We start from the raw sequence: 288358 nt of genomic DNA, 5'->3' as shown, positions 1-288358 counted from the left end.
AAAGAGAGGAAGCATTGCCTCCAGAACTAAGCCCTCACACCCGGGCCCCGATCCCACGTGCATCCCCGTGACCACATTGCAAACACATGGAGTGTGGGATTTATGATGGAAACCTTGACAGCTCATCAGCTCCTGCCAGGAGGAAGCTCAAGGGAGCCCAGGAGTCACCCGGCTTCTCAGAATGCTTGGCTCCCTCTGTCTGGCCACTCCTGATGTCCAAGACTTGACCCGCAGCCCAAGAACCCAAGCCCCTAAGATCAGGCCTTCTCCCAACACATCTGCATGAATTGCAAGGATCCTGGTTCCAGGAAAAACAAGCCTCCAGTGGACATTATGAAGAAACCAACTTGGAGAGTGTGCAAGCCCCCATGGCCTTTAGTGCCATGCAGAAAGAAATGGATACATGACTCCCCGTGATGATTAAGACTCAACTCAAACTCCTGGGCATGCCACTCAAGGCCTTTCTGGCCTGTTCCCTACCACTGCCCTGGGTTAGCTACCACTCATTCTCTTTGAGCATGCTGTCTTCTGCCAGAGGATCATTTATTTCTCCAAACACACCATGAACGTTGATGTCTTGGCTCATGCAGTTCCCCCATCTCCAGAGCCCTTCCTCAGTCTATTTCCAAGCATAGTAAACTTTGACCCACTCTTTTTTTTTTAACCTTTAAAAAAGAATTAATTCATTTTTTTGACCATGCCCTGCGGCATGCTGGATCTTAGTTCCCCCACCAGGGATCAAACCCACACCCCTACAATGGAAGAAGCAAGTTTTAACCACTAGATCGCCAGGGAAGTCTCAACGCCCACCCACTCTTGAAAAGTCAGTTCAAATAGTGCCTTCCTTCAAAATGCACTCAAACTAGTCACTGACCTCCAACTATTTTCTAAGTGTGATTATGGCTACTGGGTCTACAGTGGACAAGAAGATGTGGTCCATGCCCTTAAAGAACTTAGAGAGAAGGCCCCGTTCAATTTGGTTTATTTTTAACCAATGCCTAAGATGCATCTGGCACTGTTGGGTGGTATCAGTTTCCATGGCTGCTGTAACAAATGATCGCAGACTTTGTTGCTGTTTAGTCGCTAAGTAGTGTCCAACTCTTTGCAACCCCATGGACTGGAGCCCACCAGGCTCCTCGGTCCATGGGAGTTCCCAGGCAAGAATATTGAAGTGGGCTGCTATTTCCTTCTCCAGGGGACCTTCCTGACCCAGGGATCGAAACCCGCATCTTCTGCATTAGCAAGCAGATCCTTTACTCCTGAGTCACCAGGGAACAAATGGATTATCTGAGAATTTTGTAGGCTAGAAATCCAACATGGGTTACCTGTCAAAAATCAAGGCTGTGTGAATTTCTGGAGAGTTTGTTTTCCTGCCTCTTCCAGGTTCTAGAGGCCACAGGCTTTCCTTGGCTCATGGCCCCTTCCTTCATCTTTACAGCCAGCCATAACCATAGAGTTTTAACATCAAATCCTTCATCTTTACAGCCAGCCATAACCATAGAGTTTTAACATCAAATCATGCTCACTCTCTTCTTCCCCCTTTTCTGCTTTTAAGGTCCTTTCTGATTTCACTGGCCCCTCCACATCATCCAGCATAATTTCTTTTTTATAAAACCAGCTGATGAGCAACTTAAAATTCTTCCACAAGCTTAACATCTCTTCACCTTGCAAAGTGAGCTTCCCAGGGGGCGCTAGTGGTAAAGAACTTCTGCCAATGCAGGAGACATAAGAGACATAGGTTTGATCCCTGGGTTGGGAAGATCCCCTGGATGAGGGCATGGCAACCCACTCTAGCATTCTTGTCTGGAGAATCTCATGGACAGAGCAGCCTGCCAAGCTACAGTCCGCAAGGTCGCAGAGTCAGACAGGACTGAAGTGACTTAGCCCACACCTTATAATGTAATATATTCACAGGTTCCAATTAGGATGTGGACATCTTTGGAAGGATGCTACTATTTTGACTATCACAGAGAATAAAGTGGTAAAGTAGATGCTGGAACTCCCTCAAGGAAACTTCTCTTTTCTTTTTTTTAATATCTACAGCTTTTAAAAAGAATATTTATTTGTTTGTTTAGCTGCACTGGGTCTTAGTTGTGGCATGTGGGATCTTTAGTTATGGCATGTGGGATCTAGTTCCTGGATGAGGGATCAAACCCAGGAACCATGCACTGGGAGTGTGGAGTCTCAGCCACTGGACCACCAAGGAAGTCCCTCAAGGAAGCTTTTCTGCAAAGCCTTCCTTATAAACACAGGCAGGAATTTTTTTTTTAAGTTAATACTTTTCTTTCTTTTTCTTTTTTTGTGGCCAAGCCATGCTGCTTGCAGGATCTTAGTTCCCCAACTAGGGATGGAACCCCGGCCCTTGGCAATGAGAGCAGTAAACCCAACCACTGGACGACCAGGGAATTCCCCCATAGACAGGCCTCATAACAAGATTCATCCTGTTACACTTTTTGCACTTTGTGTGTGTGTTAAGTTGCATCAGTCGTGTCTGACTCTTTGCAGCCCTGCAGACTGTAGCCTGCCAGGCTCCTCTGTCCCTGGGATTCTCCAGGCAAGAATATTGGAGTGGGTTGCCATGCCCTCCTCCAGGGGATCCTCCCCAGGGATCTAACCCACATCTCTTATGTCTCCTGCATTGGCAGGAAGTTCTTTACCACTAGAGCCACCTGGGAAGCTCTTTGCACTTCATAAACATATTTTTAACAACATTTAACATGCTTAAAGCAGTGTTTCCCAGAGTGTGGAACATATAACACTTGGTATTTTGCATTTAGTCATTTTGTACTTTAATAATCATGTATTTTTTAATGTGAATTTGAAAAGCATTAGTAGCATAGCCATATAAGTAGTATATATCCATATAAGTAGTATATATAGGTTATATAACCTTCCTTTTAAAATGGAATTGATTTAAGATTTTAAAGAGTGAAACAAAATATGAATTAATAGTATATGTTGTATGCGCCAAGGCAAAAAGAAAAAAAAAAAATAGTGAGAGTAGTACTTGAATGACTACAACATAAGAAAACCTCTCTTAGAGTTAATACTTTCCAGAGAAACTCTGAGTTTCCTGAGGGCACCTTCTAATGAGAAAATTAAAATAATATTAGAAAAAACTTCCTGGGGGTCTGGATGGTCAACATCTGCCTGAGAAGGTGCGCCGGTTTTACACCCAGATAACCGAGTGGCGGGGAGGCAATAAGTCGCAGCATTGGCGCTCGCCAAACACCTCATCACCTGAGCTGCTCGGACCTGGGAAGAGCACAAAACGCAGGCCCAACCGAGTCTGCGCCTCTGAGGACTACCCGAGTCCCTGAACCTGAGTGGCTTGGACCTGGGACGTCAGCCCAGGGCCGGCCTCTGATTGTTCCCAGCGGAACAACCTAGAGCCCAAGCAGTGTGGGCAGGAAGGCTACACGCGCCGTGAGCGGGGGCAGACCCAGTGTGGCCAAGGCACTGCGAGCGCACGCCAGTGTTATCTGTTTGCAGCATCCCTCCCTCCCTCCCCACAGCGCGGCTGAACAAGTGAGCCTAAAAAAAAAAAAAAAAGTGTCCTCCACCATCCCCTTTGTGTCAGGGCGGGAACCAGACACTGAAGAGACCAGCAAACAGAAGAAGCTATAACAGAGGGAAACGCCTTGGAAGCTACAGGCCATAGATTAAAACCCTGTGGTTACTACGGACTACATAGGAAGGGGCCTATAGATCTTGAGAAATATAAGTCGGACCAAGGAACTAGCCAAAAATGAACTGAACCCACAATACTCACAACAAAACCAGAGAAAGACCTAGATATATTTTTACTATTTTTATGATCAATCTTTCTTTCTTTTTTTTTTAAATTTTTTTAAAAAATTTTAAGTCCTCTATTGTCCTTTAATTTTCACTTTTATAACCTATTACTTTGCAAAAAACAAAAAAAAAAAACAAAAAAACCCTATTTTTTTTCTTCTTCAGCAAACTTCATATATATATTTTATAATTTTTGACCGTGTTTTGTTTTTTTTTTTTTCTTTTTCTTCTTTTCTTTAACATTGTATTTTTGAAACTCCAAACTCTACTCTAGAGTTTTAATTTTAGCCTTTTGGTATATGTTATCAATTTTGTACCTATAGTTTTTTTAATAATTTCTGTGACTTTTTTTTTTCCTCTGTTTCTTTCTCTTCTTCTTTTATATAACATCGTATATCTGCAATTCCAAGCTCTACTCAAGATTTTTAATTTATGCTTTTTGGTATTTGATATCAATTTTGTACCTGTATTTTCTTTATAATTTTTGCGACATTGTTTTTGTTGGTTTGTTTGTTTTCTCTCTTTATTTTTCTTCTTCTTTTTTTTAACATTGTATTTTTGAAATTCCAAACTCTACTCTAGATTTTTAATCTTTGCTTTTTGGTATTAGTTATCAATTTTGTACCTGTAGTTTCTTTATAATTTTCGCGACCTTGTTTGTTTTTCTTTGTTCATTTTTTCTCTCTTTCTTTTCCTTCTTCTTTTCTTTAACATCGTATTTTTGAAATTCCAAACTCTACTCTAGATTTTTAATTTTAGCCTTTTGGTATATGTTATCAATTTTGTACCTATAGTTTTTTTTTATAATTTCTGTGACTTTTTTTTTCTTTTTTTCCCTCTGTTTCTTTCTCTTCTTCTTTTATATAACATCATATATCTGCAATTCCAAACTCTACTCAAGATTTTTAATTTATGCTTTTTGGTATTTGATATCAATTTTGTACCTGTATTTTCTTTATAATTTTTGCGACATTGTTTTTGTTGGTTTGTTTGTTTTCTCTCTTTATTTTTCTTCTTCTTTTTTTTTTAACATTGTATTTTTGAATTTCCAAACTCTACTCTAGATTTTTAATCTTTGCTTTTTGGTATTATCAATTTTGTACCTGTAGTTTCTTTATAATTTTCGCGACCTTGTTTGTTTTTCTTTGTTCGTTTTTTCTCTCTTTTCCTTCTTCTTTTCATTAACATTGTATTTTTGAAATTCCAAACTCTACTCTAGATTTTTAATTTTTGCTTTTATGTATTTGTTACCAATTTTGTACCTTTAAGAACCCAATCTTCAGGACCCATTTTTCACTAGGGAGCGAGATTACTGGCTTGACTGCTCTCTCTGCTTTTGGACTCTCCGTTTTCTCCACCAGGTCGCCTGTATCTCCTCCCTAACCCCTCTCTACTCTACCCAACTCTGAATTTCTGTGTGTTCCAAACGGTGGAGAACACTTAGGGAACTGATTACTGGCTGGATCTGTCTCCCTCCTTTTCATTTCCCCCTTTTATCCTTCTGGCCACCTCTGTCTCCTTCCTCCTTCTTCTCTTCTCTATATAACTCCGTGAACATCTCTGAGCGGTCCACTTGTGGAGTGCACATAAGGAAGTGACTACTGGCTAGCCCACTCTCTCCACTATTGATTCCACCTCATCTCATTTGGGTCACCTCTAGCTCCCTCCTTCCTCTTCTCTTCTCCATGTAATGCTGTGAACCTCTCTGAGTGACCCTCACAGTAGAGAAACTTTTCATCTTTAACGTAGATGTTTTATCAATGGTGCTGTATAGAAGGAGAAGTTTTGAAACTACTGTAAAAATAAGACTGATAACTGGAAGTAGGAGGCGTAAGTCCAAACCCTGACTCCAGGGAACTCCTGACTCCAAGGAACATTAATTGACAGGAGCTCATCAAACGCCTCCATACTGACACTGAAACCAAGCACCACACAAGGGACAACAAGTTCCAGGGCAAGACACACCAAGCAAATACTCCAGCAAAAAAGGAACACAGCCCTGAGCTTCAAGATACAGGCTGCCCAAAGTCACCCCAAAACCATAGACATCTCATAACTCATTACTGGACATTTCATTACACTCCAGAGAGAAGAAATACAGTTCCATCCACCAGAACATCGACACAAGCTTCCCTAACCAGGAAACCTTCAAGCCACCTGTACAAACCCACACACAGCGAGGAAACACCACAATAAAGAGAACTCCACAAACTGCCAGAATACAGAAAGGACACCCCAAACTCAGCAATTTAAACAAGATGAAGAGACAGAGGAATACCCAGCAGATAAAGGAACAGGATAAATGCCCACCAAACCAAACAAAAGAGGAAGAGATAGGGAATCTACCTGATAAAGAATTCCAAATAATGATAGTGAAATTGATTCAAAATCTTGAAATTAAAATGGAATCACAGATAAATAGCCTGGAGGCAAGGATTGAGAAGATGCAAGAAAGGTTTAACAAGGACTTAGAAGAAATAAAAAAGAGTCTATATATAATGAATAATGCAATAAGTGAAATTAAAAACACTCTGGAGGCAACAAATAGTAGAATAACAGAGGCAGAAGATAGGATTAGTGAATTAGAAGATAGAATGGTAGAAATAAATGAATCAGAGAGGATAAAAGAAAAAAGAATTAAAAAAAATGAGGACAATCTCAGAGACCTCCAGGACAATATTAAATGCTGCAACATTCGAATCATAGGGGTCCCAGAAGAAGAAGACAAAAATAAAGACCATGAGAAAATACTTGAGGAGATAATAGTTGAAAACTTCCCTAAAATAGGGAAGGAAATAATCACCCAAGTCCCAGAAACCCAGAGAGTCCCAAACAGGATAAACCCATGGTGAAACACCCCAAGACACATATTAATCAAATTAACAAAGATCAAACACAAAGAACAAATATTAAAAGCAGCAAGGGAAAAACAACAAATAACACACAAGGGAATACCCATAAGGATAATAGCTGATCTTTCAATAGAAACTCTTCAAGCCAGGAGGGAATGGCAAGACATACTTAAAATGATGAAAGAAAATAACCTACAGCCCAGATTTTTGTACCCAGCAAGGATCTCATTCAAGTATGAAGGAGAAATCAAAAGCTTTTCAGACAAGCAAAAGCTGAGAGAATTCTGCACCACCAAGCCAGCTCTCCAAAAAATACTAAAGGATTTTCTCTAGACAGGAAACACAAAAAACGGTGTATAAATTCGAACCCAAAACAATAAAGTAAATGGCAACAGGATCATACTTATCAGTAATTACCTTAAACGTAAATGGGTTGAATGCCCCAACCAAAAGACAAAGACTGGCTGAATGGATACAAAAACAAGACTCCTACATATGTTGTCTACAAGAGACCCACCTCAAAACAGGGGACACATACAGACTGAAAGTGAAGGGCTGGAAAAAGATTTTCCATGCAAATAGGGACCAAAAGAAAGCAGGAGTAGCAATATTCATATCAGATAAAATAGACTTTAAAACAAAGGCTGTGAAAAGAGACAAAGAAGGTCACTACATAATGATCAAAGGACCAATCCAAGAAGAAGATATAACAATTATAAATATATATGCACCCAACACGGGAGCACCGCAGTATGTAAGACAAATACTAACAAGTATTCAAGGAGAAATTAACAATAACACAATAATAGTGGGAGACTTTAATACCCCACTCATACCTATGGATAGATCAACTAAACAGAAAATTAACAAGGAAACACAAACTTTAAACGATACAATAGACCAGTTAGACCTAATTGATATCTATAGGACATTTCATCCCAAAACAATGAATTTCACCTTTTTCTCAAGCGCACATGGAACCTTCTCCAGGATAGATCACATCCTGGGCCATAAAGCTAGCCTTGGTAAATTCAAAAAAATAGAAATCATTCCAAGCATCTTTTCTGACCACAATGCAGTAAGATTAGATCTCAATTACAGGAGAAAAACTATTAAAAATTCCAACATATGGAGGCTGAACAACACGCTGCTGAATAACCAACAAATCACAGAAGAAATCAAACAAGAAATCAAAATTTGCATAGAAACGAATGAAAATGAAAACACAACAACCCAAAACCTGTGGGACACGGTAAAAGCAGTCCTAAGGGGAAAGTTCATAGCAATAGAGGCACACCTCAAGAAACAAGAAAAAAGTCAAATAAATAACCTAACTCTACACCTAAAGCAACTAGAAAAGGAAGAAATGAAGAACCCCAGGGTTAGTAGAAGGAAAGAAATCTTAAAACTTAAAGCAGAAATAAATGCAAAAGAAACAAAAGAGACCATAGCAAAAATCAACAAAACCAAAAGCTGGTTTTTTGAAAGGATAAATAAAATTGACAAACCATTAGCCAGATTCATCAAGAAACAAAGGGAGAAAAATCAAATCAATAAAATTAGAAATGAAAATGGAGAGATCACAACAGACAACACAGAAATACAAAGGATCATAAGAGAGTACTATCAACAATTATATGCCAATAAAATGGACAACGAGGAAGAAATGGACAAATTCTTAGAAAAGTACAACTTTCCAAAACTCGACCAGGAAGAAATAGAAAATCTTAACAGACCCATCACAAGCACGGAAATTGAAACTGTAATCAAAAATCTTCCAGCAAACAAAAGCCCAGGTCCAGACGGCTTCACAGCTGAATTCCAGCAAAAATTTAGAGAAGAGCTAACACCTATCCTGCTCAAACTCTTCCAGAAAATTGCAGAGGATGGTAAACTTCCAAACTCATTCTATGAGGCCACCATCACCCTAATACCAAAACCTGACAAAGATCCCAAAAAAAAAGAAAACTACAGGCCAATATCACCGATGAACATAGATGCAAAAATCCTTAACAAAATTCTAGCAATCAGAATCCAACAACACATTAAAAAGATCATACACCATGACCAAGTGGGCTTTATCCCAGGGATGCAAGGATTCTTCAATATCCGCAAATCAATCAATGTAATACACCACATTAACAAATTGAAAAATAAAAACCATATGATTATCTCAATAGATGCAGAGAAAGCCTTTGACAAAATTCAACATCCATTTATGATAAAAACTCTCCAGAAAGCAGGAATAGAAGGAACATACCTCAACATAATCAAAGCTATATATGACAAACCCACAGCAAACATTCTCCTCAATGGTGAAAAATTGAAAGCATTTCCTCTAAAGTCAGGAACAAGACAAGGGTGCCCACTTTCACCACTACTATTCAACATAGTTTTGGAAGTTTTGGCCACAGCAATCAGAGCAGAAAAAGAAATAAAAGGAATCCAAATTGGAAAAGAAGAAGTAAAGCTCTCACTATTTGCAGATGACATGATCCTCTACATAGAAAACCCTAAAGACTCCATCAGAAAATTACTAGAACTAATCAATGACTATAGTAAAGTTGTAGGATATAAAATCAACACCCAGAAATCCCTTGCATTCCTATACAATAATAACGAGAAAACAGAAAGAGAAATTAAGGAAACAATTCTATTCACCATTGCAACGGAAAGAATAAAATACTTAGGAATATATCTACCTAAAGAAACTAAAGACCTATATATAGAAAACTATAAAACATTGGTGAAAGAAATCAAAGAGGACACTAACAGATGGAGAAATATACCATGTTCATGGATTGGAAGAATCAATATAGTGAAAATGAGTATACTACCCAAAGCAATTTATAGATTCAATGCAATCCCTATCAAGCTACCAACGGTATTCTTCACAGAGCTAGAACAAATAATTTCACAATTTGTATGGAAATACAAAAAACCTCGAATAGCCAAAGCGATCTTGAGAAAGAAGAATGGAACTGGAGGAATCAACCTACCTGACTTCAGGCTCTACTACAAAGCCACAGTTATCAAGACAGTATGGTACTGGCACAAAGACAGAAATATAGATCAATGGATCAAAATAGAAAGCCCAGAGATAAATCCACGCACATATGGACACCTTATCTTTGACAAAGGAGGCAAGAATTAACAAGTCGTGCTGGGAAATCTGGTCAACCACATGTAAAAGAATGAAACTAGAACACTTTCTAACACCATACACAAAAATAAACTCAAAATGGATTAAAGATCTAAACGTAAGACCAGAAACTATAAAACTCCTAGAGGAGAACATAGGCAAAACACTCTCTGACATACATCACAGCAGGATCCTCTATGACCCACCTCCCAGAATATTGGAAATAAAAGCAAAAATAAACAAATGGGACCTAATTAACCTTAAAAGCTTCTGCACATCAAAGGAAACTATTAGCAAGGTGAAAAGACAGCCCTCAGAATGGGAGAAGATAATAGCAAATGAAGCAACTGACAAACAACTAATCTCGAGAATATACAAGCAACTCCTACAGCTCAACTCCAGAAAAATAAATGACCCAATCAAAAAATGGACCAAAGAACTAAATAGACATTTCTCCAAAGAAGACATACAGTTTCTCTTTTGAGAAGACTCATAGATATACAGATGGCTAACAAACACATGAGAAGATGCTCAACATCACTCATTATCAGAGAAATGCAAATCAAAACCACAGTGAGATAGCATCTGACACCAGTCAGAATGGCTGCGATCCAAAAGTCTACAAGTAATAAATGCTGGAGAGGGTGTGGAGAAAAGGGAACCCTCTTACACTGTTGGTGGGAATGCAAACTAGTACAGCCACTATGGAGAACAGTGTGGAGATTCCTTAAAAAACTGGAAATAGAACTGCCTTATGATCCAGCAATCCCACTGCTGGGCATACACACTGAGGAAACCACAAGGGAAAGAGACACGTGTACCCCAATGTTCATCGCAGCACTGTTTATAATAGCCAGGACATGGAAGCAACCTAGATGTCCATCAGCAGATGAATGGATAAGAAAGCAGTGGTACATATACACAATGGAGTACTCATCCATTAAAAAGAATACATTTGAATCAGTTCTAATGAGGTGGATGCAACTGGAGCCTATTATACAGAGTGAAGTAAGCCAGAAAGAAAAACACCAATACAGTATACTAACGCATATATATGGAATTTAGAAAGATGGTAACAATAACCCTGTGTACGAGACAGCAAAAGAGACACTGATGTATAGAACAGTCTTATGGACTCTGTGGGAGAGGGAGAGGGTGGGAAGATTTGGGAGAATGGCATTGAAACATGTAAAATATCATGTATGAAACGAGTTGCCAGTCCAGGTTCGATGCACGATACTGGATGCTTGGGGCTGGTGCACTGGGACAACCCAGAGGGATGGTATGGGGAGGGAGGAGGGAGGAGGGTTCAGGATGGGGAACACATGTATACCTGTGGCGGATTCATTTTGATATTTGGCGAAACTAATACAATTATGTAAAGTTTAAAAATAAAATAAAATTTAAAAAAATAATAATAAAATAAAATAATATTAGAGTAATCTTCTCATTATTGTATCCCTGGCTTCTAGCAAAATTCTCAGCACAAATAGGTGCTCAACAAATATTTGTAGAATCTACAAATAACTGATTAAATGATTAACCTCTGTGTTTTCTTCACTCCTTGAGGACAGGAACTGCACTTATTAATTTTTATATTTCTGGGACCTAGTACCCACAACATCACTGTGCTCAAATGTTTATTCAATAAATGAATAAGCAGGCTCAAATTGTGAATTTGAATTGTGATTCATTTTTATTACTTCTAGAGTAATTCCACACTGCGGAAATGCAGCTAAAGTAACGATTGAATACTCACAACCCTCTGTTTTAATTACCTTATTGTAATGGGGCTTTTTATGATGTGCACTCTGTAGGGAATAAAAGATGAGGGTATAAATGCAGAAGATTAACTGTAACTGAGGCCCACATGCTTGGTAGAGGATTAACAATAAAAAATGACTCCAAGCATAGGAGGGTGGATGTTGATATGTACTCATAAGACTCCCAGCTTTCCCCTCTTTCTTCCCTGGTCTAATTATATATTTTTTATAATTTTCCTGGTCATGCAGCATGTGGTTTCTCTGACCAGGGATCAAACCCACACCCCTTTGCATTGGAAGTGTAGAGTCTTAACCACTTCCCTACACTGGACCACTGGGGAAGTCCCCCTGGGTCTTCTTATAACAGTGTTTTGATTTAGTGGATATTTCCTAAATTACAAGTAATTCATGCATTCAGCATTGTAGCAAGCACATTGCATGCAACATTATGCTGTATGTGAAGGACACAAAAAATGAATAAAACCCAGTTACTTACTTTGACAAGCTTACAATTTAGTAGGGGAGTAACTCACACGTAAATCCATTCTTGTCATGCAATTAAAATAGCTTTACCAGGGACTTTCCTGGTGGTCCAGTGCTGAAGAATCACACAGCAGACTCAGGTTCAATCACCGGTCCAGGAACTAAGATGCCACGTGCCACAAGGAAACTAAACATATGCACCACAACTAGAGAGAGTCCCACTAGCCACAAAGCAGACCCAGCACAGCCAAAATCAAACAAACAAACAAGCAAACAAAGAGCTCCACCAGGAATGATCATAGGGCATGGGAGCATTAAAAGTGAGTTTATAGTCTGAGGTCAGCCAAACTATGATGCTGAAACAAAGAAAGCAAAAAGTCAATCAACTCTCTGTGAAAGAATATTACAGAATCCAGAATTCCACAACAGAATTTATTATCCAGAGTATTAAAAAAAAACAACAACAACTACTCAACAAATGAAGGACCAAGGAAAGGTCACCCATTCTTAAAAGAAAAGACGACCACTAGGGACCAAAAATTATGCTGAAATTAGCAGTCATGGATTTCAAATGGCTTTTGAACTACATTCATTGACTTGGACTTCCCTGGTGGCTCAGACGGTAAAGCGTCGATCCCTGGGTTGGGAAGATCCCCTGGAGAAGGAAATGGCAATCCACTCCAGTACTCTTGCCTGGAAAATCCCATGGACAGAGGAGCCTGGTAGGCTACAGTCCATAGGGTTGCAAAGAGTCAGACACGACTGAGCGACTTCACTTCATTTCACTTCATTGACTTGAAGAACAACAGAACCAGAAATCATTAAAAGGAGCCAAACAGAAATTCTGGAATTGAAAAACACAAGGCCTGAAATGAAAAGCTCACTGTACATCCTTGAAAGCAGAATGGAGATAATAGTCAATGAACTTGAAGATAGGTCCATAGAGATTGTTCAGTTAAAAAATAAAAGATTGAAAATTAGCAGGAACCAGTTTTAAGATATCAAAGGCATATCAAAATACATGTAGTTGGAGTCTCAGGAAAGATGAGAGAAATTGGAGTGGAAAAAAATGTTTTAATAAATAATGGATGACATTTCCCCAAATTTGGTGAAAGACATAAATCTAAAAATTTAAAGAAGCTATAAATATGATGAAAACCATACCTAGGCACATCATAGCTATATGCCAAAAATAAAAATAAAGAGAAAAATGTTTAAGTAGCCAGAAGAAAATGACGCGTTACATACAAGGGAGCAAAGATTTGAATAAAATCTGATTTCCCATCAAAAACTCCGGAGACTTTGTATATCCTCTTTGGGGGAGAAGTTACCATATTTTTTTACTGTACGTGGATAGTTGTTCATCATGTTAGGTGGAAGCATTATTTTTCTACTGCCCTTATTTGAAAGTAATGGTTAAAAGAGGTGTACGTAGTTGCCAAGTTAGTAAAAACTCTGCTAGATTGTTCTGTGGACAACTTAGTTAAATTGGAAATTTCGTCTTGAGAATTCTCTTCCCTAGATGGTTCTTGGTTAAAATTGTTTCCAGAATTCTCTTCCCTGGATGGTTCTCGGTTAAAGGGGGAATTTGAAAGAAGATTTGAGAGGCTAAAGTGAAGCAGCACAATTACCTTCTGAAGAGCGTCATTGGATACAGAAACAGCAAATACAGAGATGCCCCAGGGATCTCAACTTGTCCCTGCTTCCTCTGCTCCACATCCAGCTCATGTCCTGGAATGTAGATCCCGATGACCAAGGCTCACTGCCAGATGCACTCAGGCAGCCTTCCGTGGACACCTCCAGAAGCTCCCTGCTCTTGGTCCCTCTCTAGTGGCTGGATATAACAAGCCTCTTATATTCCCCTGAAAGCTCCAACTTGTCCACTCTCACCAGTGCTTCAGGAAGACTGGCTAACAACTTCATTGATAATCCTCTAAGTTTCCAGACTGTCACTTTTCCAGTCCACCTCCCCCTTACTGTGCCATTGGCTCAGACAATAAAGAATCTGCCTGCAATTCAGGAGACCCAGGTTTGATCCCTGGGTCAGAAAGATCCCCTGGAGAAGGGAATGGCAACCCACTCCACTATTCTTGCCTGGAGAATCCCATGGAGAGAGGAGCCTGGTGTACTACAGACCATGGGGTCACAAAGGATAGACATGACTGAGCGACTAACACTTTCACCTCTACGCTCCCCCCACCATTGTGTAATATCTAATTTCTGAAATCAGTCCTTTATCTCATAACATTCATAGCAGTTCCATTTTTCTGGATATACTTTGGCTGACATACCATTGAGGAAATAGTTAAGTGGTGCTGAAAGCTCCCACTCATCAGGATGCACTTAGTTACAGCTTGGGATCCATTGGTCAAAGCAAATCCATGGCCACCTCTAACTTCAAATATGGCAAAGAAATCCAGCTTTTCCATGTGCCTTAAATCAAACTTGAACCAGAATATTTGCAAATACACTACTACACGTAGGATAATATGCAAATGATCAATAGGTGTGGGTCATCAAATCTCCTGCCTGTCACAGCCAAATAAATAAATTAATTAAAATATGTTTTAAAAAAGAACCCAGGGCTCTAACTCAGAAACTCTTCTACTTTCCAATACATTATATTAATCTTGCAATAATTATAATGACAAATTTCAGATACTGATCTGGGTGCTTTATAGACTCTAATTCTCTCAACAATATTTCAAGGAATGTGTTACCATTCTATTTAAGCTCAGTGGTATGTGGGAAACTCCTCAAGGTTACAGTGAAAAAGTGGCCTGGGCTTTAAGCCATCTCCTGTGGCCTCCAGAGTCTCTGCTCATCCTGTTACCATTACAGCAACGTTTCAAAGTTGGCCAAGTGACTATTCGTCTTTAAAACTCTCCAAGGACTCCCCAAGCACTGCAGGAGAGTCCCCGTTTCCAGCCTGCATCCCAGGCTCTAAGCTCAGTGAGCATCTGGCATTTCCCCAGAAGAACACGCTGTCCCATGTGTCTTAGTATGTGCTGTTGCCATGCTTAGAACACTTTCCTCTCCAACTTCTGCCCCTCAAGGCAGGAATCTTATTTATATGCCGTCTATCAGTTTCAACTTCTAACTCTGTGAAACAAACCTTCTCTAACCCATTCAAGCAGATTCCATCTTCCGAGCTCCATGTGCCCATATTCACCGTGCATGCATTGTCCATCCAAGTAACATCATTGACTTAGAGAGTCCACTCCCTAACCAGATGTTGAGCTCCTCTGGGCAAAGATCCTGTCTCATTCATAGTTGTATCTGCCATACCTAGTATAGTGCCTGGCACATGATCCATGTTCAATAATAAGTGAATGAATGAATGAATACAGAAGGGTATATAATAACCTTCAACGCAGGGACATAAAGTTCCTGAAAATGAATTGCATGCTGCCTCCGCACTCCGTTCTCCAAGGCCAGCGGCACATGGCCATCCCCTCCAGAAGTTTTCCATCTTGCTCTTACATGCACCTTGTTGGATACATGGCTGAATAATGCCTGGAACCTCAGAGTGAAGAATTGGCCAAATCTTAGGACCTAATCAGTTGATGGACTGGAAATCCAGATGAGGCTCTTCTGTTATTTTCCAAAGAAAATGCAAGAAAAGTCTCATCGTAAAGTACCTTAAAGGCCAAATATAGACATCAGCTTATAGAAGAGCATCAGATGTGTGCTTTAATCTCCCTTCTCATTTTGCCATCCCTGAGTAATTCAAAGTGGCATGGAAACCTGGCAGTTAACCAATTAACTTGGTTGAAGTAAGCAGTCAAATGACATAATTAATGATCATGTTCGCCAGATTTCTCCTTTGCTTTTTTTTTGCTTGGTAGATATAGCTCGGAGGCTACAGATACATTTATAAGCGAATTGCCTAGTTTTCCTGATGCATCCTCCTGTATCTTAGGTTTGGCATCTTCCATTACCCCTCTGGCTCTTCTCCATCACTTCAGAAAACAACTAGAGAAAGAGGCATGCTCACAGCACCAGGACATTTATCCTCACACTTGGCTCCAAAAGGAATCTCATGGCCTCAAGTTTGGCTTGTCAACCCAGGTCAAGGTTATGAATTTGCATTTCCTTTCTATATTGGTATCCAAAAAGTGGCTCCTCTCTTGACCCATTGTCATATGAGCCAAAAGAAGCAATAACTGGGCCTTCTCCCAGCCATGAGAAATCGAAAGGAAGGATGTTAATTCTTCAACAAGTCACATTCAACCCATGATCCACAGGAAGAGAACTTGGCTTCTCTTGTCTTTTAAAAAAATTAATTCAGACATTTAACTCTAGCTATGATGGAGTAACTTTGGCAGGTCAATGCTCCCATAGAAAAAAAACAATAAAGATGGGTTAAAAGGAAGAAAAAACCTGTTTGAAGGCATTAAAGACCTTTTAAGGATGCCAGAACTTGAGACTGCAGATCCCAAGGAGAAAGAAACTGCACTGAAGAAGCCCAACTTTTTGAATGAAGCTTTCCCCTTGAGGCATTTGCCAACTTTTGTGTGGGACTGAAAAGCCAGCAGAGCTGTATAAAAATCTCACAAGGAGACAGAGAGAGACAAAAATTGAAGTTTGTGGATGCCAAAACAGCCAGGTCTTGAGAGGTCAAAATTCAGGAGACTAAAAAAAAAAAAAGCAGAGAAGTGAGTCTGACACTCCACATCAGTTTTCCTATTGAAGTATTTTCTTCTTAGCAGGTATGATGGTGAAAAGTCAAGGAGAAACAGCTGAAAAACAGAACAAAGTTTTTAGTGGTTTCACAGTGCTGAGAAATGAAAATTCAACTTCAGGACTCACCCAGGACAAAATCCTCAAGAAGCTTCTCAGTTCTCAAACCAAGCCCTAACAAAAGCTACAAATCAGTCTTGAGTCTTCCCACCCCTGATTAGATTTAGGTCATCTTCCTTCTGTTGTCTGCCAGAGTGTAGGATGAATTCCTTATGGAGGTACGTAACTTCATCCAGAGTGCTATAATTTATCACACACGACACCCAGCATTCAAACTAAGGTTGTCATAAAACCAAAAGTCAGGACCAAAAGAACAATTATCCAGGGTAAGCGCCTTATATTCAGTTCAGTTTAGTTGCTCAGTTGTGTTCAACTCTTTGTGACCCCATGGACTGCAGCACACCATGCTTCCCTGTCCATCACCAATTCCCGGAGCTTGCACAAACTCATGTCCATTGAGTCGGTGATACCATCCAACAATCTCATCCTCTGTCATCCCCTTCTCAATCTTTCCCAGCATCAGGGTCTTTTCTAAGGAGTCAGTTCTTCATATCAGGTGGCCAAAGTATTGGAGTTTCAGCTTCAACATTAGCCCTTCCAATGGCTATCAGGACTGATTTCCTTTAAAATGGACTGGTCTGATCTCCTTGCCATCCAGAGGACTCTCAAGAGTCTTCTCCAACACCACAGTTCAAAATCACTTTGACACTCAGCTTTCATTATGGCCCAACTCTCACATCCATACATGACTACTGGAAAAACCATAGCTTTAACTAGATGGACATTTGTTGGCAAAGTAATGTCTCTACTTTTTAATGTGCTGTCTAGGTTGGTCATAACTTCCAAGGAGCAAGCATCTTTTAATTTTATGGCTGCAGTCACCATCTGCAGTGATTTTGGATCCCCCCAAAATAAAGTGTGTCACTGTTTGCATTGTTTCCCCATCTATTTGCCCTGAAGTGATAGGACCAAATGCCATGATCTTAGTTTTTTGAATGTTGGTATTAAGCCAGCTTTTTCCCTCTCCTCTTTTACCTTCATCAAAAGGCTCTTTAGTTCTTCACTTTATGCCACAAGGGTGGTATTATCTGCATATCTGAGGTTATTGATATTTCTCCCAGAAATCTTGATTCCAGTCTGTGCTTCATCCAGTCTGGCATTCTGCATAATGTACTCTGCATGTAAGTTAAATAAGGTGACAATATACAACCTTGATGTACTCCTTTCCCGATTTGGAACTAGTTCGTTGTTCCATGTCAAGTTCTAACTGTTGCTTCTTGACCTGCATACAGATTTCTCAGAAAGCAGGCAAGGTGATCTGGTATTCCCATCTCTTGAAGAATTTTCCATAGTTTGTTGTGATCCACACAGTCAAAGGCTTTGGCACAATCAATGAAAAGAAACATATGCTTTTCTGGAATTCTCTTGCTTTTTTGATGATTCAACAGATGTTGCCAATTTGATCTCTGGTTTCTCTACCTTTTCTAAATCCAGTTTAAACATGTGGAATTTCACAGTTCACGTACTGTTGAAGCCTGGCTTGGAGAATTTTGAACATTACTTTGCTAGTGTGTGAGATGAGGGCAATTGTGCGGTAGTTTGAACATTCTTTGGCATTACCTTTCTTTGGGATTGGAATGAAAACTGACCTTTTCCAGTCCTGTGGCCACTGCTGAGTTTTCCAAATTTGCTGGCATATTAAGTGCAGCATTTTCTCAACATCAGTTGGAATTCCATCACCACTACTAGCTCTGTTTGTAGTGATGCTTCCTAAGGCCCACTTGACTTTGCATTCCAGGATGTCTGGCTCTGGGTGAGTGATCACACCATTGTGATTATCTGGGTTGTGAAGATCTTCTTTCTATAGTTTTGTGTATTCTTGCCACCTGTTCTTAATATCTTCTGCTTCTGTTAGGTCCGTACCATTTCTGTCCTTTATTGAGCCCATCTTTGCATGAAATGTTCCCTTGGTATCTCTAATTTTCTTGAAGAGATCTCTAGTCTTTCCCATTCTATTGTTTTCCTCTATTTCTTTGAGTTGATTACTGAGGAAGGCTTTCTTATCTCTCCTTGCTATTCTTTGGAACTCTGCATTCAGATGGGTGTATCTTTCCTTTTCTTCTTTGCCTTTCACTTCTCTTCTTTTCTCAGCTATTTGTAAGGCCTCCTCAGACAACCATTTTGCCTTTTTGCATTTCTTTTTATCCGGAAATGTTTTGATCACCACCTCCTGTACAATGTTATGAACCTCCATCCATAGCTATTCAGGCAATCTATCATATCTAATCCCTTGAATCTATTTGTCACTTCCACTGTAAGGGATTTGATTTAGGTCATACCTGAATGGTATAGTGGTTTTCCCTACTTTCTTCAATTTAAGTCTGAATTTGGCAATAAGGAGTTCATGATCTGATCCACAGTCAGCTCCTGAACTTATATTCAGTTCAGTTCAGTTCAGTCACTCAGTCGTGTCTGACTCTTTGCGACCCCATGAACTGCAGCACACCAGGCCTCCCTGTCCATCACCAACTCCAGGAGTTCACCAAAACCCATGTCCATCGAGTCGGTGATGCCATGCAGCCATCTCATCCTCTGTCATCCCCTTTTCCTCCTGCCCCCAATCCCTCCCAGCATCAGAGTCTTTTCCAATGAGTCAACTCTTTGCATGAGGTGGCCAAAGTACTGGAGTTTCAGCTTTAGCATCATTCCTTCCAAAGAAATCCCAGGGCTGATCTCCTTCAGAATGGACTGGTTGGATCTCCTTGTAGTCCAAGGGACTCTCAAGAGTCTTCTCCAGCACCACAGTTCAAAAGCATCAATTCTCCAGCACTCAGCTTTCTTCACAGTCCAACTCTCAGATCCACACATGACTACTGGAAAAACCATAGCCTTGAGTAGACGGACCTTTGTTGGCAAAGTAATGTCTCTGCTTTTGAATATGCTATCTAGGTTGATCATAACTTTCCTTCCAAGGAGTAAGCGTCTTTTAATTTCATGGCTGCAATCACCATCTGCAGTGATTTTGGAGCCCAAAAAATAAAGTCTGACACTGTTTTCACTGTTTCCCCATCTATTTCCTATGAAGTGATCTTATATTGGGTTGGTACAAAAGTAATTGCAGTTTTGAACCATGAATTTTAAATCACTGCAACTAGGCTCAAATGCATCTTTATTAATTAAAATAGGAACCCTTACAATCAATACATTTTTGCCAATGAAGAATTAGTTTGTTTATTTCTGTAGTGTAAAAATCCATGCTTCAGGATTTGATGAATTCTTGGAAAGCATTTTCTGCCTTCTGCTGGTTGTAGAAGCAGTTTCCCTGCAAAAATGTCGTCGGTATGCTTGAAGAAGTGGTAGGTGGTTGGCAAAAGATCGGTGAATATGGCAGATGAGGCAAAATTTTGCATCCCAATTTGTTCACCCTTTGACGTGTTGGTTGTGCAACGTGCAGCTGGGCGTTGTCATGGAGAAGAACTGGGTGCATTCTGTGGACCAATGCCGGCTGCAAGCATTGCAGTTTTCAGTGCGTCTCATTGGTTTGCTGAGCATACTTCTCAAATGTAACGGTTTTGCCAGGATTCAGAAAGCTGTAGTGGGTCAGACGCCAGCAGACCACCAAACAGTGACTGTGACATTTTTTGGTACAGGTTTGGCTTTGGAAAGTGCTTTTGAGTTTCTTCTCAGCCCAACCACTGAACTAGTCATTGCTGGTTGTCATATAAAATCCATTTTTTGTCAGACTTCACAATCCAATAGAGAAATGGTTTGCTGCTATTGCACAGAATAAGAGAAGATGACACTTCAAATGACCATCTTTTTAAATTTTTGGTCAGTTCATGTGGCACTCACTTATCAAGCTTTTTCACCTTTCCAATCTGCTTCAAATGCCAAATGACTAAAGAAGAGTCGACTTTGAGTTCTTTGGCAACTTATCCTGTAGTTGTAAGAGGATCAGCTTTGATGATGGTTCTCACTTGGTCAGTATCAACTTCCAATGGCCGGCCACCACATTCCTCAGCTTCAAGGCTCTCGTCTCCTTTGCAAAACTTCTTGAACCACCCTGTACATTCATTATCCATTCCTGGGCCAAATGCATTGCTGATGTTGCAAGTTATTTCCACTGTTTTATTACCCACTTGAACCTGAATAAAAGAAGTGCTCAAATTGGCTTTTTGTCTAACATCGTTTCTATAGTCAAAAGCAAGTATAAAATAAAAGCAATAATAAGCCATTAGCAAAAAAATAAATAAATAAAGCAAGAAATGTGCATTACAGTGTATAACATAACCACATGAAGAATGTATTCCAATATCAAATGGCAAAGTTCAACAGTGCTGCTTCTGCTGCTAAAAGTCACTTCAGTCGTGTCTGACTCTGTGCGACCCCATAGACGGCAGCCTACCAGGCTTCTCTGTCCCTGAGATTCTCCAGGCAAGAACACTGGAGTGGGTTGCCATTTCCTTCTCCAACGCGTGAAAGCAAAAAGTGAAAGTAAAGTTGCTCAGTCGTGTCCGACTCTTAGAGACGCCATGGACTACAGCCCACCAGGCTCCTCCGTCCATGGGATTTTCCAGGCAAGAGTACTGGAGTGGGGTACCATTGCCGTCTCCGAAAGTTCAACACTGTAAAACCACAATTACTTTTGCACCAACCTAAGTAAGAAGAGACCTGAGAGAGAAGCTCTCACTCTCCGCCATGAAAGAACACAGCAAGAAGATGATCATCAGTAAGACAGAAGAATCCTAACCAGGAGCCAAATCAACCAGTGCCTTGACCTTGGGCCGCAGAACTATGAGAAATAAATGTCTGCTGTTTGTCACCCAGTTTTATGATGCTTTGTTCCAGCAGCCTGAGCAGACGAAGCCAGATGTCATAGTTAAAGTGCTAAGAGAAAATAAATGCCAACACAAGACTCTACACCCAGAATAAATATCTGAGAGAGGAATAAAGGAATTTTTCAGGTGTTGTTGCTAGAAGACCTGCATTAAGAAAATACTAAAGGGACTTCTTCAGGCAGATAGAAATGTACAAAGGAATCAAGGGCAACAGAAAGAATAAATATACGGGTAACACAAAATGTCTGTTGACTAGAAGAAAAAAACCTGTATTGTGTGACTTCCTGCACATGTAAATTAAAATGCATACAATAATAATACAAGAGGCAAGAGGGAGGGAAGTTGAGTTAAAAGGTTTTAAGGCCCTAACATTATTAGAAAGTAGCAAAGATACTAATTAATAAAAGATTCTTTAAAATGGCATTTGTAACATTTGAAGTAATCACTAAAAGAACAGCAATATATATGTATGCATGTGTCTGTGCATGTTTAAAAAGCTAACAGAGTGAAAATGGTCTAGTCAAGGCCTTGGTTTTTCCAGTGGTCATGTATGGATGTGAGAGTTGGACTGTGAAGAAGGCTGAGCGCTGAAGAATTGATGCTTTTGAACTGTGGTGTTGGAGAAGACTCTTGAGAGTCCCTTGGACTGCAAGGAGATCCAACCAGTCCATTCTGAAGGAGATCAGCCCTGGGATTTCTTTGGAAGGAATGATGCTGAAGCTGAAACTCCAGTACTTTGGCCACCTCATGCAAAGAGTTGACTCATTGGAAAAGACTCTGATGCTGGGAGGGATTGGGGGCAGGAGGAGAAGGGGACGACAGAGGGTGAGATGGCTGGATGGCATCACCGACTTGATGGACGTGGGTTTTGGTGAACTCCGGGAGTTGGTGATGGACAGGGAGGCCTGGTGTGCTGCAGTTCATGGGGTTGAAAAGAGTCAGACACGACTGAGTGACTGAAGTGAACTGAATCATTTTTAAAGCATAAAATTAAGGGAAAAAGGAAAATAAAGTAGATTAAACAAACAGAATATAAATGGTAAAATAGTGGGTATAAACTCAAATAGATTAGAATAATTCATTCACTGTAAACAATTTGATTAAAAATCAAAGATTGGAGGAACTCCCTGGTGGTCCAGTGGTAAGGACTTGGTGCTTTCACTACTGGGTCCAGCTTCTATCCCTGGCTGGGGATCTAAGATCCCCCAAACCACATAACACAGGGGAAAAAAATCAAAGACTGGGCAGAGACTTCTGGGTTGGCATGATAAAGATCTCCAAAATTTCACTCCTTCATAAACACAGAGAACACTGGCAAAACATTATCAAAATGAACTTTTTCAGAACTCTAGAAATTAGCCAATATGAGACTAATATGAGAAATATCTATTCAAGAAAAGCAGCTAAACCTTGGTAAGGACAGTGAGCTTTGTGGCGTTTTAACTTACCCTATTCCTACCCCCACCTACTCTCCATTGCTATGTGGGAGCCTTAAAAGTCAGCAGGCTCACAAACGCAGTACCTTTAAACAGTCACTTAGCAGCCACAGAAAGAGGCAGAGTATGTTTGAAGCTCCTCCCAAGAATCCAGTCCTAGAGAACTGAGAGTATCTGACCTTTCTGGAAAATCCCTAGGAAACTCCATTCATAAGCCTTCTCTCAATTGACCTGACTCAGAGCTTGCTCACTGGGCATGTGTCAAAGCAGTCAGAGGCAATTAATTAACATTATACCTGCCTCAGTTGGCAAGACTTCATTGAGGCAAACAAGAAAGGGCCAAAAACGCTAAAGGAAAAGGTGGAGAATGAGATGTCCATAAGAGACTTTGAATAGCTCCAATGGTCATTGGAAGGACTGATGCTGAAGCTGAAACTCCAATTCTTTGGCCACCTGATGTGAAGAGCTGACTCATTTGAAAAGACCCTGATGCTGGGAAAGATTGAAGGCAAGAGGAGAAGGGGACGACAGAGGATGAGATGGTCAGATGGCATCACCGACTCAATGGACATGAGTTTGGGTAAACTCTGGGAGTTGGTGATGGACAGGGAGGCCTGGCATGCTGCAGTCCATGGGGTCACAAAGAGTCAGACACGACTGAGCGACTGAACTGAACTGAACTGAATATTCCTTGAATCTAGAAGGTCATGCTCATGGGCAGTGCTGCATGCATGCCTAAGAAATATCTGAGAATTCGATAATCTCTGGTTGATCTTAGGGCTCTGCACAAGCAGGACATGGAAAGAGCAACAGAACTGTAAATTACTGGAACATTGATGGTATCCTCCATCACATACACATACACAAAAGCTGATGTGGTTACAGGTTCAAGGCATTTAACGAAATCTTTGCCTAATCATTAGATGAGCATTAAGCTAACCAAACAGAAGCTCCACTTGCCAGTCACAACAGCAAAAAAAAAAAAAAAAAAAAAAAAAAATCTTTACAGAATATGTCTAGGAAAGTCACTAAACAAACAGAAATAATAATAAGCAACAACAAATGTTGAGGGGAAGGGATGAACCTAATTTCCAAAGTTGCCATATTATATTATTTTAAATGCCCACTACTCAACAACAAATGACAGGACAGTCAAAGAAACAAGTAAACATAGCCCATATACAGGAAAAGAGGCCGCCAACAAAAACTATTCCTGAATAAGCCCAGATGTTGAACTTACCACACAAAGCCTTTAAATCAGCTATTATAAATATGTTCAAAGAACTAAAATAATCATATCCAGAGAATTAATGAAAAATATGAGTTCAGTATCTCACTGAAAAGGAAATAGAAAGAAACAGAAATTATTTAAAACAAGCCAAATAGGAAATATAGAGTAAAAAAATAGGATGACTGAAATGAGAAATTCACTAGAGGGTTTCAACAGCATATTTGATCTGCCAGGAGAAACAATTAGCAAGCTTGAAAGTATGTCTACCGAAATGACATAAAGAACAAAAAAAGAAAAAGAATACAGAAAAATTAACAGAGCTTCAAAGACCTGTAGGACAACATCAAACTCACCAACAGATGCATAATGTGAGTCCTGAAAGGAATATAGATGAAAACATCCTCAGTAATATCCTAGCAATTGAAAGTCAGCAGCAGATAGATGGATAAAACACAGTGAATGAGTGGGATTCATCCCAGGAATGCAAGATTGATTTAACATCAAAAAAATCAACCAAGACACAGTATTCCAAAAATAAAGGGAAAGGAACCATATGATCATCTCAATAGACACAGAAAAAGCATCTGACAAAATCCAACACTCTTTCGTGGCAAAACATTAAATAAGCTAAGAAAAGGAAGGAACTTCTTCAACCTGATAAAGTGCCATGCCATGCATGTGTGCTCAGTCGTGTCTGACTCTCTGCAACCCCATGGACTGTAGCCCGCCAGGCTCCTCTGCCCATGGGATTCTCCAGGCGAGAGTACTGGAGTGGGTTTCCAATTCCTCCTCCAGGGAATCTTCCAGACCCAGGGATTGAACCTGTGTCTCCTGCACTGGCAGGCAGATTCTTTACCACTGTGCCACCTGGGAAGATAGGGCATCTAGGAAAAACCCACAGCCAGCATCATACTCCCTGGTGTCTCAGACAGTAAAGACTCTGCCTGCAACGTCGGAGGCCTGGGTTCAATCCCTGGATTGGGAAGATCTCCTGGAGGAGGGCATGCAACCCACTCCAGTATTCTTGCTTGGAGAATTCCATGGACAGAGGAGCCTGGCGGGCCACAGTCCATAGGGTTGCAAAGAGTCAGACATAACTGAGTAACTAAGCACAGCACAGCATCAGACTCAGTGGTGAAAGACTGAATATTTTCTCCTAAGATAAGGAACAAGACAAGTTTGTTCATTCTTGGCACTTCTACTCAATAATATACTAGAGTGATTCAGTTCAGTTCAGTCGCTAGAGTGATTTAGCAAAAAAAATAAAAAAAATTCACCCAGATTGGAAAAGCATATATAAATTATTTCTATTGACAGATAATTGATCTTGTATATAAAGAAATTTTATATGTACAAAAGAATTTTTATGTACAAAAAATCCTAAGGAATCTGCAAAAATTATTCAAACTAATAAATAAGTTCATCAAGTTGTAGGACACAAAATTAATATACAAAAATCAATTGTATTCCTATATACTAACAACAAATAATATGAAAATGATGTTAAGAAATCATTTTATTTGTAATATCAAAAAGAATAAAATACTTGGGAATAAATTTAACAAAATAAGTACAAATTTGTACCCTGAAGACCATAAAACATTACTGAAAGAAAAGAATACCTAAAATATGCAAAGACATTCCATGTTCATGGATCAGAAGATTACATACTGTTAGGAGGGCAATACTTCATAAACTGATCTACAGATTCAATACAATCATATCAAAATCCCAGACACATTTTTATTTCTATAGAAATTGACAAGATGATCCCAAAATTTATACATAAATGCAAGGGACCCAGAATAACCAAGTTGAAAAAGAAAAAAATTGGAGAACTTACACTTCCCAGCTTTAAAACTTAACAACAAAATTGTGTGTACTGGCATAAGAACAGACAAATAAATCAATGGAATAGAATTGAGAGTCTGGAAATAAACTCTACTTTTTATGGTCAAATAAATCAAAATAGATCACAGATATAAATGTAAGCTTTAAAATTACAAAACACTTACAAGAAAACATACAGGTAAATCTTCATGATCTAGAGTTAGTGCTTCAAAGAACACCACCAAGAAAGAGGAAACACCACTGATAGAAGAAAATATTTGGAACTCATAAACCTGATAAGTGGCTTGTATTCAGAATTTATAAATAATTCTTATAACTATAAAAAAACACAAATATCTCAATTCAAAAATGAGTAAAGGATCTGAATAGACATTTCTGAAAAGAAGATTTCTCAGGGGCAAACCAGCACATAAAAATATGCTCAATATCATTAAAGAATAGTCACTAGGAAAATGTAAGTCAAAAAACACAATAACATACCACTCCATACCCACTAAGATGTCTAGAATCAAGATAGACCATAACAAGTGTAGGCAAAGATGTGGAGAATTTGAAATTCTCATTCATTGTTGGTGAGATTGTAAAATGGTGCCATAATTTTGGAAAACTGTTTGCCAATTCCTCAAATTACTAGGCATATAGTGACCCAGTCATTCTACTCCCACATATATATCTAAGAGAAATAAAAATATGTTTATATAGAAACTTGAATGTTTCTAGCAGCATCTTTCATAAAAGCCACAAAGGAGAAATAACCCAAATGTCCATCAATGGATAAATGAATTTAAAAAATGTGGTATAGTCATACTCTGGAATATGATTTGGCAATAAAAGGAACGAAGTTCTGATGATGAACCTTGAAAACATTATGTTAAGTGAAGGAAGGCAGTCACAAAAAACCACATACTGTATGATTCCAGGGAAATATTCAGAATAGGCAAATCCATAGAGACAGAAAGTAGATCAGTGTTTGCCAAGGGTGAAAGGGGGTAATGAAGAGTGACTGTTAATGTTTCTTTTGGGATTAATAAAAATGATCTAAAATTAGATAGCTGTGAAGGTTGCAAAACTGTGGATATACTAAAAACCAGTGACTTTTACATTTTAAAATGGTGAATTTTATGATATGTAAATTACATCTGAATAAAGATGTTATTTGAAAGTAGCAAAGTTTGTTATACTAGATTTTATATATATATAAATAATTATATATAAATAAATAATATTTATATATATATAAAATGCTTTGATATATAAAACTTGATATAAAGATGTTATTTGAAAGTAGCAAAGTTTGTCATACTGGATTTTATATATATATATTATTTTTATATATAAATAATATTTATATATATATATAAAATACCTTGATATATAAAACTTGATATACAATATGCCTTGAATATAAAACTATATATTCTTCTAAGAATATTGAAAGTAAAAAGATGAAAAATATACTATGCAAACAGCAACTAAAAGAATGTTGACTTAGCTATCAAACAAGGTAGTCTTTCAATCAAGAAGCATTAGTAGAGATAAAGAGCAATATTTCTCAATTGATAAAAGGTCAGTTAATTTATAAAAATGAAGCCGAGAATGTACAATGAGAAAGGACCATGTCTTCAATAAATGGTACTGAACAACTGGACAGCCACATACAAAAGGATGAAATGGGACCACTTCTTACACAAAAATCAACTCAAAATGGATTAAAGACTTGAATGTAAAACCTGAAACCACAAAACTCCTAGAGAAAAACATAGGTGGTGATTTCCTTAACATCCGTCTTGGCAACGATTTTTTGGATTAGATACTAAAGCAAAGGTATGGTAAGTCGCTTCAGTCATGTCCAACTCTTTGCAACTCTATGGACTGTAACCCACCAGGCTTCTCTGTCCATGGGATTCTCCAGGCAAGAATACTGGACTGGGTTGCCATGCCCTCCTCCAGGGGATCCTCCTGACCCAGGTATCTTCAAACCTGTGTCTCCTGCATTGGCAGGTGGGTTCTTTACCACTAGTGCCACCTGAGAAGCTAAAGCAAAGGGAGCAAAAGCAAAAATAAACAAGTGGGGCTACATCTAACTGAAAAGATTTCCACAGCAAAGGGAACTATTAACAAATGAGTTAGTCCTTCACAACAGGTGGCCAAAGTATTGGAGTTTCAGCTTCAGCATCAGTCCTTCCAGTTGGGGTTGAGTTCAATTGGGATTGTTCCTTTAGGATTGACTGGTTTGATCTCCATGCTGTCCAGGGGACTCTCAAGAGTCTTCTCTAGCACCACAGTTTGAAAGCATCAATTATTTGGTGCTCAGCCTTCTTTAAGGTCCAACTCTCAAATCCACATGTGACTACTGGAAAAAACATAGCTTTGACTATACAGATGTACAGTCACTATATCATTTTATTGGCAAAGTGATGTCTCTGCTTTTTAATATGCTATTACTTTTAAATACATTATTAACTATAAATAAATAGATACTGTATTACTTATTTGAAAGTTACTAAGAAAGTAGCTCTTACAAGATCTCACCACAAGAAAAATAAATTGTGACTAAGATATCAGGTCACTTCTACAGTAAATCTGTTGCCCTGTCTTGAGATAATAAAAATCAGAAAAACATGCAAACATTATAAACAAGATACTAGCAAGTCAGATTCAATGATAAATTAAAAGGATAATCATTCATGATCAAGTTGTATTTATTTATTTTAGATAACCATTGCTGCTAGCTTCAAATTAAAAATTACATAATGAACATAATATTAACAGAATAAATAAGATAAATTTTTATATGACCATTTGATAGATGTGGAAAAGCATCTGATGAATGTCATATCCAGTCATAATCAAAATTTTAACAAACTTGGAATAAAACTTTCTGGATCTGAAAAGATAATCTTTTATTACAAAAATCTTACATCAAATATGATATTGATGGTGAATAACTGAAAGCTTCCCACCTGAGATAAAAAATAAAGTGAGAACACTCATTTTCACCATATCTCATTATATTCTACTAGAGATTCTAGCCACTGCCAAATGGAAGGGAAAAAATGTAGGAATTGGAAGGGAAGAAATTAAAATTGTCATTATTCCTATACAGCATAATTACATGATTTTGTGTATAGAAAGCTCCATAAAACTTGTAATCAGACACACAAGTAATTGAGATTATTGGATACAATGTCACCTTAGAAAAGTCAATTGCATATCTATACAAAAGAGTGAATAGCCACTGGCAGTCCAGTGCATTCTCCCAATGCAGGGGGCCTGGGTTTGATCCCTGGTCAGGAAGCTAGATCCACATGCCATCACTATGACCTAGTACACCCAAATACATAAACAAACTTTTTGTTTTAGAGTGAACAATTAGAAAGGAAAGTTTTTAAACCATCATTTACAAAAAATCAAAATTGTGGGAATAAATCCAGAAAATTTTTACACATAACTATAAAACATTGGATGAGGTGGTTAGATAGTATCACCAACTCAGTGGACATGGATTTGAACGAACTCCTGGAGACAGTGGAGGACAGAGGAGCCTGGTGTGCTGAAGTCCATGAGATCGCAGAGTAGGACATGACTTAGCAAGTGAGTAACAACATAAAACATTGTTGTTAATACTATATTACTAATTAATAATTATTAGTAAGTGAAGAGATAGATTGTGTTCATGGATAGAAAGATACAACATTGTAAAAATATCAATTATCTCCAAATTGATCCAATAAAACTCCCAGCAAGTTTCTTCCCTGGAAATTAACAAGTTATTCTAAAATTTATATAGAACTGCAGAGGGGTCAAAAAGTCAAGACATCTTTGAAGAAGTTAGACATGTTAAATTTGTTGTTTCCTTAGGTTTATCAAAATGTTTACATTTTTGTTTTTCTCTATTTCATTTCTTACTGTAATTTGGATTTTCCTTCTGGGTGAATTTCTTTTCTTCCTGAATTATATTCTTTAAAGTTAGTAATAAATATTCTCCTCATAGACTGTATCAAGTTAGTTCTATGGTTCTGGACTGACAATGGTTTCTTTCAGAATTTTGAAGATACCATTTAATGTTGTCTTGCTTCTATTTTTGATTTTGAGAAGTCAGTTGTCAATCTAATTATCATGCCTTCACCAGGTAATGTGTATTTTCTCATTTAAAATCTTCTCTTTGTCTTAGTGTTCCACCAAGTACAAAGTCGTCTTTATCATATAAAGGGATATGTTGAGCTTCCTGAATCTGCTCATTCATCTGTCATGGTTTGGAGGAAATTCTGAGCCATCCTCTCTTCAAATGTTGCATCTTCATCCTTCTCTCTGGACTCTCCTTTTGACTAAATGTGAAAAGTGAAAGTGAAAGTCACTCCGTCAAGTCCAACTCTTTTTTTTTTTAATTTTATTTTATTTTTAAACTTTACATAATTGTATTAGTTTTGCCAAATATCAAAATTAATCCGCCACAGGTATACATGTGTTCCCCATCCTGAACCCTCCTCCCTCCTCCCTCCCCATACCATCCCTCTGCGTCGTCCCAGTGCACCAGCCCCAAGCATCCAGTATCGTGCATCGAACCTGGACTGGCAACTCGTTTCATACATGATATTTTACATGTTTCAATGCCATTCTCCCAAATCTTCCCACCCTCTCCCTCTCCCACAGAGTCCATAAGACTGTTCTATACATCAGTGTCTCTTTTGCTGTCTCGTACACAGGGTTATTGTTACCATCTTTCTAAATTCCATATATATGCGTTAGTATACTGTATTGGTGTTTTTCTTTCTGGCTTACTTCACTCTGTATAATAGGCTCCAGTTTCATCCACCTCATTAGAACTGATTCAAATGTATTCTTTTTAATGGCTGAGTAATACTCCATTGTGTATATGTACCACTGCTTTCTTATCCATTCATCTGCTGATGGACATCTAGGTTGCTTCCATGTCCTGGCTATTATAAACAGTGCTGCGATGAACATTGGGGTACACGTGTCTCTTTCCCTTGTGGTTTCCTCAGTGTGTATGCCCAGCAGTGGGATTGCTGGATCATAAGGCAGTTCTATTTCCAGTTTTTTAAGGAATCTCCACACTGTTCTCCATAGTGGCTGTACTAGTTTGCATTCCCACCAACAGTGTAAGAGGGTTCCCTTTTCTCCACACCCTCTCCAGCATTTATTACTTGTAGACTTTTGGATCGCAGCCATTCTGACTGGTGTCAGATGCTATCTCACTGTGGTTTTGATTTGCATTTCTCTGATAATGAGTGATGTTGAGCATCTTCTCATGTGTTTGTTAGCCATCTGTATATCTATGAGTCTTCTCAAAAGAGAAACTGTATGTCTTCTTTGGAGAAATGTCTATTTAGTTCTTTGGTCCATTTTTTGATTGGGTCATTTATTTTTCTGGAGTTGAGCTGTAGGAGTTGCTTGTATATTCTCGAGATTAGTTGTTTGTCAGTTGCTTCATTTGCTATTATCTTCTCCCATTCTGAGGGCTGTCTTTTCACCTTGCTAATAGTTTCCTTTGATGTGCAGAAGCTTTTAAGGTTAATTAGGTCCCATTTGTTTATTTTTGATTTTATTTCCAATATTCTGGGAGGTGGGTCATAGAGGATCTTGCTGTGATGTATGTCAGAGAGTGTTTTGCCTATGTTCTCCTCTAGGACTCCATGGACTATACAGTGCATGGAATTCTCCAGGCCAGAGTACTGGAGTGGGTAGCCTTTCCTTTCTCCAGGGAATCTTCCCAACCAAGAGATCAAACCCAGGTCTCCCGCATTGCAGGCGGACTGTTTACTAGCTGAGCCTCAAGGGAAGCCTCTTTTTCATTAAACCCCGTAAGACCTTTCAAATCTGTCTTCCACATCCTTTCATTTATCGTTCTTATTTCCATCTTTTGTTTCTCTCTGCTTGTGGGCGTTGTGTCGTGGCTCAGTCGCGTCCAACTCTTTGCAACCCCACAGACTGCAGCACACCACTTCCCTGTCATGTCCATTGAGCCGATGATGCCACTCTCTCTGATGCACTCTTAATAAATTTTTCAGCCTGCATCTTCAGCTGCCTAATCTGCTGTTTAACCCAACCATTTGAGTTCTCAATACAAATTATTATATTTTTACATCCAAAATTTTATTACTTTTTCTGGACCTTTGTAATGTGCCTTGTTCTTTCTTTTAAATTTCAATACTCTCCTTTATTTCTTTAAGCATATAAGATACATATTTTATATTTCTCCTTGCTGATTTAAGGCTTCCCTGGTGGCTCCGCAATGCTGGAGACCTGGGTTCAACATCTGGGTTGGGAAGATCCCCTGGAGAAGGGAACAGCTACCCTCTCCAGTATTCTTGCCCAGAGAATTCCATTGCCTGGAGAATTTCTGGACAGAGGAGCCTGGCAGGCTACAGTTCATGGGATCGCAAAGAGTCAGACACAACTGAACAACTTTCACTTTCACTTTGGTGATTTCAGTATCTGGGAGATGGAACACAGTTATCATCCACAGAATGAATTCCAGTTTTTTTTTAATTGTATAATAATTTTGTTTTTATTTATTTTTTAATTGAAGGATAATTTTTTTACAGAATTTTATTGTTTTCTTTCAAACCCCAACATGAATCAGCCATAGGTATACATATGTCTCCTCCCTTTTGAACCTCCCTCCCATCTCCCCTCCATCCCATCCCTCTAGGTTGATACAGAGCCCCTGTTTGAGTTTCCTGAGCCATACAGCAAGTTCCTGTTGGCTATCTATTTTACATATGGTAATGTAAGTTTCCATGTTACTCTCTCCATACATCTCACCCTCTCCTCCCTTCTTCCCATGTCTATAAGTCTATTCTCTATGTCTGTTTCTCCATTGCTGCCCTATAAATTCTTCAGTACCACTTTTCTAGATTCCATACCTATGTGTTAGAATGCAATATCTATCTTTCTCTTTCTGACTTACTTCACTCTGTATAATAGGTTCTAGGTTCATCCACCTCATTAGAACTGACTCAAATGCGTTCCTTTTTATGGCTGAGTAATATTCCATTGTGTGTGTGTACCACACCTTCTTTATCCATTCATCTGTCAATGGACATCTAGGTTGTTTCCATGTTCTAGCTATTGTAAATAGTACTGCAATGAACAATGGGATACATATGTATTTTTCAATTTTGGTTTCCTCAGGGTATATGCCTAGGAGTAGGATTGCTAGGTCAGATGGTACTTTAATTCCTATGTTTTTAAGGAATCTCCATACTGTCTTCCATAGTGGCTGTATCAATTTATATTCCCACCACCAGTGCAAGAGCATCCCCTTTTCTCCATACCCTTTCCAGCATTTTTGTTTGCAGACTTTTTGATGATGGTCATTCTGACTGGTGTGAGGTGATTCATTGTAGTTTTGATTTGCATTTCTCTAATAATGAGCAATATTGAGCAACTTTTCATGTGTTTCTTAGCCACCTGTAAAGAAAGCTGAGTGCCAAAGAATTGATGCTTTTGAACTGTGGTGTTGGAGAAGACTCTTGAGAATCCCTTGGACTGCAAGAAGATCCAACCAGTCCATCCTAAAGGAGATCATCCTGAGTGTTCATTGGAAGGACTGGTGTTGAAGCTGAAACTCCAATACGTTGGCCGCCTGATGCGAGGAGCTGACTCATTTGAAAAGACCCTGATGCTGGGAAAGACTGAAGGCAGGAGGAGACGGGGATGACAGAGGATGAGACGGTTGGATGGCATCATTGACTCAATGGACATGAGTTTGGGTGGACTCCGGGAGTTGGTGATGGACAGGGAGGCCTGGCATGCTGCAGTCCATGGGGTCGCAAAGAGTCAGACACAACTGAGTGACTGAACTGAACTGAACTGATGTCTTCTTTGGAGAAATGTCTGTTCGGGTCTTTTCCCCACTTTTTGATTGGGTTTTTTCGTTCTCTGGCACTGAGTTGTATGAGCTGCTTGTATTTTTGGAAACTAATCCTTTGTCGGTTGTTTCATTTGCTATTATTTTCTCCCATTCTGAGGGTTGTCTTTTTACCTTGCTTATAGATTCCTTTGCTGTGCAAAAGCTTTTAAGTTTAATCAGGTCCCACTTGTTTACTTTTGTTTTTATTTCCATTACTCTAGGAGGTGGATCACAGAGGATCTTGCTTTGATTTATGTAATTGAGTGTTCTGCCTATGTTTTCCTCTGAGTTTTAGTTTCTGGTCTTACATTTAGGTCTTTAATCCATTTTGAGTTTATCTTTGTGTAGGTGTTAGGAAGTGTTCTAATTTCATTCTTTTACGTGTAGCTGTCCAATTTTCCCAGGACCTTTTATTGAAGAGGCTGTTTTTGCCCCATTGTATATTCTTGCCTCCTTTGTCAAAAATAAGGTACCCATAGGTGCATGAGTTTATTTCTGGGCTTTCTGTCTTGTTCCATTGGTCTATATTTCTGTTTTTATGCCACTACCATACTGTCTTGATGACTGTAGCTTTGTAGTATAATCTGAAGTCAGGAAGGTTGATTCTTCCAGCTCTATTCTTCTTTCTCAAGACTGCTTTGGCTATTCAGGGTATTTTGTGTTTCCATATGAATTGTGAATTTTTTTGTCCTAGTTCTGTGAAAAATGCAATTGGTAATTTGATAGGGATTGCATTGAATCTGTAGATTGCATTTGGTAGTATAGTCATTTTTACAATATTGATTTGTCCTACCCAAGAACAATGAATATCTCTCCATCTGTTTATATCATCTTTGATTTCTTTCATCAGTGTCTTACAATTTTCTGTGTATAGTTCTTTTGCCTCCTTAGGTAAGTTTATTCCTAGATATTTAATTTTTATTGTAATGGTGAATGGGTTTGATTCCTTAATATCTCTTTCTGATTTTTCATTGTTAGTATATAGAAATGCAAGTGATTTCTGTGTATTGATTTTGTATCCTGTAACTTTGTTAAACTCACTGATTAGCTCTAGTAATTTTCTGATACAGTCTTTAGGGGTTTTTATGTGCAGTATCATGTCACCTGCAAACGGTGAGAGCTTTACTTCTTTTCTGATCTGGATTCCTTTTATTTCTTTTTCTTCTTTTGATTGCTGTAGCTAGGACTTCCAAAACTATGTTGAATAATAGTGGTGAAATGGACACCCTTGTCTTGTTCCTGATATTAGGGGGAATGCTTTCAGCCTTTCACCATTGAGAATAATGTTTGCTGTAGGCTTATCATATATGGCCTTTACTGTGTTGAGGTAGGTTTCTTCTATGCTCATTTTTTGAACAGTTTTAATCATAAATGTGTGCTGACTTTTGTCAAAGGCTTTTTCTGCATCTATTGAGATTATCATATGGTTTTTATCTTTCAATTTGTTAATATGGTGTATCACATTGATTGATTTGGATATATTGAAGAATCCTTGCATCCCTGGAATAAACCAAACTTGATTACGGTATAGGAGCTTTTTGATGTGTTGCTGAATTCTGTTTGCTAAAATTTTATTGAGGATTTTTGCATCTATGTTCATCAGTGATACTGGCTTGTAGTTTTCTTTTTTTGTGTTGTCTTTGTCTCATTTTGGTATCAGGGTGATGGTGGCCTCGTAGAATGAGTTTGGAAGTGTTCCTTCCTCTGCAATTTTTTGAAAGAGTTTTAGAAGGATAGGCATTAGCTCTTCTCTAAATGCTTGATAGAATTCTCCTGTGAAGCCATCAGGTCCTGGGCTTTTGGTTTTTTGGAAGATTTTTGATCAAGCTTCAATTTCAGTGCTTGTAACTGGGTTGTTCATAATTTCTATTTCTTCCTGGTTCAGTCTTGGAAGATTGAACTTTTCTAAGAATCTGTCCATTTCTTCTAGGTTATACATCTTATTGTCAAATAATTGTGCATAATAGTCTCTTATAATCCTTTGTATTTCTGCATTGTCTGTTGTAACCTCTCCTTTTTCATTTCTAATTTTGTTGATTTGATTCTTCTCTTTTTTTCTCAATGAGTCTGGCTAAAGTTTTGTCAATTTTATCTTCTCAAAGAAACAGCTTTTAGTTTTATTAATCTTTACTATTTTTTCTTTCATTTCTTTTTCATTTATTTCTGCTCAGAAGTTTATGATTTCATTTCTTTGACTAATTTTGGGGATTTTTTCTTCTTCTTTTTCCAGTTATTTTAGGTGTAAAGTTAGGTGGTCTATTCGATGTTTTTCTTGTTTCTTGAGGTAGGATTGTATTGCTATCCTCTTAGGACTGCTTTTGCTGCATCCCATAGGTTTTGAGGAGTCTGGTAGGCTACAGTCCATGGGGTCACAAAGAGTCCGACGACTGAGCAACTTCACTCACTCATAGATTTTGAGTTGTCATGTTTTCATTGTCATTTGTTTTCAGACATTTTTTAATTTCCTTTTTGATTTCTTCAGTAACCTCTTGGCTATTTAGAAACATATTGTTTAATCTCCATGTGTTTGTGTTTTTTACACTTTTTTCCTTGTAATTGATATCTAGTTTCATAGTGTTGTGGTCAGAGAAGATGCTTGATATAATTACAATGTTCTTAAATTTACTGAGGTTTGATTTGTGATGCCAGATGTGGTCTATCCTGGAGAGTGTTCCGTGTGCACTTGAGAAGGTGTTTTCTTCTGCATTTGAATGGAATGTCCTGAAGATATCAATGAGATCCATCTCATCTAATGTATCATTTAAGACTTGTAGTCCTTATTAATTTTCTGTTTTGATGATTATTATTGTGTTACTGTCAATTTCTCCTTTTATGTCTGTTGTCTCACATATTGAGGTGCTCCTATGTTCAGTGCATAGATGTTTACAATTGTTATGTCTTCCTCTTGGATCGATCCCTCGATGATTATGTAGTGTCCTTCCTTATCTCTTGTAATCTTCCTTTTTTAGGGTCTATTTTGTCCTCTTTGAGGAGTGCTACTCCAGCTTTCTTTTGCTTCCCATTTGCATGGAATATATTTTTCCACCCTCTCACTTTCAGTCTATATGTGTCTTTAGGTCTGAAGTGGGTTTCTTGTAGACAGCATAATATGGGTCTTGTTTTTATATCCATTCAGCCAGTCTGTGTCTTTTGGTTGGAGCATTTAATCCTTCCACATTTAAAGTAATTATTGATATATATGTTCCTATTGCCATTTTCTTAATTGTTTGGGGTTGATTTTGTAGATCTTTTTATTCTCTTGTATTTCTTGACTATGTACGTCCCTTTAACATTTGTTGTAAAGCTGGTTTGGTGGTACAGAATTGTCTTAACTTTTGCTTGTCTGAAAAGCTTTTTATTTCTCCATCACTTTTGAATGAGATCCTAGCCAGGTGGTAGATTTTTCCCTTTCAGCACTTTAAATATATCCTGCCATATCCTTCTGGCCTGCAGAGTTTCTGCTGAAAGATCAGCTGTTAAACTGATGGGGTGTCCCTTGTATGCTACTTGTTGCTTCTCCCTTGCTGGTTTTAATATTCTTTCTTTGTGTTTAGTCTTTGTTAGTTTGATTAGTATGTGTCTTGGCATGTTTCTCCTTGGGTTTATCCTGTATGAGACTCTTTGTGCCTCTTGGACTTGATTGACTATTTCCCTTTCCACGTTGGGGAAATTTTCAACTAGAATCTCTTCAAAAGTTTTCTCATACCCTTTCTTTTTCTCTTCTTCTTTGGGAACTCTATAATTTGAATGTTGGTGTGTTTGATATTGTCCCAGAGGTCTCTGAGACTACCCTCAGTTCTTTTCATTCTTTTTACTTTATTCTGCTTTTCAGAAGTTATTTCCACCATTTTATCTTCCAGCTCACTGATTCATTCTTCTGCTTCAGATATTCTGCTATTGATTCCTTCTAGAGTATTTTTAATTTCAGTAATTGTGTTGTTTGTCTCTGTATGTTTATTCTTTAATTCTTCTAGGTCTTTGTTAATTGATTCTTGCATTTTCTCCATTTTGTTTTCAAGGTTTTTGGTCATCTTTACTATCATTATTCTGAATTCTTTTTCAGAGAGTTTGCCTATTTTCTCTTCATTTATTTGGACTTCTAGCCTGTTCCTTCATTTGTGTAGTATTTCTCTGCCTTTTCATTAATTTTTTTAACTTATTGTGTTTGAGGTCTCCTTTTCCCAGGTTTCAAGGTTGAATTCTTTCTTCCTTTTGGTTTCTTCCCTCCTAAGTTTGGTCCAGTGGTTTGTGTAAGCTTCATATAGGGTGAGATTTGTGCTGAGTTTTTTTGTTTGCTTGTTTTACCTCTGATGGGCAAGGCTGAGTGAGGTGGTGATCCTGTCTGCTGATGATTGGGCTTTTTGTTTTTTGGGATTTTTGTTTTATTTGTTGTTTAGATGAGGGGTTCTGCACAGGGTGCTACTGGTGGTTGGGTGATGCCTGGTCTTGTATTCAAGTGGTTTCCTTTGTGTAAATTCTCACTATTTGATACTCCCTAGACTTATTTCTCTGGTAGTCTAGGGTCTTGGAGTCAGTGCTTCCACTCCACAGGCTCAGGGATTGATATCTGGTCAGGAACAAAGATTCCACAAGTGGTTTGTTATGGCATTAAGTGAGATTAAAGCAAATACCCAAAAATGAGAAACCAAAGATGAACCCCAGACAAACAGCAGTTACAAAATCAGGCAAATAATAATTAAAATAATGGAATATATACATATATACCCATAAGCAAAATCAAAACAGCCCAACAAAAATAAAGTACAGTAGATTGATCTGACAAACAAAGGAAATCAAAAATTATATCTACCAGTTAAGAACAAAACTAACTAAAGCACAATCTGGAAAGCAAAATTAAAACAAGGTACCAAGTGGGGAATAAAGCAATGAAAACAAAACTAACAAATATGTTGAGAAAGAAAGAATAGATATGCAAAGTTAAATAGAGGTAGAAAAAGAAGATTTATATACATTAAAGATTAACTTCAAGGAGAAAAGAACAGTAGGAAAAGCAAACACAGGAATAAATGTAGGAAAAATAATAATAGGTTTTTAAAAATTTTAAAAAACAGAAAAGAATAAAAAGGAAGAAGAAAGAAAAAATAAAAGGAAAACTCCATAGAACCACAAAAGCCCAACGTAAAGCCAGAGGTTTATAACAACAATAAAAAATGTGAGAGAGAGAAAAAAAAAAGCTAAAAAGCTAAAAAGCTTAATTAGATTTCATAGTGTCAGTAAAATCAACAACTATAACAGAGGTGGGAAGAGGGGAGAAAAAAAGTAAAAAAAAAAAAAATCCAAAAGAATCTACAGAACAAGTCAAAACATAAGAATAATAAGTGTTTTTCTTGAGTCGCTGCTGTGAGAGTCCTTTCCCTCACTGGGAGTCACAGTCCACCTCACCTCTCTAGGATGCACTCTGACGCTGTGCTGGTCTCTGGACCTGCTGTGGGGCAGCTCAGATTCTACTCTAGTCCTACTCCTGTGTGTTCTTCCCTCCAATGTCCACAGCTATCAGAACTAATGAGTTTTCTCTTGTGGGAGCTCTCAGTGACCTTTTATATATTCCACAGACACAGGGTCTGCCTGGTTGATCATGCGGATTTAATGTGCAGCTTGTACAACTGGTGGTAAGGTTTTAGGTCTTCTTCCTTAGCCACACTGCCCCTGGGTTTCAATTGTGGTCTTATTTCCACCTCTGCATGTGGGTCGTCCATTGGGGTTTTCTCCTGAGGCTGCCCTGGAGGACTTGGGTGTGCCCCGTGAGGGCCAGGTGTGGAGGTGGTGCAGCTGCTTGGGTCGCAGTGTTTCTGGCAGCACCAGGTACTCAGGGGAGTTGATGGCTAGGGAAGCAGGAAATATAGAGCTCTAGAAGGGTATGGCAAGCAGTATTGGCTAATATGCTCCAGTATTCTTGCCTGGAGAACCCTTCTCCTGACAGAGAAGCCTGGCAGGCCACAGTCCACAGGGTTGCAAGGAGTTGAAGACGACCCAGGCCTTTTTTTTTCGCCTGTGGCAGCTCTGCCCCAGTGAGAGTTGAGCATGAAGGTGGTATAACTGCTTGGATTGAGGGGACCCTGGCAGTGCCAAGTGTGCAGGGACACGGACCACCTCTGACACACACAGGAGTTATGGCCCTATCAGAGTCTTTTTTGAGCCTCTTGTAGCTGGCGATCAGAAAGCCTCTTTGGCCAGTATTTCTCTGTAGCTCTGCCCATTCAGGCACTTACAGGGCTCCCTTGCCTGGGGTCCTTCTCTGTTGTTCGGTGCGTCAGGCACATAGAGGGCCCCCCCCTGGTTGGGGTCCTACTCTGTATATCGGTGCATCAGGCACTTAAAGGGGCACCCTGGCTGGGTTCCTACTCTGTAGTTTGGCACTCAGGCACTCAAAGGAGCACCCCGGGTGGGATCCTGTTCTCTAGTTTAGTGCCTCAGGTGTTTGATGGGCAGCCCTCTCTATTGTTCATCTGCCGATGCTGGTGTTGGAGAGACAGAGGCTGTGGTGAGGGCTCCACCCCCTATGCGTGACTCAGCAGTATCCCCTTGCTTCCATGGCTGCCTGGCTTTCCTCCACGGGCATTTCCCACCAATCTCCTCCCTCACATCCCTTCGATCCATCTCTCCAAAATCAACAGCAGCCCTCGCCCAGGGATTGCTCCACAATCCCTAAAATCCAGCTCCCAGCTGCTGTGCCTTCCAAGGGATCCACTTCCCTCTCTGGGTATGCATGGCTGTGGAAGGACTGTCTGATTCTCATTCCATTTAGGCTGCCACAGATCAGCGATTTCACTCTCAGCCTTAACTGGTTCTCCTCTGACTCCGACAATTGCCCTGATATGAGGATCGGACCCCTGCTTTAGTTCCCCCACCCGCCAAGGTCAGGTCCAGTTCTAGTAACACTCCTGTTTTTTCCCCCTAGTTCCTTCATTCTACAGTGTTTTGTATGTTCTATATATTCTTTTCCGCTGGTCAGGTACTCCTGTCTGCTCTCAGCTGGTGTTCTGCATGCACTTCTGTGTCTGAAGGTGTATTCCTGATGTATCCGTGGAGAGAGATGTGTTCCACGTCCACCTGCTCCTCTGGCATCTTGTTCTTCCTGAGTTCCAGTTTTAAATTCATGTGAGAAAAGGCCGACAGTAGGAATGCTTGACACTCTTATTTTTCTTTTCCTCTATGCGTGCATGCATGCTAAGTTGCTTCAATCATGTCCATGGGATTTTCCAGGCAAGAATACTGGTGTGGGTTGCCATGCCCTCCTCCGGGGGATCTTCGTGACCCAGGAATCAAACCCTCATGGCTCACATCTCCTGCATTGGCGGGTGTGTTCTTTACCACTAGTGCCACTTGGGAAGCCCTCCCACTTTCTACTACCATCACATTGGAGAGTAGAGTTTCAGCATATGAATCTGGGGGGATATACAAACATTCTGTCCAAAACAATGACTTTCTCAATTTGAGACAATATGACTTATCAATGGGTAGAGGATAAATAAACCCAAGAGGGAGCACAGGGGATGGAGGGATATCCTATGAAGTTGGCTATTGATGGGGTTAGCAATGAAGTCAATATCTCCTGATGTCTAGGGTTGGTCCTTGGCCTAGGATTGCTGATAGCTCTTCCTTTAAAGAACAAAAGCTGAATACTGTACATGAGACAGCCAAAAACAGAGCTGACGAAACCAATAGCTGACAAAACAAGGATGTGTTTCCAAGAAATCCAGAACTGTCTTAGCAACATAAAGAAATTTAGAAATTTCTGTTTTAAAAAATTACTTGTTTACTTTTGGGTCTATTGGGTCTTCATTGCCGTGTGAGGGCTCTCTTCTAGTCGCAGCGAGCAGGGGATACTCTTCGTTGCAGAGCACGGACTTCTCACCGTGGTGGCTCCTCTTGTTGTGGCGCTCGAGCTCTAGGGCGTGTGGGCTTCAGTAGCTGCAGCCCCTGGGCTCCAGAGCACAGGCTCAGAAGTTATGGTGCACGGGTTTAATTGTCAGGCAGCATGTGGGATCTTCCCAGACCAGCGCTCAAACCCGTGTTTCCTGCATTGGCAGGCAGATTCTTCACCACTGAGCCACTAGGGAAGCCCAAGAAATTCAGACATCTCTATACTTAATAAAGGAAGAATAATGTAATTGAGGAATTAATCAGTCATGTCCCCTCTTCAAGGAACCTTATGTTCTAGTCTTTGCTTTCAGATCGGAAAACCTACAGTGAAAATATAATGTAATCTTCTTGGTCAATTTCAGAAGTGCAGCCAAGGTCACACTTTATTTCTCCTGAGGTCAAAGCCCCTTTCCTCTACAGAGCAAGGCAGAAGCCAGCTCCTGAGGCCTCTGCTGCCAGACCCCATCACATCCCCTTCACTTCCCAGTGCTCCCCTCTGCTTCACACACTATTTTCCATTCACAGTCGACCTTCTTTTACCCTTTTCCCAACAAATCCCCTCAGAGTCCCTTCCTCATTGTCCTCTTCTCCATGACCTTGTTAATACATTATATTTTTTTCTATTTTCACTATCACACAAATGCTGCAATAAACATTCTTGCACACATGCATGTTTCTCCTGGAAAAATATCAAAGAGTGAAGTTGATGGATCTTAGCGTGTACACACTGTCCGCTTTCCTAGGTGCAACCAAGTGAAGTGAAGTGAAAGTGTTAGTTGCTCAGTTGTGTCCAACTGTTTGCGACACCATGGTCTGTAGCCTACCAGGCTCCTTTGTCCATGGCAATTCTCAAAGCAAGAATACTGGAGTGGGTGGCCATTCCCTTCTCCAGGGGATCTTCCCAACTCAGGAATCGAACCCAGGTTTCCGGCATTGCAGGCAGACTCTTTACCATCTGAGCCACCAGGGAAGTCCAGATGCAACCAAAGGGCTCCCCAAAGTGGCTTAGCAATTATGCTACCAACCGTAGGATATGGGTGATGCCTGGTGTTCCCTATCTTTGCCAATACATATCAGTGTCAGATTTTAATTCTTAAGGAACTTCTCTCTACAAATCAAGCCAAGAACTCCTCCCTCTGATCTACTGATGGATAGCAAGTAACACACTTATGCTGTTCCAGACTTTGGATCTTAGAGCAGGGAGTCCACAAGTCTTCCTGAAAAGTGAACTGAGCTCTGTCACTTCTTCCCCAAAGATGACGGGAAGAGGGTGATCTGCTTCTACCTTATCTTGGTGAGAGTCCTGGCCAATGAGCAGGACAAGGAGGGCAGAGGCTCTGAGACCCAGGGGTGTGTGCCAGCCACCGGCACCACCTACCAGAATGGGTTTCACAGTGAAGTCAGCCCAACAGTGACCCTTGAGCCAGTGAAGCCAGCCCACCTGCTTTCTCTGGCAGGTCTTCTAATGACAGAGTGGCCAGGGCAATGGGAATCTCATGTCCTGAGACCCAAGGGCCAGGGAGACACCTGGCCTTTAGATAACAGATGGCAGTCCAAAGGAGGCCAGGCAAAGAGGCGTCATGGAAACAGAAATGATGGAAATGGAGGTCCTGGCAGATCCCTGTGCAGGACTGGATGTGGGACCAGTGCTTGATTGTCAGTCCACTTGTCAGCGTCTAGAAGCTGCAAAGTGGCAGAGTGATTAAGAGTGGGACCTCAGAAAGTAGATGATCTGGGGGGCTTCTACTGACAGGTCTGAGGTTTTAGGCACACTACTCAACCTCTCTCTGCCTCAGGTTCTTTATCTGTAAAATTAGGATATTCATACATATTTATAAGGTTGCCTTGAAAATAAATGAGATATTAACAGTAGAATGCTTAGCAAGGGTCTGGTGCACTGTAAGGACTCAGTAAATGCTGTTATTTAGTCAGTAAGTTGTATCTGACTCTTTGCAAGCCCATGGACTGTAGCCTACCAGGTTCCTCTGTCCAAAGAATTCTCCAGGCAAGAATATTGGAGTGGGTTGCCATTTCCTTCTCCAGGGGATTTTCCTGACCCAGAGATTCAACCCTCATCTTCTGCATTGACAGGCAGATTTTTTACTGCTGAGCCACCAGGGAAGCTCAGTAAATATGAGTTGTTATGCTTATCACCATCATTATTGCTATATAATATATAAATATGTATTTATATTAGATAGATGACGGATAGACAGATAATAGATGACAAATACAGTAGAGATAGATAGATAGAAACAGAAGATAGGATAGATAGAAACAGATAGATAGATTACCTTTCTACCATAGGAGAAAGGTAATCTCCTATGACCAGCTCTGCTGGAGCAAGCTGCAATATCAGGATGGTTAGTTGATAAGTTGTGTCCAACTCTTTGCGACCCCATGGACTGTAGCCTGCCAGGTTCCTCTGACCATGGAATTCTCCAGGCAAGAATACTGGAGTGGGTTGCCATTTCCTCCTTCAGAGGATCTTCCCAACCCAAGGATCGAACATGGGTCTTCTGAATTTGCATTGCAGGCAGATTCTCTACCATCTGAGCCACCATGAAAGCCCAATATCAGGACCAGTTTTCATCAACTGGTGCGTGCACGCATGCATGCTAAGTCACTTCACTCATGTCCGACTCTTTGTGACCCTACTGACCATGGCCCGCAAGGCTCCTCTGTCTATGGGATTTCCCAGGCAAGAATACTGGCTGCTGATGCTGCTGCTAAGTCGCTTCAGCCGTGTCCGACTCTGTGCGACCCCAGAGACGGCAGCCCACCAGGCTCCCCCGTCCCTGGGATTCTCCAGGCAAGAATACTGGAGTGGGTTGCAATTGCCTTTTCCAGGGGATCTTCCTGACCCAGGGATTGAACCCATATTTCTTATATCTCCTGAATTGTCAAGCACTCCTGATTCTTTACCACTAGGGCCACCTGGGAAGCCCCCACCAATTGGTGCATCAATTCTGATTGATGGGTCATGGCTGCCCATTGAGGATTCCAAGGTCATACCTGGGCTCAAGAGGCAGCATGGTAGTGGACATCGCATGCACTCACTTCCTGTGGTCTGTGTTTCACTTCTTATCCGGTAGGAAAAACTGATTCAAAAATGTTACCATATTAAGTTTTTAAGAGGACCTATAATCAAGCCAAAAAATAGCCAATTTTTAAATGAGGCCAACTGCATGTGGCTCTTCAAAAAAAAAATACATATTGAAAGCAGGGGCTGCCTCATTCTCTGTTCTAAGTTCCACAGAGAATTTCCATTTTAGTACCCCGGGCTGCTCACTGCACTGTCTCCTGAAGTGGTGGGTGAACCTCAGGTGGGTTCACTGTAAGCAGAGCTAGCCCTTAGCTTTCCACAGACACTGCTATAAAGCAGAGAGGTCGTTGGGCAATAAAGAATACGGTGCAGTGGGAAAAGCATGGGGATCTGCAGACCTGGATTTTAGTTTCAGCAGAAACTCAGAGTGTGGGGATGGGTGGGCCATGTGACTTCTCAAAGACCTGGTTTCTTGACTCTAAAATAGGGTCACTGATCTCCAAGATCCCATCCAATTTTTTTATTCTCTTCTAGGCAAAGGAAGTCACCTCTTGCATTGACTATGTGTTTGAAAGAGGGAGAAGCATGCAGAGATGTTTACATGTGCAAGACGATAAGTCTTCTACCTTCTTGAAGGATATCTTACAAAATGTTCCTAATTCCCAAATGGCAAAATAGAATGGCTGCCTCCATTTCTCCCAGTGAAAATAGGGTTTATCAATACAAAAGATGACATCATGTGAAAGCAAGGACTCAGGAACCAGTTACCCCATGAACGAAAACCCTTCGCCCACCCATCCTGTCCCACATACATGGACACACAAGCCTTTTTTTAATGCCATCAATTTGCTTTGAAAGTGAAAGTGAAGTCACTCAGTCATGTCTGACTCTTTGCAACCCCATGGACTGTAGCCTACCAGGCTTCTCCGTCCATGGGATTTTCCAGGCAAGAGTACCAGAGTGGGTTGCTATTTCCTTCTCCATTTGCTTTATTTTAATATTAAATGTTCATATAATTTTTTTTCCAAATATTCTGTAATTACATATCTGATTTCTCAAAGACCCAAGATTTAGGAGAGGGAGTTTCAGTTTCCAAATGGCTGCATCTTTGTATTGTTTTGTGTTATTGTAGTTTATACTTTGGCTGTTAATTGTTGGTTTTATGTTATATTTACTCTGGAATCAGTTGACATGCAAGATCTAAGTTCCCTGACCAGGAATTAAACCCACGCCGTCTTCAGTGGAAGCATAGAGTCTTAACCACGGTACTACCTGGGAAGTCCAACATAAACCCTTTTTTTTTTTTTTACATATATCCCCTCCCTCTTGAACCTCCCTCCCATCTCCCTCCCCTAGGTTGATACAGAACTCCTGTTTGAGTTTCCTGAGCCATACAGCAAATTCCCGTTGGCTATCTGTTTTACATATGATAATGTAAGTTCCCATGTTACTCTCTCCATATATCTCACCCTCTCCTCCCCTCTCCCCATGTCCATAAGTCTATTCTCTATGGCTGTTTCTCATTGCTGCCCTACAAATAAATTCTTCAGTACCATTTTTCTAGATTCCATATATATGTGTTAGTATACAATATTTATCTTTCTCTTTCTTTATCTCTCTCTCTATCTTTATCTTTCTCTTTTATCTTTGTACTTCACTCTGTATAATAGTCTCTAGGTTCATCTACCTCATTAGAACTGACTCAAATGCATTCCTTTTCGTGGCTGAATAATATTCCATTGTGTATATGTATCACAACTTCTTCATCCATTCATCTGTCGATGGACATCTAGGTTGCTTCCATGTTCTAGCTATTGTAAACAGTGCTGCAATGAACACTGGGAGAGGGTGAGATGTATGGAGAAAGTTCCAGAAAAACATCTACTTCTGCTTTATTGACTATGCCAAAGCCTTTGACTGTGTGGATCAAAACAAACTATGGAAAATTCTTCAAGAGATGGGAATACCAGACCACCTGACCTGCCTCTTGAGAAATCTGTATGCAGGTCAAAAAGCAACAGTTAGAACTGGACATGGAACAACAGACTGGTTCCAAATCGGGAAGGAGTTCATAAAGGCTGCATATTGTCACCATGCTTATTTAACTTATATGCAGAGTACATCATGAGAAACACTGGACTGGATGAAGCACAAGTTGCAATCAAGATTTCTGGGAGAAATATCAATAACCTCAGATATGCAGATGACACCACCCTTATGGCAGAAAGTGAAGAACTAAAGAGTCTCTTGATGAAGGTGAAAGAGGAGAGTGAAAAGTTGGCTTAAAACTCAACATTCAGAAAACTAAGATCATGGCATCTGGTCCCATCACTTCATGGCAAATAGATGGAGAAACAATGGAAACAGTGACAGACTTTGTTTTGGGGGGGCTTCAAAATCACTGCAGATGGTAACTGAAGCCATGAAATTAAAAGATGCTTGCTCCTTGGAAGAAAATCTATAATCAACCTGGACAGCATATTAAAAAGCAGAGATATTACTTTGTCAACAAAGGTCTGTCTAGTCAGGGCTATGGTTTTTCCAGTAGTCATGTATGGATATGAGAGTTGGACTATAAAGAAAGCTGAGCACTGAAGAATTGATGTTTTTGAACTGTGGTGTTGGAGAAGACTCTTGAGAGCCCCTTGGACTGCAAGGAGATCCAACTAGTCCATCCTAAAGGAAATCAGTCCTGGGTGTTTATTGGAAGGACTGATGCTGAAGCTGAAACTCCAACACTTTGGCCACCTGATGTGAACAACTCACTAATTGGAAAAGACCCTGATGCTGGGCAAGATTGAAGGTGGGAGGAGAAGGAGACGATAGAGGATGAGATGGTTGGATGGCATCACTGACTCAATAGACATGAGTTTGAGTTGAGTTGGTGATGGACAGGGAGGCCTGGCGTGCTGCAGTCCATGGGGTTGCAAAGAGTCAGACACGAGTGAGCGACTGAACTGACTGACTGACTAATGGTGGTTTTATTCCCAGTTTTTTAGGGAATCTCCATACCATCTTCCATAGTGGCTGTATCAATTTACATTCCCACCAAGAGTGCAAGAGTGTTCCCTTTTCTCCACACCCTCTCCAGCGTTTTTTGTTTGTACACTTTTTGTTGATGGCCATTCTGACCAGTGTGAGGTGATAGCTCATTGTAGTTTTGATTTACATTTCTCTAACTAAGACCAGGAATCAAACCCGTGCCCTCTTCAGCAGAAGCATGGAGTCTTAACCACTGGACTACCTGGGAAGTCCCACACAAACTTCCTAACCCATGAGACCTAAATTCTACTTTAGCAAAACTATAAAGCCACACATGTCATGGAACTCTTATATTGAAACTATAGTGGTTAAATTCACCACCACAAATCCACTGCATCCAGATTACATAAAGCACCTGGACAACTGCTGCTATGGAACATGTTTTACTAATACAGTACCAAGAAAATTATGTAATAAAACGTGCAATTTCTTTTGCCAACAGCTGTAAACTTGAAACGTCATAATTTTTACAAACCATAATGAATTTTGCCCCTGTCTTTCCTCATAGACAGTAATGAGAACATAAAATGATGTATTAAGATAAACTCATAAGAATGACTTTTCGTAATCATCTATGTCTTCTAATTCTGTTCAAAATGACCACTTTGGGAGTGGCTGTCCTGACCACGGTTGTGTGCTCACCTCATGTTTTACTCCTTCAAAACTGCTTTCCTGGGTCAGTTCAGGAGTGTTGGAAGGAAATCATGCCTCAGTCAAAAACAGTATTTCCTAAGATTGTCACTCACATTGCATGACTCACTTGGCTTCAAGTCTCAAAACCATCTACAGAGACTTGGCTCTGAATTACTCTTGGCTGTTTTCCAAAACCCAAATCTACCTTCTATAGGGGAAAGTTGACTATTGTTAAAGTTAATGGAAAGAGTACACCACTGGATCTGAAGCAGTTCCTCATGAACTATATAAAAATATTTTATATTTGGTGACACTCACAGAATATGTTTATAATTTTGCTTTAATTGATGTAATGTGTCAACTTGACTAATTTTGTGTGTCAACTAAGGGGTGCCCAGAGTGCTGGTAAAACACTGTTTTGGGGTGTGTCTATGAAAGTGTTTCTGTAACATTTAGATCAATGGCAAACCACTCCAGTATGCTTCCTTGGGAAATCCCATGAACAGAGGAGCCCATGGGGTAGCAAAAGAGTTGGACACAATCAAGCAGCTAAAGAATAATAAGACTGAGTAAAGATCAGTGGGCATCGTGCAATTCCCAGAGGGCCTAAATAGGACAAAAAGACAAAGGAAGGGAGAATTCACTCCTTACTTGAGCTGGGTTGTCCATCTCTTCCTGCCCTTGGACACTGTCCCTCCTGGTTCTCAGGTCTTCAGACATTGACTGAAGTTCCACCAACTGCCTTCCCGGGTCTTCAGCACAGGGTCCTCTCAGCCTCCCTAGCCATGTGAGCCAATCCCCAAAATAACCTCCTCTTATATCTATACACATTCTCTGAAGAACACTGACTAATAAATACAACATCCTTCAAGGGCTATGTTTAAGGTTTCTTAAACATATTCCTTCAAGGTTTTTGTATCTGGCACTTCCAACTTGATCTCTGAAACCCCTGTCTATTTTCATTCCTGAATCTCACTCTCTTCGTTATTCTCATCACAATGGCTATGTCAAAACAGCCACCTGAGGAAGCCCCCAGAATTGTAATGGCCACATGAGAAGGCCTGGGATCCCACCAACTTATCATCTTGGGTCAAGAAATGCTGTCGATCTGGTACTGCCCTCCAGACATGATTTCCTTGTTTTCACGCCTTCTTCCTGGATGACAAGACAAGAATTTTCAAAGACATCATCAGGGGAAGCCTAAAAACTGGAATTTCATTTCCATTTTGAATGGATAAAGGAGGAAATGACAAATAAGAAGTCCAAATGCCATCTTCTTACTCAGAATTGTGCCACCTGATTGAGTAGAAAAAAACAGATCTGGGTTCCACGAGTTCCTCTTTAGAAATAGAACATTAGAAATCTTTTCTCAATCTCTCTCCTCGTGTTGATTGTGAAAAGGTCACCAGTGACATCCCAGTCACCGCATATTGTTTTCCAATCTGCCCTCATCTGACCTGACTTCTGTGGCATCTGATACCCTCCCACACACTTCTGATACCTGCCTCCCCCTCAGACTGACACATTTCCCACCCACACCATCCCAGTCCATAGGACCATTTGGATTTCCCCCTTTTGCTTCCAAGTCAATATACATAAAATTCAATATGGTGACCTATCCCTCATCACAGATTGGGCTTGCTGGCTCCCAACATCCTCCAATAGCAGATTTTTCAGTAATAAAGGTGAGGCATGTGGGACCTTACTGCTCCGACCAGGGGTCAAACCTGTGCCATCATCCCCTTGATTGGGAAGCTCAGAGTCCTAACCACTGGACAAGCAGAGGAGTCTGGCACCGTCCTTTTAACTTCTGACACCCGGTGGCTTCAGACAGCAACTCCACTCCCAAAGATGGGGCAACAGTCACCATAACTCGTACAACTTTCAGAGACCCTATTCTCTGACCACACAGTCCATTCTGTCCCAAATAATTTTATCTTGAATAATGAGCAACATATGAACTGTTGTTGTTCAGTCAATCAGTCATGTCTCTTTGTGACTGCATGGCAGAGACATTACTTTGCTAACAAAGGTTCGTCTAGTCAAGGCTATGGTTTTTCCTGTGGTCATGTACGGATGTGAGAGTTGGACTGTGAAGAAGGCTGAGTGCCAAAGAATTGATGCTTTTGAACTGTGGTGTTGGAGAAGACTCTTGAGAGTCCCTTGGACTGCAAGGAGATCCAACCAGTCCATTCTGAAGGAGACCAGCCCTGGGATTTCTTTGGAAGGAATGATGCTAAAGCTGAAACTCCAGTACTTTGGCCACCTCATGCGAAGAGTTGACTCATTGGAAAAGACTCTGATGCTGGGAGGGACTGGGGGCAAGAGGAGAAGGGGACGACAGAGGATGAGATGGCTGGATGGCATCACTGACTCGATGGACGTGAGTCTGAGTGAACTCCGAGAGTTGGTGATGGACAGGGAGGCCTGGCGTGCTGCGATTCATGGGGTCGCAAAGAGTCTGACACGACTGAGCGACTGATCTGATCTGATCTGGACTGCAATACATCAGCTTCCATGTCTGTCACTAACTCCAGGACCTGGATCAAACTCATGTCCATCCAGTCAGTGATTCCATCCAGTTGCTGATGCCATCTAACCATCTCATCATCTGTCATCCCCTTCTCCTCTTGCCTTCAGTCTTTCCCAGCATCAGTAGTTGGTTACTTGAGGTTAAGTTTTATAAAAAAGAGGGGGAAAGAAGATGTGGTACATATATACAATGGAATATTCCTCAGCCACTAAAAGGAACAAAATAGTCATTTCTAGAGATGTGAAAAGACCTAGAGTCTGTCATAATGAGTGAGGTAAATCAGAAAAAAAACCAAATATTGTACATTTTCATAAATATGTAGAATCTAGAAAAATGGTAGTCAGTTCAGTTCAGTCACTCAGTCATGTCCAACTCTTTGTGACCCCATGGACTGTAGCACACTAGGCTTCCCTGTCCATCACCAACTCTCAGAGCTTGCTCAAACTCATGTTCATCGGGTCAGTGATGCCATCCAACCACTTCATCCTCTGACGTCTCCTCCTCCTCCTGTCTTCAATCTTTCCCAGCATCAGGGTTTTTTCCAATGAGTCAGCTCTTTGCATCAGGTGGCCAAAGTAGGGGAGTTTCAACTTCAGCATCAGTCCTTCCAATGAATATTCAGGACTGATTTCCTTTTGGATTGACTGGTTTGATCTCCTTGCAGTCCAAGGGACTCTCAGGAGTCTTCTCCAATACCACAGTTCAAAAGCATCAATTCTTTGACAGTTTTCTTTATAGTCCAACTCTCACATCCATGCATGACCACTGAAAAAACCATAGCTTTGACTAGATGGACTTTTGTTGGCAAAGTAATGTCTCTGTTTTTAGGTATGCTGTCTAGGTTGGTCATAGCTTTGCTTTCAAGGAGCAAGCGTCTTTTAATTTCATGGCTGCAGTCACCATCTGCAGTGATTTTGGAGCCCAAGAAAATAAAGTATCTCACAGTTTCCACTGTTTCCCCATTTATTTGCCATGAAGTGATGGGACCAGGTGCCATGATCTTAGTTTTTGAATGTTGAGCTTTAAGCCAACTTTTTCACTCTCCTCTTTCACTTTCATCAAGGCTTTTTAGTTCTTCTGCACTTTCTGCCATAAGGGTGGTGTCATCTGTATATCTGAGGTTATTGATATTTCTCCTGGCAATCTGGATTCCAGCTTGTGCTTCATCCAGTCCAGCATTTTGCATGATTACTCTGCATATAAGTTAAATAAGCAGGGTGACAACATACAGCCTTGACATACTCATTTCCTGATTTGGAACCAGTCTGTTGCTCCATGTCTGGTTTCAACTGTTACTTCCTGACCTGCATACAGGTTTCTCAGGAGGCAGGTCAGGCAGTCTGGTATTCCCGTCTCTTGAAGAATTTTCCACAGTTTGTTGTGATCTACACAGTCAAAGTCTTTGGCATAATCAATAAAGCAGAAGTAGATGTTTTTCTAGACCTCTTGTTTTTTCGATGACCCAATGGATGTTGACAATTTGATCTCTGGTTCCTCTGGCTTTCCTAAAACCAGCTTGAACATCTGGAAGTTCACAGTTCACATACTGTTGAAACCTGACTTAGAGAATTTTGAGCATTACTTTGCTACTGTGTGAGATGAGTGCAATTGTTCAGTATTTTGAACATTCTTTGGCATTGCCTTTCTTTGGGATTGGAATGAAAACTGACCTTTTCCAGTCCTGTGGCCACTGCTGAGTTTTCCAAATTTGCTGGCACATTAAGTGCAGCACTTTCACAGCATCATCTTTTAGGGTTTGAAACAGCTCAGTTGGAATTTCATCACCTCCACTAGCTTTGTTCGTGGTGATGCTCCTAAGGCCCACTTGACTTCGCATTCCAGGATGTCTGGCTCTAGGTGAGTGATCACACCATCGTAATTATCTGGGTCATGAAGAGCTTTTTTGTATAGTTCTTCTGTGTATTCTTGCCACCTCTTCTTAATATCTTCTGTTTCTGTCAGGTCCATATCATTTCTGTCCTTCATTGAGCCCATCTTTGCATGAAATGTTCCCTTGGTATCTCTAATTTTCTTGAAGGGATCTCTAGTCTTTCCCATTCTATTGTTTCCCTCTATTTCTCTGCATTGATCACTGAGGAAGGCTTTCTTATCTCTCCTTGCTATTCTTTGGAACTCTGCATTCAAATGGGTATATCTTTCCTTTTCTCCTTTGCCTTTTTCTTCTCTTCTTTTCTCAGCTATTTGGAAGGTCTCCTCAGACAACCATTTTGCCTTTTTGCATTTCTTTTTCTTGGAGATGGTCTTGATCGCTGCCTCCTGTACAATGACATGAACCTCCATCCATAGTTCTTCAGGCATTCTGTTAATCAGATCTAACCCTTTGAATCTATTTGTCACTTGATTTAGGTCATTCCTGAATGCGCTAGTGGTTTTCCGCACTTTCTTTGAATTTGGCAATAAGGAGTTCATGATCTGAGCCACAGTCAGCTCCTGGTCTTGTTTTTGCTGACTGTATAGAGCTTCTCCATCTTTGGCTGCAAAGAATATAATCAATTTAATTTTGGTGTTGGCCATCTGGTGATGTCCATGTGTAGAGTCTTCTCTTGTGTTGTTAGAAGAGGGTGTTTGCTATGACCAGTGCGTTCTCTTGGCAAAACTCTGTTAGCCTTTGCCCTGCTTCATTTTGTACTCCAAGGACAAATTTGCCTGTTACTCCAGGTATCTCTTGACTTCCTACTTCTGTATTCCAGTCCCCTATAATGAAAAAGACATCTTTTTTGGGTGTTCTAGAAGGTCTTGTAGGTCTTCATAGAACCGTTCAACTTCAGCTTCCTCAGCATTACCTGGTGGGGCATAAACTTGGATTACTGTGATAATGAATGGTTTCCCTTGGAAACAAACAGAGATCATTGTCATTGTTGAGACTGCACCTAAGAACTGCTTTTTGGACTCTTTTGTTGACTATGATGGCTACTCCATTTCTTCCAAGGGATTCTTGCCCCTAGTAGTAGCTATAATGGTCGTCTGAGTTAAATTCACCCATTCCAGTTCATCTTAATTCACTGATTCCTAAAATGTCAATGTTCACTCTTGCCATCTCCTGTTTGGCCACTTCTGATTTACCTTGATTCATGGACCTAACATTCCAGGTTCCTATGCGATATTGTTCTTTATAGCATCGGACTTTACTTCCATTACTAGTCATATCTACAACTAGGCATTGTTTTCACTTTGGTTCCGTCTCTTGATTCTTTCTGGAGTTTTTTCTCCACTCTTTTCCAGTAGCATATTGGGCACCTACTGACCTGGGAGTTCATCTTTCAGTGTCCTATCTTTTTGCCTTTTCGTACTGTTCATGGGGTTCTCAAGGCAAGAATCCTGAAGTGGTTTGCCATTCCCTTCTCCAGTGGACCCTGTTTAGTCAGAACTCTCCACCATGACCCATCCATCTTGGGTGGCCCTACAGAGCATGGCTCCTAGTTTCATTGAGTCAGACAAGGCTGTGGTCCATATGATCGGTTTGATTTGTTTTCTGTGATTGTGGTTTTCATTCTGTCTGCCCTCTGAGGATAAAGATAAGAGACTTATAGCTTCCTGATGGGAGAGACTGACTGAAGGGGAAACTGGGTCTTGCTCTGATGGGCAGGGGCATGCTCAGTAAATCTTTAATCCAATTTTCTGTTGATGAGTGGGGCTGTGTTCCCTCCCTGTTGTTTGACCTGAGACCAAACTATGGTGGAGGTAATGAAGATAATGGTGGAAAATGTTATGGATGAACCTATTTCCAAGACAGAAGAGAATGGACATGTGGTCACGGTGGGGAGGGAAGGGGAAGATGGGACGAATTGGGAGGTTGGGATTGAGATATATACACTACCATGTGTAAAATAGATAGTTAGCAAGAACCAGCTATAATGCACAGGAAGTTCAGCCCCGTGCTCTGTGATGACCTAGATGGGTGGGATGGGGGTGGGCTGAGAGGGAGGCCCTAGAAGGAGGGGATATGTGTATGCACATGACTGATTTACTTCATTGTACAGCAGAAACTAACATAACATTGCAAAGCAATTGTATTTCGATGAAAAAATTGCTAATACTAATTGAAAAAAAAACAAGAGGGAGATAGAAGACAGAAAGACACAGAGATTGCCTGAGGGCAGTGGTTAAATGAAGTACCATTCACATGGGCAAAATAGTTCTCATAACAGGCATTTTGCAATTCCCTAAGCCTTCATTAGCACTGAGTTGATAGATACACCTCTGATTCCAGGCAATGGTTGGTGAAATAAACCATACATTCCTGTCTGGTGCACGGGGCTCAAAGAGAGCCCATTCTAACTGAGAACAAAGGTTTGTGCACCCAGTCACACGCACAATGCAGTGCAGTGATTGACAGGCTGATTATGAGGCCCAGTTGGCCTCATCTGGCCTTTCTTAAGTGCAATATGGTATGCATAACGTGCCATATGAATGCTGAGCTCCTGGCAGGACCTGCAAAGGAGACAATGCAGCTGGCAGCCTGACACCGGAGCAGCTGGGAGGGGAAGGCTTGGTTTCTACACATTAACACATTTGACATTTGGTATTTAAAGGGGAGAGCTAATAAATAACCCACCAATGATGACACTCTGTAATGACAGCTTTTATAACCAGCCAGTTAATGCTCCATGCCAGCTCTGTCCTTTCAGACCATCTGGCATTGCAGTCTTATTTACTTCTTTTTATTTTCCTGGGGCCTGAACTTGGAAAGTTTGCCTTCTGCCAATGTCATGTTTTGAAGCTGATTCAAGGGATAGGGCAGCAGCTGGTTGTAGGTGACTCGGCATGAAGATCTGCAGAAAATGGGAGGTTTTAGCAGGTGGTCTTGAAATCAGTCCCGAGTGTTCATTGGAAGGACTGATGCTGAAGCTGAAACTCCAATACTTTGGCCACCTGATGTGAAGAGCTGACTCATTGGAAAAGACCCTGATGCTGGGAAAGATTGAGGGCAGGAGGAGAAGGGGGCGACAGAGGATGAGATGGCTGGATGGCATCACCGACTCGATGGACATGAGTTTGGGTAGACTCTGGGAGTTGGTGATGGACAGGGAGGCCTGGCGTGCTACAGTTCATGGGGTCACAAAGAGTCAGACACGACTGAGTGACTGAACTGAACTGAACTGAACTCGAGTTTGAGGTTCAACTCCATGAAGACAGTTGGTCCTCCTAGAACCAGAGGAGTGGGAGAAATTCACCTCTTGATTTACTGCCTCTTTTCAGAACCCATATGCAGGGCTTCCCTGGTGGCTCAGTGGATAAGAATCCGCCTGCCAATGCAGGGGACATAAGTTTGATCCCTGGTCCAGGGAGATCCCATATGCCATGGGCAACTAAACCCATGCACCACAACTCCTGAGCCCGCAAGCAACAACTAGAGAGTAGCCCTGCAGCTAGAGAAAGCCCGAGCACAGCAGCAAAGACCAGTGCAGCCAAAAGTAAAAGTAAATAAAACTATAAGAAAGGACCCACATGCAGAGTTTCTGCCTCAACTGAATCCCACACATGTATAGAGCGTCTACTATGTGTCCCCATAATATGTGTCTGAGGACATAGAAATAAGGCTATTTACATAAAAAAGGAGATGATGCTGTTTGCAGCAACATGGACATAGAGATACACTGAATGTGTCCCCATCTGCAAGGAACACAGGTTTCCCTGAAAATACAAAAGTGTAGAAAGAAAGAGCAAGGCATGTTATATGTGGGATTTACAATCCAAGCTCAGCCATAGGCATCCATTTAGCCCACCGGGCTCTGTGCCGTTTGAAGGTAGGAACTAGACTGTGGTCAGGTCTGCTTCCCCAGACTTAATCTATAATAGGTGCACGACACATAAACATTCAATAAACAAATAAATAAAGGAAAGGGCATTTATAGTCCAAAGTTCACAATCAACTGGAGGTGCCCCACATTGTCTTTTGTCTCCAAAGGTGCAGAAATTCCTGAAGCCCCAAATCCATCTCCAGTTTTCAGCATAAAATTCATGCCATGCTTTTACAAATGGGCTTCCTCAAATTGAGGAGGCTTCAAATGTTTGGGGGCCAGAGCAAAATGAAACCCTTCAGAAGGAAGTGACATCTTCAGTCATGCTTGTTGTGGATTGAATGTCCATTTGTTGTTAAATCCTAACCCCTGTGTGATAGTATTAAAAAGTGAAGCCTTTGGGAGGTGATTAAGGCTTGAGAGTGGGATCCTTATGATGGGATTAGTGCCCTTATAATAGAGACCCCAGGAGCTCCATCACCCCTTCCACCATGTGAGGACATAGTGAGAAGTCAGCGGCCTTTGAACCGGGAAGCTCTCACCAGACACCAAATCTTCCAGCACATTGAGCTTGGACTTCCCAGACTAGAGAACTGTGAGAAATAGAATTCTGTCATTTATAAGCCACCCAGTCTATGGTCCCTGGGGAAGGGAATGGCAACCCACTCCAGTAGTCTTGCCTGGAGAATTCCATGGACAGAGGAGCCCGGTGGGCTATAGTCCGTGGAGTCACAAAGAGTTGGACACGACTGAGTGACTAACATACATAGTCTATGGTAGTTTGTTCTAGCAGTGTGAACAATTCTGCTTTCTGGGCTCTGTTGACTCCTATACCCATATACTACACCCCGATCACTGGTCCTACGGGTCAGCCCCAGGACAGGATGAACCATTGCACACCTTCATGTCCCCAGTGGCAGTCATCAGTCTGAGTGCATACGTAGCCGTAGTGATGCTCATACCAAATCCTCCATCTGACTGCAGGAGAGCAGCCCTCACCCCAACCTTGTCCTAGGATCTCCCTGGGGGTGTTTCACTTCTGCACAAGAATCATTCCACTCAGATCTCCCTCTGGTCTCTGTACTGGGCCTCCTTCACATCTGCCCCCTCCTCAAGTCCAGAGCTTGGCTAATTCAGCTGGGAGACCCTGAACCCCCAGGGCTTGAAGCCACTGGAGTGATGGGGGAAGGACAGAGACTAGCTCCTCCCCGCCAGCTCTGTCATCTGGATGTGCTACAGTCTCGTGTGGTCTCTCCTGGATTCGCCTCTCTCGGCCTAGCCCCACCTTCTGTGGCATGCACGCATGCGTGCTAAGTTGCTTCAGTGGAGTTCACCTCTTTGCCACCCTATGGACCATAGCCCACCTGGCTCCTGGGTCCATGGGATTCTCCAGGCAAGAATACTGAAGTGGGTGGCCATTTCCTTCTCAAAGCCCCACCCTCTAAGAGGCCTTAAATTATCCAGTAGTGCCGAGTGGAGGGCGTGGTAGCCCTTCACCTTCATGCTCCCATCTCCCCTTCCTCCCCTGCTCAGTTCAGTACAGTTCAGTCGCTCAGTCATGTCTGACTGTTTGCTGCTGCTGCTGCTGCTAAGTTGCTTCAGTCGTGTCCAACTCTGTGCGACCCCATAGACAGCAGCCCACCAGGTTCCCCCATCTCTGGGATTCTCCAGGCAAGAACACTGGAGTGGGTTGCCATTTCCTTCTCCAATGCATGAAAGTGAAAAGTGAAAGTGAAGTCACTCAGTCATGTCTGACTTTTCACGACCCCATAGACTGCAGCCTACCAGGCAACGTGACATGCCAGGCCCCGCTGTCCATCACCAACTGTTGGAGTTCACCCAGTCCACCTCTGTCGTCCGCTTCTCCTCCTGCCTTCAATCTTTCCCAGCATCAGGGTCTTTTCAAAGGAGTCAGTTGTTCACATCAGGTGGCCAAAGTAGTGGAGTTTCAGCTTCAGCATCAGTCCTTCAAACTCCTCCTTCTTGCTTTCATCCACACACACAAGTTGAAACATGCAAGCTGAAACACCCACTGTCAGGGCAGCACCTGGGAAGGGAGGATCAGTCACCCGTCAACCCACCTGAGCAGCTGGAAGTCTCCCCCACTATGAGGAGCCACGGGGCAGACAACGGCGTCCTGCTTATAGGTGGCCCCGCCCCCATCTCTTGTCTACCTGATTACATCAGATGAAATCAACATCAAAGGCCACCCATGGGCACATGGGAGAAGCAACAGGGCAAGACTTTCCTTTCACAATAATGAAACATGAGAGAAAACAGCAAAAGTTCTTCGCCCAGAATCTGTCTCAGATGTTAGTTTTGTTTTTTTTTAATGTGACATGAGTTGAAAGGATCCCTCCTCTGGCCTGGGAGTACCCCTAGGGGCAGTCAGCTTAGTATGGGAGAGGATGTGAGCGGACAGGACGTGGGGCTTCACGGGCTGTTCCATCCTTAACAGTAGGGAGAAAGGTCTCCCAAGTCTTGAAGAGTTCACAGGCAAAGGTTTGCATTAGTGGGTCCTTTCAGCCACTGCAGATTAGAATCAGAAATCCATAGCCAGATCCCAGCAGCAGCAACAGAAATAGGAACTCCTGTGTTTGGGCCCAAAGGGAAATGATGTCATTTCATTTTACCAAAGTTGGAGCAATTTGTTCTTGACACAATAGCTAGCTGGCAGATGATGTGTGCGTGCTAAGCTATTTCAGTTGTGCCCAACTCTATGTAACCCTATGGCAGTAGCCTGCCAGGCTCCTCTGTCCATGGGATTTTCTGGGCAAGAATACCAGAGTGGGTTGCCATGCCCTCCTCCAGGGGATCTTTCTGATATAGAGATTGAACCCCAGTCTCTTAAGTTTTCTGCATTGGCAGGCAGATTCTTTACTAGTGCCACCTGGGAAGCCCAATGGGTATATAAAATAATAATAGTAAAGATGAAAGTGAAAGTTGCTCAGTCATGTCCAACTCTTTGCGACCCCATGGACTATACAGTCCATGGAATTCTCCAGGCCAGAATACTGGAGTGGGTAGCCGTTCCCTTCTCCAGGGGATCTTTCCAACCCAGGGATTGAGCCAGGGTCTCCTGTATGGCAGGTGGATTCTTTACCAGCTGAGCTACCAGGGAAGCCCAATAATAAAGATAGATAGATGACTAGATAGATAATACCCAGTCAAGGTGAACCATAGGAGCTCTGGAATTGCATAAATGACTTCAAGAGAGTAAGTCATAGGAAGGAAGATAAGGTTTCTGCTTCCTTTTTACCCTGAACACCATTCTCTTTCTCTAAGAAATGTAGTTTCTTTAAGAGGACCACGGCCTTCCACTGTAACCTGCTAAACTATTCTTTTTCTTAAGACAACGAATTTGTCCCTGCTTTGGTTTTATTTAATTTTTCCAATGCTTTAGTAGATACCTCTTCAAATGGCCAGGAAAGATTTGGTGACCGTTCTGAAACGGTTTCTCAGTTGTTGGTTGTACTGATATTTCAGTTGGTTGTCCTGAGAATTCATTGTTGTGGGGCTGTCCTGTGCATTGTGTGTTGTTTAACGACATCCCTGCCACTGCGCTCTAGAGGCCAGTTGTGACACCCAAAAATGTCTCCAGGTGTTGTCCAGTGTCCCCTGGCAGGCAAAACTGCCCCAGCTGGGAACCACCGTTCTGCAACAGCAGGGCTGTGGTGAAGGGGGATCTCAGTCACCCACAGTGAAGTGGACATAGTGTCTTTCAACTTTCCAGACTTTGGAGGGTTCACAGCTGTACTTTTTCATGCACATCCCTGTATCTGTGCAGGAAATGGGAAAACAATCATTGCCTTAGTAAATCCCTCTGTGGGGCCAGAAGAAAGGAACGGAGGAAACCTTTCAGGGAAGAAAAGGTCGAAAGACATTTGTACATCAGAAATGATCAAGGAATACCAACTGCAATCTTGAGTCACTTGAATTCTGCAAGCTTCTATTTTCTACCATGAGGTAAAGAGGGAGCAGGTCAGAGGCCCTCAGCCCTGCCCTTCATGCTTTGTTGCTTCCCCCAATACACTGGAAGCCCTGGATTCATCTGCCCACACCCAGAGTTTGGGGGAAGCAGAACACATTCATTCAACAACCATTGAGATCTGTGCTTTGTCAGGAGGTGGATGCAAAATGGGTTTGTTATCGAACTCAGGTTTGGCTGTTCTGCCACTCAAAAGCCCAGACTTGAGAGACAAGTGTTGGTAGGAAAAGAAAGTTGCTTTATTCAGGAGGCCAGCAACCTGGGAAGAAGTCAGACTCAAGTCCAAAACTGAACCCCAGTTGCAGACCAGGGGTCAAGAGCTTTTAAAGAGGAGGCACAAGAGGAGGGAGAGGACTGCATGCAGAAGAGCACAGTCAGCCCAGACAGTCCGCGTGGGATTGGCCACGCAGCGGCCTGATCAGTGTCGCCTTGACTGTTTCAAGCATGGGCGCTTGTGCCCAGTTGTGTCTGACTCTTTGCAACCCCATGGACTATGACCCGCCAGGCTCCGTTGTCCATGGAATTTTCCAGGCAAGAATACTGGAGCAGGTTGCCATTTCCTACTCCAGGGGATCTGCCCAACCCAGGGACTGAACTGGAGTCATCTGCAGATTCTTTACCACTGAGTCTCCTGGGAAGCCCATTTTAAGCAGTTAGTCTACAATTCCAGGTTTGGTTTATTCCCATCTTCTTGAGACCAGTACTTAGAGTTGTGCATGATGGAGCATCTTATGTCATGGCTACAGTCTGGTCAACATGTAGTTAACTTCTTCATGATGTTAAGTTTCATGAAGGGGTTTCAGTAACTGAGAAACAACGGATATGTCTCAGGATATTATTTCTAGCCCCTGGAGGAGGAATTAAATGTCCTTAATTTTGTTTAATGGCAAAACTTTATTATTTTGTCTTGCTTGACTATTCTATTTTACTTCTGCATTTTCTCACTTCTCTGATTAAATTTGTCCTTTGGCTGAAGATTTTATACACACACAAGAGGCAAGGGGAGGACATGAAAGTGTGTGTCCCAGGAAGGCCCCATAGGATCCTGCTTGGTTACAGTTTCCCTATAAGGATAGTTTTGGCGCAGTGGTAAAGAATCTGCCTGCCAATGCAGGAGATGCAAGGGACATGGGTTCAATACAGGGGTCAGGAAAAGCTCCTGGAGTAGGAAATGGCAACCCACTCCAGTATTCTTGCCTGAAGAATCCCATGGACAGAGGAGCCTAGTGGGCTACAGTCCACAGGATTGCAAAGACTCAGACACAACTGAGCACACACTTCAGCAAAAACTTCAGCAATAAGGACAGTTAGGTACAAATCAAGGCACAAACACTTACATCCAGCCAGCAGGAGCAGAGGCATCAGCTCCTGTGTCCTGTGTGCCTGAGGCTGCTGTGTAGGCAAGACCATATCCCCTCTCCACCACGCGAATCAGTCAGTCCCTGGCAGGGACCCCGTTGACTGGCTGGTGAAACCTGTGAATGGGGCTTCCCTGGGAGCTCAGCTGGGAAAGAATCCATCTGCAATGCAGGAAACCCTGGCTCGATTCCTGGGTTGGGAAGATTCCCAGGAGAAGGGATAGGTTACTCACTCCAGTATTCTTGGGCTTCTCTGGTGGCTCAGCTGGTAAAGAATCCACCTGCAATGTGGGAGACCTGGCTTCAATCCCTGGGTTGCCTATGGACCCAGCCTTGGAAAAAAGTTTTTAAATTTATAAAGTAAGACACATGAGGTTACAAAAGGAACCAATTATATTGAAAGATAGCTGTCAAAAAGATTTTAGCCCGTGATATATTTACATCTACTCTTTATTAATGCATTAACTAACAAAGTCTGGGTTGAGACTATAATTACAACCCTTTTGGATAAACACATGATATTCTGAGATGTCTGCTTTAACTGTTAGATGATACAAAATAGATCTGGAATGTCCACTGGTTTCAAGGCTGGAGGCACTGTTAATGCTACTGGCCTACGTTTCAGTTAGAGAACATTAAAGTAAAACTGGGCTTCCCTGGTGTCTCAAACAGTAAAAAATCCACCTGCAATACAGAAGACCTGGGTCTGATCCCTGGGTGGGGAAGATCCCCTGGAGAAGGAAATGGCAACCCACTCGTGTTCTTGCCTGGAGAATCCCATGGACAGAGGAGCCTGGTGGGCTGCAGTCCACGGAGTCACAAAGAGTTGAACATGGCTGAGTGACTGACACACAAAATAAAACTACAAGGTCTCAGATCAGTGTCACTGACCTCCTGAATTTGCAGTTCTGTGGATTCCAGCAGATTCCATGCCCTGATGTAGGAATGCTACTTTCCCCATCACAGGGACAGGTTGGTGACCCAAGCTGGTCCTGTCCCTGTGGGCTTTTTCAGGGATGTGAGTTTTTTAGGGTTAAATAGTTAACCCAAACCAGAGCAATCAGCATCCTCTCTGTAACCTTCCTGGCAAAACTCTCAAGGAGGATCCACAGAGTACACAGAGGATATTGTAGGTATATAGGAAATTTGCTGTATGACTAAGGGAACTCAAACAGGGGCTCTGTAACGACCTAAAGGGGTGGGAAAGGTTGGGAGGTGGAAGGAAGGTTCAAGAGGCAGGGAGGGGACATATATACACCTATGGCTAATTCAGGAACTTCCCTGATGTCTCAGCAGGTAAAGAATCCTCTTGCGGTGCCAAGAGACACAGGAAATGCAGGTTCAATCACTGGGTCAGGAAGATCCCCTGGAGGAGGAAATGGCAACCCACTCCAGTATTCTTGCCTGGAGAATCCCATGGACGGAGGAGACTAGTGGGCTACAGTCCACAGGATTGCAAAGAGTCAGACACAACTGAGAGACTAAGAACAGCACAAGGGAGCCCCCTTTCTCTGCCTGGCTGTCTCCAAGCTGGGTCATCGCTCCACTGCCTTCATACTCAGATGAGGACCAGGTCCATACCCTCGGCTCTCCTGAGCCTCCAGCTTGCCGACTGCAGACCTCAGCACTCCTCAGCCTCCATAATCACACAAGCCAATTCCTCATAATTCGTGTGTGCTCAGTCACTTCAGGTGTGTCCGACTCTTTGCAACCCCGTGGACTGTAGCCCACCAAGCTCCTCTGTCCATGGGATTCTCCAGGCAAGAATACTGGAGTGTTTAACTATTCCCTTCTCCAGGGGATGTTCCCCACTCATGGACTGAACCCAGGTACCCTGCATTGCAGGCAGATTCTTTACCCACTGAGACACCTAGGAAGCCCATTCCTTATAATAAATCTCTATATAATTCCATTGATTCTGTTTCTCTGGAGAACCCTGACCAATACATCATCTAGGCCTATAGTCCACTCTACAAACGTTGTGTTTGTGTGAGATGTAATGTACAAAGACACAAACAGCCTATAGTTTCCACTTCCTGAGACAGAGACCTATCCTTTATAATAGCATAACCCCAGGGCAGTGTGATTTTTTTTAATAGACTCATTAAGAATAACTGAACTTGGGGCTTCCCTGGTTGTGTGTGTTTAGTCACTCAGTCGTGTCCAACTCTCTGGGACCCCATGGATTGAGGCCCACCAGGCTCCTCTATCCATGGGGATTCTCCAGGCAACCCAGGATTGGATTGCCAAGCCCTCCTCCAGGGGATCTTCCCAACCCAGGGATTGAACCCAGGTCTCCTGCATTGCAAGTGGATTCTTTACCATCTGAGCCACGAGGGAAGTCCCCAAACCTTCAAATGCTAAAACTCCTTCCCTGGTGGCTCAGTGATAAAGAATCCACCTTACCAATGCTGGAAACATGGGTTCTATCTCTAGTCTGGGAAGATCGCACATGTCTCGGAGCAACTGAGCCCCGGTGCCACAGCTACTGAGCCCACACTCTGGAGATGGCAGGACGCAGCTAGTGAAGCCCAAACTCCCTGGAGCCTGGGCTCTGCAACAACAGAAGGGACTGCAATGAGAAGCTCGTGCATGTCAACTAGAGAGCAGCCCTCCTGTCTGCTACTAGAGAAAAACCCACACAGCAACGAAGATCCAGCACAGCCAGAAATAAATACATAAATAAAGTTATTCTAAAAAAAAGAGTAACTGAGCTCCCCCTATGGCATGAACTAGTATAAGTTTACTATGTGGCAAATACTGACCCCACAGTGGAGAATAACATACCTAGCGCTTCTGGGGTTAAGTTGCAAGCCCTTTATACACAGTCCTGGAAAACAGTATTCAGTCAGAAGTACTGGAGGACAGCCTGATTCTAGACGCATCTCCACTTCTCTCATCACCTGGTTGCTGATTCTGTGGCCGGGTGTTTTGTCTGGAGAGTCAAGGCTGGTAGCCCAGGTGAGGAGAAAAAGAAGGCCCAGATTAGGGGCCTCCAGCCGGAGTACAGAGTCAGGGCTAAAGGCTCAGGGACCCTGAAGAGAAGGCCCAGGGATCGAGAGAGCCTGTGGGGGGGTTCCTGCTGAGGTCCTCGGACGGGCTCCTGTCGTCTGTGTTCCCAGCACAGCCCAAGGGCGGGAGCATGGCTGGGACTGAAGGGCCAGGCACCAGGGCAGTCGGCATCATCCAGTGCCCTTACCTGGAGCCAACTCAGGATCCAGCCCTCATGCTCTGGTTGCCATGCCAACAGCAAAGATGCTGAGTCTACCTATTGGTAACAAGTCTACATTCAGATGCCAAGGCATGGGCTCATCACCTGCTGTGTTTCTACAGCTCCTTGCAGCTCAGTTCAGTTCAGTCGCTCAGTCGTGTCTGACTCTTTGCGACCCCATGAATCGCAGCACACCAGGCCTCCCTGTCCGTCACCAACTCCCGGAGTTCACTCAGACTCAAGTCCATTGAGTCAGTGATGCCATCCAGCCATCTCATCCTCTGTTGTTCCCTTCTCCTCCTGCCCCCAATCCCTCCCAGCATCAGAGTCTTTTCCAATGAGTCAACTCTTCGCATGAGGTGGCCAAAGTACTGGAGTTTCAGCTTTAGCATCATTCCTTCCAAAGAAATCCCAGGGCTTATCTCCTTCAGAATGGACTGGTTGGATCTCCTTGCAGTCCAAGGGACTCTCAAGAGTCTTCTCCAACACCACAGTTCAAAAGCATCAATTCTTCGGCACTCAGCCTTCTTCACAGTCCAACTCTCACATCCATACATGACCACATGAAAAACCATAGCCTTGACTAGACGGACGTTTGTTGGCACAGTAATGTCTCTGCTTCTCAATATGCTATCTAGGTTGCACCTTGCAGCTCAGTGGTCCCATTTTTGACCACACAGATCTGTGCCCTCAAGTGTGACCACTCCCGGGAGCATTTCGGTGTGGGTTTGCCTCAGCTCAAAATGTAACACCAAAAAATTAAAATGAAATCAACCCTTGATAAATTAGGAGTCTGACATTAACAGATACAAACTATACTATACTACATATAAAATAGAAAAACAACAATGTTTTGCTGTATAACACTGGGAACTATATTCAATATCCTGTAATAAACTATAATGGAAAAGAATATAAAAAGGAATACATATACATATATATAAACATATGCGTGTGAATGTATAACTGAATCATTTTGCTGTACGCCAGAAACTAACACAACATTGTAAATCAACTATAATAAAAAGTAGAATCTAATATTATAAACTCTGACTCAGTCACTCAAGACTGCATTTTCATTTTGTGAGTGAAAAATAAGTTGCCACATGTTTCAGGAACATTAAAACAGGAAAGTCCTAATTTAAGGATATATGCTAAATGACAGGCTTAAAAAAAATGACTCACTATAGTTTTCTGTTAATACCCAGGACAAGCTTCTAGTCATATTAGACTTTGGAGAAGGTTGGGCTCAGGATAGTGTTCAGAAAGAAGACAGTCTCTAGGCCAAGCACACTCTTCACAATATTAGTCCTCATTATTTCAAGAAAGATGTGACCCTGTGGTGGTTCCTTATGTCACACTGTCAAATCTGCCCTCATAGCTAGATCTCTGAGCTTTTGCTCCCTATTACCCCCACCCCTGAATGGTTGATATTAGGTGTGGGCTGCTCGTCTACAGGTGTTGCATCCTTGGACAGCAAGGAGATCGAATGAGTCAACCCTAAAGGAAATCAGTCCTGAATATTCATTGGAGAGACTGATGCTAAAGCTAAAGCTCCAATACTCTGGCCACCTGACGTGAAGAACGGACTCATTGGAAAAGACCCTGATGTTGGGAAACACTGAGGGCAGGAGGAGAAGGGGGTGACAGAGGATGAGATGGTGGGATGGCATCACCGACTCAATGGACATGAGTTTGAGCAAGCTCTGGGAGTTGGTGATGGACAGGAAGCCTGGCGTGCTGCAGTCCATGGGGTCACAAAGAGTCAGACACGACTGAGCGACTGAACAACAGCCCACCTACAGTTGTAACATGACTTAAATCTACACATCTGTCAGCCAGCTGCGGCCACAGCCAAACAGATAATAAAGCCTAGGGATCCCAGGAGAAAGGTTTCTCAATGGGTTCACTATTCCTGTTTCTCTGGTAGCTTCTGGGAAAAGATCTCAGGACTCCTAAGGCTGAAACTGCATGTTCTGGGCAACTTCACACAAATGAAATAATTCGATCAAAATTAGAAATATTCAAATGACTTCTGGAAAACTCGTCTGCCTGCTCTCTGATTAAAGCACAGCAGAAGAGAGTTTCCTAGTCATCTTTCTCCTTTTCATCCTGAGGGTGGGACACGCATGCCAGACTCCCTGGAGCTTCAAGTCTGGAAAGGAAAGCCACCCAGAGCCAAGTGTTAGGGGCCCAACCCCAGGCGCAGAGCTGTTTTCTCCACCGGCACCTCACCGTGGGCCCAAACCCAGCCTCAGCTGTTTTTAGTCCCTGGTCGTGCTTCTGATTCCAAAGAAACAGCTATTTTGTTTGGCTCTCGTTGCATTACTCATGCGGTGCAACATGTCTGTGTGGCCACGTGGCCAAGAAAGTGAAATCAAAGAGATTAAAAACAGAGCTGTCTAGAGAACAGGTGTCGAGCATTATCTAATAGCAAACTAAATATAAAAAGAGAGACTCGTTAGAGTTCTGGCGTCTCTCCTTCTGTCATCCTCACAGCTCTTTAACTCTTGAAACGGCTGCTCGGACTGAAAACCAGAGTTCATGGGAAAGGGGAGACAGTGATGCCATATTCCTGTAATAAAGGGGTGTGTGTGTGTGTGTGTGTGTGTGTGTGTGTGTGTGTGATGGAAGGAATAGGGTGAGAGAGGGGCTGGTATTGCCTAGCAATGCCAAACCGTGAGAAACAGTGATAAAGTTGCTGGTTCTGCTGAGACAAACCCAGTCTTCTCGAATCTTATTCCTCAAAGGTTGGTTCTCAGAGAAGCCACAGTAGCATACCCCCAGAACTGGTTAGAAACACAGTCTAGTGAGATCCTAGAATTACTGAATCAGAGCCTGTATTTCCAATAACTGATTGCCATTAAAGTTTCAGAAGCACTATTCCAGGAATTGAGGTGTGATGGGGAGCCGTGGGGAGGTTAAGGCAGAAGGAGGTGTTGCCTGGGACCTCCCTGGCTGCCCAGTGGTTAAGACTCTGCCCTACTGTACAGAGGATGCCGGTTTTATCCCCAGTCAGGGAACTAAGATCCCAGGTGCCTTGGGGCAACTAAGCCTGTGCAACTGAGGAAGCTCACACGCAGGAACAAAGAGCCCTCACACCACAAGGAAGACCAAGCACAGCCAAATGGCGACTATCATATGACATCCCTTACACCTGGAATTCAAAAAGAAATGGCACGAATGAACTTACAAAACAAAAAGAGATTCACAGGCTTAGAACACGAACTCATGGCTGAGGAGGAGAGGCGGGTGGTGGGGAGGGATGGTTAAGGACTTTGGGAAGGTCGTGTACACGCTGCTATATTTAAAATGGATGACCAGCAAAGACCTATTGTGTAAAACAGGGAACTCTGCTCAATGCTATGTGCCAGTCCGGATGGGAGGAGTTTTAGGGGAGAATGGATACATGTATATGTATGGCTGAGTCCCTTCACCGTCCACCTGAAACTATCACAACATTGTTAACCCCAATACAAAATGTTTTTGGTATTTAAACAAATTAAAAGAAAAAAAAGAAAAGAAGTTAATTAATTAGAAATATATTTAAAATAAATAGAAGGAGGTATGGCAGGTGTGCCCCTTGATGGGGCAGTTTCGAGTGGGAGCCTGGAGGCTGCCTAGCGCAGGGGTCGGCACACTTTTCTGTAAGGTCCAGACAGTAAACATATAGGCTTTGCAGTTCACGTCGCCTCTGTCACAACTAGTGCCCTAGATCCACGTAGTACTGAAGCCATAGCCATCATGTAAACAAATGGGTGTGGCTGTGTCCAGTGAAACTTTACTTATAGTAGGCTCTGAGCCCAATTTGGCTTATGGGCAGTAGTTTGCTGAGACTTGGCCTAAGGGAACAAGTTTGTCTTCATACAGTGTGGAATATTCTAGATCAGCTGTGGGTTTGATTGCGTCTGATGCCAAAACTTTGGGTCTCACTAATTTCTGAACCCATCCATCTCTGTCAGTGGGGCAGAATACTTTAGTTTTTTGGAGGGTAATTGCTTCGCAGTGTTGGGTTAGTTTCTGCTGTACAACATCACGAATCCACTATAAATGTGATATGTCCCCTCCCTCTTGAGCCTCCCTCCCACTGGAGGCAGAATACTTTAAATCAGAGCTTTGGGGAGGGAAAAAAAAAGAAGAACCTGTGATCTAATAATGTTCCTCAAGTAGGCTCCTTATTCTGAATACTGCAAACTCAGGTCACAGCACATGAATTTCACAGCATAGACTAGCTGGGTACATGCAAAGGGGCACAAAAACTTCTGGGCCCCAGTTAGCTTCCATGACCTCAAAGCAACACTGGGTAAAAATTCCATTATCTTGGTTTGGGTTCCCCCAGGAGCAGACCCTGAGACTGAGATTCTAGTCTGGGTAGTTTCTTTGGAAGGTGATCCCAGAAAATTCTGGTAGGAGAGTGGGGGCATGAGACAGAAAATGGAAGGAAGCTGCTAAATTATGTGCTACAAGTCAGTGGCAAGTGCAGGCAAGTGTAGCTTGATCTTGCCCCCCAGGATCCCAGGGGAGCCCTGGCAGGTAATGTCGACCTGCCTCACAGTTCTCTGCCAGAGAAGCAAGGGAGCTAGTGTATTTTATTTTTCATTCATTTGTTTTGGCTGTTCTGGGTCTTCGTTGCTGCACGGGCTTTTTCTCTAGTTAGGGTGAGCAGGGGCTCCTTTCTAGTTGTGCTGTGCAGGATTCTCACTATGGGAGCTTCTCATTGTGGAACACGGGCTCTAGAGCACAGGCTCAGTAGTGGTGGTACACGGGCTTAGCTGCTCTTCGGCATGTAGGATCTTCCCCGATCAGGGATAGAACCCATTTCTCCTGCATTGGCAGGTGGATTCTTGACCTCTGAGCCACCAGGAAAGCCCCGGAGCCAGGGTATTGATATACTGACCCCTTCAGGCATTGGGTGAAGGCTGCTCTTGGATGTGAAGAGGAGAGAGGAACATTAATTCCCTGGAATATCTTTCCAGCCTGCCCCGTGTGTAAACAGAGCAGGCCCTAGTGGCTGGAGGAAGCCCTCAGGCAGAGTCACAGGTGCTGGCCAGATGGAAACCAGGCTGGAGTTTCCGAGAAATGGTGAGCACAGAGAAGCGATTTTCAGGGCACCAGCAACATCTGGTCAACATAGACCTTACTCTCCTCTGAACACATAACTGAGCACTGAGACTCACAGCAAAAGATATTTAAAGATAGGGAGGGAATCTGTGTCATTGTGGGCTGCATTCAGTTGCAAGTAACTGGAAATATGACTAAGAAGCAATTTAAACATATATAAAGGCTTTATCTTCTCATAGAACAAGAAATTCAGAGGCTTCCCTGGAGGCTCAAAAGGTAAAGAATCCTCCTGCAATGCAGAAGACTTGGGTTCAATTCCTGGGTCAGGAAGATCCCCTGGAGGAGAGCATGGCAACCCACTTCAGTATTCTTGCCAGGAGAATCCCATGGACAGAGGAGCCTGGCAGCCTACAGTCCATGGAGTTGCAAAGAGTCAGACATGACTGAGTGACTAACTTTGACTTGTTTCACTTTCAAGCCAATCATATCTAACCTGGTAGCTTCCACAGTGCCATCAGCTGTCTTTATTGTGTGGCTTGGACCCTCATGTTGGTTGACTAATGGCAGTAAGACATCTGCTCCAGCCTCAGCCCCCTGCACATGGTCTTGGAAGAATCAGGGGAAGGGCAAAGGCTGCCACCTGAATGAATTCCATTTAAAATAGCTTTCCCAGAAGTCCCATTCATCTCATTGATCAGAACTTTCTTACCTGTAAAGAAGACTGGGAGATGGAGCTACTGCCCTAAACAAAATTGGAGTTCTGTTGATAAAAATGTAGAGGACAGATGCTGGCTAGAAAATTAATGGTTTCTGCCACAAAATGTTGCCTCCAATAATGCTGACATATTAACAATGTAAGCAAAAAATTTATGTGTATATAGCCAGCCATACCCTAGAAAACATTTTACTACATACAGAAGTTTTGGACTGAGGATAAAGAGAAGGAAAGCTAATTAAGCAGGACAAAACTTCAGGGCAGACTCCAACTCAGCAGGATCTGTCATTGCAGATGCCACATGATCTGCTGGTCACTCAAATGAATGGCTTATTCTGTAACTCTGACCCAGGATTTGAATGAAGGTGCCCAGTTTCTGTGAAATGGGGTGTGATGAACCCAAGTTGATGAGTCAGAGCAAGCATGACATTTCTCTCATGGTGTGGACCTTTTTCTTAAGTCAACAGTTGTGACTCCTAATTAAACAGATGAGCCTCGCCTGTTTTTCTCCTCTTCCTCCTCAAACTCTATAAAAATGACAGTAGAGGAAATTTTTTATTGTAAGACCACAAGGATGAAAATAGCAGTGCAGGAGCCCAGGTAGATTACCAAGTAGATAGAGAGGTGGTAAGTGACTGGTAGAACTAAAGAAATCTCAGCGGAGGAAAGAGAGAAGTAAGCCAGTCCCCATTCCATGGAACTGTGGAAAAGCCCAGGAAATGAAGATACCAAGTACACAGGACGTAAGAGCAGGTCTCAAGGCTGAAAGAGAAGGACTGTTTAAAAGTGTACACAAGATAACTGAATCTTCGTTTTTTTTCCCATCCTTGCCTCCTAGACCTGAGGTGGGAAGTTTGTTCTCTAAAGAAACTGAACCAAAGAGATTCTCAGCTGAGGGGACTAAGTTGGGAAGGAACCAAGAGGAAAATGGAGAAATGGGGTTGAAAAATATGGAACCAATCAGAAGACTGTTTACAAAGTGGTGGAATTCTTGTACACTTCTCCTACTCATTCTCAAAACCCTGGAAGGCAGTTAAACTTTGCTCTTGAGATTCTGAAGAAAGAGCCCCAGAATTAAGACCTCCAGAGATGGATGTTTTGAGATTCCCAATTAAAGAGGCTGCCCTAGTATCCCCTGACTCTACAGTGAAACTGTCCATCATAGAGTCCCTCCCCACACAGATGACCTCCACTCAACTCTTCATTGCATCAGTCAGATATGAAGAGAAAGCTGAGTATTGCCTGGGGTTTGAGAAAGAGTCTCAACATCAAAGACAAATACCAAAACAAACAAACTAGATATAAAGAAACCCTGAGTTCTAGAGATACTATTAGAAACAGAAAAAGGTATTTAAACACACACACACACACAAATACTTCAACAGGAGAAGAACATTCCTGAGAAAGATAAGATTTTTAACTCATGACACAAGCACAAGACACTTTGTAAACAATCAGAGAATAGAAGCGCTCTCAGAAAATGTTTTTGTGGAAACACACATAACACAAAATTTACCATCTTAACCATTTCTAAGTGTACTGTTCAGTGGCGTCAAGTTAAACTGTTGGACAACTACTACCACCAGCCATCTATCTCTAGAACTCTTTTTGTTTAGCAAAATTGAAGTATCTGCAGCATTATTTACTGTTCCCATTAAACAATAATTCTCCATTCTGTCCCCGATCCCCAGAAACTACCATTCTACTTTCTGTCTCTATGAATTTGACTACTCTGGTTCTCTCCTAGAAGTGGAATCATACAGTATTTGCCTTTTGGCAACTGGTTACTTTCACTTGGTATCATGTTCTCAAGGCTCAGCCATGCTGTGGCATGGGTCAGAATTTCCTTCCTTTTTAAGGCTGAGTAATATTCCATGGTATGCCTATTCACTTATCCATCAGTGAACCCTTGGGTTGCTTTCAGCAATTGGTTATTGTGAATAAGGCTGCTGTGAACATGGATACACAAATACTTAGCAAGACCTTGCTTCAGTTATTTTGAGTATATACTAGAAGTTAAATTTCTGGAATATAGGATAATTGTTTTTTTGAGTAACTTCCATTCTGTTTTCTTGGAAATTTTTTAATATAATAGAAAGTTTTTAAAATACTCTCAAAATAAAGGTGGAAAACAACATCAAGAAACTCTCTCAGAGAGTAGTACAAGAAGACTACAAATATAAAATATTGGGACTTCCCTGGTGGTTCAGGGGCTAAGACTGTTCTTCCAATGCAGGGGCCCAGGTTGGATCCCTGGTCAGGGAACTAGATCCCACAGGGCACAACTAAGAGCAGGCACAGCCAAACAAACAAACAAACAAACATTTTTATTTAAAAAAAGAGAAAACATAGAGGATCAATCCAGGAGGTCTAAAATCCTACCAAGAACAGTTCCAGAAAGAAGGAATAGAGAAAATAAAGAGGAAAAATATTATTTTAAAAAGTGCATTTTACTAAGTGACAGAAACCAATCTGAAAAGCCTGCATAGTATACAATTCCAAATATATGACATTCTGGAAAAGGCAAAACTATGAAGACAGTAAAATGTTCAGTGGTTGCCATAGGTTGGGAAAGAGAGGGATTAATAGATGAAACACAAAGAACTTTCAGGGCAGTGAAAATACTCTTTATGAGACCATCGTGGTGGATACATGTCATTATACATTGGTCCGGCACACAGAATTTCAACACCAAGAGTGAGCCTTAAAGTCAGCTTTAAACTTCAGAAGACAATGATGTAGGTTCATCACCTATAATAAATGTACCATTCTGGGGAATGTCAATAATGGAGGAGGTTGTACATGTGGGGGGCTGGGTGTACACAGGAAATCTCTATACATTTGCCTCAATTTTGCTGTGAACCTTAAAAAGCTCTTTTAAGAAAAAATAAAATAAAGACAATAATAAATACAAACACAGTGCAGGATATTTTCCTCAAATCTTAAGGAAATTGTTTCCCAAAGTGAAAAGCCTCATTGAGTTCTTAGTACATGCCCTCATGAAATTTCAGACTCCAGAGAGAGAGAGAAATATTAAAGTTTTTAGAGACTGAAGTGGGGGATCAGATAACATACTAAGGGGTAAACTTAGGATGGCACCTTACTTCTCAATATCATCTCTGGAAGCTAGAAAATAGATAATGTTAACTTTAAAATTATATATAAAAATGTACTTCAACCTAGCGATCTGTACCCAACTAAAATATCAGTTCCATCTCTATTGTCTCTACCATCATAGCCACAGGTCTAACTTTTAGATTTTTCAGGAGTAACTCAGACACCACCAACTAAGTCCCCTTGAGCTCTTAGAGATTCAGATAGGTTCTGAGGGGACCCACTGAAACCCCTTTCCCTAGGCTGAAGTGTCTCACACCCCCTCCCGGGTATGTTAGTCTCTGGATGGGAGAGTTTTGGTGTTACGATCCTCAGCACTGTAACAGCTCTCTCCAAAACTACTCATCCAATCTGCAGTCCCCTCGTCTTTTACAGCCTTTCTTTATAGGCTAGAGCTGGGTGGTCACCTACGGACAGAATTCAGTTATTGGATTCTCCATTGCAAGTCCTGCTCAGGCAGTTTTAGGCCTCACTTTGGAATATGAGAATCAGCAGCATCTGTCATCTTGGAGATTCAGCCTAAATTGAGAGAGAAAAAAATGGAGGTCCCAGTTTTAACATCCTATTACACAGAATATGCAACCTGGCTCAGCAATAAGCAACATTTACAGGGTCCTAATTATGAGCAACAAAGAACTGATGCTTTCAGACTTGTGGTGCTGGAGAGGACTCTTGAGAGTCCCTTAGACTGCAGGGAGATCAACCAGTCATAAAGGAAATCAACCTTGAATATTCATTGGAAGGACTGATGCTGAAGCTGAAGCTCAAATACTTTGGCCACTTGATGCAAAGAGCTGAATCATTGGAAAAGACCCTGATGCTGGGAAAGGTTGAAGGCAAAAGAAGAAGAGGCTGGCAGAGGATGAGATTGCTGGATAGCATCACCAATTCAGTGGACATGATTTTGAACAAACTCTGGGAGACAGTGAAGGACAAGGAAGCCCGATGTGCTGCAGTCCATGGGGTTGCAAAGAGTCGGACACAACTTAGCGACTGAGCAACGACAATTATATAAACACTGAAGACTGGTTTAATGGGAAATGCTGATGGGACCGTAACGGGAGATACAGAGCAGGGTGACAGAGCCACAGTGTCATCCACTCAGTGTGTGAGTCAAGGCTCCCACTTGCAAGCAGCAGACTCCACTCTGACTTGATAAAGCTGGGAATGAGGTTGTCAAATCAGGCAGCATTCCAGAATCTCCAGGAACGACGCCTAACTCACTATGGGCTGCACTGGTGGGTGCCTTACTGTCTCCAGTGCCCGGTCCCCACGCTGCAACCCGCCCGTGATACCACTGACACCAAGGACCACGCATCAGAGACTCACAAAAGCCAGACCCTCTACCAGCACGGGTGCCAGAAGGCTTCTTCCCCGACAGGCCCCTTTCCCCATGCACTCACTTCTGAATCAAAACTGGGGCAGGTGCATCTGACTGATGAAGCCTCAATTACATTTCTACACCCCAGCTGTAAGGGAGGCTGAGAACACAATTTTTATAGCTTCTATCCTGGGAGCACAGGAAATGATCAGAATACAAGGAGTGTTCAAAAAAAGTCGAGACTCTACAAATAACCAATGTCTATTTCCAGAAGTCAGCGGATAATGATGAAAACTGATAAATCCAGAAACTGCAGATAGGCATCTTATCTAGAAAAGTGTTGGTAAAAACCACAAGAAATAGCTCAAGAGCTGAAAGGCCTGGGAAGAAGGGTGAAAGATAGAGGGTAGGAGGTTAAGGGACAGCTGTTTTTTTTTTTCATAGACATGGTTGGGAAATGTTCATTTGTTTACACCACGCATATGTAATACTCTGATAAATATAAACCTGTTAAAGGGGTCACACTTCAAAAGCATCAGACTTTGAAGGTGATGCCTCTCAGATACCCCAGGGCAGCTGGCCCGGTAGAGCCCCTGGCCAGGGTTTTTGGCATGCTGCCAGATAGTATGTTTTCTGCCAGCGCACCCACAGCTGTCTTCTGCAGAGGGAGTTGCTGCATCTCTTGCTAACATTGAACTAAAAGGGGAAAGAGACCGGCTTTTGTTGGATTTTTTGTTGTTGTTGCTGTTTCTAATTGTTTTTTGTTTGTTTATCCACCATAAATATGAAGGTCATGCTGAAGTTTAAAAGAAAATTATAGGACTTCCCTGGTGGTTCAGTGGATAACACCTACCAATGCAGGGGACACAGGTTCGATCCCTGGTCCAGGAAGATTCCACAGGCTGCAGGGCAGCTAAGCCCATGCACCACAACCACTGAAGGCCATGTGCCTAGCACCCATGCTCTGCAATAAGGGAAGCCACCACAGTGAGAAGCCCACAATGAAAAGTAGCCCCTACAATGAAGAGTAGCCCTTACTATGAAGAGTAGTCCCTGCTCGCCACAGCTAGAGAATGCTAGCACCCACCAACGAAGACTCCACACAGCCAAAAAGTAAATAAATAGAAATTTTAAAAGAATAATAAAAACTAAGACAAAAATTTCTGGCAAGTTCACCAAGCATTTCTTAATGCAGGAGACTGCATGTTGCAAGGCTGTGCTTTCCGAAACAGACCGGAAGAGCCCTCTTTGCCTCCTGGGCCCAGAGCCAGCTCCCAAGTGTGTTCCCTGTGCAGAAGGATCTTCTGCCATCACTGCCTCAAAGTTCCAGTAACTTCTGAGTGAGCCACCTCCCCAACATTTTTATTTGGCACCGGGTCCTGAAAACTCTACTGTCCAACCTGGATGTGCTGTAAAGTCCAGGACTAACTGCGAGGCTCAAGCAGAAAACATAAGTCGAGATTTTAGTGTGTTTCTTTTATTCTCCAACTCTCTCTCTCTTCCTCCTTCTCCATCAGAGATTCTTAATCTAGAGGCTCCTGAAGTTGCACACAAACTTTTTTGTGGACATGGGGACATGCTTTTTTCTCAAGAGTTCCTCTCATTTTATCAAGTTCTCGACAGTTCTGTGACCCTTACTCCAAAGTCTAAGAACAACCAATTCACAGGAACTTTTTTTTTAAGTTATTTTGTATTGGGGTATAGCCAGTTAACAATGTTGTGATAGCTTCAGGTGAACTGCAAAAGGACTCAGCCGTACAAATACATGTATCCATTCTCCCCCCAAATCCCCACATCCAGGCTGCCCACTGAGCAGAGTTCTCTGTGCTGTACAGTAGGTCCTTGTTGGTTATCCATTTTAAATATAGCAGTGTGTACATGTCAATCCTAAACTTCCTAACTATCACTTTCCCCTATCTTCCCCCATCCCCGGCAACCATAAATTCATTCTCTATGAGTCTGTTTCTATTCTGGAAATAAATTCATTTTGTATCATCTCATTTTAGATTCCATATTAAGGGGTGTCATACAATATTTCTCCCTCTCTAACTTCACTCAGTATGACAATCTCTAGGTCTATCCATGTTGCTACAAAATGGCATTATTTCAATCTTTTTAATGTACTTGAGCTTTGACCTTCTAGGTCCTTTTTAACAACTCAGTATAAATATGTACTTCCATCTCAATCAGCTCTAAATTTTGGTTGTAGGTGGTACATAAAGTTTAACTTCATCATGTGTTTTATCAATAGAGGCTGATCCACATGCTTGAACTTTTCATCATCAGGCCTCCCTTCCCATAGTGGAGACAGAGCTAAGCAATGGACAAATTCCCTTTGTTTGAAATGGTTAGAAATGGCACAGCTGGCTGTCAGATTCTTAGGCAAAAATGCAGGTGCTTACAAGCCAAGTACTCACTGTAGTTCACCGTCTCGAAGGAGCCATTCTATTGCTGTAAGGCAGCTCACCTAAAGGAAAATTCATTTGATACAGTGTGGCTTTCAGAGTTACTTGCCTTTCATGGAATCCTCCAGATAATAATAAACTCTGAAAAAATAGAATCAAAGCATGTTAAACCTGGATGGGTTCCTAGAGACGGATGAGAATGCTCTTGCAAAGAGCTTAGCGTATGTTAAAGCATTTTCAGGACAATTTGCCAAAGTTTACTTAATCTTGTGATTTTGACAGGCTAAATGGACCCTCTGAGATCTTTCTTCCTCAAACACACAGGCATTCTTGCTTAATTAATGGAGTTCCAGAAGAGCAGGCGGCTGAGTCTCTGCTTTAGCATCTTGCCCAGGACTCTAGTGTTAGCAAAAGGCTTTCACATGCCTAGATTATTGCATTTGATCTCACTTCTCTTTGGAGTAACATCAACCGCATTGTTCCAGGAGAGAAATCAAAACTCAGAGAGGTTGCATAATGTGCCCAAGTCCATAGATGTGGGAATGGTGCTATTAATGTTTGACTCTTAATCCAGTTCTCCTTCTGCTGTCTCTCCAGCCCTAGGGCGGAGAGATACTTTTCCAAACAAGTTCTCTGCAAAGTCAAAGACGTCGAGATCCAAAGTTAAGAGGTGAATGACTCCAAAGGCTTTACTGGGAGGCACTGGCCCCCTCTTCTTACCTGTGTGAACTTAGGCAGGTCACAAAACCCCTCCAAGCTGTTTCTTCAAGCTCACTATGTCAATACAAACACTATCTACTCCACAGAACTGCAGTGAGAATGAAATGAGTTGTTCTTTGCAAAAAAAAAAAAAAAAAATAGCACTAACTCATAGTAAAGACCCTGGTGTTTATGTTATTATTATTTTTAACGCTATTATAGCTATCCTTACACCTCACCAGTATTGAACATTATTTGTCAAACAGCTTCAACAACTTGAAGACAAGAACAATTAGGAGACAAAAAAGAATTTTGGTGTTGTTTTGATTTGCACACTTGGATATCTGGAGAGGGTGAACTCTCTTCATTAGCCATTTGTATTTATTTTGTGCATTGCCTTACCATGTCCTTGCACATTTTTAAATTAAAGTATAGTTGGTTTATAATATTGTGTTAGTTTCAGGTGTACAACAAAGTTATTCAGTTATATACATATATATGTATATATATATATATATATATATATAGAGAGAGAGAGAGAGAGAGAGAGAGAGACAGAGTCCTTTCCATTATAGATTATTACAAGATATTAAACATAGTCCCCTTTTGCTGTATAGTAGGGCCTTTTGGTTATCTATTTCATGTATGATGTATCTATTAACCCCATAATATATACCCCATTTCATGTATCTATTAACCCCATGCTGTTGTTTAGTTGCTAAGTAGTGTCTGACTCTTGGTGACCTCATGGACTGCAGCACGCCAGGCTTCCCTGTCCTTCACCATCTCCTGGAGTTTGCTCAAACTCATGTACATGGAGTCAGTGATGCTATCCAACCACCTCATGTTAGCCTTACTCCTAATTTATCTCCCCTTCCCCTTTGATGACCATATGACTGCTTTCTCTGTCTGTGAGTCTGTTTCGGTGTTGTAAATAAGTTCATCTGTACTGTCTTTGAGATGCCATGCTCTTAGGCATTTCTGATAGGGCATCAAGCAGAGCTCTGGGCTGACACTGCCCGCTGAATAGGATCAACGTCTGGTAATGTGCCCTGCACCCACCCCCACATCCACACAGGAAACACTATGACAGCATGAACACAGTCGGTCCTTGAAAGTTAATTTCTTTGCTCACTCGGAACAAAGTCTAGGGAGCAGAGATGTTTTCTCTTATAAATCAGAGCAATTTCATGGTCACTGGGGAAAAGGCCAACAATATGACCCACTCATTTTTAATGGAGGCATTAAAGTACAGTGACTGTTATTCCTTTAAGATGACTTTTAAATTCACATGGCAGTTCCTTCTTTGTCCAGCTGGTCAACAGCCCACACAAGTCAACCAAGGGGCAGGATTTTCAACTGGAGAAATGAAGGAGGAAGAAATTGCAACTGCTTCACCCAATCTCACCTCTCTGTTTTCTCTCATTTTCAACTGAGTAGTTTTCTACACTTCTTGACAACTCTGTTTTTTAACTGACACCTCACATATCATCTCCTAATGGTGGGGTCTGTTTTGGGAGATGGCTACCATCTCCCTATGATTCTATTTGCCAGGTGCCCAGATATAGGGTTTCTTAGGTGGCTCAATTGGAGAAGGCAATGGCACCCCACTCCAGTACTCTTGCCTGGAAAATCCCATGGACGGAGGAGCCTGGTGGGCTGCAGTTCATGGGGTCGCTAAGAGTCAGATACAACTGAGTGACTTCCCTTTCACTTTTCACTTTCATGCATTGGAGAAGGAAATGGCAACCCACTCCAGTGTTCTTGCCTGGAGAATCCCAGGGATGGGAGAGCCTGGTGGGCTGCCGTCTATGGGGTCGCACAGAGTTGGACACGACTGAAGCAACTTAGCAGTAGCAGCAGCAGTAAGTGGCTCAATGGTAAAGAATCCACCTCCTGTGAATGCAGGAGACACAGCAGACTCAAGTTTGATCCCTGGGTTGAGAAGATCCCCTGGAGAAGGAAATGGCAACCCATTCCAGTACTCTTGCCTGAAATATCCCAGGGATAGAGGAGACTGGCAGACTACAGTCTATGGGGTCACAAAGTCCAGCACAACTGAACATACGCATGCACAGAGATGGGCAAACTCAGCTCTCCCTCCACCAACTCTGAGCTGTTCTCTGAAGACAATACTAGGCAAGCCACCATGATGGATGTCACAGGGGAGGATCCAAGCTGGATGGAGGATTAGAAAACTAACAAGCTTCCTATTCCTGCTTTTGACCATCTGGCCAGATATTTCTCCCCATGGACTTCATAGCAACACAAGCCACAACAGCATAAACTAGAAGGAAAAGAAGGATGACCAGAATACTATGTACAAACAGCATAGCCCACATTCCATGATTTAAGCCCCGGATGCATTGAGAGAGTCACTTAGTTTTCCAGAGACTAAATATCTGGTAAGAGGACTTTCCTGGCAGTCCAGCGATTAAGACTCCCAGCTTCCACTGCAAGGGGCACAGGTTCGACCCCTGGTCAGGAAACTAACAGCCTGCAAGCCACATGCTGTACCCAAACATAAATAAACAAATAAATAAATATTCAATTAGACCCCAAACTCCAGTTTCTCCTCGCCCAGTCCTCTGTCTCAGTACCCACATCCCCAGGCTGTACTCCATCCCTCCTCCCACACTGATTTTACTGTCATAGATACGTGTAGGGAGCTATTTGGTAAATAAGAAGCTTTTGAAAGAAAGAAAATCTAAAATTATTAATGCCTTTTAGCCAGAGAGTGAGTGTGGGCTGATTATACGCCTCGTGAAATCAACCCGCTTCGGGGAGCCTGGACACAGAGGCAGGTCCAGTGGGGGAGGAGAGGCTAAACAGCAAGGGGACCTGTATGTTTTTTGTTTGAGCAGCTGGATGACTTCCCCTTATAAAAAGTTGTTATTCAGATTACTCAGAGAGGCCTGATAAGTGTCAAACACAGAGAAATCACGAGGCGTGACTTTAATGTGTCCTGAAAATGCAGTCATGCCTTCATCTTTCGACTTCCCAGGGTTGCAGGACCATGCTGCATCTCGCTGCAGCTGGCCTGTCCCTGGATGCCCTGGACTCCCCTTTCTCAGCTGCAAGTTCCTCCCTGATGTGCAGCCATAAAGGATGCTGTTCAAGAAGGAGCTGGAGAAGCCAGCTTCTCACACCAGCTCCTCCAGTAGTGCTAAGGGCCACCTGGGGAAGAGGCGGTGCTGGTCTGGGTTCAGAGGCCCCCTGGCTGAGGCTGGGGGTGGGGCAGCTGCTGAGGACATGAGGGAGGAGGCCTTCCAGGCTTGGACACTGGCGCCTCACCCCAAGACCCAGCACTCCTCCAGACTGCATTTGCGGAGCTGACCAAGATCGCCAAGTTCTCACCTGTCAAGCTGAAGGAGACAAGATGACATACTGCGTTGCCAGGGAATGGGAAACAGGCAACTTTTCCATCATTGCTGCTGGGAGTGTGAATCAGTACAATCTGTGATATAGGCACTTTGGCAATAAAGTCTCTAGCTAGATAAGAAAGTCCATCTGACTTTTGGCAGAGTCATCCCTCTTCTACATTCTATCCCATGGATATCTTGTTGTTTAGTTGCTAAGTCATTCCTAACTCTTTTTTTGACCCCATGGACTGTAGCCCACCAGACTCTTCTGTCCTTGGAATTTTCCAGGCAAGAATACTGGAGTGGGTAGCCATTTCCTCCTCTAGGGGTTCTTCCCAACCCAGAGATCGAACCCTTGTCTCCTGCGTTGGCAGGCAGATTCTTTACCACTGAGCCACCAGGGAAGCCCCATGGGTATCTTACACGTGCCCAAAATGCAGTATTAGTAGGTTATTCACAGTAGTATTGTTTGAACTGGAAGGAGATTGGAAACAACCCAAATGTCTATCACTAAATGACAGGTTGTAAAAATGACGACACCTCCATACAAAAGAAATCAATGCTGCCATTAAAAACAAGAATCAATCCTGTACTTTCTGAAACAGAACAAGCTCCGTGATAATATGAAGTGAAAAAGAAAGTGCTCAATACTGTGGATAATACACTACTGTTTGCACAGAGCATGTGCCTCTGTACATACGGCTCGTGCACGTACACAGTCCCCTGGAAGCATCCACAAGTAAGCGGTTAACTGCAGCTCCTTTTAGAGAGGGGAAGAAACCAGTAGATGGGAGATAGGAGAGTGAGTCTCTTTACATTATATGCCCTTTACTATCTCTCAAGTGTGGACTGTATTCAAGTATTAATTTTTTAACTGAAAAAAAAATAGCTCTATGACAATTATGAGTGCTGCCAGGAACTCTTCAACTCTCCTTGAGGTCAAAAGTCCCAAATCAGTCTCATGAGGCTAAAGTCAAGGTGTCAGCAGGACCAGTTCTCTCTGGGATTTCTAGGGAGGACCCCATTCCTTGCTTTTTCCAGCTTTAAGAAGCCACCAGCATTTGTTGGCATGAGGCTGTGTCACCCTGACCTCTGCATCCATGGTCATCCTCCCTGACCCTGACCCTCCTGTCTCCGTCTGATAAGGGGCTTTGTATTTGCACTGGGCCCATCTGGATATTCTGGCCTGGAGAATTCCACAGACTGTATAGTCCACGGGGTCGCAAAGAGTTGGACACGACTGAGCAACTTTCACTTTCATATCAATAAGCTAGGTCAATTAACAGATCCTGGGGATTAGGACATGGATGTATTGGGGGGATGGGTATTCAGCCTACCAGAGGGAGCTGAGAAGGAAACACTTCTGTCTGTTTGGTTCCTTTTCTCTTGTCCTCCAGGAAGAGGTCATCAGTGGGAGGACCACTGCATGAAAGACCGGCCTCACTCACTCTCTGGGCCACCCGTGCTCTTGACCCTTCACTCCTCCACTTTTCCTCTCTCACGAGCATAGCAGGTGGGTCCACCTTAAAGGCCTGGAAGCCTCCACCCTGGAATGGGACATGAAATTCTACCCCATTCCCCTGCCTGTTCACTGAGAGCTCCACATCTTGGCAGCTGGTGAGGCTTTACCTAGGTCATGCCTTGCATTCAATCCATTGACATTTCTGACAATGCCATCAGCTAGAACCTTAGAGGGTAAGAGAGCTGGATTTAGACAAGGTCACAAGGGTCCTTGTTAAGAAGATGTCATGCCACATCTCCCCAATATTTTTTTTTAAACAAAAGGTTGACCAGTGACTCTTGTTTCCTTCTATGAGCTCTCAGGTTTTAAAGGTTTTTGGTCTTCCAAAACAATTTATACTTACTAAGCAGTAGCCCATGTATCCTAATCACAGACTAAGGCATAATTTTTAATAAACTTAAAAAAAAAATCCTACAAAGATCCTACCACGTAGCACAGGGAACTCTGCTCAATGTTATGTAGTAGCCTGGATGGAAAGGGAGTTTTGGGGGAGAATGGACACATGTGTATGTGTGGCTGAGTCCCTTTGCTGTCCACCTGAAACTATCAAAACACTGTTAATCAGCTATACACCAATATAAAACAAAAAGTTAAAAAAAAAAAAACAGAGAAATAAATAAAATGTTTCTGGGGGAAAAAAATCCTGAAAAGAAACACATAAACCCCAATCACCATATCTAGGAATAAAAGTCTTAACAGTCTGAGAATTCTAGATAAGGAAAGAAAGAAAGAAATTAAAGTCGCTCAATCATGTCTGATTCTTTGTGACCCCATGGACTGTAGCCTACCAGGCTCCTCTGTCCATGGAATTTTACAGGCAAGAGTACTGGAGTGGGTTACCATTTCCTTCTCCAGGGCATCTTCCCGACCGAGGGATCAAACCCAGGTCTCCTGCATTGCAGGCAGACACTTTACCATCTGAGCCACCAGGGAAGCCCCAGATAAGGAAACTTGGATTCAAAAATACTTGTATAGACATCAGCAATATTAGTAACAGTCCAGGGAGCCGAGGGTTGAGCGTCAGGATCCTGGAGTCCAGTCCACTCCCCAGATGTGCAAAATCGGGAAGTCACTCACCTGCTCGTGGCCTCAGTTTCCTCATGGGAAAATCACAGGCCCTTTCCAGAGCCTCTGATTTAACTGTTCTAGAGTAGGATCCAGGTCCTGATCCTTTTTAGTTTCCCAGGTGATTCTGATGGGAGGCCAAGGGTTGAGACCACTGGCTGACAAAATCCAGTCCTGCCAGAGCACAGTGGGCCAGCTTGTGTCTGGTAGCTAAGTCCAAGGTGTCGAAGGGGGAATACCTGGGACCATGTAGGAGGAAAGACATCTGGGGGAGGCAGGTAGGGCCATTGGGGGGGCAGTAAAGGGGGTCAAGCAGTGCCTGGAGGCTGCAAATGTTGACTCCCAAGGGGCTCGGGCCACCTGGTGAGGCCAAGCGGAAGAGCTCTTGGCCATTCTGACATGGCTCATCACATCAGCGACAGCCAGAGCCTAATGTGATTTGAAAGTCTCTGAAGGGGACATTGCAAATCAGGGTCACAGGCAGGGCCAGTCAGCAGTCTGGTCTCCAGGCCTGCTCACTGACCCTCCTGCTCTGCCCCACGGGGCATCATCCCTCTGCACTCACCGTGCCTGGGCTGAATCATTTTCCACCAAAACTGACAGAGAGGCATGGGGCAACATTTGGGAAGTCTCACTGACCCTGGCCTGACTGTTAAAAGCTTTTCCACTAGCTGCCCCTACACAGGAAAGATGGTGGCTTCCCTGCAAGGCTGATTTCCCAGAAAATGGGACCCTGATAGGCGAAGAGGCAAGCGGTAGGGTGTGAGCTGGGTGCAGAGTTGGGCCACGTACTAATAATGTCTACTAGAGAATAGTTCAGGATTTAAAGGAGGCCAGGGTAAGGCAGGATATGTCACCCTAGCTCTAGAGGGAAGGCAGAGGCTGGCTGAATTCGGGTGTCTTCTTTTCGTTGGGACGTAAACTGCTGTCTGGGGAGGCCTTACAAATAGCTGTGAAAAGAAGAGAAGCGAAAAGCAAAGGAGAAAGGGAAAGATATAAGCATCTGAATGCAGAGTTCCAAAGAATAGCAAGAAGAGATAAGAAAGCCTTCCTCAGTGATCATTGCAAAGAAATAGAGGAAAACAACAGAATGGGGAAGACTAGAGATCTCTTCAAGAAAATTAGAGATACCAAGGGAACATTTCATGCAAAGATGGGCTCAATAAAGGACAGAAATGGTATAGACCTAACAGAAGCAGAAGATATTAAGAAGAGGTGGCAAGAATACACAGAAGAACTGTACAAAAAAATCTTCATGACCCAGATAACCACGATGGTGTGATCACTCACCTAGAGCCAGACATCCTGGAATGTGAAGTCAAGTGGGCCTTAGGAAGCATCACTACGACCAAAGCTAGTGGAGGTGATGGAATTCCAGTTGAGTTATTTCAAATCCTGAAAGATGATGCTATGAAAGTGCTGCACTCAATATGCCAGCAAATTTGGAAAACTCAGCAGTGGCCACAGGATTGGAAAAGGTCAGTTTTCATTCCAATCCCAAAGAAAGGCAATGCCAAAGAATGCTCAAACTACCACACAATTGCACTTATCTCACACGCTAGTTAAGTAATGCTCAAAATTCTCCAAGCCAGGATTCAGCAATACGTGAACCATGAACTTCCTATTGTTCAAGCTGGTTTTAGAAAAGGCAGAGGAACCAGAGATCAAATTGCCAACATCCGCTGGATCATCGAAAAAGCAAGAGAGTTCCAAAAAAACATCTATTTCTGCTTTATTGACTATGCCAAAGCCTTTGACTGTGTGGATCACAATAAACTGTGGAAAATTCTGAAAGAGATGGGAATACCGGACCACCTGACCTGCCTCTTGAGAAACTTATATGTAGGTCAAGAGGCAACAGTTAGAACTGGACATGGAACAGACTGGTTCCAAATAGGAAAAGGAGTATGTCAAGGCTGTATATTGTCACCCTGCTTATTTAACTTCTATGCAGAGTACATCATGAGAAATGCTGGGCTGGAAGAAGCACAAGCTGGAATCAAGATTGCCGGGAAAAATATCAATAACCTCAGATATGCAGATGACACCACCCTTATGGCAGAAAGTGAAGAGGAACTAATAAGCCTGTTGATGAAAGTGAAAGAGGAGAGTGAAAAAGTTGGCTTAAAGCTCAACATTCAGAAAACTAAGATTATGGCATCTGGTCCCATCACATCATGGCAAATAGATGGGGAAACAGTGGAAACAGTGTCAGACTATTTGGGGGGGGGCTCCAAATCACTGCAGATGGTGACTGCAGCCATGAAATTAAAAGACGCTTACTCCTTGGAAGGAAAGTTATGATCAATCTAGATAGCATATTAAAAAGCAGAGACATTACTTTGCCAACAAAGGTCCGTCTAGTCAAGGCTATGGTTTTTCCAGTGGTCATGTATGGATGTGAGAGTTGGACTGTGAAGAAGGCTGAGCGCCAAAGAATTGATGGTTTTGAACTGTGGTGTTGGAGAAGACTCTTGAGAGTCCCTTGAACTGCAAGGAGATCCAACCAGTCCAGTCTAAAGGAGATCAGTCCTGGGTGTTCTTTGGAAGGAATGATACTAAAGCTGAAACTCCAATACTCTGGCCACCTCATGTGAAGAGTTGACTCATTGGAAAAGACCCTGATGCTGGGAGGGATTGGGGGCAGGAGGAAAAGGGAACGACAGAGGATGAGATGGCTGCATGGCATCACCGACTCGATGGACGTGAGTTTGAGTGAACTCCGGGAGTTGGTGATGGACAGGGAGGCCTGGCGTGCTGTGATTCATGGGGTCGCAAAGAGTTGGCCATGACTGAGCGACTGAACTGAACTGAAACTGCTGACTTTCTCCTTTGCCCTTTGTCCTGGAGAGGATTAAAAAGAGCCTCCTGGACTATAACTATATTCCCTGATAGCTCAGTTGGTAAAGAATCTGCCTGCGATGCAGGAGACTCAGGTTCGATTCCTGCATCACGAAGATCCCAGAAATAGGATAGGCCTAGAAGGACAGGCCCTTCTCCACTCCAGTATTACCCACTCCAGGATTACCCACTCCAGTATTCTTGGGCTTCCCTGGTGGCTCAGCTGGTAAAGAATCTGCCCACATATGTGGGAGATCTGGGTTCAATCCCTAAGTTGGGAAGATGCCCTGGAGAAGGGATAGGCTACCCACTCCAATATTCTGACCTGGAGAATTTCATGAACTGTATAGTCCATGAGGTCACAAAAAGTTGGACATGACTGAGGAGCGACTTTCACATTCCTGGATTATTCTGATTAGCCATTAGTCACCTATTTCCCTGGCATGTGATGATTTTTTTTCATGATTAGAGTGATTTAGATATCTGAACCAAAAATGGAAAAACACAGCTTATGTTGTGTGATGGTAGGTTTTCCCATTTATTTGAAATTCTGTGCTCAGTTACTCAGTTGTGTCTGACTCTTTGCAACCTCATGGACTGTAGGCCCCAGGTTTCTCTGTCTGTGGAATTTTCCAGGCAAGAATACTGGAACAGGTTGCTGTTTCCTATTCCATGAGATCTTCTAGACCTAGGGATCAAACCCATGTCTCTTGTGTATCCTGCATAGGCAGGCAGATATTTTTTTTACCACTAGCACCACCTGGGAAGACCATTTGAAACTCTAGGTGAATAAAAAGATAGCAAGATAGGATTTCAAAGTTCAGACTATAATAAGAAATATAAAATTCTAAGGAATTTCCAAAACTTTACAGTGCCATCACCATAAAAATCATTGTGTGGCTCCCAGAGTAATGGAAATAAAAGCAAAAATAAACAAATGGGACCTAATTAAACTTAAAAGCTTTTGCACAGCAAGGAAACTATAAGCAAGGTGAAAAGACAGCCTTCAGAATGGGAGAAAATAATAGCAAATGAAGCAACTGACAAAGAATTTATCTCCAAAATATGTAAGCAGCTCATACATCTCAATACCAGAAAAATAAAAAAACCAATTAAAAAATGGGCCAAAGAACTAAACAGACATTTCTCCAAAGAAGACATACAGATGGCTAACAAACATGAAAAGATGCTCAACATCACTCATTATCAGAGAAATGCAAATCAAAACCACAGTGAGATACCATCTGACACCAGTCAGAATGGCTGCGATCCAAAAGTCTACAAGTAATAAATGCTGGAGAGGGTGTGGAGAAAAGGGAACCCTCTTACACTGTTGGTGGGAATGCAAACTAGTACAGCCACTATGGAGAACAGTGTGGAGATTCCTTAAAAAACTGGAAATAGAACTGCCTTATGATCCAGCAATCCCACTGCTGGGCATACACACTGAGGAAACCAGAAGGGAAAGAGACACGTGTACCCCAATGTTCATCGCAGCACTGTTTATAATAGCCAGGACATGGAAGCAACCTAGATGTCCATCAGCAGATGAATGGATAAGAAAGCAGTGGTACATATACACAATGGAGTACTCATCCATTAAAAAGAATACATTTGAATCAGTTCTAATGAGGTGGATGAAACTGGAGCCTATTATACAGAGTGAAGTAAGCCAGAAAGAAAAACACCAATACAGTATACTAACGCATATATATGGAATTTAGAAAGATGGTAACAATAACCCTGTGTACGAGACAGCAAAAGAGACACTGATGTATAGAACAGTCTTATGGACTCTGTGGGAGAGGGAGAGGGTGGGAAGATTTGGGAGAATGGCATTGAAACATGTAAAATATCATGTATGAAATGAGTTGCCAGTCCAGGTTCGATGCACGATACTGGATGCTTGGGGCTGGTGCACTGGGACGACCCAGAGGGATGGTATGGGGAGGGAGGAGGGAGGAGGGTTCAGGATGGGGAACACATGTATACCTGTGGCGGATTCATTTTGATATTTGGCAAAACTAATACAATTATGTAAAGTTAAAAAAAAAAAAAACAAAAAACTGGAAATAGGACTGCCATATGACCCAGCAATCCCACTGCTGGGCATACACACCAAGGAAACCAGAATTGAAAGACACACGTGTACCCCACTGTTCATCGCAGCACTGTTTATAATAGCCAGTACATGGAAGCAACCTAGATGCCCATCAGCAGATGAATGGATAAGAAAGCTGTGGTACATATACACAATGGAATATTACACAGCTATTAAAAAAGAATGCATTTGAGTCAATTCTAATGAGGTGGATGAAACTGGAGCCTATTATACAGGGTGAAGCAAGCCAGAAAGAGAAACACCAATACAGTATATTAATGCATATATATATATATACATATATGGAATTTAGAAAGATGATAACTATGACCCAATATGCAAGACAGCAAAAGAGACACAGATGTAAAGAACAGACTTTTGGACTCTGTGGAAAAGGGCAGTGTGGGATGATATGAGAGAATAGCATTGAAACATGTATATTACCATATGTAAAATAGATGACTAGCGCAAGTTCGATGCATGACGCAGGGCACTCAAAGCTGGTGCTCTAGGACAACCCAGAGGAATGGGGTAGAGAGGGAGGTGGAGGGGGTTCAGGATGGTGGGACACACATATACACATGGCTGATTCATGTCGATGTATGGCAAAACCCACCACAATATTGTAAAGTAATTAGCCTATAATTAAAATAAATAAACTAATTTTTAAAAATCACTGTGTGGTATGTCAGCAAAAATGATGAATCTGTGGGAATTCCTTGGTGGTTCAGTGGTTAGGACTTGGTGCTTTCAGTGCCAGGGCCTGGGTTTGATCCATGGTTGGGGAAGTAAGAGTCCACAAGTCTCATGGTACAGCAAAAAAAAAAGTGGCCCAAGAATCTCTGAAATACCACCTTTCCATAAAAACACCGGCAAAAATTGTCAGAATCAAATGTTTCAAAAACATAAAAATTAGTCAAAGGCTAGCAGCAATCCAGGTGCATTTATAAAGAGAAAACGGCTGAGCCTTGGTAAGAACAGACAGCTTTGTAGCACTTTAACTTGCTCTAGTCCCATCCACTCATGAAAACCAATAGCTCAGAGTCACAGTGAAAATCAGCAGACTGGCAGCCATCGAAAAGGGCAGAACAGGGTTGGAACTCCTTCAAAGCCCCATTTCTAGAGAACTATCATTATTTGACCAGTCTGGTGGCTCCGGAAGAACTTGATAGGGACACACGAAAGAGATAAAATAAGTAAATAGTTAATTCCACTAGGAAATGATAAGTAAAGAAAAACGTATGGGAGACCTTTGTATGATCACTCAAAAAAGCAGGTTTATTTAACCATAAAGCCAAGCAGGCTTGCTTAGCAACAAAACCATGCAACAGAAACATGAGACATGCCCCCAAACAATAAAAACAATGACTTGAGACACATATCCTGCCCAAAGAGCTCAGTAAGTTAACGATTCCAAGCATGCTCCTCTGCATGCACTAAAAACAAAAATATAAGGACAAGGTGACATCATACTAAAACCTGAGATAGCTTACCATTTACAGCATAGGTTACTGCCTTTTTGCTCATTTCCATGGGTCATGACAATCCTGGCTTGACCATGCAGGGAGAGGAAAACTCCCCCACCTGATGTGGAGGAAGAGCCGATGATGGAAGCCTGACATCTACTCAAGAATGAGGAAGAAGGTGGCCTTTTCCCCCTCCCCACTTTTCCCCACTATAGCCCACTAAGTTCCTGGGGCACAGCCCTCTCTCCACCACCCACGTGTAAGCGTCACAACTCTAATAAATCATCGCTTGTCTATCACTTTGCCTCTTGCTGAATTCTCTCTGCTCTGAGACATAAAGCACTGGAGCTCCTCAGAGCCCCTGAAATGTCACCTAGTGTTTTCAGACTTACTAACAAGACCTTCTTTATTTGACATAACTCAGAGCTCTCCAAATGCAAACAGGTTTTGTTTTTTCCTCAAGACATTTATCAAAAATAGTCAGAGACAGTTGTTCAACAGCATGGCTGCCAGAGACAGTAGGGGCAAAGAATAAGCAGTCAAATGCTTAAAAGGAAAGGCAGGGGGTGAGTTATTCAGATGGCGCTTTGCAAGAATCTGACACTTTCCTGGCTCTAGAGCCACACCCATGCCTAGGACTGTGAGCGTGCCCAGAGCTACGTCACAGCCAGGTGAGACCTGAAAAGGCCTCAAACTCTCAACTCGGACTGACCTTGAGGCTCTCTGCAAGCAGGAAATAAATGCTAAGGCAAAGTTGTAAACTACTTGCCTGAGTGTTGAAGATACACCCTCCAATACACACACACAGAGCCCCTCACAAACTTAGAGACTTATTGGTTCTTGGCATTTAAGGAACCTCTGTTCAATCATTAGGCTACTGCTAAGGTAATGAGCGCCGAAGAATTGATGCTTTTGAACTGTGGTGTTGGAGGAGACTCCTGAGAGTCCCTTGGACTGCAAGGAGATCCAACCAGTCCATCCTAAAGGAGATCAGCCCTGGGTGTTCTTTGGAAGGAATGATGCTAAAGCTGAAACTCCAGTAATTTGGCCACCTCATGTGAAGAGCTGACTCATTGGAAAAGACTCTGATGCTGGGAGGGACTGGGGGCAGGAGGAGAAGGGGACGACAGAGGATGAGATGGCTGGATGGCATCACTGACTCGATGGATGTGAGTCTGAGTGAACTCTGGGAGTTGGTGATGGACAGGGAGGCCTGGCGTGCTGCGATTCATGGGATCGCAAAGAGTCGGACACGACTGAGCGACTGAACTGAACTGAACTGAATTTAAGTGAGCAGAGATTTCATGGCCACCCATGACAAAGTATATAGACTTTACAGAATTAATTCAGAAAATTCACTAAACAAACAACAAAAACAAACCTTAGAGAGGGGAAAGAATCTGCTTCCCAGAGTTGGTACATTATATTATTCAAAAGATTCAGTTTAAGCTATGACCTACCTCCATCTGTGCAATTCTCCAGGCAAGAATGCTGGAATGGGTTGCCATTTCCTTCTCCAGAGGTGGCGGGGAGGGGGTCTTCCCAACCCAGGGATCAAACCCAGGTCTCCCGCATTGTAGGCAGATGCTTTACCATCTGAGCCACCAGGGAAGACAACTATTTAACCCTTAGGTATATATCTAAGGGGGAAAAAAATAAGTTCACTCAGAAACATGTACAAAAAGTAATCCTAGGAGCCTACTCACAATAGCCAAGAAAAGGGAAATGACTCAAATGTTCATCAAGAGATAAATGGATACATAAAACGTGGTATATGTTGTTATTCAGTCATTAAGTCCAACTTTTTGTGACACCATGGACTGCAGCACACCAGGCTCCTCTGTCCTTCACTATCTCCCAGAGTTGCTCAAACTCATTGAGCCAATGATGCTATCCAACCATCTCATCCTCTGTCGTCCCATTCTTCTTTTGCCTTCAGTCTTTCCCAGTATCAGGGTCTTTTCCAAAGAGTCAGCTCTTCGCATCAGGTGGCCTAAGTATTGGAGCTTTAGCATCAATCATTCCAATGAATATTCAGGGTTGATTTCCTTTAGGATTGACTGGTTTGATCTTGCAGTCCAAGGGACACTCAAAAGTCTTCTCAGTCAGCCTTCTTTATGGTTCAGGTCTCACACGTGTACATGACTATTGGAAATATCATAGCTTTGACTATACGGATCTTTGCTGGCAAAGTCTCTGCTTTTAAATTTGCTGTCTAGGTTTGTCATAGCTTTTCTCCCAAGGAGCAAGCATCTTTTAATTTCATGGCTGCAGTCACCATCTGCAGTGATTTTTTTTTTTTTTTTTTTTTTTTAGTTTCCTTGGTGGCTCAGAAAGTAAAGAATCTGCTTGCAATGCAAAAGAACTGGGTTCAAGATCCCCTGGAGAAAGGAATGGCTACCCACTTCATTATTCTTGCCTGGAGAATTCCATGGACAGAAGAGTTTAGCAGGCTATAGTCCATAGGGTTGCAAAGAGTCAGACATGCCTGAGAGACGAACAAGGTACATGGAGTGGCCAAAAACTTAAAAATTAAAAAAATAATAAAATTGGTTGTGGTGATGGTTTCACAACTCTGTGAATGGAGTCAAAACCATTGAATCATATACTTTAAATGGGTAAATTCTATAGTACATGAATTATATCTCAATAAAGCTATTACCAGAACAAACAAAAAAAATGGTGGCCATAAAATTTGTCTTTCCTTTCTCCTCTCTACAGGGTATTTACTAGAGTTTAGAGGAATGAATCATCAGAAACCTAGATCATCATTTTATCTTGTCTACCTTTGACTTACGCAGCAATTTGAAAACAGAATATAGCCACAAAGGGGCAATTGTCTAAATTCCCCTAACATTTATGTCCTGTGCAAACAGAGAATAGCTCAGTTTACAAAACAGCAACAGGTTGTTTTAAATAGGCCAGAATTTAATTGTTTTCCTGGATGAATTCTTTGTTTTCTAAATAAAGGCCTGCCTGAATCAAGGACTCCGAAGAGTTCAGCTCAGTTCAGCAAGCACTTCTGTTCTTTTCTTTGCATGTGACCTATTTAGAGATGAATTGAATTTCTGAATTTTCCTCTACAGTTGTTTTTAACCCAAGGTCTGTGCACCTCAATTATTCTGTAATCTTCAGGGCTGGGGTGGGAGAGGGAAACAAAAGAAATAACAAATTAATTGTATCTTGCAAGAAACTATTGTTTGAGGGTTTGCTATTTTGTTGATGGGGAAAAACAAAGTGTTTTCTGCAATGATTTAGGGAATCATTGACCAAAACTGCCCGCCATAGTCAGGCACAATGGTAACCGCTTGCCTGAGTTGCCTCACAACAGGTGTGTTGTTGTTCAGACACAAGTCATGTCCGACTCTTTGCGACCCCATAAACTGCAGCACGCCAGGCTTCCCTGTCCTTCACTATCTCCCTGAGTTTGCTCAAACTCACGTCCATTGAGTCAGTGATGCTATCCAACCATCTCATCCTCTGCTGCCCCCTTCTCCTCTTGCCCTCAATCTTTCCCTTCATTAGGCTCTTTTGCAATCTGATGCAAAGAGCTGACTCACAACAGAAGGTCCTGATAAAGAACCAGGTACTGCCAGGGAAAACTAACCAGGAGAATTTGAGAAGGACCAAAAGGAGGAGGGAGGAGACGACCAACCTCCCAGAATCCTTCACACTGGAATCCATCTTGGCTGAGAGATGTACATACCACCAGGAAGGACCCTGGGTTCCCTTACCCTGCTGCTCTCTGCCCAAGCACCCCTTCCCAATAAAATCTCTTGCTTTGTCAACACATGTGTTTCCTTGGACAATTCATTTGTCCAAGTGTTAGACAAGAACCCACTCTTGGGGCCTGAAAGTGGTCCCCCTTCCTGCAACAGTATAATCAAAATGACTAGCAATAGACCAGGAATGTCACACTCACTGGCTTGTTTTTTCTGTTTGTTTTGTTTTTAAATTTTGTTTTGTTTGGCGGTGCTGGGTCTTAGTTGTGGCATGTGGGATCTAGTTCTCTGACCAGGGATCAACCTGAGCCCCCTGCATTGGGAGTGCAGTCTTAGCCATTGGGCCCCCAGGGAAGCGCCTTACTGTTTCAAGCTTAGGGACAGAGAATAAAGTATGTAGCAGTCACACATTTGGTTCTGGCCAGAATCCCTGAGGTTTCTTCTCTGTAATTGCTTGAGCGTGGCCATCAGTTCTGTGCTACTTGTTTTACTATTTTGGGGCACACATAATCATTTCGCTGGGAGTTGTGACCCAGGTCATCTAATCTTGCAGGGAAGGATCCGTGCTTTGATCTCAGGTTGTAAGCATAAACTCCAAACTGGAGTGGCTGGGATTCACAACGATCCCCCATGGCCTTGTTCTGCTTCTATTTTGCCCCTGGCAACAGTCATTTCTCCTAGGAGGAAGATTTTGGACTCAAACTGGGCCAAAATTTAAAAGAAACACAAAGTTAAAGATTAGGGTTAACCCTGAGCAGCACTCTTCAAGAAAACTGTCAAAGTAATCAAAAACAAGGGAAGTTTGGAAACTCATAGTCCAGAGGAACCTATGGAGTCATGACTACTAAAAGTATCTGGTGCCTGGTGGGATGCTGGGACAGAAAATGACATTGGGTAAAAACAAAGGAAATCTGAATAAACTAAGGAGGTGCATTAGCAGGAAGGTGTCAATATCAGTTCACTAGCTGTGATTATGCATCATAATAGTGCTAACAATAAGAAACTGGGTGTAGGAAATCTTCCTAACATTTTTTCAACTTTTCAGTAAATCTGAAACCATTCTAAAATTAAAAGCTGATTTAAAAGAGTAAGAGAAACAGAAGTTTAGAGACTGAAAGTGGTTGAGGTTAAGTGTTATGGCACACAACCCTAGGAAGTGGTCCGTGTGATTCTGCTGTGGGGTTCCTGAGGTAGCCCTAATTCCTGCTCAGCCTTGTGGTCTTTCTTAGGTTCTGCAAGGTCTCCCAGTTTCCTTTCTATAGTCCCAAATGTGCTGAAGTTACCCAGGGATGAATTATGTTGCTTGTCACCAAAGGACTTCACCATCAGGTTCTGCATCTGGGTCCTCAGGAAATAGGTCAAGTCAGCTTTCAGTGGTGAAGGACAGGGAAGCCTGGCGTGCTGCAGTCCATGGGGTCATAAAGAGTCGGACACAACTGAGCAACTGAACAACAGCTTTCAATTTATAAGGCAATGTGTTGTTTTAGCCACAAAATTGTGCCTGACTCTTTATGATCCCAAGGACTGTAGCCTACCAGGCTCCTCTGTCCATGGGATTTCCCAAGCAAGAATACTGGAGTGGGTTGCCATTTCCTTCTCCAGTTATAAGGCAATGGTTGGGCCATAACACAAATCTTGTTCTATAATTTCCATGCCCTTCCTAACCAAACTTCTTAGTAGGGATGTTGACAGAGCAGACCTTATTTCAGCCCTTTGTCTTCTCATAGCATGAACTGCTACAGAGATTAGAGTGCATACCCATGGAAGATATGGCTAATTGATCACAAAACTTGTCCCCTGAGTGTGATTGCAGACTAACAAATGCTGTTCGTGTCCCATCCAAATCTTTATCAGAGACTACACATATCCATCTCCCAGCTACTATGAATGTCGGCTACTACAAGTTCACAGCTGCTCTCATCTCTAGAGAATCACCCTCAATGAAGTGGGAGGTAGCTCCCCCAAGGTAGCCTACAACCAATAACTGACTACTCAGGGGCCACAAAAGAAGGGGGCTCTTGGCTCAAGGTGGGACCAACTCTGAGATGTGATTCCTGTTCCAGGACTCCCGTGGGATCAGGCTGAAGCTAGGCTGCAGAGACCACACTCTTCTGCAGCTCCTTCCCCTGCCCTGTATGGCTTCCTTCACTCCCTTTCTCCAGAGTCTACCCTCAATAAACCCAGAGCATCAGAATCCCTGCTTCAGGGAACCCAGTCTAAGATGTGCACATAATCCTTCTCAACACAGACACCGTGCAGCCACTATCAATATATGAGTTGATACACCAGGTGAAATCTAGTCAATATCTCTCCTGGACATAATACTAACAAATAGGAGAGATTACATCAGCACAAAAGGAAAGATCAATACAGAAGCTAGAAGCCTAGATGATCTGCCAAGGGCTTCCCCAGTGATTCAGCGGTAAAGAATCTCCTGCCAATGCAAGAGATGCCCATTCAATCCCTGGGCCAGGAAGATCCCCTGGAGTAGGAAATGGCAACCCACTGCAGTATTCTAGCCAGGAAAATTCCATTGACAGAGGAACCTGGCAGGCTACAGTCCATGCGGTCACCAAGAGTCAGGCACGACTGAGTCCTTCACCTCTCACTCTCTGCAAAGACAAAGGAGAGTAAGCAGCCTTGTGACTTCACTGTCGAGACACAGGGTTTAGGTATGGTTTGGAGACCTGTCTGTCCATATTTCTTCTTCCCCAGTCCACCGTTTAGGACAAGTGTTTCTGTAGTAAGGATGCCTGCAGGATAAAGTGAAAAAAGGTGAAGTTTCAAAAGTACATCTTTACTCCAAGAAGCTGTCATGTCTAATAGCTGAATGCTTTGCTCACACTCCTTGGCTGGGTGAGCTAGTTAAGCAGTTGGTGCACTGTCTTAAGAGCATCAGGGAACTGGCTGCAGTTGGGCGTCTTTTTTACTAAATATAACCTTGCTTTTCCCCATCCTATTGTTTAATGCCAGCTGAGTTTAACCAAGGGAGGGAAAAAAAAGGAAGAGTTTTGGGTAGGAAATGGGAACGACTTGCTGAACTAAAACTAAAAATAATGACAAAAACAAAATCTATTTATCTCACAGGTAAAAGTCCAGGCTGGTAGCGTGACTCTATGGTATAGATCTCTAGGGGTTGACTCCTAGTACCTTGTTGATCTATTATCCCTAGTGTCACTTTGGTCCACTGATGGTCTAGCGCACTGCTACAGTTCAGCTACCTGGAGGTGGGAAAGGATCGGGAGGCAGGATCTGCCTTTTCTTTTTAAAAGAATGATCTGGATCACATATCACCTTGGTGCACTTTCCACTGATGGACAGCTAGATCCATAGGCACACCTAACTACCCGGGAGACTGGGAAAGAGAGGGTGTAATGTGAAAGCTGGGGCCTTCGCAGATGGCACAGTGCTTAAAAAATCTGCCTGTCAATGCAAGAGATGCAGGTTCAATCCCTGGGTGGGGAAGATCACCTGGAGAAAGAAATGGCAATCCACTCCAGTATTCTTGCCTCGAAAATTCCCTGGACAGAAGAGCCTGGTGGGATACAGTGCATGGGGTTGCAAAAAGTCAAACATAACTGAGCACACACGCATGCACTTTGAAAACGTGAAAGCCATGAGTCCAGCTAAAAATTTGGCATTCTATTTCTGAGAGAAAAAAGAGAGTGGATATTAGGGGACAGTTGTTAGAGAGAGAAACCAGGAATGTGGGTAACGGCCTGAGAAAGGCACTGTCTTTTTTAGGGACACTGAGCTGACATAAAGCTCTCAAACACTCCCATTTAGTGCCTCTGGTAGATTACATTGCTATTGCTATTGCTAAGTCACTTCAGTCGTGTCCGACTCTGTGTGACCCCACAGATGGCAGCCCACCAGGCTTCCCCGTCCCTGGGATTCTCCAGGCAAGAATGCTGGAGTGGGTTGCAATTTCCTTCTCCAATGCATGAAAGTGAAAAGTGAAAGTGAAGTCGCTCAGTCATGTCCGACCCTCAGCGACCCCATGGACTGCAGTCTTCCAGGCTCCTCCATCCATGGGATTTTCCAGGCAAGAGTACTGGAGTGGGGTGCCATTGCCTTCTCCGGTAGATTATATTACTGTTCACCAAAGTCTGCCTTCCTCTTGCGGTGTCCCACTCCCAACCATCAACTTGCTTTAATTATGAGATGGGGGTAGAAGTGATGTGTCTCACTTTTAGGCAGAAGTTTAAAGGAGCATATGGTTCATGGCCTCTCTCCTCGCTCTGCAGAGAGACCAAAGATGTTCTAGACAGAGGCGGCTCCATCAGCTCTGAACTGCAGAGGATGTGAGCAGAGCCTTGGCTGACCTGAGATGAGCTTGCAGCATGAGAAATAAACTTTGATGTTGCTGCAAGCCACAGAGGTTGCCAGATTGTTGCTATATATATAACACCTAGCCTGGCAGATTCAGAGTTCCTGTCCTCCTGCCAGTGGAATCTTTCTTCAATAAAGTACAGCACCATTGCCATAAGCATAATGGTACTAATGGCTGCCTTTTACTGAACACTTGAGCTAAGCCCCAAGTATTCCACTGTCATTAAACCTCACTTGGGTTTGAGAATCAAAGCCCTTTACAGATGGCTCCTAATGCTTTCACCTTATAATTCATCCCTGAAGTGCACACAGTTAACTGCTCATTGAAACAACTGTATCTGATGAATCCTTTTATAAAACAATAATATTTGGAAAATAAGCCCTGCCCTTAAAGCCCTGCCCTTTTCTAGTTTAGCGTTTTGACAAATAACAAAACTATAAAATTAGATTCCTAATAGTTAGAAAAATGATAATGTTAATGGTTTTATTGTTAGTGTACTACCTAACATTAAACAGACAATATACTTTGCAAGTAGGGGAAGAACCCTAAAAGTAGTTAAAATGATAAAGACATTCTAAACCGACTCAATCAAAAGCAGACAGGCAGAGAGGCCCAGGGGGTTCATTGGCTTTATGACGTTGCTAAGGACCCAGATGCTTTCCATTCTCTGCTCTCCCATTCTTAGAATGCCAGTGATGTCTCCCCTCATGGTCACAAGGAGGCTGCCACTGCCCCAAGCACCACATCCACATATGACAGTATTTGTCAAAAAAAGAGAAAGGTGCAAACATCCACTTACAAAATAAATAAGCCATAGGGATGTAATATACAACATGGTGACTATAATTAATAATACCATATTGTACATTTGAAAAGTTGCTAAGAGAGTAGATCTTAAAAGTTCTCCTCACAAAGGGAAAAAAAAATGCATGGCTCTATGCGGTGATGGATAGGCTTAATGCAGTGATCAATTTGCAATATGTTCTTATATCAAATCATTATGTTAGACAGCTAAAGCTAATGTTATGTCAATTAGATTTTAATTTTAAAAAAATTTTTTAAGAAGGGAAAAAAGCAGTTTCTCCTCACTCATCTCTTTTCCTGAGGCTAGAAAGCCATTGTCTGAAGCCCCCATGGTAGGTTCCCTCCTGTGCCAGTGGGCAGTTTGCCCATACATACGCACGTGAAAGACGAAAACAGCAAGGTCCTGTCGTTTTAAGTCTCTATCGCGGGACTGTGTGCAGCCAAATTAGTCAGGCAATGGTAGGCTCTGCTGTAGTAACAAACACCCCTAAATCTCAGTGGCTAAACACACTCTTCTGCCAAAAGTCCATGGAGTCTGTCAGAGATCTGGGGTGCACCATCTGTAACACAAGTTTGCCTCAGGCCCTGCCGCAGGGGAAGAGGCGGCCGGAGGCCCACATACCAGCTCCTCTTTGCTTCAACCCGGAAGTGATTTACATTACTTCCATCAACTTTATTTTTTTAATTAATTATTTGTTTCTGTTTGGCTGTGCCGTGTCTTCGCTGCTTTGCTCATGCCTTCTCGCATGTCAGGGTTACTCTTTGCAGTACATGGGCTTCTCTTATCAGGGTGCACAGGCTCCAGGGCCTGTGAACTTCAGCAGTTCCAGTCTGTGGGCTCAGTAGTTACAGTTCCCAGACCTTAGAGCACAGGCTCAGTAGTTGTGGTGCAGGGGCTTAGTTGCTCTGCAGCAGGTGGGATCATCCCAGATCAGAGACTGAACCCGTGTCTCCTGTATTGGCAGATGGATTCTTATCCACTGTGCCACCAGGGGCATCCCTGCTTCCACCTACTTTAATCATGACCTGTTCCACGACCCTGCCTTGCTGTGAGCAAGCTGGAAGGGACGTGGGGACAAAAGAAGCCCTGTTCTCTGCCATGCTGACTTTTCCCCTCTAACAAATAAAATTCGACTGAGTAAATTTGAAGATCCAATTGGTTTTACACAAGGATTCATGAGTTGGGCGGAATCTCATGAGGCAACTAGAAGAATTCTCCAAGAGGCTGTACAAAAATGCAAGGCTTTTACAGGTAGGAGGGTGGGGCAAGGAAGCTATCAACAAAAGGTGGAAAATAACAAGGACTGTTTCAGGTCACCTTCCTTTGGGGGAAGGGCAAGAGTCTATGATGCAGGGAGCAGGGGTGCGTGCAGAGGGCCCAGGAGACAGATTACCTCATTGGTTCTCACCAGAAAATTCCAGACTAGCCCATTAGGAATACATTCCTGAGGAAGGTCAAAATTGCAATTAGGGCAGAGATTAAATCTAGGTTGGATCTCAGGGGCTTTAGCACAAGTGTTGCCATTTTGGGCTTGTGGTTTCCTCTGTAACACTCGTAATCACCCCTTCCTCTCAATTCTGCCTTTGCCCCTTCTTCAGTCAACCCCAATACCATCCTCACCGCACCCTAGTTTTCCTAGCCCATGCCACCCCTCCCTTCCTCAGAGACCCAGAGGTTCCAAGTCTCTCTGTAACCAGAAAAGGCAGGGGTTCCCTGGAGAGAGAGAACCAGGCACGGCTTTCTGACAGAAAGGAAGCCATTAACAGTCTAAGCCATTTTGTGATCTAAGCCCGACCACAAGTCTCCTTGAACAGATCTCAGTAACGGTGATCTTAAGGGAACAATAGAAAGCAGGAACAAACGATATTGTCAGGCAAGAGAAGTAACAACAGCAGAGGCTCTCAGCTGTAAAGACTCCAGTTCTGTTTCAGTGGTAAAGATTAGCCTGAAGGCTCAACCCCCAGATCACCTGGAACCTAAGGGTGAGAATGTTGACCTTCTCTGACCCTCATGACTCCCACCAATTAAAGCTTGGATTCTGTCCACCGCTCATTCTCCTTCATGAATATGCATGTACCCTTAGCTTAAAACTGCCCCAATTTTGCTGCTTAGGAAGATACCATTTTGAGAAAGATCCCCAGTGTTCTCCTTACTTGCTGCAAGTAATAATAAATCCTTCCGTCCCCTGATCCTTGACTTGGTTGGGTCTTCTGGCTCTTCACCCACCAAGAGGTGAACCCAGATTTTGGGTAACAGCTTCTGCATCTTAATGACTGTACCACCTCCAAGGACTTTTCTGAAGTCAAAAGCATTCTTGCCTTTGACCGTTGTTGCTGTCAAGAAGAGGGAGGGGAGAGTTTGGGTGCCATGGGGAGAAAAAGACGGACATTAGGAGTCCTCCAGATCAAGGCAGTTGGCTTTTTCCCAAAATGTCTAAATAATCATTCCAACTTCACACTGTGAGGATTAGTTCCTGGGAGAAAAAAAACAACAATAACAAAAAAAAACCTTTCTTAGATCTGCATAAGCTCAACTATATCCAGGATCAAACTCATGGCCATTGAGTCAGTGATGTGATCTAGCCATCTCCTTCTCTGCCTATCTCTTCTCCTCCTGCCCTCCATCTTTCCCACCATCAAGGCCTCTTCCAACGAGATTGGCTCTTCGCATCAGGTGGCCCAAGTACTGGAGCTTCACCTTCAGCATCAGTCCTTCCAATGAATATTCAGGGTTAATTTCCTTTCAGATTTGATCTCCTTGCAGTTCAAGGGAGTCTCAAGAGTCTTCTCAAGCACATTCTCATTAGTTGTCTAGTTTATACATAGTAGTGTATGTATGACATACATTGACTTTTTAATTTCAGTTGTTTAAAAAAAATCATATATGTGCACTGGAAAGAAATCTTAGCAAAATATTATTAGTGTTTATACCTGTGCAGTGGGACTATATGTAGTTTTTACTTTCTTCTTAACATAGAAACGCAACCCTTTTAATAGGGATGAAGGAGGGACTTTGTAAAAGAAAAAGCATTTATACAATTCCAAGGTATCTCTTTTCCACTCTTGCTTTCAGGATGACCAGGAGAAGTTGATTCCCAGCACGAATATCAAGTATTATAGTCACCACAAATTTGTTTTCTTGTGGGGAGACAGGAGCCTGGGACAGGGGGAAGGTTATATTACCTGAACTTGAAGTTGAAGCCATCTATGCAGTTTCTCTTCCTGCCCACCTAGAAAAATCTTCAGAGCCTAGCTGATACTGATGTTTCAACAGCGACTAAAATTCCAATCATTTTCACCCAGAAATGTTGAGAAGAAAGCTGAAGAGGGGAAAGAATCACCATCATCGCCCTTTTTGGGTGGGCCATCTCTGTTACTCATGACTCTGACCACGGAAAGGTCCCAGTGAAAGGACCAGTCTGTGTGTGAGGTTCTCAACGGACTGTGTCCGCGGGAAACTTTGATAGTATTTTGGCCACAGGAGCCAAGAGGAAGAAAATGGAACGGGGGAAGGGTTCCACTGCATCCCGCCCTCCGGTTTGGTGTTTGCCGTTTCTTACATGAACAAACTTCCAACGCTATCTAAAGTATTGGAGCTGCAGCTTCACCATCAGTCTTTCCTCCAGGGAGGAAAAGTGCTACAGGATGGGCATGTTAAGGACACGCCGAGGGCACTTCCTAAGGAGACAGGCTTGCTGCTGCTGCTGCTAAGTCGCTTCAGTCGTGGTTTAAAAGAAAAAAGCCAGTGTGACTTGACTGCAAGGGGCTCCTGGGTTATTCCCAATCACATTTCCTGAACCACAGATTCTGCTTCTTCTTGGTACAGTAAGTCCTCTACATGTGAGCCCGCAAGTTGTGAACTTTCATCTGGTGCCAGATGCATCTGGTGCCAGCAAGGAGCCAGAACCAGTGCCATCCCCATCAGGGTTTAGTCTCTCAGTCGTGATTGACTCTTTGCAACCCCAGGGACTGTAGCCCGCCAGGTTCCTCTGTCTATGGGATTCTTGAGGCAAGAATACTGGAGTGGGTTGCCATTCCTTTCTCCAGGGGATCTTCCCAACTCAGGGATCGAACCCTGGTCTCCTGCATTGAAATCGGATTCTTTACCATCTGAGCCATCATGGAAGCCCACCAGCGTCAGGCAGGAGTGACGTTGCAGCTTACCCTCCATCTCCCGTTGCTGACGATCCTTCAGCTCTACCGTCTCCCACCTCCTCTCCCTGCTCCAGTCAGTAACCCTTCTTGCCTGTTCACTCGATGCCAGCTCCTGTATGCCAGCTGTTGTACTGTACTACCATGCTTTTCTTGGTACTGTACTATGAGATTAAAAATGTTTATTTTTTGTGTTTTTTTAATGTATTATTTGTGTGAAACGTATTATAAACCTATTACAGTATAGGTTATATAGCCCATTGTGTTAGTTTGGTATCTAAGGTAAACTTGTTGGACTTAACAAACAACTCATTGTGCTAGGAGGGTCCGGAGATGAAAAGAACCAACAACAACCAGTTATGTGACGCTGGGCAAAAGTCGAGAGAGATAGCCAGCCTCAGTTTCTCCATCTGTGAGATGGGAATAATAGCAGCCCACAACATTGTTGTCAGGCTTAAACAAGACTCAGGTACACAATAAAAATTGACTCCCTGATCAAATCTACGTACTTATATTTCTACACATGCTCTATACACATAAACTGCCACAAGTATCCATGTCTGAGAGGTTTATTTAAGTCACAGTTTCATTGCTATTTTGAGCGTTGGATGGCTTGGTTGTTGTTTTCTTTTTTAAGTACTCAAGAAAATGTGTCTAGAGCTTATTTTTCAGTGAACTATGATGGCAGAGCCCATTTGCACAAATGAATTTCTGGATTCATTTATCTGTGGGTTATTTTCCTAGCAGCCACTACAATCCCCATAACACAGGAAATCTTGTTCATGGCTCACTTCTGAGTGACTTGACAGATGCTGGTTAAATATTTAGATATTTCTCTTTAAAGAAAAAAATGAGGCCACTTAAGTTGCTGAAATGTGGTCCTACCCTTCAAAGTCACATTTAAATGTCAAGGTTGTATTTGGCTTTCAGTGTTTTCAGAAAGGCCATAGTGATTTTATACTCATATTCTTTTCAAAGTCAGTGGAGAGGGTACTTACCCATTCATAACTTTCCTATGCAGTTTCATAGCTTTGACTGTTCACTGTCAGATTCAAGTTATATCATTTTGTGTAAAGTAGAACTTCAAATTCTTCACCAACCAGGGAATGTAAATCGTTGAAACCACTACAGAAAACAGTATGGACAGTCCTCAAAAAACTAAAAATAGAGTTGCCATACTGCACGCATGCTAAGTCACTTCAGTCATGCCTGACTCTTTCAACCCTACGGACTATAGCTGGTCAGGCTCTCCTGTCCATGGGATTTCCCAGGCAAGAACACTGGAGTGGGCTGTCATGCCCTCCTTCAGGGGATCTTCCAGACCCAGGGATCAAACCCGCTTCTCTTATGCCTTGCACTGGCAGGCAGGTTCTTTACCACTAGCGTCACCTGGGAACCCCATATGACCCCGTGATTCCACTCCTGGGCATATATCCAGACAAAACTGTAATTCAAAAAGACACAGGCACCCTGTGTTCATAGCAACACTATTTATAATGGTCAAGACATGGAAGCAACATAAATGCTCATCAATGGATGAACGGATAAAGAAGATGTGGTGTATAGGCACAATGGAGTACTACTCAGCCATAAAAAAGAATGAAATAATGCCATTTGTAGCATCATGGATAGACCTAGAGCATATCAAGTGGAGTAAGTCAGAAGCAGAAAGACAAATACCACACAAGAGCGCTTACATGTGAGACCTAAAGTATGACACAAACGAACTTATCGATGAAAAAGAAGCAGACTCACAGACATAGAGGACAGACTTGTGGTTGCTGAGGAGGAGGGAGTGGGGAAGGGATGGATTGGGAGTTGGCATCAGCACGGAGAATGGATACACAGGTTCTACTGCAGAGCACAGGGAACTATACTCAATGTTCTGTGATAAACCATAACCGAAACTCCGCCACTTTGCTACACAGCAGAAATTAACACATTGGAAGTCAACTCTACTTGAATAAAATAAATTAAAGCAAACAAATTCTTCACCCACCAAAGGAAACACAATTAAAATCCAAGCAACCTTCCAATGAAGAACTGCTTTATTTTAAGAGGCAAAGTGTCTGGTCTATGATCAGAAATGCACAAGACGGTGAGAGGGCCAATGTCCACAGATGTGACACCAAAGTGGCAGCGTGAAAATGGCCACTCACCCACCCTTCTCCATATGATCAGAAATGCACAAGACGGTGAGAGGGCCAATGACCACAGATGCGACACCAAAGTGGCAACGTGAAAATGGCCACTCACTCACCCTTCTCCATATGATCAGAAATGCACAAGAAGGTGAGAGGGCCAATGACCACAGATGCGACACCAAAGTGGCAGTGTGAAAATGGCCACTCACTCACCCTTCTCCATCAATGAAGATGCAGTGCTGCGATGAGTGTTACATCCTGCGCATTTCCCCTTCTGAGAAGGAAGAGACACACAATCTTTGAAAGCCTAGAGAGACTCAGAGTCAACTTCCCCAGTCTTGTCACTTGTCTGCTGGACCCAACTGTTGGAAGCAAGGAAAACGGCATCAGAGAAGGGACCAGGGATTCTCAGGCTGGGTTTCTGACACCCCTTCCTCCCCTGATGTGCAGAAGAGAACATACGTCAACTCTCCATAGCTCGGAGGCATCACAGGCAACATTTCATTACCAAGAGCACCATTTTGAAAGACTACCTTATCAGGCTACTTCATGTCTCGCTGAAGGCTCAAGGCAACTCTGCTCTGCTGATCTCTTGACAAGTTCTTATTTTAAAAACAAAAAACACCTTTACAGCACCCAGAAACAGCCTGAGACTGACTGGCTTCCCAGTAAAAGCTGTGATCCACTTCAGGAGTAAGGATGATAAAATTTCCACCGCTGTCACTTCTCAAATCTACCCGAATATGGACATTTTAGAAGGGTAAAACAGGGCCGGTTTCCTCATTCACATCCCTTTATTGAATAAAATAGGCTCAGACAGTGAAGAATCTGCCTGCAATGCAGGAGACCTGGGTTAGATCCCTAGATCGGGAGGAACCCCTGGAGGAGGAAATGGCCACCCACTCCAGTATTCTTGCCTGGAGAATCCCATGAACAGAGGAGCCTGGCGGGCTACAGTCCATGGAGTCAGAAAGAGTCAGACGCGGACTAAGCACACACAGGCATCAGATATAACAACGTCATTTCCCACCCCTACAGGATTTAATCTAACCATTTCACTTTGGGAATAAAAGTCACAGGACATAAACATATTTCTTCACCTGAATTAAATTATACTTAAAAAAAAAAAGTTTCTCGCCACTGCTGCACTGCAAAATGTCTGCTCCTCATTCGTGACAGCTGTTCTGTGAGCAAAAAGCCTGCCTCAGAATGTGACTTCTGGAATAGAGACGGTGTTCAGCTGGCCCACGGTTACTCATTTTATTCAATAAATATTATTGAGCACCCTCTCTGTGACAGGCCATGGGCTGGGCTTACAAAAGGAATGTCACCATCCTTGCCCTCAAAACACTCACAGGGCTGTGGGGCTGTGATAGAAAGAATGGACAGTGGAGATACACGGTGGGGAGGCCAGTTCTGCCCTGTCTTAAGGGCTTCCCAGATCCGCCTATCAATGCAGGAGACACAAGAGACAAGGATTCGATGTCTGGGTCGGGAAGATCCCCTGGAGGAGGAAACAGCAACCCACTCCAGTATTCTTGCCTGGGAAATCCCATGGACAGAGGAGCCTGGCGGGCTACAGTCCCTGGGGTTACAAAGGCTGGACATGCCTGAGCATGCACACATCTCCTCCACTTCATCAGTGTCTAAGGCGAGTGTGTGCTCAGTCACTCACTCATCCCTGACTCCATGTGACCCCATGGACTGTAATCTACCAGGGTCCTCTGTTGATGGGATTTTCTTAAGAGAACTCTGCCACTATAGGTGTGAGAGGATTCCTAACAAGTGAGTGAACTCTCTGTTCATTTGTTCATCCATCTCCCTGGGACAGTGTGGTATTGGAGGAAAGTGAAAAGTGAAAGTGAAATTGCTTAGTCATGTCCGATTCTTTGTGACCCAATGGACTGTAGCCTATGAGTTTCCCCCATCCATGGGATTTTCCCAGCAAGAATACTGGAGTGGGTTGCCATTTCCTACTCCAGACGATCTTCCTGACCCAGGGATCAAACCTGGGTCTCCCGCATTGCAAGCAGGCGCTTTTACTGTCTGAGCCACCTGGGAAGCTGGTATTGGAGGAAAAGAAGAGCAAACCCAGAAGCAGACCTACACAAAAGGACAAACTGAGCTTCACAAACGTGCAGAAATGACTCAAAGGAAGACAAATGACATTTTCAACAAATGGTGCTGAAAACTGGATATCCATAGACAAAAAAAAAAAAAACCACAAACAAAAAACAGAACCTTAGCATCAACCTCACACACTCTATTTAAAAAAAAAAAAAAATTCAAATAGATCATAAACGAAAATGAAAAACATGAAAGCTCAAACTTTTTAGAAGAAAAAAGGAGAAATTCTTTCCAATCTGTGGTTAGGCAAAGCACAGAAAGGACGTCAAAGAAGATAAGGTTGATAAACTGGACTTCATCACAGTTAACAACTTTTACTCTCTGAAAACACTGGTAAGAGAATAAAGAGATAAGCTACATATTTGAAAATCACATATTTGACAAAGAGGACTTGTATCCAGAATATATCAGTTTAGTTCAGTCGCTCAATCGTGTCCCAATCCTTGGGACCCCACAGGCTGCAGCATGCCAGGCTTCCCTGTCCATCACCAACCCCCGGAGCTTGCTCAAACTCATGTCCATTGAGTCGGTGATGCTATCCGACCATCTCATCTTCTGTCATTCCCTTCTCCTCCTGCCTTCAAACTTTCCCAGCATCAGGGTCTTTGCAAATGAGTCCATTCTTCCCATCAGGTGGCCAAAGTATTGGAGTTTCAGCTTCAGCATCAGTCCTTCCAATGAATATTCAGGACTGATTTCCTTTAGGATGGACTGGTTGGATCTCCTTGCAGTCCAAGGGACTCTCAAGAGTCTTCTCCAGCACCACAGTTCAAAAGCACTCAACCTTCTTTATAGTCCAACTCTCACATCCATACATGACTACTGGAAAAACCATAGCTTTGACTAGACAGACTTTTGTCGACAAAGTAATGCCTCTGCTTTTTAATATGCTGTCTAGGTTGGTCATAGCTTTTCTTTCAAGGAGCAAGTGTCTTTTAATTTTATGGCTGCAGTCACCATCTGCAGTGATTTTGGAGCCCAAGAAAATAAAGTCTCTCACAGTTTCCACTGTTTCCCATCTATTTGCCATGAAGTGATGGGACCAGATGCCATGATCTTTGTTTTCTGAATGATGAGTTTTAAGCAAACTTTTTCACTCTCCTCTTTCACTTTCATCAAGAGGCTCTTTAGTTCCTCCTCACTTTCTGCCATAATGGTGGTGTCATCTGCATATCTGAGGTTATTGATATTTCTCCTGGCAATCTTGACTCCAGCTTGCGCTTCATCCAGCCCGGCATTTCACATGATGTACTCTGCATATAAGTTAAATAACCAGGGTGACAATATACAGCCTTGACGTACTCCTTTTCCTGTTTGGAACCAGTCTGTTGTTCCATGTCCAGTTCTAACTGTTGCTTCAGGACCTGCATACAGACTTCTCAGGAGGCAGGTAAGGTGGTCTGGTGTTCCCATCTCTTGAAGAATTTTCCACCGTTTTCTCTGATCTACACAGTCAAAAGCTTTGGCATAATTAATAAAGCAGAAGTAGATGTTTTTCTGGAATTCTCTTGCTTTTCGATGATCCAACAGATGTTGACAATTTGATCTCTGGTTCCTCTGCCTTTTCTAAATCCAGCTTGAACATCTGGAATTTCATGGTTCCCATACTGTTGAAACCTGGCTTGTAGAATTTTGAGCATTACTTTGCTAGCGTGTGAGATGAATACAATTGTGCAGTAGTAGTTTGAGCATTCTTTGTCATTGCTTTTTTTTGGTATTAGAATGAAAACTGACCTTTTCCAGTCCTGTGGCCACTGCTGAGTTTTCCAGATTTGCTGGCATATTGAGTGCAGCACTTTCACAGCATCATCTTTTAGGATTTGGAATAGCTCAACTGAAATTCCATCACTAGCTTTGTTCATAGTGATGCTTCCTAAGGCCCACTTGACTTTGCATTCCAGGATGTCTGTCTCTAGGTGAGTGATCACACCATTATGGTTATCTGGGTCATGAAGATCTTTCTTGTATAGTTCTTCTGGGGTATTCTTGCCACCTCTTCTTAACATCTTCTGCTTCTGTTAGGTCCATACAATTTCTGTCCATTATTGTGGTCATCTTTGCATGAAATATTCCCTTGGTATCTCTAATTTTCTTGAAGGGACCTCTAGTCTTTCCCATACTATTATTTTCCTCTATTTTTTTGCATTGATTACTGAGGAAGGCTTTCTTATCTCTCCTTGCTATTCTTTGGAACTCTGCATTCAAATGGGTATATCTTTCCTTTTCTCCTTTGCCTTTAGTTTTGCCTTTAGAATATATTAAGAAATCCCAAAACTTGGCAGGAAGAAAACAAACCCAATTTTTTAAAAAGTAAAAAAGCTTGAACAGAAACACTTTACCAAAAAGTAATATGGGTTAAAAACAAGCACATGAACAGGTGTTCATCAGTAGTCTTTATGCAAATGCAAACTAAAATGCCCATGAGGTACCACTGCACACCCACTGCATGCCAAGCCATTTTAGTCATGTCTAACTCTTTGCGACCCCATGGACTGTAGCCTGCCAGGCTCCTCCACCCATGAGATTCTCCAGGCAAGAGTACTGGAGTGGGTTGCCATTTCCCATCCAGAGGATCTTCCGGACCCAGGGATTGAGCCTCTCTCTCTTTACGTCTCCTGGCTTGCAGGTGAATTCTTTTGTCACTAGCACCACTTGGGAAGCACACCTTTGTTTTTGTTCAGTCGCTCAGTCATGTCTGATTCTTTGTGACCCCATGGACTGCAGCACGCCAGGCTTCCCTGTCCTTCACCATCTCCTGGAGCTTGCTCAAACTCATGTCCATTGAGGTGGTTATGCCATCCAACCATCTCACAAAAGCACACCTATTAGAACAGCTAAAATTAAAAATCTGACAATATCAAGTGCTGGTGAGGATGCCAAGAAAGCAAAACACCTAACTTTTTCTTATAAAAGTAAACATAAACTTGCCATATGACCATGAACCAACAATCCCACTCTTAGGTGTTACCCAAAAGAAATGTTGGTATTTGTCCACTCAAAGATCTGTATGCAAATGCTCATCCCAAGTTTTATTAATATCACTCAAAAACTGGAAACAATCCACATGCCCATCCCCAGGTGACTGGGTAAACCATTTGCAGTGTATCCATACAACGGACCCCCACCAGCAACGAAAAGGAGCAAACCGCTGTTTCCTGCAATAGCATGGAGGATCTCGAAACCATCACGTTAAGTGAAAAAAGTCAGACACTGAAGACTACACACTGTCTCACTTCCTTCACATAAAACTCTACAACAAGCAGTCATAATGACAGAAAAAAGAAATGCAGTTGCCAGGGGCTAGAGGTAAAAAGGAGACTGGCTGCAAAAGGGCAGGTGACAGAGACGTTCTATACCATCACTGTAATTGTGCTCACATGACTGTATCCACTTGTCAAAACCCATCAAATCATACACTAACTTTATTTTCCACTAATGTTATTATATGTAAATTCAGTTCAGTTCAGTTCAGTCACTCAGTCATGTCCGACTCTTTGTGACCCCACGAACCACAGCACGCCAGGCCTCCCTGTCCATCACCAACTCCCAGAGTCTACGCAAACCCAAGTCCAATGAGTCGGTGATGCCATCCAACCATCTCATCCTCTGCAGTCCCCCTCTCTTCCTGCCCTCAGTCTTTCCAAGCATCAGGGTCTTTTCCAATGAGTCAACTCTTCACATGAGGTGGCCAAAGTATTGGAGTTTAAGCTTCAACATCAGTCCTTCCAATGAACACCCAGGACTGATCGCCTTTAGGATGGACTGGCTGGATCTCCTTGCAGTCCAAGGGACTATCAAGAGTCTTCTCCAACACCACAGTTCAAAAGCATCAATTCTTTGGCACTCAACTTTCTTCACAGTCCAACTCTCACATCCATACATGACCACTGGAAAAACCATAGCCTTGACTAGACAGACCTTTGTTGGCAAAGTAATGTCTCTGCTTTTTAATATGCTATCTAGGTTGGTCATAACTTTCCTTCCAAAGAGTATGCATCTTTTAATTTCATGGCTGCAATCACCATCTGCAGTGATTCTGAAGCCCAGAAAAATAAAGTCTGACACTGTTTCCCCATCTATTTGCCATGAAGTGATGGGACCAGATGCCATAATCTTAGTTTTCTGAATGTTGAGCTTTAAGCCAACTTTTTCACTCTCCTCTTTCACTTTCATCCAGAGGCTCTTTAGTTCTTCTTCACTTTCTGCCATAAGGGTGGTGTCATCTGCATATCTGAGGTTATTGATATTTCTCCCGGCAATCTTGATTCCAGCTTGTGCTTCTTCCAGCCCAGCATTTCTCATGATGTACTCTGCATAGAAGTTAAATAAGCAGGGTGACAATATACAGCCTTGATGTACTCCTTTTCCTATTTGGAACCACTCTGTTGTTCCATGTCCAGTTCTAACTGTTGCTTCCTGACCTGCATATAGGCTTCTCAAGAGGCAGGTCAGGTGATCTGGGATTCCCATCTCTTTCAGAATTTTCCACAGTTTCTTGTGATTCACACAGTCAAAGGCTTTGGCATAGTCAATAAAGCAGAAATAGATGTTTTTCTGGAACTCTCTTGCTTTTTTGATGATCCACTGGAAAGTGGAGGTTGGCAATTTGATCTCTGGTTCCTCTGGCTTTTCTAAAACCAGCTTGAACATCTGGAAGTTCACGGTTCATGTATTGCTGAAGCCTGGCTTGGAGAATTTTAAGCATCACTTTACTAGCGTGTGAGATGAGTGCAATTGTGCAGTAGTTTGAGCATTCTTTGGCATTGCCTTTCTTTAGGATTGGAATGAAAACTGGCCTTTTCCAGTCCTGTAGCCACTGCTGACTTTTCCAAATTTGCTGGCATACTGAGTGCAGCACTTGCACAGCTTCATCTATCAGGATTTGAAATAGCTCAACTGGAATCCCATCACCTCCACTATCTTTGTTTATAGTGATGCTTTCTAAGGCCCACTTGACTTCACATACCAGGATGTCTGGCTCTAGGTGAGTGATCACATCATTGTGATTATCTGGGTTGTGAAGATCTTTTTTATATGTAAATTACACCTCAATAAAGCTTATTTTTAAAAAAGAAATCAACAACAGGTAAAAATCCCTACTTGAAATCAAGAAAATTTGGAAAAGGCACAAGAGTGGGAGAATTTGCTCTAGGAAATGTCAGCATATACTATACTGAAAGTGAAAGTCGCTCAGTCATGTCCAACTCTTTGTGACCCTATGGACTATACAGTCCAGGGAATTCTCCAGGCCAGAATACCGGAGTGGTAGTCTTTCCCTTCTCCAGGGGATCTTCCCAACCCAGGGATAGAACCCAGGTCTCCTGCATTGCAGCCAGATCCTTTACCAGCTGAGCCAGAAGGGAAGCCCCTACCATACCATAAGGTTATCACAATTTTCAAAGTGTGCTGTGGGCACAGGAACAGAAAACAGATCAACTGACATAAAAGTGTCCCAAAACAGATCAACATACATATTTGGTAAATAATTTAGGCAGCAATTTAAATTAGTGAGGAAAGAACGGACTATTGCATAAGTGGAGCTGAAATCTGGATTTAATTCGGAAAAAGAATCACATTAGCATGAGAATTCATGACATTCTCAAAAGTAAAATCTTAATCGGTTAACTGATCACTGACTTCATTACCCTGTTAAGTGTTTAGGGAATCACTTAGTGCTCTATGGCAGGGTCTTCCTGTAAATGAATTCTCCCGAACACTGATTGTAGTCACTTCTGCCGTCTAATGGAAGGTGGCGTCTTTCATCACAGTGGGAAAGGAAATATGTAAATTGTTCCCTTCCACCTACACAGACAAAGGAGAGAGAAAGAGCAAAGTGCCCACTGGCTCTTCTGAGATGCTGATGGGTGAAAGCCAAAGTAGATTTTAGCAGAGACACAGTGTTCCTTGGATGTACAGAGGAGGGGGTGAACTTAAAATGAACAAAGGGAGGACTTTCCCGGTGGTCCAGTGATTAAGAATCACTGCCTTCCACTGCAGGGGACACAGGTTTGATCCCTGGTCGGGGGACTAAGACCCCACATGCCACAGGGCAACTAAGCCCACAACACAAGGAGCCACTGCAGTGAGAAGCCCGTGCTCCGCAACTAGAGAGTAGCCCCTGCTCACTGCAACCAGAGAAAGCCTTTGGGCAGCAACAAAGACCCAGCACAGGCATAAATAAATACACTTAAAAAAATTTTTTTTAATGAACAAATGAAAATTTTGAGTCCCTTCAAGGGCTTCTCAGGTGGCGCTAGTAGTAAAGAACCTGCCTGCCGATGCAGGAAATGTAAAAGATGAGGGTTCGATCCCCGGGTCGGGAAGATCCCCTGGAGGAGGGCACAGCAATCCACTCCAGCGTTCCTGCCAGGAGAATTCCATGGACAGAGGAGCCTGGTGGGCTACAGCCCATAGGGTTGCAAAGAATCAGACACGACAGAAAGAACTTAACACACACACACACTTCAAGTTGCACAGTGTCCTGCAACACAAGAGAAGGCTGTGTCTTGGGAAGGAAGAGATCAGAGAGGGATCCCTGGCAGAGGTCTCACCATAGGACTTCCAAAGGCAAGGAGCACCAGCTGCTGACGTTCAGTTGTTAAGTTCAGCTGATGTTTGCTGTCAAGCCGCTGGGGTCTTAAAGCGTGAATGCCCCCTCTGTCACGTCAAAGTTCTCACACCTGAATGTCTTGGGTGAGTGTCTTGGGGAAACAGCAGTGGAGAGGAGAAACTTTTCTTCCCTGTTCTTACCATTCCTTTCCTGAGCAGAAGTGCTTAATAGCTTAATAGCTCAGTTGTGCCCAACTCTTCGTGACCCCGTGGACTGCAGCCTTCCCAGCTCCTATGTCCATGGGATTCTCTAGGCAAGAATACTGGAGTGGGTTGCATTCCCTTCTCCAGGGGATCTTCCACACTCAGGGATCGAACCTGTGTCTTCTATGATTCCTGCATTGCAGCCGTATTCTTTACCATCTAAGCCACCGGGGAAGCCCCTCCTTTCCTGAGGCAGGACCTTTGTTGGCATAACACTCAGCCTCTCTCTGGAAAGACCCTCAGTGACCCTTGTGTCATTTGTTGGAAAGAATCAGCAGGCAGCATCACTCAGCTCACGGTGTTTATATCTGGGACGCACACTGTATGGTCTGCTCTTCCTACCGTCGGTTTTACAGGCCTGGCTCTAGTTCTACGGTTTCTATTAGGAAATATGACTATGCCCCAGGGGCTCACCCTCCTCTTTTTTTCTGATCATCAGATACTGCAGGATTCAGACAAGGAGGAGAGGGTGTGGCTTATTGAGCCCCCAAATCCCAACAAGAAGTTTCTGAATAAAGTAAAAGCCCCATTCGTCATTCAAGTGAACCGTCAACCACAGCAGGCTCACTGAGGAAGCCTTCCTTCTCTTGATTGTCTGCCTCTCATTCTAAGTCATTTGCTTTGTCGCCAGGGTCCCTGGCAGACTCCTCCTAGCGCTTTCTCTCTCAGTAGCCAGCCTTCGGGATTTCCAGGGCAGAATCTGGAGCTGTGCAGGGGAACCCCAACAGAGTCAACCAGAGCTGAGCCAGGAAGACCCATGGAGACAAGCAGGCAATGCCTTTCTCTAAGCCTGCCCCCAAAACACGGGCTGCTTCGGCTCCGAAGGGCAAAAGCTTCCTTGTTTGGGTTTTGTTTGTTTGGGGAGGGTTGTGGGGTTTTTTTGTATTTTTTGTGTGTTGGGGGGTTGGGGCTTTTGTTTTCATTTTGCAAAAGGAAAAAGAGATGGCTTGCTTTTGAACAAAAAAAGCCAGTCAAGCATGAGGAGGGTGCTGGCTCCAGCCCAAGCCAAGACGATGGGAAACACCCCACGCTAAGCAAGCACACAACCTTCTCCACTGACTGGAGCCAGCACCAATTACTTACCCCTCACTTTGGCACTCTGCCCTTAAACAACACATGGCTTGGAATCATGGAATCCTCGGGTCATTGCGCCCACTCACCTCCACCTACCCGCCCCACTTCACACATGAGAAACAGACTCGAAAGGTGACATCTCTTACCCGCTCAGGGAGCAGCCACACCACCCAGACCCCAGCTCCTGAGTCTCGTGGCTGCATCCTCCCCAGGTTTGTTTCATGGCTCCGGGCACCATCTCCCCCAGAGGAGGACGTACTCCAAGCTCCTTAATGACAGAAACCTAGGGCTTTGCAGGGAGAAGGGGAGAGGACCCACATTTGAAAAGAGACTTCTCTGCTCCCAGCCCTGACCTCAGGCTGCCACTAGAGCAGACAGCTGTGGGCATGTCTCCCAGCCACCCCCAACCCCCCTGCAAGGCTCTTTGCTGGAGGGCATCAAGTAGTCTGGGCTAAACTTGTGTACCACAAAAAGTTCATGCTGGATGTTCTAATCCCCAGGACCTCAGAATGGAACTGTTTAAATATAGGATCTTTAAAGAGGTAATTAAGGGCTTCCTAAATGGTCCGGTGCTTAAGAATCTGCCTGCCAATGCAGAGGACATGGGTTCGATCTCTGGTCTGGGAAGATCCCACAGGCCATGGAGCAACAAAGCCCATGTGCCACAACTTCTGAGCTTGCATGCTGCAACTGCGGAAGCCCTCGGGCCCGCTCACCACAACTAGGGAAACGCCTGTGCACAGCAACAAAGACCCAGGGCAGCCAAGAAGCAAGAGGAGATGAGGACTGATACCCTCCACAGCGAGAAGACCCACATCTGCGAGCCAAGGAGGGGGGCCTCAGAAGAAACCACACCTGCAAACACCTTGACCTCAGACTCCCAGCTTCCAGGACTATGAGGCAGTCCATTGCTGTGGTTTAAGACCCACCATCCCTGGCCCCTGTCTGCGGTGTTTTGTTATGGCAGCCATGCCCTACCCTTCCCGTGCTTCTAGACCAGGCCCCCCCCCACCTTGTAGTTGTTTAGTCACTCAGTCACGTCCGACTCTTTGCAGCCCCATGGACTGAAACACACCAGGCTTCCCTGTCCTTCACTATTTCCCAGAGTTTGTTCAAATTCATGTCCATTGAGTCAGTGATGCCATCCAACCTTCTCATCCTCTGTTGCCCCCTTCCCCTCCAGGCAGGAGATGGCTCTTCGCATCAGGTGGCCAAAGTATTGGTGCTTCAGCATCAGTCCTTCCAATGAATATTCAGAGTTGATTTCCTTTAGGATGGACTGGTTGGATCTCCTTGCAGTCCATGGGACTCTCAAGAGTCTTCTCATAGGTGCACAATAAAATCTTGTTATGTTAAACTGAACACATGGACTTAGGCCTCATTTGTAGACCAGAATGCAGACAAATACACAGCATGTTCACACAACTGGATCCCAAGGGAAATAAAACTAGTATCAGAAATTCATTCATCTTTCTGCCCTTCTTCTTCATTCAGACCTAATGGGGTCAAATATCTTAACCTAGGCTCTCAATGGAATTCTCTGGTTCCCTCAGTAACAATAAGACACAGTTTTGGCCCCGTGACTCTGTAAGTCCTCTCTAACGCTTCCCATATGTGTGATGTTTATTTAACCTATGGACCAGGGCAACTACTTCACCAGAAGAATTTCATATTCTCCAGAAATAAAAATCTGAACTCTGAGTCTCTCTCACTCCCTCCTCCTCCCCCCATTTGTCTTCTAGCAAAGGATATAAACCACCCTTTGTTCAAGACAGTGAACTCGCCTCCCACCAGGCTTAGGAAGTTACAGAAGTCAAGAAACTAGAAAAAAAAAAAAAAAGATGAAGAAAGATCTCAGCTGGCAAAGGGTTTCTGGGTTGTTGTTTTTTTTTTTTCCTTCTTCTTTATAAAAATAAAATTACTTTTCCCCTCTGGCTTTGGAAGGCCCTCAAAATAAATCCAAGATCATTTGCTTAGCTGTGATTAAACTTCCCAGGCTGAGCGAGACTCCAGAGTTTGCCGGCAGAGAGAAGGATGGTTTGTTAGGGCCCCCGCCATCTTGCATTTCAACATGGCTGCCTGAAGTCTGGGTGGGGACCCTGGCCGCTTATCACGGCCTCACAGAGCAATGCGGGGGCCACTTGCTCTTCTCTGCCATTCTACAGACCTGAGGAGGGAGACTAAGCATGGGGGTCTTTTTTTTCTCCCCCTCCATTCAGTACTTTGTATGTACAGAGCCCTGTAGATCTACTATATTTCCTTATCTCCCTAAAAAAGACTTGGAGGGATGAAGAAAAACTCAGCATAGAGGCAATTAAAAATCCTGAGCAGGCACTCATTGACGTCGTTTGCGTTTCTCTCATACAGCAGCCATAACTGACTCCATCTTAGAGATGAAGATGAAGGGGAGACCCCAAGGAGCTTCCACCCTCAGCTAGGGAAAAACACCCCAACTGGTTGGTGAGAACTTACAATGTTTATGTGGAGTTTTCATCTCAGCCTCTCAACCACCCCATTTCACAGAGGAAAACACCTAGGCTCAGAAGATGGCTGAGTCCTGACAAGAAGGCAGAAACTTCAGACAGGACACTCTTTCCCTGGCATTAGCCCCAGCCCATGAGCCAACTAACAGCTCACCAGCCCCCATCATTGAACCTAACTGAGTCTTGACTCACACCCCAAATTTTTTTTTCACAAAATGAAAATATCTATACTGGGTTCCCTCCCACCCCTTACCTCTAAAATAAACACTAACAAAAAAAAATGTTTTTAACAATACAGATGTTCTATACCAACCAAGCCCCTCTCTCTCCATAACAAATCCCTGAAGACAGCCAGTTATCTTTGGAGAGGCCCGTATGTGTAATCGGCATGCTGAGCATCTCCCGTATTGATCCACTGGCTCCGGACCCGGTCACCCTGCTCTGATGTCCAGACTGCCAGGACCCCGCAAGCCGTCTCTTCTGGCCCCCAGGGGGCTCACAGGCAGTCCCCTGTCTTTCGTCTCCAAAGCTGGCAACCCCAGCTGGGGTCCCGAGGTGATCTCGTGGCTTCCAGAAGGAGCCTTGCTGTCCATAGGTTGACTGCACGCATCTAAAATCTAATGTCTCTCTAACCACCCAGACTCCCTGGCAGGATCATCTTCTATTACTCACCCCTCTCCCTGCTTTCTCAGCCCAGAAAGTCCAATAGAATTGTGAGCCCTGGAGTGGCAAAGAAGGGGACTTCCCCTGGGGGTCCAGCTGTGAGAGACCGCCTGCCAGTGCAGGGGACACGGGTTCGACCCTGGTCCGGGAAAATCCCACACACCTCGGAGCAACTAAGCCCGTGCACCGCAACCACTGCGCCTGTGCTCTGGAGCCGGGAGCCGCAGCTACTGAAGAGAAAAAAAAGAAAGGAAGGAAGGAAGGCTTTCTAACAGATTTCCTCCAAAAGGAAATTTCCTCTTACGAGGCTACAAAGTATCCCTGAGTCTTCCTTCTCTCACCAGGGTGAACAGCCTTGAGGAAAGGATGTTCCTGGATGATTTCTGTGGTTCCTAAAAGTACCAGTTCAACTCACAGTGTCTGTGTCTTTCTTGCTATTTCTTCTTTTCTCCCACACTCCCTCTCTTCAAGTTGTCTAACCTCCAATTCTTAGGTCACTAACCATGACTTCCCCTTAAGAAAGGATTCCCCTTAGGAAAACGGATGCAGCCACTATGGAGAACAGTAATTGGAATAGATACATATACTCCAGTGTTCACTGCAGCACTATTTACGGTAGCCAGGACACAGAAACCCCTAAATGTCCACCAAGAGAGGAACACATCAAGAAGATATGGCACATATATACAATGGGATTTTACTCAGCCATAACAAAGAATGAAATAATGGCATTTGCAGCAACACGGGTAGACCTAGAGATAATCATACTTAGTGAAGTCAGTCAGACACAGAAAGACCTATATGCTATCACTTAAACGTGGAAACTAAACAAGTGATACAAATGAACTTATTTACAAAACAGAAACACAGACACAGAAAACAAATTTATGGTTACCAAAGGGAAAAGGTGGGACAGATAAATTAGGAGTTCAGGGTTGGCAGATACAAACCAATATATATAAAATCTATAAACAACAAGGTCCTATTGTGTAGCACAGGGAACTATATCCAATATCTTATAATAAACTACAATGGAAAAGAATATGAAAAAAATGCATACATATGTATGCAAAACTGAATCACTTTGTTGTACACTAGAAACTAAGACAGACTAAGACAGCGTTATAAATTAGCTATGCTTCAAATTAAAAAAACAAAAATGATTCCCCTTAAGCACTTTATTCTGGGATCTGGAAAGCTCAAAACAGAGACATAACCTTTGACCTCTTAGCCCTCAACTGGAGCTTTTGTGCATCTCTTCATGAACTTAACGTTTAAGAGGATAAACCCATATCAGTCTGTCCCTCTGCTTATGATTTATCAGCAACTGAAAAAAATGCAGTCATCAAACAAAAATAGAAACTTGATATTTGAAGGCAACCCCCAAAGTTAGCTATTTACCTCAAACGAATGCCCTCTTCCAGACTCTATTTCCTGCAGGCACGAGACTGTGCACCAGGGATCAATGACTCCTGGACTCTTAGAAGCATTCCTGTCACTGTTCATGGTCTATATTAGGCCACTCCTTCTTCTATTTATCAGGTATGATAAGTCTTTCTTTACAAATCACAAATAAACTAAAGGTCAATTTTACTAATAGGGCTCCCCTTCTTCTGCAGCATCATCAAATGTTAATAGTTTAAAAGAAGTAGGGAAATGGACTGGGATGTTTAATTGGTCAGCACTATATATCATACTTGGGTTTCCCAGGTAAAGAGGGAAAGAACCTGCCTGCCAATGCAGGAGACATAAGAGACACAGCTTCCATCCCTGGGTGTGGAAGATTCCCTGGAGGAGGGCACGGCACCCCACTCCAGTCTTCTTGCCTGGAGAATCCCATAGACAGAGGAGCCTGGCGGGCTAAAGTCCATAGGGTCGCAAAAAATCGGACATGACTGAGTGACTGAGCACACATGTATCATACTTAAATTAGCTGGGCGAACTTAAAATAATTGCGACAGACATATCTACAACAAAGAAAGGGCTTTTAAAAGCCTAGCACTTGTCCGTCTCTGCTCTAGTGAAACAAGTGGGCTCTGGTCAGCCTGTTCCAGCCTGTAACCAGAAACAGCCTCGGCTCCCTCCCTTCCTTGACTCAGCCGGCCCCCTGCCACACCGAGTTCCAGTTTCTGGACCTCTCCAGGGATGGAAAGTATGCAAGCTTCATAACGCACTTATCAGGGAACTCAGAATTGTTGTGTTTATAACTTTGCATTTGTCTTTCTTTCTGACCCAAGACATCTTCCTATGGGGGCGGGAGTAGAAAGTTAATTTCTTTAGGAGCCTGGGAATTGCCATGCAGGCGTTGTAGGCTGCATCACTGGCAGGCGGGGGTCCTCAGCCTCTCCTCTCTGTGCCCTGCGCTGTTGACGCCTCCATCCGGCGACCGCAGGGCATCTACTGTGTGCTCCCCATCTCCAAGAGCAGGGGAGAAGGCAAGAGGCAGTGTCCTAATACAGACCCTAAACGGCCAAGACACAGTATCTCAGAGAACACTGTGTGAGTGGTGCCCCCTGCCACCAGGGCAAGGCACCCCATGGACAAGGGTCAGAGAGAAGGAAGGCTCGACACCCCTTCATGTCTGATGAACGGAACTGCACTCTTTGCTTTCCCACCTATGGATGAGTGACGGCTATGTGGGAGGCATACGGTTTCCAGCTGTAGGCTTGTCCCTTTGGGGTTAATTCAGGCTGCAAATTTCCATTCATGCTCCTGACCTGCCCCCTTTGGGGCCCTTGCTGGACTGGAGCTGGAATTCCCAGGATTCTTTTTTCAAATATTTTCCCCAGACTTCCCTTCCAACAGCCGTTGTTATCTCTGACAGCAGGCTGGCCTCTGTCTCTCTTGGGCTGGACAGGATCAGGCAGGTCCAAATCACACTCACCAGCCTTAGAGCAGCCTCCTGACTGATGGGGGCAGGAGGGTGGGTGAGGGGCCAGGGAGGGAATAACCCCCCCTCCACTGCCCCCAGGATCACACAGCAAGGGTCCTGCCTCTGCGAGCTGCAAGCTCCCTCTGCCTTCGGTTTGTAGTCATCCGGGAAGCAGCCAGGCTGTCTGATTAGCCTGAAAGTTTCTAGTAGCTTCTGCCCAAAAGTGCCCATTCAGGCACCACATTACCCAAACCTTGTGGATTGGCTCATAAAAAATCCATTTTTCCTGGAGAATGTCAAAAATTGGAGGAAACGGGGACTTCCCTGGTGGCTCAGGGGTAAAGAATCAACAGCCAATGCAGGAGACACAGGTTCGATCCCTGGTGCCGGAAGATCCCACATACCATGGGGCAACGAAGCCCCGTACGACACAACTATTGAGCCTGTGCTCTAGAGCTCAGGAGCCAAAACTACTGAAGCCCTCACACCCCAGAGCCTGTGCCCTGCAGTGAGAAGGTGCCACAATGAGGAGCCCGTGCACTGCAACTAGAGAGGAGCCCCTGCTCGCTGCAGCTGGAGAAAGCCTGCGTGCAGCAACCAAGATCCAGCACAACCGAAATACATAATCTTAAAAACTGGAGACAGTTCTAGATGACTTAATGTTGCACAGCTTCACTGACAATTACAGTTAATTCATGCAGAACTTCAACTTACTTTTTAGTCTTCTACTTCTTAGGCTAACAGTTGTCCAGCTCCAGTGGCATTAAGGTCATGAAGACTTTTGCATTCATCCACTTGAACATTAAGATGAAGTCTTCCTAACACAAACTACCTGTGACTCAGAAAAAAAAAAAAGATGGGATTAATACCTTATACACAGAAGAAAGGACATAAGATCTCCCTTTCTTCACCCCTCCCTCACGTGTACTCACCAAGGAAAGGCCACACAAGGACACAGGACAAGATGGTAGTCCACGAACCAGGAAGGGGTTCTTACATAGAATCTGTTGCCAGCTTGATCTTGGACTTCCCACCCTCCAGAACCATGTGAAATAAATGTTTGCTGTTTATGTCACTGGAAAAAAACATGGCAAAATAGCATTTTTAAAAGAAAAGAATACATCCCTATACAGTACACTGCTTTACAACTTTGGTTTTTCCACACTGTGTTACCCTATCTGATCCTCACAGTTGTCCCGTTCTAGGGATCAGGTCCATTCATTATCTCTACTTTCTGTGATGTTGCCACGAAAAAGAAAACTAAACCGTGGCGTGGTTAAGTGACACACTCAGGACTGTATGCTTGGGTGGGAACCAGAACCCCCATCTCCTCTTCCGTTGTTATCCTGTGTTCATTCCACAAGTGATTCATGAACAGAACCCACAGCTGGCAGATCTCAGCCCTCAGACCTACCGCCGTGTCGCACACTCTAGCTCCATTCACTCTTTGTGCACAAAGATTTCACTAGAAGATGTGCAACACCACATTGTCTACAATACAAAAGGCCTGGAAACCACCTCCTATCTAATGTCAGGAAAGAAAGTGAAAGTGAAAGTCACTCAGTCCATGGAATTCTCCAGGCCAGAATACTGGAGAGGGTAGCCTCTCCCTTCTCCAGGGGATCTTCTCAATCCAGGGATCGAACCCAGGCCTCCCGCATTGCAGGCAGATTCTTTACCAGCTGAGACATAAGGGAAGCCCTAATGTCAGGAGTCTGGTTAAATGAACTAATCAATACATGGACTACTATACAGTCATTAAAACAATACTGTAAGTATATATTTGTTAACATGGAAAACTTAATATTTCCTATGCATTTTATTTGGGCTTCTGAGGTGGCACAGTGGTAAAGAGTGTGCCAGCCAGTGTAGGAGAGTAAAGAGACTTGGGTTCCATGCCCTGAGTTGGGAAGATCCCCTGGAGGAGGAAATGGCAACCCATTCCAGTATTCTTGCCTGGAGAATCCCCGTGGATAGAGGAGCCTGGCGGGCTACAGCCCGTGGCGTGACACAGAGTCAGATGCGACTGAGCAAACACACACAAGCAATTCAGATCCTCCAAAATTGATCAAAAAATAGTCAATGCTCTTTTCAACTCCAAATTACATTGATCTCACATCAGTATCCTTTCAGCAACCAAACATCATTCTCTTTCTTAATTACACATATAAATAAAATGCCTAGGAGATAGTGTGGAAAGATACACACGAACATATGATAGCGTTTAGAGTTACAGATGGTCTTATTGCCTTCGTTTCAGTTACCTGTATTTTCTAATTTTTCTACAGCAAAAGTACATTTCTTGATTACTTTTCAATGATCTGAATGCCTGTTCTCTGCCCATTCCCCAGAGGGGAATCCCCAGATTCATATGCTGAAATCTTAACTCCCAGTGTGATGGTATTAGGAGGCAAAGCCTATTATGTCATGAGGGTGGAGCGCATGCAAATGAAATTGTTGTTCAGTCACCCAGTCGCCTCCGACTCTTGGCAGCCTCATGGACCGCAGCACTCCAGGCCTCTCTGTCTCTCTCCATCTCCCAAAGTTTGTCCAAGTTCATGTCCATTGCATCGGTGATGATATGCAGCCGTCTTATCCTCTGATGCCCTCTTCTCCTTCTGCCCTCAGTCTTTCCCAGCATCAGGGACTTTTCCAATGAGTCAGTTGTTGGCATCAGGTGACCAAAATACTGGAGTTTCAACTTCAGCATCAGTCTTCCAATAAGTATTCAGGGTTGATTTCCCTTACTATTGACTGATCTCTTTGCTATTCAAGGGACTTTCTGGAATCTTCTCCAGCACCACAGTTCGAAGGCATCGATTCTTCAGAATTCTGCCTTCTTTATCCAGCCGTCACAACACTACGTGGCCACTGGGAAGACCATAGCCTTGACATATGGACCTTTGCTGCCAGAGTAATAAAAATTAGTGCAGCAAATGAAATTAGTGCCCTTATAAGAGACCCTGGAGAGTTCTCTGACTCTCTGCCATGTGAGGAAGCAACAAGAAAACAGCTGTCTACAACCTGGTAGAGGGTTCTCACCAGAACCTGGAGGGCTGCCCCTCTGATCTTAGACTTCCAACATCCAGAACTGTGAGAAATAGATTTCTGTTGTTTATAAGCCACGCAGTCTGTGGTATTTTGTTATAGCGGCTCAAAGTAAGACATACTTTTTAAAACTTTTAAGATTAGTTCATCCAGGACTTTCCTGGTAGCTCAGTGATAAGGAATATGCCTGCCAATGTAGGAGACTTGGGTTCAACCCCTGATCTGGGACGATTCCACATGTCTCAGAGCAATTAAGCCCATTCAGCACAACTACTGAGCCTGTGCTCCAGAGCCTGGGAGCCGCAAGCACTGAAGCCTGCACACCTTAGAACCCCTGGCTACATGAGTAGCCACTGCAATGGAAAGCCTGCCCACCACAGCTAGAGAATAGCTCCAGCTGCTCGTCACAATTAGGGAAAAGGCCGTGCAGCAACAAAGACCCAGTGTAGCCAAAAAATAAAATAAATAACCATTAAAAAAAAAAGATTATTCCATCAGGAAACCTCATCTGAATAAAGAACAAACATGTTTACACCTGAGCTAAATATATTTAGCACTATAAAAGGACTGCAGCCTTTTCAGTTTATCTTATTAGCTCACAATATATGGCAAACTCAGTTTATTTCTTTGAGGATAGCAATAACCATTTTTCATAAACTTATTGATGTCCATTTTGAGTGAATTTCTTTATAGAAAATAGGATTAATCATAACCACAAACTGTTTTCATGTTTATTGTGTTGGGATTTTTCTCCCCCAGAAACCCTCTTAAAGGTAAATCATAGTCTTTACTGGATTACATCACAAATCTGCTGACCTCGGTCACCCAAAGTGGTGCTCCCTTAGCAACAACCAAGACTTCCAAGCCTTTTCTGTTCGTTTCTGTTTGATTCCCTGTCACGTCTCCCTGAGTGGCTGTTCAAACCCTCCCATGTTTCTCCATTTTTCTCTTCCACTCCCACTCGAACAGATCTCATCAGATGAACCAGAATCTTCACCACTCGAGCCTAGCAGTTTTCAAATGCATTAGCTGAGGGGATCTTTGTTCCAAAGCCTTCTTACCATACAGCACAAAAGGCAGGTGATATACACACGGGCTTGCCTGGGAAGGTTTATTATGTCTCATCCTGACCCAACCTTTAATTAGTGAATCTCCCCCTTTCACCCTCTCATGTGCCTTGGTTTGGAAAATAAATGTTATAGTCTCATTCATTAACAAGGAGAAAAACTTGAAGGTGGGAGCTTGAAGGTGAACTGGCTGGGGACTGTTCTCTGCCCTTTTTTTTTCTGCATCCTGGCCCATGCTAATCCTACTCTCATTTAAGGGTAAAATTTCTTTCTTTTTCCTGTGAGAATTCTGACTCTGTCCCTTCTTTATCATTGGAAGATCAGTGATTCTCAGAACTGTAGTCCATGTATATTTTAAATATGCTTTTAATTGCCCATCCACGAGTAGTTCAATTCAAACCCTCATTTCAGAGCTAGAGAAAATAAATGTGAATACAACCTTTCCTTACAGCAATAAAACAAACAGCAGGCCGGAACCAAAGTCCCTCATTCACAGATCGTTTCACCCCATGCTGGTTCTTTTCAGAGCGACGTCAGGACCAGATTCTCCCAGGTTTCCCTTCAGAGTGAAGACACAGACCACAGCGGTTGCCTTGGAAACTCTGCCCGGTGAGCTGGCATCGCGGGATTTCGCTCGCCTTACTCTGCGTCTGACATGCAACCCTGATTAATTTAAGTTCTGGCTGGCTGAAAGTGAACAGGACAAGCCAAAGTGAAATGACGATAGCAGGACATATATTTTTTTTCACTGAAAGCAAGTGAAGTAGTGACAAAAGAAATCAGTGATACATTTTAATAACTAAGATTCTCAATCAAATGTTGATGACCAGAGATGCGGTTATGTGTTCACATGCTCATGTGTTAATTCTATTTAGGATTCTGTGAGCCAATTCAAGAATATCTTCAAGATGTGCCACCTGCCAGCCACCGACGACTGTTAAGCAGCAGCAGCCAATGTGGGCTGTAACGGCAGGATGTCGTCAATGTCCATCAGATTATAGATGCTTTGTACATCCTATATCAGCTATTGATCCAATTTTCCATTTCAAGTCAATGCTTAATTAAAACAACACGACTTCTGATTGCTTTTACTAGATTAATTAAAGGAAGAAACTTATAGATCATTCTTCTGCAGTGTAGATCAGGCTTCCCTGGTAGCTCAGTTGGTAGAGAATCTGCCTGCAATGTGGGAGACCCAGGATAAATCCCAGGGTTGGGAAGATTCCCCTGGAGAAGAAAATGGCAACCCACTCCAGTATTCTTGCCTGCAGAATTCCATGGACAGAGGAGCCTGGTGGGCTATAGTCCATGGAGTCACAAAGAGTCAGGCACGACTAGCCAACATCACTATAGATCATTCTAGTACAGCCTCCTCATTATATAGATGAGGAAAACAAAGCTGAGAGATAGGAAGCCAAAGATGCAAACTGCTCTGTTAGATAGAGGCACAGCAGGACCTAGACTCCAAGGCTCCAGGCTTCCCAGACTGGTCCAACCCCACAGCACTATTTCTTGGCCTCAGTTACACTCCATTGAACAAAACAATTTAATGCACGAGTATTTGAAAAAAAAAAATTTCTGCTTCAACAAATCAAATTCTGACATAAAATGGGATTATCTAAATTTAAGATTCTGGAAAATGTTTTAACCTGAATAAAATGCTTTTGATGCCTCCTGCTATAAAGAAATAACTGTTTGTTGTTTAGTCGCCAAGTCAGTCCAGTTCAGTCTCTCAGTCATGTCCGACTCTTTGTGACCCCATGGACTGCAGCACACCAGGCCTCCCTGTCCATCACCAACTCCCGGAGTTTACTCAAACTCACGTCCATTGAGTCGGTGATGCCAAGTCACTAAGTCAAGTCTGACTCTTTTCTACCCAATGAACTGTGGCCTACCAGGCTCCTCTGTCCATGGGATTTCCCAGGCAAGAATACTGGAGTGGCTTCCATTTCCTTCTCCAAAGGATCTTCCCAACCCCAGGGATCAAATCCGCATTTCCTGCACTGCCAGGGGGAAGCTTTACTGTCTGAGCCACCAGGGAGTATAACAGTATTCCTGAGTATTTCCCAAGGAATAAGCGGCAGTGATCCAGGCAAGGATTCTGGGGAAGCCCTGTGAGTCAGACACTCAAGCCAGGTGATGGGAAACGTGCTTCCTCGGGGGAGGATGATGCCCCTCTTGGCAAGTTTAAAGGGAGCTGGCAAGCGCAGCCTTAAGGACTGGGGGAGGGGACTTAGAAATGAACCTGAGTCATGGAAACATCAGAAATGACTGCAAGAGAAAACATAATTAACTTCCCCGTGTAAAAATGTAAATCTCTTGGGGAAGGCTTGTGGGCGCGTAGGTGTAGACGATTTCAGAATGAATGCTGACTAACCCAAGCCCTTGGCACTGGTCGGGGGCGGGGGCTGGCGGGGAGAGACCTTGATCTTATTTTAATTAAAGAGCTTGGTTACAAGCACGGAGAGGGGAGACTCCAAGTTGAGATGGAGCAGCCTATGTGGGAGGGGGCTTCGGCTGCAGCTCCTCTTGACTCTGCGGTTGTGACTGGGCTGGATGCGGGGAGTATTTACACGGTGAAATGCGTCCCCTTGTGGTCTGATTAAGAAAAATCCAACTCAAAAGCAGGAGAGGAGTACTACTAACCAACCCACTTTACAAGTGTTAAAGGAGCTGCTGAGAACATGACAGTGGTGTTCGGGGTCATTAATGATGACCTTGATCGTGATCAAACAGATGAGTGCATGAAACGGGTGTTCACTAACCCCGTCCTCTAAGCAGCACAGCTCCAATGTAAACGTGCGAGCAGATCACTAGGGTCTTGTTAAATTCAGAGCAGACCTGGCAGGATCTAGGAGCTAATGCCCACGCTGTAAGTGCCAGGATCTCGTGGGAGGCCCCTGCCCTCTACGCGAGCCAGGGAGGTTCCATCAGAGCCCTGCACTGCAGGGCCCACAGGCACCCTGGAGAGCAACCCCAAGGGTTACGGTTCCTTCCCCCCCAAACACTAAGGAACAACACTTTCCTTTTGCTTCTTCAAGCTCAAGAGCCTCTCTCCTCAAGCTCTGAGAGATCCTTTCCTCCCCACTTCTTAAGAAGGCAAAGCCACCGACACCTTCCTACTATCAAATACCTTCTTGTCAAAGGAAGCAGCAATCTCAGGTTGCCATAGGCCTGTGCTTCGTGGATTTCCACATTATAATAAGAGTTGCGGTTTTCTTTCACGGCTTTTCCCAATGGCTGGAAGCAGCAAGATGTTTCCGATGCTGTTTCCACACATCCTCTTGCATATTTGAGCATGGCTTATAAGTTTATCAGCTCGGCTTCCCCCCCACACCAACTGCACACGTGTGGCCCATTTGCATGTTGCTTCAAGTGGTAGAGTTGCATTCACATCCCACTCCCAATTCCAAGAATTCATTGTATTTGGTTAGAAAGAAAAAAGATGTGAAGTATTTTTAACTTGATGTAGGAGGGGGAAAATGGAATACATAAGACAGTAGAATGATCACAGGTGGGTAATTATACATGTAAATGAGTTCAGTTTGGTAATTCTCCCTTGAATTCTTATTTACATTGGTTAACACTGAATTCTAACCCTACCCGACCAGTGCATTTTGGGATAGTTTCTTTTTAGTCTTATATGTCAATTCTGAAATATTAAAAGCAATTTAGAATGCTTGGGTATAAATTTTTCTCTAGCTTAGACGTTTTTCCATTTATCATCGTTAATTATACAAAGTAGACAAGATTAAAATGACAGATTAAAATTCTCACCTTATTTGACAAGTGTTAATTACCTCCAGCATATAAGGTCTCACAACATGTTGGGTCTTTGGCGGGGGGTGGGGGAAACTCTAGTTCTGCAGGAAAGGTTCCTACAAAAATTATTACATGAAATGAGGCAAGAACATCCTGAAGTAATTTAGGAATGATGAAGTGGAAGCAGTTACCTCTGGCTGAGAAATCAGCAAGGTCTTCCTGGAAGAAGTGGCATTTGAACAGGACCTTGAAAGACAGTAAGAACTGTATATATAGAAAAGGCCTGGGGTGAGACAGAGGATTGACACAAGCTCAGAGTCCTGGGTAGGAAATGTGGGAACTAGAGCTGGGAAGTCATCTAGGGCCAGATCAGGAGGCATGGAGTCTCAGATTAAGAGAGCTGTGTTCCGCTTGTGTTTTGGGGAAATGCGGAACAGGGAAAGATACATTTGACAATGGTGTGTTCATTGGATCGAGGGCTAAGAATTAAAGTAGGAAGACCAACTAAGCAATAACTTGGGCAAGAAACAAGGAAGCCTGAACAAGGATAAATGGCAAGGAAGAAATGGGCAGGGAGGAGAAAAGAAGAGGCTTTGGGAAGGAAGACAGCTGCTGCTGCCGCCGCTGCTAAATCGCTTCAGTCGTGTCCGACTCCGTGTGACCCCACAGACAGCAGCCCAGCAGGCTACCCTGTCCCTGGGATTCTCCAAGCAAGAACACTGGAGTGGGTGGAAGGAAGACAGGGGACCTGACAATTGATTGGAGGCGAAGCAAAGAATAGTGAAGAGGTCACGGGCCTCTGGCGTTTTGCGGCCAAGACACAAGAAGGACAATGTCACTGAGAACTCAGGAGGCACAGGCAGGGGACAGGGGTGTGCAGGGGGGCCTTGAGAGGAAACCATCCGCATTCATTAGAGGAGACACTTGGCATGCTTAAGCGGGGGCCATAGGGCTGCAGGTGGTCGGGAATTCAGAACTGGGTGGGTCTGGGGAGACGGCTTAGGGCTGCAGGAGTCAGAGACCCAGTGCCAGTCACTGAAGTCATGGCAGGCCAGGAAGCACCCGGGAGAGGCGGGAGAGAGAAACAAGGTCATGGGCAAAAGGAGGGGAGGCGGGAGGAAGGAGAGCCACCAGGAAGGGCAGCAGGGAGGATGGTCAGATGCCATGAAGGATGTGGGTTTGGTTTTTGGTCTGACAAAAAAATACACACACACACACACACACACACCCCAAATAAAGACATAATGAAGCCCAATACCCACTCAATGCACATATTCCCTGGTGGCTCAGCTGGTAAAGAATCTGCCTGCAATGCGGGAGACCCAGGTTCAGTCCCTCAGTTGGGAAGATCCCCTGGAGGAGGGCATGGCAACCCACTCCAGTCTCCTTGCCTGGAGAATCCCATGGACAGAGGAGCCTGGTGGGCTACAGCCCAGAGAGTTGCAAAGTGTTAGTCTCGACTGAGAGACTCACACACACACACTAATCACCATTCAAAGGTGATCCGTGATCAAGCTATGCCCATGTGCCCTCTTGCTGTATAGTTACCTTACTGAAATATTTTACAGCAAACCCCTCATGGCATCGCACCCCTGCCTCTTTCATCAACTGAAAAGAGAACTTTAAAGGGGAGGGCAGTTTTAAATTATTGGAAGCCTTAGGGGTTTCAGAGTGACACTTCGTTGGAACTCCTCGGTGGCCTTCAAGAGAGCGGATTCAGTAATGCCCAGAGTGGAAGACCACAGCGGGTGGAGTGGATACAGTTCCAGGTAGGTCAAGTCCAGGGACGACTGTCACCATGAGACCTAAGCATGTTCGAGAGGGTGAACAAAGGCTGACGATGTGGGGAAATAGCTACATGATGCAGCAGCATTCATTCACTCCACTGACATGTTAAATGAGCATTTACCATGAGTCTGCATTTCTGCAGCACAAGCTAAAAGACGGATAAAACTGCTGCCCTCGTGGAGCTAACACTCCAATGGAGAGACAGCCATTAAACACACAAGGGTAAAATATGTTCATTGTGGGAAGTGCAGTAAAGTAGCATCAATGGCACACGGGAGGTGGTTGCAAGGGAGACTCAGAATTACCTAGAGAGCTGAGAGCTTGAAACAGGCCAGCCAGCAGCTCTGGGCTGAGGAGGGAAGAGGCCGGGAGATATGGCAGCCAGAGGATCTCAAAGCAGGGATGAAGAAAGGGAAGGGAACTCATGTCAAGGGGGTTCAATTTGCTTTAATTATTGGGAAAAAAAAAATTGGGGGTGGGGAGCTCATGACTTTTTTAAAAACGTATTTATTTGGCTGCACTGAGCGGCATGTGGGATCTAGTTCCACGGCCAGGGATCGAACCTGTGTCCCCTGCATTGGAAGTGCGGAGTCCTAATCCTGGACCACCAGGCAAGTCCGGAGCTCATGACTCAACATCTCTGGACACTAGGACTTTTAGTACCACAGCTTCCTTTTGCGTGTTTTTCTGCTAAGAAGCAAGGAAGCACCCCCTGAAATGCACTCAAGTGTAGAGAGGAGGAGCAGTGCGCAAAAGGAAAACCCTTGGCGCCATTTACCAGCTGAGCAGGTGAATCCATTTAACTTCCGTGAGTCTCAGCTTCTGCATCTATAAAAGGGGAAGAAGGCTTTCCATGAGAGGTTTTCTGAGGATGGAGTGAGACAAGCTAGGTGGAGCTCCAAGCACAGCAAATGATTACACAGTAAATGACTGCTCTTCGCTAAGAACAGAAAGGTTACCCAGCCCTGGTGAGGCCTATGTGCCCATCAAAAGTAAGCTACCTGTCCCCTTCAGGGAATACCGTTTGATGGCTTCATAAGATTTCTCTTCAAAATTATAACACTCTTGCATTTGCTTTGGAAAATGTTATTCAATCAAACACACATCTTGTAGTTGTTCAGTCGCTCAGTCTTGTCTGACTCTTTGCAACCCCATGAACCATAGCCCACCAGGCTCCTCTGTCCATGGGATTCTCCAGGCAAGAATACTGGAGTGGGTTGCCATGCCCTTCTCCAGGGGATCTTCCTGACCCAGGGATCAACCCCTCATCTCCTGCATTGGCAGGTGGGTTCTTTACTGCTGAGCCACCAGGGAACCCCATTTACTTTTCCCAACTTCTATGATTCTCAAGTCTTCAAAATTACAAGCTTGCAGCTCCTGAGACAGGAAGGTCAAAGTGTTAAAAAGAGAACTAAAGTATCCTCAAGTCTTCCAAGTTGGCTCCTGGATTCTCCTTTCCCTCCTTTATTTCTGATTTTCTTTCAGCTTACATGAGTTATAAGGTTGAAAGGACCCTTGAGAGATTCCTTTGTCCATCTCTCTGCCATAAAATTAAATAGAGGATCTAGAAACCATGGTAGTAATTGTTTAGGGGGGAAAAGTTATAGAGTTAATTTAATTCTGTCAAGCTCGCAGAGGTCAGTAGGAGCTAATTCTGAATGAAATGAGGCCAGTTCTCTTCGAAATCACATTTGGGCCAATAAAACTCCAGACTCCAGTACATCACTTCCTCAGATCCCCTCACTTCATGCTGCCTCCCAGATTAGTATAACAACATTTTAGACAAATGTAAACACTCCAAAGAGACTACAGTTATGTAGATTGGCCTTGGCTGCACTTGCACCATCGTGAACAGAGGCCTGGATAATAAAACATCCTATACACGGAACTTAGCTCTCACTAAACAAAATTAACCATCGGTATATCCAGAACATGTCTGGGCTAAAGAGTAAATGTTGTCTCTCAGTTCAATAGTGATTGCAGATGAACTTTCTCTGCTTGTTCAGAGGCAAGCAACTGTCCAGTTATTTATCTTAATTCAGAAACAAAAACAGATGTGTGTAACAGTCACTATTTATATGTAATCTTAAGTCGCTTAAGGTATTTTGCTTTTTTCCTCAGAAGAGGTGAAGACCTTGACAGTCCAATCACTAAAGTCCAAAAGACAGTGTTCCATTTGATATTTATTAGATAAAAAGATCTCAGGACTTAGTCTTTTGAGTGTTGAATACAGAAGTCAATTTCTCTTCTCAAACTTTAAGTCAAACAGTAGAGAGGGCGGTTCAAAATACACAGTAATATTCCGGGAAAGCAGCTCTCTGGAAGTAATCCTGCCCTTTTAGCAATTGCAGATTTCTCTGGTATAAATACTCCTGCTGCTGCTGCTGCTGCTGCTGCTAAGTCGCATCAGTCGTGTCCGACTCTGTGCGACCCCATAGACGGCAGCCCACCAGGCTCCCCCGTCCCTGGGATTCTCCAGGCAAGAACACTAGAGTGGGTTGCCATTTCCTTCTCCATTTCGTGAAAGTGAAAAGTGAAAGAGAAGTTGCTCAGCCACATCCGACTCGTAGCGACCCCATGGACTGCAGCCTACCAGGCTCCTCCATCCATGGGATTTTCCAGGCACGAGTACTGGAGTGGCTTCCCATTGCCTTCTCCATAAATACTCCTACATGCATGTTAAGTCACTTCAGTACTGTCTGAGTCTTTGTGACCCCATGGACTGTGGCCTGCCAGGCTCCTCTCTCCGTGGGCTTCTCCAGGAAAGAATACTGTGGGTGGCCATTTCCTTCTTCAGGGGATCTTCCCCGCCCAGGGGCTGAACCCACCTCTCTAACATCTCTTCCACTGGCAGGAGGGCTCTTTACAACTAGCGCCACCTTGGTACATGGAATCAGAACCAGCCAGGGGCCTCAATTTATCTGGGTTCGCTGTCCACACCATCAAGGCCCTGCTTTCCTCTGGCAGTGCAGACCTGAGTCAAGAAGTCTAGGAAGTCAGGATCTTGGAGGCGAAGTCCCCACGATGGTGTGTGTTTGATTTCATCGCTAATTCTCAAAGGCTAAATTTTAGGGATCTTGTCACATTTGGTCCTGTTCATTCCCAATACTTGGACTGTTCCTCTTGCTTGCGTCTGTGCTCCTAATCCTGCTCAATTTGAAGTTACCAAGGATTGAACAGCCAGTTCACAAATTCCTGAAATTTTAACCATTGGCTGGCTGGTCCTGTGCACCCTGCAGTTAGACAAAGAGGCGGTTGGTTAAAGACTTCTTTCATGCCTTCTCTCCTATCTGACAAGTAAACTACGTTGTTAAGCCACTAAAAAGTACAAATTTCATACCAAAGGATCACATTTAAACAAGCTTGAAAATAGATGCTTCATCCTAGGTAGTCATTAAAAATTGGGTTACAAAAGAACATTTAATGATGCAGAAATGTTTATGAAATATTTTTAGTAAAAACAGTATGTCCAGAACAATTCTAAATTTGTATATAAAATGACAACAGGAATATAACTCCAAAAAGTAGTTGTGAAATTGTGTGTGGGTTTTGTTTTGTTCTTTGTGCTGTTTTACTTTTCAAATTTTCTACAGTGTTCATGTATTCATAATCAGAGAATGAACTTAATCTGGTGTCACTGTGTTTATTTTAAATATGGTGTTTCAGATTTTTTTTTTCTTTTAAATTAGTTGTTCAGTTGTGTCTAACTCTTTCCAATCCCATGGGCCATAGCCCGCCAGGCTCCTCTGTCCGTGGAATTCTCCAGGCAAGAATACTGGAGTGGGTGGACATTCCCTTCTCCAGGGGATCGTCCCGACCCAGGGGTCAAACTTGGATCTCCTGCATCGCAGGCAGATTCTTTGCCTCTGAGGCATCAGGACATCCAAACAATCCGACTAGAAGTCAGACTGACAAGAAGACTGAATCAGATCAAATTAAACAAGGCTACACCTTTGTCATTTATTTTTGTGATGCTTTAGTGTTTTCAAAGTACCATCATAAGCACTAATTTATCTGTGATGCAAAAGCAGGTTATCATAGCTCATTCTACAGATAAGAAAACAGAGGCTCAAAATGGGTAAAAGATTTGCCCAAGGTCACAAGGCTAATAGAACAGTTGAAGCGGGGGACTCTGGCCGGGGGTTAACTACCCCCAAGATTCCCTCAAAAGCTCATCATGTTGCTCATCATGGCTCCTCTAAAGTAGTTCCTACTGAACACCTAGACCCAACTCTGCAAGGAAGCACTCTCATTTTGCCCATTTTTAATGCCCCAAGCCTGACTAGAATCACCCACATAGGACATACTCTGCCTAGACATCGATCCTACACAAGCAATACCCATCGCACTCTCATAAGATTGAAAACTTGTGAACATAACAGGAGAGCTTGCTGAGAACAGCAGAACCCACACTCTGGGATGAAAACCATGTACAATGTTCTATACACATGCATTCACAACAATCTGTAAATAGGTCCTGATACTAGTTTCCAGAAGTTCTCCCTAAAGAACTGGGCACCACCCTTTCACGAGGATTGGCTGAAGAAACAAATTCTGGTTAGATCCTACCTGAAGCCTCTTTGTTGGGGTCCTGTGCAATTCACGTTGGAATGTCCATTTCTTGCTCCAGGATCCTCACTCCTGCTCATGGGCAGTGGTAACCAGCAACAACAGCACAGTCACAAGGAGTAGGAATCAGGCCTGATTGTCGATTTTAGTATGTGGCTACGTAGGACAAGTCAAACAAACAAACAGCACGCCCATGAGCCATCAGGCAAAGCCTAAAACGTCACTAAGCCTGAAGTCACTAGGCTTCAGAGAAACGGGTGGTTGCTTTCAGCAGAGGCTGACCCAGAGTGTGAGGACAGGCCCTCTTCTCCAAAGTGCCACAGGGCAGCCCGCGGAGGATGAATCTGTCCCACGTGGACCCGTCGAGTAGGAAGCATGGGAGTCTCAGAGCTCTCTTCCCCCACAGTGATAGTAAGCCCACTCTTTCAGCGACATCACAGAGGCGAAAGACACAGACTGTGCCTTACACGGAGACACGACTGTTTCCTGGGATTTGCTTTCAGATGCATCAACAAAGACTGAGTGATAAATGTGTGTGAGCTCTCCACCTGCATGGTTTAAGCTAACTTCGTCTGAAGAAACCTCACTGGAAATAAAACTCCAAGTGTGGAGAGTGTACAGGGAAATGCTAATCAAAGGCCCAAACTGCCACAAAGACACGTGGGCTGTTTATTTCCTGAACCACAAGAGAGGCTTGGTTAGCACTGCTGGATATTAGAAATTACTTTGCATTGGTGAAATGAGTTGTTTTCAAGGTGTATGGATTGGCTTGAAATTGTAGCCCAGGATGAACAGGGTAAAAGGAATTAAGGAGCGAAACTGGAATGGCCCTGAAAGTGACTGGAGAATACCGTCACTCGTGCGACTAGAAAGTCAGCTGAATCTCTCGGTTAAAATAACTCTCCCATCCGTTCCAAATGAACTTTCACGAAAGCGCCACCGAAACACGTACAATGACAGACCTTGGGGACCTCATCAAGCTTACTGAGGCAGGGTGACTGTTGCCAGCAGGTGTTGAGAAGAGACCTGGACAGCTCACTAACTTCAAATGATTAGAGGCTGCAGACAATCTCTCAAAAAGAACGTAGTAATTGTGAATGATCAATGATCAAGTCAACTTGAGTTAGGACCTTTTGCCATGACAACTTGAGGTATTCTCGGAAATAATGAGGGAGGTTCTGAGCAGAAATTGAGTTAAGTTACTCAAACATGCTGAGTACTAAAGTTAGGTGGCCTCATTTATACTCAAAAATAGAGAGGAGGCTGGGGAAATTTGGGGTTACCTTTAGAGTCCTGAGCAGGACCCCTCACACTGCCATGCCCAGTAAATGTGTGGTATTTATGACAGCAGGATTTCTGCGCTCACTTAAACAACTGTTTCATAAAAATCAATTGTAAAGCACTTTGCTTTAATCTTTATTTTCCCCCTCATTATAAAAATAACAAGTGCTTACTAGAAGTCTTACATTATGAAAACTCCCAGAATCCCACCCTTGGGAATGATTACTACTCTCTTTGGTAACTATGCTGCCAGATTATGGGGTATATGGTAGTAAATAAGGGCTTCCCTGATGGCTCAGCAGGTAAAGCATCCCCCTGCAATGCAGGAGACATAGGTTCGATTCCTGGAAAAGGAAACGGCACCCCACTCCAGCAATCTTGCCTGTAAAACCCCATGGACAGAGTAGCCTGGAGGGCTACAGTCCACGGGGCTGAAAAGTCCGACACGACTGAGCGGCTAAGCAAGCACACAAGAGTAAATAAACAGGACCAAACAGAATCCAACCAACAGAATACATGCTAATCTACTCTTGTGCAAGGTTTCAGAGTTTTGACAAATAATTCCACTGACCAGTTTCTCCAGAAAAGTTGTATTCATTAGTTTTCAAAGATTCAACCACACAGTGGATGGAAAAACCTCTATTTTCTAAGCACTCAATACTAAACAGTGCTCAAACTATTAAAAGTGAAACATAGTTAATAGGACATAAAAAATAACGAATCTGGTACAGAGGAGAAAACCATTCAAAAAATTATAGCAGTTTGTTACCAAAACAACAACTCTTAAATTCCAGCAATTATCATGACTTTAAAACTGGAGTTTAGGAAACAATCACTTCTTTACCATCAAACACAGCCAGAAAAGTTCTACAGTTCTTCTCATTTGACCAGCTGATCAGTACAAGAGGATACAATGTACATGACCGTTTCCAATTCTTTCAGTTCTAAGTGAAGGATATTATAATAAGAATTGCTACATATGAAATAACTCTCCATCAGCAGAGGACTGCAGAATGTGGGCCTTGGAACCAATTCAGCTTTTACAATTGGTAAAGGACAGTTTTGATTCGACCTCCCAAAGCTTTGTTTGCAAGGCTTTCAAAACATCTTCCATCTATTGAATGGAAAAAAGAATAGAAAAAAATACATATGATTAAAATCATACATGGTTAAATATGATTTAAATGTTGATCATTAATATAATTTCTGCTATGTTATACATTATACATATCTGTGTTTATTTAATGGAATTCTATTTAAATAAGACATAAGCCTATTAATAGTAGTTCTCAACCTCTGATACATAGCTTTTACATTTATTCACCACTATCTTACCTGTGACAGGATGTTAACATTCAAAAACAAGGCTGTTTTTACCATGAAAATCAAATCAAATCAAATACTGATTTAAAGATATATTTCTATTTTAATAGTTTTAGAATACATACTGCTTTGATTTAGCATGGAATGTCTTCATAATTTTTTCCATAAAGTTTTGGCTTAATTTGTAGTTTGCTGCTGCTGCTGCTAAGTCGCTTCAGTCGTGTCCGACTCTGTGCGACCCCCGAGACGGCAGCCCACCAGGCTTCCCTGTCCCTGGGATTCTCCAGGCAAGAACACTGGAGTGGGTTGCCATTTCCTTCTCCAATGCATAAAAGTGAAAAGTGGCTCCCAGTAAATCAACTTTACTAACAACTGAAATAAAATAAGCACTCTCTCACCATGAATGCTAATATCAAAAGAGAAGACACAATTAAGAATTATTCGTGGAGCAGCACTTGGTCATTGACTGGAAGTTGTTTATACAAAGACACAAAAAGTGCAGAACAAAATTACCTGCTTTAGAGATTTTTCTATTTCAACTCTACTTTCAAGATTAAAAAGCTCTTTGTCTTCTGACACAATTTGCCTTTCAGATGACCCTAAAACATAACTGAAGTACAGTACAATACAAAGTTAAAATATGAGAAAGGAGTAAATATAAAGTTTATATTGATAACATTAAAACTCAAAGTATATTGAAGTATATATTAGTACCAAGTAAACACATAAAACAATTACTTTTGTTAATAGCAACCTAGGAAGCTGAACTACATGAAATCATGTTTTTCTCCGTAACAGCTTTGTCCAAGAGCTCTACATGTTTCTCAATGCTATAAATACTTCGTTATAGGGAATAAAACTGTCTCTTTAGTAAGCTGGGTGGTACAACAGTAACATTTTGAAGTTTTAAAAGATCCTGAAGAAGCCACTGTTTTATATAACTGTTCAAGAACATGTGCATTTTCAAGTTTTAACTTTTAGTATGTAATCTGTAGAGTCAATTGTTGATTACCTAGATTTCGGCAACTTCAACAGTTATTCTATAACTCATGTTTTGCTCCGCTCTCTGAGGTGATGACATGCTACAATTTGAAAATACAACTGGCCTGCTGCTGCTGCTAAGTCGCTTCCGTCGTGTCCAACTCTGTGTGACCCCATAGAAGGCCTCCTACCAGGCTCCTCTGTCCCTGGGATTCTCTAGGCAAGAACACTGGAGTGGGTTGCCATTTCCTTCTCCAATGCATGAAAGTGAAAAGTGAAAGTGAAGTCACTCAGTCGTGTCCAACTCTTAGCGACCTCATGGACTGCAGCCTACCAGGCTCCTCTGTCCATGGGATTTTCCAGGTCAGAGTACTGGAGTGGGGTGCCATTGCCTTCTCCAACAACTGGCCTAGCAATGGAAGAAAACAAATCTGGCAACCAAATAAATCTAAACAGTAGAGAAGATGCTGTTATTTCTCAAAAAAAAAAAAAAAAAAAAAAACCCTTCATTTGTTTGCATTTCTTTAGAAGTCTTTCACCACATGTAACAACTTCAGTATGTCACTTCTGTTAAATGTAAACAGTCTTCTGCTGGAAACCCAAGATTAATTGATTAAATTTCTAAAAAATATCATCGAAGGAAAAATTACAGAAGGCAGTTAATATCTTATTTAGAAAAGAAAAATGAGATGGGGGAAAATTAAATGGCACTGATTAATTTATAATGCTGTAAATAAACATTACGGAGAACACCCATTTCTAAAATACCCCTGGTTCCCTGTCATTTAAATTCTGCCCTATGAGGTAACTTTTCCTTAAATTCAACTGTTGGGGAAAGAACAGCTTTGATACTAGGATCCTCTATGCAGAAATCCTCCTCGTATTTTCTTTTATACAGATATGGATCACTTTTAAAGTTCCATACCAACCATACTGGTTTAAGATTTTATGTAGTTTATACTTGTACTCTCCCCCACATAATTTTCACAAATCTTGGTAAAATTCCCATGGAGATTAAGGGAGCAGTTATTTGGGCATGCGTCTTCTGTTTACATATTAAAACCAAAACAGATCTGATCTCTCTCCAGGTGGGCCTGCATGCTTTACATCAATGAGCAGTATTTGCTACATTATTCTCTTGTGTTAAAGGCTGTAAAAAGTTTGCAGAGTTCACAATTTAGATCCAAACTTGTCTAGTTTCAAAGATGGTGGTAAAACTGCAGTAATCAAAAAATAATTAAATGAAAAATTATAATAAAAATACTATTCTAAATTTTTTTAAAGAGAAAATCTAAGAAATTCAACAGAGTGACAATATATTTCAAGTAATGAAAGTGTAGGGACTTTCTTTTCTTCTTAAATTGTTCTTCTTTCTTGATATTTAAGGTTTCCTAGGCATCTCTAAGAAAACCTCTCTAACTGGTGGCTCAGCAGTAAGAACCCACCCACCAATGCAGGAGATACGAGTTCGATCCCTGGGTCAGGAAGATCCCCTGGAGAAGGAAATGGCAACCCACTCCAGTATTCTTACTTGGAGAATCCCATGGACAAAAGAGTCTGGCAGGCTACAGTCTATGGGGTAACAAACAGTAGGACACAACTGAGTTACTAAACAACAACAATCTCTAAAGTCTTGAGAGTTACATCTTTTCCAGGATAAGTGAAAAGACATTGGGGTCAATTAATTTTGTTTCCAATTTTAAAAGGTTAATGAACTAAAGGGTCATTAAGACATATGTCATCAGACCCTAATTCACCTTGTCTCCAAACACCTTTTAGAAGTCTTGAAAAATGAAGGTACTTCCTTGCATCTCTCAAAACAGCAGACAGTTATTTACAATCCTCTAGGAAATAACTGGACTTTGCATTTCTACTTTTCCAGAACATCAAAGGGACTTCTTTCCCGACCATTTCTGAAATTCCTATTTCTTCAAGTTATCCTACTAGACTAAAAACTAGAGGGAAAAATAAAATGGACAAAATATATTGATACACACAATTGCTTTAAAAAAAAATCCTATTAAACTAAATTTAATTAAGAAAAATAGCAAATTTTTACTCTGCAAAATGTTCTCACAGTGCTTTCTTCTACAATTTAGCATGACTGACTTTTCCAATAGCAAATAAATCAGGTCCAAAGAACAACAAAAATCACTTGCTTTAGGGTCAGAAATTATTATTTAAAAACATATTTTAACCAAACAATGTTTAGTCTCCAAGTTTTCATACCAATTTGTCTGCAAACAACTTTCTGAGAATTCCGTTATGAGCTATTCATTTTTGCCTCAAACATACCTTTCAATGGCTTCAACACTAAGGCAGAACAAGTCCCTCTTGTAGTCTAGATCCTTGGGTGTGCACCTGTACAGGTAGCCGAGGTTGAGCGAACATCCTGTGCAGTACAAAGTCTCCAGGATGCTGCAACAAAAAACGCCACCCTTTAGTAACTGGTTACCACAAAAATCCCATTGTTGAGATCCATAAACACCTAAACGTTTAAGTTGCTAAAGTATGTTATCCTGACCCTACTAGGTCCTATGTATAAAAAGGAAAAAAAAAAAAAAAAAAGATAGTAAGATGCTTACATCTGAAAGGTATCCAAGTCACCTCCAGGTCACACTGCCTTCAGTATCTAGTGACAGACGGCATGGACACCAGTGACAAAGCAGAGAGTATGCTGGATTTTCTTGGTGGTACAATGGATAAGAATCCACCTGCCAATGCAGGGGACAAGGGTTCAATCCCTAGCCCAGGAAGATTCCACATGCCATGGAGCAACTAAGCCTGTGCACAACTACTGAAGCCCAAGCTCCTAAGGCCCATGCTCCACAACACGCCACTGCAATGAGAGCTCAAACACCACCAGCTAGAGAGCACTCCCTGCTAGCCGGAACTAGACAAAGCCCATGCACAGCAATGAAGACGGAGCACAGATGAAAATAAATAAAAATTCAGAAAAACAAAAAAGAAGAAGAGAATATACTAAGAAGACGGTGCTTTTCTAGAATGTAAACGCCTCAATCTGGTATTAAAAATTAACTAAAATTCTGAAATAAGGGGAAAAGATTGTACATGCTCTTTAAATGTCACATTGTCCACCAAGGATCATTAATGCTCTGGGGCAGGGATAGGCAAATTTTTTTCTGTGATGAGTCAGAGAACAAATATTTTAGACTTGCAGGCCACATGGAGTCTACTGCAACTACCTGTCTCTACCACTGTAGCATGGAAGCCACCACAGACAATATATAACTGAATGAGCTGTGTTCCAATAAAAACATATTTACAAAAACAGGTGCTTGGCCCATGAGCTATAGTTTGGCATAAAGGCTGGGGTTCAGGTAATACAAGAGAGCAGAACTCAGCAACACTGGTTCAGAGCAAGAGTTGATTCCCTTTTCAGTTCTCTAGAAATCTTGGTTATGAACAACAGCAAAGTCTCAGCCTGGTGCTCAGTTCAGTTCAGTTCAGTCCAATTGCTGAGTCGTGTCCAACTCTTTGTGACCCCATGAATTACAGCACGCCAGGCCTCCCTGTCCATCACCAACTCCTGGAATTCACTCAGACTCACGTCCATCCAGTCAGTGATGCAATCCAGCCATCTCATCCTCTGTCGTCCCCTTCTCCTCCTGCCCCCAATCCTCCCAGCGTCAGAGTCTTTTCCAATGAGTCAACTCTTCGCATGAGGTGGCCAAGTACTGGAGTTTCAGTTTTAGCATCATTCCTTCCAAAGAAATCCCAGGGTTGATCTCCTTCAGAATGCACTGGTTGGATCTCCTTGCAGTCCAAGGGACTCTCAAGAGTCTTCTCCAACACCACACTTCAAAGGCATCAATTCTTCGGCATTCAGCTTTCTTCACAGTCCAACTCTCACATCCATACATGACCACAGGAAAAACCATAGCCTTGACTAGATGGACCTTTGTTGGCAAAGTACTGTCTCTGCTTTTCAATATGCTATCTAGGTTGGTCATAACTTTTCTTCCAAGGAGTAAGCGTCTTTTAATTTCATGGCTGCAGTCACCATCTGCAGTGATTTTGGAGCCCAAGAAAATAAAGTCTGACACTGTTTCCACTGTTTCCCCATTGATTTCCCATGAAGTGATGGGACCAGATGCCACGATCTTCGTTTTCTGAATGTTGAGTTTTAAGCCAACTTTTTCACTCTCCTCTTTCACCTGCATCAAGAGGCTTTTTAGTTCCTCTTCACTTTTTGCCATGAGGGTGGTGTCATCTGCATATCTGAGGTTATTGATATTTCTCCCGGCAATTTTGATTCCAGCTTATGTTTCTTCCAGTCCAGCATTTCTCATGATGTACTCTGCATATAAGTTAAATAAGCAGGGTGACAATATACAACCTTGACGTACTCCTTTTCCTATTTGGAACCAATCTGTTGTTCCATGTCCAGTTCTAACTGTTGCTTCCTGACCTGCATACAGGTTTCTCCAGAGGCAGGTCAGGTGGTCCAGTATTCCCATCTCTTTCAGAATTTTCCACAGTTTATTGTGATCCACACAGTCAAAGGCTTTGGCATAGTCAATAAAGCAGAAATAGATGTTTTTCTGGAACTCTCTTGCTTTTTCCATGATCCAGCAGATGTTGGCAATTTGATCTCTGGTTCCTCTGCCTTTTCTAAATCCAGCTTGAACATCTGGAAGTTCACGGTTCATGTACTGCTGAGGCCTGGCTTGGAGAATTTTGAGCATGACTTTACTAGCGTGTGAGATGAGTGCAATCACAGCATCATCTTTCAGGATTTGAAATAGCCAGCTGTCAGGAAGCATTTAACAGGAGGCTTCCTGTGTGCTGTTTTGGATCTGTCAGGAATTCTCTGCTCCTTATTAATTCCTGAATATTCAGGAATTAAGAGGAGAGGCACGCCTCTCCGGGACTGAGGAATCCAGGCATTTCCTTCATTAGCGTTTCTATATGGTGATAAGTACCCTCTTCCTTCTTGTGAACCATACGGTAAAAGTGACTGTTTACAAATCTCTCTCTTTAATATGGATTGCCTATGTTTTGTAAGTATGGAATTTTAATCTTTATCTTTGCTGAGAATAACTACTTTGTAAGACAGTATATATGCCCACACCAAGTTGATTAAAACACCTTTGCTCCATCAGAGCTCTGGTCCCCATGTCTGTCTTTCTTTTTCTCTCTTTTTCAGGCTGATCCCCTGGAGTGCAGAGGCTCTCTGAGTTCACTTTCCTGCCCGGGCTTCTAAGACCCTCTCAAGAAGGCGCTCTGGCCTTCACCCCATCGAGAGGGCGCCTGAGGCCTTCGTGAACAGAGCAAGCCCCGTGCAGGGGATTTATTGGCTTTCTGTGTAAACCAAGGAATATCAGCCTCTTTCTCTCCTTCACTTTCTTATCGTCAACTCCAGACCACCAAGTTCCAGTCCATTAAAGGACCTCAACAGCCAGCCTGGTGCTAGAAGGTCTTTAATGTGCATCTCACAGCTGCAAATCTTTTAACTGTAAGAGGACAGACCTCAGGCTCAGAACCAGCCAGCCAGTAGGTATCTCAGCTAGAATTTAATAACATGTTTCCACTGTAATTATCGTCACAGTTACTTTCGAGTAACAGCAATTGATACATTCACATACAGTCATACAGATTCCTTTTAAAATAAACTTAAAAACTCAGAGTCAATGTAATGAAAAATATCAAGTATGCGACAGCAAAGCTGTAAGCTGACATCAGAATGACTGGAAATGGGAAGTAGAGGACACTCTGCAGGAAGCAAAGGGACAGCAAAGCACCATCATTAGCTCCTGCTAACGGCCTATGTCCCTGGTGAGGCTGTAAACCTCCCCAGGCCTCTTTCTCTTTATCAATAAAGTGAGAAATGATCCAAGGCTGGGTTTTCCAAATTGTTACCATGAGCATGCCAGCAGTACAATTTCTGTTACATTTGCATGCCACCTGTCATATTATGACTTTAAATTTTCCTTAAAGAGAGTAATTTTTTAAATGAAAATATACTTTATTTGAATAGGACACTCAAACATTACCAACAATGAAAAACCAATGTTTTAAAATGAAAAAAAAAATAGGGTCTTCCCTGGTGGTCCAGCAGCTGAGACTGAGCTCCCCAATGCAAGGGGCCCAGGTTTGATCCTTGGGGATCAGGGAACTAGATCCCATGTGCCACAACTAAAAGTTTGCACACTTAAGAGTCCACAACCAAAGATCAAAGATCCCAAGTGCCGCCATGAAGACCCTGTGTAGCCAAATAGATAAATATTAAAATAAACAAAAAATAATAAAATTTTAATATATGATTAGTAATTTCTGTTGAATTGCTTATGTACCACTTATTCATATGCATCAGTAAGACAACTTTTGGACAACGATTCTACAAAGCAGAGCTTCCCATTCAGTTTGCTGAGGATGCTGCTTGCAATAGACGGTGGCAGGTAGAGCAGGATACTGACCCCTTCAACACCTGGAGAGATAAAACAGGGCCTGGGACAGCTGGAGCCCCTGTGCCGCCGTGCATGCAGCCTTGTTTGTTTACCTCAATGGGTCACACATGTCTGTACGTGCCGCGTTAGCATTATCTATGGGTGCTACAGCATGAAAAGTAGGGAGCATTTATCTAAAGCATTCTTTGGCTCAGAGATTCCATGATAAAGATACTTTCTTTTTCTGTTTTTATTTTCAATGTCCTTCAGGTCCAAGCCAAACACCCAAAATGGAAGTGTTGGAACAGGCCTTGAGACGTTTAGAAACTCTTCCATCTTAAATCTAAAGGCACCCACTGTCACTCAGGAAACCACCTGCCAATGCAGGAGATGTAAGAGACCTGGGCTCGATCCCTGGGTCAGGAAGATCCCCTGGAGGAGGACACAGTAACCCACAGCAGTATTCTTGCCTGGAGAATCCCATGGACAGAGGAGCCTGGCAGGCTACAGACCACAGGACTGCAAAGAGTCAGATATGACTGAAGTGACTAAGCATGCACAATGACTGATTTGATATTAGCATGAAAAAGGGCTTCCCTGGTGGCTCTGACTGTAAAGAATCCACCTGAAATGCAGGAAACCTGGGTTCGATTCCTGGCTTGGGAAGATCCTCTGAAGAAGGGCAAGGCAATCCACTCCAGTCGTGTTGCCTGGAGAATCCTCATAGAATCCTCCCCCAGAGAAGCCTGGAGGGCTATAGACCTTGAGGTTGCGAAGAGTCAGACACGACTGAGCAACTAAGCACACACACACCATGAAAAAAGTTTTATCCCAAATTTTAGTGCTGATGATCTTTTTAAAGATTTTTATTTAAAAAATGAAAACATACATACTCATATAGATATAGCTTTACTCACCAACCATTTTCATTTTTACGTTTGGATAATATCTGTTCCTCATTCACAGAAACATTACAGGTAACACCTGGAAAGAAGTAACAACAATGTATTAATGTGGTTTGATATGCAGGTATTTAGAGAACTTCTAATTCAACTTTAATTTTAGAACTCAAAAAGCCAGAAAAAAAACAAAGGCCCAAAAGTCACTCACTCACTCACTCACACACACACACACACACACACACACACACACACACTGGTTTAAAACTAAGTGTACAGGGTCTTCTGGAAAAACATAGCAGAATAAGAGTTATTTCCTTCCTTTCCCAGAAAACAATGAAGTTAACCAAATGAATAAAATTAGGAAGAAAAAATTCAATTGATGGTAAAACTTAGATCAGAGAAGAAAAAATTCAACTGACGGTGAAACTTGGAACAATCAGAACCCCAAATCACAGACTATCAAGTATACCTGCCAAACACAGTAAAACAGGGATTAACCCAAAGAAGAGGGTAAAAGTCTGTGCATACATCTCCAAGTCTCAAACACAGAGCTCATTTTCCTATAAGTAGCAGAGGGTCCACAGGAACCCAGCCCCAAATCTTTTAGACCACAACTTGAACAGGGGTCACAGCTGAACCCTAGAAGCAACAGGAAACATTCCCAGAACACCCATATTCAGGACACACCAAAGGTGGAGGGACATGAAGAAAGGACATCAGAACAGACTCTTGAGTTCACCTCCTCTACAGTCTAGCTTAACTCAGTAAACTCCACTCCTGTCTGCCCCTCGCTCAGATCAGAAATTGGTGTCACCCTACATTCATCATCTCCTTTCCCTGCTCCCCTTCAGACACTCCTCTGAGAAGTCCTGTCCGCTCTACCTCATGACCCTCACTGCAGCCCCACACCACCGCCACCTCCTCTCCCTGAGAGCTGTGCTGGCCCCTGACCGACCTCCCCACTTCCATGCTTATTCTCCTCCTCAGTGCATCCTCCAAAGGAAAACCTGAGTCCTACCACTCTCCAGCTTAAACACCGCCCTCACTAAAATAGACTCTCGTTTTCACTTTTAGAATAAAGATTAAGGTTCTCAATTATAACAGCCTACAAAGGCCCTCGTACTGTAGCAAAATCTCAACCCAAATACATACATGTGGTTCTAAAGCAGCAACCCTGGGAAAAAACCTCGACTTCTATCAACAGGGGCAGACTGGGAGGATGAACAGCATCTCCATTAAGGATGTCACTTAAGTGGCACTTCCTGTTTCTTCTTAGCACAGGACACACACTAACTCACTTAGTCCTCCTAATTACCGCATGTAAGTATTATCCTCAAGTCTATAGAGGAGAAAACTGAAGCAGAGAGGCTATGTAGCTTGCCCCAAGACAAAGCTAGTAAGTGGAAGACCAGGATTCACACCCATGCAGTTGAGGGCCATCACCTACACTGGTGAGGTACAAGAGGCAGGGGTACAAGAGGCAGCTGCTAAAACTGTGAATTATGCCTATATGCACTAATATGGAAAAATACTCAGAATATAGATGTAGAATAAAAAGGTAAGGATGTTTAACAGTATTAACATTATCCCAAGGGTGTTTTTGAAAATTTATATGTTTAGGGAATTCCAAAAAATGTACATTTAAACAAGCTCATATATGCATGGAGAGTATCTGGAAGTATGAATGAAAATAAAGCATGTTGAACTCTGGGGCCTTGAAAGTGTCAGGATCAGGGGATAAGATCTGGGGACAAGTCCTTTTTACTTTTACACTCTTTTGCATTGTTTGATTTTAATAGGTGTGAAGGATTAATCTCAATGAATTACTATGGGAAATGTATGTTCTTAGGCTTATGTTTAACAATCGAAAAGGATTCAGCAATTATTGTTAAGTGCATCCTTAAGGAAAACAGACTTCAAAAAGTTTCAGGTAACAGGTGGACACTGCTCTCCTTCTTTCTTCCCAATACATCCCAGGAAGGAAAACTTTTCACAAATGTCCATAAATCGGTGGTGAATTTCTGCCATTAAAAATATTTACAGAATTCAAACATAGCAGAAATTTAATCTTGAAAACCACAAGTCCAAAAAGAACAGTCATTTTTACATTAACTCAGAAAACCACTCAGTGGTAACTCAGAAAACGTACTAATTCAGAAAACTTACTCAGTGGTAACTCAGTGAACAACTTCCCTAAATAAGTACTATGAAAACAACAAAACAAAGAAACTCTGGGGAAACATACAGGTAACTGGTAGAATCAGTATTAAAAGTTAGAACTCTAACCTTCTTCACCCTTTTACCACATTCTCCTTCCTCTCCAATTTTGTGAGGGCTGTTAGTGCTTTTATTGCAAGTCTCCTTCAATTTTTATAATAGCATTATGATTCGTCAACTCTGAAGTTGTAACACTTCAAACTAAAGGCGTCCGCTGATACAACTATTAGGATCTGAAAAATCAATCCTGACATCCCCTGCAGGAAGCAGGCCGCTGAAAAGCTTAATTTCCTAAAGAAACAATTAACAATATTACCAACAGAGCCCACTAATTTCTATGAGGAATAACACAGAGTAGCTACACCTAAATGCTTACAACCTGGTTGGTTGACTTTTTTTTCCCCTAAGTCATGCTCACGACGTTGCTGATTCATCCATTGCTCTTCTGGGATGAGGGACCCCAGAAAAGGACTTCCTCGCGTAAGCCCAAGATGCAGGGATGACTCTTCTCCTGCCCCTTTTCTGGAACAGCTCAGCCTCTCAGATTTTTCTGCTAATTTTAAAGACCCTGAGTTGCTCCAAAACACCCCGGCCTCTTCCGAGGCCGCCCAGGTGCCGCACACCAGGGATGAAGGCAACCCTTAGTCCTAAGTCCCACCCCACGCGACCCAGCCCGAACTGACAGCGCAGCAAGATGCAGTTGGTGTCTTCCTGGCTCGCCACCCAGCTCAGCGAGTCTCCCAGCGGCCGCCGGCAGCTCGAGCACAAAAACACCAGCGGCCTGTCCTCCTCCGCCGGCTCCGCAGCCTCCTCGCGCCGCTTCCTTTCAGGGCAGGCCGCCGATGCGTCTCCGCTCACGGAGCTCCACATGCTCGCCCACTTCTGCAGCAGCTGGTGGCGGCTCGAGTCTTCCGAGAGCCGCCTGCCTAACGGGGAGGAGTCACCCCACTTGCTCTTGTGGCCACACGTACAGCTAGTAGAGGAACATCCTTCACAACAATCCGAGGACCAAGCGCCCGCCATTAGCTACAAATCGCCCGCGCCGCGGAGCATCACGGGAGGAAAAAACCCGCCCCTGCGCGTGCGCGGGGCGGGGGGAGGAGGTGGAGGATCAGAAGGGCGGGGCCTGATGGGGGCGTGGCAAGAGGGCGGGGCCTGAGGGAGGCGGGGTCGCAGGGCAGCCTGATAGCGCGCATGCTCGCAGTGGAGGCAGGGAGTAGCTGCAGTGTCCAGGCACCTGGGTTGGGTTTCCACCTTCAAGAAATTGAAAGGCTGTAGAAGATTTGCTCGCTGGACTACCTGGGGAGGAGAGTTCAGCCTCTTACAAAGGAGGGTAGGGGCGTGTTTGCTAAAGTTATGCCCACCAAACTAAATTACAAACCCCTTAGAGCGACCTTCTCCTCCCGCCTTCAATCTTTCCCAGCATCAGGGTCTTTTCAAATGAGTCAGCTCTTTGCATTAGGTGGCCAAAGGATTGGAGTTTCAGCTTCAACATCAGTCCTTCAAATGAATATTCGGGACTGAGTTGTTTTAGGATGGACTGGCTGGATCTTCTTGCAGTCCGGGGGACTCTCAAGAGTCTTCTCCAACACCACAGTTCAAAAGTATCAATTCTTTGGCGCTTCCCCTTCGGAGAAGGGGAGGACAGAGGATGAGTTGGTTGGATGGCATCACCGACTCAGTGGACATGAGTTTGAGTAAACTTCAGGAGTTCGTGGTGGACAGGGAGGCCTGACAGGCCTGGAGAATTCCCTGGAGAGAGGAGCCTTGTGGGCTACAGTCCATGGGGTCGCAAAGAGTCGGACACGACTGAGCAACTGAACTGAATTTCTAAAGACTGTGCCACCCATACCCCACCCAGAGATGGGGGAGCTGGGGCATAGCCCTCCTTTCGAAGGCCTCCTTCCCTCCCGAGAGGCCACAGCCCTTCGAATTTAGCATTAAGTAAAGAAAACCATGGCTTCTCAGGTGGCTGTAGTGGTAAAGAACCTGCCTGCCAGTGCAGTAGATGTAAGAGACACGGATTCAATCCCTGGGTGGGGGAGATCCCCTGGAGGAGGGCATGGCAACACACTCCAGTATTCTTGCCTAGAGAATCCCATGGACAGACGAGCCTAGCCGCCTACAGCCCATAGGATGGCAAGGAGTCTGACACGACCGAAGTGATTTAGCTCACGCGCAGACATCTCAAGTTAATGAATTTAGTGCTTTTTCAGTGGTCTCATTGAAATCAGGGAGGCCATTGATGGCTTGATGGTCAAAACATCCTTTGTTTCCTGATACTGACAGGCAACATTCTTTGTTCACACCACCTTCACAGATTCTCAATCAATAGGTGAGAATGGGCCTGAGAACTTGCTTAACAAGCTCCTGGGTGATGCAGATGCTGTCAGTAAAGGCACTTCCCCTTTTGCTGGGGTTTAGTTTGTCTGCCTAATTTCCTGGAAGTAGAGAAAGCCGGGGTTGCGTTTTTCTTTTGTGGATTGTTATTGCTCTAACCAATACCCTGGAGAGGGCCCCAGATCACTCAGACCAGCACTGCAAGGACAGGCTGGAGAGGCGGTGTGGGCAGCAGCAGTGATGCTGAAAAGCGTGGAAGTGCCTCTGCTGTCTGGATCTGGGAGCCTCCCTTGTGGGTGGTTAGTCTTCCTCAGCTGCCCCGAAGCCGGCCTCTGACCTTAAAGCACCACAGATTAGGATGGGAAAGCCTGGTGGGGAATGGACCTGCATTATGGACAGCCTTGCAGCACGTCTGGGAAGAAAGTTACCCCCAAGGCCCTGGTCTGCTCTTAGAACTCTTTGGGTGTGACTTAGGTCACTGCCCACTTTGCATGGTCAGATAAACTATTTACCAAAAAAAATTTACTTCCAATTTTATTACTTCTGGGCACTAGCATTAAGGCAAAAGCTTTGGAGTCAAAAGCCTTGAGCTGAACTGCCCTTCCTGGAGGTATAATTGTGTAGGAAACTAGAAGGTTATACTTGCCTTCCCTGAGTCTAATTCTTCGTGGATTAAGTGAATTGGGTTGTTATGGGGATCATGATATAATATGCATGAAAATATGTTAGCAGACTGTGCCCATGTTCATTAGCCTCCAAGTAGAAGAAAATGCTTTGAATATTTTAGGTTTTTATTTCACCCATAGAATGAATTGCCTTCCCTCCTCTACTTCTTTTGTGGAGGCAGGCCTGGCTTCCCAGGACTACTATTTTCAAGCTCGGTATCTCTGGTACAAGTAAGTGGGTAGTAACCTTGGAATTCAAAGGATAATCTCTTTGATTCAGACTTTAAGTTCCTATTCAGTTCAGTTCAGTTCAATCACTCAGCCGTGTCTGACTCTTTGAGACCCCATGGACTGCAGCATACCAGGCTTCCATGTCCATCACGAACTCCCAGAGTTTACTCAGACTCATGTCCATCAAGTCGGTGATGCCATCCAACCATCTCATCCTCTGTCATCACCTTCTCCTCCTGCCTTCAATCTTTCCCAGCATCAGGGTCTTTTCCAGTGAATCAGTTCTTCCCATCAGGTGGCCAAAGTATTAGAGTTTCAGCTTCAGTATCAGTCCTTCCAATGAACACCCAGGACTGATCTCCTTTAGTATGGACTGGTTGGATCTCCTTGCAGTCCAAGGGACTCTCAAGAGTCTTCTCCAACACCACAGTTCAAAGCATCAATTCTTCGGCGCTCAGCTTTCTTCACAGTCCAACTCTCACATCCATACATGACCACATCAGGGTGGAGAGTGGATCTGCAGGGACAAAGGGAAAGAAGCCCACCCACAGACCACCTTTGTCCCTGCCTAGGGGGCTTGGGAGGGCCATCCTCACCAAATGTGTTCCAAGGGCATGGTAGGAAGCAAAATTCAGAATAAGGTTCTATTCTTGTGTGTGTGTGGTCAGAAGGAGGGCAGCTTAGTTTCCCAGTTCCCTGGCCAGGGATCAAACCCATGCCCCCTGTATTGGGAGCACGGAGTCTTAACCATTGGACCATCAGGGAAGCTCCAATAAGGTTTTCTCTTGATTCTATCCTTAAATCCACCTTTCTCCACAAACCAGTTACTTGGGACTATCTGATTCAACCCTCATTTCTGGCTGAGTGCAAAAGTCTTGGTGTAATTAACAGAAAAAATACTAGTCTAATTGAATATCTATGGCTCACACTAGGGAAAGAGAGACAAAGCATAAGTCAGGGAAAGAAGGGACAGGAAAAATGGGAGAAGAAATGCATGAAATCCTGATAGTTTTTTGTGGGTTTTTTTCCCCCTTTTTTCCTCCTCCTCTTCCTACCTAGACCCTGATAGTTTTGATGGAAAAAATTTATGACTCTAGCAATTGGGAAAATCAGAAATTAATGGCGTCCACTTACAATCAGGGACTAGATGTTAATTGCATGCACTTCCTTACATATAGAGTGACAATAAGGAGTGATTACAGGTCCTTGGAGTCAGCTAGCTGGCCCCTTTAGTATATACAGAGCTGGTTGCAGCTGCATTTCAAGGGTGTTTGGTCCAACTGCTACCAGTAGAGAGATGTCTGGGAGCCAAATGTCACTTGCATTGCCCTCCCCAACCAGCTGTCACTGAGAGAAAGCCATGCTCCACACTCAGCCCCCAGGGACCTTCTGCCACAATCAGAGCCTCTTTAGGGAGATAAAATACGCCATGGGAAAAGGGTAGGTAGATATTTATATCTGTGTTCCGGGGGTGAAACAGTAACTGCAGGGATATGCTGCACCTTCTAAAAAGTCGTCAGAGGCAAGACGTTCTTTAAATAGTTCTGTTTCCCTCTCCTAGTTAATGTGTGGAATCACGATTTTCCAGTCTTTAACAGAAATGTTTAATTCTCACGCAAGTTAAAAAAGAATAAGGAGACAGACTTGTGATTTTTCAGCAAAAGCATGTGTTTGAGCTGGAAAAGAACCACAGAGATGCTTCATCTGCACGTCTTACTCTGCAAATAGATGAGCTGAGATTCAGTTTGGATCAGAAGTCATGGCTCAGGTTACTGGAAGAGACTGGTGGACATCCGGGCTATGACAGATCCAGCGTTGTTCCCCTTTTCTTGGGAAAGCTGTTTCCCCTCCCCCACTCCAACAGTGTGGCTGCAGAGGGGCTCCCCATCTTGAAGGTCTCACCCCACTCTTGACCTATCCCAGAGGTGGGCTCACATCAGTCTTAGCCACCACCTTCCTGGCCACACAGACTGGTTCGAGGTGAGCCAGGTGTCAGAAGGAGAGCCTGTCCAAGTCCATCCCTGGAATGTTTCAGGTCAAAGCTTGGGAGAGAATCTGTCCACCCCTTCCTCTTGAATCAGGAGCCCAGAACTGTCATCAGTCAGGTATCCAGCTCTGTGGAATAGCCTGCATGACTCTGATCCTCAGGGAGAAGCAAAATGTGAGGCAGAGATCGAGAGTAACAGCAATACCTCAGTTACCCCTGTTCCCAGTTCTGTGGGCACCCCTCTGAACGTGCTCCCAGTAAACCCCGCTGGTGTTTAAGCTAGTTAGAATCAGGTGTCTGTCACTAACTCCCAAGGGTCCTAAAACACAGATTCCAATCTAGAACCTCAGTTTCTTGCTCCTAAATACAGTGGTCATACCACTATACCAAATTGTTGAAATATAACACCATACATTTGATAAAGTCTGCTGCTGCTGCTGCTGCTGCTAAGTCACTTCAATCATGTCCGACTCTGTGCGACCCCATAGACAGTCTACTCACTCCAGTATTCTGGCCTGGAGAATTCCATGGGCTGTAAAGAGTCGGACATGACTGAGTGACTTTCACTTTCTTTTCACTTTTCACATTTGATAATGCCTTGAGGCATTCAAGCTATAATCTCTCAAGGGGGCTAACTCTGGAGAATGACAATATAAGGGAAGAATATATTTCCAGTATACAATTCTAAAGTCAGTCTCTTGCTTTCTTTCCAAGCACTCCTTTGTTTCCCCTAGTTCTTTTCTTTTTTTTCTTTTTTTTTGGTATATAACCAGAGGAAGGTCTTGGGAAATAGTTTTTATTATAAACTGCATCAAACCTACCAAACATCTAAACACAACAGAGACTGATCCAAAAGTGAAGATTGTGACTCCTGGATCTGGAATAATATGGCAGAGACCTACAGTATCACAGTATGGCTTATGTATCTTTCAAGAGATTTGAGGCAATGTTGCATCTATGGTAGAAGGACTGGAAGGTAACATTAAAGAAAATTCACATTGAAGAAAATATAGTAAAATAACTAAGAAATATAAAAGGTGAGGAAAAAATAAGAGGCATAAGCAATCAATGCAAGAGACCCAATATCTGACTAACAGGCGGTCCAAACACACAGGAGAGACAAAATGAAGGAGAACAAATAATGAAAAGAATAGCAACCCACTCCAGTATTCTTGCCAGGAGAATCCCATTGACAGAGGAGCCTGGTGGGCTACATACAGTCCATAGGGTCACAAACAGTTGGATGCGACTGAAACAACTTAACACACACTCACACACAATAATACAATTTCTCAGCTAAACATATGATTCTTTAGATGGAAAGGATATAATACCAACTGCCCAGCCAAAGGACGAAATACTCTCACACTATGACTTAGCATTGTAAAATATCCAAACTTCAGCCTTCAGAAAAGATTCCAAAGTTTCAAAGAAAAGGAAAAAGGTGCAAGAATCAGAGTGGCTTTAGACTCCTCGTCAACAGCTCAATTTCAGAAGCTGGAAAAGTTCAAAATTTAGAGGGCAAGTAATTTTCAGGTTGGAATCACTTATCCACTGTAATCTTGATCCATGTATAGTGGACATTTTTAGACATAACTGAACTTTTATTATCTTTTAATCATTTTTATTTACTTATTGTCTATTTTGGGCTGCACTGGGTCTTCGTTACTTTGCGTGGGCTTTCTCTAGTTTCTACGAGTGTGAACTACTCTTCCTTGCAATGTGTGATCATCTCACTGCACTGGGTTCTCTTATTGTGGAGCAGAAGCTCTAGCGTAAGCGGGCTTCAGTAGCTGCAGTTCGCAGGCTCTAGAGCGTGGACGCAGGAGCAGCGGCGCAGGGGTTTATTTGCTCCATGGCATGTGGGATCTTCCTGGGCCAGGAATGGAACCTGAGTCCCCGGCATTGGCAGGTGGATTCTTATCCACTGCGCCACCAGGGAAGTCCAACTGAACTTTTAAAATGTATCTTGAACATATTCTTTCTTATTCAAATATGTGCTGCAACAAGGAATGTGGCATGCATAGTCACAGTTAAAGAAAAGCAAATATTTAATATTTTTAATATATTCTCTACCACACTCATTTTTTGACTGCCCTGAATACAAATACCTCAGCTATGAGATTGATAAAATTCAAAAGTTCAACACCATAATTTGTTGCCCAGACTATTGTGCAGGAAAGCAGGCAGTTTCCTACCCAGTAAGAATACAGACTTTATAAGCTCTGTAGAAAGGAATTTGTCTACAAATATACCTTAGTTTGTAATACTTTATTTTGGAATCATGTAACTACAATAATAAATATTACATAACCATAAAACAAAATAAATATTTAAAAAGTGATCTCTACATATTGAAATATCTAATATATTTAACGGTGGCATAACTTCATAGGTAGAACTATTTTAAATGACTTTAAAACATGAAGTTGAGGGAATTCCCTGATGACCCGGTGGTCAGGACTTGGCACTTTCATGCTGGGGCCCCTGGCTTGATCTCTGTTTGGGAAATTGAAATCCCGAATGCCACTCAGTATGACCAAAATAAATAAATAAATAAATTTGACTATATATATTTTGTTGGAGATACTCTAAGGACAAAAAAAACAAGAAGCAAAAACAAATTAAAACAAACAAACAAACAAACAAAAAATCCCTGCCTCCTCACAAAAGATCGTAAATTGTTTTCAGTAATCATGTTCTTATTGATATTGATATTATTATTCTGAGGGCTTCCCTCATAGTTCAGTTGGTAAAGAGTCTGCCTGCAATGCAGGAGATCCCGGTTCGATTCCTGGATCGAAGGAAATGGCAACCCACTCCAGTATTCTTGCCTGGAGAATCACATGGACAGAGGAGCCTGGCGGGCTACAGTCCGTGGGGTCGCAAGAGTCGGACACAACTGAGCGACTAAGCACACATTATTCTGAGACTGTGTATGCATTGTGTATTGACTAAGTATTACTTGGGGAGAATAGGATTTTAAGTTTTGGGAAAAAGAGATGCAGCTACGGAAGTTAAGCTTAAGGAAAGCCTCTGTGGTGATGATTTTGAATTTAAAAGTATCAGTATGAGAAAAGGGCTTCCCAGGTGGCGCTAGTGGTAAAGAACCCACCTGCCAATGCAGGAGCCACAAGAAAGGCAGGTTTGATCCTTGGGTTAGGAAGATCCCCTGGAAGAGGGAATGGCAACTCACTTCAGTATTCTTTCCTGGAGAAGGCCATGGACAGAGGATCCTGGCAGGCTATGGTCCATATGGTCACAAAGAGTCGGACACAACTAAAGCAACTTAGCACATATGAGAAAAAGGGGAAAAAAATTAAAATAGAAAAAAAAAAATGTATCAGTATGAACTCATGATTTTTTTTTTTTTTTTTGCTTTAAAGAATAAACAATTCCTAGCTCTCTAGGTTGAATAGGCCTTAACACTAACCAACTCAGTAGCAATTAACACCTTTAACATCCAGATTATGATAGCTGAATATTTCTCACTAAAAAACCAGTAGTCCTTGGAGAAATGGCTGAATCCTCGATCTGGGATAAGAAATCTACAAAATGAGCCTGGAACATCTTGTCTTCCAGAAAGCAAAAAAGCTATAGAACCCAAACAAAGCAAACTTCCAATATAACCAACATGAGGAGGCTCTCACTCTCCAAATATGAGGTGAACTGTGCCTTGGTAGAGACAATAGCTGTAACGGACGGGACACACGAGAGGGCTTCACTGCACAAGCTCAAAGCAAACAAAGCCTCTCACTGTTCACTGCCGAACAATGCTAGAAAGCCCGACTATTCTTTTGAAAACTGGCAAAAAGAAGTAAATCAACATTTATCCCACCTTGATATGAACTGTATTTGAGGTAACCAGATAGTTCATAAACAAAGATATTTTTCCTTTTTTGGTCTGTTTATTTAGAAGGATGGTAGCTAATAAGTGAAAAAGAAATGATGGAATAAGGAAATCACGATTTTTATTTTTCAGAGGACATAGGTTCGATCCCTGGTTGGAGAACTAAAATCCTGTAAGCCTTGTGGGCACGCACAAAAAAGAGAAATCATCATTTTTACTATATTTAATGGATCTTCCCTGGTGGCTCAGACGGTAAAGCGTCTGCCTACAATGCGGGAGACCTGGGTTCAATCACTGGGTTGGGAAGATCTCCTGGAGAAGGAAATGCAACCCACTCCAGTATTCTGGCCTGGAAAATCCCATGGAAGGAGGAACCTGGTAGGCTACAATCCGTGGGGTCGCAAAGAGTTGGACACGACTGAGCACTTTCACTTTCCAATGGATCTCAACAATGAATATCACTGGTTGATAATATTGCACAGAAAAGACACAACCAGACATTATGTGTCTCCTGAGGGTAGGACACCACAACACTAATGAGGTATTCCTGTCAATAAAAAATTGAACCTAAATCTGATCCAGCCTCTAGGTCTAACTTCACTTTCCAGGAAATGCAGGGAATGGGGAACATGACTAACACAACATGGGCTCTAACTGGCAGACTCTTCAGAGTCGATAACTCTTTTCCCCAACAAAGAAATTCCAAATTTTAAAAAAAGTAGGAGGAAGACGGAGCCTACAAATTTAACGAGACTTGAGGGTCATTTCAACCAACGGCAACACATGCAACTCATTTCCTCCTGATTTGAACAAATAACTGTAAAAGAAATTATGAGGCAAACTGGAAAAATTATAGTATTGACTGGATGTTTGATGGAATTAACTATTTTTAGGTGGGATAACAGTACCACGGTTTTACTTTAAAAAATTTTTTTCCTTTACAGATACATACTGAAATATTTACAGATGAAATGATGTATTAGAATTTGCTACACAATAGTCCAGAATGAGGGGAGTGAATGGAGCTACAGATGCCAAGTTACTTAGGACTTGATGGTTGTTGAAGTTGTGATGATTCCATGGAGTTTTAAAATACTATTCTTGCTGCTTTTGCAAAAGTTTAAAATTGCCTATGATAAAAAAAAAATTTAAGTCATGAAAAATTTGAATTTTCTCTGTTATATACCCATGCTTCTTAAATATTAAAAAGTAACTTTTTACCAAAAATCTTTGACAACAACGGATACCCCAGAGAGAGGCACTGTGTTTAAGGATTTGTATACCCACAACACTGTTTGCCCCATGTTGCAGGCTGAATAATAGTCGCCCGCCTCCAAATATCTACATCTAACCCCTGGAACCCGTGAATATGACTTCATATGGCAAAAAGAGACTTTGCAGATATAACTGAACTCCGGATTCTGGATGGAGAGATTTCCTGGATTGTCTGGGTGGTCAAAATGGCATGGGTACCTTCATAGATAGGAAGAGAGAGAGTTGATGCAGAAAAAGAAGGTGACGTGACAACGGAATCACGAGGAGAAAGGTCTAAGGGAAACACATGTCAAGGAATGAGGACAGGGACTTCTCGGGTGGTCCAGAGGCTAAGTTTCCACACTCCCAATGCCGGGGGCCAGGTCCGACCCCACACACCACACCTAACAGTTAGGCACGCCACAGAGTGCTGCGGCTAAGACCTGGCGCAGCCAAATAAATAGATATTAAATATATATATATTTTTTTTAATTTTTATTTTATTTTTAAACTTTACAATATTGTATTAGCTCCGCCAAACCTCGAAATGAATCTGCCACAGGTACACCCGTGCCCCCCATCCTGAACCTCTCTCCCTCCCCGCTCCCCACACCCTCCCTCTGGGTCATCCCAGTGCACCAGCCCCAAGCATCCAGTATCGTGCATCGAACCTGGACTGGCAACTCGTTTCATACATGATATTATACATGTTTCAATGCCATTCTCCCAAATCTCCCCACCCTCTCCCTCTCCCGCAGAGTCCATAAGACTGATCTATACATCAGTGTCTCTTTTGCTGTCTCGTGCACAGGGTTATTGTTACCATCTTTCTAAATTCCATATATATGCGTTAGTATACTGTATTGGTGTTTTTCTTTCTGGCTTACTTCACTCTGTATAATAGGCTCCAGTTTCATCCACCTCATTAGAACTGATTCAAATGTATTCTTTTTGATGGCTGAGTAATACTCCATTGTGTATATGTACCACAGCTTTCTTATCCATTCATCTGCTGATGGGCATCTAGGAAAGAGGACAGTCTCCAGAAGCTGGAAAAGGCAAGGACACAGACTTCTCCACAGGGTTACCAGAAGGAAACAGTCTTGGCTACATCTTGATTTTAGCCCCAGAACTCATCATGAATTTCTGACTTCCAGGAGTGTAAGATAATTGTTATTATTTTTCAGTCACTAAGTCATGCCTGACTCTGGGACCACATGGACTGCAGCATGCCAGGCTCCCCTGTCCTTCACTATCTCCTGGAATTTCCTCAAACTCATGTCCATCGAGATGCCATCCAACCATCTCATCCTCTGTTGCCCCTTCTCCTCCCGCCTTCAATCTCTCCCAGCATCAGGGTCTTTTCCAATGAGTCAACTCTTCACATCAGGTGGCCAAAGTATTGGAGTTTCAGCTTCAGCATCAGTCCTTCCAACGAACACTCACGACTGATTTCCTTTAGGATGGACTGGTTGGATCTCCTTGCAGTCCAAGGGACTCTCAAGAGTCTTCTCCAACTCCACAGTTCAGCCCCAGAACTCATTTTGAATTTCTGACTTCCAGGACTGTAAGATAGTAAATCTATGTTATTTTAAGCCACTAAGTCTGTGGTAATTTGTCATGGCAACCACATAACATGACTGCATACCAGTCTGCAAGTTCAAGATGTCCTGGGCAGAGCATGGAGGCTGTTCTACCTGGCTGTTATCCCCCTAAAAGAGGCTTCCAACTCCCAAGCAGAGCATTGTGAGAATCGCAGGAAACACAGAGCAGAGCAGCCAGCTCAGGCACTGCTCAGCCAGTGTTTGCTCTCCCCTTTCTTCTCTTCACCTTCTGCCCTGTACTCGGTCTGCGGCCACAAGGCTAGCTAACAAGTGTGCACATCTTCTGTAAAAGGAAACATGGAAGGAAAGACAACTTTACCTTCGAGTTTGGGTTTATAAATTAAAGTGAGAGGAAAAGCAAGGCCAACTGTCAAGGTCTTGGAGGTCTTTGTTAATATGAACATGTCATTGTTATCTCAGAGAGCTGACCTTGATGGGAGTATTAGTTCTTACTTATGTCAAAAGAGAAAACACGCTTTAAATCTGTTTTCCTAGCAGGGAAATTCCATGGGGTTTTTAAAAGTCAAGATTATTACCAGAGCAATCAATGAATTCATTTGAACAATCGGTGTTTTGTCTGAAGTGAAAATTTCAAGCTGATGAAATTAAAGTGTGTTCAATTGGAAAATGTATCAAGGGAGGGAGGGAGGGAGGGAAGGAGGAAGGAGAAAGAGGGGGAAGGGGGAGAGGGGAGAGGGCAGGGAAGGAGGGAAGGCTGATGCTCCTCTGTGTCAACATGACTGCGTCACCAGAAGCCCAGATATCTCATTAAACAGCATCTCTGGGTGTGTCTGTGAGAGTTTTTCACGTTGATGTATGGCAAAATCCATCACAATATTGTAAAGCAATTATCCTTTAATTCAGTTCAGTTCAGATCAGTCGCTCAGTTGTGTCCGACTCTGCGACCCCATGGACTGTTGCACGCCAGGCCTCCCTGTCCATCACCAACTCCCAGAGCTTACTCAAACTCATGTCCATTGAGTCAGTGATGCCATCCAACCATCTCATCCTCTGTCGTCCCCTTCTCCTACTGCTCTCAATCTTTCCCAGCATCAGGGTCTTTTCAAATGAGTAAGTTCTTCCCATCAGGTAGCCAACGTGTTGGAGTTTCAGCTTCAGCATCAGTCCTTCCAATGAATATTCAGGACTGATTTCCTTAGGATAGACTGGTTGGATCTCCTTGCAGTCCAAGAGACTCTCAAGACTCTTCTCCAACACCACAGTTCAAAAGCATCAATTCTTCGGTGCTCAGCATTCTTTATAGTCCAACTCTCACATCCATACATGACCACTGGAAAAACCATAGCTTTGACCAGATGGACCTTTGTAGGTGGCCTGAATTTATCTGGGTTCACTGCCTACACCATCAATGCCCAGCTTTCCTCTGGCACTGTAGACCTGAGTCAAGAAGACTAGAAAGTCAGGATCTTGGAGGGAAAGTCCCCGTGACAATGTGTGTTTTGACTTCATCACTAATTCTCAAAAGCTAAATTTTAGGGAGCTTATCACATTTAGTCCTGCTCATTTCCAGTACTTGGAATGCTTCTCTTGCTTGTATCTCTGCTCTTAGAAAAGTGAGTGTACAACTTGGAGTCAGGCCCTGACCAGATGAATCCTTGTCGCGTCTGTCATCAGCCAAGGACTGGTGGACCCTGGGGCCCTGTTTCCCAAGAACACAATCCGTGTGGGTTCTTGACCTGGAAAACAGCCTCCCCAGTCTGAACAGAGGCAGCTGACTTCTTGGTTCTTGGAAGTGCACATGAAAGCTGGGACGTGCACCCCCTTGGAGCAGGGTGTTCTTTGGGTATAATGAAGTGGTGATGTGTCCATGAGAGAGGTTGCAAGTTCAAGGCTGACATCACTCAGGTTCCACCCTCAGATAAGAAATCTAGGCCAGTGATTTGCTGGTTGCTTAACGGCACCAAGAGCTGCCTTAATGCAAGTCAAGCCTGGCAATGCCAGGCTCTTGATTTGGTTCAATTAATTATTTAGGGCCCAAAGTGGTTTCCCTTTCTAGTTCTAGTCCACATCTTATCTTTCGAGGGTCCTGGGGGGAATCTGTTTTCTTGTCCGGATGCTGAGGGCCAACCAGCACTTGCACAGGGACCTCAGGCTCCCGCCTCGCACTCTGTTTGTTTTGGAGCTGCATCAAGCCAGGCAGGATGGATCGCTCTACTTGAACTCTAAAGATGTCAGGCACACCCCCCGACCTTCCTCCCAGCCCCACAGCTCTGATAAGTGAGTAGGCCTTGAGTTCAGAGACCCACAGACATACTTGGATGATTTTACACAAATCAGCGGGGCCATCTCCTGGGCGAGCTCGGAGCAGCTCTGGAAGGGCCACCGGGCAGCGACGCAGGCATGGCCAACAGAACCAACATCTCTGCCCCGTACTACAGCTACGAATACTACCTGGACTACTTGGACCTCATGCCCGTGGATGAGAAGAAGCTGAGAGCCAATAAACGTGAGTCCTGAACTGGGGAAGCCGGCCGATCGGAGGCTGGGGGTTGGCGCAAATGGCTTTTCTCCATTCACTTATGAATCCCGGGATATTACGGAAAAGCCAGAATGGGACTCTGAACTCATAGACAGAAGGGAATGGAGGGTGTATCTATTATCTTCTGTAATAAGTTGGAAACTAGCCTCTTGAGAAACCAAGCCACTTTGGGGGCAGACTACACTGGTAAGACAGATTTCTCGATAGAGTTATGTTTGTCTAGGGCTCCAATAACTAGATGAGTTTCCTCAAATTGTAGATTTCGAGTTTTCTGTTGTCTCCATGTAGATGTGGGAGAGAGCTACTGTGTTCACTTCTAAGAGGTGTGACTAATTCTTATTAAAAATACCCAGCGATGCTTCATCTTCATGGTCTCAGAAAGGACCACCAGACAAGTTAACAGCCTTTTCTTCATCTTAACCTGCCCAGTCTTTATCTCTGAAGTAACTCGGTAGTTTCTCAATAATCTTCTCTGATTATTCCAGTTACTCAGACCAGATAACAAGTCAGATGAGGAAATGAGCATAAAAAACAAAATGAAAACAAAGTTCCGGGAACCCATCCTTTCTGCCTATCCTGAAGTCCCTCGGGTTTCAGGGACTTCACTACAATCACACATAATGTCTGTCAAAAATAAATGTGTCCTTAGAAAGAACACAATGCTTCCCATATGAAAAGAAACAGTCTGTTACAAACCAGCTCAAAACTGAAATTCACATCACTGGTATTATTTAATAAAAGGAGGCAGAGCCCTGGCAGGGTCCTTGGGGAAAGTCCTATAGAATGTCTGGTCAGGAAGTGTTCTGTTTCCTGTGTCATATCCACCTTCCAGAAGTGAAGGACTTCTGTTTCATGTTTGCTGAGGACTTCCTGTATTCCTGACACTGTAGCAAAACTTTTGGGGGGACAATAGATTTGGTGTGTTTTCTGATACAAGCTATTTACCCATGAAATGAAAATGCAGAGTTTCTTCACATGTAACTCACAATATGGAAGACATAGAGTAATAGGGAGAAAATGGCAGATTTGAAATAAAAGCCAACTCACAGATATTATCAAAAGTTCAGAACTTCAAGATCCATGCTGACCTGGACAACATATAGATGTGCATTCAGGAAGGACTTTTTAAAATGAGCACAAATTAAATAAAATTCTAGCTCGGCTTCTGACATCTCACTCATCACCTGGGCTCCAAAGTTGATCCCCACTGCTTTGTGTTGGGGGGCTGTTTGCAACTTTAGGAGCTTAGAACACATGATCTCAATCTCCGCCCCCATCCGTTACCCACAGGTAACTTACATTTCTGGGGAAAATGGCTGGTGTTCTCTAAATTGTGTGTGAGGTTTGAGATTTTTTTTTTTTTTTTTTTTTGCACTTTGATCTAGAGTTGGACATTTACAACCTGGGGAGCTAGATATGAGGTCAAATAAGTTCTTCCTCAAATTCCCAAACCCAATAACAATTATTTCAGTAAGGAATCTTGCCAGAGAGACCAGTCACTGTCCCCACCCTGGACAACCTAGATATTGAGGACTTTTGATGCTCACAGGGAGAGGCCAGGCTCTGTGTCCCTCCTATGAAAAGTAAGTATCGATTGGTATTTTTATAGAAAGTATTCAAGTTATACATCTTAGGGGACTGGCTAAATAACTCTTCCATATCTGCATACAGAGTATAGAAAACATGATATCTACAATTTGAAGAAACCTACTCAGCTTACTGGAACTCCAAACAAATACATTAAACTCTATTAAGAAATACATTTTAAGGGAATTCCCTGGTGGTCTAGTGGTTGGAACTAGGTGCTTTCACTGCCCAGGGTCCAGGGTTCAATTCCTGGTCAGGGATATAATAAGATCCCACAAGCCATGTGGTATGGCCAAAAATAAACAAACAAACAAATGAATTAAGTTTAAGTCTCATTTATTGAGAAAAAAGGAAATCCATCTTAAAAGAATATTTTGTCTCAAAAGTATCTTAGAAAGATACAGTGTATCACAAAAGTGTCTTAGAAAGTTAATTCTAAATTTATCACAAAGGCTGCCAAATACCATTTTATACCCAAGTCCTAGGTATCAGGAATCTTTGATATCCAGAGAGAGGTGCTTTTTCTGGGGCCCTTTATTCCTGTTTGTGTCTCACATATCCCAGGCTTAATATCCTGATTTTTATTTCTATTGTCTCTGGGAAAGAAATTTGGCCCTAGGCAAAACTCCCTCCCCCGCTGGGGTGTTTGCACCTTGAATAGGTTAATTGTTTTGTTTTTGTTGTTGTTGTTTTCTGGGTGACCAGCCATGGACCAGTGACTCTGTCGAGTCTAGGTACATGGACTCTAAGTGTGTTGTCTGTAATTCACATCTTAACTCTGCCACTTACTAGCTCTGTGTCTTGGGTAAGTAAGCTAGTGAGGCCAGGCGAGATTCAGGAGGAGGGAATTAGATGGGTTCTAATGCAAGAAGGGTTAAAAATGGGAGGCAGAGGACTTCCCTGGAGGTCCAGTGGTTCAGACCTTGTGCTTCCAGGGCAGGCGGCAGGGGTTCACTCCCTGGGGAACTCAGATCCTGCATGCCGTGTGGCACAGCCAAAAATAAGCAAAACAACAAACTGGAGGCAGTCTTTTCAGTTCACCGTAAACAAGAAAAATATGGCAGATGGCAAGATATGCTCCAAAGAAAAGTCAAATGGGAAAGGTGGCTAGGAGAACGGGGACTCAAGGGTGGAAGAAGGCTGGTGAAGGCCTCACCTGTGGCCTGTGAAGAGATGAGAGATTAAGTCTTGACGATGTCTTGGGAAGGAACCTTTTAGGAACACCAAGGGCCAAGGCTCTGAAGCAGAGGAGTGCCTGGTATATTCCAGGAATGACAGAGACTGCAGGCACTATTCCTTATATTTTGGGGAGCTACTTTTGAAAACTATCTTTTTCTCTTAAAATGGAAACCGCCTTATTATTTCATAAGTCCACACAACCCATCCATCAACAGGAAAAAAAAATAGAAATACAAGCTGCTGCTACGTCGCTTCAGTCGTGTCCGACTCTGTGCGACCCCATAGATGGCAGCCCACCAGGAGCCCCCACCCCCGTCCCTGGGATTCTCCAGGCAAGAACACGGGAGTGGGTTGCCATTCCTTCTTCAAACCATGAAAGTGAAAAATGAAAGTGAGGTCGCTCAGTCGTGTTCGACTCCTAGCAACCCCACAGACTGCAGCCCACCAGGCTCCTCCGTCCATGGGATTTTCCAGGCAAGAGTACTGGAGTGGGGTGCCATTTCCTTCTCCGAGAAATACGAGCAATTGATATGAAAAGACAGTAACAGAAGAAGCTCAAAGGGCCAAGGAACAGGAGAAAATGCTCAATGTCATCAGGGAAATGCACTGGGAAAGAACAAGTAGGTACCATTTCACAACCACTCAGCAGTGAGAGTTAAAAGGCTGGTATTTGAAGTGCTGGGGTAGGAAGGACAGAAGTTAGTACCGTTAAATGCAGCTGATAGGGTGAAACTTGAGTTCACCATTTGGGAGAGCAGCTTGGCAAGAGCCAAAAAGAGTTACAGATGTTCACAAGGTATCATGCAGAATCCCCTTCCTGGTGTCCACCCAGGGAAGTGCTTACACGTGTCCACCAGGATGCATGTATTTCAGTGCTCACTGCAGCACTGACAGAAACTGGAAGTGGCCTAATATCCATCAACAGGAGACGGGATAAATGAATGACGGTTGTGTTACTACAGGCACGCTTAGTCACTCAGTCATGTCCGACTCCTGTGACCCTGTGTACTATAGCCCACCAGGTTCCTCTGCCCACGGGATTTTTCAGGCAAGCATACTGGAGTGGGTTGCCATTTCCTCCTCCAGGGGATCTTCCCAACCAAGGGATCAAACCTGAGTCTCCTGTGTCTCCTGCAGGAGACGTTCTTTTCATTGCTCTCTATTTAATCTTTTGAATAATTTATTTTATACTTAATAGCTTAGAGAGTCACTTTATGGGGACATTTTATTACACAAGAAAGGAAATGTAATGTTTACATGCATGATTCATTCATCCCAATATTTCAATCAGCAAGGTCAATTCGCAGGCAGATTCTTTACCTGAATGTGTTATTACAACCACGTTTAAAAATATATATAAAATATATTTTTATTTCTTTGTTTCCAGCTTTTTATTCGTCTTATTTCTTTTACTTTTTTTTTGGCCTCTCCACACAACATGCAGGATCTTAGTTCCCCAAGTGGGGATTGAACCCGGGCCCCCTGCAGTGGAAGCTTGGAGTCCCAACCATTGGAATACCTTGCAAGATGTTAAAATGTCTTTTCTAAAGTTGGATATGCCCCTCAGTAGATGACTTCACGCTACCTCTCAGTGGAGGACAGAGGAGGCTGGCAGGCTGCAGTCCATGGGGTCGCAGAGTCAGAGGCGACTGATCAACTCAACAACAGCAACTACTCAGAAGAATATCGGTGCTAACATTTTGGTGCCTAGCCCACTAGGGTGGTTCTGTGTCTGTATCTTCATAGGCACACAGGCATGCACACACATGCGTTCAAGCACATACACAAACACACCTATACAGCCACATGCAATTGGACTCCTATTCTGCATGCTGTTTGAAGTAATTCCTGCCTGGAGCTGCTGAGGGGAAACAGAACTGGCATAGGATAGAGAACAATTACATTCCTGTATATACAAGAGGTGCTTCCCGGAGATGTTTTGGAAAGAGGAATAGAGGAGGAGCTCCAGACACCCCAGGGGCCAAGTTCTTGCAGGCCAGCTTCAGAGGATCCCCATAAGCTGTGGGAAATCATGTAAAACAGTAAGCAGGGAAGAGACAAAGTCCAATTTGCTTGCTAAAAATATGGCTGTGGTGGATATATACATGTGAGGGTCGGTAGAGTACTGGTCACATGTGGGCAGGAAACGGCCATGCGCTGAGGCTGGAGGCATGAAGTTGAAAAGGTCCTTGGGACTTCCCTGGCGGTCCAGTGACTAAGACTCCATGCTCTGAGTTTGATCCCTGGTCAGGGAACTAGGTCCTGTATGCCACAATTAAGACCTGGTGCACCCAAATAAGTACATATTTTTTTTAATAAATAGATATTTTTTAAAAGATAAGATCTCTACGCTTAGGCATTGACAGTCTAGGCAGGAGCAGTTGCATACATGAATAAGAGTGCCCTGGTATTATAGAATACCATATGGAAATAGACGTATGTGGGACTCATAGAAGCTGATAACTTAATGTCACCCAGCTGGATAGTCACAGATCCTGAACCTCAATTCCAGCTCCCATGCCTCAGGACTCTTCCCAGGACACTTGTCATGATTAGGGTGCAGGTTCTCACCAGGATGTGGGATCCAGCAGAGCAGAAAACTTTGTCCACCTGTCTGTCTCTCTCCCCACAGTTCAGAATAGTGCCGAGCACCCAGCAGGCACACATACCTGGTGAGGGTTTCTTCTTGGCTTGTACATGGCCACCTTCTTGTCATATGCTCGCAGGGCTCTTCCTTGGTGTAAATGGAGAAAGAGGGTATGTGGTCTCTTTCTCTTCTTATAAAGGCACTAATCTCATAATGAGGGCCCCACCCTCATGACCTCTTCTAAACCTAATTAGCTCTCAAGGCCCCACCTGCAAGTACCAGCACCCTGGGGATTAGGGCTTCCACATGTCGGGGGTGGTAGGGACACGACCATTCAGTCTATAGTGGTACCTTTGTCTTGGCCATCAGCTGAAGCAGATAGAGACAATTCACCATACACATTCTGTTTCCTAGATATATTTCAGATAAGATCTGGTTGTAAATGCTATTTTGTACCCTGCTCTTATTGACCTCACTACCTTTTGTTTCCCCATGTTGTGAAATATTCTTTCACAAGAACTTTGTAAGTAGCTGCCTGTTGTTCTAGAAATTGGTGTTCACATATAGAACGCTTCCAGGATTTTGGTCTTATAAGCAGTGGCCCCAGGGAGAGGACTTCTTCCACTGCTGTCTGTTAAGCGAAGATGTCTTGCCTACTTTTGTCCTCAGTACTTGAATTCAAATAAATTTATTTAAAAAAAGGAAAAGCCAGGAACTTCCCTGTGGTCCAGGGGTTGAGACTCCTCCTGCCAATGCAGAGGACACAGGTTCAATCCCCAGTCCAGGAAGATCCCACATCCCTGGGGCAACTAAGCCCATGTGCCACAACTACTGAGCCTGTGCTCTGCAACAAGAGAAGCCACCGCAATGAGAGGCCTGAGTATCCCAACTAGAGTAGCCCCTTGCTTGCCGCAACTAGAGAAATCTCACACTCAGAAGCAAAGACCCAGCACAGACATAAATAAATTTAAAAGAGCCTAAAAGTGCAAAACCAGAAATCTTCCTCATCCAAACTCTGTGCTCCCATATCACTGTATCGCTTTTGTTTCTTGTGATGATCAGCAGGAAGCAGCATCACGCTGTTTTAGGGATGCTCTTGAAAGATTGTTGTTGAATCACGCAAAGACGCCGGGATTCTTGGTCCCCGGAGGAGAAGAATTCAATCCGGGGCCAGAGACAAGGCTTGATCGCTCAGAGCTTTTGTGTAATAAAGTTTTATTAAAGTATAAAGGAGATAGAGAAAACTTCTGACATGGGCATCAGAAGGGGGCAGAAAGAATACCCCCCTGCTAGTCTTCTGCTGGATGTTATATAGTCACTGCTGCTGCTGCTGCTAAGTCATTTCAGTCGTGTCCGACTCTGTGCGACCCCATAGATGACAGCCCATCAGGCTCCATCGTCCCTGGGATTCTCCAGGCAAGAACACTGGAGCGGGTTGCCATTTCCATCTCCAGTGCATGAAAGTGAAAAGTGAAAGTGAAGTTGCTCAGTTGTGTCCGACTCTTAGTGACACCATGGACTGTATATAGTCACTAGCAGTCTGTTAATGAAAGGAATGTCTTAAAACTCAGAATGGCACCAGGCCCCTCACCCACAAGATTCATTTTGGGATAATCTTGGCACCAAATGGTTCAACCTGGGCCATAAAATGATTAACTTGAATCTTGAAGAAGGGCAGGCCACCATACAAATAGTTTCACTTACATAGATTAGGGGAACAATATCTGAGTATAACATACTGGTTTGTCAAGTATGTTCTGAGCCAAGAGGTGGAACCGACTTGAAGACAGAGTTTGCGGTAAATGCATAGTACATTAGCATAGCTCAAGACAAACATTTCCATAAGAAAAAGGCATTGGTTAACTCTAGGTTTGAGAATAGTTAACTTCAGGCGAAACCAGGTGTCATTATGGCAACACAGTATTTTAGAGAAACCTCCTTTTAAATTTGTATAGAGAAGGAAAAAATATCGCTAGTTTGTTTCCTCCTGCCTCTTAAGAGAGATGAAAATGTCTGACACTTGCAGGCTATTTCCTCCCTTTGGAGACCCCTGGCCTTCCTGCCTGTTACCCTCTCACTCTGTTACTTGGGTTTGAAGGTAGAGGAAGGTAGGTGCGAGTCCAGGTGAGCATGGACAGAGGTCAGCCACAAAAAGCAGGTGACCTCCGTTGCTGACAAATGCAACTTTCTCTCCTTGCCAATTTCTCTGGGTTGGATCTCCATCCCAGTCAAACAAATCACAAACCATCACACCCCAGGTCTGTGCACATGAAAGACAGAAAGATGCCGGGAATGCTTTAGGGGGAGACAGAGAGGCAAAGCTCTCCCTCAGACCACCTCACTAGAAGGTCACCTGGGGCAGCGGGTTGACATGGTGAAGGCCAGATTGGGTTTGACTTATGTCAAGTTGAGAAAAAGACAAAAATAGAAAAAAAAAATTACCCAAGTTCATGTGTTAACCTAACAAGCAGGAAGGATTTTAAGATTTTTGTGTTCATGCCCAGATGGTGGAATTTATTCCATCATGGTTGGACGGATAATTGGAAAGATCTCGGGATGCAGACACATTTTTATGAGCCTTCAACACTGAGTTGAAGGCTGTGGGTTGCCCTTCCTCAGGGAAGGCTTGAAATCTGGTGTGTGATTCTGTTACCGGGACTTCACAAAGACTGTCACCCCTGTGATTTTCAGACATGGCTTCTGTTTCATGGAAATGTTAAGAATCTCCCTAATACTGTCAAAAAGTTGGAAAACAGAAATCTGTCTCCTGAGACCTTGCCTGAACAAACGGATTCCACATTTGATTCTGTTCCTTTTTCAGAGGCTAAGCTCTGGAGAAAAAAAAGGCAATCTCATATTCCCATCTTACAGTGGCAATACATATAATGTTAATACAATGAGTCTCCAAATACTGGTTGAATGCTCCCTTGCAGGGAGTATGGAGGCGGATTGATTTCCCTTGGGTACTGCCTGGCCTTACCTGGTATATTTACCTCTTAGGTCAGTATGTCTTCTTCCTTTAATTACCAGTTAGAAAGAATTTGTCATAGCCCACACTGACTTCTGCTGAGGCACTGCCTCTGGCAGCTTCAATAATAAGGCAGTCTGTTCATCTGCTTCTCCAACAGCTGGGAGAAGAAGAACAAAAACACATCACTAACCAATTTCTTCTGAACACAGTGAATAGACTTTAGGGTAAAGACTGATCTCTATAAATCTTCTCTTCTGGTCAGAGCGATCAAGTTCAGGTTGTTGTGGCTGTTCAGTCACTCAGTCATGTTCAACACTTTGCAACCCCATGGACTTCAGCATGCCAGGTTTCTCTGTCCTTCACTATTTCCCAGAGTTTGCTCAAACTCACGTCCACTGAGTCGATGATGCTATTCATCTCTTTCAGTCAGGTTACAACTTTTTCTTTTTTTCTGGTTGTGCTGGGTCTTCGTTGTGGCACTTAGTTGCAGCATGCAACTGGGCTTCTCTTGTTGAGGATCACGGGCTCTAGAGCACCCAGGCTCTCTAGTTTCAGTGGGCTTAGTAGCCCTGCAAGTATGTGGGATCTCAGTTCCCCAACCAGGGATCCAATGCACATCCCTTGCATTGAAAGGTGGATCCTTAACCACTGGACCACCAGGGAAGTCCCACAACTTTTATTATGATGTCTAAGCCTTCTGCAGATGGTCAGTTCCATGGGTGCGATGTAAGCAGTGAAAGCGATTTTTAAACAAAGATTGAGAATGTGATCTTGGAACAAATTTCCCATCAAGCTAGCCTCGTGTGGAGCTGTCATGCTTGAGCGAGTCCGTCATTCCTCAAAACCTGCTTGGTACTCGCCCTTTGGAACTGACTTTGGTGGCCCTGACGCATTCTATGAAATGTCCACAGTGATACATTATGTATTTCTTTGAAAGGTGGATTTGCTTCTGGGAAACAGTTTAGAATCACCCATAAACCAATCAGGTGAATGAAATTAAGTGATTGGTACCATTTGGGTATTGAAAATAAGATATGATCTCAAAAAAAAAAAAGATATGATCTCATAAAGTGGCAAGATTGGTGTATGTGTGTGTGTGTATCCTTGAAGGTAATTCCAAAAGAATAATTTATAAATGTTTGATCAATATAGGTATTTTAGAAAATTTACATGACTCTACAGTAGAGAGGGCTTCCCTTGGAGCTCAGTCAGTAAAGAATCTGCCTGCCATGCAGGAGACCTGAGTTCAATTCCTGGGTCAAGAAGATACCCTGGAGAAGGAACTGCCAACCCACTCCAGTATTATTGCCTGGAGAATTCCATGGACAGAGGAGCCCGGAAGGCTCTAGTCCGCAGTGTCTCAAGAGTGTCTCCCTCCGCAGTGTCTCCCTCGCAGCGAGGGAGCTGCTCTGCTACGTACGAAACCCCGACCGGACACGACTTAGCAACCAAACCACCACCACCACCACAGTAGAGAGAGGATGATTATTTTGAAAGTCAGCATTTATTTGGAATTGTCAGTTTTGGTATGGTCATTTAAGAAGTCATTTATTGATTTTTGTCCAGATTCAATGGAGAAAACTGGTTACATTAATGGAGTACCAGATAAAACAGACTTTGATTTCTCTCTCCTGTAAAAGTTTGCAGGGCAGGGAGGTAGGTCAGCTCCATGAAGTCTTCAAGGACTGGCTTTGTTTCAGCTCACACCTCTGCCATCCCTGGGATGTGTCCTCACCATCATGTTCCAATCCTGGCTACAGCCATCACATCCATGTTCTGGGCAGCTAAATGGAGTAAGGGAATACGAAGGGACGCATGTGTTAGAAATCTAGCCATCTCCGCAGGACTCCTAGAAGCTGGCCTGCAAATGCTCCATTCACATCTCATTGGCCAGAACCTTGTCACATGACCATACTAACTGAAAGGGAGGCTGGGAAATATAGTCTTTATCTCAGGCAGCCATGTGCCTAGGTACAGGAGGAGTTCTATTACTATGGAAGCAGGTGAAGGATTGACAAGAACAATTACCTTTACTCATAGCTTACGTTTTAGGGAGCTTGAAGGAAGCAGCGACATCACTTGCCACAAAACACTCTTAACAGAAATAATGATTTTAATTCTGTGTACAGATCATTTCATAACCATTAAATGAGGAAATCCTGCCATGGGCATTGCATATGCATGTTATTTTATTTAATTTGCATAACAGCCTATATAACACACATTATTATCCCCATTTAACTGATGAGGAAACAGATTTAGAGATGTAAAAATCTCAGATGGCTTGAGATCACAAAGCTTGGAAATAGTCAAGTCAGAATTTGAACTCAAAATTGACCTCCTCCAGGGTCTAGGCTCTTAACCCCATTTTTATCCCCCAGGAAGGGAAAAATCTTGCTGTTAACTTTCTCCTGGGACTCTAGAGAAGAGGGAAGGGAAGAGGAGTTTTCCATGACTGAACCAGTTTCATTGTCAAGCCAGTCTGGTGCTCCTTGTTGTAAAGACAAGCTCAACGGTTGTTTAAACTTTTCCAACCCTGGAGAATGACAGCTCTTGCCCTTGTAACAAAATGTTCTTTCCAAGCACTTAGGCTGACCCTTCAGGAGGAAGAGGAAAAAACCCTATTTTCTTGGCTGCCTTTTTCAAAAGCACATGATGAAAGAGAACGCGGTGCAGGAAACGGCTGGTGTCTGCTGTTCGCTCTTTTGGTCTGACAAAATTAAAATTTCACTTCTCGGAAGACTCTGTGTTCTGGAAGAGGTATCATCTCATTTCCTGCTCAGCATCTGGAGATAATGACCAAGGGCTAGGACAGACAGAGTGAGCCTGGGAGAGGGGAAAGGGCGTCTCAAGTGCTCAATTTCTGATGATGTTTTCTTCGAGGCTCTGATGGAACTTATCTAGGTACCAAAGATCTCAAATCCTGCACTGTTTTTTTTGTTTTTTGTTTTTTTTTTTAATAATGGAAGAAAAAGAGCGTTAGTGTCTGCAGAAATCTGAAACTTCCTTAAACATTAGAACTCCCAAACCAAATTTTCTGAGAACATATATACTCTTATGGAGAAGGCAATGGCACCCCACTCCAGTACTCTTGCTTGGAAAATCCCATGGACGGAGGAGCCTGTTAGGCTGCAATCCATGGGGTCGCACAGAGTTGGACACGACTGAGCAACTTCACTTTCACTTTTCACTTTCATGCATTGGAGAAGGAAATGGCAGCCCACTCCAGTGTTTCTGCCTGGAGAATCCCAGGGACGGGGGAGCCTGGTGGGCTGCCGTCTATGGGGTCTCACAGAGTTGGACACGACTGAAGTGACTTAGCATACTTTGAGGGTTAGACAATAAATTGTGACTCTTTAGGACAGAGTTGAATTAAAGCAGGTTCTGGGGAATAATACACAGTGAATAGGCAAGGAACACTTCGAAAGTTAGAGGCTTCTTTTAATTGACATATACACACTACTATACATAAAATGGAAAACTAATAAAGACCTACTGTATACAGCACAGGGAAATCTACTCAATACTCTGTAATGGCCTATATAGGAAAAGAATTTAAGAAAGAGTGTATATCGTGTCTGACTCTTTGCGATGCCATGGACTGTAGCCCGCCAGGCTCCTCTGTCCTTGGAATTCTCCAGACAAGAATACTGGAGTGTATAGCCATTCCCTTTTCCAGGAGATCTTCCCAACCCAGGGATCGAACCCAGGTGTCCAGCATTGCAGGCGGATTCTTTACCAGCTGAGCCACCAGGGAAGCCCTGTGTATATGTATGTATGTATATAAGTATATATACATATACATATATATGTATATATAGAGAGAGAGAAGAGATGACTCGCTTTGCTGTACACCTGAAACTAACACATTTGGCTATGTTAGGAGCTTGCTTTGTTTGGGTTTTTATAGCTTTTTTGCTTTCTGGAAGACAAGATGTTCCAGGCTCATTTTGTAGATTTCTTATCCCAGATCGTGGATTTTAAAAAATTAAAAAAAAAAAAAGAAGCTTAGTACAGACAGCAGCAACCTTATTTCCTGTTTCCCAGGAGCCCGTACATCCCCTTTAACAGTGTGATGCTGCAGGGCAGGCCAGCCATTTCTCAGATCAGGGACAGAAAGCAGAGAGGGAGTGAGTCAGCCTGAGGGGCTCTGCTGTCCTTGCCTCTCTGCAGTGTGAGTGCCAACTTGCTGATACATTTCAAGGTGGTGGAGTCCATGAGGCCTTTTGCCAATACTGCATCTTTTCCTTATTCCCTGTTTTTGACACTTTTAGGATTTAAAATCAACTCATAAGATTTTAGTTTCTCCCTCTAGCTGTCTTGGGTCATAGAGGCAGAGGCAACAATTTTACTCAATAACTACTCTTTACCCCACACGTCTCTAATCATTCATCCATTCAGTTAGTTATTTGTTCATTTATTTATCCATTTATTAGCACTTTTTAACCTGAATACATCACAGAAATCTCTTTTGTTTGAACAGAAGGCAGGGCAGGACTAGTGCTGGTGGTGGAGCAGGAGTGTCGAGGAGGATGCTGGTGGACAGATGCAGAACCCTAAAGGGGGTCAGCGATTTCTGGTGGGTGAGGTTGGCCTCCTCGGGATCCTTAACAGCCCCCAGCAAAGCCTGACTTACATAGGCGCTCACTACATGCCTGTTGATTACCATCCTTCAGTGGCTTTCTTGGGTCATACACGTAGGTGCCTAGCATATCTCAGTCTGGGGCATCTTGTCCTGGGGGCAAGAGTGTGTCTGGGATAAGATACTTGCAGACACTAATTATGAACCCAGTATGCTTCCCTGGTGGCTCAGTGGTAAAGAAACTGCCCACAATGCAGGAGATGTGGGCTTGATCCCTGGATCAGGAAGATCCCCTGGAGAAGGAAACGGCAACCCACTCCAGTATTCTTGCCTGGAGAATCCCATGGACAGAGGGTCCTGGTGGGTTACAGTCCATGGGGTCACACAGAGTTGGACGCGACTTAGCTACTAAAACAATAACTCTGTGCCCAGAGCCATAGAAACAAACAAGAGAAACAAACACATTGCTACAGTTCCCTAGCAACTTGCTGAATGTTTTGACCCAGAGCCCTGGATAAAGGTACCTCCAAACGGCCAGGTTCCACCAGGTTCTACCAGGGCCCAGAAGAGGCTGAGCATCTTTCCTGATTTTCCTGCGTGTTTTCACCTCCAGCCACTGATACAGCCAGAGTGGTGGCTGCAATGGTGCTTTTTCCTCCCGCCACAGCTCCCCAGCCGGCCCTGTGCCCCAAAAAGAGAGGGACCGTCTCTTTTCACCTCCCGCAGCCTGGCCGGGCAGCCTTGGGTAACATCTCCACAGCCTGGCCCTCCCCGGAGCAGGTTAGCAGCATTGTCTGGTGCATATCATTTTTCTAAGTCTCTGATCTTGGGGTCTTTGAAGTGGTCCCCAACTGGGCTGATAGCAGAAGGCTCTTGGTAGGGGCTGCAGTCCTCACAGGAGAGAGGAGGCTGTCATGCCACATGAAATTGCTCACAGCACTTTCTTTCTCCTTCCTAGGAGGAAGGAAGAAGGGAAAACCCACTCTGAGCAACAGAAGCAGCCAAAAAATCAAGTCCGGGGTAGGGGGTGGTGGTGGCGGCGTGGGAACCCAGTTTCATTTACTGTTTTCCCCTCAGTCATCACCCAAAACCGACCCAGTGACTAGTCTCTCTGGGAAAAAGCCAAGTCCCTGCTGCCTATTTCTTTCCCAAGGTTATCAGTATTATTTAATTGTTATTATTATTTTGGCTGTGCTGGGTCTTCGTTGCGGTGCAACGCTCTCTACTTCTGGAGCAGGCTTGGCTGCCCTGTGGCACATGGGACCTTAGTTCCCTGCCCAGGGATGGTACCCATGTACCCTGCATTGGGTGTTGGTAGTGGTAAAGAACTGCCCGCCAAGGCAGGAGACATATGAAACACAGGTTCGATCTCTGGGTTGGGAAGATCCCCTGGAGGAGGGCATGGCACCCCACTCCAGCATCCTTGTCTGGAGAATCCCCACAAACAGAGGAGCCAGAAGGGCCACAGTCCATGGGGTCACACAGAGTCGGACACGACTGAAGCGACTCAGCACACAGGCATGCACACGGTGCACTGGAAGGCACATTCTTAACCACTGGACCACCAGGGAAGTCCCTCAAGGTGATTATTGACTGGAAAATCTTCTCACTGGCCACTTACTGAGAAGGGTCTCTCCCAGAGTCCCAGTTCCGCAGCACATGGGGACCGTGGGGCTTGTGAGATCACACTGACTTTGACGTGTATGTCCCCACCCACAGATTCGATCGTCATCGCCTTCTGGGTGAGCCTGGCAGCTTTCGTGGTTTTTCTCTTCCTCATCCTTCTCTACATGTCCTGGTCAGGCTCTCCACAGACAAGGTAAGGACGGGGGTGTGTGGCTAAACAGGGGGCCACTATGTCCAAGGTAGCATACTCTTTGGCCATGAAAAGGAATAAAGCCTTTTGATTCATGCTACCTGGATGAACCTCAGAAACACTGTGCTACATGAAGGAAGCCAGACACAAAAGGCCACACATTGTGACCCCGTGGATGTGAAATGTGGCAGAAGAGACAAACTCATAGATAGAAGATTTAGTGGTTGCCTAGGGCTGGGGAGAAGCAAAGGAAGGTGACTACTCAGGGGTAGGCGGTTTCTTTCAACGATCGTGGTAATGGTCTCACTGCTCAGGGAACATACTAAAGATGGCTGGATTTTACATTTTAGCTTCGTTATGTATAGAACATACCTCCATTAAGCTGCTGCAGATAATGAAGCCAAGGTGACCCTGTGCCAATCAGGTCACCAGTTCACCAGGAAAGCGAAGACCCTCATCTACGGCCACCTTCTGTTGTCAGATGCCTACTGTGTACCTCTGTGGTTCAACTGGAGGCAATCCACGCATTCCAAGCAGTAATTAGAGCTGAGCTCATTAGACGTTCACTCTCCTGTGTTCATGCAGTTGGCCTCCCACACTCAATTTTCCTCTGGCTTAATCCACCCAAGACAGCCACCGCTGTCCTAAGAATGAGGCTTCCAAGGGGCTCTATACCACCGGTCTCCCTGCCATAGCTGATGGGACCAGGGATGGGCAACTAACCCAGAGAGGGTGACTGAGGGCTAGCCATTGCCCTTGGAAATGTGTGGCCTGGCAGGATAATAGCTGGGCTCAGGAGGCACTGGCGCGTCCAGAGGAAGACCTGGGGGGCGGAGGTGGGGGCAGAGGGCTGGGCCCCTATTCTGGACCAAGTCGTGGGGAGTGGGAACCAGGAGTCCGCAGGGACAGGTGAGCAGAGCTGTTCTGAGAGGAAGGGAAGAGGAGTCTCCAAGCCTCTGAGGGAACCAGAGGGCAGCCCCTGTGCCTGGGGGTGGGGTGGGGGCTCATGGCTGGGCCCCTGAGGCTCTGAAGATGCATAGGCTTGCCTCGGAGGTTGGAGGGGGGCCTCTATTTCTTCTAGCCCCTCCCCCACCCGCCCAGCCACAGTGTCTCACCCACCAGGTCTTTCAGGGCCCCTCGGTCGCAGGTGGGAGGCGTGGGAGGCGGGGACCAGGTCTGGACTAGCGAGGAGACCTAGTCCTTCAGCTTTCAGAGCTTACACTGAAGCTGAGCAGGTTCTCACCCTCAAGAGACATCCTGACAGACCAGCCGAAGAAATCGCCTCTGTCTTCTCCTCTTCTGAGGTGACCTGGAGCCAGCCCTGTGCTAAGGACCACCAGCTCCTGTCCCAGCAGAAGGTTCCAAGGTCCAGTGGGCACGTGGGGGTCTCTCCCATCTCCTGAGCTAGGATTTGATAGCAGGCAAAACGAGGGTGCTGTTCCCCGCCCCCCACCCCCAACTGGCCACGTGGCTTGCTAAACAAAACACTGTCCAGGGACTTCGTGACAGACTAGGAATGCTCCCTGTTGTAGCCACGCATTCCCAGAAAAAAACTCACTCAGAAGGACAATGCAGATAGTGGAATGCAGTTTATTATACCCGCGGGCCCAAGGCAGAGTCTCTTCTTAGTCAAGGACCCGGATCAGTTTTTGTGAAAACCTTATATACCTTAAGTGTACCTGCCCAAACCCACTTCCCCAAATTCCCTGAAACTAGACTGAACAAAGGAAAAGAAAGATACTATCAAAGTTAACCTGTGATTAATATGACTTAAGCCTAGGTAGTTAACAGTGGACAATTATCAATAGGCCTGTGGTCATACCCCAATAAGCATAATAGAATGTATGATTCTATTCAGTTACACAGATACTTAGGGTATTCTTTTAGGCGATGGAGAGCCCTGGGGCTCTTCCTTCTGGGGGGCCTGGTTTCCCATAGACACTGAGCATATAGCTCAAAGTCCACAGTCAGGCCCACGAAGGGAGTCCTGCTTTCGAGATAGAGCCTGTTCTGTTTCCTCCCTCACCTCAGGGAGGGCCAATGGGTCCTAAGTTAGATTTGAGAAAGAGAATAGTGAGTTGCTTCCCAAAGAGGCATTCTTCCCACGCTGAAACAAAACAAAAACTATTTAACAAAAAAGATCATGCTAGCGTCGTCTGAGGCCCTCTGGAAGGTGGCCCTGCTTCCCTGCGCATCCCTTCCTGACCCTCTTCACTCACGTTACAGTTGTAACCACATGTGGCCTAGTTCTCTAGCTCAGACACCTATCAATTCATGGTCTCCTCTCACCCTGATGCCACGAGGCAGTTGTTACCGTCATCCCATTTCACTGATGGAACCGAAGGCAGGCAGACTGCCCACTGCCACGGCACCTCGAGGGCAGGAGGGTCCACCCAGGGAGAACGTGTCTCTGGCTGAGACACGGACACGAGACGAGCTGCACTCAACCACATGGGTGGACGGAAGATCGACCAGATCCCCCTCCGTCCCCCCGCCCCCAAGCTGTGAATGGACACACCGGGTCGGAGGGAAAGCCCCAAGGTCAAGGTTACCATTAAGCACTTCCTCGTCTCTTCTATTTCTCCACCAAGGTAACCCCGGTGAGCCAAGCTGACCCCCACCCCACCCCTGGGCCTGCTCCCCTGACAGAGGGGCTCTGGCCTGGGGAGAACCTCCTCCTTAGGCTTTGGCCAGGCAGGAAGTCCCCAGGAAGGACTCTTCCTTTGGCAGCTTGGATGTCTTCTCCCATCTGCTCTGTCCACAGGAACGCCACTCAGCAGCCCCCAACATGTCCCTGGAGTCTTGGCCTCAACCTCCCGCTCTGCATCTGGAGGCAACCCAGCACCCCAGGGCCCCACCGAGCTCGGTCGAGGAACCAGACGCCGGAGCATCCCGGCCTGTCCAGCGGCTACAACGAGAGAGCCCCTCAATCTCAGCACCCCAGGGACCATCCTGCTCTCCTCTGGGAACTAGCCCTTGGTGGGGACCCACAGGGCGCCAGCTGACGTCAGCAACACCCCCAGTGAGCCTCCCCTGCAGACAGAACCTCTCAATGGGAGAACCAACACCCCAAACCCAGGTGCCCTCTGAAAGCCTGTTTACGCAGCAGGACGGGCAAGTGGGTCAAGAATGACTCCACCAGGGGGCACGTGTATGCATTTATCCTGGGCTGGCAGCCAGGCCCAGCCAACCGAGGGAAATAGGCACAAATACTGCTCCTTTTTATTTAGTGCACTCACTGCTTATGCTTGCGTTGAAGACAGAAAAATAAAATACAAATGAATGAAGATGAAAATATATTTACTAATCTTTACTATGTCACCTTTTAGTTTCAGCTACTACTTCTGCAATATTCTTTTTATAACTGACTCTCAGTTCACATGGCTGAATCTGCACCTTTTTTAGGGCACCTGTGAAGGGCCTGCCAAGTTCCCCTCCACCCCTCCACAGCGCCTGCCCGGCCAGGCTCACTGACTGTGGTCAAGGGACCCAAGCCACAACCTTCCATGCAGTCGGGTCCGGCAGGCAGGGCCTGAGCCCAACTGGCAGGAGGGTCCCGTGCTGGGTGTAACTTCATGTGACCTGAGACCCCCGAAGGACCTAGTTCTCTAGGGCCTGAGCTTCCTCCGGGCAAATTGTCCGGAGCCAGCATCACACCATGAAGCCCACAAACCTCACCCCACCCCACCTCATGTGACTAAAAAATATTTCTGCCAGGTGAGGGCCAGGCTTGGCCAGCCAGACCCAGGGTCAGTGGGTTAGAAGGGAAGATGGGGGAAGGGACAATGATGGGCTCCAGAGATGCACAAAGGGAGAAAGGACCACATGGTCTTTCCAACTTGAATCTAAACATAGCGTTCCGGCTTCAGAATATCCTAACACCATTGTGGGTATTTTGCAGGGGAAGGAATAGGAGAAGTGAACACTCCTTGCCTTCTAGATGATCAGCCCAACTTGTAGGAAGGGGATAAATACACAGAGCATTACTCCTGTCTCGGTAAGAACCTTCAGTCAGTCAGTCAGTTCAGTCACTCAGTCGTGTCTGACTCTTTGTGACCTCATGAACGGAAGCACACCAGGCCTCCCTGTCCATCACCAACTCCTGGAGTCCACCCAAACCCATGTCCATTGAGTCGGTGATGCCATCCAACCATCTCATCCTCTGTCGTCCCCTTCTCCTCCTGCCCTCAATCCCTCCCAGCATCAGGGTCTTTCCCAATGAGTCAGCTCTTCCCATCAGGTGGCCAAAGTATTGCAGTTTCAGCTTCAACATTAGTCCTTCCAATGAACACCCAGGACTGACTTCCTTTAGGATGGACTGGTTGGATCTCCTTGCTGTTCAAGGGACTGTCAAGAGTCTTCTCCAATACCACAGTTCAAAAGTATCAATTCTTCGGCGCTCAGCTTTTTCTTTATAGTCCAAATCTCACATCATACATGACCACTCAAAAAACCATAGCCTTGACTAGACAGACCTTTGACAAAGTAATGTCTCTCTGCTTTTCAATATGCTGTCTAGGTTGGTCATAACTTTCCTTCCAAGGAGTAAGCGTCTTCTAATTTCATGGCTGCAGTCACCATCTGCAGTGATTTTGGAGGCAAGAAAAATAAAGTCAGCCACTGTTTCCACTGTTTCCCCATCTATTTCCCATGAAGTGATGGGACCGGATGCCATGATCTTAGTTTTTCTGAATGTTGAGTTTTAAGCCAACTTTTTTCACTCTCCTCTTTCACTTTCATCAAGAGTCTCTTTATTTCTTCTTCACCTTCTGCCTTAAGGGTGGTGTCATCTGCATATCTGAGGTTATTGATATTTCTCCTGGCAATCTTGATTCCAGCTTGTGCCTCCTCCAGCCCAGCATTTCTCATGATGTACTCTGCATAGAAGTTAAATAAGCAGGGTGACAATATACAGCCTTGACATACTCCTTTTCCTATTTGGAACCAGTCTATTATTCCATGTCCAGTTCTAACTGTTGCTTCCTGACCTGCATACAGGTTTCTCAAGAGGCAGGTCAGGTGGTCTGGTGTTCCCATCTTTCAAAATTTTCCACAGTTTATTGTGATCCACACAGTCAAAGGCTTTGGCATAGTCAATAAAGCAGAAATAGATGTTTTTCTGGAACTCTCTTGCTTTTTCCATGATCCAGCGGATGTTGGCAATTTTATCTTTGGTTCCTCTGCCTTTTCTAAAACCAGCTTGAACATCTGGAAGTTCATGGTTCATGTACTGCTGAAGCTTGGCTTGGAGAGTTTTGAGAATTACTTTACTAGCATGTGAGATGAGTGCAATTGTGCGGTAGTTTGAGCATTCTTTGGCATTGCCTTTCTTTGGGATTGGAATGAAAATTGACCTTTTCCAGTCCCGTGGCCACTGCTGAGTTTTCAAAATTTGCTGGCATATTGAGTGCAGCACTTTCACAGCATCATCTTTCAGGATTTAAAATAGCTCAACTGGGATTCCATCACCTCCATTAGCTTTGTTTGTAGTGATGCTACCTAAGGCCCACTTGACTTCACATTCCAGGATGTCTGGCTCTAGGTGAGTGATCACACCATCATGATTATCTGGGTTGTGAAGATCTTTTTTGTACAGTTCTTCTGTGTATTCTTGCCACCTCTTCTTAATATCTAATGCTTCTGTTAGGTAAGAACCTTAAGTCATTATATAAAAAAAAAAACACCAAAGAGTCTAAACAACACTGGAGGGAAACAAAGGTATGAATGCTTAAGCTGGAACCAAGCCATTCCCAGTGCTATAAACGTCATATGGTTGTTTGCTCAGTTGTATCCAACTCTGCACCCCATAAACTGTAGCCCACCGGGCTCCTCTGTCCGTGGTGATTCTCCAGGCAAGAATACTGGAGTGGGTTGCCATGACCTCCTCCAGGTGATAAATGCCGTAAGGGTAAATAAACAGCCACCTCCGCAGTGACGGACCAGGAATGTTGTGTGCCGACGTGGCACGAGGGTACGTGCAGAGCTTCAAATGAACAGGACCGAATTTTACCTGGCATGAAATTCATGAAATTTCATATTCAATGTTTGTCAGATACAATATCGATTTATACAGGAATCTTAAAAGTCAAATCCTGACTTCTAAAATACAGGTTTCTGTAGAACAAAAATAGTCTGTGATTCAGTCAATAAAAACGAAACACCAAATCTAACAAAAATAGACATTTATTAACAAGTTATAAAATTCAAAGTCCTTGCTTTCAAATGGAATCTTTAAAAATATAAAGCTGTCTTTTCCAAGCAGAAGACAAAATAGTTTTATACTTTAAGAATTTAGTACAACATCCTTTTATTTAGTAAAATACCTTTAACACAATACTGGAAAGGTTTATTGATTCAAAAAGTTACACAAAGCTTTGCTGTGACTTCTTATGAAGAGGAAACTTGAAACATCTTTCTTCATGCTCCTGTGTCTCGTATACTTTTAGACATTTCAACTTTAGCGTTACCTCAGTTTGAGGTATTTCTCTGAGAAACAACAAGCACCTCAGAGGAAGGGTCTTCCCTGACCAGGGCTCGTGGGCCCAGGGCCGCCCAGGCCCACTGTAACCCTGACCTCTCTGCATACACAGTCCTTGAGCTTCTTATGTATCAGTCACCTAAAGGAAGCCAACGTTTCCCGTCAGAACAGCAGGTCGACATGCACAGCCTGCGTCTCACAGGCCTTCCATGGAAACCCCCGACTCAACCCGACTCCTGAAACCTGGAGCCGGAGGTGCCAGCCACAGGAGTCAGGTGTCAGGGACTGTGGCCGCAATGTCCCTGCAGAGCCGGACGATAGCCTCCTCGTTGCCCCTTCCCGAGTCCTCTGCGGTGTCAAGGACCATCCGGACGTGGCTCAGGAGGGTGTCTGGCCGCTGGGCCCCCAGCCAGATGTCCTTAACGTACAGAGATACCAGGAACGCAGCGGCGGCTGAGGAAGGGACAACGAGGATGTTAGGACGCAAGCCAGTCAGCTGGGAACGAGCCACCCACCCCACGCACGGTGACCTGGGGCTCACTCGGCCCCAGGTGGCAACCTGCGGTGAGCATATGGATACGTTAGTCCTGCCTGTACTTAACTGCTGGGTTCATCTTTCCTGTTCGTTTTAAAACCTCTCTTTTCTCACATGATGACTGTGTGTTGAATGTAAGCCTCTTCCTTGGTGCTGACCCACCCAGGCCAAGAACCACAACTGAAGTTTGGGAGGGGTGACCCTTGGGCCACAGGCACAGGTGAGGTTTGCAGGCCAGGGGAGACAGCAGGGCCCCCTGCGACCAGGTGAGCTCACCTGCCGGGCTGTGGCCCTGCCCAGTCTCCAGCCCCCTCCAGCCCTCCCTGAAGGGCCAACCCTCCCGACAGCGGAAGAGCCCCCTGCACATGCCCACAAACTCCCTGCTATCCTCCTACGGTCTTTGCCGGTGCCTCATCCATGCAGGCACGCCTGTATCGTGTGCTAGGTTGCTCAGTCGTGTCTGACTCTGCAACCCCATGGACTGTCACCCCCTGGGCTCCTGTCTGTGGGGATTCCCCAGGCGAGAATGCTGGGGTGGGCTGCCCTGCCCACCTCCGGGGGATGTTCCCCACTCAGGGATCGAACCTGCATCTCTCACATCTCCTGCACTGGCAGGCAGGTTCTTCACTGCTAACACCACTGGGGAAGCCCCCACACCTTTATCAAGCCCCCACTAAACGCCGCGCATATGAACTGTGACTCGGGTGCCTGTATGTGCAAGTGTGTGTGCTTGTGACCACGGGGTGCAATCTAATTCTCTGCGTGAGATAACAGTAAGAAGTTAGAAAGCCACGCAGCGTCCCCAGGGGTACACAAGGCCATCCGGAGGGCGTTCCTCTCCACTGTTTCCCCTTCCATCAAGGTCTCACCTGAAGGCAGAGGCGGGGCCTACCCCCTCCCCTCCCCCCACACACACTCAGGACCCAGGGGCTGACTCTCCGTGCTCTACAGACCCGTGCTGAGGGCCGTCCTCCCCACAAGGCTTCACTGACAGCACCCGCAGGCTGTGAGAACGGGAAGCGCTCTTGGCCCCAGGCCCACCCTGCGCGGTCTGCAGTCTCCGGGCCCAGCCCCCCACGTTACCTCGTGTGTCCGCATCCTCCTCGGAGTCCAGGGAGGAGAGGTGGACGGTCTCGAGCACCGGCTGGAGGGGGATCCCCGCGGTGCCCCGGGCTGCCACCAGGTGTAGCAGGACGGCGTTAAAGAGGCTGGCCAAGCGGTCCTCCGGTCCCGCCGGCTCCGCAGCACTGCAGAACCGGCTGTACAGGCGGAACAGGCTGCTCGTCACGGCGCCATCGCGGAGAAGCTCAGCCACCACCGCCGGCTGTGGCAGGACGTGGCTCTTGAGCCAGCCCAGGAGGCCCGCCGCATCCGCCCGGCCAAGGGTACTCCCGGCCGCGGAGCGCAGCACCCAGCTGGCTACCAGGGAGGCGACGGCACCCACGGGGCCCGGGTCTTCACGCTCTGGGTCGGCACTGGGGAACTCGGGCGCCCAGTGGGTCAGGATGGACCTCAGGAGGCCGCTGCACGCCTCCAGGGTGGACGCCGACAGCTCGGGGTCGGCCGCCTCCTCCGCCTCGCCAGGTCTCCGCTTCCGGGCCCGCATGCCTTTGGCTCGGGCTGGTGCACTGGGCTTGTTCTTCTCCTTGAGCATCTCTGTTACCCGCACACACAGAGGAAAAGAGAAAAGGCATCAGACTGCCGTTCCCCGCTTCTCCGTCCCCACAGAGATGCAGAGGGTGGGGCATCCACGCAGGGGAGGGCACAGCTCAGAGCTGGGTTCCCATAGGACGCACCCAGCCTGGAGCTCGGGCAGGGTCAGTGTTTCCCTGTGACCGTCATCACCGCTATTGTAACAGCTGAGCACAGGGGAGCGGGAGCCGGGGCCCCATCTCCCTCGAGTGCTATGAAGACACACAGACCCTGTCTCTAAGCCTTGGCAGCTGTGGACATGCTGCTCAGAGGTGGGGGGGAGACGCCAGCTGCTCTGGGGGGTGGGGAGGGCAGCCAGCATGCCTGGGGAGTGAGAGATGAGACAGAACCACGCAGCGGACACTCACTCAGCAGCTCCCGGACTTGGCACTTTTCCGTGGCGGCCCTCAGGTCCTCCTGGAGCCGGACGTCTCTCTCAATGAGGCTCCACTTGTGCAGGAGCACAAGGACGTCCCGGGTGGACAGCACCGTGGCGTTCACGGTCAGACGGTTCATGTCCTTGAAGGCCTGCAGCACGGTGGCCCGGTACCTCAGGACCGAGTCGAGCGCCCCGAAGAAGCCGGTCAGCTGGGCGGAGGCCAAGGTGGGCCTGTGGGGGGAGTCCACGATCCCAGGCTGGGCGAGGCCGCCTCATCGCCTGCAGCCCCAGGACCTGGGTGGCCGGGCAGCAGACAAGCCACAGACTTGAGGTGCCGACGGTCCACCCACAGCTCGGGCAGCCCTTTCCAACAGACCAGGGGATGGAGCCCAGCACCTCCGCAGGGGAGGAGGACAGGGGACCAGGGTCCAACCTCCACCCTGGAGGCACAGAAAGTTCTCTGGAAACCGGGCGAGGGTCAGGGTGCCAGCTGCCCCGCTAACAACTCCAGGACCACTGGATCCTCTCCAACTCAGGAACTAAAGGCCAAGAAAAGCTCTGGGATAGCAACACTCATGGCCAAACCTAACGGAGGGCAGCAGAAGGACATATATTCCTCCTAGTTCTAAGGAATTTAAAATTCCAAACTGTCTGCTCTAACCGTTTTCACATTTATTGATACAGTTGTTATTCTGAATTACAACCAGTTTTCAGAGACCAATGTGTCTTTGGTGGTGGTTTGGTTGCAAGGTCGTGTCCGATTCTTTGTGACCCCCATGGACTGTAGCCTGCCAGGCTCCTGTGTCCATGGAATTTCCCAGGCAAGAATGCTGGAGTGGGCTGCCATGCGTATTTGGACAACTGTAAAATAAAGACCCTGATGCTGTGAAAAACTGAAGGCAGGAGAGGGGGACGACAGAGGCTAAGATGGCTGGATGGCATCACTGACTCAACAGATATGAGTTTGAGTAAACTCTGGGAGCTGGGGATGGACAGGGAAGCCTGGCGTGCTGCAGTCCAGGCGGTCACAAAGAGTCAGACACGACTGAGGGACTGAACTGAACTGAAAATAAGAAACATGGCTACCCAGCGTGGATTCAATAGCTGATTTCAGAACAACAGAAAATGAAATGCCCTATTCTTTATCAAGGTTTTCACTCTGAGATGCAATCCATTCGCTATCCATCGTCTAGTTCCAATCAGCACACCTCTGTTCCCACATCAGAAGTATGAGGACATGGTGTATTTTCTCTAACACAGTAGAATCTGACAAGCGCTGAGTTCTCCTGGGGAAACCAAGTGTGTAATTCCAAGGGGAAAACACTGAAATTTTCCAGGAAATTCATGGCTGAAAGGGAGCCTGTGCAGGCTAATACAGGTGGAGGTGAGTTTGGGAACAGCTTAAGTTTCTTAGGTTTAAAATCACGGAAAACATGTTCTTTCTACAAAACATCATTTTGAGTGTTTGAATCCAAATATCCAAATAGATGGTTTGCCTGCTAAAAATGATCTGGCATGACAGGCTGCAGGTTTTCTGAGTGTGTTAAGTTCTCCTGGCCTGGAAAGGAACCTCAAAAGTCTAACTGTTAAAGAGGAGCAGCGGAAATGGTGTCCTGAGGTCGCCACAAGGACCACAGGCCTGGCCCAGAGCCCACCTGTGGAGCCGGGACCGAGGGGAGGGGCTCACCTCAGGTGCTTCGTGAGCACAAGGAGAATGTAGAGGAACTCGTCCACCAGGTGCAGGGCCAGCAGCTTCGGGGGCTCCTGGGACCCAGGCTTGCAGGGAGGCTGTGCCCCGGCCTCCACTTCTCTGTTGCCCAGCGTGGTCACCCACAGTGTGTGCAGCAAGGAGATGAGGTTGGAAAGCAGCTCGGTCTCCAGAAACCTGAAGCCAAATATGGGGAGAGTCAGCTCTCTGTCACACCCTCTCCTCCCATCTCCTGGAGGGGTGCGCGGGAACCAGGGAGGAGACGGTGATGGTGGTGGCCACCCCAAGGGGCTGGCTTCTTCCCCAGCCTCCAACCCTTTTATGCGCTCACTCAGCCACTGCAGCCCCGGACAGGCATAGCACCTAAGGCAAGACAGGGTGTCTGCTACAAAACGCAGCTCCATCCCAGGGCGCAACCCTCCTTTCTCACCAGAAACTTTCTGGTGAAAGAAACTTTCTCACCAACCCTCCTTTCTCCCCAGTCCCATCTAAGAGATACTCCAGAGCCTCTGTGGCACGGAATGGAGAGCCTCCCTGCCCATGAGAACAACCCACTCTGAAGCACAGAGGTAACAGCCAGGAGCAGACATTCAGCCAGTGCAGCCTTTGGAAAGAAGATACTACTTTCTTTAGGAGAAAAAATTTTAAATTCTTTAAAAAAAAATGCACAAAAGAAGAAAGAAAGAAAAAAAAGGGGGGGTGCAAAGAGTCTGGATATTCCCAGAATTATTATCACAGACAGCTGTCTGAAGGAAAGATTCCTGCCACTGAGGGGCTGTCTGCTGAGACAAGAGTCTTCATCTTTTCACACAGCCTCAGAGGCAGGAGACTGTTAGGAATCAAAACAGATCATGTTATGGATTGAACTGTGTGCCCTTCCTCCCCGCCCCACCATTCACAGGTAGAAGCCCCACCATTCACAGGTAGAAGCCCCAACCACCGCTGTGACTGTATTTGGAGGTGGGGCCTTTGGGAGGTCATTAGGTTTAGATGAGGTCGTGAGGATGGAGCCCCATGACCGGATTAGCACCCTGTAAGAAGCTTGTGGCTCAGCTGGTAAAGAATTCGCCTGCGATGCAGGAGACCTGAGTTCAATCCCTGGGTTGGGAAGACCCTCTGGAAAAGGAAAAGGCTACCCACTCCAGTATTCTGGCCTGGAGAATTCCATCGATTGTATAGTCCATGGGGTCGCAAAGAGTCGGACACGACTGAGCGACTTTCACTGTCACTGTCTGTCAAGAAGCAAAAAAGACCAGAGCGCTCTCGTTCTCTCTCCCTGCCGGGACACGACACAGTTGGCAGTGCGGACACCGGGAAGAGGGCTCTCACCAAGGCCGACCACGCCGGCCCTCGGGAGGTGAGAAAACGAATCCGTGTCATTTGAGCTACCTAGTGACAGCAGCCCCCGTCACAAGACAAGATAGCCACGCCAGCCCTTGATGCGGCTCCGGTACGGACTCTTAGCAGGGCACCTCGACCCTGGGCGGAAGTGGAGTGCCGAACCCACATCACCGCATGAGCCATTGCTCCCGAAACCCGAGGCTCCCTGTTTCTGCCTCAGGGAGGGCAGCGGCCTCGAAACTTCGGAGAGAACCCCACTCCCAGAGAGCAGCCTGGGCCGTGCAGGAGAGACAGAAAGGTGGTGTAGAGGACGCTGTTTTGGGGAACGGACTCTCCTGGAATCTCCCAGCGGACACTGGAGCTGCAGGAGCTGCCATGATCTCATGGTCTCATCCCACGCCCCTCTGCCTGATGCCCAGCATGCTTGCATGCGTTCTGCCTATACCCGCCCCATGCCCAGATAACTTGCAGTCCCATGCCCCACGCCACCCCACCCCATGCCCACCATGCATGCACGTGCTCCCCCTCGCCCGGATGCCCAGTGCGCATGCGCTTCCCCACCCCCACACCCAGCATGCATGCGTACTCTCCCCAACGCCCAGCACGCATGTGCGCCCTTCCCCCCCCACCCCGCCCCATGCCCAGTGCGCATGCGCTCCCCTCCCCTACCCCTGCCCAACCCCTCTTCCCAGGACATAAGGTGCTTACTTGCTTTCCAGGATGTTTAGGACCCACGTCAGGAGGCTGTAGTCCCGCAGCATCTCATAGGCAGACCTGGCATTCCGGGCGGCATTCTGCAGAATCTCCAGAATCCAGTTCTGTCAACCCCAAGCAAAAAGTCATTGGTCTTCCATGGGAATAACCTGAGTTACCCGAACCAGGGAAGGCCTTAAAAACAGAACAATGTGTCCCCACTCCACAGGCGGTCGCTGCACGTGACATCTGCCAGGTCTGCGGGAATGGTGGCCGTGCGGGACCACCCGCCCCACCTCAATAGCCAGAGGACACAGATGGCCACAGGGAGAGTGCCAGCCCAGGGACACCCACCCACTAATCCATCACAAGGGGAGACATGGCATGCAAACCACACGGCCCCGCATCCTGGCAGCCTGAGTGGGACAATGAAGACTCTTTGCCAGTCCAGCCATGAACTGCTGGCGGCCCATTTCATCGCCTCCATTTTACCATGTGGAGAGGACAGAGAGATGCGACTGCCGCTGGAACTGTTAACAGGGTGCTTCCCCCCCCCTCCCTGCACATATTTTTTTTGGCAAACCACACAGCATATGGGAATCTTAGTTCCTCGACCAGGGATTGAACCCGTGCCTCCTGCAGTGGAAGCACGGAGTCCTAACCACTGGAGCACCACGGAAGTCCCTAACTGGGTGCATTAGAGTTCTTGCATGCCATAAAAAGTAGAAATCTACCGTACTCAAATTCCAGTTATGCAGACTCATTCCTCTTTACCCATATTTTAGGTGATGCCAGAGACAGACACTGATCAGGCTAGAAACTCATCAAAACCCCATATGCCTTTCCTAGTTAACGTCTCACTCCACAAGATTTCTTGCTCCAGGGACAGAACTTGTGCAGACTCCCTGTCAGCTGTGAGGCAGGCGGTTTCAAAGCCCGACTCCTTTTCCAGCCAAGGTCTGATGACCTGCAGTTTCTGTATTACGTGACACGCTGGTGGCTTGCGCGTGTCTGGAAGCGCCTCAGTCATGTTTCCAGAGCTCTCGGCTGCCCAGAACCTCCTGGTTCCTTACCACCCGCCTCCCTCCAGGATGGCCCTGGGCCCAGGTGAGGGCCGGGAAGCTAATGTTGAAGCAGGCGGTCAGGTGAGGGTCCACGGGGCAGGACTTGCAGGTGGTGGAACCCCGAGCGAAGGCCCCCCCAGCCCTCAGCCGCTGGGGGCGCCTACCTGGGCCGCCTCATCGCACAGTGGGCTGCTGAAGAAGGACAGGACGATGTGGAGGACGCCCCGCCTGGCGCACAGCTCGAAGCAGTGCTTGTCCCGCATTCCCTGGCGGAGGAGCCCCAAGACCCACTCCCGCTCCGTCTTCTGCTGTAAAGCCCCGCAAACAAGAGACCGTCGTTAAACATGTGAAGGCTCTTTTTTTTTTTTCCTGAAAACTCTTCCAGCACCACTATTTTCAAGGGGTGGTGAAGACTGCAGCATGGCAGCCCCCGACCCTCCGTTTCTGGGTCTGTCATTAAAAACCCTCCCTCTCTCCTCTCTGCTTCCATTTCTCTGGGTCAGGAATAAAGGACCAGGTCCTCAGTCGTGTCCGACTCTTTGCGACCCCACAGACTGTAGCCCGCCAGTCTCCTCTGTCCATGGGATTTTCGAGGCAAGAATACTGGAGTGGATTGCCATTCCCTTCTCCAGGGGATATTCCTGACCCAGGGATCGAACCCTGGTCTCCTGCATTGCAGGAGAACTCTTTACCATTGAGCTACAGGGAAGACCTCAACTGTGCTCATATGTTCCATAAAAGCACATCAATAGTTAACCCCGTGATTCACCCAGAAAATAACCGTGAGGAGGCTGTGACTCAAGTCCTCTGCAGTCTGTGAGGTCTGAGAAGTCACCCGAGAATCACGGTGTGGACTGGAAAGCGTTTTCACAGGCAGGCCCGCCTGCCCCCGACCCGACCCCCACACTCCACCCCAGCCTGTGCTCTGCAGCCGACAAGTCTTTGCAGGGACGAGTTGGCGCGGTGGCTGAGCATCCCACTTAGGAGACTGGGGGCCCTGTGGACCTCAGGGCAGGGCGCTACCTCGAAGTCCGAGCTGTAGAAGAACTGGTAGAAGCCTGGAACTTTGCTCATGTTCAGGTACTCGTGGGACAGCAGGAACTTGTTGATCTTCATGTACATATGCTCCTCTGTGAACACAAGCAGACTGTCACTCAAAGGGAAAGTGAAGTTGCTCGGTCATGTCCTACTCTTTGCGACCCCATGGACTGTAGCCTACCAGGTCCTCCATCCATGGGGTCTTCCAGGCAAGAGTACTGGAGTGGGTCGCCATTTCCTTCTCCAGGGGATCTTTCCGACCCAGGGATCAAACCCAGGTCTCCTGCATTGCAGACAGACGCTTTACCGTCTGAGCCACCAGGGAAGCCTGACTGGCACTCAGGATGGCGCCAAAAGGACACCCCATGACCCGGTGGAGTTGGGGAGCGGGGTCCCGGGGGGAGGGTCAGACAGAAATCCCTGCCCCCACGGGGCTTTCTAATTCTCATCCAGGCGATCAGTTCTCAAGAATGAAAATGCAGTAAGACACATTAGGTCTACACGGCATAAGGGCTTCTCTCACGGCTCAGGAGATGTCCAGTTCTTTGCTGATACCACTCCCTCCGAGGCATCAGCCTAAGCTCCAATCAGCTGGTGGGCAGAGCGCGGGCTGCGACACCAAAGACAGCACAGGGCGAATACCAGCTCATCGGCCTCCCGCTGAGGGAGCTTCCGGGGCGAACGAATACCGGCTCATCGGCCTCCCGCTGAGGGAGCTTCCGCAGCAAAGGGGGCTCAGGCCTGCCCTGGGTCACTGGGCTCTGGGATGCGACAGGGCCGACACCTCCTCCCCTGGTCTCACCCTTGGACCGTCATCTCCCATTTATCCAAAGCACCTGCAGCCTCACAGCCCATCCAAGACCGCTGCCCTGAGCCCCCGCACTGACATGAGGTCTGACGCGGGACAGCTGACTGCGGGGCACAGACTGGATGGGAGGCCAAGACTATCCCTCATGACCTCGGCTAGGACATTTTCTCTGAAGATCCTGTTTCTTTAGAGTCTAAATGGCTAATTACCTTCTTCCCTCCCATAATTTCTAAGGCTAAAAAAAAAAAAACATGTAATAAAAATGATACAGGAGCAGATGAAAATCTGATCTGAATTCCAACAGCAACTTGACTGCAGACTAATTGCCGGGCCTCCGACAAACTATTTGGAATCCCAGGTGGCGCTAGTGGTAAAGAATCCACCTGCCGATGCAGGAGACCTAAGAGATGCGGGTTCAATCCCTGAGTCAGAAAGATGCCCTGGAGGAGGAAATGGCAACCGACTCTAATATTCTTGCCTGGAGAATCCCATGGACAGAGGAGCCTGGCGGACTACAGTCCATAGGGTCACAAAGGGACAGACGTGACTGAAGCGACTTAACCTTGGGGTTAACCTTCGGCTGGAGGGCTGTCTCCTTGTCTGAAAACAACCACATTACCTGCAGAGCCCTGTGGTCCCTAACGGCATCAACATTCTGTAACTTTTCACTAGTGACAAAAAGAAAAGGTCCCATGATTGACTCGTGCTCAGACCACCCCGACACTGGGCGGCTGTGAGGACCAAGCGGAGCCATGTCCTGCGCCCTGGTGACACGGGCACAGGGACCCACAAGCCGCTTGTCGTCCCGCCGGTGAGCTGTGCCGACGCTGACCCCCAAGCGTGGAGCGCGGCTGCCAGCACCGGTGGGGCCTCTGCGTCAGGCCCCTGCAAGCACGCATGCACATCTGTGACTCCCTCAACAGGCCCCCTGGTGGAGCTGTGATCTGCCTTTACCGCAGCTTTACATGCCTGCAGGCAGATAGGAACACACGCTCGTCCCCCTTCACGTTCACACACATTCTCCTGCACCTTGCACTTGTGACCGTCACACACGTGCTGTGGACCGGTTATGCCAGTGGGATTAACGTAACCAAATGGGCTCACTCAGCCTCAGAATTTCCACCTCACCCCGACCCAGTTCTAGCAGTGGTACCTGGTTTCAAAATCTGCAAGGCTGCCTTGGCAATGAAGAGAGTCAGGGTGAAGGTGAGTCTCATGTTCTTGGTTCGGATGCCATTCCTGACCACGTCCAACAGGTACAGTACCTTAAAAGCAGGAAAAAGGGCGGGGTCGGGGGGGGAATTTGCAGAGCAGCTGTGACCAGCCTTGTCTCGGGCAGCCTAATCCATGGCTTTGCAGGGTGGCCCGCTCCTCACATCCAGGGGCTCACAGCCCCCACCAGCACCTCAGGGCGTGGCTTCTGAGGCTCTGTGCGTCCTGGCTGACAGCTGCTGTGACCTGAGTTCAGATCAAGGAAGCAGTCGGCAGAAATGAGACCTGCTCTGCCCTCCATGACACAGGAAGGGTTCTTGTAAGGGGAGACCTCTCTCTACCACCCAGGGCTGAGGACCCAAGATGACCTCCGGCACCACCCCCCACCCCGCCAGGAGGAGACAAGACTTCGGTTCTGTATCCGAGTCTCTGGGCAACGCCTCTGAGTTCTTCAGGAAATCTTCCCTCCAGGCCCCCTCAGTCCCGCTCACCTGGGGCTGCTCCCGGAAGCGCGCCCCCTCCAGCTGCGAGTAGTAGGCCGCCAGCACCGCGTAGGCCGCGGCGCGCATCTGTGGGTCGTAGCTACTGAGGGCCGCGACAGTCAGGCCCAGAGCATTTGAATCCACGAATTTTCTACAATCCACCACAAATTCTGAGGGAGATAAAACAGAGCGTTAACTACACACACACACACACAATGACTCCATGACACGCGTGCAGCACAGAGTTCCATTTCCTTTTGCAGTTTATGATCATCAGCAACGTGTGTGCGTGCCGGACACAGACATGCAAGCCCCTCTCCTGCTCCCTTAGGTTCTGCTGTGGCTGTCTAAAAGACTGTCCCCTCCCACGGCAGCAATCACATGCCTTCAGTCTCTGAGACACTTATAAATCCCAACAAGGACTCCTTCATTACTTCGCACAAATACCCAAGGAGTCGGAGAACATCAGAGATGTTCAGAGGTGTCAGAGGTGACATCAGGACCCACCACTGAGGTCCCAGCATGAAGAAGCCTGAGGTTAGGGGGAAGGGACTCAGCAGGAAAAGCCAGCGTAGTCAGTCGGATGAGTGAACTTGGAATGTACCCTCAATAAAAGATAAACCAATATATATACCACTGATAATATTTTCTACAAGTCAAACTCTTTTTTCTTTTCTCATCTCTCCCCAAAGTTTAAGACTTAAAAAGATAATGTCCACAGTTTAAACAAAAAGAAAAGCTAAAAATAAATCAAGAAAAAGAATGATAATAGCTACTTCTTCCTAGTCCAAACAGCTATATAGACACATAACGGTCCTCAAACGGGTGGCTGTCCAAAAGTGTAGGAACCACAAGGTGGAGGACCTGTGGGTGTGCCTGCAGTCCCTGCCTTGGGGTGACAGGGCTGAGAGGGGCTGAGTCACGCCAGGGACGGGAACCCACGCATCATGCGAGCTCTCTTCCTCCTCAGAAGCAGCAAGAGCTCCTGGAAGCCACTTACGCACAGGTCCCCTCCCCTTTCTCAGCTCTCTCACCGTGTCACAGAAGGACCAGCATTTCCACTTCCAGCCAGGAGAGAGACAGGAAAGAGACTTATCTGTCCAACTGAAAAAACTGAAGGCATGAACTAAGGATTTTCAAGACACTGCACATGGAGCAACAGAGGACGGTGATCCCTGAAGACGGGAAACCAGGTGACCCTTCGATCGTTCCAGCTCACACCTGGAGAGTTCCCAAGCCGTGCACAGCAGGGCAAACTGAGGCAGAGCCCAGGCAGCTCTGAGTTGAGGACACAGAGCTGGGGGAAGGGGGCCTGGGAGGTCAAGGGGCTGGAGTTCACAAGGCCAAGCCTGAGAGAAGAGTGCTCCACTGAGAGGACGCCCGTCGGCAAGCACGTGTGAGCAAGCCACCCCAGGCTGGGAAAGAACCACCCAGAGGGCTGAGCAGAGACAACCCCAGGCTCCCACCAGCCAGGGCCAAGTCCCCGCAGCACCCAGGGACAAGGTAGTGGGCTCAGGGCATGTCACCTCACTTGTGTGGCAAAGGTCCTTCCAGACTAAATGTTGCTCTGGTCCCAACTAACAGAGCTTGTAAGCAACACTGGAAAGGATCAAACCATTTCTAAGAAACTTGAATGTGTACTAGAACAAAGCTAAACAACATTTTACAAGAATACCAAAAATACCCTGCCCCAAAGGAGGTAAAACTCACAATGTCTGGCTTCCAGTAAAAACTGCCAGACAGTCAAACAAGCAGGAACATGGCCCATTGTGAAGAGAAAAACTTACTATTTGGAAATGACTTGTAAATGACACAGATAACAGAATTAGTAGACAAAGACATTTATAAAGTTAGCAGCACTGAATTCTACATGCTCAGGAAACTAGAGGATGGACTTCCCTGGTGGTTCAGTGGTAAAGAATCTGCCTGTTGATGCAGGAGACGCGGGTTCAATCCCTGGTCTGGGAAAATCCCACTTGCCTTGGAGCAACTAAGTCCGTGGGCCACAACTATTGAGCCTGTGCTCTAGAGCCCGGGAACTACAACAACTGAGCCTGCACGCCACAACGAGAGAAAAGGCCGTGCAGCCATGAAGACCCAGCACAGCTAAAAATATACAAATAAATGCAAAGAAGCTAGAGGAAAGACTGGGTGTGTTAAGTAGAGACATGGAAGGTAAGAAAATCCTAGTCAGGCTTCTCGAGATAAAAATTTTAAATTTCTGAAATGAAAAATGCACTGGATGAACTGTTGACAGCGTAAACTGGTGCAGGCACTAAGAAGAACAGAATGGGGGTTTCTTTAAAAAATTAAAAATAGAGCTAACATATGATTCAGCAACCCCACTCCTGGGCGTGTATCTGCAGACAAGCGTAACTGGAAGAGATAATGCACCCTGACGTCCACTGCAGCAGCACTCACGATAACTAAGACGCGGAAGCAACCTGAACGCCCATCCACGGAGGGTGCATAAAGAAGATGCGGTGCATTTGTACGACGATATTACTCAGCCATAAAAAGAACAAAGTGCCACTTGCAGCAACATGCAGATGAACTTAGAGGTTATCACACTAACCGAAGTAAGCCCGAGAGAGAGAAATAACACATGATATTGCCCATATGCGGAGAAGGCAATGGCACCCCGCTCCAGTCCTCTTGCCTGGAAAATCCCATGGATGGAGGAGCCTGGTAGGCTGCAGTCCATGGGGTCCCTGAGGGTTGGACACGACTGGGTGGCTTCGCTTTCACTTTTCACTTTCATGCATTGGAGAAGGAAATGGCAACCCAGTCCAGTGTTCCTTGCCTGGAGAATCCAGGGACGGGGAGCCTGGTGGCTGCCATCTATGGGGTCACACAGAGTCGGACATGACTAAAGTGACTTAGCATAGCATTGCCTATATGTGGAATCTTTAAAAAAAAAATAAACTTCTTTATGGTTACCAAAGGACCAGGGAGGAGAAATAAATTAGGAGTATGGAATTAACATACATGCACTACTACATGAGGGAAAAAAAGGCCTACCTTATAGCCCAAAGAACTATACTCAATATTTTGTAATAACCTATAAGGGAAAATAATAGATATATTCTTATATAACTGAATCATTTTGCTGTATACCTGAAGCTAACACAACACTGTAAATTAACTATACTTCAACAAAACAAACAAAAAAGAAAAATGTACTAGATAAGCTGATCAGAAGATTAGACACTGCAGAAAAAAAGATCTGTGAACTTGAAGACACAAAAGAATTTAACCAGACTGAAACATAGAGAAACACAGAGAGAAAACAGAATTCTAAAAACATGAGCATTTGTGGGACGATTTCAAGCAGGCTAATCCATGTGGAAGTGGAGTCCCTGAAAATGAAGAAATAATGGCCAAAACTCTTCCAAACTTGAAAAACTACAAACCTACAGGACCAAGACAATAAAAAAATAAATAAATAAAATTATACCCAAGTTTATCATAATCAAATTGCTTGAAAACAATGATTAAAAAAAATCTTAAAAGTGGTCTCAAAACACAAAGAGGAGCAGAGATAAGAACGGCAGCAGATTTCCTGTTAGAAACAATGCAATCTAGAATCAAGGCGTCAACATCTTTAACACACAATAAGAAAAAAACTTGTCAACCTAGAACTTTATACCCCATGAAAATCTTTCAGAAGTTAAGATGTTTTAAAAGCTGAAAGAATGGATCACCGACAGCCATGAACGTCAAGAATTCTTAAAAGAAGTGTTTTGGGAAGAAGGAAAATGAGAGAATATGGAAATTAAAGAATGAAGAGAACACGAAATGATGACTATGGGATAAACAAAAACATTTAAATCCCTTTAAAAGGTGATTGACAGTTTGAAGCAAAAATAACCACATATTGTGAGATCTTTAACGTATGGACGGAAACGTATGACACTTACAGCATGAGAGCAGGAGGGAAGAGAGACTATTCTAAGGCGCTTCTGCCGCCCACGAAGGCTATAATGGCACTTGAAGGTAAACCACAATACACTGAATGTGTATATAATAAACCCAAGCAACCAACACACACACACACGTACACACACTCACAAGCACACAAACTAATTACTGCTAAAAGTCAATAAATGAAGTGGAATCAGATCAATAATCAACATTAAATGGTATTTACATTCCAATTAAAAAGCATTGCTTCATGGCAAATAGATGGGGAAAAAAAAAGGAAACAGCGACAGACTTTATTTTTTTGGGCCCCAAAATCACTGTGGATGGTGACTGCAGCCATAAAATTAAAAGACATGACCGAGACTGAGTAACAGTAACATGGTCAGACTAGATGAAAAAACAAAACCCAGTGTCTGCTGTCTACAAGAAACCACTTTTAATCTCAAGATGCAGATTTTATGTAACAGGATGGAGCAGCGATCATTTTGAAACGTATAGAAACATCAAATCATTACGTTATGCACCAGGAACTAATAATGCTGTAGGTCAACTACAGTTGAAAAACAACAAACAAACAAACCCAGAGCAAGAGATCAGATTTGTGGCTACCAGACGCCAAGGGACAGGAGGGAAAAGTGATGAAGGGAGTCAAAACATACAAACTCCCAACTATAATAAATAAGTACTAGGGATATAACGCACAATACAATAAATTTAATTAACACTGCTGCTAAGTCGCTTCAGTCGTGTCCGACTCTGTGCGACCCCATAGATGGCAGCCCACCAGGCTCCCCGTCCCTGGGATTCTCCAGGCAAGAACACTGGAGTGGGTTGCCATTTCCTTCTCCAATGCATGAAAGTGAAAAGTGAAAGTGAAGTCGCTCAGTCGTGTCCAGCCCTCAGTGACCCCATGGACTGCAGCCTTCCAGGCTCCTCCGTCCATGGGATTTTCCAGGCAAGAGTACTGGAGTGGGGTGCCATTGCCTTCTCCATAATTAACACTATTGTATGCCATATATGAAAGTTGGTAAGAGAGTAAATGCTGAATTCTCAGCACAAGGAAAACATTTTTAAATATTTCTTTAATTTTATTGTATATGAGGTGTTGGATGCTCACTCAACTGACTGTCGTAATCATTTCATGATGTGTGTTAAGTCAAATCATTATGTTGAATATCTTACATTTATACAGTGCTGATGTCAATTATATCTCAGTAAAACTGGAAGGAAAAAAAAATAAAAGGAAAAAGAATAATTAGAAGACTCTTCTGCTCTAACAGCTTCCAGACTAACTTTTCTCATTTCTAACAAGTGACTACTTCTGATGGGAGGGGGGAAAATTTCCAAAAGCTTTACAAAGCATCAAACTGAGGGATAAAATTATACTATTTTGGGGAAGATGAGATATATTTAAGATACACCTACATACCTATTGATACATAATAAAAACACATAAATAGAATAAGTTTGAGGAAGAGAACATTCTAAACATTTAATAGTAAACTCACTAAAAATAGCTAGTATTTAGCAGTAATCACGGACACTTTAAAGACAAAAGGATTTTCCATATGTCCATGAGGAAAAGTCAGTTTCATGTTCTGTGGGATCTGCTATTCTCTGGAAGTCTTGGCTTTGTAAAACGTATGGAAAAGAGCTGCCCCTTGAGAGTTGAAAATATAAAAGGTGATCAAAAAACAGTTAGAAATACCAGTTGTTTGTTTAAGAACCTCAAAAATAGCAATTTCCCCTGATGACAACAAATTTGTCCTGGCTTAATCAGGACAATTATCAAGGATTAAAATGCAAAGCAGTCCACGTCTAAGGGGTTCAGTGGCAGCGCAGCGGTGCGGGCAGAGCCTCAGGAGCTTTCCTCACACCTCCCCTCACAGCACCTCCTGGAGGCGGCCTGGCCAGGAAGGCGCGTCCCAGGGAGGGTCCACCGAGGCCCTGTCCACGGCCCTAGAGAGAACCGCACAGGGGCCTCCCTGTTCTGTGAAACAGCGACTGAAGGGCTCGGCCTGGTTCTCCTGGGGACAAGCATTTGCTGTGTGACGTTTGTCACTGCCAAAAGGCTGGCCCTACTTCTCAGCCAAGGACTCAAAGGAGAGACGCGGCAAGGTTAAGGAAACAGGTTCCCGTTTTCAGCAAAGGGTTGACACGCAATGCTGAGACTGGTTCTCTCAAGCCTGGCCACCACACCAAAAACCAACCACACACGCAATTTAGGATTACAAAATGTTCGGCAACACTTGGACCCCAGTGCCACCTCGGGAAACAAAAACATGCGTGAAAAACTCCTGCCACACATGGCATGGATGAAGCTCACAAATGCAATGTGGGTAAATGGAGCTTCTACAAAAGAGGGTGTTTAATGTCATTTAAATAAACTTCAAATGTAGGACACTGGCCCCTACTGAGGGGGAAGGGGTCCTGGCCAGCAAGGGGCCTGGGGGGCTGTGGACTATGTTCTGTTCCTTGATCTGACTGGGTTTTTTTTCCCCCAACTCATACATACATAATATGACCTGTATGGGTTTCTATATATCACACTTCAATAAAAGTTTATTTAAAACATTGTTCATGGTCACTTATCCACCAGGGCAAAAGTAAATGCAATAATAACTTAACAAAAATAACAATATGAAAAAAAGATTGATGACTTAATTCAACCACAATAAGCCTTTGGCCATTATAAATGCTGCTCACAGACTTCCATTTTATCCAACTTGTCCCTTTACCGCTAGTTTCCCCTCCTGATGAATTCGTATGCTTCCCTGTATCAGATGATAAAAATTTGTTTAAAATATTCTGCTTCCATTTTGTTGTTGTTGTTGTTCTGGATTATAAGCAAGTAGCCCAGAGCAAAATGTAACGATCTAGTTTTTCTTGGTGTGCTTGGTTTGCATTTCTATTTGCCTATCTATTTCTACACTTTTTTAAAAATTCTACTTTAATGTGAATGATCGTAGTGTAACCGGTATTTTAAGCTAGCGCAAATCCTTTCTGGTAGACATGATCTGCAAATGTTTGCAAATGTTATAACAATAAAATGTAAAAGGGGCTGTATTTCCCTAACTTGAAAGAGCATTTACTAGTTACCTCTCTTCACAAAAGGCCTTTCAGATCCTGTCCTTCCCCTACCCTCCTTTGCCCCAAAAGGGCAATATTCAAGATCCTGAGAACAACAGTCCTGATTTTACTATTTCTCTATTAAAGTGTTTTCCAAGCCTCTACCTTCTGCCTCCTAAATGCTCTATTGAAAGGCAGGGCAACAAACTAAATGACTTGCAGTAATTCACTGAAGTTGCATCATATTTTTAGACTGTGGAAAATCTATTTTCATATTTGATGAGAAACAGACTTAGCCGGCACAGCCAAAGCATGGGGGAATCAAAGAGCGTAGTAGACGTGGCTCCCCCAGTCACTGGTAATAGTCACCACTGGCCATCATCATCACTTGACACGCACACTTGCTCTCTTGCAAAGAAGATTCAGCTCAGCCACAGAACCTGGTGTCCAAGGCAGGGGTTTGCTCTGAGAACACAGCCCTCTCATTCTTCTGTGAGGAACTGAAGGGCAGTGGTGGAGGATCAGCAAATCTGGTCACAAGGAGCAACATTTGAGTATAAAAAGATGTCAAGTTTAGGAAATTCCCCAGTGGTCCAGTGGTTATAGACTCAGAGCTTTCACTGCGTGGGCCCAGGGTTCAAACCCTAGGTGGGGAACTAAGATCCCACAAGCTGCATGGCCGGGGAGGGGGGTGGGGCGCGGGAAGATATCAAATTTAAAAAAGGAGAACATAAGAGTGATCAGTGAGGCACGGTCTCTCAGGGCACCTAATCTATGCGGCCATGGCAACCAGGAGGTAGATGTCAGGGACCCTCTCAGGCAGCACAATGACTGGTCCCCACGATGCATCAGAGGGAGCCTATCACAGCAGATGGATGAGGCTCCCGCTTGGGGCCACGTGAAGAGGGTAACGACCACGCGTGCCCTCCCAGCCAGGAAGTGTCAGTGCAAGGGAGCCGGGACTCCCCTGGCTGGTGGCCACTGGGAGAAGGGATGGGGAGGAGAGATGGTGGATTGACAAATGGGGGGCTGGATCAGAACATCTGCAGGCAAATCAATGTGGCTGAACCTACACTCCACACCTTATACAAAAATTAACTCAAAAGAGGCCACAGACTCAAATATAAAGGCTACAACGATGAAACTTTCAGAAATAAACATGGGAGAAATTCTTTGGGATGGAGGGATGGGCAAAGAGTTCTTAAGACTTGACACCAAAAGCTTGACCCATAAAAGGGAAAACAGATAAACTAGACCTCATCAAAACTGAAGACTTCTGCTCTTTGAAGAAGGGTGTTAAGAAGGTGAAAAGATAAGCTTACACACTGGGAGAAAATATTTGCAAACCACATATCAAACAAAGGACTCATACCTACAATATATAAAGAACCCTCAAGACCCAACAGTAAAAACAAATAAAACCCATCAGGATAAATGGGCAAAAGACATGAATTGACATTTCACCAAAAAAGATTATAGATGGCAAGTAAGTCATAAGATGTTCAACATCATTAGCTATTAGGAAAATGCAAATACACACCATACTGAGATAGCATTACACACCAATTGTTGACAAAATGCCCCACACGAGCAGACCCGACCAGCCTGGGAATCAGACCCCCGTGTTCACCAGTGTGCACCTGGACATGCTTCTGTTCTTTCTCTCTCCCCGACCCATTTACCTACGAAGATTCCCACCCTCAGGGTAGCAGATACAAAAGGCATTTCACAGATACACTTAAACCAAGAGAAAGCCAACCTTAGCAGGCTCTCACTCATTGTCAAAGACAAAATCTCTCATTTCAGTGAGAACTCAGCAAAGGCTCTTGCCATTACAATTAGGAAAACATGAAAGACACACCCAGATTTTTAAATTATAATTAAAAACAACAACAGTGTATTCAAAACATTAACTGTTACTTTGCTGAAAATCACTGGAAGGAAAAAGGTGAGAAGGCAGTTGAAGATCCTTCAAGAATTATTTTCAAGATTCAGGTCCTAATCTGGTAATTATGCGGGATTCCCAGGTGGCACAACAGTAAAGAATTTGCCGGCCAATGAGACAGACACAGGAGACACAGGTTCAATCCCTGATCAGGAAGATCCCCTGGAGGAGGAAATGGCAACCCACTCTAGTCTTCTTGCCTGGGGAATCCCATGGACAGAGGAGCCTGGTGGGTTACAGTCGACGGGGTTGCCAAGAATCAGACACGACTGAGTGACTAGGCACACACGCGCTGGTACTTAGTGTAAAAATCATGCCCCCTCCACCCACTCTGGAAGACTGCAGTTACCTGGCCTGGTCAGTTCACTGAAGAGATGAAGGAGGAAACAGGGGTCATAAAGGTCCCCGAGATCCACCGTGCTCCGGTCTCTAAATATCGGCTCCTGTGCGTCCTGAAACAGCCCGAGACAGACAGAAACCTGCAGGTCAGCCTCGTAAATGTGACACCACGTGGATATCTGCCCACTATCACTTAGAGTTCAAATTATTTTGAATATTCAAGTGCACTAAAAAAAATGTTTCTATACAAAACAACAAACAGGGCTTGTACGTGAAATGATACCTTTGATATTTGCTTTGTGGAAAGAAGTTATAAATGAAGTTAAGTGTGGCCAGTGCCGACAACTGATGAAGCTGGCTTATGGGTATATGGGTTCTGTCTCTATACCTTTGTAAATGGTTCCAGTCTTACTTATAAAAAGTCAACAATCACAAGCAAAACAGCACTCATATTTCACAGAGGCTAAAGCCAGATGGCTCCGCCCTGGGGCCCCCCGCACCTCGGGGGGCAGCAGCCTCCGGTTCTGGGGGAAGTGGAGGATGGTCTTCATCATGCGGTCGCGATCCAGCAGGCGGAGGATGTCCCCGACGCTCGGCTGCTGCCATAGCGACTTGCCCAGGCTCCGGCACGTCTTCTGATGCTCCACGGCCGCTGGGCCCCACAGCAGTACCCTAGGGCCGGCGGTCACAGAGGTGATGATGGTGATGGTGGTGGAGACCACTGTGGGCAGCTTTGTTGGGCAGCTGACATGCCAGGTGTAAGATGTTCTATCCCCATCATAATGTAGGGGGAGGTGGGAGTGATGGAGAGGCTGATGACAATAAGGGTGGGGGTGACACTGTTGGGGATGATGGGAGGCCAACGCTTGTGGAGGGGCTATGATGTGCCAGGCCCTCGTCTAAGTCTGTGTATTAATCCACTTAATCTGCACAAGAATCCTATAAGTCAAAGTTGCTCAGTCGTGTCCGACTCTGTACAACCCCATTCTTATACAGTCCATGGAATCCTCTAGGTCAGAATACTGAAGTGGGTCGCCATTCCCTTCTCCAGGGGATCTTCCCAACCCAGGGATCGAACCAAGTCTCCTGCATTGCAGGCAGATTCTTTTCTAGCTGAACCACCAGGGAAGCCCAAGAATACTGGAGGGGGTAGCCTATCCCTTCTCCAGCAGATCTTCCCTACCCAGGAATCAAACCAGGGTCTCCTGCCTTGCAGGCGGATTCTTTACCAACTGAGCTATGTGGAGGGCCCAGGAATCCCACGAGGTAGGTACTATTATCATCCGTATTGTGGGAAAAGAGACACAGAGAAGATCTGGAAAGTTGGTCAGCTGGTCCCCTGCCCAGCTGGTAAGTGGCAGAGCAGGAATTCAATTCTGGAGAGTCTGGGCTGAACATAGTGGCAGAATCCTGGCAGTTCGATGATGCTCTACTTATATAAACCCTTCCCCGTTCCCACACAGCCGTGAGCAGACCAGGTGCACTCACACAGCCTGTGAGCCATCCCCACCTCTAGGGTCCCCCATCTCTACTTTTCACACCACCGGTTGTGATGGAAACTGCCCAGTGAGGTCACCTTGCCTTCCTCTTGGAAAGTGACCGAACCCATTTGCACCCGGGGGCACCCTTGTGGACTTTGTGACCTGAGAGGGGTTTTCTGATGCCGAGGGGTGGATGGGTGGACGGCTCGCTCATCACCATGAGTGAAACCACTCCTGTTTTCTCTCCTCTCCCTCATGTACCCAAAAAGTTTTAGTTTTAGTCCAGAAAGAATACAACCGATATAGCACCAACTGCAAGGCTAGCAAGAGGGTGAGGCTGTGGGGTGGGGGGAAGGAGAATGTTTATTCACGACCTGGGTGCTCTGAAGATGCAGAAAAGGGTTTGTTTGTTTTTTTTAACTGTTTGTTGTCCTTTTTTGGGGGGGGGGGGATGGGCAGTGGGGGTGGTTAATACATCTTTAATCTTAAAAAAAAAGTATTCTAGAAGGGAAATATTTTTTCCCCTTCCCTGCAGAGTTCTCCTGAACTATTTTTCTTGGCCCAGTCAGCTAACTTCCTGTCTCAGTACACAGAGCTCTTCCTTTGTACTGGGCAGAGGCTGGGGTGCTGGTCTCAAACTAAGGAGACAAGAGACCAGGGCAGCGAAAGAGGACCTAAGACGCTGCCTACGAACAGCTGAGCCCCGGGCCCTGGGGAGCTGGGCTCAAAGCTGCGCTGGCCAAGGAGCAAGCAGCCCCTGGGAACCCGGGAGAGACAGACAGACACAGACAGACAGAGAGAAAGACTGACAGAAAAGAGACAGACACCACACACGTGCGCACACACAGATGGGCAGGAGAGTGGAATAAACACCCAGCCAGCACGCCCCACTCCTCCCCACACCCATACCCAAGTCCTTCCGACCTAAAGGCCAGCACGAAGCGAAAAGCGTTCAGAAAAATCAGCTAAACGACCCCTGAGTCGGGAGGGAGACACACACGGTCGGCCAGCGGGGCGCCTGGCGCACACAGGCCCGGCTGTCGGTGGCCGTCCTCACGGGCAGAGGGCAGAGCAGGCCCGCCGGCACTGCAGAGCGAGCAGAGGGGTGCCCCGCCTGCGTTTACCCCCCGAGGCTGGCCCAGGTGTGCAGCGCCCTGTGCAGGGCCTTCAGGATCTGCTGCTTGAAATCGCCAGCCCGGCACCCACCTGAAGCTGACGAGGCTGTGCTTGTTCTGTTCGTAGGCCCGGAGGAGAAGTAAGATCTTCTGGTCTGAAATCAGTTGAGGGTCAGTTTACAAAGCCTCCTGGTGGCTCTCCTCGAGGCCTCCCATATACTTGTGGCAACAGCAGCCTGTGCCCATACCCCGAAGCCACACCCCCTGGTCCCTGCAGCCCCAGGTCACAGCACTTGGTCCCCACATTCCTGGGTCCCACCCCTCGATCCTGACACTCTCCTGAGTCACAGCGCCCTGTCCCACAGCCCCAGGTCCCACCCCCTGGTCCCCACTCCCTCCTGGGTCCCACCCCTGGTCCCCACACTCTCCTGGGTCCCACCCCCGGTCCCCACACCTTCCTGGGTCCCACCCCCGGTCCCCACACCCTCCTGGGTCCCACCCCCCATCCCCACACTCACCCAGGATGCTGAGTGAGGCACCATAGGCCCCGAGGAGCACTGCGAAGTGGCTGCTCGCACAGACAGAGGGGCACAGCCGCACCACCACCGCCATCAGGTCCACCAGCGCTTCTGGAAGAAAACACCTCGGAGCTGCCCAGCAGTGCAGGGCTGCACAGGCGCAGAGTCCCAGCAGAAGAGGAAGTGCTTCTGGGAACATAAATGCTTGAGATACCCTTCTCTGGACAACACTGGGCTGAGAACCGCACCTAGTCCTTCCCTACATTTTCTTTTTTTAAAAAAATAAAAACACGTTGACAACCATCTCCCTCCCTTTGGTACCAGCCTGTCCTCAGTCTCCCCCCAAACTTTGAGCCAACAGATTTAAAAGCCTAAACCTTTTTCTCCATGATTGTGTTACCAAAGGCTCTAGTATTTGTACTCTTGCTGGGAGAGGGGGAGAGCCCTTGACTCCTCTACCGACTGCACTAGGACGGTGTGAGGGCACAGTGACAGGGCGCTGAGGGCAGCCCCCAGGCCAGCAGGGCCAACACGCTCCTGCAGGGCAGTGCACAAATGACTCCAGAGACAACGAAGGGGTGCAGCCAAAGCAAAAACAACACCCGGCTGTGGGTGCGACTGGTGATACAAGCAAGGTCCGATGCTGTAAAGAGCAATGTTGCATAGGAACCTGGAATGTCAGGTCCATGAATCAAGGCAAATTGGAAGTGGTCAAACAGGAGATGGCAAGAGTGAACGTCAACATTCTAGGAATCAGCGAACTAAAATGGACTGGAATGGGTGAATTTAACTCAGATGACCATTATATCTACTACTGCAGGCGGGAATCCCTCAGCAGAAATGGAGTAGCCATCATGGTCAACAAAAGAGTTCGAAATGCAGTACTTGGATGCAATCTCAAAAACGACAGAATGATCTCTCTTCATTTGCAAGGCAAACCATTCAATATCACAGTAATCCAAGTCTATGCCCCAACCAGTAATGCTGAAGAAGCCAAAGTTGAACAGTTCTATGAAGACCTATAAGACGTTTTAGAACTAACACCCAAAAAAGACGTCCTTTTCATTATAGGGGACTGGAATGCAAAACTAGGAAGTCAAGAAACACCTGCAATAACAGGCAAATTTGGCCTCGGAAAATGGAATGAAGCAGGGCAAAGGCTAATACAGTTTTGCCAAGAAAATGCACTGGTCATAGCAAACACCCTCTTCCAACAACACAAGAGAAGACTCTACACATGGACATCACCAGATGGTCAACACAGAAATCAGATTGATTATATTCTTTGCAGCCAAAGATGGAGAAGCTCTATACAGTCAGCAAAAACAAGATCGGGAGCTGACTGTGGCTCAGATCAGGAACTCCTTATCGCCAAATTCAGACTTAAATTGAAGAAAGTAGGGAAAACCACTAGACCATTCAGGTATGACCTAAATCAAATCCCTTATGATTATACAGTGGAAGTGAGAAATAGATTTAAGGGACTAGATCTGATAGACCGAGTGCCTGATGATCTATGGATGGAGGTTCGTGACACTGTACAGGAGACAGGGATCAAGACCATCCCCAAGAAAAAGAAATGCAAAAAAGCAAAATGGCTGTCTGGGGAGGCCTTACAAATAGCTGTGAAAAGAAGAGAAGCAAAAAGCAAAGGAGAAAAGGAAAGATATAAGCATCTGAATGCAGAGTTCCAAAGAATAGCAAGAAGAGATAAGAAAGCCTTTTTCAGCGATCAATGCAAAGAAATAGAGGAAAACAACAGAATGGGAAAGACTAAAGATCTAGAGATCTCTTCAAGAAAATTAGAGATACCAAAGGAACATTTCATGCAAAGATGGGTTTGATAAAGGACAGAAATGGTATGGACTTAACAGAAGCAGAAGATATTAAGAAGAGGTGGCAAGAACACACAGAAGAACTATACAAAGAAGATCTTCATGACCCAGATAATCACAATGGTGTGATCACTGACCTAGAGCCAGACATCCTGGAATGTGAAGTCAAGTGGGCCTTAGAAAGCGTCACTACGAACAAAGCTAGTGGAGGTGATGGAATTCCAGTTGAGCTGTTTCAAATCCTGAAAGACGATGCTGTGAAAGTGCTGCACTCAATATGTCAGCAAATTTGGAAAACTCAGCAGTGGCCACAGGACTGGAAAAGGTCAGTTTTCATTCCAATCCCAAAGAAAGGCAATGCCAAAGAATGCTCAAACTACCACACAATTGCACTCATCTCACACGCTAGTAAAGTAATGCTCAAAATTCTCCAAGCCAGGCTTCAGCCACATGTGAACCATGAACTTCCTATTGTTCAAGCTGGTTTTAGAAAAGGCAGAGGAACCAGAGATCAAATTGCCAACATCCACTGGATCATCAAAAAAGCAAAAGAGTTCCAGAAAAACATCTATTTCTGCTTATTGACTATGCCAAAGCCTTTGACTGTGTGGATCACAATAAACTGTGGAAAATTCTGAAAGAGATGGGAATACCGGACCACCTGATCTGCCTCTTGAGAAACCTGTATGCAGATCAGGAAGCAACAGTTAGAATTGGACATGGAACAACAGACTGGTTCCAAATGGGAAAAGGAGTACATCAAGGCTGTATATTCTCACCCTGCTTATTTAACTTCTATGCAGAGTACATCATGAGAAACGCTGGGCTGGAGGAAGCACAAGCTGGACTCAAGATTGCCGGGAGAAATATCAATAACCTCAGATATGCAGATGACACCACCCTTATGGCAGAAAGTGAAGAGGAACTCAAAAGCCTCTTGATGAAAGTGAAAGAGGAGAGTGAAAAAGTGGCTTAAAGCTCAACATTCAGAAAACGAAGATCATGGCATCTGGTCCCATCACTTCATGGGAAATAGATGGGGAAACAGTGGAAACAGTGTCAGACTTTATTTTTCTGGGCTCCAAAATCACTGCAGATGGTGACTGCAGCCATGAAATTAAAAGACGCTTACTCCTTGGAAGGAAAGTTATGACCAACCTAGATAGCATATTCAAAACCAAAGACATTACTTTGCCAACAAAGGTCCGTCTAGTCAAGGCTATGGTTTTTCCAGTGGTCATGTATGGATGTGAGAGTTGGACTGTGAAGAAAGCTGAGCGCGGAAGGATTGATGCTTTTGAACTGTGGTGTTGGAGAAGACTCTTGAGAGTCCCTTGGACTGCAAGGAGATCCAACCAGTCCATTCTAAAGATCAGTCCTGGGTGTTCTTTGGAAGGAATGATGCTAAAACTGAAACTCCAATACTTTGGCCACCTCATGTGAAGAGTTGACTCATTGGAAAAGACTCTGATGCCGGGAGGGATTGGGGGCAGGAGGAGAAGGGGACGACAGAGGACGAGATGGCTGGATGGCATTACCAACTCGATGGACATGAGTTTGAATGAACTCCGGGAATTGGTGATGGACAGGGAGGCCTGGCGAGCTGAGATTCATGGGGTCGCTAAGAGCTGGACACGACTGAGCGACTGAACTGAACTGAACTAAACACTAGTAACTTGGAAATGGTCCTCTCCAATTCAGCAGTTTATTACAGTTGGCTCTGCAGCGATCTCTCACACTTAGGAGATGTCAACTTGTCTCTAAACAACAGGGTGTGACTTCAGGTGGGCAGGACCCGTCAGACCTCTGCCATCTCCCACAGCCTTCACCATGCAAAGTAGGCGCTCAGTGAACTGGAAAGGAAGGAGCCGAAGCCGGGGCTGTAAGAGGCCCCAGCAGGGACTCATTGCCCTTGATCAGCGTTTCAGTCACCACATTAAGACATCTCACACAGATGAACAATTTCTCCCAGGGCAGACACCTCCTCCTAACTTTCCATAAGCCTCAAGTTTTAACACTCGCTCATGACATGGCAGAAGACCAGAAGACCTTAAACCTGACTCCTGTAAGCCAGAATAGGCTCTAAAAAGAGGTCTGTGTTTGCTATGTGAACCTGAAGTCAGAGGAAACCCTTCTAGAGCTTGAACCTGACAGAAACGAAATGTTCAGATTATTGTTGTCGTTTAGTTGCTCAGTCGTGTCTGACTCTTTGTGACCTCGTGGCCTGTAGCCTGCCAGGCTCCTCTGTCCATGGGATTTTCCAGGCAAGAATACTGGAGTGGGCTGCCAGTCCCTTCTCCAGGGCATCTTCCTCCTGCATTGGCAGGCAGATTCGTTACCACTGAGCACCTGGGGAAGACGTTCATGGGATCTTCCCAGTCCAGGGATCAAACCCGCGTCTCCTGCGTTGGCAGGTGGATCTTTTATCACTGAGCGACCCGGGAAGCCCACATGAAATGTTCGGATACTGCTTGGGCAACGCTTCCTCAGCTCTGAGAACATGTGGGCACTTAGCTCCAGTGCACAGCTAGCTTGATGGAATCGGAAAAGAAACTGTGTGTCTGGAGTGGGGTGTGGGGTGAGGAGGTACCTCTCACGGGGCTGTCTGCGGGCTCCTCCTCTGCGGTCCTCAGCAGGGTGGGCAGGAACAGGGAGTGCTGGGTGAGCATCATGTGGACCACCGAGAGCTGGGTGAGCTGCGAGCACGCGGGGCTTTCCGGGAGATACAACAGCTGCGTGGCAGCATGGAGGGCTTCCAAAAATGCGCGGTCCTGATACCGAAACCTAGGAGGCAAGAACCAAAGGGGAAACGGCACCAGAAACAATAAGAAAACCTTTTTTTCCCTCAGCATTTTATTAAGGAGATCACCTTTGAGGCCAAAGGTGAGAATCCTAGAGCGCACAGTCATTCACCATCACCCCGACAACCTGTCGCGCACCAAGCCGGCCCGCGTCACACGGAGCGCTTCTGAAACCAGGGCAGGACGGAGCTCGCTTCCCTTCCTGACAGTGCAGATGCCCAGCGAACTTCCTGCTTAGCTGAAATGCCAGGGGGCAGCCTGAATAAAGATGACCCTCAGCCCCCCTGCCAGGGCAGCCTCCTTCCTTCCTTTCAGCTCCTCAAAACACCCCTCTAACGGCTCAGAAGTTCTCATCTTAAATCCCGTCAGAACCAATGAAGGAAATGATAACATCACGCTCTGGAAAAGAAGGTTTCAGTCATATGTGAATATTGTTAAGAAGCACTGGGCACTCTGTGAGCATTCTAGAAACACAAAGTAACCAAAAACTTAAAGAAATGTGGCCAGGTCACAAAGGCAAGCCTCGGTTACCATTAACCTCCGACCTGCCTTCACTTATTTTCTTCTTAGTGTTTCTCCGTTTCAGATCGATGGGTATAATTAGGGAAATGAAAATTAGAGCCACAATGAGACACTGTTTCATGACTACCTGAGTGCCAAAAAGAAAGTCTGACTGCATGAACTGCTGCTGGTGAGCATGTGAGGACAAAATGAGCTTCCACTCTGTGTTATGACAAGAAAACCTTGGGGAACAAACAGAAAAATCTAGTAGAACTGAAGCTGTGCCCACAGTAAGAGCCAGTGAGTGCCCCCTCGCCCAGAAAAATCTGGCACGCGGGCACAAGGAGACATGAGACATTCACTGTCAGGACGGGAGAGAGGCGGGAAGGAGAGAGGGGAGGCTCCATCCATCAGCAGGGGACCAGCCAAATGAATGGGGCAGTCAGAAGACAGAATGCCCCCGGGCAGCGGGAAGGAATGACCGAGATCATCTCACGTACCAACGAGGGTCTCAACAAGGGTCACCCGAAAACGTCTGAGTGCACCAAAGGAATGGTAAATTGATACATCCGTGTACAATGTCAAACACAAAACACACTGTGGTTTGTTGTCTCGAGATATACTGACATGCAACCGAAGTGTTAAAAACACACACAGGGCCACGACAGAGCCAACCTCAGCACGACGACACGTGGACGAGGGAGGGAAGAGAGCCCGTGAGGACAGAGGAGACTGCCGCTCTTTACTACAGCTGGGTGCCACTATAGGACCCTCTGCACACCTCTGGCTTCTAAAAATACTTGGTTGTTTAAAGGCCGCCTGTCTCACCCTCGTTAGAAGCACACGCGTAGCACGGGGCAGGGCGTTTCCCTCCCCAGCACTGATGTCTCCTCCGTCCCAAACGAGAGCAGCACCACCTCCACCACCTCCTTTCTGCAATAACAGCTCCGACCCCACCCCGAGCAAAGACACTCACTGCCTTAACTGAGCCGCACCAACAAAACAAATTTGACTTACTTGAGTCCGGTCTTCACAAATTTCTGCCAATCACCAGGGTCAACTTCATTAAGTGAATTCTAGGAATAAAGTAAGTGAGAAATACATGTAGAATATCTGAATTAACTTAAAATAGAGGACATGAGATTTAAAATACAGCCCTTCAGTAAATATAGAATACAGTTACCGAAGCAATTCACAAAAGCAAGCAGTTCCTTCTTCCTTTGATTTTTTTAAATTGTTATTTCCACCAGTACTTCTGTCATTGTATTAGATACCTATGGTCACCAGTGACCGAAAGGAAATTCCCAAACAGTTCTGTAACTTCCCCTTCGTCCACCACGCCAAACAGCACTGACCGATTCGCAACACGCACACGGGTGTAGCCACATGTGACTGCTTAAACACGAGAGTGACCATCCACCCAGGGCAAGGCCGCTGCGCCCTAACAGGCCCGGCAGAGGCCCACAGCCCCTGCCGTGGAGACAGTCTCCAAACACGCTCCGTTATGTCACGCCACGAGAGTGGCTGCTCTGGCGGGGAGGGGACAGACCAGGAAGCACGAGAGAGCTTTCTGGAATGATGAAAACCCTGGGTAGGACTCTGGGGCGTAGCGGTGTGTACTTGCCAATGGTACACTACACACTTACAATCTTACATCGCACGAGATGAAGGCACACCTTGATTACAAGCAAGGGTCTATGGGGATGCTGTTGATAGCGGGGTGGCTGTGCACGTGTGGGGATGGAGCACCCAGGAGCTCTGTACTTCCTGCCCAATGGTGCTGTGAGCCTAAATCTGCTCTAAAAACTTTGAGTCTGTTAAAAAGGAGAGAGAGAAGAAAACGGCAAAGTGGGGGAGGGAGGGAGGTGTGCCCCGAGAACACAAATCTCTACAACGGCACAGCCCCGCACCCCTGCCTCCCCAGCTCGGCTCCTTCCAGGTCTCGGGGCTGCTCCTCCTCGCCCCTAGTTATGCTGTGTTGGGTTCCTGTGTGTCGTAAGTTCACAGTCCTGTAACACAACCCAGTAAGTCTGAAATGCAGGTTACAAACTCCAATACTTTGGCCACCTGATGCGAAGAGCTGACTCATTGGAAAAGACCCTGATGCTGGGAAAGATTGAGGGCGGGAGGAGAAGGGGACGACAGAGGATGAGATGGTTGGACGGCATCACCGACTCAGTGGAGATGAGTTTGAGTCAATTCCGGGAGTTGGGGATGGACAAGGAGGCCTGGCGTGCTGCAGTCCATGAGGTCGCAGAGTTGGACACGACTGAACTGAACTGAACTGAAAGTCCTTTAACAGAACTGCTCAGGCACTGCAGCTTGATCTACAATCTATGAATATATTTATCACACTTAAAACCTTCCAGCTGGGGCTCTTCTCCTGAGGATTCCCTTTTAAGTCTTGGGTTCAGCGGTGACACACCAGTCAAAGGCTCTACTTTTAACACAACTTTACACCATTCAATTCAGTTGCTCAGTCATGTCCGATTCTCTGTGACCCCATGGACTGCAACATGCCAGGCCTCCCTGTCTACCACCAACTCCCGGAGCTTGCTCGAACTCATGTCCGTTGAGTTGGTGATGCCATCCAACCACCTTATCCCCTGTCGTCCCCTTATCCTCCTGCCTTCAATCTTTCCCAGCATCAGGGTCTTTTCCCATGAGTCAGTTCTTCACATCAAGTGGCCAAAAGTATTGGAGTTTCACTTCAGCCTCAGTCCTTCCAATGAATATTCAGGACTGATTTCCCTTAGGATGGACTGTTTGGATCTCCTTGCAGTCCAAGGGACTCTCAAGAGTCTTCTGCAACACCACAGTTCAAAAGCATCAATTCTTTGGCACTCAGCTTTCTTTATAGTCCAACTCTTGCATCCATGCATGACCACTGGAAAAACCATAGCCTTGACTAGATGGACCTTTGTTTACACCATGGGTTGAGGAAAAGCTCACACACTAGCCTTTGGGATGTTAATTATTTCTGTGCAAAAATGTAACACTAAAAATGACAGAGAGTGAAGGCCCGAAACAGCTAAATAGTTCTAAATTTTATGAAAGCTCTAAACTCACAAAACCAGGAAGCTCACTGAACCCCAAGCACTGAAAACCTGACAAAACTGACACTAAGGCGTATCATCATCAAATTGTTTAAGCCATGTAAAAGAAAAAAAATCCTTGAAGAAGCTGGGGGGTGGGGGGAAGTTGTCATGTACAGCGAAACAGAGACAATAAGGAGAGATCTCTGGACTTCCCTGATAGCGCAGTGGGTAAGAATCCGCCTGCCACCGCAGGGATCACAGGTTCGATCCCTGGTCTGGGGAGATACATGTGCTGCAAGGCCTGTGCACCGCAGCAACTGAGTCTGCAAGTCGAGACTTCTGAGCCCTCGTGCCCTCAAGCCCACGCTCTGCAACAAGAGAAGCCACCGCAGCAAGAAGCCTGTGACCCGCGACTGGAGAGCGGCCCCCACTCACTGCCACTACAGAAAAAAACCTGTGCGCAGCAACAAAGATGCAGTGCGGCCAATAAATAATTACTTTTTTTAAATGAGAGGCTTCTCGTCAGAAATAAAGCACACCAGAAGACAGTAAAGCAACGCCTCTAAAATGCCTGACGGAAATGAAAAACGGTTAACCTGGAACCTTGTACCCAGGGAGACTCTTCCTAACTCATTCTGAGGCCACTGTTGCGCTGGGTTGCTCAGTCGTGTCCAACTCTTTGCGATCCCATGGACTGTAGCCTGCCAGGCTCCTCTGTCCATGGGATTCTCCAGGCAAGGGTACTGGGGTGGGGTGCCATGCCCTCCTCCAGGGGCTCTTCCCAACCTAGGGATTGAACCCAGGTCTCCCACATTGCAGGCCGCTATTACCTGGTCTCAAAGCCAGACAAGGATGTTACAAGAAAATAAAATTTTAAGCTTATACCCTTCATGGACAGATATACAAAAATTCTTAATAAAATATCAGCAAATCAAATCCAAGAGTACATAAAAATGGTAATATGTCATGACTGAGTAGGTTCAACCTAGGAATGCAAGGTTGGTTTAATGTTCAAAAATCAATTAATATTATTCAGCTTATTAACAGTCTAACACAAAACCAGATAACCATCTCAGGAGGTGCAACAAAAAAGCATTTTGACAAATCTCAACATTCATTTCTGACACAAGATGGCTCATCATTTCAGAGTTTGCCCTCCACCTGCCTTTCGAGGTTGAACTCATGCCCCCAGCTTAAATGTATCTGTAAACCTCGGTTTGTCTATCTCCCTTGTTCCCTTATGAATCTAACCAGGGTCCCTAATAAGAGATACCTACCAACCGTTCGTTAAACCTCTGCAGCATTTGCTTCTCCTGATCCTGGGTACCATCCTCCTGCTGGCCGCCACTGAAGGACGCAACTAGCCACTGCACACAGGCCTTCAGTAGAGTCTTTTTCCAGGCTTGCAGCTCTTCTGCTGACCCTTCCAGGACAGCTGAGACGGCGTCAGCCACGACCCAGCTGCAGCAGGAGACAAAAGTCCAGGGTTCGAGGCTTTTGATATAATCCAACATCACAACGGGCCCCAGCAGACAAACGCCCTGAGTCCCAGTCCCTACAACTAACTCCCCAGGCTCAGAAATCAGAGGCTTCGCCTGCCCCTTACTCAAATTTCAAAGATGTACCAGAACTTTATGACGAGGAGAAACACTATTAACACACCAGAAAAAGGATGTATTATCCAGACTCTGTCTAATCAAGCTATCTCAACCTCAGCACTATTGACATCTGGGGCCGGATAATTCTTTCTCTGGGGGAAGGGCCTGTCCTATGCATTACAGGATATTTAGCCGTACCCTTGGCCTCTGTCCTCTGGGAGCCAGAAGCTAGACTCTCCAGTCCCATATCGTGACAACAAAAAAATGTGAGACAATGCCAACTGTCCCCTGGAGTGGGCAAAATCACCCCTGATTGAGGACCACAACTCTAAGGGACTCAGAACCACCCACTTATGGACATGGACTCGCTCCAGCCAGGATGCTGTTTAGATGGGTTCTCAGAGGAACTGCCTCCTCACTGCTGACACAACCGCAGGGCAGCAACTTTCAGTTTCTTAAGCACAACAGGGAAGGGGAAGCTGGGACGGGAAGGGCCATCAGACAGGGCTGAGCTTCCATACCTCGTGTGACTGGCTGGAGTCTGCAGCAAGCTGGGCAAGCGGTCCATGAGGGCACGCAGGTCCTTGGCTCTGGCAAACGGGACCAGCTGGGCCAGGATCTGCTGTGGCAGGCCGGACTCGGGGGGCCCGTCGGCACTGAGAAGCCTGGTCTGCAGCGGCATCCACAGAGCCTTCCTCAAGACAGGAATGACAGCGGAGGAAGCTGGGGCGGAGACGAACGGGACAGGGGGTCGGACGCCACGGAGCACCAGAGCCAGCTCGGTGCTTTTGGAACCTTGTGACCTGGCTGAGGTCGCACTGGTGGCTCGAGGTGGGACCCTGGCAAGTTTTGATGCCATGGAAATTGACAGATGCTACACATCAGTCTCCCCTGAGAACCGGATGTTAAAACATTCAGCAGCACGCCACTGGCCACCTGTCAACACTCAATCCTCGCAGGGACTGTTCAGCCCTGTGGGCCCCAGCTCAAAGGTCATGATGAAATGATGAGCACTCAAGTCCTGAACTCACTGGCGAACAGGAGAGGAGCAGGGAGAACCACAGGCCATACAAGTGGAGGGGTTCTTACTTTGTAAGAACATTTTTTTGTCATCGATGATATCAAGCCGTGAGGCACAGAGGCAAAGCAGTGAGTGAAACGCCACTCATACATACTGGTCAAAAGGAATTAAACTGGGGTGATCATAAAGTGCCTCGAATCTGAGACCCAATGGGGGAAGAGAGAGCTGGGTGCAGCTGAATGGCTCCGCTCAGCAAGCTCAACCAATGTGCTGGACGGTGGGGAAAGGGGCAAAGGACCCTCACCCGAGGGAGCCCCTCTTCCCCTAGCGAGACCCAGAAGGAGTTGCTCCTTCCTTGGCCCCCCATGGCCACAGCTACTGCCCCAGCTTCCTCTGGGTAACTTGGAGTTGACTCCGGAGCTGGGGCAGACACCAGCAGGGAAACAGAGCTAAATCAAACCCTGGAATGTGAGGCTCCAGGGCTTAAGGGTGGACACACGGGGAGGAAGGGACAGGGTCCTCCCAGCTGCCCCCAGCCACCCCTTCCCGTACCTTCTGTGGGGCGTGTGAAGCACCCCTGCGTCCTGCCCTGCAGGTACACGTGGGCGATGGGGAGGAAGTCATCCGGGGCCTCCCGCAGGCAGAGTCTGGAGCCGGCCCGCTGGCACCAGCGCTCAAAGCGCAGCCGGTGCGGCCAGCTGTGCCGCAGGAGCAGGGCCGCCGTGGCCAGGGCCGCCGGCGTCCGCCGCGCCAGGCAGTCATCAAGCAGGGCCAGCCCAACCGCGGGGACCAGCGCCGGCTCTCTTTGCAGAGCTCCGAGCAGCACGGCGTCCAGCTCAGCCACGGCCAGCGCAGGCAGCAGAGCTGCCAGGCCCCGCACATACTCGGAGGCCCAGAGGGGCTCCCCGCTCTGTGACTGCTCCTGGCCGCGGCCGCTCAGCAGCTGGACCAGGGTCCTCCCGAGGGCGGTCAGCGGTCTCTCCTTCTGGAGGGGCTGGGTGGGTCGTTGGGCCACCAGGCGGGCCTCGGGCAGGCCCAGCAGGGCCAGGGTGACCTCCCGGAGCGGGGCGTCCTCCATGTAGGGGTGCAGCCCCCGCAGGGCCTCAAGCGGAGGGAGGAGGGTCTTCGGTGTCGACGTGGCCGAGCCGGCCCTCGGGCTGCGCAGCTCGCGGAGGACACTCTGGGTGACGGCCTCCGAGTACCTGGCCAGCAGGCCCAGCTGACCGAGGCTCCGCAGGGCCGGGGCACTGGCCACCAGCAGCGGAAGGATCCCCGAGCTGAGGCTGGCCGCCAGGAGCTTCACGAGCACCGGGCTGAGGGCATGTGGAGGGAGGGCCTGCCGCTCCAGGGCCAGGAACCAGCCCTCCAGCGTGGGGTGTCTGAGGATGGCCACCAGCACCTCCTCCAGCGTCTGGAACAGAGCCACAGGGCAGAGGCCTCAGCTGCTGCCCCACCAGGGGCTGCCCTCGAGCCGGATGGACGGCGGAGGGCAGCTTTCCTCAGCCACCCCCGGCCTCAAGCTCAATCTCCCCTGCCCTTCTTGGGGGGTGCCCACAGCACCCCAACCCAGACCCACTCAGAACTGTGACCCCACTGGGATGCACCTCCTCCCGGATGAGACCAAGGGGTCTGGATTGTAACTCAGTTGGTGCCCCTCTGCCTGAGACCAGCAGGAATCTGATGAATGGAGGCTGAATGAACTAAATGTGCAGAGAAACTGCTCTCCACAGTCACTCAGGCAGGCCGGGTCCACACAGAGATGCCAACATGCGATTATGATTCGTCGTCTTCTGGTCTCTCCCTAGCAGCCCTGCCCTCCTAAGTAAATCTGGGCAAGGGACGTGAGTACCACCTGACCACAGGGGCAGGGTGGCCTCCGCTGAGAAGAGACTCTGTGGCTGAGGGAGGTGGGCAGGGCTTACACGAGCCAGAACTGAAGGTGAGCCTGCGTTCACTCTCAGAAGGAGACTAGGCCCTCAGGGAACGAACTCTGACCCCAAGACTAGTTTAAACCACTGAGCAGAGAGCAGCCGAGCACGCTTTGCTGTATCAGAGAGGGATCTGATTCAGTCTTGCTGCACACGGTTCCTAGCCAAGGAGGCCACCCAGCCCCTGGGGGCAGAAATCTATTTTTCTCCTTATTTACTCTTCAGGGAAGGGAAGAGGAGCCTAGGAATTTGCCAACTGAGCTTTCCCAAGTAAAAACAGCAAAGTGCAGATTAGGAGTGCTGTGCCTGACGACTGGCTAACAGGTGGTCCTGCACCAACCCCGCCCCTGCCCCGCCCCAAAAGCCCCCTCGGAGACCAAAGCAAGGGAGCCCGGCATTTGATTATGAAATGAGGAACATGCCTGCTTCCTGAACCCCATATAACATCTCAAATGGCAAAGGGGTGAGAAAGACTTGGTCGGGCCTTAGGTAAGCAGCTGACTGCCGAGCCACCAACAAGAGAAGGAGGCTCACTTTTCTCGGGCAGAGTGGTCACCGGAAGTATTCACGATGGAGGGCCGCACCCCCTGCCCAGCCTTTACTCAATACAGGTTGCAACCCTTTACAAGGAAAAGATGCAGGCTGGGATCTGAGGATGCTCGGGGTGCACAGTGGGAGGGAAAAGTGTTCGCAGAAGGGGGTGTGAGCACCCAAAGTGAACGTGCCTCCCTCGGGATGGGGGTGGGGGCGCGGGTGGTGTTTAGTATCTCTAGTGGCCTCTGCTTTTCCCTGCTTCCCTGCAGTGAACAGGGGCTAGCTTCCAACCAGAATGGAGGGAAAACCAGCATCTATAACCTCCCAGGAGAAAGGCCAACAAGAAGGGGAAAGAAGGGTGGCCGAACCTTGTCGCTGGCCAGTTCCAGAGAGGCCACGGACTCCATGTCCACAAAGAGGTCGGACTCGGCCTGGGCGGCCTGGCACTTCTGCTGGTTCTGGGCGTCCAGCTGCTGGCAGTGGATGACCAGGCGCCGGAGGAGATCCAGGAGGAGCTGCAGCAGGGGTGGCCCCGCACTCCGGCCCAGCTGTGAGGCAAGACACATGACCCTCAGGCCTGGAAGGGCCGACACTCACCGCCAGGTCCCCCAGAGCAGATCGGGCGATGCTGCCAGAAACCAGGATCAAAGAGGGAGACGGGGCTCAAATGGCAACATCAACATCGAAGTCATGTCTCAGTAAGACGTGCGTGCTAAGTCGCTTCAGTTGTGCCTGACTTTTTGTGACCCTCTGGACTGTGGCCTGCCAGGCTCCTCTGTCCATGGGATTCTCCAGGCAAGAATACTGGAGTGGGTTGCCATTTCCTCCTCCAGGGCATCTTCCCCACCCAGGAATCGAACCTGTGTCTCCTGCATTGGCAGGCGGTTCTTGACCACTAGCGCCACCTGGGAAGCCGTCTTAATTAAGGCATGTTCTCCTAAATCTTCATGAAACACTGAGGTTTGTTTTGACCAAGATGAAAAGGAAAGGCGCTACCCAAAATCTAAGCTAAAACTCTGGTAAAGCACCTCAGGGACAGGACGCTCAACACTGAGCCACTAAATTTAAACTCATGAAGGAAGATGGGAGGCCTGGCTGCGATGCTGACCTGGGCAGCCACTGGCAGGGCCCCGTCCTGACTGATCGCTGCCTGGGTGACCAAGTTCAGCTGTGCTGGGCTCCCCATCTGGGATCTAGACCTTTGCTCCAGGGAGAAGGGCCACCCGAGACCAGCCACCCGGACCACAGGCCTGCCCAGGGCCCTGTGCACTGGCCACCAGCCTCCCCACGTGCAGAACGAGCAGGGCGACAGCAGGCCCGGGCGCTCCAATCCACACTACCGCTCAGTTCAGACCCGGTTGGCAGAAGCCACACTCGCCGTGGGCGGTGATGCGGGGGCAGTGCTGACCTGGGCGAAGTTCTCCACGGCGCTCCTGATGTACAGCAGCAGGTGTTTGGCGGCACGCAGGGCCTGGTGCATCGGCAGGCGCAGGAGGGAGGCCCGTAGCTGTGCCTGAACCCCCTCGTCCAGGAGCGGGAGCCCGCCCGGGCCCTGGCCTTGGTCCTGACTGGTGTAGGCCATTTGCAGCAGGGAGGAGAAGGATGGGGCCGCAGGGCCCGGAGGGGCAGGGCTGCCCGAAGTCTGCAGCGGCTGGGGGACAGCAGAGGCGAGAAGGGCAGACGGATCAGCCCAGGGGGCCAAGGGCACAGAGCGTGGCGACAGGGACGGGCAACACACACGACACTGAGGCGCTTCACAGAGTCACCCACTGTTGCTGAAAATCACGTGACCCCGTCAAGTCCAACGCGCTCGGTCACACGTGTTTTATCCTAGTGTGTGTTCACGTGAGGGCGCTGGGTCGGGGAGGTTATTTACATGCCCCGGAGAACCGCAGCTGCCTGGGACAAAGACAGGACTTCACTCAAACAGGAGTCACTGTGATCGATCCCTGCAGACTGGGAAGTCCTGCCTCCTATAGGAAGGGGCCAGCTCAGCAAGCTGCAGACCTTTTGAAGGCCTCCCCGCCGGAAGGATGGGATGACAGGGGCTGCATGGAAGACAGATTCCTGCAACCAGCCTGTCTCAAAGGGGTTCATTTCTTCTAACTTCATTCCCAACTACCATCTTTATTCACCCCACGTGGCCTGTACTGTTATACCTCCAAACACTCCACTTCCTAAGGCCAACACAACTAGGCTACGTGAGCCCTGAAAGTCAGTGGGGCTGGAGGTGGGGTCCCTGGGCCAGCAGCAGCATCAACCAGGAACATGCTAGAGAAGCAGACTCCCAGGCCCGCACAGACCTACTGAACAGACTTGCCCAGTGACTGAGCATCTGAGGATCCAGATGTGCCCTCGTGGGTGGGAATGGCCTGTGCCCAGCTCCACAGGGTGGACGCTGACCCTGGGAGCACCGTGACACCGCCTGACTGCTGACCCATGGGAGCTCCTGTGTGGTTCTGACCAGCTCCTGACCACAGCCCGGCAGGCGGGAGGGTGGGGACGGCCGTGATGGGCCCTCGCTCTGGTGCCCGGCTGCCTGGCAAAACCCTGAGTCCACCGCTGACTGGTGGTGGAGTTGCTCCACACCTCCATTTCCCCATGTGTACGATGAGGACAGGAAGTCCTGATCTTCTCTGAGTTATGAGAGTTAAGTGGCGGAAAAGACACACACCGCCCTTAGGGGGAGGCCCTGACAAACAGCGAACACGCAATCAACCTGAGCTACTGCTACCAAGGAGTCCTGGGCTGCCTGCTTTTTTAAGCGCAGCCACAACCGAATGAAAACACAAAAATGCACATGCCAAGTGACCTTCCTGCCCCACTCAGCAATCCTCAGTCCTCTGCGTTACAGCCAGACCTGCAGCACCCCTTTTAACAACTTATTGACCACTGACATATTAATTCTTCTTTCATTGCCCGAACGTTGAGTGGAGTTATTTCAATATTCACTTACGTAACAAACGGCCAGCCACACCTGTTAATTTCTGCAAAAAGCTCCTGGTCAATAATGTGCTAAAAATGCAGTCCTCACCAAGAGAAAATGATTTCCTTCTTTCCTTTTTTGCTTTTCCAGTTTTAGCAGAACATAGCTGGCTGGCGGCCTTCAGGGGCCAGGTCTGACTGCTGGACACGCCTGGTCTAGGGGGTGCTGGGGTGCTTGAACAACGGCCACAAGGCCAGCGTGTACAGAATATGCAAAAAGGGAAAAGAAAGGATCTCCTCCCCCCAGTTACGCAGCCAGCGGGGATTTCAATTCTGCCCCATCACTGAGTCTCTTTGAATCTCGAAACGTCAGCTGAACACCACTGCGCTTCCTCTTCTAACCAAGGAAAATGAGAAGGTAAAGAAAGATCACCCCATGAGCTGAGAAAAGCTACACAGCTGGCGTACAGGCTGCCGCAGCCCACAGGCAGAGGCCTCCAGGGTCTCCCAGGGAAAGGAAGGCCTGGTTTCCGCAGGGTCGCCATGGCTCACCAGGGCCTCGCGGGCTGCTTCCGGGATCCAGAGGCTGTAGTATCTGTTGAACTGGGACAGCCGGCGGCGGCAAGGCAGGCTCGGAGGCTCCAACTGGTCGTAAGACTGAAGCAGAAGACACAGGGCCAGTGGGTCTCTCTGGGTGTGGAGCAGGTCCGTGAGAACACCGGTCAGATACGCCACGACGCTCTCTCCTGCATGGGAGGAAGGAGCTTGCTGGGACCATCAGTTACTCTAACTCCCGAACGAATTCGAGACCCGGAAAGATTCATCATGACTCTAAGGGATCACACGACCGCAATGGAAGGCAGAGGCTACCACTGCAGACCACACCAGACTTTTACTTAAACATACAGCACACAGTAGGCTGCAGGTGCAGAGGCCCAGAAGTGGGAGACCCAGGCCCAGAAGAGGTGAGGCCAAGGCCTCCAGGATCTGCTTGATGCAAACCAAGCCACTTCCTCTTTCCTCGGCACACGGCCTCCCTGCAGTCAGGCAGGGACCCCACAACCGGCTTAGCCACTTCCGGGCCTGGCCAGAGCACCCTGCGGGACTGTCCACTCTCTCCTCCCCTTCCACAGGCACTCTGGGTGCTGTATGTTGAGACGGCACAGATAATAAGATGGGAGCAGCCGTGATCTCCTGGACGACAACCACCCAGGAGAGCACCTGACCTTTCCTGGACAAGGTCAAGCAAGAGAACCTTAGTCCCTAAACCACTGATGCATTGGGACGTAGCTGTTACTGCAGCAAATCCCAAACGATCCTGACTAAATGACACCTCTGTGATCAGTGAGTGCTTCCTTTGGTCTACGTTTCCTGGATACCCAGGAGAGATGAAGGACTTGTCCCTTAGCATCAAGATGTCTGTTAGTTGCTCAGTCGTGTCTGACTCTTTGTGACCCCACGGACTGTAGGCCTCCAGGATCCTCTGTCCATTCTCCAGGCAAGAACACTGGAGTGGGTGTCCATACCCTTCTCCAGGGGATTTTCCCGACCCAGTGATTGAACCCAGGTCTCCAGCACTGGCAGGCGGGTTCTTTACCATCTGGGCCACCAGGGAAGCGCTCAGCATCAAGACAATCATGAATAAAGACAAAAGAGGAAACACTGGTGTGACCGCAGCTGTCTGCAGCCTTGCAAACACGCAATTTCAGGCTCATCTGTCAGGAGACGCATTTCCCCGACAGCCGAGCCAGCCTCCAGACCGCTAGCCCTACACACTGAGCTCTAGCAGCCGTGCAGCTGTCGCTCTGCTGGGCCTGCACCCTGCTGCCTTGGCTTTGCAGCCATTATTTCCAGAGCCCCTGGAAGCCCACCTCCCACCCTCCAGAGACCCAGCTGGCCTGATGCACCCAGAACACCCTGACCACGCACGGGTACCTGCTTCGCTTTCTGTTCCAAGGAGCAACTTATTCCTGGCCTCCAGGGCGGCGGGGACCACGGCGCTGAACGGGAACGTGAGGAGGATCATGTCTTCATTCAGGACGAAGCCAACCTCCTCATCCAAGCCTTCGCTGCCCTCCACCAGCACATCCACCATGTCGAGGACATCTGGAGACGGAAACGGGGGGAGTCAGGCTCAGGTAAAGAGGCACTGGCGGTTTCTACGGCAGGAAGCCCCCAGGGAGGGCACGAAAGAGAACACTTGCACAGAGGGGAACAAAGAAAAGCTAAACTTCTCTTGGGAGGAAAATGCTTAATGTAATATTTGATTCTAAACAGATACGGTATTGTCTGTAAAAATCTTCATTGTCTCTGCCGGATAAAATGCAGGATTATCCACTCAGGTGATAATGGGTTGACATTTCCTCGAGTGACACTGAGAAAAGCCCACAAACTTTAACCCAGATAGTCAGGCAAACAAGCCAACATCTGAGAAGCGACAAGAGTGTACAGAGGTTAACGCACAGACTATGGCCGCAGGGTCGGGAGTCGAACCCTGACCTTGCTGCGTGCTCACTGGGTGAGGCCGAGCAGACCGCTTAGCCTCTCTGTGCCTGAACTGCCTCGTCCAGACCTGCAACGAGGACAGCCTGCCCACTCTGGGGTTGTCTGTGAGGTTACACAAGTTAGGGTCTGTAAGGAGCTCGGAGCAGCACCTGGCACAGTGTAAACACTGTGCAGACGAAAATAAGGCAGCAAGTAAGCCCCTGGATGCATTTCCTGCTACAGGAACAAACAAGGGGATTCCCAATTCCAGAGGGGGCTGATCTCTGACACAAAGAAAGTGGGGGACATCTGCCCTCTGCACGAGGCTTCAGAGAGCTGTTCTGCTGTCTGTCTCTAACACGCCACCATGGCTGACTCTTCAGAAGCCCAAGGAGCACTGAGGAATGGCACCTACCGTCGATGTGGGAGATGGGAATGCTGGCGTCATCGGCGTCCTGCCGCGTCCCGGGGGCCTGCAGGGCGCTGGCTTCCTGGACGAAGTCAGACGCCTTGTCCATGTATGAATACGGATTCGCCACCAACGTCAGGAGGACCTGAGCATTGAAGAGTCAAGTGGGAAGTGTTTAGACAGTCACAGGTGGGATGAAGTGCCCCTAGAAGTCACAGGTAAAATAAAGGGAAGAGCAAGAATCTTAACAGGCCTTAGTAAGAACAATACTTTTGCTGCCAAGTTTTAAAAAAAACTTTCTGTTGTAGAACTTAAAAAAATTATCTCCTTTTCACACTAGACTATTGCTTTTAATACTAATTTTAGTATACCACTGTGGGCTTCCCTGGTGGCTCAGATGGTAAAGAGTCTGCCTGCAGTACAGGAGACCGGGGTTCAAGCCCTGAATTGGGAAGATACCCTGGAGAAGGAAATGGCAACCGACTGCAGTATCCTTGCCTGGAAAATCCCATGGATGGAGGAGCCCAGCAGGCTACAGTTCATGAGGTCGCAAACAGTCGGACACGACTGAGCGACTTCACTTTCACTTTAGTGTACCACTAATCCCTCCTGTGAAAACGAATGCCCCAAGGGAAGTTAAATAGCACTCAGTGATATATTCCCATTTTACAGATGCTAAGACTAAGTAGTTTCTCATGTCTCAGCAAGAGTTAGGCAGTGAGCCAGGAAGAGAGGCCTCCTAACCGCCTAAGAAACACCTTAAATACACTGGGGGTCACTGAATGTATCTCCCTGAGCGCTCCTCTACACAGGAGACAGGCGCTCACTCGTTCCAAAAACCGGATCACGGCCTCCTTGCTCTCCTCCGCCGTGTCATCCAAGTGCTCCAGCCACAGCTCCAGCTCCGGCCAGGTGTGCTCAAACACGCCTGTGTCCCGCAGGATCTGTTGGGAGGCAGACAGTGGGGGTAAGTCAGGGTGGAACCCCGCTGAGGTCTTGGTCTCCTTTTGACCCCCGGGAAGTGCACATGGGGCCGAAGTTCCATCTGGCTCTCCTCCGTAAGCTACAGGTCGGAACAGCACTCCCCTCTGCCAGCGACAAGAGGTGGCTCTGGGCTCCATCACGGAGAACGCAGCCCCTCGCCTTGCTATTTATTCCTTCCCTTCGACTTCTAAAACACCCAGCTGCCACTTGCAAGTCTGACTTTCAAGTTGGACTTGATCCTCAGCCTGTGTGAGATTCCTCAAGACAGGGAGCCAACCAGCTGCACCATCTCAGCGTGGCCCCTCTAAACCCAGGCCTGGGCCGGAAGTACTGCTGTTTCTAACAAGGGGAGAATGTGTTTCGAGGCAAGACTTGGTGAAGTCACAGCCCCACGTGGTCAGATGACAGGACTTGGGGTCTCAGGAGTGCGAGCCCCACACCGAGGGAGAGCCTGGCAGGCCGCTCCACCCACATGCAGGGAGTGGTCGTGAGATCACACATCCGCACAGGCGTGCAGAGGCCAGAGGTCAAGACCCAGACGTTCTCGTCCTCCGGGCAGCTCATGTGAGGGTCAAGTGCCAGAGAGACAACTGGCACTTCTATGAAAGGTGAAGTCTTTGTACCCTAAACTTTTCTCTAGTGGTTCTGATAATGAACCAGTTAATGAATCTGCCTGCAATGCAGGAGACCTGGGTTTGATCCCTGGGTTGGGAATGGCAACCCACTCCAGTATTCTTGCCTGGAGAATCCCTTGGACAGAGGAGCCTGGAGGCCCCAAGTCCTTGGGGTCGCAAAGAGTCGGACACGACTGAGCGACTAAACTACCAAACACAATGAATGTGATTTTTGTAGCAATTCCCCCGTTGCCCACCCCCCTGACAAAGCAGAACCAAGGAATTGGATTTCCCAGCACTGCAGTTAAGACCTAAAATAGCTCTGGAAAACAAGGTCAAGTGTAAGAAAGGAGAGACACCAACAAACTCATCTCCTTCCTCTAACTTAGGTGACACCTGGGCTGTGGTGATGGAGAAGGCAATGGCACCCCACTCCAGTACTCTTGCCTGGAAAATCCCATGGATGGAGGGGCCTGGTAGGCTGCAGTTCATGGGGTCGCTAGAGTCGGACATGACTGAGCGACTTCACTTTCACTTTTCACTTTCATGCACTGGAGAAGGAAATGGCAACCCACTCCAGTGTTCTTGCCTGGAGAGTCCCAGGGACGGGGGAGCCTGATGGGCTGCTGTCTATGGGGTCGCACAGAGTCGGCCACGACTGAAGCGACTTAGCAGCAGCAGCAGCAGCAGGGCTGTGGTGAAGGCCTAGGTCAAAAGGCTGAGGCCCTAGAGATGAAGACCGAGGCACTGCCTACTAAACTGGTCCCCAGAGGGTGGGAAATCTAATGCTTACTGAGCCCAGATCACATGTCATTTCTTCTGTAGTTCTAGCTTTGTTATCCCCATTTGCCTCGAGAAAACTAAGTTCGGAGAGGTTAAGCAGGAAGTCCGACGCCCCCTGAAGGAGCGGAACCAGGGATCAAAGTGCTGGCTTTCCCCACTTCACCAGGCCGCCTCTCGGGAACACAACCAGGTGAAGACAGAATAAATTACAGCTGCCATAAAACCCTCTCTCCTTAAATTATGTCAGTCCTAATACATTCTTAATTCAGCGAAGAAAGATTATGCGAAATGCTTCCAGAACTAGGAACTGGTATAGAAAAGGCTCACCTTCACAATCAGAAGTTTGGTTGATGACTTGAGCTGTGAATGGCCACTGGTCACAAACATTTTCATCAGTAAGTAAAACACCGATCGTTTGCCTCCAATGATTTCTGCATCTGGGCCTTCCTGGAGTTTGAATGACAAAGTTATAACAGGGGTCACTGCTGCTGAGTGAACAGATACTACAGGCGCAGGCTTCTCTCCAGCCTCTCGCCTCATCTCAACCAGCCCTTGGCAAGCCTGCCGGGACGTCAGACACGAGGAACCTCGGGAGTGAGCAGGCTCGGCCTCCTAGTCCCCGACAGCAGCGGCGGCAACAATAGAGTCACAGCAGGAAGCAGGGGCCCTTCGGGTGCTTCACAGACGCAGACTCGCTTTATCCTCCCGACAAGCCTGAGCTGGGGATGACTGTCACTCCCTTTTCACACGTGCGGACACGGAGACACAAGGAGGTTAACAGGCTGTTTTAATGACTGAGGTGGGACTCAAGCCCGGGAGCCCTGGCACAGATGCAGCTCCGGCCAGAGGCTGGTGGGGAACCACACCACCCGGGGCTACCTGACTCCACCTAATGCTGTACATGCTGCATCTCAGCAAGACACCGGTGTGATGTAACTGGTCCCTTTATACACGATTCAGACTCTCAGAGGCTTCTGGGCTTTGAGCACATGGAGCTCCAGATGCTGCCCAGACTCTGTGTTTTCCTGGGGAGTCCCTACAGCCCCGATCTGAGCCCCTGAGGAGCTGGCATTCACAAAGCCCAGCAGACCCTTATTAAAAGCAAAAACTGAAGCACAGGCTATGAACTACTATGTTAATACCAGCTCTTTCGAGACAAGAGGGCTCTCTGCTCACTTTCCAACTAAATCAGTGAGATCTCAATGGTCCGGGTCAGCTGGGATGATAAACCAAACACCCCAGATGGCCAGAGGCTGGTGGGGAACCACACCACCCGGGGCTACCTGACTCCACTTAATGCCGTAGTCCTGCAGTCCAGGCAGTGACTTCACCGGGTTGAGAGCAGGTTCTGGGCCACACTCCCCGGGTCCCTCCTGGGCCCCCCAGGACCCCAGAAATCTCCTAACCACTCTGCGCTCCAGCTGCCTTTGTCTGGGAGTGGCGGTCAACGAGACGACACGTAGAACACGCGTGCCAAGACTGGCGCTAAGTCCTGGATAAGCACTATTCTAGATGTGACACAGGTGAGCTGGAGAGAGGACTTAGGGGAAGCACAGAGCCCCGTGCACAGCCTTCCTGCACCTCTGCGAGTTCCACCTCTAACAGTGCCAACGTACATTTCCACACCGACGGTTCCTTGCAAGAGCTCATGGAAGACCTGAGTCATTAAAACAAGTCATCTGAGCTACTGAGATACACCCTTATCGACAGAGCTTAATTTGACCTCGTCATTTTCCCTCCCTGGACAGGGCGACATAGCATCCTGTATTTAAACACATGGATGAACATCTCTTGCATCCTGAGTCCCCTTTATCAGTCAACATTACGTTCTCCAGAAAGGGCTAGGAGACGCTATCACAGACACGGACAGCGGCACCAGCAGCCTTTTCTCCACCAGCCTCAACCCTCTCCTGCCTCGGTGTCTATCTCCAGCTCCGTCTTGAGTCGTTCCAGGATGAGGACGAAAGAGAAGAAATGTATTTTGTTTCTTTCCAAAAAGGTTTTAAAAGGGCCAGAAAAATATAAAAGTCCTGTTAGAAAAACACAAAAACTCGCAGTATGCGGCAATGATGTCTTTTCAGTAAGGACAGCTAAGCACGTTCATTTGCAGAGTCAAGATATTCCTGGCTCACAAATCCAGACCTGGCCTCTGCGTGGAGGTTTTGCTCTAAGAGGAGAACCGTGGATGTCCTCCTCTGAAACTCGCGGTCCGGGTTCTGATCCAGCTAGAAATTCCCAGACAACCGCCCAGCCTGCAGGGGAACTAAGGCTGCAGGGCGGGCTCTTGGCCTCTTACCTGGGCCTTTAACCACAGAAACTTGCTGGCGGGCAGTTCCAGGGCCACCTTGAGAATGTGGTACTGCAGAAGCGGGGGCACCTCCTCCCGCAGGCCCTCCTCTGAGATGACCCCTGCGGGCGGACAAGAGGAAAACAGACGAGAAGTCAGGGGCGGGGGAGGCCTGGCTGCTGAGGCCCCGGCCACGAGGATCCGACGAGGAACTGTTGGTGGAAACAGGTGGAAAGGCGTGGGGCTCAGCCCACCCTGCGCCCACTCTCCTGTCCACGCGCCTCAGACCCCCCTGACCTGCGGTCACCCCAAACCTTTCACTCAAGAGCTGGGACGCCTCTGGGGCCCAGGAAGCCCTTCCCTGCGCTCGGCCACAATGACCACCCCGACAGCTGGAAGCCCCTCTGCACATGTTCCTCCATACAGTCTCCTGCCAGTGCGACCCCTGGTGGGGGACACGGGCCTTGCTCCCTGGACAGCCAGCATCTTATGCACAGCCTGTGGCCACCAGTACCCGAGGCGGGGTCCTCAGCCCCTGGCCTCATTTCTGGGTTAACCATTTACTTGGGAAGGACACGGTGAGTAAACACTCAGTGGCCACATTCTAGCAAATCTCATCTTCTCAGGGCAAGAGAACTTTCTGCCTTCGAACCATCAAAAACTTAACTGTAGCTTTTTGAATAGGACTATTTCAACAACTTAGATAAATTCCAAGACTGATTATTTCTGCAAGTCTTTCTCCGTCGGCCCAGTTATGAAGTCAGTTTTAGTAGACAAATTCTTCCATCAAGGAAACGTGGCCGGACAATGTTACTTCTATAAGATGTGGTTGGAACCTGAGTCAAATCTGAGTAACTATGTCAAAAGCACGTGTGCACAGGGACCTCCTTCTCAGGGGCTCTCATTTCTGCACCCCTTTTCCTTTGAAAAGAAGATTTATAATCAACACCACATAATCTCATCTATGTGGCTTCCCAATGGTAAAGAAGAATCTCATCTATATGGTACTAGTGGTAAAGAACCCGCTTTCCAATGCAGGAGACGTAAGAGACATAGGTTCGATCCCTGGGTTGGGAAGATCCCCTGGAAGAGGCCATGGTAACCCATTCCAGTGTAATGCCTGGAGAGTCCCATGCACTGAGGAGCCTGGCAGGCTACAGCCCATGGGGTTGCAAAGAGTCGGACACGACTGAAGCGACTTGGCAAGCAATCTCATCTATGGATCACCCCTGGCAGACAACTCAGCCTGGCTGGCTTCTCCCTTTTCTCTCCTGGTGCTGTTAAGTGTTCATCTGATATTTCTATAAAGAAGACCGGCACTGATCCAGAAGAAAACAACCAGGCCAGTGGATCACACAAGCCGGCCAAACCGCCCACCAGCCTTCCCGGTCCTCTGCCCTGGGGACCTGGTTTATCTGCGGCCCCTTCACCCCCACGGGGAGGCCCAGCGGAGGGGCACCTGCCGTCGCTCAGGACGCACCTTTCAGGAGCTTGCTGAAGTCAAAGTTGTACTGCATGACCACGTGCGGGACCACCTTCTGGTAGAGGCAGATGACCTGGAGCAGCACGGCTTTCAGAAGAATGGTTTCTGCATCATCTGAATCAGAATTGAACAGTGTGAATAGGAAACCCCCTCGTTCTCTGTCCTCAATCAGTAAGCAATCCCATTACAGTCAACTGCATGCGGAACACCGAGGCTGCAGACAGATGCCCATGGAGCGAGATTTAGGGAGTCAATGTGGTAAAGAAGTCAAGATGCTCAAACAGGCTGGGTCTAAATCCCCACTTCACTGCTGTGACCCTAGGCAGGGTAAAGCTACTCGGGCTCTCTGTGCTTCAGGGTCCTTGTCTGAAAAAGGGGGACACGCAGCAGGGCCTACCCCCCACAAAGCCGAGAGAAGGATTAGACAGGACAGAGACACAAGACACAAAGCACCACGCCTTGCCAATGCCAAGGTCTGAGGCAACGCGTCTTACTACCCGGGGGTAATGTTCTACTCGCAGAACAGAACAGTGTCCTACGCCTGACGCCACCCTCCACCCACCGGAAGGCCGAGCACATGGCATCTATCATGCAAGGGTTGAGAGAGATGTGCGTGGTGCTTGCATAAAGCTTGAGTACATTTCTAACAGATGTTGAAACCCAAAGTATGATGCTAGGCTCCTCCTTCTCACTAAGCCAAAAAGGACACAGGATTCTTTCAGAGTCAGAGAGGCCTTCACAAGCTCCCCGGGAGAGGAGGCTCCCAGGCTGCCTGGGCCAGCGGTGTCTGCAAACAGCCCTCACCGCTCTCGGGAGCCACGCAGGGAGCAGCGGTCTTGCTGGCCTTTTTCTTTCCTTTCTCGTCATCCTGTTCTGAATCCTGCTTCCTGAGAGACTGCCAGACCCAGATGATGGCATTCAGGTCTGGTAAAATCTGAAAGGAAACAAACAAAACAAAAAATCAGTCACATTGAAAGGAAGAGAAACAAACTGATCCCACTGATGATGAGAAGAAAAGAGCAGGGAAGAGGGGCCAGCACACACGAGTGCCTAAGGGAGAGACCCTGGCCTCTGGGAGCTCTGTTTTGGGGTATAAGTCCCCGAACTGAGCCCGGTAAGGATCTGGTGAACACACAAGCGCATGCTCAGTCGCTCACTTTGTCTCTGACTCTTTGTGACCCCATGGACTGTTGCCCACCAGGCTCCTCCATCCGTTGGATGAAAACACAAGTACTGATCATTAAAAGACACCCCTAAAGACTCGCTCACCAGAGCCAGATGTTGGGAACTAAGCAATTCACCCTCAGAACTGGCTGCGGGCACCCTGCCCAGCAAGCCTGTGGATGGCCCTTCTGGACGGTCAGCCGGGCCATGGATGCTCAGGCTTCTTGCTCATCAGACCAAGCCCGGGGAAGAGGGAGCAGGCTGCCCGTCGCTGCGGCCCCAGCGCGGCCAGCGTGCAGCAGCAGGGAGGGGAGCGAAGCGGTGCAATGGTTCCTAAGGAGACCAGAGGTCCCAGGAGCAACCCCCACTTCCCTTCACTTCACCCCCACCCTCTGCACCCCCGAGCTCGTCTCTCCCAGCTGCTGTGCCACCTGTAAGGAGAGGCCATGCCTGGCTCCGGGCCTACCTTGCTCAGAGCTTCTCTGAAGAGCTGCACGAAGTCTTCCATCATGGTGGCCGTGTAGACACCCGACTCCTGCCAGGCCTCTTTATTCAGGCAGTGCTCGATGGTCTTTAAGGCTCTCTTCAAAATGACGGCAACAAGGGATAAAGCTGTGTGTTTCACGGATACGCTGTCCAACTGGGAAGAAAACAGAGTTGAGTCCACAAACATCTTTGGATGGCCCTCGTGGACCCAGGGCACACTGGCCTTTCCTGGGGGCCTGCTGGCCTCTGCCCGCTTGACCTCCTGCAGACCTGACAGCAGCAGATGCCGGGAAGCTGGTTACTAAAGGAGAGGAGTCTGATGGTTACTCCTGATTTTTACTCCACTGTCTGCTTTTGATAAGTCTTCTCTGACAACCGCCGGGCTCACACGGATAATCTGTCAGTGCAGCCGACACCCCACCAGGACCCGAGCAGCCCCTGAAGAAGCACTTCTCGTCAGCTGCAGAGATGATAAGCAAAGGTACCGGGCACCTGGGTCTGAACAGCCACCTCCAAGCTTGCCTCAGCCCCCACCCCAGGCCGCCCACACCCGGACTCTCTACTTGTATTCAGATGACAGCCAGGAGACCTCACTAGCTGCAGAGACTGAGTAAGGCTCAAGAGCTTGTGCTATCACCACCAAGGGGGAAGGCGAGGCCCCTGGTGACGGCGGTGTGCCCTGGGCCAGCAGAAGCAAGGACATCTCCTGGGCACCGGGGAGACACGTTCCATCGCAGGCCCAGGCCAGCCCACCACACTGCCGTCAGCCCCAGCGGACCCCCAAGGACACAGAAGCCCAGGGAGCACCGGGTAGGATACTGTAGCTTAAGAGTCAAGTAGAATTAACAAGGTTTTCTGATGGCCGCTGCTAAGTTACTTCAGTCATGTTCGACTCTGTGCAACCCCATAGACAGCAGCCCACCAGGCTCCCCTGTCCCCGGGATTATCCAGGCAAGAACACTGGAGTGGGTTGCCATTTCCTTCTCCAATGCATGAAAGTGAAAGTGAAGTCGCTGAGCATGTCCAGCTCTTCCCAACCCCATGGACTGCAGCCCACCAGGCTCCTCCATCCATGGGATTTTCCAGGCAGGAGTACTGGAGTGGGGTGCCATTGACCTTCAGTCTAATAACACCCCAGGCCCCTAGCATTCCAATCAGCTGGTGTCTCATTTTATATGGGCGTTGTACACTCAAGAAGGGCTACATTAAATGCCCTGAACCAATAACCACTCCCACCCCGTCATCATTTCAAAGGCAGGACCGAAATGAGTGCTCAACATGTATATCCAACGGCTTGGAGCACAAAGCTTGGACAACAGCCTGAGGCCTTATTTCTGAACAGCCCTCTAATTTCCCGTTTGTAAAACGAGCTCACTCTTTTCTTTCTGGTTCTAAAATCTATGCTATTAAAATTTTATAGATAAAACTGTAATGAATAGAAGGCAAATGTCATTCGACAACCCGTACACACACACTCCTAACTCCACCCCCGAGACACACCTGTTGCTGTGTCACGCACGTGAACACAGGTACAGCTGGGAAAGGGCCACGGACGGGGAGACAGAGCCTCAGCTTCCCCTTCGCTGGCCCTGGGCCTGCACAGGACAGTGGCCTTGGCCTCGGGAAGAGAGGAGGACGTGTCCTCTAGCCTAGCCCAAGGCCGCCCCATGTGGGCCATGAACACCCCAGGGGCACAACTCCTCTGTCCTGGAAGTGAGACAGACTTTGACATCCCAGGCCGCCAGGGACAGACCGGGGTCAGCTCAAAGCGGAGAGGAAATGCAGCCAGCCATCACCTCCCACCCACAAGAGGCAGCGTCAGACATCCCCCTCTCAACTCAACTTTTTTGCAAGTCTCTTGGGATAAACTATTTTGTGTCTCATAAAACAGATGGGCAAGCTAGCTGGGTCCTAACTCTGGTTCTGGGATTTGGCCACCAGAGCAAACAAGCCATCCTGCCAGGTCCCATCCAGGCTTCTTCTGTCCACTCCGCACACCCCACCGCTCTCTCTCAGCACCATCCCTGGACGGGAGCAAAAAAACTCTCATCCCACAGTACAATCCGAGGAGTTGGGGCCACTTTACGGCAAATGCCCCGTGGACACCGGGTCCAACCAACGCTTTGTGACCCACAGCGGCGGACCCTGGTCTTCTGTGTTCACACCCCAATCAGCCTACCTGAAACACGGGGACTCCACCCGCCCCGAGGAAGCCCCAAGTCCTGCACCGCTCTGAACACCTGGCCTCTGCCAGGTGGGTCTTGAGGCAACCCAGGTTTATGAGGGGTTGGCAGGAGCCAGAACCCATGCGTGCATGCGTGCGTGTTAATTTGCTTCAGTCGTGCCTGACTCTGTCCGACACTATGGACCATACACAGCAAGGCTCCTCTGTCCTTGGGGATTCTTCAGGCATGATACTGGAGTGGGTTTCCATGCCCTCCTCCAGAGGACCTTCTCAACCCAGGGACTGAACCCGCATCTACTCATGGTCTCCTGCATTAGCAGGCGGGTTCTTTACCACCAGCGCCACCTGGGAAGCCCAGGATCCATGTGCTAACAACTCATGGCAGGTTTGGCTAAGGCCATGATGCTACGGTGAACAAGGCATGGGCTCCTCACAACATGGCTTCTGCTGGGACTTGGAGCTTTATGATAAACGAAGACACAGAATCTAAGGATCAAGTTTTTCCATGAACACGTCCTCCCCAAACTCCTGAAACAGCTGGGCCTCAAAGTCAATGTTCCCCAGGAAAGTTAGCACTATTTGTTTAAAGCTCAGAAGAAAGGATTTGCCAGGCAAATGTCAGGCCCACTCTGTCCAAAGATCCTCAAGTAATGAGACTTCAACGCGTGACACTGGGCTGCAGATGAGCACACGTCCTCTCCTCTGATTCCACCCCCTGCTCCCCCCCGCCCCCTATCGACAAAGGCCCAGAGCCACACAGGATCCTGCAGCCCGCTCAGTGCTGCAGAAAGGCAGGCATGTGCCTTGGGCCCCAGGGCCCCGTCCCCAGGCGAGGGGACACATGGGAAACCCCAGAAGCACTGACAAAAGACAACCCAATACACATAGGCCAGTATTCTCAGCACAGTGGCCGGCATGGCCGGGGGGTGAGCGGGAGGGTCTGGAGGCAGGGTCCCCACTCACATTCAGCGCCTGCGTGAACATGATCTTGTTGCACACCAGAGGCGCGGTGGTCACCATCACCATGGCCAGGAGCCGAGGCAGCGGGATGAACTCTCGGGTCTGAAACGCCCGGGAGATGTCCGGCTGGGCAGCGTAGATCTGGGAAAGGGACGACAGAGAAGTTAACTTCCAAACCTGAGTCTAACAGGAGGCTCCCAAGAGTGAAGCCGCTCCGGGGAAACAATGACAGTAACAAAGGCCCAAGGCTCGCCACAAGGAACAGGGTCTGGAATGTCGACCCCCGATTCCACTGGTTAGAGACCATAAGACTATTCCTGGGGGCAGTGACCATCAAAGCAGAGTTTGACTGGTGGTCTGGGGAGCCTGTTAAAACCTCTGATGGCAAACAAGTCACAACGGGATGACTTACTCCCCAGTTATGGCACCTGGCAAATTATGTCGGCTTTTTAGCACTTCATGACAACCCTTTGCGTAGGGATATTTTATATCAAGGTAAAACATATTTACAGATGACCACACTGGACTTCAATGAGGGGAGCTTCCCTCGGACTGCAAGGCTAGAAGGCAGACTCTAGCCTTGAGACTAGGGAGTCCTAGAGACGGCAAGACTACCATCCAATCTGCAGCGGCCATACACCTGCCCCTCCCCGTCCCACTCCAGAGTGCGGCTGGGGCAGCTCGACAGGGGCAGGGCCACGGCGATACCATCACCAAAGTTGGGGGCAGAGTGCCCCCGTCTTGTCCCCAGTACACAGGCGGACCGCACACACAGGTGTTCAAGGAAAATGATGGACTAAGTTTGTTTTGCAGATAACCCGCTGCCCAAGTCCAGGCACAAAAAAAAATAATTCCAGGTGTGTTATCACTGCGTGCTCAGTCACTCAGTTGTGTCCGACTCTGCAACCCCATAAACTATAGCCTGCCAGGCTCCTCTTTCCATGGGATTCTCCAGGCAAGAATACTGGAGTGGGTTGCCATTTCCTTCTCCAGGGGATCTTCCCAACCCAGGGATCAAACCTGAGTTTCCTGGGTCTCCTGCATTGGCAGGTGGGTTCTTTACCTACTGAGCCACCTAGGAGGCCCCATGTTATCATGAGCCAGACCATAAGGCTGAGAGAAGGGGCGATGGTGAATGGAAGGACTTGTGGCAGGTATTTCCACTGATAAACGAGGGGAGGCTGACACCCATGATCAGATGGAAATTTACTCATATCCACAAGACAGACCACCAAGACACAGCTTATTTCAAGTTGTTCTAAGAACTTGAAATGGCAATCTTTAAATAGCCATGCTCCTTGGCTTGCATTTCACAGTCAGGCATTTGCTAATTCTAGTCCAACTGTGGCTAAACTCATCAAGATCACACTCGAAGTGAAATCTGGATGAAGAAAATGAAATTGGCTTAACAGATTCAGCAGCATAAACCTCAGAATGCAGCTCAGTGAAAAGAAAATGTCCCTAGAAGAAAAAGACCACTGAATTAACATCATCTAGGACTGATGCTGAAGCTTAAAGCTCCAATACTTTGGCCACCTGATGCGAAGAGCCAACTCAATGGAAAAGACCCTGACACTGGGAAAGATTGAGGGCAAGAGGAGAACGGGGCGACAGAGGATGAGATGGTTGGATATCATCACGGACTCAATGGACATGAGTTTGAGCAAACTCAGGGAGATAGTGAAGGACAGGGAAGCCTGGCACGCTGCAGTCCACGGGGTCGCAGAGTCAGACACAACCGAGCGACTGAAAAACAACAAAAATATGCCGGAAGGACGGCTGAAAGAAGTTTCTGATCCTGCAGTTTATCAGGATGTCACCCAACCTCCCATCCTTGCCACCCCAACTTCTCACACTTCACCCACGGCCCCATGAGGCAGACTTCGAAATGCAGGGGTCGTCACCTTGTTCAGCAGTCTGATGTTATTTGACCAGGTGGACTTCAGCCTTGGGAGAAAGGAGAACGTCACTTCCTTGAAGTACTTGTTCAGTAGGTCCGGGCACACTTTCAGAATGTTCACCACCAGTTCAGCAACCAGCTCGTCATCTGCTGCGGTTTTCAAACCCAGCAGGAAGTGCAGGAGAGTCAGGTTTCCTCCTCTGTCACAGAAAGACAGAAGAGAGAGGGGTGAGCGGGGGGTTTTCACAACACACCGAGCACTCAGGATGATGGGGGCAGGTCCTCGGAACCCGCGAGTAAACACAGCGTTTTATGTTGTGACGCGGTGATGGGCAAATTTCACTTCTGGTCAGTTTCCCTCACAGTATAGAGTGAGATGTTCTCATGGTCTGTGGGGGTCCTGCTCTCCACCAAAGGGCCTGAACTTCACTCCTGTACTTCTTCAGCTTGCAGGACTTCCCCCACCAGGGATCAATCCATGACCCCTTTGTTGGAAGCACAGAGTCTTAACCACTGGACCACCAGGGACGTCTCACTCCCCTACTTTTGAATAGCTAAAAAAAGTCTCTCCTTTGTCCTGTTTCCGACCTCTCCTTCCCTCCCTCAAGTTCAACTGACTTTCAGAGAAAAGGAAGAAACCCTTTCTCTCTGAACCCACAGCATAAAAGCAATTTTAAAATTTCCTTTTGAGATTTTACTGACCTCTTTCCTCCAACTACGGGCTTCCCTGATAGCTCAGATGGTAAAGAATCCACCTGCAATGCAGGAGACCCTGGTTCAATTCCTGGGTCCAGAAGATCCCCTGGAGAAGGGAAAGGCTACCCACTCCAGTATTCTGGCCTGGAGAATTCCACGGACTGGATAGTCCATGGGGTCACAAAGAGTTGGCCACCACTGAGCGACTTTCTCTTTCACTTCCTCCAACTACACATGAAAAAGCACATATATGAAGACGTATGTGCACATTAAGTAAAAAATACAGAGGCATGCATTTTCCTTTAAAAAGATTACGCTGGGTCTCCCTGGTGGTTCAGTGGTAAAGAATCCGTCTGCCAATGCAGGGGACGTGGGTTCGATCCCTGGTCTGGGAAGTTCCCACATGCCATGGAGCAACTAAGCCTGTGTACGTCAACTGCTGAGCCTGTGCGCCCTGGAGCCCATGCTCCACAGAAGAGAAGCCACTGCGACGCCAAGCCCTTGCACTGCAACTAGAGAAAGCCTGTGTGCAGCAACAGAGACTCAGCCCAGCCAAAAATATAATACATAAATAAATAAGATCATAGACAAAAATAAGAAGATTACACTTTTCCCCCATGAAGTGCTCATGAAATGCCACAGTCCAGAGTGCCATAAAATTATTTCTAGAACTTAGCCAAGTGGCACAGAGTCCTTCTACAGGTCTTCTGTTTCCCGTTTCTAGCTTATTTCAAATTCCTACACCTTCACTTAGCAGCCAAAAGAAGCTAGTGTGGGGTGGTGGCAATCTACTGTATGAAAACACTTGAAACTTGTCTCAAAGTGGGCAGTTTTCAAAGATGTAAGATGGTAAAAACAGGAAAACTTACAGACTTAAAACCTGCACAAATCTGGGCACCTAGCCCAGGATCTATGCAGTTAAGTGGGTTTTATCCCCAGAAACATTTTTGTATCAAGCTTGTCCCTGGAAGTCATAATATCCAGGAAAAAACTCAAAATCGGCCTCACTGGTGTGTCATGTTGATGGCTTGTGGGACCATCGGTTTTGGAGCCCCTTAAAAACTCACCAAAACTAAGATGCAATATGATACTTTACAGATAATAAAGATTTTTCGAAGTTTGAATTAGAGAGTAATTTTGATCAGAAAGCTATCCTTTAAAAAGCTTAACATTCTTAACAGGAAAATTTCATGAGCAAAACACACTTTGTGCTTTCAAATGCACAGAACGTTAAATCTGCAAAGCATGCCAAAAATATGGCACACACACACACAATTTTAATCAACGATGTAATAAAATGAACAACATTTACAGAATTTCCAGCGTGTGCCAGATACTGCTCTAAGCAGTTACCACACACTCTCTGAGGTGCGTGCTAATTGTATCTCTCTCTCTTTTATTTTTTAAACAGATGAGGCAATACTGGCAAAGAAGAGGAATAACCTGCTGAGGTCTCTGAGGCACTCCAGAAACTGTTCTCTGAACCTCCACGGCAGGGCTCAGCAAGCTCTGGCCCGCCGCCTGCCTTTGTCAATAAAGCTTTATTGGAACATGGTTACACCCACTCGTTTATTCATGTTGTGGCTGCTTGGGTACCACAATGGTCTACTGAGTGGCCACAGTAGGGACAGCATAGCACACCGAGTCTGACATACTTAACTACCTGGACCTTTAGAGAAAAAGTTGGCCAACCCTGGCCTATGCTAAAATGCCTCCCTATGTGCACTGTCCTAGACTCTGGGGATTCAAAACAGACTAGCCAGGACCTCTTTGGTGGTCCAGTGGTTAAGAATCGACCTGTCAACGTAGGGGACGTGGGTTTGATCTCTGGTCCCGGAAGGTCCCACATGCTGCAGAGCAACTGAGTCCACGCACCACGACTACTGAAGCTCTTGTACTTAAGAGCCCAAGCTCCACAACAAGACCCTGCAATGAGAAGCCCACGCACCACAACTAGAGAAAGCCGTCACACAGCAACAAAGACCCAGCACAGCCAAAAATGAAATAAAAACAAAAACAAAAACAGACTAGCCTCTGTTCTCACCGATTCTTGCCTATCAGATAATGAACAAGCGAACAAATATGCAAAGTGGTGATAAGTCGCCATCAGAAGCAAGAGCCAGCAAGGACGGTGAGAGTGGAAGGTCTGTCTTCGGGAAGAGTTGCCAGGGAAGGCCTCTCTGACGTGGCGACATCTGCACGGAGACCAGCAGCACACAAGGGAGCTGACGGCCACTGGGAAGCCAGGCATTTCAATTTTCTCAAAGCTTTCCATTAACACCCCACAAGCAAAACCCCTTCATCTCTCCTAAGCACAAATATTTGCCTTTGGCCCATGGCTGAAAAATTTTACATCAACCACCGCTTATTTAAACAGACCCATGACCACACATTGATTCAATATGCCCATGAAATGATCATCTACTTTATGGGTTTCCTTCATAGGAAAAAGGCATTTTTCAGCATGTTTATATTAGACTATAAAAGTCTGTTCTTACATCTCAGCAAGAAAACAAGTTTTCTCTCACTGATGACAGAAAAGCTACAATATCACCAAAACAAAGTTGAAAGATTTAGAAATGACATGGCAAGTTAATGCATAATAACTACAGAATCTAAACAAGTACAAAGCCACAAACAGGGAGAAAAATTCTCACTAGGTTAATCCCATTATGAGGGAATCAGTCATTGCCTGACTGGTGGAAACCAAAGCAAACCAACTCTATTCTTATAAAAAAATGTCAAGGAGATAAAACTGAGGGTCACTCATGATGACTAGAAAATATGTCCGATATTTTTACTGTCAAATGGGAAAAAAGCAGATTGACGAACGATATATCTAATAGTAGGGTATTTTGGTTTAAAAATTAACACAGATATGTATTATAGGTTTACAGAGAATGTCCAAAAGAACATAATCGAAACCATTAGCTGTGGACTTCATGCTTCCTTACCAATGAAATGCTATCGTAATGCTGCAGTATGAAATAAAAGGCAAGAAGAAAACTCTGAAAGCCTGCTCGCTAGCAGCCGGCTCTGGGGAGAGGGGGACTGTGTGGCTGTCAGGAGTGTGGGCTGGGAACCAAGGCCTTCCAGGTTCCAACCTGAGCTCCGCCACTTACAGGGTGAGTGACCTGACCTCTGCGGGCCCCTTTCCCTCATCTGCAAAACTGGCGTAACAACGGCAGCCACCAAGCACTGCGGGGAGGCCCCCGGGAGGGCCCCTTGTCTCTGGATTTATTCTCAGATTCATCTGGTGCACTGTCCCCAAGTGGACACAGCACCCTCCTGGGTGAGACGCCTCACGCTGTGTGTCTAAGTCAACTCCCCTGAGACTCTGCCCTGAGTGCCCACAACGAACAGGAACCGTCTGAGTCCTATTCCAAGTTCACCCCCAAAATGAGTCAGGTATTGTCTAAAATGCTAGTTCTAACCCCTTATACTTCTATCACTTGACAGATCCCCACAGGAAGTCATGGATGTGATGGCCTCTGAGAACTCACACTCAGGATGCACACAGGCTCCAGCCTTACCTGCCCAAGGTACCGAGAGATGTGTCGTAAAAATTAATCCCATGCTTGAGCGAACAGCATAGATCCATCAGGAAGTTATGAACAAGCTCTCGCACCATGGTCTTCCCTGCGTCTTTAGCAGAAGTCTATGAAAGTTTCAAAGACACTCAATGACCATCCAAGCTTCATAAGCCTTACTAACAACTACAGGGTAAATGCTGGACAATAGCACATGACTCAGATTAAAAGCAAATCAGAAAACATTTTAAATTAAACACTTGGTAGAACTGTGGTGCTAGAGAAGACTCTTGAGAGTCCCTTGTACAGCAAGGCGATCAAACCAGTCAATCCTAAAGGAAATCAACCCTGAATATTCATTGGAAGGACTGAAGTTTAAGCTCCAATACTTTAGCCACCTGATGCGAAGAGCCGACTCACTGGAAAAGACCCTGATACTGGGAAAGACTGAAGGCAAAAGAAGAAGGGGACAACAGAGGATGAGATGGTTGGATGGCATCACCGACTCAATGGACATGAATGTGAGCAAACTCCGGGAGAGCATGGAGGACAGAGGAACCTGGAGTGCTGCGGTCCATGGGGTCACAAAGAGTCGGACATGAGTTAGCGACTGAACAACAGCAATGATAATTCAAAAACAAAACTGCACAAAAAGGAGAAATACCAATTAAAACTTAAAAGTGCTCTGATATGTGGAATTTGAACAAGATAAACAAATAAAACAATAATAATTTTTTCCTCACAGAGAGCAGATTGGTAACTGTTAGATATGGGGGTCAAGAGACTGGGGAGAATGGGTCAACTGTGGGTTTTTTTGTTTGTTAGTTTGTTTTTCAGTTTAAATAAACTGAATTAAAATTTTCCTTTTTAAAGTTGAACAAACAGGGGGCTGCTGGCACCACAAGAAACTACAGATAACTTTTGAGATTTTCTGTCGTCTCTGATTATCTCTGAGCACTGTACAGTACTTCTTAGTGCAGCCCTGTGAGCCTGGCCGGGCAGACAGGATTGCATTCTTTCGACGAAGGAGCAAACTGTGGATGAGACGTTGAGGTCAGCACCGAGACAGGAGGTACATAGCAGGTCAGTCTTGGGACCCCAGTAGCAAAGATTCTGTTTACAGCACATGCTTTATTTTTTCTAAGCTTGCTCTTGCTTTTGCATTGTGATACTGCAGCAGAAGACGGAAACGTTTGGTTGTTGCCCCATTCCTGGCACAGAGCTCCTAAAACCCTTGCAGTTTTCTGAGTGATGGGGGCGAGTGGAACATCTCACATGGAAATCCTGAATCCCTCAGAATTTCCTAGGTGACAGGAACATCTTTCATTCTAACGAGGCAAATCTTAACAGGCCCCAGGAGAGGTTCAGGATGGAGTCTGGACACCAGACTACCAGTAACGAGAGCATCACTTAATGCCCCGATTCTCCGTGTCCTCACCTATGCGATAGAACCGTTAGGGACTGCCCTGGTGGTCCTGTGGTTAGGACTCTGCGCTTTCACTGCCGGGGTGCAGGTTCAATCCCTGGTCAGGGAATTAAGACCTCATAAGCCACACAGTGCAGCCAGAAAGCAAAAACAAAACTCTTGAGAGGGGCAAGTTTAAACCTGTATTTTCAAACAAGCTTATGAATGACTTAGTTTCTCTTGCTCTTTTGAATAAAATTCCACAATTGGGAGCGTTCTTATGAAGCCCCCGGGGCTTCTTGGTTATGGAACGTACAAAACATGTGCAGAACAAGGACACAGGCAGGTTGTGGAGATAAAAAGGGGTACAACAGTGGGCTCTTGAGAGGTTAACTATTACAGAGTTAACAGGAAGTCTGAGCCTTCACTATTCTGGCCAAGTTCATGTTCAGAAACGCCCTGAGAAAAATCAAAATAAGGAAAATTCAAAGGTACGGAGGCCTTAGATCCTCATGAGAGTGACTCTTCTTACCTAGTACTTGGTGCTTCCCAGGTGGCACTAGTGGTAAAGAACCCCCCTGCCAACGCAGGAGAGGCAAGAGATGGGGGTTCGATTCCTGGGTCCGGAAGACCCCCTGGAGTAGGAAATAGCAACCGACTCCAGTATTGTTGCCTGGGAAATCCAACGGGGAGAGGAGCCTGACGGGCTACAGTCCATGGGGCCGCGAAGAAGCGGACACGACTGAGCGACTGAGCACGCACACAGAGCAAACTATCCTCGTCAGCGGGTGAGGAAGCTGACGCTCCCTAGATTCCAGGCTCCTAAAGCAGAAGCAACAGGCCTTGAAACTCTGATGACTGGAAAGATGTGAAAAGAACAGATGGGAGAGGAGAGGTAAGCAAGGAGGGAGAGAGTGGGAATCCACCCTCTATCTAAGGCTACCACGCAAACACTGCAGGGAAAATGAACATGCCCTGCAGCTAAATGGAATAACAGTTTGCTTATTAAAGAAAAAGACAAAAAAAAGCTTAATATGATACCTCGGAGATTAGAAAAGATTTTACTCTAATTAAAAGAGTCATATTGTGTCTAGGTAGATAATTAATATAACCACAGGCCAAAAGAAACAGATCAGACAGGGGGACTTATTTTTTAAGGCAGGTGTATGCATAGATCATGGTTTTGTGTGCGCACGCATGCTCAGCCGTGTCATATTCTTTTGTGATCCCAGGGACTGTGGCCTGTCAGGCTCCTCTGTCCATGGGATTTCCCAGGCAAGTATACTGGAGTGGACAGCCATTTCCTCCTCCAGATCTTCCCAACCCAGGGATCGAACCCACGTCTCCTGAGTCTCCTGGATTACAGGCAGATTCTACACCACCTGAGCCATCAAGATACTATGTATAGATGCTTCAGTCTCCCAGCTCAGGGTATCTCACGCTAACAGTGACACCAAGCGAACCCCAGAGGTTGTACCTCAACGCTGTCCAGGCTCACGTCGACAATCCCCTTCCAGCTGTAGAGAGATGCTATGTGGTTCAGCACTTGTCCAGTGAAGAAACGCACCTTCTGGGTCTTTGTGATATTTTTATTGTGAACTACCTGAAAACAATAGAACAAATGGCTTTCAGGGAAACTGATTTTTAAAACATGTTGGATTTCATCATTATAAAAATAATATAGACTTGTGGTAGAACACTTAGTCAGAAAAAGAAAAAAATGTAAAGAGGAAAACAAAATTCATCAATATTGTCACCTTCCTGGACACCAACAGCTTACAATTTGGTATATTTCCTTTCAGCCTCTGCCCCTCCCCACAACACACACAAAATATATACATGTGTATATATTAAGTGTATTGGGTTTTTATTGGGGTTTGGGTTTTTTTAACTTCTTTGAAATTATATATAGCTTTGTACCTGCTTTATTTATGTAGCATGAACTGTCTCCACATCATTAAAAATCCTTTAGAACATCATTTTGGAGGGCTGATCATCATTCTATCCTAGGAGTGACCATAAGTCATCTACCCATTCCCCAGGTGGGTACAATCAGGCTGTTTCCATGAGCAGCAGCCTGCACTGCGTCCCTACCTATGCACTTGGAATGGTGTACAAGTTCTCAGCTCCTCCCAACCTAGCCCCCAGCCCGGATCTCTGAGGGCTTATGAGTTATTTCAAATCCATTCCCTGGGTGATCCTGAAGCGACTCCCCAAACCCCCGCCTCCAGGTTGATACACATTTTCAAGACCTCTGACATACACACTGCCAGACCTGCTGTCTTCCAGAGGGGCCATAACACTTCCTCCAAGGGAGCACCTGATTCTTTGCTGGCGCTGAGTATCAGGTCTGAAAAGTCAAGGCCAACTTGGTAGGTGAAAAAACCTGTAATCTCATGACTTGCTCTGCTTTGAATCCAGGAACTTTTTCAACCTCAGTACTACTGACATCTGGGGACAAATAACTGTTGTGAGAGGCTGCCTTCTGTACTACAGGACGCTGAGCAGCCTACAGTGGTTGCTCGACCTTGGTCTCTGCTCACCAGATGCCAGTCACATTTCTCCGGTTATGACACCCAAAACTTGCCAGATGGCCCGCGGGGGACAGAACTGTGCCCAAGTTGAGAAGCACTAGATGCTATGTGCTCACGAGCCCCTTTTCACATGGGCTCCCAGCTCACAGCCTTTGGACAGCTTTTTTTTATTTGGGGAGGGTCACAGAGTTTTTCTCATGGATCACGGAAGGGGCTTCTGTGTCAAAGACAGCGATCCTTTCAGCAAGTTTTCAGATTTCTGCAAGATGCTTATATAAGGCAGAATATGGAAGATGACACAAAATAACATTTTGTGTTATTATATAACACAACACAGCATGCTAGGTGTGTATGTGAAAAAGGGCTGTCATTTACAGCTCGCAGTCACCCCAGTGGCTGCCTGTGGAATGGGGTGGGGGGTGGGGGAAGCGGGTAGCAGGTTTTCTCCTCTTGTAAGGAACGGCAGCTGTAAGCTTCAGGATTACTCACCACCACCAAGTTCTTGCTTAAGAAACAGTTTCCCATCCAACCCACTCAACAACCCGCATCACCTACGAGGTCGTGGCTCTGAAGTCCTGCCAAAAAAAACACCGGAACAAGCACGTGACAAGAATGTGATCACCAAACACGTACCTTTGTCTTCAGTGTGGACAACAGAATACTGATGGTGGAGATCCTATCTTCCTTGATGCCTGAGCTAAAAATGCAAGGAATAAATTCTGAAAGTAAAAAGTTGCAAAGCGTTAGATTCAAAAATACTTTGGATGGGAACAGATGAGAGAGCATTACCTCTTAAAATTGTACTTAAAATGGTACAGCAAACAATGCCATTGACTTGCCCCCTCCCCCTGTTTTTTTTCAGGTTTTGTCTTTTTTAATTACACTAGTTCACAGCAGGAAAAACTATTTTTGTGACATAGGAAATAAATAGCTAAAAGCAATACAATGAGTGAACCATTCAAGTTCAACAGTTCTTTGGTTCTATCTTCCCTTTCTTTTTTCACATTGACTTCAGTAAAGTTAATACTAACGGTTTGAAAGAGCATGTATAGTATGATTAGTTTTCCAAAGTCTCACTCTTTGCTTAGACCAGTTCAGAGATGTATTTAAAATGACAGTTTCAAGAGACACAGATGTATAGAACAGTCTTTTGGACTCTGTGGGAGAGGGAGAGGGTGGGATGATTTGGGAGAATGGCATTGAAACATGTATAATATCATATATGAAACAAATCGCCAGTCCAAGTTTGATGCAGGATACTGGTTGCTTGGAGCTGGTGCACTGGGACGACCCAGAGGGATGGTACGGGGAGGGTGGAGGGAGGGGGGTTCAGGATGGGGAACACGTGTATTCCTGTGGCGGATTCATGGTGATGTATGGCAAAACCAATACAATGTTGTAAAGTAATTAACCTCCAATTAAAATAAATAAATTTATTAAAAAAAATAAAATGACAGGTGTCACTTTACTGACTGGCGTAGAACTGGACGGATTTATTTGCTTTCTCTCCCCAAGGACTCGGCCTTCCGTAGCTTGATGCTCTGGCATTACTGACATACGGTGACACCAGCAAAAAGCAACAAGCCCATTACAGTTTCTCTTGCTCTATACGTTCTTCATGAGCACATATAGTTTCTTCAAAGGCAAATTCATTATTCTTAAAAAAAAAAACAACCAGAAAATACCAGATAGAAACTTAAAATCAACCATAACACCACTACCCAAAAGTTCATATTGAGTAATGTCTGGGTTCCCAGTTGACTGTTAACCTTCTGGTATGTCCATATTCTGTTAAACTTTTAGTAAAATGGGATCATATTTTACCAGTTTTATAACGGAGTTACACCCAATCCTATACCCTTAAAAAATCTGGTATCAGTAAGTATATTTCTATATCCTTTTTGATAGCTGCATTCCTCCTTATGACCAGTGCTCAATTTGCTCAGTCCCTTGCTGGTGGGTAGTAAGGAGTCCGATTTTCAGCTAATAGAAAAAGATGTCTCCTAACAAAACCTCTACTCAACTCCTTAATTATTCCCTTAGGATAAACGGCTGGACGTGGAATGGCTGGCCCAGCCCAGCCGCCCTGCGGAAACTTTAACAGAAGTGCATCCTTGCCCCTTTAGCAGTGTAGACGGATGACACCAAAATCAGTGTCCTCCGCTTAATAAAAGCCAGACACTGAGAAGACGCGGGGGAAGATTCTGAAGAAATGCCCGACCCTGGAGGCAGAGGGCATCCCACGCAGGCTGGCCACAAGCAGGACCTGGGCACGACACCACGGGAAGGAGGTGTGTCCTCCATGGGGCTGCAGTCTGGGCGGCCACCCGGCCCCAGGCTGACCACCTCCAGGGACCCGCACCCAAACCTGCTCATGAGTGGTCTCGGCAGCCTGCCCTGGAGGGGACCCAGGTCTCCCATGCCTGGGGGAGGGGGGGATACGGTTGCAGGCCCCATGCTGTTCTCCTCCCACGAGTCTCAGGGCCCCATCTGAGATGGCAGCTACTCCTCACCCACAGACAGGGCTTGACCCCGGGGGTCTCACTGGACGACGACCCTCTCTGTGCTGCCATCCACGGTCTTGAGAAAAAAGCTGGTGGCCCTAATGGATGAAACCATGCCAAGCCTCACTCTAGGGAGACCGGCACCAGCCGGAATTCTCTGAAGCTCGATTTCTGATATCCTGCTCACACCAGGCATTAAAAAAAAACACAACTACTAAGAGAAGCTTGGTAGCCAGGGCTATGAATCTGCGTCCTTTCTGGAGCTGTAAAGCCTCCCTTGTTCGCGTGCTGCAGTCCATGGGGTCGCAAAGAGTCGGACACCACTGAGCGACTGAACTGAACTGAAGTTTGCATTTCTCCTCCGTTAGTCTCACTCAGCACCCAGCTAGTGCAACAGAGACCCCTCTGTCTGCACTGACCAGCGGCTTTCAAGCCACGGTAACCAAAGTCTCTCCGCACACACCCCTCACTCCTGTGTGCAAAGCAGCCACAGAGGCGGCTGACTTTTGTTAACCCGCTAAACGCTCAGAACAATCACAGGGAGGCTGGGCCCCAAGACAATGAGGCCCTCCTACCTTTCAAGTCCAGCACTTGCGTGATCGTGCTGTCATCGCCGGCGATCAGAAAGGAAAGCGCGAACTGAATGTAGGCCAGCCGGACGTCATGTACTCCCTGGGGGCGAAGGAGATCGTGTCACACAGGTGTTCACACGCACGACAGACTCACACACACACCCCAAAGGAAACAGGAACACGAGGCTGCCCCCCCATGTCCCGCTCATCCCCCTATCACAGGGTCCTTCAGGCTGGTACTGTCAGAGGGTCGACATCTGGAACCACTGGTCATCTCTTTATGGAAACCAAGGGTTTTTCTTTTGCTCTTTCCCTCTCAAGCTCCTACTCTTCTTTCAAGCCCTCTCTAAATACCAAAGCATAGGTCTCCCCTTCCCCGCCTGTAAGACACACACATTTTTAGTTTAGAGACAGCTCTGGTATACAGCAGAAGATGTTTGGCCTGTCTACACACCATCCGCTCTCACGTCGTGAGATAATAGGTCTCTGTTTTCGAAAATCCATAGATGATGGAAAGGCTGGTGCTGCTTTTGATGAGACACCCATGAGGTGATGTCTGGTTTTTATTAGATGTTAGACATTCACAGCAGACACACAGATGAGGCCACATTACACACGCAGCATGGCCTTCCCAGGACTGCAGTCTGCACTGTCCCCCGGGGGCGTCAGCTGGACCCAGGACAGCATCCTCAACGAGGGCCCAAAGGCCATGACCGACGGCCAGCCCCTCAGGAGCGGCCACGAGGGGCACTTCACCAGTCTCTCCTCTCAGTAGCTTTAAGACAAGCCTGTATCTCACATTCCTGTTTTACACCCAAAGAATCCAGGGCATATGGCCACATACAGCACGTGTCAGCTGGACCTGCACGAGCACAGGGGCCCAGAGCCTCCACTGCTCACCCCGACAGCATTTCCCGAGTTCAGTTATTACAAACTAACTTTAATTTGAAGATAAGAGGTAAGTTAACATCATGGAGAACTACTACCTTCAATGCCTGAAGAGACCGAGGAGTCTCCACCTTCCAGGGAGTCCCATTCACTTAGTGGTGGCAGTAGTGATGGTGGGGGAGTGGGGGGGTGGGGGGGTGAGGGGGTGAGCGGGGTGAGGGGGGTGAGGGGGTGAGGGGGGTGAGGGGGTAAGGGGGTGAGGAGGGTGAGGAGGGTGAGGGGGGTGAGGGGGTGAGGGGGTGAGGGGAGTGAGCAGGGTGAGGGGGGTGAGGGGGTGAGGGGGGTGAGCAGGGTGGGGGGGGGGGAGGGGGTGAGGGGGGTGAGCAGGGTGAGGGGGGTGAGCAGGGTGAGGGGGTGAGGGGGTGAGGGGGATGAGGGGGTGAGGGGGATGAGGGGGTGAGGGGGTGAGGGGGGTGAGCAGGGTGAGGGGGCTGAGCAGGGTGAGGGGGGTGAGGGGGTGAGCAGGTGAGGGGGTGAGGGGGGTGAGGAGGGTGAGGGGGTGAGCAGGTGAGGGGGTGAGCGGGGTGAGAGGGTGAGGAGGGTGAGGGGGGTGAGGAGGGTGAGGGGGGTGAGGGGGGTGAGGGGGGTGAGGGGGTGAGCAGGGTGAAGGGGTGAGGAGCGTGAAGGGGTGAGGAGGGTGAGGGGGGTGAGGAGGGTGAGGGGGGTGAGCAGGGTGAGGGTGGTGAGGGGGGTGAGGGAGGTGAGGGGGGTGAGGAGGAGGAGGAGGGTGATGGGGGTGAGGAGGGTGGTGAGGGTGATGAGGGTGTGAGGAGGGTGAGGGGGTGAGGGGGGTGAGGAGGGTGAGGGGGGTGGGGGGGTGAGGGGGGTGAGGGTGGTGAGGGTGATAAGGGTGTGAGGAGGGTGAGGGGGTGAGGGGGTGAGGGGGGTGAGGGGGTGAGGAGGGTGAGGGTGGTGAGGGTGATAAGGGTGTGAGGAGGGTGAGGGGGTGAGGGGGTGAGGGGGGTGAGGAGGGTGAGGGGGGTTGGGGGGTGAGGGGGGTGAGGAGGGTGAGGAGGGGGAGGGGGGTGAGGGTGGTGAGGAGGGGGAGGGTGGTGAGGAGGGTGAGGGGGATGAGGAGGGGGGGAGGGTGATGGGGTTGAGGAGGGGGAGGGTGGGGAGGAGGGGGAGGGTGTGAAGAGGGTGAGGATGGTGAGGCGGATGAGGAGGGTGAGGAGGGTGAGGAGGGGAGGAGGGTGATGGGGGTGAGGAGGGTGAGGGTGGTGAGGGTGTGAGGAGGGTGAAGAGGGTGAGAGGGGTAAGGGGGGTGAGGAGGGTGAGGAAGGTGAGGGCAGTGAAGAGAGTGAAGAAGGAGAGGAGCGTGAGGAGGGTGAAGATTGTGAGGTGGTGAGGAGGTGAGGGAGGTGAGGTTAGGGGGGTGAGGAACGTGAGCAGGGTGAGGAGGTGAGGGGGGTGAGGAGCCCGAGGGTGGTGAGGAGGTGAGGGGGGTGAGGAGCGTGAAGAGGGTGAGGAGGTGAGGGGGGTGAGGGCGGTAAGGAGCGTGAGCAGGGTGAGGTGAGGAGCGTGAGCAGAGTGAGGAGGTGAGGAGGTGAGGAGGGTGAGGAGGTGAGGAGGGTGAGGAGCGTGAGGAGGTGAGGAACGTGAGCAGGGTGAGGCGGTGAGGAGGTGAGGGGGGTGAGGAGCGTGCGGGTGGTGACGGCCCGGATGAGGATGAGGATGAGGAATGGCGATGGTGACGGTGAGGAGCATGGTATCAGTAACGTTTCCTGAGCGCTCATGACTGCCAGGCTCCCTGCCAGGTGCATATCGGTTTTCTCAGTTACAATAAGAATCTGAGGTAGAGACACCCAGTACACCTATCTTATAGATGGGGAAACTGGGGTTTTAAAAACCTCACTTAAGCTTCTGTGTGTGTTGCTTAGTCGGGTCTGACTCTCTGTGGCCCCATGGACTGCAGCCCGCCAGGCTCCTCTGTCCCTGGGACTCTCCAGGAAGAACACTGAAGCGGGTTGCCCCTCCCTTCTCCAGGGATCTTCCCGACCCGGGGATGACACCCAGGTCTCCCGCATGGCGGGCAGACTCTTCAGCAGCTGAGCCACCAGGGGAGCCCCTCCCTTGAGGTTACACCACTACTAAGTGAGAAAGTACTAGGACTGGGATGGTAAGAAATACCTGCACACACACACCGCTTCCTGCTCGACCTCGCGTCTGCCTACAGAAAGGCTCCTCCCTCTCAGCGCTCCCCTGGCAGCTCCATGCCACTTTTTCTCAAGGTGCAAGCCCCATACGCGGCACTGTTTAGGCCTCTGTGAGTATGAAATTAACTGTCTTGTTTTATTGGCTATTTCTTCTGGAGAAAAGAATGTGCATTCAACCCTGCTCTGTAACATCCGAGTGGAGGCCTTGCAAGGTCCTCGCATTTACCGAGCTTATCTCCGTCCACAGCACAGCACATACTTTAGACCTGGGCTGCTTTATTCCAAATACACTGAGAGCCCCAAACTACCCTCTCGTTCTGGGGACCAACCTGTGGGCCTCTTCACAGTACGTGGTTTGGGTACAATGATCCCTTCAAGTCCTGAAAATAAGCTACACTCTGACTCCATCAGCGTCAGCAGTGGGGCCTTCATTCACCAACTCGACGTTAACACAACACCAGTGACACTCAAGGTGTCAAAGCCTCAGGCTGGGAGGACGCAGAGGTGACCCGGATACTGTCCCTGTCCTCAGTACCTGCTTCAGGCGACCACGGCTTCTAAGCCATCTGGACGCCTCACCGTTCAAACCTACGTGCCACCTGATTCAAGCACAGTTCACTTATCCTGGTCTACACACGCCTTAAACTTCAAAAGAATCCTGGCAAAATGCTAAAACTTGCCTGGTAAAATGAAATTAGGTTTCATCCTTCCCCCATGAGTTGGAAAGGCTCCCAATGTTTGGGGTTCTCTGTCCACTAAAGTCCTGGGAATCAGGGCTCTGGAGTGCGGGTCCCGAACTGCCATTCTAGGTCTTTCTATCCCGTGTGAGCACAGCAGAGACCCTCTCATGGGTGCTGCCAGCGATGGATTTTGAACTGAAACGGAAGTTAGTTCTCACCCACTGGCATCCATCTTTTATGTCCCAGAGAACCCCAAAGTTCAGATTCCTAACACGGTGGAAAACAAGACCCCTGAGACACAGCCTTGGCTGTTCATTCTCCAGCAGCCGCTGCCAGGCCTCATCCCCCTGACCACAGCCCCTCGCTGCCCCCAGCCGCCACCCTGCGTCTCCAGCAAACTCCATCAAAGGCAAGAAGGCCACACACGCCTGCCCTCATTCCTACACTCTGACTTCACGGGGCTGTTATCCCAGGGAGAAAACATCCTGAACTCGACGGCGTGTTCTGCAAAACACTGTCTGAAATAGACCAAAACATATTTGGTAAAACAGCTCTTTGGCACAGGACTTTTAACAATGCTTTCTTTGGATGAGAAAAAATATTCATAATCCTCTTTCTTCACGAGGCTTGAATAACTCCCTCCAAAATGTTAAAAACATTGAAAAGAAATATCTCCCTTAGCTTCTTCAACAACTAAATGGCTTAAAAAAAAAAAAAAAAAGTGGGAGAAAAGCAGAAAATTCAAAGATCTGCAGAGATTTAAGAAAAGTATCAGCAGAACACCCCCTGTAGCCCTGTGTGGATCCTGATTTGAACCACAGAGGGTACAGATGTTTCTGAGACAGTGCAGGAAAAGCTGAGACTGAACTGGGCATTAGACGATGGTTATTAACAGTGTTAAGTGTGATGATGGCACCACGGTTTTGTTTTCTAAAATGCTGCTTTCTCTTCGAGATACTGAATATTTATAGTCGAAATATATGTGTGATGTGCTGTAACAGGGGCGTCCCAGGTGGCGCTAGTGGTAAAGGACCCGCCTGCCAATGCAGGAGAAGCAAGAGAGCTAGTTCGATCCCGGGTCAGGAAGATCCCCTGGAGGAGGACATGGCAACCGAATCTCATGACAGTGAACCTGGCGGGTTATAGTCAACAGGGCTGCAAAGAGTTGGACATGACTCTTTGTCTGATTGAAGCAACTTAGCATACACACACACACACACACACACACATACACACACATGCTGTAATTGACTGTCTGCCCCAAAACTTAAAGGCAGGAAAGGATGACAGCATCTGAAGTTGTATGACAGGGACATAGGAAGTCACTGTGCTGATGTCTATTTTTGAATGTTCCTGACATTTCCCATATGAAAAAAATTTTTTTACTGTCTAGAAACTATTTCCTACAATATACAAAGTTTCGGACTTCCCTGGTAGTCCAGTGACTAAGACTCCACACTTCCAATGCAGAGGGTGGCGTGGGTGGCGTTAGTGGTAAAGAACCCCACCTGCAAGACATGAGAGACGTGTGTTCGATCCCTGGGTTGGGAAGATCCCCTGCAGGCGGGCATGGCAACCCACTCCAGTGTTCTTGCCTAGAGAACCCCACGGACAGAGGAGCCTGGCGGGCTAGAGTCTGTGGGGTCGCAAAGAGTTGGACAGGACGGAAGTGACTTAGCACCGCACGCACAAAGTATGTAAGACACTTGATACGGATGATTAAGCAAAGCAAAAATACTTTCATTTCTACAGTTAACTCCCGTTTTCCAGATCAAGAGGTAAAATGACTTGTGGAGGCCCTGAGCTGAAGCAGCCGGACCCGGACAAGGACTGGGCTTTCCCACGCTGTGCGGTCCGGAGGGCCAGTCCACTGACGTGCACTTTACTTAAGATGGAAGGGTGGGTTGAGGCCAAGGCTGAGGGAGGGAAAGGGAAGGGATTCTGACAGGTAATTACTGCCAGGCTGACGGCCCGGGAAGACCAGAGAGCCAGGTCTGCCCTCGGGGGCAGACAGCACACACCTTCTTTTTGTCAGACACACGTTCAGATGCCAGGAGCCGTCACTCATTAAGTGGAACTTCGGATACACCAATTATAGTATATCCATGAAACACGAAGACCTGGAAGTTTTTCCTCAGAGAAAACCTGATTCATTATACCAGAAAAACCTTCAACACTATTGTTACTGTGATTCACCTTCAGTCTAGTTATTACCTGGCAGCATAGAAACTCTTTATTTCCTAGGAAGAGCCGGAGAAGGAGGTCACGCCTGGCTGCACAAGTCACTTGTTCTAGCGTGGCTCCTCCACCCGGGCAGACAGAGGTGGGCTTCTGTCACCTGATGCCAATGCCAAGGAATGGGGCGTGGGGGACGGAGCCAGCAGTGAGGGTGTGTGTTAAGTCACTTCAGTCGTGTCCGACTCTTTGAGACTCCATGGACTGTAACCTGCCAGGCTCCTCTGTCCATGGGGATTCTCCAGGCAAGAACACTGGAGTGTTCTCCATTGGATCTTCCCAACCCAGGGATTGAACCCACGTCTCCTGCCTTGGCAGGCAGATCCTTTACCACTAGCGCCACATGGGAAGCTCAGTGGGGAGGGCAGACCCTGCAAAGGGGAAGGGGCACCTCGACCACCCACAGCTGGCACAGGGGTTGGAAGGGTGCCCATGCTCTGGCTCACGTGTTCTGAAACTCGTGCTTTTCCCTCAAGATCCTTTTGAACCCAAGGGAAACTTCTGGAACTCCTAGAAAACCTTTCTTCTTTAGACAACTCTCACAATCAACCATTCACACTTCGATTCTCTTTGGCACAATCCAGCCCCTACCCATTGTTAAGACTTCTAACTGGGAGGCACAAGGAATATATTAAAAAGCCACATATGTCAGGCTTCCCTGGTGGCTCTGTGGTAAAGAATCCGCCTGCCAAACGCAGGAGACACAGGTTCAATCCTTGATCCAGGAAGATTCCCACAAGTCACAGAGCAACTGAGCCTGTGCCACTAACTATTGAACCTGTGCTCTAGAGCCCAGGAGCTGCACCCAGAGAGCCACAGCGACTGAAATCCGTGTGCCTAGGGCCTGTGCTCCACAGGAGGAGAGGCCACGGCAGGGGAAGCCCTCACACCGCAGCTGGAGAGCAGCCCCTGCGTGCCACAACTAGAGAAAAGCGCGCAGAGCAACGAAGACCCAGCACAGTCACAAAATAAAGCAAAGAATAAATAATAATTTTTTTTTTTTTAAGCTATAAATGTCGTTTCTGATGACCTCACTGGCATGGCTTCTCAAGGGCTTTTCCATACAGTGGACGGAACAAGCATGGGAGGCCCACCACAAGCACCAGCCCATGAGGCCTGCGGAGACCACCGCCACCGCTCTGGGAGACGCCCACCAGCTGCACCATCCTCACAGGCCAGAGAGGCCCCACTGAGCCCCAGAGGAGCTGGCCTCAGACGTCCCTGTCGCTCAGGCGGCCAGGCCCCCACCACTGGCTGGGGCGAGGCCGCCCTTCCTCACGGGCTCAAAGTGGCTGCCGAGGCACACACCTTCCACATGGAAGCCTCCCGCTCCATCTACGTGAGGACCGAGGCCAGAGAGAGGAAGACCCAGGAACCACCGCAGCCCCCCAGAAGGAAAGGAAACACTTGGGGCAGGGGGAAACACATGAGACACTCCTCACCTTTGGATCCCTCTTGGTCACCAGGGTGTACAAGGTCTTCTTATTCAAATCGAAATGGCTGCAGACGTCCCTGGCAGCCTCGGGACCCTGGGTCACCATGGCGGCCATCAGGTTCAGGCAGGCTCGAGCCATCCTGTTCAGGACAAGCGGGACCTGGTGTCGTGACGGCAGGACCACAAAGGCCCCCTCACCTTGAGCCAGCTGCAACCTCTCTGTGCGGTCTGCTGGCCCCACACCAGAAACCAGGAGGAAGGAAACACGGAGACATGCCCTTTCTTTAAGAAAAAAAATACCCTAACAAAATCTTCAAAGTAAGCTAAAAAACTGAGTCTGAGGACAATCCAAGAACTCAAGATGAAGGTACAGAGAAGATGGAAATGTCTCTCTCCAGTAAATCATCATGGAGCTGGACCCCACTCCCACCCAGTGCAGGCCAGGGGAAGACTTCTGCACAGGGGACATCTCTAGATGCAAGTGCCTGGCGGCCTTTCTACCCTGTGGTAGGTCACCCAGAATCCGCAGTGACTGAGCACCTACCACACCCTATTTAAGTGCTGGGAAAACAGCAATTTAAGAGACCGTCAAGGCCCCACCCTCATGCACCCTGCATCCCAGTGGAGGGAGACAGTGGGTCAGGAGATGGCTATGGATATTATGGCACACATTCAGCTGTGCCATAATGGGATGGTCAGATAGGGCCTCCCTGAGATGACACCTCCGCAAGGCTATGAAGGTGGAGAGGGAAGGAGTTTGCGAGGACCTAGGAGATGACGGTTAAAAGGACAGGCAGCATTAAGGAGGTCTGGGGTGTTCTCTAGACCACAGGGGGAGTGGCAGGGTGGGAGCAGAGGGACCCGAAGCAGCAGAGGAGTTGGTGACAGCGAGGGGACAGTCAACAGGAGGAGGAGGGGCACTGCCATAGCCTCGGAAATAGCTCAGCTCTGCCGGCGGGTAGAGGAAAGGCCAAGTGCCCTTGTGGAGAGCTGAACGCTGACCAAGTCCAAGGCTAGTCCTGCCACGTACAGGTGGCCAACTTACCTGTAACCCGAGGCATACAGGGACTCACAGATGAGCTTCATGTGGTTATTCATTAGCTTCTTCACGATGTTGGTCCCCACCACGTGAAAATGGGAAAGGTCACTGGCTGTCCGCAATAATATGGCCTCGAAAACTTGAAATACTAAAAGCATCTGCAAAGACAGAATCGAGGTGCTTACAAATCATCTCCTTTTCTTTTCCACCTCTACAGACATTTGTCTTAGCCACAGTCACCTGCAGGTTTAAATCTTTCAATCTGCCAGATCCCGAATCAGACACAGAGATCTGCCAGGCCCTGAGTCTGGAATTAGCCTTGCTCCAAGAGTCTAGCTAAATAGAGAACAGCTTGCTTACAATTAAACCAAATGAAATTAAAAGAGAAATTTCTAGTAATGATTCCACCTCACTGCTTTGGGGATATTCAGGTCTACAGCCTTACAGCAATAATCCTGAGACTTCAACAGGTTCATAAACGCCTCAAATTCTGAGCCTCTTTGGAAGCAGAAAACAACAGACAACTCAATATACATCTCTACCTGGGACACAGAGTCTTTACCTATTCCCCTTCCGTTAAAGCAAACCATTCAGAAACCAAGTGTGTTTAGACAAGAATCTATGAGCCTTCTTTCTGCTATTATTCAACAGTAACAAGTTAGCACTTTCCTCTAAAGGCTTTCAAAGGTTACAATGCAAAAATGAATGTATCTCTATAGCCCAGGCACAAAGCATCATTTTCAGTAGAAAGCTGGTAACTTTCTACTGGTAATTTTGGAGATTTATATCACATTTCGTTTCATCAAGCTTAATGTAATAGTTGTTATTTAGTCGCTCGGTTGTGTCCAACTCTTTTGCAACCGCATGCACTGTAGCCCACCAGGCTCTTCTGTCCATGGGATTTTCCAGGCTAGAATACTGGAGTGGGTTGCCATTTCCTTCTCCAGGGGATCTTGCCCACCCAGGGATCGAACTTGGGTCTCCTGCTTGGCGGGTGGGCTCTTTACCACTGAGCCACCAGGGCAGCCCTAACACAACAGTAGCACTGACTTTTGCTTCCCCCCATCAGGCCAGGCAAGGAAGAGCATACTTCACTTTCAGGGCGCTTCTCCCCACTCAGGAGCTGGAACATCTCGGCACACTCCACAGAAATCTTGATGTACCCCTCCACAACATCGTACACGTCTTCTCGGGGGAGCTTCTTAGCAGCGGAAACAAATGCCTCCAGGGCTGAAATGAGAGGCAGGGTCAGATGTTAATAAGGACGGTCTCTTTAGAAACAATCCCCAGTGCTACGGTGACAGAGGCAGATTGCTGGCAGGAAATAGCCAGGTGACTGGAAGCGGCCCATGACAAGATGGAACAGAGGAGCAGGGTGGAGACAGGAAGATCGAGAGGACATGTCCTTAAGTCATGGGGAGCATCTTTCAAAGGCACTGGCTGAGAGCAGAACCCTTCCTGATGCAGGAATCCTCCTGATGGGTTACTATTCGATGCTCCTGGGCATCTTTTATCAATGTAACCCTGCTCTCCATCCCCACCACCCATCAACTGAAGGGGGAATAATGGATAAAGAAAATGTGGTATATCTATACACAGAAATACACATAAAAGGGACTTCCAGTGATTAAAACTTCGCCTTCCAATGCAGGGGGGCAGGTCTCAACCCCAAGGAGCAAAGATCCCAGAGGCCTCCTGGCCAAAAAAACACAAAACAGAAAACAGAAACAATATTGCAACAAATTCAATAAAGACTTTAAAAAGGGTCCACATCAGGGACTACCCTGGTGGTCTACCGGTTAAGACTCTGTGCTTCCACTGCAGGGGGCATGGGTTCGATCCTTGGCTGGGGAACTCAGGTGGCACATGCTGTACGGTGCAGCCATACATAAGTAAATGAGCGAACAAATAGATAACTAAAGCAAAATAAATATGTTTTAAACTGGTCCACATCAAAAAAAAAAAAACAAAGGAAAGAAATACACACAATGGAATATTATTCAGCCTTTAAAAAAGAAGGACACTGGGGACTTTTCTGGTGGTCCAGTGGTTAAGACTCCAAGCTTCCACTGCAAGAGGTACAGGTTCAATCCTAAGATCCCACATGCCACTCAGTGCAGCCAAAATTTAAAAAATTTAAAAAAGAAAGTAGGAAACTTCACCTTTTGCAACATTCTATATGAACCCTGAAGGTAGTAAATGAAACAAGTTAGGGAAAGACAAATACTGTATGTTCTCACTTACACATTCAATCTAAAAATGGCAGGGCCCATCTGATTCTTACCATTTGATCTCTACCCCAGCAAATAACAGCCCCTTGTAAATAATGAACAAATGAATGAATGAAATGTATGTGCTTAGTCACTCAGTCATGTCCAACTCTGCGACCCTTTGGACTGTAGCCCACCAGGCTCCTCTGTCCATGGGAGTTTTCAGGCAAGAATACTGGAGTGGGTTGCCATTTCCTTCCCCAAAAACTAATGAACAAATGAATGAATGAAATGTGTAATTCTATGCTAAAGCAGGTATCATCTTCCTAGTACTAGCTAGCAGTTGCAGATATCAAACCTTTATAAAAAAAATCTGTGGAAGACAAACTAGAAACTGAGGATATTCTGGCCATGAACTTAATAATTTTTCACTTGAGAGAAACACTGTCACTGTTTCATTTTGACACAATGCCAGTGTTTCCACATATTAGCCTAATTCGATTGTGCTTTGTCCTCATAATCTAAATACTTTCTAATGGATTACAAGAAGTTGTGCAGGGTGATCACACTTTTCAAAAAGTGAAATTATAGAATCTACCTCCTGTCAGTCACTAATCTTGGTCAACTGACAGGCCCTGCAGTGGCTTCATGTGATAGCTTATTACGTGTTCTCGGGTCAGTGTGAGTGGTGGAGAATCAAAGCTACGCAAAACAGAGCTGACAGCTATGGCAGTAACTGCAAACAGGCTCACTGAACAGCCCCGAACCGACTCTTGCAATCCCATGGACCATAGCCCTCTGTCCATGGTATTCTCCATGGAGAATACTGGAGTGGGTTGCCATGCCCTTCTCCAGCGGATCTTCCAGACCCAGAAATCGAACCTGGGTCTCCTGCATTGCAGGCAGATTCTTTACCGATTGAGCTATGAGGGAAGCCTCCGACTCACGGTCAGGACTTTATAAATATCTGCTGTGAAAAAAAAAAAAATCTGCTGTGATTAATGAGGAGTACATTTATCCACTTTCCTAACAATTGCAATAAAAAGAATTTTAGAGCTTGCTGACAGATGCTGCCCGGGCAGGGGAAGCATGTACTCGCAGGGAAACTGTCACCACCAAGCAAATCGTGGCCCTGGACTCCCCGGCACCCAGGTCTCGGTTTCCCGACTGCAAATCGGGAGGCTGAGCTCTGACCCTCGCTGCAGAAAGGAGCTGCTGCGTCTGCACACGGAGGCCCCACGCAGACAGAAGAAGCTGGGAGATCGCCTCTCAAGCTCACGCTCTCTTCCCCCCTGCACTCACCCGGCCCCGCGCCCTGCGGGTCCCTCAGCTGAGCCTTGAAGCGCACGCCCGTGAGCTCTTCAGTGCGGGCCCGCTTGGCTGTGCTCGCCCGGGCAGCCGCGCCGTCCTGGCCGCCCGAGGCCTTCCTCTTGGGGACCCCCATGACCAAGCGGGCGGCGCGCCGGGATCCACGCACCCGGAGACCTGGAGGAAGCAAACGCGCAGTGACCCAGCCAGCCTCTCAGGGCTCACACGTGGGGGGAACAGGGGCGGGGCTGCGGAAGGGGCGGGGCCTCGAGGGAAAAGCCGACGGAAGGGGCGGGGCTTGTGAGCAGCGCGGTCCGGCGGAAATCCGGTAGTAGAGGTAAACGGTTTCCGAGTCTTGGGTTCCCGTATGGTGCTACGGTCGCAGCTGGGTCGCTGGCGGCTCGGGAGCGAGGTGACACTCTCCGCAACACGCTCCCCCTCCCCCGCTCGGCCGCGGCGAGGAGAGGGCCTTCGGCGGCCCTTCTCGAGGGTTCTTAGCAGGAAGAACCCCCAGATCCTCCTTTCCCGAAGGGCGCGAGCCCAGACCCGTGGTCGCAGCACAGTGAGATCGTTCTTGCCCTGAGGACGCTCTGCTGTGGCCTCTGGTACTTGATTAACACGCGGCGGGATTCGATGCTTTGCTTAAGTTGAAGTCTTCCTGGTGGGTCGGGAGGGTGGATGCCCCTGGCTAATAGATTGAAGGCGGGAGGAGAAGGGGACGACAGAGGAAGAGATGGTTGGATGGCATCACCGACTCAGTGGACATGAGTTTAAGCAAGCTCCAGGAGATGGTGAAAGACAGGGAAGCCTGACGTGCTGCAGTCCATGGGGTCCAAAGGAGTCGGATAAGACTGAGCGACTAAACTTAACTGCCAGGCGGGCTTATTGCGGGGAGGTCCTTGGTCAGGCAGCCGGTCCGAAGTCTTGAGGATGCCCCTAACCCCGACCCTTAGTTTATCTCACCTCTCGGACAAAGACAGGCTTGCCTGGTGGAATGTCACCTTTCGGCCCTGCAGGGTGGGAGGAGAGGATCAAATGAAGTCATGTCTGTGAAAACCCCTAGTGGACAGCGCAGCGGCCGCCACATCTAAGCCCCGGGTCATTAAAATGGAAACAGCGAGGTCAGCTGTTGCCGAGCGGAGAAAATGATGCCGTGTGCAAAACTGCTTTGACTGGGGGAAAAGGACTGTGTGTCTTTGTAAGATGTTACTCGTTGACTTGAGAGCCACATGAAATATTCTGAAATAAAATGGAGGCATCAATAAGTAAAAACAGGCCGGTGCATTCCTAATACCCCTTCATCAATACGTGGTTCTGTGTTCAAATAAATCATGAGCCAGGTCATGAGATGAGTAATTTGGTGATTCCTGGAATCATCAGTTAGCTCGCCCTCTAATTTGAGGAAATACTCTCCTGTGTTCTGTAAGCAGATCTGTATTGAATGTCTAAGGATGTGGGTTTTTTTGTGACCTGTTGAAGTTCCAGAATCTCTAATAGGAAACGTCTATGGGATTGAATGTGAGTCAAGCACAAGCAAGACTATTGTGCTTGTGGAAATGCTTACCTTGTAGGCAGGTCAGAGCAAGTGGCCTGACCAGTTATGAGTTCTTGCAGCAATATTAAGAGACAGGGATATGCCCAAAATTCCGGCTGTAAAGGGTAATACTCTTGTTAGTAAAGACAGACTTAATTATTTTTTAAAAAACTTTTTATTTAATATTGGAGTATAATAGATAACAATGTTGTGATAGTTTCAGGTGGACAGTAAAGGGATTCAGCCATGCATATACATGTATCCACTTCCCTCAAACTCCGCTCCCATCTGGGCTCCCATTTGGGCTGCCACATAACACTGAGCAGAGTTCCCTGTGCTATACAGTGGTTCCTTGTTGGTTATCCATTTTAAATATAGCAGTGTGTACATGTCCATCCCAAGCTCCCTAACCATCCTTTTCCCCCAACTTTCCCTCCACCCACCCCAGCCAGGAACCATGAGTTTGTTCTCTAAGACAGACTTAATTTTGACTAATCGTCAACACGGGTTCTTTTCTGTGGTGTATTGCCAACCACCAAATTTGTTTTCAACCAGAGTGGACCTGACCAAAGAGACAGGAGGGAGAGAGGAGGGAGCAGGAGAGAGATGTAGGAAACAGTCAAAAACTATTCAGTTTCCGCCTGTGTGGCCTTGGGCATGTTATCAGTTCAGTTCAGTTGCTCAGTTGTGTCCGACTCTTTGCACCCCATGAATCACAGCACACCAGGCCTCCCTGTCCATCACCAACTCCCGGAGTTCACTCAAACTCATGTCCGTCAAGTCGGTGATGCCATCCAGCCATCTCATCCTCTGTCGTCCCCTTCTCTTCCTGCCCCCAATCCCTCCCAGCATCAGGGTCTTTTCCAATGAGTCAACTCTTTGCATGAGGTGGCCAAAGTATTGGAGTTTCAGCTTCAGCATCAGTCCTTCCAATGAACACCCAGGACTCATCTCCTTTAGGATGGACTGGTTGGATCTCTTTGCAGTCCAAGGGACTCGCAAGAGTCATCTCCAACACCACAGTTCAAAAACATCATTCTCAGCTTTCTTCACAGTCCAACTCTCACATCCATACATGACCACTGGAAAAACCATAGCCTTGACTAGATGGACCTTTGTTGGCAAAGTAATATCTCTGCTTTTCAATATGCTATCTAGGTTGGTCATAACTTTCCTTCCAAGGAGTAAGGCGTCTTTTAATTTCATGACTGCAATCACCATTTGCAGTGGTTTTGGAGCCCCCCCCAAAATAAAGTCTGACACTGTTTCCACTGTTTCCCCATCTATGGAGTGATGGGACCAGATGCCATGATGTTAGTTTTCTGAATGTTGAGCTTTAAGCCAACTTTTTCACTCTCCTCTTTCACTTTCATCAAGAGGCTTTTGAGTTCCTCTTCACTTTCTGCCGTAAGGGTGGTGTCATCTGCGTATCTGAGGTTATTGATATTTCTCCTGGCAATCTTGATTCCAGCTTGTGTTTCTTCCAGCCCAGTGTTTCTCATGATGTACTCTGCATATAAGGTAAATAAGCAGGGTGACAATATACAGCCTTGACGTACTCCTTTTCCTATTTGGAACCAGTCTGTTGTTCTATGTCCAGTTCTAACTGTTGCTTCCTGACCTGCATCAACTGTCTACAAAAAGGGAGCGAGTGGGAGAACTTGCCAGTACTACCCAGCTGACGGGTCCTGGACCATTCACCCAGTGTTTCCTAACCTCAGTTTAAAAACCAAGAAAGAGAAGTTGTTGTTGCCCATCCCAGCCTTAGCCAGAGACATACCAGATGGGGTATGGCTCAGAAGAACAGGTGGATGCATCAGACAAAGTCAGCCTGGTGCAGTGAATCACTGGTCACTAACCCAACTTGTTCAGATATGAGGCTCACCAATGAGCCTCTGGATGGTGACATCCTTCCTATGTAACAAGCCTGCATGGAGAGAAAGGACTTTATTTGCCCCCAAGAACCCTCCAGTCTACTGAAAATAAGCACCACTGTTCCTAGGACATTCTCAGCGGGCACCCACTTCAGCGCCCTTGTGCTTGCTGTTCCCGCCTCTGAAACTCTGCCCAGGCCTCATGTGGCCCATCTTCTGACTGCCTGTGGGCTCCTCCTCTCCACCTCTCACTCCCTAGCATCGTACCCTCCTCTGTTTTCCTTTGTCACCTTTATCACCTGCTGTTGTTGTTCAGTCGCTCAGGCATGTCCAAGTCTTGGCGACCCCATGGACTGCAGCACGCCAGGCTTCCCTGTCCTTCACTATCTCCTGGAGTTTACTCACGTCCATTGAGTCAATAATGCCATCCAACCATCTCAGCCTCTGTCACCCCCTTCTCCCCACCTACTAGTAATATTAGATACTTATTTGTTTGTCAGGCTCCTTTACTAAAATGTGCGTTCTATAATGACACAAAAGAAAATTCAGTGCTTCATTTTCACTGCCGAGAACAGGGCTTGGCAGCTCATAGGGCTCAATAAATATTTGTCAATTAGTTAAATGTCTATATAAATGAATAGAGACCTGGGTTTGATGTCAATCTATTTGAAAAGATAGGTTGACTAGGTATGCTGTCAAGAAGCCTCAGCAGGCAGGTTTTCCAGTCCACAAGCTTATGAACTGGCACCTGGACTGTGCTGAATTAGCCAGAGTCCAGCCTCTACTCGCCCACCAGTTCATCTCCTCTGGCCATATTTCTTATTCACATCTGGTTAATGAGTGTGTTTATTTACTGCTATTTCAATATTACAGAATGAAACTCAAGTTCTAGAAAGGGGTAAAGGGAGATGCTCTATCAAAGACCCTGTCAAATTCGTATGAAAGCACGTTTATCACAAACTCTCAGGATGTCAGAAGGATACCTTGTATTCATAAGATGAAGTTGTCTTAACAGTTTACCCTGCATCATTTCATCGGTTAATAGCTTGTGAATGCAATCACATTACACAGAGAGGTATGGAATTCCTTTCTTTCCTGATACAAATTTTAGTCTCTTTAGTATGGCAGTTACCTGAGATCAAGAATATTGCATTATCTGTTTTTCAGTGAGAATAATGAAGCATTCTTTCAAAGACAGTTACTTGAACTCCAGTGAAAGACGCAGTGTCCATAGGCTAGAAGAGGCAAGTAAACCTACATAATATTTGCTATGTACATTGCACTAGACAGCCAGCCATAATAGATTCAGAAAAGTATTACACAGCAGCCTTACCCTTAAGAGATTTACAGTGTCACTGAGAACGTGACTCACCTGATAAGTTCAATCACAACAGAATTTAATGAAGAACCGAAGATGCTATTAGATGTTGCAAGACCATATAATTATTAAACAAATTATTAATATTTGAGCAGTAGATACATCACACTAGTATGATCCAGGTTAAGTCATTGTGAATTTCTTACTGAAGAAAGATAAGAAAACATAAGCATCAAATTTGTCCTTTTTTCTTCTCTGAGACTAAATTGAAGAAGAGCAGAAAATGTTCCCCTCTTGTCCAATATGGAATAAACTAGCCATAAGTGTGAGGTCCAGTGATAAAAATCATGACATAGATGACATTTGTCTTCTTAAATTTCCCCAGGTCCACTCTCTGCTCAGCCACCTCCTCACAGATGCACACGGCAGCTTCTTGCTGCTCCCATCTTCCCAAAGCCCCAACAGCCACAACTTTCCAGAATTTATATCCCTGGAAGTACTTATTTTTGTGCCTCACTCTGTATGCTAAGTCCCCCTTCTTCCCTACCCTTTCTCCTTAACCTGTTTCCTTACAAAAGCTGTTTCTAGCTGGTCATCGGAAGAGGTGAATTTGGTAAATTCACCATAACATGGGCTTCCCAGGTGGCTAGCTCAGTGGTAAAGAATACACCAGCCAATGCAGGAGATGTGAGTTTCATCCCTGGGTTGGAAAGATCCCCGAGAGAAGGAAATGTCAACCCACTCCAGTATTCTTGCCTGGAGAATCCCATGGACAGAGGAGCCTGGTGGGCTACAGTCCATGGGGTCTCAAAGAGTCGGACACAGATGACAGACTAAACGACAACAACCATAAGGTGTTAGAGAATAATATCAACTTGCAGCCAATCCACAAATGGTTTATACATTAAAAGAGGACATTTGGAGATCACAACTCCCCAGATGAATTTCTTGTAGGTGTGTTTTAGTCACTGTGGCATTGAGTGGGGGCTGGGGTGGGGGTATTCTGAACATTCTGCGTGAATCTGCTTGTGAATTCCAGCCATTGTGCCATATATTGTATTTTATATTTGAGGCGGGGGGGATGCCCTCATGTTTAAAAATATACTTCCAATCCATTTGAGGGTGAAAAAAAGTGAAGTCGCTCAGTTGTATCTGATTCTCTGCAACCCCACTGACTGTAGCCTACCAGGCTCCTCCATCCATAGAATTTTAAAGGCAAAAGTACTGGAGTGGGTTTCCATTTCCTTCTCCAGGGGATCTTCCTAATCCAGGGATCAAACCTAGGTCTCCCACATTGTAGGTAGACGCTTTACCATCTGAGCCTCGAGGGAAGCCCCTGCACCGATTCTGCTAGGACAAGTCCCACAAGAGTCATATCCTCAATATATTGTGTTGATGACCAGATCTCAGACCAGACTCTTCAAAAATACTAGGTTATTGAGTCGATGGCCCTGTACTTTGAACAGCAAAATGGAGCAAAATCCATACCCAGTTTAGAGATTAACATGTTAATGATAAATTTCAAAGCTATTGTGAAAACTAGTTTAAGCTCTTAGTTACTGGACAGAAATATGAAAAAATATAAAAAATCTGAATGTCAATGTATTCAAATTGATGGATGGTATGAGAACTTTATACACATAAACAGAATACATTTTCTTCTTAAATATAATGGAATTGTCATAAAAATGGGCAATCTCCTAGGCCACAAAGAAGGTGCAAATTCATTCCCTCCAAATTAATATCATACAGACCATGTTCTCTGACCATCAGGCAGTAAAATTTGACCTTGATAATAAAAAGATAGGCTTTTTAAAATCTCATAAGTCTATGAGAGGGAAAAAAATTCTAAATAATCCTTGGGAAGCACTAGGGAATTTATGAAAGACTTGGAATACAATAAAAATGGGCACTTTACATCTGTGGGACACAAGTCTTAGAGGAAAATTCATAGCTTGAAGCATATGTATCAGAAAGCAAGAAAGACTGAAAACAAATGAACTGATAATACATATTCAAATCAAGAAATTGGAAAAAGTGCAATAGAATAACCAAAAGAAGTAAGAAGGAAAAGGAAGCAAAGATAAGGAGCCAAATCAATTACAAGTAGAATGAGAAAAACAATAGAGAATATTCACAAACCAAAAGCTGATTGCTTTGGTTTTTAGATTAAGTAAACATACCTGTGGCAAGATCAGTGAGGATGGAAAAATAAAGGATGCAAAACAACAAAACACAGGAATAAAACATTATACAAACATAAATTTTAAATAGTAAATATTTAAATATAATTACAAACATATCGAGAAACAACTATTCGAAACACTTTCAAAACTAAAAGTAATCTCAGAGTTAAAGTGACTGCACAACATCTTTAAGGAGAAAATTGTAAAAGAAGATCTTACTAACTAGACAGTAAAATATTCATGGAAGAATGTCTTCATGGTGCATATTTGTTAAGTCTTTCTAAATGAAGCTATAAAAGAAACTATTGCCATTCCAGTCAAAATCAAGAAACTAAAAAAATCCACAATAAATTTGTATAGAAAAATAAATGTCTGTGAGTAGCTAACTCAAAAAGACTTCTTTTTTGGATAAAGACATATCTTAAAGTTATAATAATCAAATTAGAATGGTAATGGTGAAAAAAAAAAGTCAAATAACCTTCAGTTCAGTTCAGTCGCTCAGTCGTGTCCGACTCTTTGCGACCCTGTGAATCGCAGCACATCAGGCCTCCCTGTCCATCACCAACTCCCGGAGTTGACCCAAACTCATGTCCATCGAGTCGATGATGCCATCCAGCCATCTCATCCGCTGTCGTCCCCTTCTCCTCCTGCCCCCAACCCCTCCCAGCATCAGAGTCTTTTCCAATGAGTCAACTCTTCTCATGAGGTGGCCAAAATATTGGAGTTTCAGCTTCAGCATCAGTTCTTCCAATGAACACCCAGGACTGATCTCCTTTAGGATGGACTGATTGGATCTCCTTGCAGTCCAAGGGACTCGCAAGAGTCATCTCCAACACCACAGTTCAAAAGCATCAATTCTTTGAAGAAAGTTCAGCTTTCTTCACAGTCCAACTCTCACATCCATACATGACCACTGGAAAAACCATAGCCTTGACTAGATGGACCTTTGTTGGCAATGTAATGTCTCTGCTTTTTAATACACTATCTAGGTTGGCCATAACTTTCCTTCCAAGCAGTAAGCTTCTTTTAATTTCATGGCTGCAGTCACCATCTGCAGTGATTTTGGAGCCAAAAAAAATAGTCTGACACTGTTTCCACTGTTTCCCCATCGATTTCCCATGAAGTGATGGGACCAGATGCCATGATCTTAGTTTTCAGAATGTTGAGCTTTAAGCCAACTTTTTCACTCTCCTCTTTCATTTTCATCAAGAGGCTTTTTAGTTCCTCTTCACCTTCTGCCATAAGGGTGGTGTCATCTGCATATCTGAGGTTATTGATATTTCTGCTGGCAATCTTGCAGATGTTCAAGCTGGTTTTAGAAAAGGCAGAGGAACCAGAGATCAAATTGCCAACATCCACTGGACCATGGAAAAAGCAAGCGAGTTCCAGAAAAACATCTATTTCTGCTTTATTGACTATGCCAAAGCCTTTGACTGTGTGGATCACAATAAACTGTGGAAAATTCTGAACGAGATGGGAATCCCAGACCACCTGACCTGCCTCTTGAGAAACCTATATGCAGGTCAGGAAGCAACAGTTAGAACTGGACATGGAACAACAGACTGGTTCCAAACAGGAAAAGGAGTATGTCAAGGCTGTATATTGTCACCCTGCTTATTTAACTTATATGCAGAGTACATCATGAGAAATGCTGGGCTGGAAGAAGCACAAGCTGGAATCAAATAACCTTAGGGAACAGAATACAAACTCAAATAAGACCTGTATCATGGAAATATAGGTTAACAACTCTGAAACTGCTTTTCATGTATCCTGGAGTTGAATCAATAAGCAAATGGATGGGAGATAATGGGGATCAGGTTTCTCACTGCTAAAGAGGGTAGATACTTATAAGCAAAAAGGTAAGGCTAAAATTAGGGCTTCCCTGGTAGCCCAGCTGGTAAAGAATCTTCCTGCAGTGCCGGAGACCCAGGTTCAGTTCCTGGGTCAAGAAGATCCCCTGGAGAAGGGATAGGCTACCCACTCTAGTATTCATGGTCTTCTCTGGTGGATCAGATGGTAAAGAAGCCACCTGCAATGCAGGGGACCTGGGTTCAACTCCTGGGGTTGGGAAGACTGGAGAAGGGCATGGCAACCCACTCCAGTCTTCTTGCCTGGAGGATCCTATGGACAGAGGAGCCTGGCAGGCTACAGTCCATGGGCTCACAAAGAGTTCTACACGACTGAATGACTAAACACAGCACAGCAAGGCCAGAATGAACCTGTCGGACTGGATAAAGGCTGGAGACATTGGCGGCCTCGTATTTAATCTAATATAAAGAGATACATTGATACAGAAATAAGTATAGATATTTGTTGTACCTGGATTTGTACACATGCATATATTTCCCAGCTCTTTTCACTGACAGAACTTATAAGCAATGATACCCCAATAGCATTGAGCACACCCAATACCCACATCTTGATTTCTAATACCATTTTCAAATAAAAGGAACCAGGACTCCTTGGAGAAATGGCTGTGACAGGGCACATATAAAATGAGCCCAGAGCATCTTGTAGTACCATAAAGTAAGAAATGCTTTAAGTGGGGGGTGAGGGAGTAGGGGGGCAATTATATGTCAAAGGGACCTAGGAACCAACCTGAGATAGTTCCCACTGGAACAATTTGTGACAAAATAATTAACAATATGAGTGAAAAAATAATCCAAACAATTGGATTATAATCTCAGGTATAAATTAATATTTATAAGTCTATACTGATAAAAAAAATGATTTAAATGGGAGAGAAGATCTTCCTTATAAGGTAAGCTTCCTTACAAATACTTCCTACAAAAGTAATCCCAATAATATATGTAGATATTCCTTGATCCAAGAAGTGGAACTTAGTTCACACACTCCTCCCCCATCCTCCAGTGTAGGCTTGGTGACCAGCTTCCAAAGATTAGAGTATGGCAAAGGAAAAATGGTTGCTTCATAGTGGAGAAACATGACAACCACTACCTTAATTAAGTGATCGAGATTAACATCACTGGCAGTAAGTGATGTTGCTACCATGCACCCTGATGTGATGGGAAGGGTATTTTACATTTAGAGGATCCTTCCCCAAATCCATGACCCCAATCATATTAAAGATGTCATACAAATCTAAGTGGAGGGACAGTCTAAAAATATACATCACCCATACTCTTTAAAACTGTCAAGATCTTGAAAAACAAGGAAAGACTAGGAAACTGTCAAAGATCAGATGCAATTGCAGAGACATGGCAACTAAACACACTTTGATGGCCTGGACTGGATTCTGGGACAGAAAAAGGGACACTAGCGGAGAAGTTAGTGAAATAACGAATGAAGTCTGGAGTTTAGTTAATAGCAGTGTACCACAGTTGGTCTCTTAGTTTGAACACGAGTACCAAAATATGGATGAAAAATATGGCCACTAAATGAAACTGGGTGAGGCTGTACCAAATTCCTCTCTTCATATTTTCTGCAAATCTAGAATTAGTCCAAGATTAAAAATGTATTCAAAAGAAAACCAAGACCTATGCATATATAGGAGCTTGATAAATGGTAAAGATGGCACTCCTCGCTAACAATAGGTTTTCCACCAGAACACAGGTGTCGTGAAACCCACCACTGAATCTAAGCCAAGTGGCAAAGGAAAAGACTCATATCAACTCTGTCATCATTGGACATGTAGCTCAGGTAAGTCTGACATTCATGCCCATCTGATCTACAAATGTGGGGGGCTGACAAAGGGACCATAAACATTTGAGAAAGAGTCTGCTGAGATGGAAAAGGGCTCCTTCAAGGGTGCCTGTGTCTTGGATAAAGTGAAAGATGAATGTGACCACCATCAACATCTCCCTGGGGCAATGCAAGATCAGCAAGTATGACGTGACCATCACTGATATCCTAGGACACAGAGACTTTATCAAAAAGATGACTGCAGGCACATCTCAGCCAGACCATGGTGTCCTGATTGTTGCTGATGGTGAATTTGAAGCTAGTGTCTTCAGACCTATGAGCATGTCCTTCTGGCTTACACACTGGGTGTGAAACAAGTAACTGTTGGTGTTAACAAAAGGGTTCCTACAGCCAGAAAGAGATATGAAGACACTGTTAAGGAAGTCAGCACCTACATTAGGAAAACTGGCTATAAGCCTGACACAGTAGCATTTGTGCCAGCTCTGGTTGGAATGGTGACATTCTGGAGCCATGGAAAGTCATCCATAAAGATGGCCGTGCCAGCAGAACCATACCACCTGAAGCTCTGGATTGTATCCAGCTACCAACTTATCCGACTGACAAGCCCTTCTGTCTGCCCTTCCAGGACATCTATAAAATTGATGGAACTGGTACTATCCCCGTGGAGACTGCTGTTCTCAACCCCCAGCATGGTGGTTACTTGGCTCCAGGCAGTGATACAAATGAAGTCCAGTCCCTTGGAATGCACCATGAGGGAAGCTCTTCCTGGGGAGTCCGTGGGCTTCAGTGTTGAGAAGGTGACTATCAAAGATGTTTGCCATGGCGCCATTCTTATGCTACTGCTACTGCTAAGTCACTTCAGTCGTGTCTGACTCTGTGTGCCCCCATAGACGGCAGCCCACCAGGCTCCTCCATCCCTGGGATTCTCCAGCAAGAATTCTGGAGTGGGTTGCCATTTCCTTCTGCAACCATTCTTATGGTGGCAGTAAATATGACCTACCAGTGGAAGCAGCTGACTTCCTGACCATCCTGAACCGTTCAGGACAAGCCAGTGACATCATGCATCTGTGTGCAGTTGTCTCACAGCTCACATTGCTTGCAGACTTGTGGAACAGTGGAGTTTTGACTGCTGTTCTGAGAAGAAGCTAGAAGGTGGGTCCATATTCTGGAAATCCTGCGAGGCTAATATGTGTGTTGAGAGATTCTCTGATCCTCCTTAGGGTCGTTTTACTGTTCGTGACATGGGCCAGCCAGTTGCTGTGGGTGTCATCAAAGCAGCAGGCTGCTGGATTTGGCAAGGTCACCGAGTCGGCCTAGAAAGTTCAGGAGGCTAAAGTAATATTATCCCAAATGCCTGCACCCCCATTTCAGTGGATGGTAAAAGAATGATCTCGAAACTGTTTGCCTCAATTGGCCATATAAGTGTAATAGTAAAAGACTGGTTAATGATAACAATGTTTCATTAAAAACCTTCAGAAGGGAAAGAGGTTTGGTGAGCCTGGGGTGGGGAGGTAGAGGTTGTTACTGTTGTTGTTTAGTCGCTAAATTGTATCCGACTCTTTTTGCCATCCCATGGACTATAGCCTGCAGTCTCCTCTGTCCCTGGGATTTTCCAGGCAAGAATACTGGTGTGAGTTGCCATGTCCTCTTCCAGGGGATCTTCCCAATCCCAGGACTGAATTCACGTCTCCTGCATTGGCAGGCAGATTCTTTACCACTGAGCCAGGAGGGGGGCAATTTTAAATTATTAGCTTTTAAAATAAACACTTTTTAATGGAAACAACTTGACCAAAACTTAGGCACATAATTTTGAGACCCTTGAAAACAAAGTTTAATGAGCAAAAAGGGGGGGAAAAAAAAAGATGGCCCTAAAGATGAATAGGAAAATGATGGTGTGGTGCATTGCAAAGTGCGCACACAAATTCCTCCCAGCCTGGGCAGTAAGACTGCAGTTCCTTCCTCCAGATGGGGAAAGATTTCTTCACCCGTTCAGGAACAATCTGGAATTAGAGGTCTCAGCAGCTGAGTGGCACTGTTGTCTTCTCCTCCTTTAGGTCTCCTCTCTGAGTATTGATTTTATTTTTTTTATTTTTATTTTATTGACTTTATTTTTCTGGGCTCCAAAGTCACTACAGATGGTGACTGCAGTCATGAAATTAAAAGACGCTTACTCCTTGGAAGGAAAGTTATGACCAACCTAGATAGCATATTCAAAAGCAGAGACATTACTTTGCCAACAAAGGTCCATCTAGTCAAGGCTATGGTTTTTCCAGTGGTCATGTATGGATGTGAGAGTTGGACTGTGAAGAAGGCTGAGTGCCGAAGAATTGATGCTTTTGAACTGTGGTGTTGGAGAAGACTCTTGAGAGTCCCTTGGACTGCAAGGAGATCCAACCAGTCCATTCTGAAGGAGATCAGCCCTGGGATTTCTTTGGAAGGAATGATGCTAAAGCTGAAACTCCAGTACTTTGGCCACCTCGTGCGAAGAGTTGACTCATTGGAAAAGACTCTGATGCTGGGAGGGATTGGGAGCAAGAGGAGAAGGGGACGACAGAGGATGAGATGGCTGGATGGCATCACTGACTCGATGGACGTGAATCTCAGTGAACTCCAGGAGTTGGTGATGGACAGGGAGGCCTGGCGTGCTGCGATTCATGGGGGTCGCAAAGAGTCGGACACGACTGAGCGACTGATCTGATCTGATCTGAACATTTTAACTACGTCAACACTGCAATTTTACTTTGTTGCTATTGAAGTAGTCCTGGATCACTAATTTCACATGTAATCATATTTCCAAAGAGGTTTGTTTGGGGAAGATCAGCCTTGAAAGTGCAAGAAGACTAATGGAATGCCAGGCAGGTCAAGTTGAATGGTGTACACTGGGAGTGGTGGCCAGTTCTGAACGAGTTGGAGAGGAGCGCTGTGGCAGTTTGGGGAGGCGGTGGGACCGTTCCAGGTAGAAGCCATGGCAAAGGCGCTGAGACAGCATCGTAATCAGAGGGATCAGGAAGTAGCAAAGGGGACCGTGTGTCTGCAAGGGAGGCAGGGCCAGAGTCGTATAAGTGAGGTTGTTGGAGAGTCATCCAGACACAGTTTATGCAGTTCTTGTTGGCAAAGTAAGGTCTCTGGAGTATTCAAATTGTCTAGATTTGCAGTTCTTAAATCGGGAACCCAGCTGCCCAGAGCGCCCCAAGAAACTCACAGATTGGACAAGTTTCATAAGTGGAGGGAAATGCATCAATTCCTGACAGCCGTTGCAAAGTGTGAACTCAAGATATTTCATGGTTTGAGCATTCAATTGTGCTCTGTTTCTTTTTTCTTTTTCTTTCTCTGTGTTACTTTTCTGTCAAAGATATCAGCAGTTTTGCAAAGCTGGGATTTCAGTGGTTGTTGTAATAAGAAGTAAGAGCCAAGAAAAATCTACATGAAACAGAAAATAAGGGTAGAAGTGTCTAATGTGATTTCAAGTTTAGAAAGATAGCAGTATGCCTAATAGGTGCACACATCTCCTTAGTAAATAATTGATGTTATTTAAGAATAAAAGAAAAAATATTTTCTTTTAAATGCTGTGCATTTCCCCTCACATAGGTACTTAATTGTTAGAACATAAATACTTGCTAAGTTGTTTGGGTCTAACTATTTCATAAATTTGTAACAATTTGGTAACTTGATTTTTTTTTTTTTTTTAGCCTAGGGCCCTGGGAAAAAGTCTCTGAGACCCTAAGGCCACCACGAGTTGAGAAAGTTTGGGACTCTCTGCTCTATACCCTTAATTGGTACTCACTTTTGAGGATTCAGAATTCCCATCAATGGACTTCAGTTTTTTTTCTTTTTGGTAGCTTTAAGTTTCCCCAGTCAACACAACTGAGCGATTAGTACTACTTTACTTTTTGGGGAATGATCATTTAAATTCAATTTTTCTTTCTTCCTTTCTTTTTGTATACCATGTCCATAGCCATGCTGTTCACAATATCAAGAGGCAGATACAACCCAAGTATCCATCAAAAGATAAAAAGATAAATAAAGTGTGGTGTACACCTACACTGGAATACTATCCAGCCTTAAAAAGGAAGGAAATTCTATACATACAAAACGTGGATGAACCTTGAAGACCTCATGTTAAGTGAAAGAATTCGGACACAAAAGGACAAATGCTATATGATCACAATTGTATGAGGGACCTAGAGTAGTTAGATCCATAGAGACAGAGGTAGAATGTTGATTGTCAGGGCCTGGGGAGAGCGGAGAAAGGAGAGGTCTTGTTTAATGGGGAAAGAGCTCTAGCTTTTGAAGATGAAGAATGTTAGGGAGACAGATGAAGTAATAGTTGCACAACAATGTTAATGTACCAAATGCCATTAAATTGTACACTTAAAAATGGTTAAAATGGTAAATTTTAGGTTAGATGTGTTTTACCACAATAAAAAAAAATGATTTATGAATTTCACAGGTCAGGGTTCATTCCTAAGACATAAATTAAGAGTCTCACCTACAGAGGGCGCCCTTGTCAGTTCCTAGACTTTCCCTTGTGGGGTTGCAGGAACTGTACCTTCATTTGAAAATGGTGAAGATGTTTGGTAGAAACCAACACAATACTGCAATTAGAAATAAATGAATTTTTTTAAATGGTGACGATGCTACCTTTTATGTTATACGTATTTTTATCACAGTAAAAACTAATTTTAAAAAAGCAAGATTACATAGTGTGAGGCCTTTTAGGATTGGACGAGCTGATGTCCAGATTTGGCTGAATTTAATCATTCACAATACTCCAAGAACCAAACAGCCCCCCAGAAAAACATTTGTTCATACTATATTCTTCATCTACAAAGAGAAAAATATGAACAACATAGAAACAACATGCAAAAAAAAAAAAAAGAAAGAAATTAAAATATGTATTTAAGAAAACATTGGGCTTCCCTGGTGGCTCAAATGGTAAAGAATCTGCCTGTGGTACAGGAGACTCAGGTTCAATCCCTGGATCGGGAAGATCCCCTGCAGAAGGGAAGGGCTACCCATTCCAGCATTCTTGCCTGGAGACATTCCATAAACAGAGGAGCCTGGCAGACTGCAGTCCATGGGGTCACAAAGAGTCAGACAGGACAGAGCAACTAAGCGCACACACACACACACACACAAGCAAAAGCATTAAGGAATGTCAAGGAACCAGTAGAGATTTAGCCCAGTTTCCTGAAATCCTACGTCTAATTTAGAGTGTGGGCTTTTAGAGCCAAAGTGGAATTTTGAGTCCAGCATTTTCCTCTTGAAACTTGAAAAATGAAAGACAGGGAGGTCCAATGCCTCTGTGGGTGGCTGTCTGTGGGTGGCAGGGACCAGGTACAGACTACTGCACTTGACGCCTTTGACCTTGGACCAACCCCAGTGTTGAGCCCATATCCTTCAAGGCCTCCTTCCAAGGACTTTTGGGTCAAACATTCCCCTCGCAGCCTCTCTCCGCTCCATCCCCAGCTTTCACAGTCCTCAGCAAGCATGCTGTTTGCTATTGATGTGGCTCTTTTGTGCCAGCTCTATAAACAAACCACCGTTTGTTGCTTTCTAAAAATAAGCCTTTTTAGCTCTGGATGACATTAGGCCTCAGTATCCTGAGCTGAAAGGTTGTTTCTTTGCAGCTGACAAATGGTGGCTTATGTCTTCTCAGAGCAGCTGCAGCCCATCTTTGTTGAGAGCCCCAAAGCCTTACCTTGATGGCTTAGAGAGAGGACCTGCTCGGGGCTGGGAGTTGAAGTGCCTAGCACACAAACATCCTCCAAAATAGATTTGGCTACATGGGGAGGATCTCAAGAAAGGAGGAAAATAAGGTGGAAGCTTAGAGCCGTGAAGAAGGAACAGGGTGGCTTCAAAAGGAAAAAATTAAAACAGCAGGAATTAAGGTATGTAATTTACAATGTCCACCAAGGATGCATCTTAGACACAGAACAATTATTCCAGGTACGAAAGCACTTCTCAAGCTCATATGCAAGAAGGGCCAATGGTCCATTCCATAGAAAGCAACACTTTTATTTTATTCTGTCTTAGCATCCATCTCCTAATTCCTGTGCCTTTGCAGTTTAAGAGGACTTCAGATCCTGCTGCAGTTGATCTGCATGAGTTGGGTTGTCGGTTTCTGTATCTGAGACAAGGACATACTGGTAGTGCCTGGGCCAGCTTCATGGGCACGTGGCCTGTGCAGTCGCTCAGGGCCCTGTGTTCGAAGAGACCATGCTGGGTTTACTGCCCTGCCATCACTACCTTGAAATTTGTAATAATTTTTGAGCAAGGAGCCACGCATTTCCATTTTGCTACTGAAGCCGAAGCTCTAATACTTTGGCCACCTGATGTGAAGAGCTGACTTTTTGGAAAGGACCCTGATGCTGCAAAAGATTGAAGGCGGGAGGAGAACGGGACGACAGAGGACGAGATGGTTGGATGCCATCACTGACTCAATAGACATGAGTTTGAGCAAGCTCCGGGAGATGATGAAGGACAGGGAAGCCTGGCATGCTGCGGTCCATGGGGTTGCAAAGAATCAGACACGACTGAGCGACTGAACAACAGCAGTTAATTCTGTAGCTGGTCTCAGTCAGTACCCCAGAGCTTAGGTATCTGATGGTTTATTTTCAGAGAGGGAAATGGGAGCAGGGGGTAACTGGCTTCCATTTTGCTGGGAGCACACAAAGTATGAGGAAAGGAGAAAAAAATAAATAGAATTCTTTAATTTTCTCGCAAGATGTCAAAATTCTTAAAGAGATCAGATTAGGACTAAGATGTGATTTAACAGGGAGCAAATGAGGGGCACAGCAGAGAGCAGGCAGGGTCTTGTCCTCCAGCCTCATCACTCACATCCCGCGGCCGAGTTGCTCCATCCTTCCCGAACACCTTTCCAATCTGGCCACTTCCCCCTTCTCTCTGGGCCTGCAAAGCCCCAGGCCAGGGTGCAGTCACAGCCTCCTTGTTACTCTCCCCTCCTGACCATCTCCCTGGACTCACCCGTGGTCTTTGTTTGTACTTCAAAAAAAAGAAAGAAAGTGAAGTCGCTCATTTGTGTCCGACTCTTTGCAATCCCATGGACTGTAACCTACCAGGGTCCTCTGTCCATAGGATTTTCCAGGAAAGAATACCGGAGTGGGTTGCTATTTTCTTCTCCAGGGGATCTTCCCAATCCAGGGGTCGAACCCGTATCTCCTGTGTTGTCAGATGGGTTCTTTACCACTGAGCCACCAGGAAAGCCTATAAATATATGCCAGTGCAGGAGACCTAAGAGACTTGGATTCGATCCCTGGGTTGGGAAGATCCCCTGGAGGAGGGCATGGCCACCCACTCTAGTATTGTTGGCTGGAGAATTCCATGGACAGAGGAGACTGTTGGGCTACAGTCCATAGGGTCGCAAACAGTCAGACATGACTGAAGCGACTTAGCATGCACGAGTCACTTTGCTGTACAGCAGTAATTAACACAACATTGTAAATCAACTATACTTCAATAAAAAATTTAAATAGAAAGGTTTTAAATGAACAAGCAGCTTTCTGGGAAATTCCTTGGCAGTCCGGCACTTAAATCTCTGTGCCTCCACTGCAGCGGGTTTGGGTTCATCCCTGTGAATCGAGATCCCGCATGCCTTGTAGCATGGCCAAAAAAGAAAATAGCTTTATGGAGATATAACGCACATACCACACAACTTACCCATTTACAGTTCAGTGAGCTTTGGCATATTATTTTTTTTTTTGAAGTTATGGTAACTACACAGCATAAAATCTGCCACTTTAAGTGTACAATTCAGTGGCGTTAATTACATCCAGAGTGTTACATACCCATCATCACCATCTATTTCCAGAACTTTTTCATTGCCCCAAACAGAAGCCACATATCCATTAAGAAATAGTTCTCTTTTCTCCTTTATCCCACCTCTCAGTTACCTCTAATTTCTTCTCTGTCTCTATAAATTGGTCTGCTGTGGATATTTCATGTAAGTGGTATTCATGCAATGCTTATCATTTTCTTATTTCACCTAGCGTGTTTTTAAGCTGTTTCCATGCTGTAGCATGTATCAGAAGTTCATTCCTTTTTATGACTGGTAAGATTCCACACTTTGTTCATCCATTCATCCATCCATGGATGCTTAGATTGCTCTCCATTTGGCTACTGTGAATAAAGCTGCTATGAACACAGATGCACAAATCTCTCTTGGACTTGATTCTTTTGGGTGTATTATCACCCCTGGACCTGTTGTTGACCACTCCAGTCCAGTTGCACTCAGCAGAGTCATCTGTTACCAACACACACTTGGTTGTGTCCCTCATCGGCTTACAACAGTTTGCTAGCTTAAGATGGAAATGCTCACAAAGCTGAGGACAAAGATGGCAACGCTCACCAAGGTCTCTGGTCCCTGAGCTCTGGCGGCTGACCTCTCCACATCACCTTGCCCTACCCTTTTCTCTCTCTTTCGTCCCCTCCACGCTTCTCAATGGAGCTATGTTCCATTTGGATTTCACATGTGCTCATTCATTTTCCTAAGATATTCTGTGTGTGTGTTTGCTCAGTCGTGTCTGACTCTTTGCGACTCCACGGACTATAGCCTGCCAGGCTCCTCTGTCCATGGAATTTCCCAAGCAAGAATAGTGGAGTGGGTTGCCATTTCCTATTCCAGAGGATCTTCCCAACTCAGGGACTGAACCTGCATCTCTTGTATCTCCTGCATTAAAAGGTAGATTCTTTACCACTGCACCACCTTAGACTTGGTGTTCTTCTAAGAACACTCCTAAGATGTTTATCCTCCCCAAATTTCCTAGCTTTTGCTTGACCAACTCTTCCCATCTTTCTCACCCATGTAATCTTAAAAAGGGCTTCCCTGGTGCCTCAGTCTTAAAAAGGTTGCAAACACCTGCCTTGCTCACTCCTTCCCCTCCTCCCACACTCCCTCTGTCTTGCTCCTGCAGTCCCTTGCTGCATTCATTTGGCGTTACCAGTTCAATGTCTGTCTTCCTCACCCGTTGTTGTTGTTTACTTGCTAAATCATGTGCAACCGCATGGACTGTTGCCTACTAGGCTCCTCTGTCCATGGGATTTCCCAGGCAAGAACACTGGAGTAGGTTGCCATTTCCTACTCCAGGGGATCTTCCCAACCCAGGGATCGAACCTGAGACTCGTGGACTAACAGGTGGGTCAGCGAGCCACCAGGGAAGCCTCTTCCCCTGTGCCAGTGACTAATGTTGACTGAGCACTTCCTCCTTCCAGGCCCAGTTCCTACCCTCCTCACCTATATCAACTCCTTAAATCTTCACAGTAAGCCTGCCGCCTTTACAGATACGGAAGCCTGGGGATGCTGTCCCCGTTAGGAGCAGTGCCCACACTGGCATCCTTGCAGGACAGTGGTGGGAGCCCCCAGCCCTGAGGGAGCATGGTTCCCTTCCTGGGCCAGCATATTCAGCTCCTAGCAGAGGATCTAGCCCACATAGGTACCTAACTCCCATCCAAACTAGATGGATCAATGGAATGCAAGGTACATGGAGGAAACTTGAGTTTTGAGCAAAGGTCACTTACTGAATGGCTGCTAGGTGCTAGGCATCCTTACCCACCCCACCTCCCGCCCCCAGCCTCAGTTTCCCCAACCTTGAAAGTGCACAAGAATACTGAGGTTCAAGGATTATTGAGAAGGCTGAACGTTTTCATGTAGGCTTTAAAAATCCTGGTGCCTGGGTCCCACTAACATATGTTGATGGTTACATCTGCCGCGCTCCCCGCCCCACCCGACCCCAGACAGATGAGGAAATGGCCGGAATCTTCCCTTCCCGAGCACAGAGTGGGACGCGATGACATCCAGCCCCGGGGGCCTTGCGGCCCACCTCTCAGAGGTTCCCGCAGGTAGGCCAGCGAGTCGCTCCGGGTTTCCTCTCCAGGCCTTCACGGCACGCGGTGCGGCGCGTCTCCCCGTCCCGGGCATTTGAGACCCGGGGGGCCCGCAGGGCGCCTGGGCCCGCCTTGGGCCTCATTATCTACGTTTCCGCGTCAGGCCCGCGGCGAACTTGGCAGGCGCTCGCGCGGTGTTCGGGAACACTCTGTGCCGAGCGCGCTCCCGCCCGCCTCCCTCCCCGCCGGCCCGGATGCCCCGCGCAGGTTTGGGTCCATGGACCCCCAGGTACGGCACCCGGCGCGCATCCACGGAGCCCCCGTGCCCTTGTCCTCGGTGTCCCCCGAGCCCGGGTGGTGCGAAAATCCGCTCCTCGCCCACTGGCAGGGCGTCCAAACGTAGGTTACCCCGCGCGTCATCGAGAGGTTCAGAAAGATGCTGTGGCCCCATTTTAAAACAAAGCCCGTTTATTAGCGTTCGGCCGCAGTCTGGGCCGGCCCAGTGTCAGATCTTGAGCGCAGCCGACTCCCAGTACCCACAGGAAAAGTAGGCAGCTAAAAGAAACCTGTTCTGGACCATGTGATCCGTTTGGAGCACAATGCCTCCCCTTTCCGCCCCCACCTCCGCCCCGCGACGGTTCCCGTCAGGGCTGCGTCAGATTTGGCGATCGCCAAGGCTCCGGGGTCTTAGTCTCCTCTGCTGTGAAATGGGGATAACAGTGCGTGCTTGGTGACTCTGCACGTGGAGCGCGGCCGGTCGCCAAAGACTTCAGTGCTGCGGTCCCACACCTCCCGGACCCCACCTTCCCGAGGCCCCCACCCCAGCCTCGGCCCCGCCCCGGGGCTCCCTGGCTCAGCGCGCGGCGCTGGCTCCAAAGTGCGTCACGGGCGCTCCTCCGGCGGCCAGGGCGAGGCTGGCACGGGGCCAGCGCGGGCCTGGCCGGGGGTGCCGGGCGGTCTCGGGGGGGAGGGGACCCGGGGTGTGCAAGGCACTCCAGTCGTGCGCTGTTGGGGGCGCCCTCCGCGGCGGGCAGCGCGCCAGGGCCCCGGCCTCCGGCAGCCTCGGGGGCGCGGAGGGGCTACACTTTCCCTTCGCCCCCCGCCCTCGTTTCCTCCTGCGCGGCCCGCAGCAGAGATTTCCTCTCGGGGAAACTACGCGGATCCTTCCCGGGGCTCCTCGCCCCGCCCCAGGTCTCCGCCCCCCTCTTCGCTGGGGAGCCGGTGCTCGCCCGCGGCGGGGAGGAGGCGCTGGCAGCCTGGGCCGGGAGGTGGCAGGGGGCCGCGGAGACGTCGGCTACCGACTCGTCCTGCCATGTGACGCCGCCCTCCGTCCCGGATCCCCCGTGCGCCCCGGGCCCGCGCCCGCGCTCCGTCGCGCGGCACATCATGCTGCTTCCCGGCCATGCGCGCCCACCGTCCGCCCCGCAACCCGCGCAGCATCCCGGCCTCCGCAGGCAGGTAGAGCCTCCCGGGCAGCTCCTGCGTCTCTTCTACTGCACCGTCCTTGTTTGCTCCAGAGAGATCGCGGCGCTCACGGACTTCTCCGGTAAGAAGCGACCTCCCTCGCTGAGCGCCCCCCGGCGCCGCGGGGCGCTAAGGTGAGCCCTCGGTTGGGGGCCGGCGCCCGAGGGTGCAAGGCCGGGTTGCTTGAAAGTTAGGGCGAGCTAGGAGCCCTAACTTTTTCTTGCCTGAGGCGAACTCTTCGCATATAAGTAGCTGCATGTGGGATGCCGACAGAGGGGGTCCCCCAAGAAAGAAGGGTGGGTAGAATTTGGAGTTTGTCTCCGGATGAGTTGACCTCGTCAGTATCCCAGGATCAGGGACCAGACTCCGAAGGATGCGTATCGGTTTAAAGCACCTTACGCTGAGTTCTGTGCACCGAGCTCAGCGCTGTTGGTACACGTGTTGTGGTCTGCGTTGTACCTGGTTTGCTTTAAGCGCAGTTTGGGTGTGCCCCAGCCGACCTCGCGGGTGCCCACGTAAGGAAACCAGTCCAGGAGACATTTGACCTTAAGTCTTTGCCAACAGACCTGAGGGAAACCCGGGGGTGGGGTGGTGGAAGGTCCGGTGGAAATGCCATGAGAGATGAGTAGAAGCTTGCAGTACAGAGAGAGGAGACTCAGGGGTAAGACTTTACCGCCAAAAGGCACCAGAGTTGGTCCCTTCCAGCCCCCATCGCCTTAAAAAAAGAAAAGAATAAAGACTTCCTCTCCCAGTAACCGATGAGGCTTTTTTTGGGGGGGAGACTGAGCCGATCTCAGATAGTTCTGGGGTTGTAGGTGGGGCACCACAAAGGGAGAGAGGTTTCTGAATTGATGGGGCTAGAGGGACAGCATTCTTAAATTACCTTTGTGCTTGCTGAGAGTAACCAGACGTCCCTGCGAAGGTGGATCAGACCTGGGTCTCCGTCTGGCGAGGCTGGTGGCCCTTCACCCTTTCCTCGCCCCTGCCCAGCCCCGGAAGCAGCTGAGTCCCATTCTTTGCCTTCTCCCGCATCTCCTGTCAAGGCCAGGCTTCCCGCATCTCTGCCTTGAAGGTCTTTTGCGGTGTAATCACAGTCAACAAGGCTCCTTCCTCAGACCCTGTTTGTGCAATACGCTAGTACATGGCAAGGGACACTGGCAAACCAGAAGCTGAGTTGGGTTTCTAGTTTACTTACAGAGAATGTCATTGTTAGCTGAGAGCCCTCGGGTCAGAGGTTCTTTGCTTTGAATATTTAATATCAAGGCAGTGTTTCTACCTCGCAAAGGAAGCCAAGACATGCCTATTTGGCAAGGAAACTGAGGTCCTTAAGACCGAGGGTCAGAGCGCTGTGGTAAATGTGCTGGGAAAAAATGCTGAATTTCAAGTGCTATTGACTTTTTTTTTTTTTGGTAATAGAACTTTCTTGGCTGCTAGAAAAGTTCTGTCTTTGCTGATTTAAGCTATGGAAAGCAGTCTGAATTCAGCCACCGGCAGGCTGAGAATATTGTTGAGCAAAGAACAGAAAGCCAACAAGCCTTTCTACAGCGTGACATCACTGTAACTGAACAAATATTGCTTTAGGTGCCGTTGCGGTGTAACCATTAGATTGTTCTCACAGACTACAGGCACTTAGAGCTTGTTTCTTTAGTGAAGCGGTTGCAATCCTTGAAGCAGTCTATAGGTTACCACCCAAGTTTGGAACTGTCTGAAGGTAACAACTGTTTCAGAGGGTGAACTTGAGCTGTCAAACAGAGATGCTGTAAACTTGGAAGTGGATGTTTTCATACATATTTCTCTAAATGATTAAATGATAAAAGAAATTTTCTTGTGCTTTTAGTGGGAACCTACATTCCAGGGGTTGAGACTCCCTGAGCCAATATTCGGTTGATGGTGACATTGCCCGGCAACCCCCATGTTTTCTCTGGCCAACCTTGCTCTTTAGAGATCTGAAGACCAGGGAGAAAGTGTCTGGGAGCCTTTTGGGGAGAAGAAAAGGAAAAGAACCTTGTCTGAAACCACAGACACACTCACGTTTAGATCTAAATTCTAGCTTGTATGGCTTTAGGGAAATATTAGAAAAGGCTCAGGGAGAAAGATAATGTCTTCCAAAATGGATTCATTTGACTTGAAACTTAATGAACCTTTAGGGACCCCCCCCCCCAACCACATGACATACACCATCCAAGAAAATTCTTAAGCTCCAAAGATGACAGTCTGAGGGTTCAGTTGAAAGCTTTAGTTGACACAGTGGATCCTGGTCATGTGACTCCAACACATACACCCACATAGACACAGACACACACATCCCCCCCCTCCCCAACTCCCACCTCTGTGGCCTCAAAGCCTGATTCCTGCCTTCCTGGGAACAAGAGATCCTGTTCCTGAACTTAGAGGGGTGTGTAGAAACCAGTGCCTGAAAAGAGACAGTGGACCCTCCCCTTCGGAGCCTGCAGCAATAGCTGAGCACTGGAGAACAGCATTTGATGTCTTTGCTTGCTTGTTTTTCTAAACAAGGAAACATCAAAAATCCAGACAGATGGAGGGTGGAGGGAACTTGGGACCCTTTCAGCCTTCGTGAAGAAGGGGATGGAAGGAGGATGGTGAATCCAGGTGAAAGAAAGTGCTGAAATGAAAGGGGTCCTAACTTTTGTCT

The 288358-nt window shown here is 45.9% G+C and overlaps 4 protein-coding genes and 1 long non-coding RNA gene across 12 annotated transcripts in view; 3 read left to right on the top strand and 2 right to left on the bottom strand.

Moving 5' to 3' along the window:
• Positions 1-138418: 138418 nt before the first annotated feature.
• On the bottom strand, positions 138419-150764 carry MIS18A (MIS18 kinetochore protein A). Its single transcript, XM_025281724.3, has 5 exons — positions 150361-150764; positions 147476-147542; positions 142444-142566; positions 139681-139777; positions 138419-138958 (listed from the first exon to the last, which is right to left on the bottom strand). Exons 1-5 carry the CDS (start codon positions 150698-150700, stop codon positions 138878-138880), a joined length of 708 nt encoding a protein of 235 aa, XP_025137509.1. The 5' UTR covers positions 150701-150764; the 3' UTR covers positions 138419-138877.
• A 12883-nt stretch (positions 150765-163647) lies between these two features.
• On the top strand, positions 163648-182117 carry LOC102398087 (melanocortin 2 receptor accessory protein). The gene is made up of 3 exons (XM_006044816.4): positions 163648-164075; positions 178734-178833; positions 181595-182117. Exons 1-3 carry the CDS (start codon positions 163970-163972, stop codon positions 181833-181835), a joined length of 447 nt encoding a protein of 148 aa, XP_006044878.3. The 5' UTR covers positions 163648-163969; the 3' UTR covers positions 181836-182117.
• A 2878-nt stretch (positions 182118-184995) lies between these two features.
• Positions 184996-264081, bottom strand: URB1 (URB1 ribosome biogenesis homolog). Of its 3 annotated transcripts, none has more exons than XM_044939618.2 (39): positions 263818-264081; positions 261396-261535; positions 260312-260463; positions 259274-259406; positions 251816-251912; positions 249370-249455; positions 247680-247805; positions 244801-244925; positions 240576-240771; positions 238675-238812; positions 235507-235680; positions 234681-234810; positions 233874-233990; positions 232403-232515; positions 230434-230553; positions 228553-228669; positions 227732-227870; positions 226768-226938; positions 225385-225578; positions 223316-223558; positions 222276-222455; positions 219998-220856; positions 218946-219147; positions 218104-218287; positions 214806-214864; positions 213077-213270; positions 208652-208840; positions 208225-208288; positions 206038-206209; positions 205548-205650; positions 196270-196430; positions 195720-195831; positions 193744-193850; positions 192885-193028; positions 191672-191781; positions 189602-189799; positions 187904-188145; positions 186927-187499; positions 184996-185761 (listed from the first exon to the last, which is right to left on the bottom strand). In XM_044939618.2, exons 1-39 carry the CDS (start codon positions 263957-263959, stop codon positions 185580-185582), a joined length of 6888 nt encoding a protein of 2295 aa, XP_044795553.2. In that variant the 5' UTR covers positions 263960-264081; the 3' UTR covers positions 184996-185579. The 3 variants fall into 3 exon arrangements, with proteins under 3 accessions (XP_044795553.2, XP_006044877.4, XP_045020891.1); XM_006044815.4 differs by having other exon boundaries at positions 208652-208762; XM_045164956.1 differs by lacking the exons at positions 184996-185761; positions 186927-187499 and having other exon boundaries at positions 188096-188208.
• A 72-nt stretch (positions 264082-264153) lies between these two features.
• Positions 264154-265095, top strand: LOC123332713. Its single transcript, XR_006549688.1, has 2 exons — positions 264154-264428; positions 264840-265095. It is a non-coding gene; the product is annotated as an uncharacterized LOC123332713 (long non-coding RNA).
• A 19926-nt stretch (positions 265096-285021) lies between these two features.
• Positions 285022-288358, top strand: part of EVA1C (eva-1 homolog C) — a 127193-nt gene continuing 123856 nt past the window's right edge. For 2 of the 6 annotated variants that reach the window (XM_025281696.3, XM_006044814.4), the window contains exon 1: positions 285039-285787. In XM_025281696.3, the coding sequence (XP_025137481.2) occupies positions 285628-285787 (160 nt within the window). In that variant the 5' untranslated portion in view covers positions 285039-285627. Of the gene's footprint in view, positions 285788-288358 lie in introns of all 6 variants that reach the window. The other 4 variants (XM_025281676.3, XM_025281685.3, XM_025281690.3 and 1 more) reach the window with 4 other exon arrangements.

The sequence above is a fragment of the Bubalus bubalis genome, chromosome 1, assembly GCF_019923935.1.
Source record: "Bubalus bubalis isolate 160015118507 breed Murrah chromosome 1, NDDB_SH_1, whole genome shotgun sequence".
Taxonomy (NCBI): Eukaryota; Metazoa; Chordata; class Mammalia; order Artiodactyla; family Bovidae; genus Bubalus; species Bubalus bubalis.
Note: the sequence above shows the minus strand (reverse complement) of the source record. Positions and strands in the feature narration are given on the sequence as shown.

Bases quoted from the DNA above. Each gene is read 5' to 3' on its own strand.
- LOC102398087 (XM_006044816.4), top strand. From the start codon at position 163,970: ATGGCCAACAGAACCAACATCTCTGCCCCGTACTACAGCTACGAATAC. The intron at 164,076-178,733 runs GTGAGTCCTGAA...CCCCACCCACAG, and splicing joins GAAGCTGAGAGCCAATAAAC to ATTCGATCGTCATCGCCTTC. The intron at 178,834-181,594 runs GTAAGGACGGGG...CTCTGTCCACAG, and splicing joins TCAGGCTCTCCACAGACAAG to GAACGCCACTCAGCAGCCCC.
- URB1 (XM_044939618.2), bottom strand. From the start codon at position 263,959: ATGGGGGTCCCCAAGAGGAAGGCCTCGGGCGGCCAGGACGGCGCGGCT. The intron at 244,926-247,679 runs GTACAACCTCTG...AAACTTTCATAG, and splicing joins TGAGCCTGGACAGCGTTGAG to ACTTCTGCTAAAGACGCAGG. The intron at 208,841-213,076 runs GTACCTCCTCAC...TTATGTTCCCAG, and splicing joins CGCAGACAGCCCCGTGAGAG to AAGCACTTCCTCTTCTGCTG.
- MIS18A (XM_025281724.3), bottom strand. From the start codon at position 150,700: ATGGCGGGCGCTTGGTCCTCGGATTGTTGTGAAGGATGTTCCTCTACT. The intron at 147,543-150,360 runs GTCAGTTCGGGC...ACTTCTTTCCAG, and splicing joins CAACTGCATCTTGCTGCGCT to GTGTTACCTGTAATGTTTCT. The intron at 139,778-142,443 runs GTATGTTTGAGG...ACTGTACTTCAG, and splicing joins AGTGTTGAAGCCATTGAAAG to TTATGTTTTAGGGTCATCTG.